This window comes from Leptidea sinapis, chromosome 15 (assembly GCF_905404315.1).
Source record: "Leptidea sinapis chromosome 15, ilLepSina1.1, whole genome shotgun sequence".
Lineage (NCBI taxonomy): Eukaryota > Metazoa > Arthropoda > Insecta > Lepidoptera > Pieridae > Leptidea > Leptidea sinapis.
Genome location: NC_066279.1, coordinates 9,022,104 through 9,310,461, shown reverse-complemented (window position 1 = coordinate 9,310,461; position 288,358 = coordinate 9,022,104). Strand labels below are relative to the sequence as shown.

The following is a 288,358-nucleotide window of genomic DNA, read 5'->3' as shown; positions in this document are numbered from 1 at the left end:
CACTGTAAAAATTGCACATTGCATATTTTTTAAAGAATAATTGCTTTGTATTTTAAAAACAATACTAAAGCAAAAAATAATACAATTTTATAATATATACTAAATTTATAATAAACTACTGAATACGTTTAGCTTTGAAATTTTGCTTATTGACAAGTTAAATATTGACAAGAGGACGGGACAAAATCTATCTATCATATTATAACTGCTGCGTATACTTGGATGACGTCACGGGCAGCAGCTAGCTAGTAAATAATAGAATGAAGTTAAAACTTAAAGGGATTATACATAATATCATAAGCTTTTGGTTTCGTTACATTATGTGAATAACGTTTTTTTTGTAATTTTATTGAGTTGACTAACCTCCTTCTCCTCAAACTACATACCTATGTAATAAAGTAATTGTTGCATAAGCTGTTTATTAGTATCCTAACTTATTTTGCATGACATCAACAAGTTATCTATTATTGTTGAACTTTGACATATATTGACGATATCTACAGTCGTAACCAAAGTGTTATCGATTAAATATTCTATTCTTACATCAGTAACTTTATGCATGTAATAGTCGAACTAATATTCTGCTAAGTATCTGTTTATTGTAAGAGCAAAGGCACTGTACGAGAAGGTGAAGTGGTGAAGGTGTCAGTACTCAGTGTCAGACGGGGGACGTCACAATTTTATGTGATTTTATTATTTTTGAAATTTTGAATCGAAATTTGAATTTTGTGACCGGGCATTTCGACCAGCTAAGAATACAATGAGCATAGTGAGATTTTTTACCAGAGAGGCGTTTAGTGCGCATAAAACTCATGAAATATTGGAAAAGTTAAAAGTTGTACAGTGTGATATAGTAAATTTATCAACCGAACTTTGCTATCATGTGGAACTTGCCGAAGGATGTGAATATCTCAATATAAATCAAATCAAAATTCTACAATGGCTTCTTAGTTCACCTTTACAGCCACATTCTTTGAGAAACGAATCGGTATTTAAGAATATTCAAGGCGATCAAGTGATTATTGAAATTGGACCAAGGCAAGATTTGAAATGTTTTTGTTTTCTTTCACTACAGTTACGGTTGCTTCACACCAGTTTCTTAGTTCTATTTGAAACCCACCATGTTGACAAATAAAATATTCATTGTATAAAGTTATTATTAACAGCATTGTTCCAACTTTCCTTGTAATGAGAGATTTCAAGCTTTGTTAATAAGTATATAATTATATTTATTGTATATTTGTATGTATTAATTACCTATAATTTTACCCGCGTAAACTTCATTTCCACATTCAAATTGGTCTAGCCATATTTAAGGTTAGCGTGAAAATAAATAGACAAAAAAAACTTCTTAAAATATTTTTAACTTTTGTTACATAAGAATAATTTATTTCAATTAATTAAACGAAAAAATTATTGAATGTACAAACAAAACACAATTTTATTATTTGTTGTTATTAAATCGAAAATCCCACACATGTAATAAAAATATGTAAAGTGCATAAAGCTTTGGTGGTTTAAAAAGTAACACATACTTAATTACATTTGAAATACGCAGATAACATATCGCAAGAAGGGAGGTTTCTAATTTGGGAACATCCATAAATTAAAGTAAAGTCATTACTTATAAAAATAATGTTCTTTTTGTATAAAAAAAACTATGAAGAATTAATGTTTTAGGTTCAATTTTTCCACTGCGGACTCTAGTAACTCTGTACAGATTTGTGAGAGTGTGGGTCTTCATGATGTTGTCAGACTTGAGGTTTCAACAAGATATCTCATCACATTCAAAACAGCCAAAACTGTTGATGATGTTCTATTGGAGAAATTGGCGGCACCTCTTCATGACAGAATGACTCAATGCATTTATACTAAGGAAAATCTTCCTCGGCATAGTTTTAATGAAGGTTTGCCAAAAGACTTGGAACCATGGTATGTTGTGCCTTTACAGAAAGAAGGCATGGGGGCGATGAAAAGAGTGAACCAGAAACTAGGTAACATAACATTTAGATATTAGTGTAACTATAAATTATTATTATTACTAGTTTTAAATAAACAGCAGTCATCATGTTCACTGCTAATGTTGCTCTCATCATCTGACAGTTGTTTATGTAAGTGTTCTAACAGTGCAAGCTCTCTCAACATCTAAGTATGCTCTCATTGAATACTTTGTTATGGGTCAAATACATTATATAGCTTTATTTAAAATAAACACATTATTATTAAGGTTTCTTAATATTGACCTTACCATCAGCATAACTGATACAATCACATAATACATAATATAATATTGACACACTTTTTACTCAAATTATCTTGCCCCAAGTTAAGCATATATAGCCTGTGTTATGGGTTACAAGACAACAATATATTTAACACGATATACTTACTTAAACATACATAAATTCATATAAACATACATGTAAAAAAATGGATGTTTAAATGTATTTAACATTTAAACATCCATGACTCGGAAACAAACATCCATATTCATCATATAAATGCTTGCACCTACCGGGATTCGAACCCGGTACCTCTAGCTTAGTAGGTAGGATCGCTAACCACTCGGCTATACAGGTCGTCTCGTCATCAACAATAGGTTTTATTTTATAAATGCTTTTCCTATGAAAGAAGATGTTGTGACAAGGATAGAGAAAGGAATGCTGAAATGGTTTGGACACATGGAGCTAATGATTGAAGAAAGAATTACAAATCAAATATATATAAGCCAAGTGTCCAAGTTGGTTGTGGGAGACCGTCTAGGATCGAGCAAATTGGGATTGTCCAAAAAAAAGGAAATGTCCAAAGCACCCGGAACTGACGAGCATGTATGAAAATAGAATGAAGGTAGTAGAAGTGTGTTAATTTTGTAAGGATAGAAGCAAGTGGGGTTCTGTGGTCTCTGCCTACCCTTACGGAAAAACAGGTGTGGGTGTATGTTTGTCAGTCTTTTCCTATGTATGAATGTAAAAAAATAATTTAATTTATAAAATAAATTAATATTCAAATGATTTTTAGGATTAGCTTTTGATTCTTGGGACATGGAATTCTACATGGATTTGTTTGTTAATAAACTGAAGAGAGATCCAACTAGTGTGGAATTATTTGATCTTGCTCAAAGTAATAGTGAACATTCAAGGCATTGGTTTTTCAAGGTTAGAAACTATTTTCTTTTCTTTAGTTCTACAACTTAAAACCTTGGATCATTTATATTTCTACATAATAGCTTTGAAAACATTGAAAAATTGAGGTTGACAGTTAGCCCTATTTTAAGCAATGCACACACACTAACACAAAGTGACATACAAAACGCGAGTGTAAGATGTAGCTTGTGATGCTCACTAAAGGTATAAACCTGGCCTGTTTTCATCAGATATCTAGCAACAAGAGGAAGTTTTCTAAGCTTAAAACCCTTCCTATGTCTAGACATGTTATATTTTATGTTTGACATTATATTTTTCTATTCATCAAATTTTAGGGTAAAATGATACTGGATGGAAAGGAAATAAGTGAATCACTTATAGATATGGTCGCTTCTACTCAGAAGTTTTCAAATGATAACAATGTCATTAAATTTGGTGATAACAGCAGGTTAGTAGGTGTTCTACAAGTTTATATTGTCATTATATTGTATGTGTTGAATAGTTCTGAAACTTTGAAAATAAAAACTATTTGCTACAACAAACATATATTAATTTGCAAAGTATAGGGGAAAATAAAAAAATATGAAACATGTTAAATTATTAAACCTTTCACCAGACTTTAAAATATTATTTATTAACATAGCTTTACTCATGGTTACTCGTGTTTCTCACTTTTTTAGTGCCATAAAAGGATTTCAACACACAAAAATAAAACCTAGTAATGTAGGAGCTCCATCTCAAGTTATATCAGAGACAGTGGAGTCCGATATAATATTTACAGCCGAAACTCACAACATGCCAACAGCTGTAGCTCCATTCAGTGGCGCTACTACCGGGACAGGGGGCAGAATACGGGACGTACAGGGGGTGGGCAGAGGAGGGCATCCTGTAGCAGGAACTGTCGGTTATAGTGTTGGGAACATTCAAATTCCAGGTAATAATCATAAGATAACAACAATTACTCTATTATATATATATCTCCTAAACTCTTCAGAGATATATAGATAGAATTTCGATAAAGACCTAAACCGAGGTGCGGGTTCGAGTCCCGGATCGTCCATTAATTATGGTTACCAATTTAATTTGTAAAAGTACTGTAAAGCAGTCAGGGAAAATAAAAACAGTATTTCATCACAAATCACTTTATATTTCGGATTTTACAATTATAATTTTTAAATATATACTCTGGGTAATTATTCAACACGCCGTGGTAAACACTGCAGAATACCTTCCCGGGTCTTCCACGGTGTAATCGGGGTAATCGTTCGGGACGATGGCCCTTTTTAGTGATAGCATCGCCGCCTGCAACCACAGGCGGAGCTCGGGGTGGGACCGATCGGTCCGTGATGTTATGTCCGGTGGGATCCTTCTACAGTGCGATGGAGCCGGCGTAATGTCGCGAGCGACCTGCGGACTGCGGTAGGGCGGTAGGTACCGGTGAGCGCAGGAAGCAGGCGGGTCCTAGGAGACTAGGTTGGACTAGGTAGGACTAGACGTGGTAGTCCTCTCATGTCCGGTGGTAAGTCGCGGGGGCGGCGACCACTGTGCGGGTAGGCTGCGATGCGGCAGGCGGTGGTAGTCCCGCGCCGCACACAGTCGTGGCAGGAGTGCCGTAACTGCATCGCCACGCCTCGATGGTGATCCCGGGCATACAGAGGATCCTGCAGAATAACTGCCGAGCGAGACATTGATGTACCCCCGACATACCCTCTGCTAGCCCTCCTACAGTCGCCTCACACTTCCCATCGCTACACCAGCGCCACCTCTCCGAAACCCCGTCACTTCGCTATACTCGTTCCAGTACATTTAAACAAAATTACAAAATTCAAAAAAATAATTTTCATAATTCAATATTACAGTTTACAGTATTTTTATGTTATTTTGAGTTATTTATTAATAGCTACATTATTACCTTGTAGGTTACGATTTGCCTTGGGAAGATAAAAGTTGGAAATATCCAAACAATTTTGCAAGTCCGCTACAAATTTTGATTGAGGCCAGTAATGGTGCATCCGACTATGGTAACAAGTTTGGAGAACCGGTTGTTTCAGGTACTTTACCAACCCAACTAAGAATATAACTACAAAATAGAATCCATCCAAATCTCATGATTTTTATTGAGTGGAAATCCCACTAAGTTTCATCTTCAATCAATTCAACACATGTTTCGTCTCTAAACATGTTGACTCGCCAAAATCTGGCACGAGCCTGAATTGAATGAGCCGGAAACCGCTCTTTTATACCCTCGTCACATAAATTATCGCGCTGTGATTGTTCGGTTGTTGTAACGTATTACCACCAAAAAGATACGTAACAATAATGAAGAGACCGAATTTATTTTTTTCATTCGACTATATAAACATTTTATTATTTCTAATTGTTCCAACACATATAAGCGGAATCTTTCTTCACATGTATGTAAAATATAAAATGAAATTGAGTGTCCATTACTAGACCAGTGTCAATTAAATGTCAAAAATTTAATGTGAATTGATTATTAAAGACAAAACGGAATTTACAGTCAATACAAATTATAACATTTGGATGATTATGGATTTCCGCAAAATAACGCGTAATTCAAAATATTTACATGTTGACATATAGTAAGTAGTTATAGTAATGATGTATTGCTGTTGCTGTTCATTTGGATAACATATTTCAAGAGGCAACACTTATTTACAGGATTTGTCCAGTCGTATGGTCTGAAGAATGGAGATAATGTGAGAGAAGAATTTGTTAAGCCAATAATGTTCAGTGCAGGCATTGGTTACATGCCACATACTATGATAAAGAAAAATAAGCCGGAAAAAGGTTAGCACCTCAGTCAATATGACGTCCTATTTTTGGTTCTCACTGGCAGCTTAATATCTGCCTTAATAGGTATTATATTATACATTTCTCCTTCTAGGTTATTAGATAATACCTGAGAAGGAGAAATGTATGCATTTTGAAGAATTTGAAGGATTTTCTGTTTTATTTTGGATAGTCTCATTATTTCAAAAATACACTTCCAAATATTTTTTTGCCTTTTGTGATAAAATCTTAAATTTTTATATTTTTTATTAATTACTTAAATTATTTAATTATAATAATTTTAATCTAGCCTTAGGCCAGTAAGCAATTTAACTTTAACTTAATTTACTAAATAGAGTAAAACTATGATAGTGTCCATTAACACTATTGTTTTTGTCTGTATTAAGGGGAAGACACTATGTTGTTGTGTTCTTTACACTTAGCACACGATAGTTCACTACTTTATATTACACTGCACTAACTCAAGAGGTTTAGTTCTTGTGAGTCACCTCACTTGGTTCGTGTTGTCGAGAAGCTGGACAACGTTGGCTTTCACATGATGGTGAAATGTTAACTCGTGAGATTTTGCATATTTTTGAATAATTTTTCATTTGTAATAAAAATTTTTTGAATTAATTTTAAATGTCGTCGTATGTACCAGGGGGCATTTACAATAGCTCGGAGCACTTCCAAAATAAAAATCGTTAATATTTAAGTGCTCAGAGGAGCTGTTCGGGTTGATGAGCGGCCGAATTCCACCACCGGACATTACGTGCAAAGTAGCACCCGCATCACGTAGACGTCTGGCATTCCACAACCGTGCGTTTTCTTCGAAATTTCTTGCCTCGCACAGCCACTTTGTGGAATCAACTACCGGCAGCGGTCTTCCCGAACAGAAACGACTTAGGGACCTTCAAGAAAAAAGCATACTCCCACCTTAAAGGCCGGCAACGCATTTCTTGACACACCTGTTGTTGCGGATATCCATGGGCGGTTGCCTCACCTCTCCCCATCCCGTGAGCCTCTTGCCCGTTTGCCCCCTCTCATATAAAAAAAAGAAAAATATTTGCAGGTATGTTGCTGGTGAAGGTGGGTGGGCCCGTGTATCGTATCGGAGTAGGTGGCGGAGCGGCATCCTCAGTGGAGGTACAGGGAGGAGGGACTCGAGACCACGCACTGGACTTCGGTGCGGTCCAGAGAGGTAACTGGACCTTATACACCGATTATAGCTTTGCAGAATTATTTGTGGCCAGAGAATTAGGTGCTATAGGTATGTCCTATACACCTATCCAATATCAAGAGACAATCATATCAGTGTTAGGAAAATACGTCCTAACGTTTGCTGAGAACTTTCCTTTTTGCGAATCGCGCTGCTGCCTCGTTTTCTAGTTATTAAATAATCCTTACATGTTTTAAAGCATTAATATCTCTGTCTTTATTGTTTTTTAACATTTGTATTGTTATTTTTTCTTTATTTAATGTTAATCTATACTAATATTATAAAGATGCAGTGTTTGTTTGTTTGTTTGAACGCGCTAATCTCTGGTACTACTGGTCCGATTTGAATGATTCTTTCAGTGTTGGGTAGTCCATTTATCGAGGAAGGCTATGTTTTTTTTTCAAAATTAGGGATCCGTAATAAAATTGCTATTTTGTAACACAAGGTGTAAAATCGGAAACCTATTTTTGCGTGCGCTGCATAAACTATTGACAATAGAACAAAATGATGTACAGGCTATAATATAGGCAATATTTTATTACTTATAAAACTATCGCGTGAATTATACTTTATATGGCAAAACAACGTTTGCCGGGTCAGCTAGTTGTTCATATCTATTGTAATTGTAAAAAATTTGGTGGTAGTGTTTCGCAAATAAAAAAATTATTATTATTATTATTAATAATTGTTCATGTTCAGTTTTTTTTTTATAAATTATAAAGGATTTGATAAATTATGTTTGAACTGTTGAATTACCTTGAAACGTGTCACTTTACTTATCTTCACGAAATATTTGATGGCTTAGACCGCACAAAGAACAACACACGCAATGTTGTAGTCACAACTTTAGTCGGAGACGGTAAGTAAGACGGTGAGTACCACAGTGGCTCCTGGTGCCGTTCATCAGTAACGTGCAATCATTTTTGCTTCGGTGTGAAGGACGCCGCAGCGAGTGAAACTATTTAATCATAAAAAATATTATTTTAAAATTATTTCGATGTAAGTAAAATATGTATCGTTTTTTCTTAGGTGATGCTGAGATGGGTAACCGGCTGAATAGAGTTATTCGTGCTTGCTTGGAAGCTGACGTTAATCCAGTGGAATGTAAGAAATATTTATTTTTAAATACAAACTTTTTTTTACAGTTAAATGCAATTTTCCTACTGTTTGCAGTTAGGTTTGTTATAATCTATTGTAAAAAAAATCACATAGTCGCACGCTTCAACTTATTCCAATCAAAGTGTTGCAAACCAAAATTGGCAACAATTTTTACCTATTTTCACATGATTACCATTTATTTTGCGATCTCTGTTATTTAATAAAAAACAGCCCATATTACTCAATCAAAATGTTCTATTTGTGAAATATTTTTTTAAATCGATGATCTCCTGTTTCTCTGTACGTGAGTCTGTCATTCTGTTATTTATGGACACCAATAATTTGCGAGCACAACATAGAGTGGGACGCGACTCTACTTTATACCATGCACTCAGAATATACCGACGTATAGACTACCTGACGGACCGTTAACCAATTTTGATATGTTAATGTGTGTGTTAGCTAGTGGTCTATTATTAGAAATACTAAGCAGCTTATGCCAATCGTGGGTGATTGTTTACAACGTTTTCAATCAAAATCGGTCACAATAGAATCGCCTACCTTCTATATGTTGCTGTATCTCTGTAGAGATGTTCTCTCTCGCACACTTTGTTCGTGTATATCTACGCTAGTATATTGTAAGTATATACTTTATACCATTTTCTATCGTTGCTCTTTTAAACCGACTTCAAAAAATCAAAAAGGAAGACTCATAACTTTGAACTGGGTGAACTGGTTTTGATGTTTTTTTTTATTTAAAAGCCGGTACTTTCCGTGTGGCCCTAATTTCAATTGGGTTTAGTTCTGACAATGGGATCCATTAGAAATCCATATAAGACTTAAATATGCATTATGTGCGCCACAAATAGACGAATTCTATTAACTTACAATTGTGTTACTGATTGTATTTATTATACCTACTGCTGCCGCTATTATGCCGCTGTCAACAGTTTGTTGGAACGGTAAAAAAATGACGAATTGCAGCAATTCACGACCAAGGAGCCGGCGGTAATGGAAACGTGCTTAAAGAGCTGGTAGAACCGGAAGGAGCGGTCGTATTCACCAAGGAATTCCAGCTGGGAGACCCCACCATCACGACCCTGGAGTTGTGGGGCGCAGAGTACCAGGAGAACGACGCTCTGTTGTGTACCAAGCGGAATAGACCTATATTAGAAGGTTGCTAAGGTTTCTATATTCAATTTTGGGGGTTCCCCATACTTAGAACTGAAACACAAAATTTTTTTTTCATCACACCCATACTTCTAAACTGAAGTTTGCGCGAGAGTTACCATGGTTATCATGTAAAATCGTACAATAAAATTTATTATTTAATAGCCCGTGGGCGGTCGCTCCGTTCCCAATCTGTGGTATCATTAAGAATATCATTTATGTTATAGTAACCTATACCACACCATCGTTTTTTAACAATTCTTTTGAATTTCGTAATTTATTTTGAACATTTTCTGGGATCTTGTAAAAATATGTTGGTACAACGCCCCACAAAAGACTTACCCGAGTAGTAGGCGGTATAAGCTTACGTTTGTTCCTGGTTATGACAGTTTCTCTCAAATTCACTTATTTACCTATGAACATATAATATATTGAGAGGCAACATTCAAGATGTTTATTTTGTTTCGGTTCGGGAATACTGTAACCGTCAGATGATTCCACAAAGTGATTATGCGATTTAGTTATTGTCTCGATCCCGTGCTTCTTGTATTACCAGAGTTCAATGGAATGCTATAATAGTAGAATTTGGTATTTTGGTGTAATGTACGGTGGTAATGTAATAACTGTGTGGTGACTGGTGTTGTAAGAGTGTGGGTGGTGATGAAGTGACGGCGAATGTTTTGTTGAAAATACAATGCAATTATGACTTCGTTTTATTTATTTGTTGGTCTTTTATTTACTTGCATCTTTGCGGGAATGAGGATGGCGGTAAGTTAAAAACAATCAATATATGATCTGTGATTTATAACGGTGCGTTCACGAGCCTGTAGAACGAGTATTTATAACATATGTCTCTTATCGAGCAACTCTTCACTCAGCAGGCCGTTGTTGAGACTCAAACGCTTGAATTGAACATCGCGTGCTCGAGATTCAACACGCCAATTCTTCACATTTATTTTTGCTTGAACCTGAATATTATTAAAATATATAAGTGGTTATTAATAGTACAATAAGTTTATTTGTTATTATAAGATAGTTTTAAATGCTAAAATAGTCTTTCGTAATAATGTTGCGGGACAGTTTATTTCGACCACTGGTATTTGTTCTCGAGCTCTCCAAACTATAAAATCGCCTTCCGTATAAGTATTAATATCCTTGTGTCTATCAGCATTGCATTCTTGCAACCATGATCACTGGGATAGTAAGAGTCATCGATATAAGTATATATGAAAGATAGAGTCTTTAAGCATAAGTGCTTTTGGTTTTGATTTGAGCCAAAAAGCACAAGCCCTACAAAAATTATAAAATTATTTTAACCGTGTTGGGTTCGGTCAATAGCTATTTAATTAAAGCTTTAATTTAGTACTGCTCAGCTCCTACACGTCAACAAACCACCATTTTCCAAATGTTAGCGTTGCTTAGAACTGACCTGTTGGACCGAATTCCGAAAGACAGTCTTTAAAACCTTACTTTATCAAATTTTCCTCCCACTCAACTATTTAAATGTGTGAAAATAACCAAGATTTTTGTCTTACAGAAATTTGCAAACGAGAGAGATGTCCTGTGTCATTCGTGGGTGAAGTGACCGGTGATGGATACGTGAGTCTTGTGGAGGACTCCTACCAGGACAAGTACATTGAGAGATCGAATAGAATTCGATCAGACGTCAAGTCTAAGCTGCCATACGATTTGCATTTAGAGGCTGTTTTGGGTGAGTTTTATCAGAATTCAAAGAGCAAAGAGCAACATTATTATTTTTTCATTTGAAAAGGATCATTTTACTTTAAAATCTGTAGTAACAGAATCAGTCATTCCTAAGAAGGAACTTTAATAACATTTTTTTCCCGTCATCTTTGAGTATATTATAATATGAATCTTTATTTCAGGTAATATGCCACGGAAGACTTTTGATCTAAAGACGGAGCAACGTACAAAAGTACCGCTGACATTGCCTAGCGACATTACTGTAGAGGAAGCTCTCAACCGAGTGCTCCGGTTGGTCAATGTCGGCAGTAAGAGATATCTCACGAATAAGGTATGATTATTAATAACCTGCAGGTGCAGTTGTGTCACGAAAACTTTGAATATTCTCCTCATTTAAATACGTCCGATTTAATTGAACATTTACACCAAGGACCGACGACAATGTTATACATCACTTTGAACTTTTATCCTAATCAGGATCACCAGAATAAAAAAATATCGAAACACATATCTACGATACAAGGCGAAAACGAGCCATTTAATTATTATAAGTTGATGCTTTGATTTATAATAATAATAAAAAATTTATGAAATAACTATTTATATAAACCATTTGTTTCCGAGGCAGTTGTAGTATTTAGTATATTAAAAATGACATCAAAAAGAATTCTAAAGGAATCACTTTTGTAAAAAAAAACATTTTAATTATTAACTTGTTACATACACTACTTTATCTATCTACATTCATAAGCCTCCATGACACATTCAGGAGCCGCGTATTACCAGCCTAGCGAAACTCTATAAGAAAAATGCGATTTACTGGATTGTATGAAACGTGCAGTCATCGATAGATTGACTGATGACGGTATAATATTGTAAAAAACACACCTTTAGTACCGTTTACCTGCCAAAGCCACGTCTGGCAAGGGGTTGGAACTACCAAAAGTGTCTTGCTAGTGGGGAAACATCATTTACTTATTACCTAAGTATTATATATAAAAATCAGCTTTTATATTATGACGTAAGTAAAATTATAATTTCGTGACCATTAAGGGTGTCCGGCAAGGGGTTGCTACGATGGTAAGTTTGGCAATGAATAATCTGATTTTTAATAATATTCTGAAGGTAATACCGAAAAAGCGCACTTTATTCTTTGATGTATCGGTAGATAGGCATTTTACACACCTTTAGTATCGTTTACCTGCCAAAGCCACTGCAACCCAAACTCAATGGATCATCGTTCTTACCTGTGTTGGGAGCATGCGCTGACAAACTTTCAGCTATTATAAAATGTCGTAGGTCTGGGGTCCACGGGATCTTAGACCAATACAGCTTACTTCAAAATTATAATTTTAGTGATAAAATGCATATTATAACAAATTATTTAACATAAAATATAAATCCAGTGCCCTAAAGTTTGTGAGCTCCTTAACTAATGAACGGATTTTAATGCAGGTACTAGTTTTTTTGTAGGTACGACTTGGTAGTTTAATATATTTTATTAACAAACAAATATTTCCCACATCTTTTCGAGTTGCTGCTTAAATGGGCGGGTATATACATAGGTACTTACTTATCAAATTGGCAAATTTTATTAACATCTTTTTTTCTTAATTAGACATTAAAATGATTAGTCTAATGATTTAAACATGGAAATACAATGTATGTAACATAGTATGTACTACGTTTTAACTTATATTTCTACGAACTTACCGCATCACCAAAAAAACTGCTTTTTTGACGACATTATAGCACGGTGAACAATGTCATAGAGTATGTAGAGCCAATAATATTGTACCAGGTGGACCGCTGCGTCACGGGCCTGGTGGCTCAGCAGCAGTGCGTGGGTCCTCTCCAGTCGCCGCTGGCCGACTGCGCCGTGCTGGGCCTGTCGTACTCCGAGCTGGTGGGGTCGGCCACGGCCATCGGCACCCAGAACATCAAGGGGCTGCTCGAGCCCGCGGCCGGCGCTCGCCTGTCGCTGGGAGAAGCTCTCACCAACTTGGTAAGCCGCCCGACCTGCACCACCCCCGGTGGAGCTGTAGCTTGAAGGTCCCGTCTTGTTTCCCTTGATGTCAGAAGCTTAAATAATCAATTAAAATGAGATACACAGTCAAATAACGGTCTGAAGAGCGCCGTAGCTAGTGAAACTATTGAGCAAATGAGACTTAACATCTTATATTTCAAGGTGACGAGCGCAATTGTAGTGCTGCTCAGTTTCAGTTCATCAATAATCCTGAGCAGTACTGTAGTGTAATGGGCAGGGCGTATCACTTACCATCAGCTGAACTTCATGCTCGTCTCGACCCTTATTTTCATAAAAATCCAACATCTTAACTTATCACGATCTTAATGTGAAAATGATACAAAATGACAAACCGTGTAGGTAGCCCTTTATAAGAGAACGGAAACGTTGTTATGATTCTGAGGCCGGATCCAGATATAACGAGCGACGGCGAAAGAAACATAAGAAATGAAAGGGAAAGTGTGTGTGAGACGAGGCGAATAAAACAGAAATGAGGTCTTTGACTGTTTGTTCACATATCAAGTTATACAGCGCTGTGTGTGTGCTACCTAATACATAATACTAGTTAATAATATATTATAGCCTACGTCATTCACTGAAAAAATGATTAAAATCGATCCAATAGCTTTGATTTGTTCACTACTGCCCGTGGCCCGCACGCGTTAAATTTAGAGTAAAACAATTCTTCTTTCCCTAAACCATGAAGATTTCCTGCTATCTTTGGAATATCTAAGTTCATACACTACATTTTTACTTATTTACATTTTTACCTATTTATTTTATTTTTATACAATTATTTATCGTAACTTACTTATAATTACGGATACATTGTCGTGCTGAAAAGCACGTTTTTACTAAGTATTGATACTTTCCTCGCTAGAGAACACCGATAATAAACGCGTCCGATCGCTGCTAAATTCAAAATGCTATAAGGAGAACTGCTTTTTTTTTTTGAGAGGAGGAAATACTGTTACGTATTTACGCCCCGGAACGGGGCGTAATATGTCGGACTCGAGTGTCCGCCCCATACCGACTAAAACCTCCTCTGTGCTGTTAGCAGCCCTGGCTTTCACAGCGAAGTAGGACGTGGGCCGTGGAGGCCGCAAAGACTACGCAACAACAGTCGCGGGGCGTCTCCTAAGGAGACTCGAACCTCAGACCGGCTGTGTGCTTATGGGAAGGAGAAAGGAGAGCCTCTGACGCGCTATTTATAGGCACGCTCCCGCCGCATTGGCCGCCGGAACCGCCGCAAACGCTACGTCCCGCAATTTTTAAATCTGTAATATCTTCGAAAATATTCATTTAAATCATATGCTGTAAAGGGATAGATCTATATTAAATCAACAATGTATTTAAGGTATTTAATTAGATAAGAATGCTGTATTGGTTAAAATCGCTTCGAAAATTAGCCATTATTTGTCATAAAAAATAAATTACAAAAAAAAATTATTGTGGGATATCCAATAATTTTTTTTACACATATACCATAGCGGAGTTTTCTGTAGAACTTTTCAATTCAAAAATCAACAATACTTAGTACATTATTGTGATAAAATCTCGTGGGGTTCAGCCTGCGTTTGCAATGTAAGCGGAAAAATAGTGATTATTTACGACATCACATTAGAAACCTCAAAAGTAACAGTATTTCTCCACTATTTAATGGATGTTATTATACACATTATAAACCTTCCTCTTCAATCACTCAATCTATTAAAAAAAAACTCATCAAAATCCGTTGCGTAGTTTTAAAGATAGCATACATAGGGATACAGGGATAAAGAGACTTTGTTTTATACTATGTAGTGAATATAATAAACATACACACAGCCGCTATTCTGTGTCTTCTGTAAACATCACAGTTACCACTACTAATTTACGCACTTCATTTTTGTACTTTTAATAATACGTTGTATGTTTGGAATAAATATATTTGATTGTAATGATTTAATAAATTGATGTAAAAACTAAATAATAATATGCGTAGAATGGAAGAACAAGTTATCTTGTTTTCAAGCGATACACAGGAAAACGAAATGAGATATTTAAAGATTGTAACGATGCTGCGGAACATTGCAATCTGAATTAAAATAAATAAAAATAAAAAATAAAATAAAATAGCCCTTATTGTTGCTTTTCCTTACAATTAGTATATACCTACATGCCTACTTACTAAACACTTAATTTAATCTATTGTATTATTTGAACTATCAGCAACTGGATGTTTGTGTAGGACAGCTTGTCTATCGACAAAGGCCTCCTCTAAAGATTTCCACGTATTCCTGTCTCTCGCTAAACGGGTCCATATTGGACCAGCCACTTTCTTGAAGTCATCTTACCATCTTTTGCTTTGTCTGCCTCTATTTCTTTTGCCAACTCTTGGGTACCATTCTACTATTAACTTAGTCCATTTTTCTTTACTGTCTCGTAACATATGTCCCGTCCAACGCCATTTAAGCTGTCTGTATGCAGTGTGTGCATTTTTGAAGTTAGTTTTCGTTTTTATTTCTTGTAATTTTACTTTATCAATTCTTTTTCTACCTAAAATACTCCTTTCCATTCCTTTTTGCAAACTTTTAATTTATTTTCTTGTAATTCTGTTAGCGCCCATGTCTGGCATCCATATATTAAGCATGGCATAATGCACATTTCATATACTTTCTTTTTTCCTTTCATTGGCATTTCTTTATTCTTCATTACTTCTCTAAGAGACCAAAACCTTTTCCAAGTATTAGTTATTCTTCTTTCTATTTCTTTATTCATGCAATTATCTGTAGATATACGTTAGCCCAAATATATATATTCGTTTACATATTCTAGTTGTTCGTTTTTTACTGTTATTTGTTCATTGGCTACTGCTTGTTGGGAATTAGTCATAATTTTGGTTTTAGTAAGATTCATTGTCAGACCGGCCTTCACGCTTTCATCGGATAGCTGCTGCAACATTAGTCCCAGAGTTCCTGCGTCCTCTGCGAATAAAATCAAATCATCGGCAAAACGTAGACGGTTGGGGTTTTCTCCATTTATATTGAGCCCATTTTTGGTCCATTTTAAATTCCTGAAGATCACTTGCCAATTGAAAACAATTTGCCAAATTCATCTGACATTCCGTGTTCGGTTCTGACAAGCGTAAAATATTGCCAGCGTAGAAATTTTCTCCTACTGCATAGGGTAATATTAAAATGGGTCTCTGCATAAAGTGCAACAAACAAATTAAGTCGGCTGATATCAAACTGTGTAGCAAATACAAATCACCTGGCGCTTGCTGGAAGTAAAAAACCAGTGTACGTGTGCGAGCATCTTTCTCCAGACAAGGAAATTATTCACGCGACTGCCCGTAGAATTGCAAAAGATAAGCACTACGAGTTTGTGTGGGTTCGAGGTGGAAAGATTTTTATCAGAAAGGACGTTTATTCCAAAAGTTTCCTAGTCAGAGACTCGGACTTCTTAAACACCCTCTAAATGTGTGTTACCCTAACCCTCTAAGTTCTTTAACTAAACCTTTTTGTAATCTTAAAATTGCATATCAAAATGTAAATGGTCTTAGAACCAAAGCGCATATTTTACGAGAAAATGTACAAAAACAAGACTTGAACGTTATTCTATTAACTGAGTCAAACTTAAACGCGTCTGTTTATGACCATGAACTTTATAGACAGCAGATACTTGGTTTTTAGGCGAGATCTACACTCGACAGTATCGCAGCAAGTGGAGGGAGGTGGGGTTCTCATAGCGGTCCACAAAAAACATGCCCTCGTTAGGAAATTGAAATGGGAGACTACAAATGAGAACCTATGGATTACGATTAAGTTTGGCCAGGGTAACTCAAAATGGAATTATGTATTTGTAATTTATACCTTTCTCCCCCCGTTAAGTATTATTCTTTCGAAAATATAATGAATAATGTAATAAATGTAATACAACACAAAATGTCAAAAAGATCTATACTTCTTTTAGTAGGTGATTTTAATAGGCCGTACTTCTAGTGGTCTCACAGTACAGACCTAAACCTATGCTCTCTGATCCCTAGCTCTCCTACAGATAACAAAGACGCCTTACTTTTCGATGCTCTTTCTTTCAACGATCTCCACCAAATGTGTGCAATACCAAACTTAAATAGCAGATTCTTAGATCTTCTAATTTCAAACTCACCGAAACTCGTATCAGTTATCCAGGGTGTCCCACAAGTGGATTGTGAGACACATCACCCGGTACTAAGTATTTCCGTAAAAATTGTGGTTGCAACATTGAGGCCCCCAAATATTAACATTAACTGGGAGGAAACTCTCGATCCTCGTTTAACAGTCGATGAGATAGTAGACGTTTTCTATGACATACTTACTATCCATCATTAATAAGAATGTTCCAATGAGTACGAAAGGTCGGAGCACCTTCCCATTTTGGTTCAGTCGATCGCTGATTATCGCCAGAGTTTCAAGGAAAAGCCAAAGTATCATCGTAGATTTAAAATGTATGGCAATTCTATGGATCAGTTTACGTATAGGTTACTCCGCGAGAGATGTGACAAAATCTTAACCAATGATATAAATAGGTTGAAATCAGAAGCCAAAAATTTAATCAAGAAGGATCCTAAATATTTTGTGCTTTCGAAAAATCTCTACGATCCAATAGCAGCGATATACTAGATGAAATGACTTACTTAGATCAAAGCGTTCAAGGTGGCCAGAAAATTGTCAACCTTTTTTCAGAATACTTTCACTCAACCTATCAGCATGACCCAAACAGAAGAACTAAACACAACGAAACCGTCGAATGTGACACGTCACAACTTTATGTCGTTTCTCTGACTCAGATGTCTTATCAGCGCTCAAAAGCCTAGATGCAAATAAAGGTCCTGGTCCAGATTTTATACCTCCTAGTTTCTTGAAGGCCTGTGGCACGAAATTGGCTGAGCCGCTACGAATTATTTTTAATAAGTCTTTACTATGTGAAACTTTTCCCCTCAAGATGGAAGGTTGCGCACATCAGTCCAATTCACAAGAAGGGAGATCCTGGAGATATTACTAACTACCGGCCGATCTCAATTTTGTCTGCTATCGGTAAGCTGTTTCAATTACTGGTTCAGAAAAATATTTTTTTCCACGTTCCCTTACCCCAACAGCATGGATTTCTACTTGGTAGATCAACTACATCAAATCTTGTGGATTTTGTTAGTGACATTACACAAGCTTTCACAGATGACCATGAATTGCATGAACCGTGCCATCAGGGGTTCCACAGGGCTTCCATTTAGGGCCCCTTTTTTTCTTGGTCTTTGTGAACGATCTAGCCACTAAATTAAAAACCAATTTTCAAATGTTTGCTGACGACTTAAAGATTTATAGAGAAATTCGATCTACAGAAGATACTATCATATTACAAAGTGATCTTGATTCGATCTGCGATTGGTGTGTTAGAAATAGGATGGTCTTAAATTCTTCAAAATGTTTTTACTTAAACTTTTCTCGAAAAAGAGGTTCTTCACTACTTACTCCATCAATGCGTGTCCACTAACAGAGGTTTCTACAATGCGAGATTTAGTCGTCATGGTTGACACAAAATTAGATTTTAGAGAGCACATTGACTACAAAAAGGTATCTCATCTTTCAGGTTTTGTGATAAGACAACTTAATTTTTCAAAGACCCTGATGTGTCAAAGATACTTTTTAACAGCTACGTGCGTAGTCTTTAAGAGTATGGCAGTCCGGTGTGGTACCCATCTTACAAAGTTCATATTAAGAGGTTAGAACAGGTAGAGTCCGAATTTTTATGTCATCTCTCATATTCAAGTAATCTGTGTCGTCAGTTAGACTGCTACGAATCTAGACTTGTGTATTTTGACATGACGCCTCTTGTACAACGTAGGAAAGTTTCAGACCTAGTCTTTTTACGTAAACTAATTCATGGCCACATAGCCAGTCCTCTATTATTAAGTAAAATTAACTTTGTTGTCCCACGGCATTGCAGCCGTATTATTAATAGGACGTTCAGTCTACCTTCAACACGCCCAAATTATGGTCAACATTCTAGTTTATATCGCATTTGTTCTCTGTATAATGAAGTCTGTCAGAAGGTAGATATATTCGATCCGTCAGTCCCTAGGTTCAGAAGACTTCTGCTAGAAAAAGCGGATTATTGGCTTGGGGACTGTGGGGTTGAATTGTGTTCCTCTATAGGTTAAGTTATTGTTCTTAGTTTAATATATAATCTAGAACACATTTAAAAGCATGCTGTGTTCACATCCAGAAGGAGGCACTCGCCCCTACATGTTAACGTATTTTTCTGTTTTTATACAATACTAAGAGTGTTTAAGCGGTTTACTAAGCGGAATGCTTAGTAAACCTAATAAAAAAAATAAAAAAAAAAAAAAAAACATAGCGGGGTAACGACCTAGACATATCAAAATACTTTATTGTGATTGTAAATATTATCATAAAATTAAATGTAGGTACATTAATTCTCATATGGATTAACTAATGTTATTTCAATAATACATGTATAAGTTGTAAGATTTCAACATGGCCGTAGGTATGGACGCATGCTATGCATATAAAAAATAAAAACTCTTATGGTGTTATTACAAAAAAAAATGAAATCATGGCTTAGACACATGTTTTGTTCACACATTCAGATAGTGGGGATGAAATCCTAACATGTGGCGTGTCGTGCGAAGGTGGAATTTCGTTGGCAGGAATCAGTTTAAACAGCTCTTCGGAACAATCCTCGTGATAAATGCGGTAGAAGGCGCACAATGAAGCGACGTCTCTACGCAACGCCGAGTGATCCAGCCGTTTACAGAGCACTGGGTCCCCGACAATTTGAGCTGCTCTGCTTTGCACGCGGTCAAATGGATCGAGCTGATACTGGGGTGCGCCAGACCAGAGATGACAGCAATACTCCATATGTGGCAGAACCTGCGCTTTGTACAGCGCTAGAATGTGGGCTGACATGAAGTATTGCCGTGCTCTATTTATGACGCCCAATTTCTTCGAAGCCAATTTGGCTTTGCTCTCCAGGTGGCCTCGAAATTTGCAATCGCTATAAGGGAAGTGTTTTGGAAGAGCGGTGATACGACAAATGGGGTTTTTTAATGGTAAACGCGCAAACGTGAGTCTTTTGCGGGTTCAATTGGACAAGGTTCAATTTACCCCATTCCGCGACCTTCTCAAGAGAGGACTCGATAGACAGACACAAGTTTCTCCCGGCACTGGTCTACGATTACCCTAGAGAGACTGACATGGCCCGTGTATACCGCATCGCCCGTGCTGTCGTCTGCATAGCAATGTATGTTGGAGGTGTCCATGATGCAGAAGAAACAGTGAGGGAGATAGCACACATCCTTGTGGCACTCCAGCGTTCATGTGCTTGGGATGCGAGCAATAACCTTCAATAATGAACTGTATGCTGCGCCCAGTGAGGAAGCTGGAGGTCCACCTGCATAAGCTCTCGGGAAGCCCAAATGATTGAAGTCGAGAAGCGCCTTGTGCCATACACGCATCCATAACTGCCAGGCCTTCCCCCTTGCTTTCGATAACCGCTGCCCATCCATGTGTTAGGTATACCAGAAGATCACCTGCCGATCGACCATGGCGAAAGCCGTACTGACGGTCGATGATCAACTGGTAACCCTCAAGGTATATCAAAAGCTGGCGGTTAATTATGCTCCCCATGATTTTGGAGAGCAGGAAGGTAATAGCTATAGGCCTGTAGTTTGCTGGATCCGAACTTTCTCCTTTTTTTTTGGATCGGATGCACAATACCAGTATACCGGCGTGAACTAGCCGCCTACGGTGAACCGCTATGTTACGCATAGGTTAGTTTCGAGGACCGGAGGGCCTCCCAATATCAGGGGGAATTCACTCCAATTTAAACGCAGTCCACCACCACTTTGATACGGCGCAGCCGGCCTTGTGTTTCCTTACGGAGACGCAGATATGTGTGTACGTTAGGGAGGATACTACTATCGCCGTCTCGGAAATTTTGAGGGTTTCTGCTGACTTGGGGGGTTGGCCTCTGGTCCCTAACCTATGCGAAACATACTGGCGCTAGGCCGCTACTTCACGCCGGTATTCTGTGCCAGTGTGGTAATTAACCTTGACGAGTCTGGCCCGATTGTGCTGACGTCAAAAGACGGCAGCGTGACTCTCCCACTACTAAAAACCCTTAGTTGCCTCTTACGACACCCTTGGGCCTGGCCCTATTCGTTTTACGCCAAGGGGAAGCACAGCAAACTAAACAGTCTTACACTTGACACGTTATGTTAGTTATTGTGTTAGTGTGCGTGAATTGTTCAAAGTAAAGGTTCTAAAGTGAATTTTTTTCGATATTTTCCCAGCTGTAATAGTCCATCTAGACGTGTAAATGATGTAAGCAGAAAAACATCAAACACCTATAATATGCCGTAATAACAAAGTAAACGGCACGCTTGGTTATTACCTAGACGTGTAAATAATATTTAGATGTAATTCAATATTTGTATTGATAGCGGACTTATCTGATCACTCACAGGTGTTCGCCGGTATAACGCAGCTGGAGGACGTGAAGTGCTCGGGCAACTGGATGTGGCCGGGCAAGACGGGCGCGGCGGGCGCCGCACTCGTGGTGGCGTGTCGAGCGCTGGCGGCGGCCATGGCGGTGGTGGGCGTGGCCGTGGACGGCGGCAAGGACTCGCTGTCCATGTGTGCGGACGTGGGCGGGGACACGGGTACGTGTACAGTGTATACAGCGGGCGGGCGTGGCCGTGGACGGCGGCAAGGACTCGCTGTCCATGTGTGCGGACGTGGGCGGGGACACGGGTACGTGTACAGTGTATACAGCGGGCGGGCGTGGCCGTGGACGGCGGCAAGGACTCGCTGTCCATGTGTGCGGACGTGGGCGGGGACACGGGTACGTGTACAGTGTATACAGCGGGCGGGCGTGGCCGTGGACGGCGGCAAGGACTCGCTGTCCATGTGTGCGGACGTGGGCGGGGACACGGGTACGTGTACAGTGTATACAGCGGGCGGGCGTGGCCGTGGACGGCGGCAAGGACTCGCTGTCCATGTGTGCGGACGTGGGCGGGGACACGGGTACGTGTACAGTGTATACAGCGGGCGGGCGTGGCCGTGGACGGCGGCAAGGACTCGCTGTCCATGTGTGCGGACGTGGGCGGGGACACGGGTACGTGTACAGTGTATACAGCGGGCGGGCGTGGCCGTGGACGGCGGCAAGGACTCGCTGTCCATGTGTGCGGACGTGGGCGGGGACACGGGTACGTGTACAGTGTATACAGCGGGCGGGCGTGGCCGTGGACGGCGGCAAGGACTCGCTGTCCATGTGTGCGGACGTGGGCGGGGACACGGGTACGTGTACAGTGTATACAGCGGGCGGGCGTGGCCGTGGACGGCGGCAAGGACTCGCTGTCCATGTGTGCGGACGTGGGCGGGGACACGGGTACGTGTACAGTGTATACAGCGGGCGGGCGTGGCCGTGGACGGCGGCAAGGACTCGCTGTCCATGTGTGCGGACGTGGGCGGGGACACGGGTACGTGTACAGTGTATACAGCGGGCGGGCGTGGCCGTGGACGGCGGCAAGGACTCGCTGTCCATGTGTGCGGACGTGGGCGGGGACACGGGTACGTGTACAGTGTATACAGCGGGCAAGGTTTAGGGTGATCCCAATGCCTGCGCCGTTGCAGTAGCCGATGTGATACTACAGGGCATAGATATTTTTATACCAAGCTCTGTAGTACCGATCGGTGACAGATCACAGCCTTGGTTCGATGCGTCAATTAAAGCAGCATCTGACTGCAAAAACAAGCGTATCAAACGTGGTTTGCGGCGCTGGGCTCAAAGGATCCGAACTGCAAAGTTCTTAACTGGAAATATAATACTGTTCGAAGTAAATCTGTCGAAATCTTCATGTGTCATCATGTGTCGCATTATCTTACAAATATTGCTAAGTAGATAAAATTAATAATTTTTAACCATGTGTTGCCTTCTTTAACGCGTACGCGTTAAACCATTGATCGGGCGGGTCCTAGTTACCATTAACCATTCGTCTATAACCATTACAGGACCGGTCCGAGTAACCATTTTAACCATTATTACCAATGCTTAGGAGATGCAGCACGCGTATAACCATTGATGCGACCAGTCCTAGTTACCACTAACGTCTATATCCGTAACGTAATCGTCTCCATTACAGGGCCGGTCCGAGTAACCATTTTAAACATTGTAACCAATTAGTAGTAGAGATCTGCGTACTCACAAGTAGAACCATTAATGAAAGTTAGTTAACGTGTGTAAATAAATATTTTTACCATAAAAATGCACCCCTTTTCATGGTCCTTCGAGCCTAAGTGCAACCCATTTCAATAACCTTGCCTCCAGATTCAGAAAGCCAATGTCCTGTGCGAAATGTGTGTCCAACTCGACTCTTGACGATAACGGAAAAACACCACTGACCATCCCGCGGTGTCAGAGATCTATGCCTGGAGTACAGTTCAGACAGAAAACTGTTCGGTGAGCTCTGTTTTCGTTGGACGTCAGGAAGTCGAAATGCCATCATTTCTCCAATCGTGCTTAGAACGTGTTGACGCCCCTGAGTTGACGCCGGTGCTAACGCGTTTATTCCGGCAATCTTTTTCAAAAGGCGTAGTCCCTGACTCATGGCAGTCAGCCCTTGTCCATCCGATCCAAAAATTAGGAGGTAGTTCGAATCTGGCAAAGAACATGCCTATCGCTATTACCTCCCTGCTCTCCAAAATCATGGAGAGCATAATTAACCGCCAGCTCTTGGTATACCTAGAAGGTCACCAGTTGATCATCGACCGACAGTACGGCTTTCGCCATGGTCGGTCGGCAGGCGATCATCTGGTATACCTAACACATAGATGGGTGACAGCTATTGAAGCAAGGGGAAGGCCTGGCAGTTAGCCTGGATATAGCGAAGGCTTTTAATCGTGTATGGCGATCAAGGCGCTCCTCTCAAAACTTTCATCATTTGGGCTTCCCGAGAGCTTATAGAAGTGGACCTCCAGTTTCACTGGGCGCAGCATACAGGTCGTTGACGACGGTTATTGCTCGAACCCGAAGCTCGTGAACGCTGGAGTGCCCCATGGCTGTGTGCTATATCCCACGCTGTTTCTTCAGCATACCAATTATATGTTGGACACCTCCAACATACATTGGTATGCAGACGATAGCACTGGTCTGGTCTCGGGAAATCGTTGACCTGTGCCGAGAGAAACTTGAGTCTTCTATCGGGTAAATTGAACCTTGTCCAATTTAACCCCCAGAAGACTTGCGCGTTTACCACTAAAAAACCCCATTTGTCGTATCACCGCTCTTCGAAAACACTTCCCTTAAAGTCTCGCTTATTATCGCAATACTGGGTCTCGAAATCTCGAGGGATTGCCAAATCCGTGGCCATCTGGAGGGCAAAGCCAAATTGGCTTTGAAGAAGCTTGGCGAATGGGGAACCATTAGTAGAGCACGGCAATACTTCAAGCCGGCCCACATTCAAGCGCTCTACAAAGCGCAGGTCCGGCCACACATGAAGTATTGTTGTCATCTCTGGTCTGACGCACCCCAGTATCAGCTCGATCCATTTGACCGAGTGCAACGCAGAGCAGCTTTGTCACTGCTGGATCACTTGGCGTTGCGTAGAGACGTCGCTTAATTGTGCGTCTTCACCGTATTTATCACGGGGATTGTTCCGAAGAGCTATTTAAACTGATTCCTGCCGCTGAATTCCACCTTCGCACGACACGCCACAAGTTAGGATTTCATCCCCACCCCCTGGATGTGTGGCGATCCTCGACAGTGCGGTTTTCAAGGAGCTTTCTTCCGCCTATTGTAAAGCTGTGGCTTCTTGATGAATGAGCTTCCTTGTGCAGTGTTTTCGGGACGATACGACGTACCTTCAAAAAAAGCGCGTACACCTCTTATAGGCTGGCATCGGTCCTGTAAGTCCTCTGGTGTTACAAGAGAATGAGGGCGGCGATCACTTTTTTTTTGTATGTCAGAGTGGGCAATCGGGCAAGAGGCTCACGGGATGGGGAGAGGTGAGGCAACCGCCCATGGACATCCGCAACAACAGGTGTGTCAAGAAATGCGTTGCCGGCCTTTAAGGTGGGAGTATGCTTTTTTCTTGAAGGTCCCTAAGTCGTATCTGTTCTGGAAGACCGCTGCCGGTTGTTGATTCCACAAAGTGGCTGTGCGGGGCAAGAAATTTCGAAGAAAACGCGCGGTTGTGGAATGCCAGCTACGTGATGCGGATGGTACTTTGCACGTAATGTCCGGTGGTGGACTTCGGCCGCTGGAATCATCCCGAACAGCTTTTCTGAGCACTTCCCGTGATAAATGTGGTAGAAGATGCAGAAAGAACTGACATCTCTACGCAATGCCAAAGAATCAAGCCGATTGCAGATTACTTGATCGTCAATGATTCGGGCCGCTCTTCGTTGTATGCGGTCAAATAGAAGAAGCTGGTACTCGGGAGCACCCGCCCAGAGGTGAGAACAGTACTCCATGTGAGGTCGAATTTGCGCCTTATAAAGTAGCAGGCGTTGGCTTTTAGTGAAGTACTGTCTCGCCTTACTGAGTAAGGAGTTCTCTTCCAAGTGACCACGGAACTGAACGTCGCTCTGTACATCGACGCCAAGTATGCCAATAGGGCTGTAGCAGTTAGAGGAGTGATCTCCAATCTAGGGGATATTATAAAGGGAATCTTTTTAGTGGTGAATGCACAAACTTGTGTCTTCTTGGGGTTGAATTGGACTAAATTTCGTCGGCCCCATTCCGAGACTTTGCAAAGCATAGTCTCGATTTCAGACACAAGTTTGTTCCCGTTGGTGCGTTGCATTGCGGTTGGTTAGCCGCCTTCCATGATTTTGGGACTAGTAGGAGAGCCGGAAAAGACTATTGGGGGAATGCCATCGGGCCCGCTCGATTTGTGAATGTCCAAGGTGACAAGCGCCTTAATAATAATAATAATAATAATAATAATAAATCATTTATTTCAGGCATTTTACCCATAAATCTACAAACAATCTTAACTTAAATTACATTTTACTTTGATTTTAATTGAATTACAGATAAAAAAGAAAAGTTAATATATTATGTCATAATTACAATTAAAAAAGAAAATAATTAAATTATAGAAATAAAAATTATAAAATTGATATAGTCTAATACAATTCAATGATGTTTAATTTAATTTCAGTTCTTACATTATTAAAAAAAATATATATTATGTCAAATATATAATATAAATAAATTGTAAGCACAGCACCATGCCGGTATATCATTATCACGCAATTTAGACTTGATAACAGTCCAAAAAAAGCGATGCTTTGACGTTCTCTTCATCACGGTTAATATACATATCGAGTTTAGTCAAGACTATTATTATATCTTTTCCATTTAGCATGCACTTTTGATTTCTTACGAGTAAGTTTAATTAGAGCAATGGAGAACCAAGGTGGACTACTGTTTACTGTGTACTTATCAATCAAGATATGTAACACAGAATAGAAATTTATATTTGTAGGCATTGTGTCCCAATTAATTACTAACAAACCTTTACTTATCATCTCAAAATTACTTGCATGATTTAGAAGTACAAGTCGCTCTTTCTCTTTTAAAAATACAGTTTGAGATAATGTAAGAGTGATTTGTAAAGATTGATGGTGGGCATCTTCGTCTGTAAGTGGAAAAGTTGAAGCTACAACTTCACATTCAGCGTTACTTAAAACCAAGTCAAGTATATGCTTATTCACATTGAAACAACTATTGCTTTGCACCATCCCCGATAAGTTCATAAAATCCAATGACAATATAGACTTACTATCATTATTTGTATTAAATTTTAAATTATTACATTTTGTTATTAATTGTTATTGTTAAAAATTTGTGTAACTAATGTCTAGAAAAAAATTGGAACGTTATTGTTGGACATCTTGAGTAAAATATTTGAGATTGATGGGAAAGTAGATAAGTCTCGATCTTTGAAGATGGCAGAAATAGTGGGTAAATTTGTTCACGAATATCGGTTTATAGACATGAGTGGAAATGACAATCGGGATTGTCACGTGCATACTACGTTTTTTAATACATTTACAAAAGAACATTCAACAACAATACAAACTAGAATTTTTTCAAACCATCATAAAAATGGAAAATGAAATGTTGCGGAAGTATATTCCTTTTTTTAGAAGTTATATCTTTTATTAAGTATTATCGTTAAGACTTTTAATTGGCCAATTAAATGACAATAATTTATTTAAATTCAAAGTATTATGTTTAATTTCGTTATAATTATTTATTAATATGTATAATATTATTAAATAAATTATTAGTATATATTTTAAATTTAATTCATGAATTAAAAGTATTTTTTGCTGTAACACAGTTATTTCATTCGAGAATTTTGCACTTGTTGAGTAAAAATCTCTTTCTACTGCTTCACAACAACAAAACTTACACATTACTATGTGTATTGTGTTTCAGTCTGAAATTACTAGGCAAATGAGACTTAACATCTTATGTCTCCAGGTGACGAGTGCAATTATAGTACCGCAAATTTTTTTGGGTCTCTCAATAATTCTGAGGGGTACTGCATTGTAATGGGCAGTGCGTATCAATTATCAGCAGAAGCTGATGATAAGAGCAGGACGTTCTCGTCCTGCTCGTCTCGTCCCTTATTGTCATTCATTATATCACTGTCCAGTTCGTTCTCCGGGGACCCTGGTGGTGTCAACGTACGCGCCCTGCCCTGACATCACGGTGAAAGTGGAGCCGGCACTTGTCAAGGAAGGCTCGGCGCTGGTTCACGTTCCTGTGTCATCCAACTATAGGTAATTATTTATTTGTTGATTCTCTCACAGTATAGAGTATATTCTCAGTATGGGGGTCCGACAAGGGTCTATTCTTGGATAGTTCCTCTTTCTTATCTACATAAATGATCTTCCTAACCTTATAATGACACTTCACTGATAGTTAAAGTGAAATGAAACCAAACTATGTATGACGAAGTGAACTACATTCTATCTGACATGTTTTGAGTTCAGTTAGAATGAATTTAGCGTTAATAACCTAATGTTAAATAGCAAGAAAACGAAATATATAAAATTTACCGTACCAAATATAAAAAATGTGAATGCGAGTGTTTTGTTAAACGAGGAGGTGATAAAACTGGTGGAATCTGCTATATTTCTTAACATTACTCTGGATTCCAAATTAATATATTGAAGGATTGGCGAACAGACTTAGTTCTGCAGCATACGCGGTTAAAAAGATTAGACAATTAACTGACATAGATACGGCGCGACTAGTATACTTTAGTTATTTTCAAAGTATTATATCGTATGGCTATTGGCGCTATTTATTTATCACCTAGGTCCTAAAGAATCATTGAGAGAAAAATTTAAAAAAATAAACATCTTGACTGTTGCTTCTCAATATATTCTTGATAATGTAATGTCTGTACATAAGCACATTTGCTAGAAACTGTCATAACCATAATGTTAACACCAGAAACAAACGTAAACTTATAATGCCACCTACTCGGCTAAGTCGAGTTAGTAAGTCTTATGTGGGGCGTTGTATATGCTTTTATCTACACCCATGCTTTAAATCCTCTATTAAAGATTCTGAAACAGTTAGCTTATTGCCAACATTAAAACACCCAATGTTCTAATAACCATTACATCATCCAAAAGTGTGTTGTGATGTTGTACTGAATTTCATAACAACACTCCTATGTTTTTTTTTATCCCTTCATGCGCAAAGAGTTTCAACAGACAGCAACATTCTTATTGCTCGATGCGTGGTATCTGTATGAATTTCAAAAAAAGAACATATTTACGCGCATTTTTTACGCGCGTTGCACACTACCAGAACGTCGCGCGCCGTAAAAAAAAATAGGTTATTCGAATCCCCGCCATTTTTCTTCGATATTTTTATTGTTTTGTTTACAAAAAATGAGCGATTCATTTTAAACGCTGCAAAAGAACATTATATTCGAGTGAATTTTAATTATTGCACTATAGTAACTAAATGTAAATTACTACTAAAATAAATAATTGTTTCCTAAATACTTAGTTTATTTGTATACAATCAGTAATGAATGATAATAATACTTCGAATTATACTAATTTTCCGAATACTGTTTTATTAAATTTCAATAAATTAAGAGAGCCACTTCTTTAGAACTTAAACATTTTAATTATGAACCGTTTTGGCCTACACTACCCACTACTAGAAAATAATATAACTTGTGTTTAGAAAATACTAACGTAAGAAACTGAGAGCGTCTAACGTATCGACATTCATTGAACATCTCAAATGAATCAAAAAAAACCTATAAGCTGAAAAAATTTCATCAGCTCCAACGCTGGGTGAATCCTATTGATCCGTCTCAATCTAATAACTTAATTCCCGCCCTATCAGACGTTTCCAAGCTATCGTTTTCGGCAAAGCAGCACCTTGTAAAGATTTATTTACTTTTATTTTTAATTGTTCCTTGAATGTTTTGGTCAACTCTTCCCCTTCATCTTCAAAGCGCTGTCTTTGTATTTCTCCCAATGGCAGGTCATCTTCAGTTTCAATTTCAATTGGAGTAGTAGTTTTATCATCGCAGAAATACATATCATTTAGTTACGGTCGGTCGCAAATCCTATAATGTGTTCGGATACTTTTACCAAGACAAAAAGAAAAGTATTCGTATTGTTTGAAAAAGCCGAATAATTATATAGATGCTATTTGAATAGTGAATGTAGCGAATATCAAAATGATATTAATATCCCGATGTCCGAATTACATGCTCTAACAGTTTAGTTTAAAAATGTACTGTATTACTGAAAGATACTGTCCGGCACTGTTGATTGTTCATGTTCTTTTCTTCACACTTACCACCTCGCCGCTCATGGCTAAATTATCAGTTAAGTTTTAGCAAACTTCGATGAGTCAATGAACTACCGCCCACAAATGCACAAACGCTCAATTAGGTACTTAAAGACTTTTTGCTACAGTTATGTTAGGCATGTGTGTGACACGTTATTATTTTACAAGTTGGAACATATTTGCACCTAGACATGCAGTATCACCGCTCTTCGAGAACACTTCCCTTAAAGCCTCGCCTAGTATCGGAATACTGGGTCTCGAAATCTCGAGCAATTGCCAATTCCGTGGCCATCTGGAGGGCAAAGCCAAACTGGCTTCAAAGAAACTGGGCGTCATAAATAGAGCACGGCAATACTTCAAGCCGGCCCACATTCTAGCGCTCTACAAAGCGCAGGTCCGGCCTCACATGGAGTATTGTTGTCATCTCTGGTCTGGCGCACCCCAGTATCAGCTCGATCCATTTGACCGCGTGCAACGCAGAGCAGCTCGAATTGTCGGGGACCCAGTACTCTGTGAACGGCTGGATCACTTGGCGTTGCGTAGAGACGTCGCTTCATTGTGTGTCTTCTACCGCATTTATCACGGGGAGTGTTCCGAAGAGCTGTTCAACCTGATTCCTGCCGCCGAATTTCACCTTCGCACGACACGCCACAAGTTACGATATCATCCCCACCATCTGGATGTGTGGCGGTCCTCCACAGTGCGGTTTTCAAGGAGCTTTCTTCCTCGTACCACGAAGCTGTGGAATGAGCTTCCTTGTGCGGTGTTTCCGGGACGATACGACATGGGTACCTTCAAGAAAAGCGCGTACACCTTCCTTAAAGGCCGGCAACGCTCTTGTGATTCCTCTGGTGTTGCAGGAGAGTGTGGGCGGCGGTGATCACTTAACACCAGGTGACCCGTACGCTCGTTTGTCCTCCTATTCCATAAAAAAAAAAAAAAAAAAATGACATCAAAGCTGTTTCTGCCGAAGGCCAGGCCTAGTGTCGAAGCAGTAGGTATTTGTATCCGGTACTGGGATTGTGAAGGGTCATTGATTGATTTGTTGATTTATAGACTGTGCTTGTGTCAGATAAATATTTTATTTGTCTTTATTAATCAAAAGTTTGTATTAATTATAAGCCAACAACACCATGTTACCTTATCCTGCAAGTAAATATGATTTGATTTGATCAATGTAAGCGCTGCTGTGGGTGAGCAGACAAATAAATAAATAAAAACCGTCGCTTTCATTCGCACGTTTACACTAATGAGTCAAACCAAACACTTTGTTTCATTAAAAAATTTAAAATACCTTTGCTTAAGGATCGGTGGTTCTGCATTGGCTCAGTGCTACAAACAACTAGGAGACAACCCACCCGACGTCGACGACCCGACTGTGCTCAAATCTTTGTTTAAAGTTACACAAAAGTTGTTGAAAGGTAAGCTGAAGAAAAAAATTTTATTAAAAAAAAATTAATTGAACATTAGTCTTGTTCGACATTGTTAATGTAATCACTACATATTGTAAGTCCCCGTGTGTGATTGTCTGCTCACGATTAACTCGAAAACTAATGTACTGTTTTAAACACAAAGTAATCATGAGAAAGTTTTATAGCATCGAATTTAGTCCACAACCTGCCCCAGACATGGACTATGCCGACAATTCCTCCGCACATGTCGGTAAACAATGCAGTGTCGCTTTAGACGTCGCGGAGGATATCGTCTGCGAGTCGGAGTGGAGACTCTTTAGTTTGTTACATTTATAATCGATTACGTAAAAAAATAATACGTTATTAGCGTCATCCTTATATAGCAAAATAATATAAACTGTCGAGTATTTGTTGCGGCTAAGGAACTTTTGCATGATGACGAACAATTTTTATCTATGTACATAAAGAAAAAACATATCGACAGATCTTGGAATAGTATTGCCCCAGCAATAACAAAACACGAGACTCAGGGATTGTGTAAGTCCCGCTCGGTAAGAGGACGTGAGCCGCGCAGGACCGATCTATTGAGACACAGGTTGTCGGTGTGCTGATGTGTTACCGACAGTCACAGAGGGGCCTAAATAAACACATGGATGTAAAAATATTAAACCAATGTTTTGTTTTATCTTACATTAGTAAAGTAACATTAAAGCTAGCAATAATGGTAGGTACCATTGTAAAGATCAGATTATATAACTTATAGGCTTATAACATAAAATTATCATAACTGTTAACGTTTTTTATCATTGCAATTTTATCGTTTAAAATAAAGTTTGCTCTTTAACTCATATTATAGAATCATACATAATGTTATCTATATTTTGTACATTATCAATGACCAATGACTATTTGTTTAGACAAGAAGCTCCTCTCCGGCCACGATATAAGTGAAGGAGGCTTCATAACAACAGCGTTGGAAATGGGCATCGCTGGTGTTAGAGGACTGTACCTCAACATAGAAGTGGACTCACGAGTGCCCACTATCAATGCACTGTTCAATGAAGAGCTGGGTATTATTGTGGAGGTTGACCAGAATAATGTGCAGTATGTTCTCAACGAGTATAACACTAATGGAGTTCAAGCTAAGGTTGTCGGTACTACTGGACAGTATGGCATGCATTCTGAGGTTAGTATAAGAGTGAGAAGTGGGGATTTAAACCACCCATGGACACGCGCAAAATGAGTCAGGAGATTTGTTGTCAGCGTTTAAGTTGGAAGTGTGTCTAACCTTTAAGGTTTTATAGATAATCACAATAACACACCCTTGAGACTGATAGAAATATAAAACCCCCCCGCTTTGTAAAAATTTTTTGAATGTAAACCTTAAAAGACAGGTTCGGCCACATGGAGTATTGCTCTCATGTCTGGTCTGGTGCACCCTAGTATTAGCTCGGACCATTTGACCTCGTGCAACGATCACTTAGCGATGCGATGTCGCCTCATTGTGTCTTGTTCCGCATTTAGAGAGTGTTCCAAAGAGATGTTTCACCTGATTCCTGCCGCCAAATTCCACCTTCGCATGACACGCCACAAATTAGGATATCATCCCCACTATCTGGATGTGTGGCTGTCATCCATAGTGCGGTTTTCAAGTAGCAGTCTTCCACATACCTCAAAGGTTTCGAATCAGCTTCCTTGTGCGGTGTTTCAGGGACGATACGATATGGGTACCTTCAAAAAAGCGTGTACACCATCCTTAAAGGCCGGTAATATTTTTCGGGTCACTTGGCCCGTGGAGCCCAGAGGCGTGGAGAATATACAATGTATTATCTATTTTTAAAAGAGAAACTCAAGCGCTGGCAGCTATTTCGATCAAAGGATCAGCCTAGCTATCCAACGCGGAAATGCTGCCAGTACTCTTGGTACGTTAATGTAATCATAGTATTGTAAATATAATTATAAGATTTGTTTTGTTTCAATAAATAGTAGTTATGTGTTAAGTTGTATATATATTTATTATAATGATAGTTTAATGAGTAATTCAATGGGAGTAATGTGTTTCGATTACACAGATACGTGTACACTTTTCACGCGCTATAATACACCGCACTGTTTGTACACTCGTGACAACAGAGGGCCTACCATCAACTTTTAATAAGCGATGCGATTCCGATGCAGTTCAGTTTAGGTACCTAAACTGAATCACTAAAATTCGTACTATGAAGTGCCTTTTACTGAATGGCGCTTATATCCCTTATGAAGTATGAACGAAATAAATTTCTTTGGTCAGCGGTGTGAGAAATAGATGACGCTCTACAGTCGTTGTATAAGTTTGTCTCTTTTACTCGAACCATATGCGTTGCGTTTCGAAACCTAAAATGATATGATTCTAGCGGTTTTTTTGCGTAGAAAATACTAAAAATACATTTTAAAATTGTGCTTTATAGCGTCAAATTATAATCCATTAAGCCCTTTTTTGTACTTATTAAATAATAGTAATATAAATAAATATAGTTCTTTGAATTACAAATTAAATGTTTGCTTAGGTGTTTTCGTAAAAATAACGAGTTGTGAACGCACCTCCATTGATGTTTGATTTGACAGGACCACAGAGTACATTTTTTTAAATTCATTCTTGTGAACAGGCTATAGTCTGTGCCCTTACTGCCTCGTCTTCAGTATTTTCATTTTTGTTATTTATTTTCAGTATTTTGTTTTACAAAAAAGTCCGATAAAGATTCTCATCTCATCTTTTATCAATAGAATTTTCCTTTTCTGTATGTTTTCACTATTTTTCAATAGTTTTTAACGACACGATTCACTTTCCTCTAAGGAAGTAGGAACTTTTTTTGAATCACTCACTTTGACACATAAGCTATCCAGTTTAGGTTGAAATATTAACTCATGGTACGAATGAATGAACGAACTAAATCAGTTAACGATTCAATTGATATCATTTTTGACATTCAATTGCCATCATTGCCATTTAATCAGTTGACTTGACGTCAACCTAAATATGATAGCTCTAATCACGTCGTGGTACGAAATAGCAAAGCAGTTCATTTTAGGTAGTCAATTGTATCGCAATAAGAGTTCATGGTAGGCCCGCAGGTGTATACTTAAGTGGCACAACTTAAAAACAAACTTGTGACTTAAGTGATTACATTACATTTATATAAAAGTACTACATTGCAATACGAATTATATCCGAAACGTTAGTTACGGTGTGATTTTCTAGCCCATAGACTGATAATATGTATTAAAGAATGCTTTTATTAAAAATACTAGAAGTTATTGTAGCCTACTGTTTTCATTGTAGATTTTGGTGAACGTAAATGGAAAGCAAGTGCTGAATACGAAGCTAATCGATGTATTTAGAATGTGGGAAGAGACCAGCTTCCGGGTGGAATGTCTGCAGGCCAACACGGAGTGTGTCAAACAAGAGTGGAATGGTGAGTCGACTGTATTTACGACTGCGAGCGGAGCCACCGACAACATTAACTACCAAATATACCACTACTCTAATTTATTGTTAAAGGCATACAAGGCATTTATCTTCTCAAAATTGGTTCCTTTAGAATTCTTTTTGATGTCAATTCTAACATTGCAACTGCTTCGAAAACACATGGTGCTCTGAGAGAGAAGAAGTGGCGCATGAAACTCCACAACCAGCATTCTTTTTTGCGCTCTTTTTAATAAAATATACAATATTGTACTGTTATTGCTATTGCTATAAAATAATGTCTGAAAAAAAAGATAATGTCTGAACAGTGGCTGTGACTTTTATATAAAAGTTACCCTTAAAGCTATTATGTATCTTATGAAGCCTACTAAAATTAGTTACAAGCAATCCCTTATTTCTAGTAGTATATTAACGAAAATCACTATTAAGAGCTAAAAGGTGACGATTTTTGTGAACGTATGTTAAATTTTCATAAATGTACTGACTTCATTGTCATAATAATATTATTTATATTATTAAACACGCGATAGATGTCAGTCTTGACATACTTGCTTGTCAGGTTTCTTCTACTAGTATTAACGCTCGTGTGATCTGTAATTCTTCGCACACACAAAGTTTGCTAAACTACTTTACCACAAAAGATTTGTGACGTTTATAAATATACCTATTCTTGCCATAAATACTGAAACAAAGATAGAATCTTTTGCTTTCGGACATGATTTCTTCGAATTCTTTCCCTTACTGCTTTGACCACCTTTTTCGTGGTCGGTCAGATCTTTTTCTGTCACAAACAGAGGAGGTCTCATTGTACCTATTAATAACCCGGTCCACAAACATTTTACTAATACCAAGCGTATGGAGAGTTTTAAAAATTGCATTTGGCTCCATACTTCGTGTAATGCAATCACAGCGATTCGGTTCTCTTTATCACAATACTCCATTTTAATATCGCAAAATATTGTTCAATGTATTGGCGCCAAAATGAGAAAACTCAATAAAAAATCATATAAAATTACAGATTTGAAATTCAAATGTAATATTTTGTTTATTTCTAATTGTTAGTATTTATGGCCAGACTAAGTACAGTGCGATATTCAAAATCACTTACAACCCAACTGTGGTATGAAATACCTTCTCCGGTGTCTATGATAATAATATGAAAAAATTTTAAATGTGTTTTTTTTATATGTATTTTATGATAAAATATATAAGCTTGAAAAAATATTAAATTTTATTGTAATTTAGTGAATATGTACGTGGGTAACACTGAAAATGTTTAGAACTGGCCAGTTACAAACATTGCTAATGAAACTTTTTTTGAATTTCAATTTTAGAACTGTTTAGTAACCTAATGTAGTATATTGCATTCATTTGTCATTAATTGTTTTTGTGAATTTGCCGCCAATTAAATTAATCTAAAACTCTTGTTACACGTGAAAATGACGCGAGAAAATTTTCGGTCAATGATTTATTATGACTTTCGTTGTGGGCTTACTCAACAACAAAGCTATGATAGGCTGTGATTAGCATTTCTTAATGAAGCCCCATCTCGTGCCACTATTTTCAATTGGCTTAACCAGTTTAAGCGTGGACGTAGCAATCTCAATGATGATCGTGGGGGACGTCCTTTAACAGCGACTACTGAAGATAACATCAGTGCTGTGCGACGCATGATAGAGGAAGATAAGAGAGTGACCTATCAGCAGATACGGACAAGCCTAGGCATTGGTATGAGTCATGTTCAAAAAATATTACACGAAAATTTAGGCGTCAGGAAGCTTTGTACCTAATGGATTCCCCATACTTTAACCGACAACCAGAAACACCTTCGCATGAACTAGTGTCGCCAAATGTTAGATAAGTTCAACGGCGGTGGCTCAAATGCTGTATTTAACATCGTCACAGATGATGAAAGCTGGATATATTGCTACGAACACGAAACCAAAGGACAAACATCTCAGTGGGTGTTTCCTTTCGAGGATCGGTCAACTAAGGTAAAGAAATGAAGAAGTCAAGGGAAAAAAGTCAAAAAGATGATTGCCTCATTCTTTGGTTGGAAAGGTCATTTCGCGACAGTTGTGCTTGTCCATATTCTGGAAGGACAGTTACTGCAGACTGGTATGTCAATCGCTGTTTACCTGTTGTCTTCGAAAAACTTCGACAGCAACGCCCTCGAAGCAGGATCCTCCTTCACCACGATAATGATTCAGCGCAGTCCGCAAAACGGACTCTTGAATATTTGACTATGACAGCTGTTGAGATAATGAGTCATCCGCCATACAGTCCTGACCTGGCGCTCTGCGACTTTTATTTATTCCCAAGAACTAAAGATAAAATTCGAGGTATTCGCTTTACGAGCCCTGAAGATGCGGTGAAAGCGTACGAAAATTCCATAGAAGTGACCCCTAAGGAAGAATGGGCCCACTGCTTTTCTCAGTGGTTCCATCGAATGCGACAGTGTGTAGAGAGGAACGCAGATTACTTCGAAAAATAATAAAAGTATTGGCAACTTTCTACATTAAGCCGTTTTTCATTTTCTAAACATTTACAGTGTTACCTAGGTATATGTTAAGTGATCAATTTAAAATGAATTTATTGTTATTCTTAAAATAAAACTCAACATACTTTATGTTACCAGGTTTGGAGAACCGTAAAGGGCCATCATACTCGGTGACGTTCGACCCGACCGCAGCTGTCGTCAAATGTAAATCTGTTCGCGTCGCAGTACTACGGGAAGAAGGTTTTAAATATCATATTATAATATTCATTCTTTTCTCTTGATACAAACCTTGACATGCAGACGGCGTCCACGGTGCTCTGCAATTCAGGACGTCATGGAGCTTTTCGTTTCATTTCACTTCAGGCCTTCCCAATTCAGTGGCCAAATTGAACCTTGTCCAATTTAACACCCAGAAGACTCAAGTTTGCGCGATTACCATAAAAAAAACCCATTTGTCGTATCACCGCTCTTCGACAACACTTCCCTTTTTCAGGCTTTAGCCTCGCCTAGTATCGGAATACTGGGTCTCGAAATCTCGAGCGATTGGTACTTCCGTGGTCATCTGGAGGGCAAAGCCAAATTGGCTTCGAAGAAGCTGGGCGTCATAAATAGAGCACGGCAATACTTCAGGTCTGGCGCACCCCCGTATCAGCTCTATCCAATTGACCTCGTTCAACGCAGAGCAGCTCGAATTGTCGTGGACTCAGTGCTCTGTGATCGATGGTCACTTGGCGTTGCATGGAGACGTCCCTTCATTGTGTGTCTTCTACCGCTTGTATCACGGGGAGTGTTCCGAAGAGCTGTTTCACCTGATTCCTGCCGCCGAATTCCACCTTCCACCACTCAATTAGGATATCATCCCCACCACCTGGATTTGTGCCGGTCCTCGACGGGTTTCAAGGAGCTTTCTTCCACTTACTACAAAGCTGAGCGGTGCTTCCGGCACGATACGATATAGGTACCTTCAAAAAAAGCGCGTACACCTTCCTTAAAGGCCGGCAACGCTCCTGTGATCCCTCTGGTGTTGCAAGAGAATGTGGGCGGCGGTGATCACTTAACACCACCGGTACGCTCGTTTGTCCTCCTTTTTACAAAAAAAAAATAGAATGTTAACACACACATAATATATAACAACAACCTAAACATATGCTATAATAACATAACAGGAACATAACAATTAAAAACCTCGACACCACTGAAGAATGATCGTTCCTCAGTTGGCAGTAGAAGAAGTGAAATCCTTGAAAGCTGCAATGTGACGAAACGCCACACAACCGGAGGGTAATGATGATATTTGACTGTGGCATGTAGTGGGATGCTGAATTTGGGCCGTAGGAATTAGTTGGGCACATTCCTTATGTTAGATATAACAATCACAATATGTTGATGACGCAGGCACAAACGGTGACAGAGAGATGATAGCGTCGCTGATGATGGCTAACTTCGAGGTGTTCGACGTGACTATGAGTGATCTACAATCCAATAAGATCACTCTCGACGCGTTCCAAGGACTTGTGTTCCCGGGCGGGTTCAGCTACGCAGGTAATGTATATGTTACTGTTGTACACACTACATATTGTATACAGTGTTTTTTTTACCCCTATCTTACTATTTTTATCTATAATTTATAAGGTTGCATCCTAGCAGGGTGAAAATCAACTCATTCCTGAATGAGAGAATGAGTGAATCAGATGGATAAATTTCCCTATTTTTTTTTTAATTTACACAGCTTTTATCACTTTAAGGCCGTGCCGATATCTTTAATTATCCAGAAGTTTCAAGTTAAACGGAATCACAATAGATCAAAGCTGTTATAAATATATATGCACGCCGTAGAGAACAAAATGTGTCAAGTTTACTACATCAAAGGTGGCGTGGAAACAAATGCATAACTCTTCCAACTTTTTGAATCGTTATATCTCAAAAACGATGGCTCTTGGGGAAAAAAGTATTCAGACATTTTTTTATAGATAATTACCTGATCTACAATTTTTGTCAGGGGCTAATTTTATGGTAAAAGTTACCGTTTTGCTGAAAATCAAATCGATCATCATCGAAAAATCGGTTTAAGTGAACACGAGTAATTTTTTTCCAGTTTTCGGATAAATGAGGACTTTTTACATTTGATTTATAGTAGTGTTTTGAACAATCCCATCAATTTGCAAATGGGTGCGGGTTTATGTAACCTCACGCCAATAAATCACGCTAATTTGACCGGATGACAATTATAATTGTAAAGAGCTAACAATAGTTTTCAAAACGATCTAGTTGCTCGAGATCGAAAGGTCAGCCAGTCATGAGTCTTTCAGGCAGTCCTCAGATTAACACAGCGAGTGATCGTGGTAGCTATTGCATTTTTTTTGGCAAAGTTGATTTTAATGGTACTAATAATAATGCAGTGAAGCAATATTTAGATAGTCCTGTTTACACTTATATACCTAATACAATTCCAGTGTTAGTTTAGACAGATCTCTAAATAAATTTCAACGTTATAAATAAATTACTAAATGGAGTAAATGGCTCAGCTGAACATTACAGAAGGGTCTAAACAATCAAACAGTCTGGATCTAAATTATGTCTGATTGATAATTAACTTATGTACAAATCATATTAATGGTATTATTTTAAAGAAGGCAAAAAAAGACTACTGGAATAGTTTTTGGCATTGTTATTGCATTACTCTTCTCTCTCAGAGCATTTTTTTCCGAAATCAAATTTTGATAATATGTCTTCTTATAAAATCGCATACCCTACCTGAGTACATGTTCTATCAGTTATGAAATTTCGTATAGTAATTTGATAGTATGGAAATTATAGTTTTTTTTTTTTTTTTCTTGAAATTTTAGTGGAAATCGGTTCGAATGATTTTTCAAAAAATTGCAGCCTGCATTATTAAACTCAATGGACTCTGTTGCTGATAAGGATCAAATTTTGCAAAGATATGTATTACTAAAAATGAAAGCGCAATGTATGTAGTCCCTCGCCACTCAATCTTAAATAAATTTTAATCCCTACAATTAGTATTTCTTTGTTGTGTAGACACACTTGGTTCAGCAAAAGGATGGGCAGCCGGGATTTTGTTTTCGGAATCTCTCTACGGCCAGTTCTCGCACTTCAAGGGCAGGAGCGACACGTTTTCCCTGGGCGTGTGCAACGGATGTCAACTGATGGCGTTACTGGGTTGGATAGACCCCGCCCAGAACACCGGCTCTGTTCGCAAGACACAAATATTCCTCGACCGTAATCAGTCCGAGAGGTAAAGTTTTAATTGTTGCTTTTTAGGGTTCCCCCGTTCACGTCGCTGATTCTTATTTTAAAACTTATTTCAATAACAGATTCGAGTGCCGCTGGAGTGCAGTGAAAATAAACGAGGATAAAACAAAAGAGGATGTTTGGTTCCGTGGAATGGATGGCAGCGTACTCGGGGTGTGGGTCGCTCATGGCGAGGGACGGTTCTCGTTCGCAGAAGGTCAGGTGCGGGAGGCACTGACGAGGAACAAACAGGTGGCGCTGCAGTACGTGGACGATGATGGCGGGCCTACCGAGGAGTACCCCATGAACCCTAATGGAAGTCCAGGTCAATTTATATTATAGTTATCGTTTCCTAAAGTTCATTGAGAATTTGGCACCAGAATGAGGATAAATTGATGTTAACATAGGAAAAATATTTCATAGGATTATCTATTTTTCTTTCAAAAATCAAGCTATACATACTGTAGGTATTGTTACTACAGTTTTATTTCAGCAAATTATGTAACTAAATATTTATTACACCTTTAAATTAAAGGGAAATTTCCATAGTTATCACATAAAAATAATTACCTTAGTCTTGCCAAAAATACTGAAACAAAGAAAAAAAAATCTATTGCAAATAACATTTAGTACTTTTACAGTGGGTTAGTTTAATATATAAAAACCTTATTCGAAGTGGTCTCTATTGGATGTAATACAGTCCTTTAAACGTTGAGGCCAGTTATCAATAGAAGCACACACTTCTCTTTACTGCCAATTCTGTGGATTGCTTTAGGGACTCCAAATTATCATGGCGGTTAGAACAAGTCGTATTCTCTAAAACTGACCATAAATCATAATCCAGCAGATTAAGATCGGGACTAGACGACGGCCAGTCTTTGACTCTGATGAAGTCCGAAACGTTCCAACCAAGACTGTGTAGACCAAGCTGTAGACCTATATGACCCGGCGCAGTCTTACTAGAATGACCATTCTTGGTTATTGAACATGGTGTTGTTATGGGGCTTCACTACCTTCTCAAGAATGGTGTGCTCACTTGTGCCAATATTTTGATACCTTCTTCACAAGAGTATGGCTCAGTCACACAGTTTATAACTAAAACCACACCAAACCATCACTGAAGTTGGATAGTGCCCACATTGGACTCTGTTGACTAATTGGGATGCTTCCTTAGAGCTTTAGCATATATACGGTTATTTTGTTTGTTAAAATATTGCTCAATTGTAAAAAAATTCTCATCCGTAAACAAAATTGTTGTGTGACCTCCCTTTGCGTACCACTTCAGTAGTTGTTTCGATTTTACCTATTCTTTTTTTAACTATCAGCTAAGAAATGACCCATTATCTCTTAAATGCTGCAAGTCCTAAGTCATCCCTTAAAATATTCAACATGGTTCTAGGTGCTATTTTCATTGCCCGAGATAAAATATTTTCCCTTTGCTGTTTGCTGCTACCACAAAAGATTTGTGATGTTTATAAATATACCTACTTAAACTACTACTCTTGCCATAAATACTGAAACAAATATAAAATCTTTTGCTTTCGGACATGATTTCTTCGAATTCTTCCATTTACTGCTTTGCCAACCTTACTTTTTTCGTAGGAACACTATGTGGATGGCCAGATCTTTTTCTGTCACAAACAGAGGAGGAGGTCTCATTGTACCTATTAATAGCCCGGTACACAAACATTTTATAATACTAAGCATATGGAGAGTTTTAAAAATTGAATTGGGCTCCATACATACTTTGTGTAATGCAATCACAGCGATTTGGTTCTCTTTATCACAATACTCCATTTTAATATCGCAAAATATTGTTCAATGTATTGGCGCCAAAATTAGAAAACTCAATGAACAATCATATAAAAAGACAGATTCTAAATCCAAACGTAATATTTTATTTATTATTAATTTGTAACAGTATTTATGGCCAGACTAAGTATATAATTAATCTTTATTTTTGTCTTGTAATTAAGAAAACTGTGTAGCAACTTTGACATGCCATGGTAGAAAATACTATTCTATACTACTGTAGCAAGTTATTGCTGAAAATAAAAACTACTGATCAAGATTCTAAATGTAAACAGTAGATACTACAAATATCTACTGAATAAGTAAACTGAAGATTTGACAGATGAGAATACCAATATAAGAATCTTCTTCTTTCATCTTTATTTGTGAATGATGAATTATGATAAATATCAACCTAGTAGTGTACTGTGTTAGTCAATGTTTAGATACAATTTATAATATCTGTAATTAACTTAAATCCATGTCTGATGTTATGTGTTTTTCCTGCTATAAGTATCAGGAAAAATTGGCTTAAAAACTATCAGTGAAATAAATAAATCTCCAGGTCCTGTTATTCAATTATTAATTGCTTTTTTTATTTGGGAATTGTACTTTATTTACAATATATTACAATTTACAGATGGACTTGCTGGAGTAAGATCAGCTGATGGTCGTCACATAGCAATGATGCCCCACCCTGAAAGATGTGTGCTTCGTTGGCAATGTCCAATCAAACCCCCTACAAGTTACAACCAAGCCAACCCCCATAGCAACTACTCCCCATGGATGAGACTATTCCAAAATGCTTACATATGGGCATCAAAACAATAATTTAAACAATGTTAATACTTGCCTTTCTTTAGTTTTTGTATTTAAATTAATAATAATGAAATAAATTTATATTTTATAGAATTAAGATTTAAAAGTAGAATTACATTTTAAGGTTTAAAAGGTAATGAATGTACTAATATAAAAAGTTAAAAAACACATTCCTGAATCTCGAGTCTTCCCTTCTTTGATTTTTTACGTCATATTATTTACAATGAAGCTGTTTAATTGATTGTTAAGAAATAAATAAATCAAATATATCAATATAAGCTTTGTTTAATTATATATTCATAAGCATGACTTCCTGTATTGATTTACTAATATCTTTCCTTCTTGATTTTTCTAAAGCATTACACAAAACATAGAAACCTCTTTGTGGATCTGCTCTTGTTTCATAGAACTCGAGTAGCTTTGATGCTTTTTCAGATATTGCTTTGTATTTGCTTTCAATTTCATCTATTATTTGTTCCTGTACTCTTAAATTCCTGGCAAGATTTCTCCAATAACTACCTATTTCCTCAATTATAATCTGATTAATTCTATTCTTTTTATGGTCGCTTATGTTACCATAGTGATGGCCTGTAGTAGTAGTTTGGTATGTTTGATCATTTTTTAAATCTGGAAAGTACATAAGTTATTATACAAAAAATATGTTTTAAAGTAAGATTAATGTTTAATAAAAAAACTACCATAGTAACAATTATTGTCCTTGCCCTTTGAAGCACTTAACTGCTCATAATCCAGTACTCTTTGAAGTAAATGATTATCACTAGCTCTGTAACAAATTTCTTTTAGAGGTGTTAAGTTAGCTTCAGACAATACATATCTGATCTCTAACAAATGGAGTAGTTCACGAATTGTCTTTATTTTCTCGTATCTTCGAGGAGAATCTATATCATCTTTATAAAATTCCTTAAGAACTGTTAATAAAGAACTGTGATCTTCATGTAATCCTAAATAATAAATGATATGGTTTTTCAGCTGATCGTATTCTGATAGAGTCATATTTTAAATACATAGAACACCAATCGCAAATGTATAAGTATTGTATGTTTTAGCTTTAATAATACGTAAGATCTTCACGTAATAAGTAAAATAAATTCACACTCACAGAAGTCAGGAAAATTGTGGAAACTTGAAAGAATATTAAAATAAATTTTAATGCTTTTATATTTTCTAGACCCCGATCCCCACAGAACACTTTTACAAAGAGAATTTAAACACTACTTCAAGATACGGGAGTGCCATAGAAATTTTTTTTTTTTGGTTCTGTTCGTCCATCTGGACAGGCAAAGGGGTCAAAAGCCCATACAGCCAAGTCTTCATTTTTATTTTTCTATTCTTCACGTTACACAGCTTGTTCAAAGTCAAGCTAAGTATTTATATAATTTTCATCTTCAAACATAAATAGTACAATTTCCCATAAAAGTAGTATTTCGCGTTCTTCATGTTTCATTTTCTTCATATACATATAGGTTCGCATGAAAGGCCGAAGCCAAGTCTTTTATTGATAATATTCTTGTTCCAATTAAGATCAAGCTTAGCCCCTTATTTTTAATAATAAACTTGTATGATATAATCTCATATACGTTATAAGAAATATATTATACATGAATTATAAATAATAATGATGAAGTCGAATATAATTATAAGATAATATGAAACTAATTTAAGGTATAACTACAAAAATAATATTTACATTTATTCATTAAAATTTACATTAAAGTTAAAGTCCAATAATAATTTATGGACGAATATGTTTTAAGTCTGTGTAAGGGATTGGTCAAAAGCCAAGACGTATTTTCAAATTTCGCCTACCGTTGAAACTATAAATTTGTAAAGCGGCACGCCGCACGAAGCAGTCATAAGTTTTCAATAACTGCTGAAGTGAGCGCGGGATGTCTTCAGCATTCTTATAAATATCCAAGAGGCAGTCTATCAATGTAAATCTTTGAAGATTATATTGGGGACAGTCAAAGAAAATGTGATCAAGAGTTTGGATGGATAAATTACAGAATAGACAAGTTGGAGAATCTAAAACACCGATCCTAATAATAATAAATGAGCACCACTACGAGAATGTCCCAGACGTAACCGACAAATTGTGGTGTAAAATTTTCTGTGTAAGTATTTTTTCTTTTTAACAAACCAGGGAGGAGAGATTTCGTTTTTAATGTCGGCTAACCATTTGCCCTTTGTTTGAACAACTTGCCAATAATTCTGAAAGTCTTGCAAGAATGTACCTTTAAAATGAGACAGTGCATCTGTGTGTGGTATTCACTATTCACAATAGATTTAGCAAGATAATCAGCTTGTTCATTTCCTTCCACGCCTATGTGTGAAGGAGTCCAGAATAAAACAATATCTTTTGTTAGGGATAAGCATTGATATTTGTCTCTAATATTGTAAATGATGAAATTACTTGTAACATTACATTTAGGATATTGTAAAGCTTTTAAAACACTCATGCTATCTGTTATAATGATCCAATTATTATATGACTGTTCTCCAATATATTCTAGAGCAGCATATATGGCAGCACATTCTGCTGTGTATATACTAGCCAAGGTATTTAACCTATGACCAAACCCACTCCGTAGTTGTATGTCATAAACTGCCATACAGACAGCAGTATTACTTTTAGATCCATCAGTATAAAGTTGGTTATAATTTTGCAACTCTGACAGCATACTATATACATCTTCCTTATATTTTAATGATTCATTAATAATTATTTTAATAGGTGTATATTTTGAATTATAAGAATTTAAATAACATAGCCAAAGAATACTAGAAATTAGATTATGATCACAAGAAAAATGTAACAAATCAGAGATGCCTTCTACTTGATAGTAGGAATTATTGTCAGTTCAGTTAATATAGTCCTGTATCTTTAATAGGAGTGGATGATTATTAATAGAAGTTAATTTGAGAAAGAATTTTGTTTGTAGATATTTGAATCTAAGAGCTAGTAGGGGAATATTACATTCTACTTGTAATGATATAATAGGAGTAGACCAAGCGCCTGTTATGATCCTTAGGCATTTATTTAGTATTTTTTCTAATTTATTCACTAATGTAATTACTCCACCATAACAAAAGAAGGCATACTCAAAATGGCTACGGACTAATGACTTATATAGTATTAGCAAGATGCATGGGTCTGCACCCCAATATGTACCAGCTAATGATTTCAGAATATTGCAGGCCTTTATGCTCGATTTTCTAATATTTCAACATATTTGTGTCACCTAAAATTACTTAAAAATGTAACTCCTAAAAACTTTATTGAATTATCTATTGAAATTTCCTGAGTACCATAATATATTTTTGCATCTCTTATTCTCATAGAATGCTTTGAAAATATTACTACTTTGCTTTTGTCAATACTGACCTCAAGACTAAGATATTGAAAATAAAGCTCCAATTTTTTGAGTGCTACATTAAGATCTAACACAACATTTGATAAATTAAGTCCTGAACTATACACTACTAGATCATCAGCAAATTGGAGGTTAGAAACTCTATTACCCAAAACAATATTTATTTGATTTATGTAGATTATAAAGAGCAATGGACTCAAAATTCCGCCCTGCGATACGCCTCTATATGAATATCGAGGACCTATTAATTGGTTATTGACTCTAACATAAAGTTTACGACCATGCAAGAAATTGAATATCCAACTATTTTTTCAGCGACATTTAAGGATAGAGGAATGGATGATAATTGTTCTAAATCAACATTATTAAACATTAATAAACAACATCCAAAAAAACACCAGCCAATATCTTATTGTCAATCTGGGCACTATGGATGTCAAGACATAAATGCCGTATACTCTCAAAAGCAGAACGACCACATCGAAATCCAAATTGATTATTAGGTAAGAGGTTGTTACTTAAATTATGTTACTAAAATATTAATCTCTGTTTTATTAATTGTTCAAAAATTTTACCAACACACGAGCTAAGTGTGATAGGACAATATGAATCAGCTGAACTAGAATCTTTCCCATGCTTTAAAATTGGAATTAGACAGTCTGTTTTCCATTCTTCTGGAATAGTGGAGTTCTTCCATAGGAGATTTAATATTTTTAGAAACTTATTTAAGTTAGAAGAGTTTAGGAGTTTAAACATTTTATAGGAGAGCCAATCCAAACCGCACGCAGAGTCCTTTCTTGATGATAGACCAGCTTTTAATTCTTCAATAGTAAAAGGGGCAATCATAAAAGAGTTGGTGCTATTTAAAGGATGATTATTGTGAATAATTGTCAAATTTGGTACTGTATATGGAGTATATTTGTGTAAAAAGTTGGATATCCAATTATTGCTAGAGAAACAATTATTAGAATATAAGTTCTTAAATTTCCTCATTTTTGTCTGTTTCATTGGTGTTAACCTATTTATGGTGGAGCAAAAATCTGTCCAGGATTTACAACATTCAAGTCTTAATATACATTTTTTCTTTGCTTGAGCTTGCTTAAAATAAATGTAGTTTTGGATATTGCAATTTGATTTGAATATAGATAAGCCTGCTTTGCAATCTTCTACCACTTTAGTACATTGCCCATTCCACCAGGGAAGTTGTCGCTTTCTTTTAGGTAGATTAGTAAGATTGTTACAGTGGTAGTTGGTTTTAGGTACTGAATTTTCTACCGCTCTAAGAATTATGGAACAGAAGTTATTGTAAGACTTCTGTAGATTATAATTATTTTATATCAAATTGTTTTAACAAGTCATTTACTAAGTTCTCATATTGGTCCCAATTTACTATTTTCAGATTACTGTGTGGAGGAATGTTGGATGGAATTGAAGAAGATTCAGTTTCCGACACTACCATGGAAAATTTTGTGATTGTAGGCAAGTGATAGCTGCCCAAAGAGTCCTGATGAACTTGCCATTCACAGCACAGTTATTCCTGTGAAGATGATACTATTGTTAGATCTAGTCCATTTGGTCTCCAAGAATTAGTACCCACTGTAGTTGGTTGATCATTATTTAAGAGCATTAAGTCATTATCGTCCATTACATCCATGATGTCTCTACCTCTAGAATTGGTTCTATTACAACCCCAAATGGTATGGTGAGCATTAAAATCACCAGCAATTATTAGTGGTTTTGGAATACTATGCAACAGTCTATTAAATTTAGATTTGTCAAAGTCAGGTACACTGTTGCCAGGACTACAAAAGCTAACAATTGCGATGTCTTTTTGTTTGTATTTAATTTTGATTGCTACATTTTGCAAGGAGTTATCAGAAAATGTTTCTAACTTTTGAAAATAAATGCCATTTCTAACAAAAATTGCTACACCATTGTGATCCAATACAATTTGGTTTAAGCCAAGTTTCTGATATAAGTGCTATGTGTATGTCCTGCTCATAAAGTAGGTTTTGAAGCTCAAGTCTGTTACTCAACAGACTCTGAGCATTCCACTGTACTATGTTAAGTTTGTGACAGTTGAATGTGACGTTTTATTTTTAATTTGTATGGTATCTTTAATAGCTGAACTAATTGCGTGTCAGCTAATGCTTTGATTCTGTGTTTTATTTAGTGTAATGACTTTTATTATTGATTCTGTGATTAGGTTCATTGCTGCTGGATTCGATAAAATTAAATGAATGATGACTTGTGTGTTCTCTGTCTTATTGAGTGATGGAAAGTTTGTTGGATGTTTAAATAAATCTGATAATGGTGTTTTACTTTTATTTTTACTATCCAATATCTTTTTTTGTTTTATAGGGCATTGACCTGATACTGCAAGATGGTTACCTTTACAGTGCACACATACTGCTTTGTCAATAGGTATAGTACATTCTTTATATGAATGATTTTCAGTGCAGATTGAGCAACGCTGAGCATTCTTACAGAATTTAGCCAAGTGGTCAAACCTAAGGCATCGGAAACACTGCTTAACTGGCGGCACATAAAGTCGCACTGGTAGACGCCACATCTTTAAGTGAACGTAATCTGGGAGTGAAGTAGATGACGCAAAAGTAATAATGACTACCTGTGCAGGTTGTAATATAAAACCACTATCGGATTTGTTTTTTTTTTCATTATACGCCGAACAGAATTTTTTTTTTGACAAAGACTTGATTTTTTTTTTGTTGGACATATCAATGGGTACGGAGGAAATCACTCCAGACAATTCAGTGGCACCAGCTGGGATGGACGCCTTAATATTTTGTTCCCTTAAAAATGTCGTGTTGTCTAGGAATGTATTAGCCAAATTGGGTCGTTCAAACACTACTCCTATCTTATATTTGTTGAGTTTCTTAAGATATTTAATGCCTTTAATGAAGCGCGATAAGTAGCTACTAATAGTTAGCATGTCACGACTACCAAGTGGCTGTTCAGTGACACTCTCTATGAAGACTATAAATTCATGACCGGCACCTGCGTCTTCCGGATATCGGCGACAATAGTCTGCCACCCTATATGGCAAATAAAAATCCTCGTGGTCTTCCAAAACTGTACGCGAATCTGAGTATTCGCTACTTTCAGAGGTGGAATCTAAAATAGACTCACCTTTATCTCGTTCCGGCTTGGTTTTTTTCCGCCTTTTCGACATCTCTTAGCACAAACCTAAATCACTAAATATATAGACTATTACTTATACTAAACAAATTAAATGATAAACATATACAAATACTTATATACTTTTCAAAAATATGAGGATTATATACAATATAATAGAAATATTTAATTTTATAGTTAAAAAGACCGCCCTAAGCAACCAAGAGTTCCCGCGCTTTCTTACCATGACCAGTGCCATAGAAAATAATGGGAATGTCGCTTGTATTGTATTGTACTAAATCTTGATACCAACATAATCAACTAATGACCTAATATCAGAGCTGCCAATATAATAAATATATAGGTTGGAATGAATCCGTAATTTTATCGATAATTTACAAATAATATACAATATAAACGTACACGGCGCGAATTCATTGACAAGTCGGCTTATACCCAATTTTAAGTAATAGCAATGGATTTGTCCTAAAGTGGGCCTTATAATATTTTTATTTTTGAAACTTCATAACTGAAAGTTTTTTAGATTTAGGCCTTCCCATCTAGCTTTATTTGATGATTAATATAATTTTGAAAACCTGCGTTTTCACAAAAATAAATTTTGAATATCACTATCACCCACATCTAAAACTCTCATTTTAATGAGTATTTTAGTATGGATTCGATGAATTTATTGTTTTATTGAAAAAATTACATTTGCTGGTATTTTTAAATATTATAATAAATGTTTTTTCCATTTTAAAATAAATATACAACCTGTTTGCAAGTATCGCATTTCTAGATGCTAGCAATACAGTCACATAATTTAATTTTTAATTTCCAAAGCTTTATCTTTGGAAATTAAAAATTCACGTGTCAGTCAAATTGACAATACGACTCTCTCACAACAAACAACAGTACTTACATAAAATAAAATAAATAGATTATTTTCGCTGTAGCATGTTGTTAACATTACAGAGTAAACTGGTGAATATATTAATGTTTAGATGTTTGTGCTGTCGGCTAACTGGACTACATATTATATGTAAATTGATAACGATACCAATTCCTGCAATATCAATTAGGTTCTATAGCTCTGAATAAAAGAAATAAACTTGTGTTACTTGAAACAATTTTATTCTTCATTTTCAATGTCATCTCTTACCAATACTGTATGTTCATTATGTATGTATTATTTTCAATGTATATCGTCTAAAAATTGTGCAGGTGGGATCATATATATATTATACTATAGTATCAGTCTGATGCCGAGCCCACGCAAGGTACCAAACAATCGTCATTACATGGGCACAGCTACCTAGTGTTCTTTTTCCAATTATACAGCTGCAGTAATAACCAGAAATACTTTCTTTCCAAGTAGTACCGTCTATTCTTGATGTCGTGATTTTATTCATGACCGGATTAACACTGTATCATATTGTGAAAACGGCATGCCTGGTACATTAGTTATTCTTATGTCATGGTTAATCTCCACAATAAAACTGCCGTTTGTGCGGAGATGTTCCCCATAGAATGAGGAGGCTTCTTTTATTTGATATATTCCTAGAGCAAACAATATCAGATCTGATATTTCCATTGTGGCGAACATAGCTAGTTGTAGGATTAATGCATCTATTGGTGTAAAAATGGCTTGGCGTCTGTTAAGCTGATGCCCGACTACATGCTCTACAAAATAATTAGGCATATCTAATCTTAAATTGGCTCGATATAATATTGCAAGGGCATTAGGACGGTCGATTAAAACTGGATGAAAATTGTTTAGAATTGCGCCTGCAATTTTGAAATCGTTCATTAGGTTATTTAGATTCTACATTAAAATATTTATTTCTAAATATTTTGAACCGCCCGTTAACAACTTCTACGACCCACCTGTACAGAGTTACTAGTCTCGATTTATTCGCATTAATATTTGATAACTGTGTGTTGCCTTCGGTTTAGGATTCAGGTTTGAAAACTTTATAATTCAAAGCATTGAGGAGTGGGTAGATTCTATAAAACAACGATTTAATATGAATACATCATTTTCCCTAAAAAATTTCTTAGAGGTGAATTTTAATCCTGAAATAGCTGTCTCATTATAATAGCATCTGAGGTGGTTGCTGCATATGGTCCAAAAATATCTACAATGTAACCGTCAGTAGCCACTATAAAAATGGCTTTACAAGATTTGCAAACTTGTGAAAACTATATGTTTTTTTTTTAATAAATAATTTAAAGATTTTTTGTAAATAATATATATAAGTGCCATCACAAATTACGATTCGAATATTTATGGCTGTTCCAAATAGACCTTGCGGTATGATCAGATTTCTGTGTGAGAAACTGTGTAAGAAAAACGATTATTGCCATAATCTCTAACTTAGACAACTTCTTTCCAATAAAAACCATCGCTTTCATGTTCGTCCTTTAAGGACGTTAACAAGTATGACGTTAACAAGTATGGCAAATAATACCTATTAATAAAAAAGTTGTAGGAAGCTCAAAATCTACAAAGAGTTAAGAAAACAAAATCATCGAAATCAACATAACGATAGATCGATGCCTTTGATAACATCATATCAACATAAATAATCAATAAATAATCCAAGTCGGGCAGGCTTTCTTAATCTTGGACTTTTTGCTATACAAACATTTTGGCGTTGTCAGTTGAAGACAGATATTAATCAGAATTACCATGTTGACATAAGGCTAATAATAAAGATTAAAGACTATACATTTTGTCTTTGTAATGTTGCTGTTTTAAAAAAAAAAACTTTGATATTTAATTTAATAAAGTCGCAGGTGTTTAAAATTATTGAAGTAGCTTTTTAGACTACTTAATTTATTGTTTTGTTTGATAGGGCATTGCAGTTTGGTTTTGTTTAGTGACCGCAAAAAAAACCCACACTCCATACAAAAACGGGACATGTATTTTCATAAATGCACTGAGAATGAACAGTCATAATATTTATTTCTTTAAATTTGTCTTTAACCAAGCTAATAAATAGCACGAACAACTCTCTTTTGTAGAGCAAACACTATATCAATGTCAATAGCATGACCCCACAGTAAAATATTTATTTATTTATTTTATTTATTTAATTAAAAATACCGTACGTCATGATGCTGTGAAAAAACTGAAGTACACTAATCAAGCGGTCGCATCATTCGTGTACTCTTTAATCTTTTTAACGGCATAATATGCCGCAGAGCTGAGTCTATCTGCTAGTTGGGCAATATGTGGACCCCACTGAAGCTTTTTATCTAACGTTATACCTAAGAAGACCGTAGTGTCCACAAGTTCCAATCTAATAATAATAATAAACTTTATTTCACAAAAACAGAGGTTCACAACACTTAAATATATAATATGTACTACGTCTTAAAAATTATCTTATCTTAAATAAAATACAGTGTTGAATTGAAACTGATACCCATGATAAGATCTAACTTGTGTTATGGGTGTCAGTGTAATCTCTGGTTAATTATAAGTACGTTGGTTTGTACCTCCGCTGTGTTTGGTGTAATGAACCGTAAACGCTTTGTTTTTTTACTGTTTAAGTGCAGATTATTCGTCGCAAACCAACTAACTATCTTTGAGAGTGCATTGTTTACGTCGTCATCAATATCTGCACGTCAATTCACTTTAAAAATAAGTGAAGTATCATCAGCAAACAATACAATCTCATGGTTATCATCTACCACAAACGGTATATCGTTAATATATATAAGAAACAAGAAAGGACCGAGAATAGAACCCGAACCCACAGGTTTACCCGAAGACCGTTTGCCATTTACACCGACTATCTGAACTCTTTCGCTTTAATATGATTTTAACACATTTAGGGCTTTAGTTTTAACAGTAAATCACGAAAAATGCTCAATGCATCCTGTGACTCTTCCCAGGCGTCTAAGATGTGCTCAATGAGTCTAGTACCCGCATTAATTGTTGATAAGCCCCTAGTGAAACCAAATTGATTTTTGTTCATTAATTTACAAAATGCATTTGTAGCTGTTGCAGCAAAAGTTTTTTATTTGAAGTTTTTTATTATATTACGGATGGAGTCAGTGTTATCCAAGATTGGTTTCTAACTACATACATAGTTATAGATGAGATGTGCTTGAGTCGTGAGGAGGCGAGAGACGAAAGCGGCTCGCGGCGGAGGGACACCGATTCCAAAAATAACAATAATCGTAACTAGAATTAGATTAATTAATTAGATTGTATAAAAATACGCAATAATTTTTATACTTTTTAGTACATATTATATCTATTGTTTTGGAATAGTGTTTTTGAAGTTGGTTGTTTTAGTGTAAATTTTTTTTAAATCCGAGATGGCCGCCGCCCACATTTATGATTCCAACAATATGGATATCGTATCCGAGGTACTCGAGGGTGCAGAGAACGAATTTGGGATCATTTTGTAAATCCAAGATGGCCGCCGCGCAAAATTATGATTTCAACAATATGGACATCGTATTCGAGGTTCTCGAGGGTGCAGAAAATGAATTTGGGATCATTTTTTAAATCCAAGCTGGCCATCGCGCAACATTATGATTCCAACATTATGGATATCGTATCCGAGGTAAGGCTGACAGAGACCGAACAGACGCCTTTGAAATGTGGTGCTGGAGTAGAATGCTACAGATTCCATGGACCAACGTGTCTATTCTAAGAGAGCTTAACGTCAAAACTAGACTTTCCACAATATTCCTTCGTAGGATGCTGGACTTCTTCGGACATATTCCTCGTAAAGAGGGTCATAATCTTGAACAGCTGATGGTGACAGGCAAGGAAGATGGTAAACGTCCCAGAGGACGCAGTCTCACGAGATGGTCGGACCAAATATTACGATCTTCTCTGAACACCAGCTTCCATAATGCACTTCATAAAGCTAAGGATATATTAATAATCAAATATTTGTATGCCGACATATTGGCGAATTGTGCTGTGCATCTACCAATTGTTAAGAACTATGTTACCACAATTCAGTGTATAATAATAAATTAATTTCATTTCTCTAAAGAACAACTAATTGAGATAGCTTGTTTCGAACAAGAGCAATATTTGTATTAAATGTATAAAATGTTTTTTGTAAATGTATACTACCCCCCACTGCATCATATGAATAGTTTTAACATAGAATGGTACTAAAATTTAGCAAAACCAGCAAGTCAATTATTGTGTGTGAAGATTTTAATATGTATAAACTTACTTGAACCTTCTGACAATTGTACTAACCTTAAAAATTTATTTCAAAGTTTTAATTTGTTCAATGTGTTTCGGGAACCTTATAGAATTACATATTATATATAAAATTCTACTACAAATTACTAATTAATAATTAATAACGAAACGGGTAGGTCAAGTTGCCGTCACACTTCTATATGTTTCAATAATAATAATTTTATTTATTTATTTTATCAAAATACACACTATCATTACAGAATATTCCAATACGATAGAGGTACATACAATATTTCACTTTACATTTTTACATTCTTAAAATTGTCATTGTGTATTATTGCAAAGGTATGAGAATTATGCGATGGTTTAGAAACGGTTCCACGAGATCTTTGAACGTTCGATATATTATTTGGTCGACTGGTGTTGGTTGTTCGTTCTAGAACCTTAACGTGGTGTCTTATGAAATCAACTAAGTCGGCACTCGATGGAATATCTTTTTTAATGGATGATTCAAAGCGTTGTACTAAATTTGTATCTAATTTCTTAAGCGCGAGATGAAGAAAAATAAAATCTGTTAAATCTGAAATTTCTAATTGTTTTAATGCGGACATAGACGCATGAAACTTTTCAACAAAACTATTGAGGTGGGAGGGGGTCTCAGATGCATACCTAATGTCGAGTATGTTATTTAAATATATAGTACCAAGTGCTCGCTTGTCTTGGTATTTATCAACTAACGACTGCCATATTGTCGAATAGTTATGTTCATTAGGCATGATACCTGCAAAAATGTTAAGCGCGGTTCCACTTAGCTTGCCTACCAAATATTGCACTCGTTGCGAATCATTGAGTTGCTTATTATTATGAACGTTTGTGCTAAAACTGTGATAAAAGAGAGGCCAGCTTTCGGGTTGTCCTGAAAAACTAACCAAGTCAAGTGGTGGTAGGCGACAATCATTATTAACCGAATTAGATTTATCCGGTTCAACTTGATGACGACGAGATTGTAATAACTCATTCAGAGTTTGCTGTACAACAGAAAATAATGTTTGAAATGCGGTCCAATTGTTAAAATTCAATTCAAATTTTGGGTTTTGTTCCAATAATAAAGCGTTATGTTGGTCACATAGATCGTTAAATTCGCTATATAATTTCTCAATATTCGCCGACGTGGCCACAAATTCTTGTGAACTTCGAGTATTTGTATCAATAGAAATCTTTTTTGCAGTACTATATAGTTCATTTATATGCGAAAATATTGCCTGTTTCTTACCAACTACAAGTTTGATTTTTGTTTCAAGCACCATATTGAAAATGTGTTGTAAACTTGTAATGCTTTTTTATGAAATGTATGTTTCGTTATGATACTGTTAGATTATGCGAAATTAATGAGTAACGTGTTTATTATTGAACAAATATTTATATAATAAACTAAAGTAAATAGCTAAATATATTAACACAATGCGAAGGTTGGAAATAGATATGAATTGCGAATCGATTCTAAGTTAGGTAAGCAAAAATAAAAGCAAATTAAATAGCAAAAGCTGCTGGTTCTATCCGGCTCGAAGGACCAAAATTTATGATGATGCGAGGGAGTCAAAATGGGGTGCGGTGTAATGCTAGATGTCCAGGTTAAGTGAGGTTGCGGGTAATCTAGTTTGGCCTGTTCACAATCAATAAACATAAAACGCCAAGTGGCTAAAGTACTCACCTGATACTGGTCAGCCCTTTCCTCAGACAAGCACTTCACTTGGCACTACGATGATGCGAAAGAAGTAGTATAAAAAACCACGTGCGACAATGATGCTCGAATGCGTAACGCGGCGCGTGCGTGGTCAGCGGTGTCCACTCGAACAAGGTCAATCGGTAAGTGTCGCGTTGTAAGCGGCCAGAGAGTCGTTCAGCGCCCGATGCGAAGACTAGGGTGATGCCAATTGCTCGGATTGTACATCAGCACCCCAGGTGGCGCTATATGCTATTGAATGCGAACAATAACGGCGCAAACAAATTCAGTTCCCACGATGGTTTGGAGTTTCAGATGACACCACTAAACGGGAGCTGCATGGCTTTAGCGATGCTTCGTGTACTGCTTATGCTGCAGTAGTGTACCTCAGAGTTTTAGGGAATGAAGGTGGAGTAAAAGTTTACCTTGTTATTGCAAAATCTAAAGTTGCCCCAGTAAAACAAATTTCTGTTCCACGTCTTGAACTCTGTGGTGCAGTGCTATTGGCAAAATTGATCCAACATGTTAAAACTATTTTAAATATACCCGACGATGATGTATTCACCTGGACGGACTCTACCATCGTTTTGGCATGACTGCGTAAGACACCAAACACATGGACTACATTTGTTGCGAATCGTACATCAGAAATTTTGACTCTCACTAATAGTAATCAATGGCACCATGTTTGTTCTGCGAACAATCCCGCTGATTTAGCATCGCGTGGAATCTTCCCAAATGATCTGCAGCAGTCAAATCTATGGTGGAGTGGTCCTCAATTTTTACATGACACGGATGGATTTGAACATTCCCCCGTTGACATTCCCTCGACAGATTTAGAAATGAAAGCTACTACAAAAATATTGTGTAATGTTAATTTTATCGAAAATGATGATGCAATTTCTTATCTAAAACGATTCTCAACACTGTCAAAGTTAATTCGGGTTACTGCGTATTGTTGCCGTTATTTTAATCTACTCAAAGTTAAGATTGCTAAGAATCCATTTACTAAAGCTATTTATTTGAGTGTTGATGAACTTGATGATGCTCTTAATCGTTGTATTAAATTGTCACAATCCATTTCGTTTCGAGATGAGATCTCTCACTTGTCATCAGGTAAACAAGTTAAGAAATCGAGCAAAATATATGTACTTCATCCATTTATTGACGACGAAGGTATTGTTCGGGTTGGTGGTCGACTTGCTAATGCAGAAATTTCAAAGGATATGAAAAATCCTATTCTTTTAAGTGGTAATTGTTCTGTATCTAAACTTATCGTTTCAAACGCACATTTGAAATATCTGCATGGAGGTCAACAATTAACTTTAAATGTGATACGACAAAAATTTTGGATTCTACGAGTAAAGAATTTGGTTAAATTGACAATCCAAAAATGTATACCTTGTTACAAGCAAAAGGCTACTCCCAATGTTCCATTTATGGCAAACTTACCAAAATTCCGTGTTAAACCTAGTCCTAACCCTTTCCTAACAAGTGGAGTAGACTTTTGTGGACCTTTTACAATGAAACTGTATCCTGGTAGATGCAAAAGAACCTGTAAATCTTATGTTTGTTTATTTGTGTGTACCGTAACAAAAGCCTAGAGTTGGTAACGGACCTTACTTCTGCTGCTTTTATTGCTGCATTTCGGCGTTTTACTGCTCGACGTGGTCACTGTAAATAGATTTGGAGTGATCATACAACGAACTTTGTAGGCGCGTCCCGTGAACTTGATCTGGCGTTCAAGGATTCACAATCTCAGACGGTTACTGAAATTTCTGAACTTCTTGCTAATGATCGCACACAATGGAAGTTTATACCACCTCGTGCCCCACATTTTGGAGGTATTTGGGAGTCCGGAGTGAAAAGTATTAAAGGGCATTTAAAACGGGTTATAGGCCAAACTTTTCTCACATACGAGGAGCTAACTACTCTCTTATCTCAAGTTGAGGCTTGTGTCAATTCTCGTCCACTCACACTTATGAATTCCACTCTAGACGAACCTCCTTTGACACCTAGTCACTTTCTCATCGGAAAACCCTTAATGAAGGGTTTTCCGATTTAGGAGAAGAGACGGCTCAGGAACACCGGTTCCTGAGCCGTCTCTTCTCGATGTTAAACTCAGTCCGTTAAATCGATGGCATATAATTCAACGAATGGTGCAATGTTTATGGAGTCGTTGGCGAAATGAATATCTAGCCAACGTGATCTCCCTATTGGAACTGTTGTTTTAGTCAAAGATGACATGCTCCCCACCAGGAAAATGGCTTTTGGGACGTATTATTCAGAAACACCCAGGAATAGATGGCATAAAAGAGTTGTTACGTTAAAATATAAGGATAGTGTTTTTAAGAGACCAATCGCAAAATTGTGCCCTCTGCCTCTGGATGAGCCTGACTCCCCGTAATTTGAGACTGATGTTTTTTCTTAGTTTGTTTTATTTTTTTAAATTTTGTTTTGAGGACTTTAGTTGTCCTTGGCCGGCGGAATGTTTAACTTTAATGCTTCATTTACTCAAAATGTAACTAGATGGCGCCACAGGCCATTTAAAATCGCGCTAACGTTGTTGTTGTAATATTCATATAGGTTAAGCTTCCTAATGTCACCTTGAGTGTTCTTACTAGTGTCAAATAAAAGTGTATAAGTTAGCGTGAGTGTTTGTTTGAACAGTTTGATTACCGTAAATTTGTAAGCTCTCGAGATGGAGGTGGAATAAGATATGCCTCAAGCGACGTATATGAGGTTTCTGAAGCTGCAGAATTTGTAATAAATGTAATAAAAGGCATTTATTTTCTCAAAATTGATTCCTTTAGAATTCTTTTTGATGTCATTTCTAATATACTAGATAGTACTACCGCTTCGGAATCAAATAGCGCTCTGACAGAGAAGAAGCGGCGCAAGAAACTCTCCTAATATAATTGTTTTCATTAAAATACTGATTCTTTTTTTTTTCTTTGAAAGCTGGTGCTTCCCGTGTGGTTCCATTGTAATTTGGTTTAGATCTGACATTGGCATCCATGGAAAGGATATACTTCAAAGATAGTTTGGTAAAAGTTTGGTTAGGTTCTGATTACGGAATCCATGGCAAAGTAACGGAACTCTCCAATTCTTAGGAGCAAATTAACGATATTCGGCCGAATATTTTTTCTGCTACCTGGATATTTAAGTCATCTACCATAACATAGTAATTATGGTCAAGTAATTGTCGTAGTCGAATATGATGATCCTTAACGACTTACAGTAAGGGTGCGATCTGTGGCAGAATTTCTAACTGTCTGTTATCAAATTGCAAAGCACTTACGTTCATTGCTGCATTGAAAAATTTAGTATATCTACACATATTTAGACAAATTGTTAGTTAGTGTACTTAAAATTTACTAAAAATCGCAATAATCGTAACTAGAATTAAATTAATTAATTAGATTGTATAAATACGCAATTATTTTTATACTTTTTAGTGCACATTATATCTATTGTTTTGGAATAGTGTTTTTAAAGTTGTTTTTTTGTAAGATTTTTTTTAAATACTTTTCAATGAGTATTTTTAACTTTGTTAGCGAGGCTCAAGGGTCGAGGCGCTGGCTAGACCACTGTATTACTACGAAGTCTGCTTTAATGACTATTGTTAATATTTATGTACTATATGATGTGTTATGGTCAGATCGCTATCCAATAACTATAGAAACTAATTTAGATATAAAACCGAAAATATCGTGCGACATTAAATTTAATAATGTACTGTGGGGGAAAAGGAACCCGCAACAGATGGGCTTATATAGTGAAGTATGTGAAGAGAATCTGAGTACATTACAACCAATTAATGAAAATCTCTGTGATAGTAGTTGTAAAATTATGCAAAATCTAAATATTATCGACCAAGTGTATAATAATATTGTAACTACTTTAACGGAGGCTGCCTCTCATTCCAGTAACGTTGTTAGGTGTAAGAGGAAGCGGCCTGTGGTAGGATGGAATAGGTATGTTCAAGCCGCTCATCGGGACCGCTCACCAGGTCTGCTTTTTTGATTTGAATATAGTGTGGTAAACCAACAGCAGGTTATGTGTGTGAAGACATGCACAGAAGCCGGAGTGTCTTTAAGTCGAGCTTAAAGTGGTGCCAAAATAATAGCGAGCAGATCAGAATGGACATGCTGGCTTCTCATCACTCACACCATGATTTTTGAGAATTCTGGAAGGCTACAAATAAGTCTAATAGTAGGCCGGGCCTTCCGGTAAGCGTTGAAGGAGTTAGTGATCACAGCCTCATAGCTGATGTGTTCAAAGATCACTTTACAGTGAAATTACCATTGGGGCCATCATAATCGAGGGGAGATGGGGAAATGTGTGGTCAGGGGGGTGATTTACAGACGACGTAAATTTACGATTTAGTGACGTTAATAAGGTAATTTGTTGTATGTCGCGGGGAAAGTCTCCTGGCCACGATTGACTAAGCATTGAAAATCTGAAATATGCAGGTCCTCATCTTCCTAGGGTGCTTGCAAATTTATTTAACTTGTGTATCAGACATTCATACCTACCTGCGGCACTCATGAAACTGTGGTGGTACCAATTGTTAAAAACAAAACCGGGGATAGTAGCGATAAATCCAACTACAGGCTGATTTCTCTTGCTACCATTATTGCTAAAGTACTTGACGGTTTGCTTTGTGTGCAACTTGACAGATACCTCAACTTACACGAGAATCAGTTTGGTTTTAGACCCGGCCTGTCCACGGTTACTGTGAGGTATTATTCAGAGCGTCAAACGCCGGAATATGCTTGCTTTCTCGATTTGTCCAAGGCATTTAATTGACCTGGTTGATTATGATATCATGTGGCAAAAACAAAGGGACACGGGCATGCCTGACGAGCTCATAAAAACTTTCACGTTTTGGTATCGGAACCAGATCAATGTCGTGCGATGGTCGGAAGGCTTCTCTAGACCGTATAGGTTTTAGTGTGGGGTGAGGCGGGGCGGTCTAACCTCGCCAAAACTCTTCATCCTTTACATCAATGGACTGATAGGCGATCTCAGCAGCAGACGTGTCGGTTGTCATATTGACGGAGTCTTTTTAAATAATATCAGTTACGCAGATGACATGGTGCATGATATGTGAAAACTATGCCCGCAGTCATGGTCTGATCTATAACGTAAAAAAGAGCGAGTGCATGGTCTTTCAGGCGAAGGAGAAACCACTTCCATCCCTTATTCCGACAATCATATTGTATGGGACACCACTGAAGAGTGTGGATCAATTTAAATAACTAGGGCATGTGGTTACCTTTGACTTAAAGGATGATGCAGATATCGAGAGGGAGCGCAGGGCGTAGTCTGTTAGGGCGAATATAATCATACGCAGATTTGCTCGCTGTAGCGTGCCAGTAAAAATTATGCTCTTCACCTTTGAAGTAACCTTTTACTGCACCTCATTTTGCACGAGCAGTCTGTAGGTCGACTATGCGCAGAAGCAGTACAATGCCCTGCGTGTTCAGTATAATAATGCATTCAGAGTGTTATTGGGGCTGCCACGATACTGCAGCGCGACGGGGATGTTTGCTGAGGCACGCGTAGATTGTATTTACGCGACTATGCGTAAGCGGTGTACATCCCTGTTGAGTAGGGTCCGGGCTAGCCCCAATGGTATTCTGAGGGCATTTTCTCACAGGTTCGATTGTCAGTACCTGAACCACTGCTGTTTGATACATGTGCTGACAAGTTGGTCCTGGTCTAGATTAGGAAGGTTTAGATTTTAAGATATCTTGTACTAACACTAGGTTTAAAGTTACTTTGTTACTAACACATTATGATCCTTTGTTGGTCAAAATAAAGAATTTATTATTATTATTGTTTATTCAGGAACTTTTGAGAAGTTTCACTTCTAGCGTGTTTGATTTGCACAAACACACACATTTTTATTATTGTTTATTTATGTTTTTGATCAAGTCTTTGTTTTTATTTTTTCATCATTATTAACCTCTATATTTTATTATATGCATTAAAAGGATAAAATATTCAACTTCATTAACATTAACCGATAACCAAATGTTAATAATATTTAAATCGGGACTTCTGCTTCTTCGGGATTCTGACCGGAATAACTATCGCCCTGTTTCAGTGTTGCCGACCCTAAGTAAAATTTTTGAAAAAATTGTTTTAAGCCAAATGCTTACTCACTTTAACACTTATAAGTTACTTCGTATAAAACAATTTAGCTTTACTAGGGTTCGCTCGACTACGGATGCAGGTGTTGAACTCATCAGGAATATTTTTGAGGCCTGGGAGGAATCACAGAATGCACTTGGTATCTTCTGTGATTTATCTGAGGCTTTTGATTATGTTCAACATTCAACGCTGGTCAGGAAGCTATATCACTATGGTGTAAGAGGATCTGCGCTCGATCTCATATTTAAATAATAGGATTCAGAGGGTCGATGCGAATGGCAGGAGATCTCATGGGACTCCTCTCGGTATGGGGGTACCACAAGGGTCTATTCTTGGACCCTTCCTCTTCCTAATTTATATAAATGATCTACCTAACCTTGTAGAAAAAAAACACAAGGTGGTATTGTTTGCGGATGACACTTCACTTATATTCAAAGTGAAACGAAGGCAAGTTTTATATGACGAAGTAAGCAATGCTCTATCTGACATCTTGTACTGGTTTAGCGCTAATAACTTATTGTTAAATAGTCATAAAACCAAATATATTACCGCGCTAAATGTCAAAAATGTAGATGCGAACATTTTATTATGGATAGGTGGTAAAAACAGTGCAATCTGCTGTATTTCTTGGCATTACTCTTGATTCCAAATTGCAATGGGGAAATATTGAAGGATTGGCGAATAGGCTTACTTCTGCAGCATATGCGGTTAAGAAAATTAGACAGTTAACTGACATAGATACGGCGCGACTAGTATACTTTAGTTATTTTCATAGTATTATGTCCTATGGTATATTGATATGGGGCAGTGCGGCCGATATTAATACCATCTTTTTATTGCAGAAGAGGGCTATTCGCGCGATTTATAACCTAGGTCCTAAAGAATCATTAAAAGAAAATTTTAAAGAAATAAACATTTTGACTGTTGCTTCTCAATACATTTATGATAATGTTCTGTATGTTCATAAGCACATTGATGAATTTTCTAGAAACTGTGACATTCATAATGTTAACACGAGGAACAAACATAAACTTATTATGCCTACTACTCTGTTTGGTCAAGTTTGTGTGTCTGTTGTTGGGCGATGTATATGCTATAATATGATCCCAGAAAATGTACAAAACAAATATGTTACGAAATTTAAAAGAATTGTTAAAAAACGTTTGTTTGGGATAGGTTAATATCGCATAAACGATTTTCTTAATGACACCACGGACTGGAAATAAAGCGAACACCTTCAGGCTCTTTAATTATAAATATTTATTGTACGATATCACATTGTAATCCATATTTTTATATTAATAAAGCCCGCTGAGTTTCTTGCGCCCATTCTTCTCAGGTCTGAGGCAGTCTCTTTTGAATGGGTGGTAGTTTTTGACGTTCAATAAGTGATTTTGAATCCTATTTTGAATAAAAATATTTGAATTTGTACCTACTCGACATATAAGTTTAACTAATATTTTCAACCAATATAATAGTGATATTTTTTAGATCAATTAACTGTTAACTGTTATTTAATTCCAACCAATATTGTCATCATGAGCATTACCTATCCGTTCTCTCAATTGAGAGGACCTGCCCCGGCCAAATGCTTGAGCACATCAAAGCGGCTACTGATTCTGCGTTAGAGCAGAATATATTGATAATTACAATATTGGTGAAACTTGAGTGCAAGTTACATAAAGCTGTAATAATATAAGGTCAACATATCGTGCAATACAAACATAATTAGATACGAACTTAAGTAATTGTTTGTGTATCATCTTATCAATAAATTATACCCCACTGCTTTGACCTTATTATCAGTATATTGTGAAGCTCTTGCAAGATCGAACATAGTATGTTTTAATTTATTTAAAAATGTTGCGATTACTCAGGCCCGTAAAAATTAGTTCTCGAGTGCAAAATTATATAAAAAAATTGGAGAAAGAAATTAGTGTACGGTGTTTGACGAGTCAAAGTTCCAAAGATGGCAGTTTGTTTCCAGAAAGAGTTGATTTTCCAAGTCGACATATTGGACCACGGGACCACGATATTGTCACTATGTTAGATCTGTTAGGATATAAGGTACGAACATTTCTATATGTACATAATATAGACGATCACTAGTTGTAACACCATGTCACAATGCGCCCGTCACACTGGGACAGAAGGAATGTTTCCTGTCCTGTAACAAGACCGACATACATTCTCGTCAAATAGGAAAACAACAGTGCACGAGCTCCGCCATCTTGCCAACAGTTTAATATTATTTTCATAGTACTAATTAGGGATAAATACCTATTATAACGACGAGCTGCATCAATAATATAATAATATTCTGTAATTATAATTATTATTCATCCTTTATGATTGTAAATATAAAATGTCTAGTCAATGTGTTCGTGCTTGCGAGGAACGATAATAATAATATTATGATTTAAAATTAAATTCGACCGCTATGAAAGAGTATTCAATTGTTGTTTCCTTTATGATGTAATAATTAAAAATAGAACTTTCATTTGTAATTTGAAAGTTGTCATTGGAGCTTAATGGATAATAATTTTTTATAGAGTTTGGATGAGTTAACTGACGATGCAGTACCCAAGAAAATACAATTACACGGTCTCATGAATATAAGTGACCCCATAAGTAAGTAAAATACGAGGCAATTTTTCATCCTAATAAAATGATAAATGTAATATTTGACCGAAGAACGAATTATACCAATATAATGAAATAAATAAAAACAATTACGTAAATTACGCCTTCTTAAAAAATTATTACATTGACTATTTCCTATTTTAATCTAGGTGAACATGATCTTATCGAAAGAGCCAGGAAAATTTCTGAAAAAAATCAAATATGGCGTTCGTATATTGGAATGGGCTACCACAATTGCTGCGTTCCACATACAATCATGCGGAATTTGTTCGAAAATCCTGGATGGTATGTCCATATGGTTCAGTTATTATAATAAAATATTTGATAGTTATTATCAAAGATAATTTTCTTAAGGTTAATACATTTTACATAACTAGGCTTAGTTCAGTATTTCTATTCGTATCAAGTTACCAAGGAAAAATTAAGAGGCATTGAAGTGAAAGGAACAAAGTACAGAGTTAAAGAACGCTCAAGAGACATTTTAATCTATTCTGAATGTATGTATCGGGATACTATTATATATATAGGGGAACCTGTTGTACCTAGGACAGTTTATTAGATATCTATTTTTTTTGTACGGACTGTACTCAAACGATTTTAGCATATTTTGAAAGGTCAATTATTTGAGTATTCACCACCAAAATACCAAAAAAAAATATGTATTATATTTTAAGTATGAAACTTACAAGTGTTTTGATAATTAAAACGAAAAAAGGGATTTATGGCCAAGGTACAACACACCCTATGTATCTAGGCTAGTACTGTGGTGTACCTAGGAATTGGGGGTAACTTATGGAAAATATAACTATTCTTAACTAAAACCGTTTTATTCCTTTAAATAACATATTTATCAAAAAGTAACACATGAATTCTGAACAAAATCAAAATTATATTCATACTTTCTTTTTTCTAATGAGACAAAGCTTTTATATTTTATTAGGAATATTATATTACGTGAATGTGAAATAATTAAAAAAAAAATATTCTCCGAGCTAAAGTACAACATTTAAATGTACCTTGGCCACTGACCAAGGTACAATTGATTAAGACCGAGGTACACTACTCTAACTTCAACAAAACGGTAGATTTAAATAATTTTGGGTTAAATAAATAGATAATAATAAAAAGCCTTTTATTTCTTGCTTCACATTATACATTTTTGCAATTAAAAAACAATAAAATAGTGTATATGCATTATCTAACAATTAACTAATTTTAAGTTAGAATTTTAGTAAGAAGAAAAATATAGTTGCAAGAACCCCTCTCAATGGAAGGTGAAGGCCTCCTCCAGAGTTGACCAGTGTTCTCTATCTTTTGCAGTTCACATCCAGTTGGTACCCGCTGTTTTTTTACAATGTCGTCTGCCTAGCGCGCGATTGGTTAACCTCTTTTTCTATAGCCTAATGGTCCTAGCCATGATGTTGTCTTTATGGTCCAGCGATTATCAGTACGTCTGGCATATGTCCAGCCCATCTCCATTTTAGTTTCTGTGAGTGCGTCGATGGCTTTGGCTTTCTGTCTTATGATAGTATATCGGATTTTGATGTGAAACATCTATAGGCGGAGGGTAAACCTGATTGTTGGCGTGGCGATAAAAGCCGTGGCAACGCTTCGCCACGCTCTATTGTTGTTACCGCCATCTATACGTATTACGTAGTACTTTCTCTTGTGGTAACTTCGAATTTCAAAAGTTCTGTTTATTGTGGTAAAACAACTTACATAATTATTTTAACAATTGAATAAGTATTACATCATTTTCTGGAGAAAATTCGTAATATACATCTTGTCATAGTGAATACAAGAAACCCAAAAACATAAACTAATAATAATATATACAAAGGTTTATGAATATATTTACGATATCTTCTATATATATAAAAGAGAATGTATGTTTGTATGTTCCCTAATAACTCCTAAACTATTCGACCGATATCAATGAAATCTTTTGTTATCGATTCGTTGAAGCTCAAGAAAGGTTTACATATATAGTTTGTCGTGTCACGATCCCACCCATGCACTCACCCACGCATTTGCCATATCTCTCGAACCGTTTATTGACAGAACAACGTCTGTCGGGACAGTTAGTGACTTCTTAAAATTAAAACTATCATTATGTGGAAGCGTACGAAGAATACTGGCAGCATTACCGCGTTGGATAGCAAGGCTGATCCGTTTTCCGCTTCGGCGATAGTAGCATTCGCCTTTTCTTTGCTACTACTCGGTAACTGATATACTGATTGATTTGGTTAGCTATAGAGGTTTTTGTAGAATATATTGAAAGGTAACCTAACAGGTCTGTGATCTGAAGGGTATATGGTATTCAAGACGTATTGTCTACGTTTCTGGGTATCTTTGTTAGAATATAGTCTATTTCGTTTCTTGTAATTCCGTTAGGTGCTTTCCAAGTCCGACTCTGTTTATTGTTCTTTTTGAAAATAGTGTTCATGATGACCAGAATGTTCTCGTACGCAAAGTCAATAGGTCTATCTCCTCTTCCAGTGATGGATTTGCTTGGTTTGGGTTGACCAATTTGGGTGTTGAAGTCGCCCATGACTATTATATTGTTTCCTTAGATTTTTATAGCTTTGTTACTCCATATAGTCCCGGTGTTTTTCCAATATAGTAAAAAATAATGTCGTCGTGTTCCTCTATTTTTCTGCCAAGTTTTCTTACTTCTGAGAGACTAATATATCGTACTTTATGTTACTTAAAGATTCTGTCAGTCCCAGAAGGCGTGGGTAAGTCGATAAGGTTTTTACATTGTAAGTAGTTATGTTTAAAGTGTTTTGGTATATATTGTTTATGGTATTTGACGAGAGATTTGTTTTCTCTGGAGGATTTTGGTCTTGATCTTCCACGGAGACCAACCAGCTTGGAAGATGTAGATTAGTAGTTTTCGTTTCCAATATAATATTTTTCCGTGAGAGAGAGCGATAATTGTTATTGTTTTTTATTTTCATAAGATTGGTCAATTGGTTGATTGTTTTTTTTTTTGGCGGTTAGGAAACTGAGTATTCCTGGTTTGATGATTCCCTCTGATTGCGTTTTATTCTTTTTCTGAGCTTGTGCTTTTTGTTCTGGTTGCGAAAGATCATTGTAGTCTGGTGATATTGGTGAGTTCTTTTCTTGTTAACTGGTGTTGTTGTATTTTTCGAGTGAGTTACCAGACTGTCGTATTTAATATAGGCGAAGTTTCCTTTCTCTTTTTCATTTATCTGTTCTTGTAGTTCTCTTCTTTTTTCCAAGACATGCTGTGAGAAGTCTTTTTTTATGTAGTAAGTAGTATATTTTAATACTCTCCGTTGTTTGAAGATTTCTATTTTTGTTCCCAATGAAGTGAATGTCACAGTGATTGGACGGATTTTTTCTCCTTTCTACCCTATTGTGCTAGTTGCTTGTATGTCTTTGCATTTTTAGTCCTGCAGAGAAATATTGATTTATGAAACTTAGTACGTTTTTTTCCAAGTTTGCATACGATGTTTCAGTGTCCACTAACCCAAAAATAACGATGTTCAGAGGAACAGAGAGGCTTAGACTGTTTTTCAAGAAAATGTAACCTTTTTTCTTGGTATTATAGCTTCTCTTTGGGTTTTCATATTTTATATTCAATGCTTTAAACTTTTCTCCCAATGTGTTGTTTATATTTTTCATAACTTGTTCCGTAACTTTGTCGGCTGACTGTACAATTGTCGCTTTTTGTTCGTTTAGCTCGTTTTGAATTTTTTTTTGAGCATATTCATAACTTTCTCCATGATTTATCAGTTATATTATTCAATTTATAGTTTCGTAAATTACTTATGATCTTGTTTTAGCACTTTTGCCACCCTCTGTTGGTTCGGCTTGCTATAAAGATGCTAGATGTACTACGAGAGATTTGTACACCTAGCAATAGTTCTAATTAATCTTCCTAGGTGGCGCTGGTACTAAATTTAATAAATTTATTGTTTGAAAATGCTAGATCATTCCGCACATTCGGTAAGACAAGGGTACCACCGCACTTTTTATAATTTTACTAGAGAGCCATTTTAACATTTTTTTTTGCAATTAATATTATATTGGTACTGACCAAAAAAAAAGAAAAAGGAACCCTCAGTTAAATGCAATATCAAAGCTTAGTGATCACTACGTCTACAATTGACTAGACTGCGATCAAATGCATCATATCAACAATTTCTACACTAATCAGGGAATGATACGGAGACTCATTTCTATTCAGTCCAATTGTCCAAGTTTTCATGCAACGAGCAATTTTAAGTGACCATGTCTCTGAGCTGCAGACAAATTTGGACGATTCGAATGTCCAAACGGATGTGGTATAACACACTTTTAGCCTTCTTCATGTACTAACTATATAGCTCATGCACTAACTGCTATGTCACACACCTAGTGGAGCATATTTATAATAGTATTAGGGAGAAGAAAGTGATTTCGCAATGAAGTTGTCACAAGAATTAGGAAACTTGTCGTCACGAAAAGTTGTTCTACCCTACGGCGTCTGAAGGTACCATTTCAACTTTTGAAAGAATCTGTCTCCACAAACCTTTTCTGAACTCGTGAAATCATGGACAGTTTTACAATTAAATATACAGCAATTGTTTTTTGGAGATAAATAATATTTTTGCGTTTCAAACAATATTTATGTTCCAAATAGGAAAGTCTGTTTTAAATAAAAAGATTTTACGAATTGAAATTGTATTATGTACAATGGAAACATAAAAAATTACATTAAATTACAAAAATTAATGTAACGGACACAAAAAATAAATATTCTTAAAAAACGACCCCTGTTACAGACCAGCGTTGGTTTTCCAACCAGCAACATGCTGAGTTGGGACCATTTTTTTGAATCGTATATAATAGAAATGTTTCAGTCTTTTTTTTGCTTGTTTATCAATCTTAAGTTTATATTTATTTTGTATGTTATGTCTTTGTACAAAACTACTTACTTATACGTTTCAAAATAAAAATTTCTTTATTCTTTCTTTCTTTATATGGGCCTATAGTTCTTCAAAAGCATTTTATCGCCCTTTTTGAAGAACAGCACCACTAAAATTCTGTGCCATGCTTGCGGCGTTTTGTCCTCGAGGATGACGTTATGAAATAGTTTCTGGAGGGTCTTAAGTTCAGTGGTACCACCAGCTCTCAGAAGCTCAGCTGTAATTCCATCATCACCGGGCGTCTTTTTGTTTTTAAGTTGTTTTAATCTCGTACAGGCTGACGTCTGGGATATCTTCGCTATAGTGTGGGGCTAATTTTCTCTTGGGTCTTCAGCCTTGTTGGTAACAGGTTCCCGTGCAGTCGTGTCTATCTATGCGTATAACTTCTCGACTACCCTCAAAAGTTCGGGCTTAGACGAAACGACCCTGCCGTCACCGTCTTCAGCTTTGTCCTTTGGCTCTGCCCAATAGACAAATCTCGTGCGAATACTTTGCAGCCTTTGTTACGCTCTATGGTCGCCTTCACACAATCTGTATTGTGGCGGCGTATACCGCGACTCAATGATTTGGAGATCTGTCTATTTAGCTGCCTATACTGGGAAGCATCGTTCGGGGACTGAAGGGTCATTTGGCGTCTTTCACCCATCAATTTGAGGGTAAAGTCTGAGATTTTTCCGGTTCTTTTTGAACGGCTGGCCCTGAAGAACTTAGACCAGCTGCCACGAACCTGTTATTATACTCGTCCACGTCTACGCAGTCACCGAGGCATTCGAAGCGGTTTTGCAATTCGAGTTGAGAGTTTTCAGGGTTTTGGATCTAGATGGGTGCGGGTCAAAGCGTAGACTCCACTCCACAGATATTCAATGTGCCTCTTACTATGCGGTGATCACTCCCAGTTTTCACTATCACGGAGACATCATTGAATATATTATGTCTTTTCGTCGACATAATGAAGTCAATCTCATTTTTGGTGGCACCATCAGGGCTGATCCAAGTCCATTTGCATTGTTCTGGCTTCATGAAGAAGGAGTTCATCATCAAGTCAGCCAACATCTGGCCTCAGGCGTTCCGATTTCCATAACCAAATTGCTCCATTTTCTACTCATCGCCGCTACGTTTGCCCAGTTTTGCGTTGAAGTATCCCATGACAACTTTTACGGGGTCTTCGGAGTGTGAATGGCTGTTGAGGTGTCCTCATACATGGCCTTCACCTCCTCGTCTGCGTGTGTCGAAATCGGAGCGTAAACCTGTATGACCTTCAACGAATACCGTTCAGTAATTCTGAGTATTAGGTATGCTACTCTAGTCGACACGCTCCCAACTACAGTTACGTTGTTGATCACAACCTGGGACTCTGGGACAGCTGGTCGCCCTTCCGCAAGTAGAGCATGTGTCCTGAATTTAGAACTATCGAGTCCCTACCATCTCTGGATGTGTGGTGTTCCTCCACTGTACAGTTTTCAAGGAGCTGTCTTCCACGTACTACAAAGCTGTGGAGTGCGCTTCCTTGTGCGGTGTTTCCGGGACGATACGACATGGGTACCTTAAAATAAAGCGTGTACAACTTCCTTAAAGGCCGGCAACGCTAATATGTTTACTCTGGTGTTGCAATAGAATATGGGCGGCGGTGATTCACCCGTACGCTCGTTTGTCCTCCTTTTCCATAAAAAAAGTATCTCGGATAATACAAACTATATTGTAGACCTGGGAGACCGAGCCCTTCTTGATGAGAAAACTTGTAAAACACGTTTTACCGTCAATGAAACCAAGCTGGATCGAAATTTTAATCGGAAGTTTCATCCAAATCACCAATACGCAAATTTTTATTCTTAATAATATATTATGCATACAGCATACTCCCAACTTAAAGGCCGGCTACATATCTCTTGACCCCTATTGTAAAGGATGTCCACGGGCACTACGTTCCATTCCATTCGTTGGATATTAATCGGAAATTTCAAATTATTTTAATGTAATCTGTTATCATTGGCCGTATAATGTTCCTTTGCATACGATCACTACGAATATAATAAAGAACTCACTTTCATTCATTATCTTTTAAACAAAAGAAATGATTCGTTAATTCATTATAAAGAAATGAGAAATAGCTTCATATTGATATTATCGTAACATGTAATTGATATTATTGTCTCAAATAGATTAAAAAGAGTCTTTGTGCAACGTATATTCAATAAAGATAATAAAACAATAACAGAGTCTCTTAAAGACTGAATCAATAGCATAAAAATATTAATTATGAAATAAGCAAAATTATAAGCTTTGTTTTGAGAAGTCGTACGTAAAAGGGATCTTTTTAGAGCCAATAGCATTATTAATCTATGTGTAAAACAACTTCTCTATATATAATAAATAAGCTCAGAGAATTCTTTAAGAGGAGACAATAACAATTGCGTCGACCCTGTCTTCGGACCTCAGATAACCCCACGACATCCCATCGTATTCTGCTCACAGCTTCCTACAGTTCCTCCAACTTCTCGTCGGTCCGCAGTGTCTTAACACTGTATGTTGCCAGGGACAATGGTCTTTGTTAGAGGTAGCACTGCTGCACCCGGGGATACTTAGCACCCCCGGCCCCGTCGCTTATGTGGCTGCTACCGTGGCCACCACGAGCGAGTCCGCTGGGGACTGGGGGCCGGGGCCTTATAGTGTCTGTCATTTTGTTAGGGGGGTTTTGCCATAATTGCCACGCTTGGCAGGCGGGTAAATGGTGTGCTCTTAACAAAAGATGCTGCTGCCCATTCTCCGTTGTTTGTATCCCTTAGTCGCCACTTACCACACCTACGGGAGGAGATGGGGTGATGCTATCCTGGTGCGACACCACACACGAAACTATCATACAATCCATAAAAATATTTTTGAAAAGGATCCATACGCGTGTCTTTTATTCCGGACCGTTTTATTTAATTATTGTAGGTAATTAACGTTTAAATTTTTTTTTTAATTTAACTGAATTTCTACATTAGGACTAGTGTAAAGTTATATTTTATTATCTGTTTTTTAAATAGTCGATTTAAATAAAACTCGAAGTTACGCAGACTAAAAAGGTCAACATCTTCTAGGGACGTTATTGTAATATTCGTTATATTAAGACTAGGAACAAAACCTGTAATACAAACTATGAGGGCTATTTATGTAGATTATTTTGTCGAGTGAAGTTTGGCGTCTACAACAGGATTCCAAAAAAAATTGACAACACATATGTGTTTCCAAATTTAAAATAAAGGATTTTTTAGAGCACATAAATTGTATAAAGGTATTAATTGTACCATAACATTATACAGGACCACACAATATACTCCTTACCAACCAGAAGTAGCTCAAGGGAGATTAGAAAGTCTCCTCAACTATCAGACTATGGTGAGCGATTTGACTGGTTTAGATGTCGCAAATGCTTCCCTTCTTGATGAAGGTACTGCAGCTGCTGAAGCTCTTTCATTATGTCACAGGTATTAGAATAACCTCAACTAAAACCTGAGCAATTATTTAGATGCTAAGGACATTCATACAAGGCATGTAAAATATTGCTTGCAGGCTTAATAAAAGAACAAAGTTTGTTGTATCGGAAAGACTACATCCTCAAACATTGGCCGTTGTACAAACACGATTAGATGCTTTGGGGTTAGAAGTAGCTGTTCTACCCGATGTAAGAGAAGCTGATTTTGCTCAAAGGGATATATCGGCTGTACTTCTACAATGTCCTGACACACGAGGCTTAGTGTATGATTATTCAGGTTTAGCTGCAACGGCCCAAGAACACGGGGTAAGTTTAATCGATCTAGTATATCTAAAGAAAGAAAAAAAGTTTATTCGTGACGATATAGTACAATAAAACAAAAAAAAATGAGGAATATTATTTTCTATACGTCACAAAGTGGTCCCAACTCAGCATATTTGCTGGTTTGAAAACCAGCGCTGGTCTTCCGTTGGGCCATTTTGTGGCGTCGCCTTATGTATCTATATCTAATTTTATAAACTGTTGCTTATCTACAGACGTTAGTAGTAGTTGCTACTGACTTATTAGCTCTCGCACTCCTGAGGCCACCGGCTGAATGCGGTGCAGCATTAGCAGTTGGAACATCCCAACGCTTCGGAGTGCCACTCGGCTACGGAGGACCTCACGCAGGATTTTTTGCTGCAGAACATGCTCTAGTCCGTCTTATGCCAGGTCGAATGGTTGGAGTAACACGAGATTCTTCTGGAAGAGATGCTTATAGGTAACGTTAAACATTTATGAAGTTATGTTCAAAATTATAATTATACAGGGAAAAAATGTATTTATTTTCGTTTCTAGGTTAGCACTTCAAACTAGAGAGCAGCATATCCGTCGTGATAAAGCAACATCCAACATTTGTACAGCGCAAGCTTTGCTCGCTAATATGTCTGCAATGTATGCTGTTTATCACGGTCCTCAAGGACTTAGAGATATTGCCACCAGAGTCCACAATGCTGCATTGGTACTCGACCATGGTAAGAAATTGTCTTAAAATAAAATGAGTGCCTGTTGATCCTTCGACACAAAGCTAATAGAAAGATTGCTGAGACTTTTATTATTTCCTTTACCATGATCATTTATTTGTAGGTGTGCAGCAAAGGGGACACAAACAAACCAACGATGTATACTTTGACACGCTTTACATTATGCCAAGTTCTGATCACGACACGGAAGCCATTAAAGCTAGAGCTCAACAAAAGAAAATAAACCTGCGGTATTTTGAAGATGGCGCTGTAGGAGTTGCTTTGGATGAAACGACCACAGAAGAAGACGTTGGTGATCTCTTGTGGATATTTGACTGTAAAAGTGTAGAAGAGGTAAAGTTATTTTTGTTATACTGCCGCCTTACTAACCTCACGATATAAAAAGACTTTGGATATCCATACAAATTGTATCCTACTAATATTATAAATGCGAAAGTTTGTAATAATATCTGGATGTTTGTTTGTTGCTCTTTAACGCAAAATCTACAAAAAAGATTTTTATGAAACTATTACAATAACATAGCTTATACATCAGAATAACACATAGGCTATAATTTATAAAGCTATAGTGTGACTTGTCCAAAATAATACGATAAGTGTCAGTAAGTAAGAAATAAATCTGCAATCTGTGAGGTATTCATGCGTGCGGCACATAAATTTTAAGAGTTACAAATAGTAATATGAAATAATGTATAATATAATTGTTTATCTTTGAGTGTGTGTGTATATTTGTTTCTTCTTAAAGCGCAAATGGCAGGACCAATTTTAATAAAATTTGGTATGCAGAAAGCTGACAACCTAGATTAAAACAAAGGTTTAATATACAGTAGTGGTCAGCTAATTAGGGACACTGTCTAGTTAAACCAAATTGTGAATTTATTTTTTATTTTCCAACGAGTCTAAATAAGTAAAGTAAGTCTATGCATTCGATGTAACATAATACACATTCTTAATTCATTTATTTAGTAGTGAGGCGTTCAATCAATCAGTCAATTATTTATATTTTCTTGAATAAGGTACGTACAGATGGATAATCTATATATATAAAAATGAATTGCTATTCGTTAGTCTCGCTAAAATTCGAGAATGGCTGGACCGATTTGGCAAATTTAGGTCTTGAATTATTTGTGGAAGTCCAGAGAAGGTTTAAAAGGTGAATAAATAGGAAAATGCTGCTAAATTAAATAAAAACAACAAAATTGTTTTTCCTTTGATGTGTCAATACATAATTTCTATGAGAAAATTTATCGACGCACGGTTTGACAGTTCTGCTGTGAAACAATTTCATTACGACAGCAGGGTGCATATTTTACGAAGTAATTTTTGATGTTATGATATATTATTGACAATTTCATATAAAAACATTATTTTATTTATTATATACAGAACAACGTCTGTCGGGTCAGCTTGTACATAATAAAAATTATATTATTAACAATATTTAATTAAAATTTTCCATGAATGTTCACAAAATTTCGAGAAACATATAGGCTAGATGAGGGCATAGTATTTTTGCTGCTTCATAGCATCCTCGCAGACGACGTCGCGGGCATCAACTAGTTACTCGTAAATTGTAAAGAAATAAATAAAATCGTATTAATATCTTTTTGTAAAGCCTTAATAAAAAAAAACATTTTTTTGAATTTCTATCTGTCTATCTGTCTTTCTGATTTTAACTCGCAATTAGATCATGTCAAGGAGTAACATAACAATGTATATCTGATTATATTTTCAAGTTATGACGTATTTTACGGATTCCATCCGAAAGTTTTTTTTTATGAACAGAACGTCTGTCGGGTAAGCTAGTAATGTAGTAAATACATATTTCTAATAGTACATTAATTTCCAGGTTATAGGTACTGGCGATGTCAAGTCACGTAGCATCGTAAAAGGTCCGTTTCGGCGTACCTCGCCATACTTGACCCATCCTGTATTTAATGCTCATCATTCGGAGACTAGAATTGTGAGATATATGAAAAGGCTTGAAAACAAGGATGTTTCGCTAGTTCACTCCATGATCCCTTTAGTATGTTGAAATTATATATTATATTTCTTGTGTGCGTGTGTATGTCACTGAACTCCTCCTAGACAGCTGGACCGATTTTGATGAAATTTTTTGTGTGAGTTCAAGGGGATTCGAGGATGGTTTAGATTCACTGTTGAACTACCTCCTACACGGCTTGACCGATTTCGATGATTTTTTTGTGTGTTCCAGTGAATTTGAGATTGGTTTATAGTCTCAATTCCGTCCATATAATATAATTCTCCTGCTCATGTGTATGTTAGTGAACTCCTCCTAACGGCTGGACCGATTTTTCAAATTTAAGGCGTGTGTACAGGACAACGTCTGTCGGTTCCACTAGTATTATTTATAAATTAGTAATTACTATTTATTTATCTAAATTGGCTTTACTCACGATTTATTGGTGTTGATACAGACTAGTTTCAGACCATACGTTGCTTCCGTGTGCACCACTGCTGCTGTACTGTGCGCTCCTACCATGTCAGGCCGCGCACTACGAGCGCAAATCCGTAGTGTGAGACGGCTACTTGCAGAAAGCACCTTTTAAAGTTAATCTTTCATTAAATATGATACCTTCACTTTCTTTTTCATTTTGACAGTTAAAGATAGCATGTGATATAATGAAACATTAAGTTTAAGGATGTTTTCTACAACTAGCCATAACCGTGATAGAGGTTGTGATGGCCTGAAACTAGTGGTACCACCACCGATCAATCGTGAGTGAAGTCGATTTAAATAAATAAAGTTAATAAGTCTCACGAAAGTTTTAAAAATAGTAATGAGTCATATTCGTGGAGTATTTAATATAATTTTTTTAAAACACAGGGCTCCTGTACAATGAAATTGAACTCAACAACGGAGATGATGCCGTGCACGTTCAAACACTTCACTGAAATCCATCCGTTCGCTCCATTGGACCAATGTCAGGGCTACCATATACTATTTGAGGAGCTTGCTAATGACCTGTGTGCAATTACTGGATACGATCGGGTTTCATTTCAACCAAACAGGTAATTTATTTTTTATTTTTTCATGGGTAATGTAGCTATTTTCTTCTCCAATTCGTGTCAGATGCCAAGTGTTAAGACTTCATAAAATTATATACACGTTATATTATAATTTTTTAATTAACAGTGGTGCTCAAGGTGAATATGCTGGATTGCGAACAATAAAGCGATACCACGAAGTTCGTGGTGATGCCGCTCGAAACATTTGTCTCATACCAGTTAGTGCTCACGGCACTAATCCAGCTTCAGCACATATGGCCGGCATGAAGGTCTGTGCCATTCGCGTAACACCGAATGGAGATATTGATATGGCGCACCTTAAAGATATGGTAAGTCGAAATTGCCAAAGATACATAAAATGAACGAATATGTTCCTTTTGAAAATATATAGTTGCTTGCTATGGTTTGTGACTAAGGGATTTAAATATTATACGATTAATCTAGCTCTCTCCGTCTCCATAAGAAGTACGAAAGTTATATACGTATTGAGTTTACTTTTATAGACGACACGAGACGCACAAGCATAAGGGTCCTCTGATGATAAGGGATCATCGCAGCCCATACTCTCTTGTAACATCAGGAATTCATCATCAGCCGGAACACGTCCACTGCTGGACCATGGCCTCCCCCAAAGATCTCGATGAGAATCGGTCCTGCGCTGTCTTCGTCCAACCTATTCCGGCGATCCTGACCAGATCATCGTTCCATCCTGTGGGGGACCTACCAACACTACGTCTTCCGGTACGTGGCCACCATTCCAGGAATATACTGCCCCAACGGCCATCTGTCTGTCGAGTTATGCGCCCAGACACTGCCGCTTCAGTTTCGTTATCAATACAATGCCGGTATCACCTACTGCCCACCGACGCTTAAAGAAATATGTTCATAAAATCCTAATTATGTTTTAAGGTAGAAGAACACAGTGAAAAGTTGTCATGTTTGATGATGACTTATCCAAGCACATTTGGAGTGTTTGAAGAGTGTGCAGCAGACGTTTGTGCTCTGGTACACAAGCATGGTGGCCAGGTGTACTTGGATGGAGCTAACATGAACGCACAGGTGATCAACAACGTTATTTTATTTTAATAGCTGTGAAGTTACTGGGCTTCTAAGATTTAACACCTTGTCCAAGGATGGGTCCAAATGCGGTGTGCTTAGAATTTAAAGAATCCTGAGCAATGCTTACTTGTCGCAGACAATGAGTATGTAGCTGTGGCCACTTCTACCAATAACAAATTTGATTGAAAGATGCAGTTTTAGCTTCAGTTAATAAAATAATTGTTACGGAGAGTTAAGTTGCGATAGTACGAGGAATCATAAGGATGGAAACGTTTCTAATAGAAACAATTTTATACTCTTAAACCTTCCTTAAGGGCCGGCAACGCTCCTGTAGTGTCTCTGCTGTTACAAGAGAATGTGGGCGGCGGTGATCACTTAACACCAGGTGACCCGTACGCTCGTTCCCCTCTTTTTCCATAAAAAAAACTTAACTTATTAACTAACTTCGGAAAACCAATGTAAAATAGGTTTTTTCTTATCCTCTATCATTATATCTGTCATTTATACAGCCACGATGGTAATATAAGTACATACTTTATTGAGCCTTTGAAAGTCTATACTGTATGGCCTTAAAAAGCATTGTTTACTGTACTATCATGGAGAGGCAAGGAGAAGCATCACTTAAGGGACAAAGTTGAAAAAGTGTTCAACTTATGCTGTCAATAAAACTAAGTTCAAAAAATTTCCACAATGGTGCTGGTGTAGGCACAGGGTATAAAGTATGGTAATTGTAAACGAATTGAACTATGCCTACTTAAGAAATTTAATATTTTATAGTCGACTAAAGTCATGAATTATTTAAAATTTCAACAACCTACGTTGTACATATAAATATTGTAGTAAATATAATCTTACAGAATTATTATAGGGAAACATACACCTAGAGTGATTAGTATTATTTTAAATTTGGTGCTTCTTTTAAGATTTACCCTGATGCTACTGTGGCGCCACCCTAATTTAATGCATATTGACGAACACTTATTCATATAGTTCTCCTTACCTCTACGTACTCCTCCATACGCACTATAATGTCACCAAAAAGGCGCAGTTCTTTTGTTGCCACCGACAACTAAATCTAGGTCAGGTATGTATGGTAGCTTCAAAGACAGAATAGGTAATTGGTAGTACATAGTATAACTACATAATATGTTCTTGTATCATTAGACTTAACATTTTAATGTCAACATAAGATCAAAACTTGTAAATATAATTTGCCAAGATGTTGCTAGGTATATTATATCTATGCCATTCCTTTGATGGAAAAATCAAACCACTCACAAGAGATAGTTAAGTAAACAATACTTAGATAATTTATACGTCTAGATAGAGTCTGTTGCTGTTAGACAATTGATAAAAACGTCTTACACTCGCGATTTATGTAACGCTTTGTGTTAGTGTGCGTGAATTTCTCAAAATAGAGGTTAGTTCTAAATTCAATTTTTTCGACGTTTTCACAGCTGTCATAGTATATCTAGACGTATAAATGATCTAAGATGCAATACATTTAAAACAATACAATTACATTTATAAAGAAAAACTCGAAAACTTGTGATTTTTGTTTGTTTAATTAAAAATTTTTTGTTAATTTTTTAACCCTTTCGTGTTTTTTGACACTCCTAAATACAACTGTTGCATAAAATACTAATAATGTAATGCATCTTATATGCAGGTTGGACTGTGTCGGCCTGGAGATTACGGCAGTGACGTATCTCATCTTAATTTACATAAAACGTTCTGCATACCCCACGGAGGCGGCGGACCCGGAATGGGCCCTATTGGAGTGTACGTATATATACATACTAATATTATAAATAAGTATTTGATAACTTTTGTATTTTTTTTTTTCGAAAATATTGATGTTATTTCAAAAAACGTTTTCATGTGTTGTACATTATCTAAATCTAATTAATAATTTGCTATTTTTATGAATCCCATTATCAACTTACAAAGCTATGATGTGATAACATTACCGTATACTACATATCATATCTTATATTTTACTTAATTCATAGCCGGGAGACTCATAGTATTTTTATTTTAAGTGTTTTGTAGTCATTGTATTATCGTATCTGTATAGATTTACAGGGTGTCCCAAAGTTATGGGACATGAAGGGGAAGTACCTTAAATATCGAAGATAGGCTATTTTACTGAAAGAAGACTTTGTGTTATTATATTATTAGAAAATCTTTGAATGCAGAATTACTAACTTTTAAAAATAACATAGTCTTCTTTCAGTAAAATAGCCTATCTTCGATATTTAAGGTACTTTCCCTTAATGTCCCATAACTTTGGGACACCCTGTATAGATAGAGATGTATGCTAATATTATTTTCAACTATTTACAAAAATGTTAAATTGTGTAGAATTATTTGCAAGATCTACGCAACACCTTTATTAACTTACGTGATGGTGTATTCGTAATAAATGGATTATATTTTCAGTAAAGCACATTTAGCTCCATTCCTACCGTCACACCCAGTTATAAACCCCTTAGCGGACTTGGGCGAGGCAGCTCATAGTTTTGGCTCAGTCAGCGCGGCACCGTTTGGATCATCAGCTATATTGCCTATATCTTGGGCCTATATAAAGGTTTAGTAATCGATAGTACAATTTATACATAATAATAATATCAATCACGATACATTGTATTTTAACACAAAATACCTCACTAAGGAAGCAGAAGATTTTTTATTTATTAAAAACTTTGGTCAATTGTTTATTTGTAGATATTTTCGTACAATACAAGCTTGTGTGTTAAAGGTTACTATAACATAATGACTTTTTTAATGATACCACTGATTGGGACTGAAGCTACCGCCCACAGGCTATTAAATAATACGTTTAATTGTACGATATTACTTTGTAACCATATTTTAACGAAAAAAAGGAGCCCGCTGAGTTTGTTGCGCCCGCTCTTCTCAGGTCTGAGGCATACCTTTTGGAATGGGTGGTAGTTTTTGACTTTCAATAAGTAACATTATGTCCTATTTGAATAAAAATGTTTGAATTTGAATTTGAGTAAATAACTAGACTCACAGTCACGCTCAATAATTGTCCAAAGCAAAACTCTGCCTCACGCGTCTATTAGGCAGAGTTTTCGTTAATAGACATTGAACATTAAGACTATGAAATAAGGTGTTAATTTGAATGAACGTTTTAATGTTATCTGTATAAGTTAATGTAAATGACGCTCGGACATTTTTGACGACCTTTTACTAGGAGATTGGGAGTCTAGTTGGTACTTCAATGTTTCTAGAAGGTAAATCTTAAAATTTAATTTGAGTTAATTATTTTATTTTTAAACAAACTTGAAATCACTGACAATTCTATCGTATGTTGTAGATGATGGGTCCAAAAGGCTTAAAACGTGCAACTCAAGTTGCTATTCTCAATGCGAATTATATGTCGAGGCGATTGGACGGCCATTATAAAACATTGTACAAAGGTGAAAGAGGTCTTGTAGCTCACGAGTTTATAATAGATGTCCGGGATCTTAAAAAATCTGCCAACATAGAACCAGGAGACATAGCAAAGAGACTAATGGACTATGGTAAATTGTAATTTTTTTTTGGATAGATTTGATATCCATAGTGATTTTTCTTTCTCAAAATACAACTACTTTCAAGGTGGGTTTGATATTTTAATGTTAATCAACAGGTTTCCATGCGCCAACAATGTCGTGGCCAGTTCCTGGTACATTAATGATAGAACCGACAGAATCCGAAGATTTGCAAGAGTTGGAAAAGTTCTGTGAAGCTCTTATAACAATCAGAAAGGAAATAAAGGATATTGAAGATGGTGTTATGGATCAACGACTCAACCCCCTCAAGGTTTGAAATTTACTGATTGTATCATTATCATATATTAGGTACCAGTGGAAGCGGTGTCTGAGCTGGATTCTCTTTGTCGGAAAAGTTGTAACGTTACACGTCTTTGTGACAAGTAAATTAGTATATTGTATTACATCTAAATAAGTTTCACTCAAAATAATACGCTCAGGCAGAGATGGGAGGGCTTAAATATGCGGGGGATATCGTGAGGGGCCGCTTGCTACGTGGTACCTACATGCGGCAATGATATGTACTCGAAAGTAGTATTAGACTATTAAATTTTTTTAACTAAAAAGCAACCGACTTCAAAAACACTACTCCAAAATAATAGATATAATATTATGCAGTAAAAAGTTTAAACATAATAATTGCGTATTTTTATATTTAGATTATTATAACAATGATAATTCTTTTTTATTTTTAGATTTTTAGTGAATGCGAACTACACTCACTAATATTTTTTCTAAATTTGTGTACATAATATACTTAATTGTCATGCAGCAATCATCGTTTACAATTTTATAACAGACAGTGAGAAATTCTGCCACAGATTGTACCTTACTGTAAGTCGTTAAGGAGTTCCATTGATCATCATATTCGACTACGACAATTACTCGACCATAACGACTTTACGGAAGGTGACGGATATTTGAATCCGGATAGCATAAAAAAGATTCGGCCTAGTATCGTTAATTTGCTTCTAAGAATTGAAGAGTTTCGTTACTTTGTCATGGATCCCATAAACAAAAAACCTAACCCAACTCTCACAAACTACAATTCAAGTATATCCTTTCAAATAAAAAAAGAATTATCAAAATCGGTTCACCCAGTCGAAAGTTCTGAGGTAACAAACATAAAAAAACATAGGGATGAATTGAGAACCTCCTCCTTTTTTGAAGTCGGTTTATAAAATAGGGTCACCCGATGTCTTTCAACCTTGATATCAGTTACAGTAACAATAGATTCGTTTACCTTCTTTATGTTGCTGTATCTCAGGGAGAGATGTTCTCCTTTCTCGCTAGTATATGTAAGTAAGCTATGGTGTGCTATTTAGATGGCGCCACATACTCAAGAAGATGTTATCACAGAAGATTGGAATCGTCCGTATAGCAGGCAGCAAGCGGCGTTCCCAGCAGTAAGTTTACCATTTTAAATTGAATAATCTTGTATAATAGCCATCTCTATGTGTTCAAATTTCGTATTTTATAAAATTTGTTAGTTATGAATTGAAAAATGGTTTTTAATGTCTCAACTGAAATGAAATATCCTTGCTCTTGAAAAAATTTTATGTATCATTTATTTTTTCTCAATCGAATTTTACTTTCGGTAAATCGGTACTATTTGCCATTTTACTTATCCCTTTCTGTTAATATTTCTGTTAATTCCGATAAAAATGCATTTGTGTGTCAAATAATTCGATTGCCACCCACCATTAGCTGTTTAGGTTTAGGTTTTTTTTTTAAATAAGGTTTAGGCTGCTAGGAACTGTTTGTTTTCGGTCACCAGCACATATATTAATGACCACTAATGCTATAGCTATCAAACATGGAATACGAAACAAATAAATGGACGTAATATTTTACAAACTAGCTTTTTATGGGAAAGAGTAACAGTTTGAAAAACTAACCCTACACAGTAAGCGTTTAGGATAAATTAAATAGAATAAATATATGCCTAGTAATAGATATATAATAATAATAGAAAAAGTAAAAGTTTAAAAGTAATCATAAGCAAATTCGTTTTTAATCATCCGTAATCTTGGTATGTCTTTACAAATGGTTTGTTTATAATTTTGAACGTAGAAAGAAATAATCGAGACTGCATACAAAATAATATATAACTAAAAAAAATCCATGATTCAAAAATGCTTTCATAAATATTTAGACATAGATCTTTAAGTTAGCCTCATGATGGATATTCTTCCTTTGGAATAAAAATTTATGCAAATAAATTTATTACAAGGTTCATTATCTCTATCTAGCTATATATATAATGAAAATGGTCTTTGTTTGAGGCTCAATCACGCCTAAACCACTGACCGTATCGACATGAAAGTACCACCATTCGATCAATGATATTATAGTATTAAATATCATTGCATTTGATGCGAAATTTATCGTAGATGGCTACTTACTTTTGGAATTCCAATGTTCCTTCCTTTTAAAATTCGCCCAGCGAAGCGGGTGGGAACGGCTAGTTTATTTAGATGAGGAAAAGCAGGATCTGCTATTTTGATCATTAAGGTAAATTTAAATTTGTTTTATATGTTTACAGCCTTTTGTCAAAGGAGAAACAAAAGTATGGCCTACTGTTGGACGCATAGACGATATGTATGGAGATAAACACCTCGTCTGTACCTGCCCTCCTGTAATAGACGACTTCTAAATATATAATATATAGAATAAGTGTAATATTTCTTAACTTGTAAAAATAAATGTCGACATTTAATAACAAAACATTTATTCTCAATCCAATTATTTTAAGTCTAAATTAATCTTGTTTTTTATTATGTTAGCACATTTATTAGCTTTGCCTCAATTTGTAATAATTATTTTACAACATTTTTCAACTAACAGCATTCAAGGCAACTTGTTACATTGTTGCATCCACATTAAACTATGTTGGAGAAATATTTATTTTTAGTTAGACAAATCAAAGAATTTTTTAACATAATTCCAAAATGCCGTTTGTTACATCAAAGCTTTGTATGACATTATTCTTATAAATTTTGTAGTACTTTTGTATCTTTTAATATATTTATTGCTTGCACATTGATCTCCAATACCATAATACGGTTTATTGTGACGTGCAAGTGGTAAGTATATTAAAATATTACGAATAAAAATAAATTATGTTCGAATGAAGTAGAAAGATAGAAAATGAGGTTCTATTGCTTACAGATCATAACATAACTACAGATGTTTTATGACTTTTTTCATTTCGTTGGAGAGTTTATTGATTCTTTTGGATAAAGCCCTAATCTTACACCAATATCTTTAGGTGTACGCAGCACAGGTCGTGTTGGAAATGGATGGTAGGAACTCGACGACGGACTACGAGGATATGATAAGGAGGATAATGTATCCCTCTCTAATAATGACGTTATTGGACTGCAAGTATCATCTGAATCTAGCCGCAATTTATCACTTTTTTCTGGATACTCTTTTGGAAATGATGACAATTCTCTATTTGGAAAGGTTTTTGGTGATATGGGTGTTGAAACTTGATCTAATGAAGCTATCTGACATAAGGTATCGCTAGAGTTACTTTTAGCTCCTGAGGGAGAATCATCTTCCATAGATGGTTCATAGGTAAAGCTAATTGAAGATGTTACTTTTTGAGAAAAATCACTTACTTGACTGTCAGTCACAAATTGTTCACATATCTCAGTTCCCTTATCTAGCGATTTGCTACAAATATCACTTGCTCTTGATAAAATATAATCATTATATTTGCTGTGACTACTCAAGGTAGTATTGAAATCATCTGACAAATACTTATGTTCATTTGTTGAAGTGTCAATAATTTCTGAAGAGAGATGCGTCATTGATGTTTTTGATTCACCTGAGAATGTATAAGTCGGGCATTCGGAGATAGGTTTTAAATCATTGCTGGATGACATATTTCGCATGGAGCCATCACTATTTCTACTCAAGCTTAATATATCTTGCCTTTCATTACCTTCTTTGAGCGAATTTTCAGGACTACATTTGGCTAAAAATCCTTTATTTTCCCAACCGTATAAATCCGTTTTATTAGCTAAACATTCACTACTTGGGCTCTTTATCTTATTATTTAATCCTTCTGTAGATAATAATTTTGCACGACTTTCGAAAGAAAAGGGATCATCGATAGAAATTGGGCGTGCCCTTGTGAAGTAATTTTTTTCGGACAAATCATTCTTAGGTTTTCTTCGTATATATCCAATCAAAGAATCTGAAGTCGATTCTTTGAGTATTGGTGAATATATTGGATTTTCAAGCTTGTAAACTGACTTATCCGTTTTATCTTTTTTAGTTATGACATCATCCGGTACATTACTCGGACTTTTAGAGTTAATATTACTTTTTGTCAAATTTTGCTTCGTTAGAATTCTGTTTAATATTTGTGAATTTTCTTGAATGATTTGTAAAGCTCTTTCACTATTTTTTCGCCCACACTGTACATGTTCTTGTGGACTATCATTATTAGCTTGCGTGGGCGTTAATGCGATTTCATCTTTTTTTGCTGATTGCATCATTTGAATGTTGATGGTGTCCGCTTGATTATTGCCTGTATTTTTAGTTATCTCTATTTGTAAAGTACTCTCATCATTTACTGAGTCTATTTTCCTTTCATATTTTTCGGAACTAACCGACTTTTTACAGACAACTGAATGCGTTTGAGGTAAGGAGGATGCCCTTTCTTCTACTGATTTTGATGAATCCTCACTATTAATGCAGTTTACCGTTAATGAATCAGTTTTCTTCGGTTCCCTTGAGTTTCTTTTAGTAGACCTTCTGCTGGGAATATTGTCATTATTAGGATCTGTTAATCTTGCTCCGAAAAATTCTGGACTATTTTCAAAATATTTATCAATTTTTAATGGTATTGGTTTCTCGTCCTCGCTGACAATTATACTATCAGACTCTGGACTTCTTGATGGGCTGTCTAAATCTGATGTATATTTTTCCGAAATATCTATATCTGGAACAAAATTAGGGTACATAGTAAAACTGTCAATTAGGTCTGGTGGTCTACAACTTATTTGTTTAGATAGTGATGGCCTTCGAAGATTTGCTTCAAAGTCATAGCAAAAAGAAGATTTTTGCAGGTTAAGGTGATGGTATGGTGATAAATCTACGGGACTTAAAGCTGCAAAGTTTGTAGTTGAATACTTAGGCCGTGATTCTTTTGAGGTTTCAACTGTTGGTACAAATGAGTCCATTGGACCTATTTGACATTCTTTATTGGTTAAATTCATAGAGTCAGATAGTTTTAATTCAAGCCTTTCAATATTAGTCCGGAGTGGTGAATTCATTGAAGTTTCATTAAAAACAGATATATTTTCTTTATGTTGTAATTTTCCAATTTTAGGTGATGAAGGAACAACAATATCTTTGGGTTTTGGTGAAGATTTTTTATCTTTGCGAACTGGAACAGCATCTAGAGGTGTACGTCCACTAGCTTTCTTATCATTTTTTCTGTCATCATCTATATTATCTACATCTGATTCACTTCCAGCGTTGTTTTCATCACAAAGACTTGTATCTGTGCTAGAACCAGTATGGGAAGAATACGATGAAGATTCACTGGAACTACGTGAGCGTAATGACGCAATCATCTCGTTAGCTTCCATTTCTGACACTATAATTCCATCACCAGTTTCATCTAAATCAATGGATGCTTTTCTATTTTTGTTAAGAGCTTTATCCATTTTTGCATCTTTCCACTTGACGGAGTTTCGCCTCTCTAGTGATCTACGACTCTTGGCTTCCTTCCAACTTATGGTCTCACTCGAAGTACTGCTCATGTAAGACGATGTTTTTTCGTGATTAATTGAACTATGTCTAGATGGTGGCACTGCTCCTGGAGGTGGCCCAAGTCTGCGGCCTCTTGAACTAACAATGGCACTTTTACCCAAGAGTAAATTGTTAACAGTTAGCGACGTGGGCGACGTTGGTACACCAACTAAAAGAAAGAGAAAGCTCTTGAATATTGGTAACCAACCAAAGTGTATCCGGTCCCGGTAAATCTCTTACCTGCTGCATGTCGAGCACACGCCGCAGCTAAAATGACGTGAGCTTGTCTTTGTCGCTCTCGGAGCCGAGCGTATTGTCGTTTTAAAGCCCCAATATCTAGCGATAGTCTGTCGCCTGTACCTGATTGTTCCTGACGCCTAGGCATTACCTAAAACAACAATAACGATGGTTATTACTTTAATCTTTAATTCGTATTATTAACTTGCAAAAACGGGTAAGTATGAGGATTATGACGGAATTTGGCATACCTACATAATATTGTTTATAACTTGGTTTGACATATTTTAAAATATTATTCACAGGATTTAAACTTTGTTAATTGTATGGCTTAACGATTGTTTTTAAGTTATATTTAACTCTGGAGAGCACGCGGGTAGAAAGCTAGTAAATTAAAACTCGTCAAGCGTTACGTGCAGTATAGTTAATAAAATCTAGAATAATTCTTACCGTAGCGAGAGCCATTTTATTACTATCGTCACTAGATTCACCTTCGTCTTCTGAATAAAATAATCGCAACCCTCTCTTTGTCATCGATTGCATCTGTAAGAATTATTAAAAGAAAAATCTTAAAATATCACACTTGATATTATTATAAATAAGATCTGTAAAATATTTTGTAGCACGTTATTATTATTTATATATGCAGGTATGTATGAAGTTTCTGATAATCGTTAATATTTTAAATAATCACAAGCCACGTGTTTTGTTTATAAATGCTACAGTTGATTAAGAATTACAGCAGAGCATTTTCTAATGAAACCCTTCCATTTATTTATAGATAATGTCTAAACCTAACCGAAAGCGAACACCTCAATACGAGTAAACTGTTTAATTATTATATCTCTTACCGCCGATTGCATAGGTGGATGATAAGTAGGTCGGGTGTGGGATGTAACAGGAGGCGTAACCCTATAGCGGTGAAGACTTCTTAGTCTGGGCAGTTCGGGAGCTGAGTTGAAGGCAACCACTCGAGCTACGAGAGCATCCCCAGCTTCATACACAGCACTCGCACCTCCGCCCATGCAACTGTAGAACTCATCTGCAGACCGAGCGGACAGTATACGACTGAAATTGAAAGGATATTATATTTTATTGTATTATATTTGAGATTAATTATGATTTTGCTTGGAAATGGGAATACGGTGATAGAACGAGATGAAAGAGGATAATTGTGAGGAAGAACATAAAAAAAAGGCTCGTAGTGTTGTAAGAAATAATACATGCAAGTACCTATGTATTTTTTAATCGCACACACAATTGGTGCACACACATTGAATATCAAATAGACGGTTGACAAATGTAGTACGACGAGCGTAGTACAATCTGCCAAAGATACAACCAATATATGTAAGTGGTGGTTGGAGGAAAACCGTTACCTTTCTGCTACAAACTCCTGTAATATTTGAATACTTTAAGCTTTTTTTTGGGACTTTTCACGTATAATAGTGTAAGGCTTCAAAAGGTAAATATAGAGACAAAAACATCCAAATAATGGATGCCATCCAAAGCAATTTTACATGCGTAGCAATTCCTCAATCATCGTTTGATTTAATACGAAAACCTCTAAGTTCTTCAAGATATCAGCTGATGAGTAAACTTATAATACTTCCCTAATAAATAAATTTAATTGAATCAAATTAAGTAACTCTGATTGACTTACTCTTGGAGCATATCCCAAATGGCTAAGGCTGTTAAAAGCAATATTTCATTTCCGTCTAAAAGTATTAGGTCCCATATTCTTAGTAAACAATCTCGGGGTAACCACGTTGCATATAGCGTTAGGAACCATTGCATTGTGAACACATCCGGCAGTGGTGGTTCCACACCTCCACCTGTAATATACAATAAATTATTCACTTGAATAAAGCTAACTATTATTTGTTATTTGGCTTACTCATGCAGACCAGTTTTGGATAAGAAGTACAATATACATAAACTTATAATGCCTACTACTCGGCTAAGACGAGTTAGTAAGTCTTTTGTGGGGCATTGTACCAACATATTTTTACAAGATCCCAGAAAATGTTCTAAACAAATGTACCTACTGCGAGCTTCATAAGAATTGTTAAAAGCGTTTTTGTGGTAAAGGTTATTATAATATAAATTACTTTCTATAATTTTATTGTACGATATTACATTGTTACAATGTTTTTTTTATAAAAAAAAAGCCCTCTGAGTCTTGCGCCCGTTTTTCTGAAGTCTGAGGCATACTTTTTCGAATGGGTGGTAGTTTTTGACTTTCAATAAGTGATATAATATCGTATTTTGAATAAATTTATTTGAATTTGAAGTCTTTTCATAAGGAATGGAAACATCAAAGTCAAATTCAAATAAACTTTATTCAAATTAGCTTAAACTAAGCTATTTTGAATCGTCACCACAAGTATTAATTCTAAATTACTAAATTTACCATATTATGTTCGTAAAAAGTTGAGATCGTGAGAAGAACATAATATTAGAAACTCAACGGCCACTCTTTTTAATCAAATAGAGTATTTTGCATTGCAATGTAGATAATAAATTAGTTTTTAAGGTGCTGCATCCTATATATGATTTTGTCTTGTTTATATTATAAATTATTTAACGGAAAGTAATAAATAATTAAATGAATAAATATAAATTATGGTATATTGGATGCATCAACCTTTAGAGCCTGAACTCATTGTTTGTGCAAGGATGCTTCGTGATAATGATGGTCTTGATTACTGTCACAATTAGAAATTGCATCCAACAAATACAATGATTCATTAACTATGACAGGTCGACTTGGTACCACAAGCAGCACCCGTTCACGACGCCGCCGCAAGAAATGCCATTAAGTGAGCATGAGGAACCATGTTATAGCATATCTACGCATGATATCTAAAAATTACAAAATGAATACTCACAAAGCAAGCCCACAAATGATTATATATCATGCAATTACAGTGGATTCTATATAAACGAAACGAATTTAATATTCATATTACATTCTTAAGATTGTACAATCTTAATATTACGAAGTATTATTACTAGGTGGACCAGGAGCATCTATTTTCCATACTTCTTTATCCTCTATATCTACACACATCAAAAAAGTCTAAGCAACATGTACTAATTTAAATTTTAGGGTGGCTTTTCACATTGTATTTTATTTTTAAAATAATATTTTTAGGGTCCTATGATGTAAAAATAACAACTGTTGCCTTAATAAGTTCTTTTAATAACAGAAATTAACAATATTAGAATATACTGCAGAAGCTAAGGTACATATTTTTAACAAAATGAAATTTCTAAAGAAAATGAATTCATGAGAAAGAACAGGATAATTTAATACAAAATATGGCTTCCTCTGCTATTCAGAACTTGTCGGCAACGATTATCCATTGAATTAATGAGACAGTTTATGTCATATTGCGATATTCGCTCCGAGTGGAATTGTAGCAAACCCTTCAGCTTTTGGGTTGTTGTCACTCCGTCCAAGTCCTTCAAAACACGTCTCTGGAGCATGTCACCTCAACCCCATGCGTGCTCGATGGGGTTGAGGTCTGGCGATTGTGCAGGCCAGGGCAATACCCGGACGTTCTCCGTTGCCCAATATTAACTGGTTCGCCGAGCTGTATGTGAACGCGCATTGTCATGCATTAACGTAAAATCGGAGCCAAAGGTTTGTGCAAATGGATGGACATAAGGTCTGAGAATATCCTCAACGTAATTTTCAGTATTCATGTTTCCATTTACAAAAACGAGCTCAGTTCGCCTGTTCTTCATAATACCCGCCCATACCATACCTGTTGAGCCGCCGTATGGATGAACTTCCTGAATGCACCTGAGCCTTTCAGTATTTCCGGGCCGACGGGACACTCGCACCCCTCTTGTATCAGGCCTAAACCCGAAGCGCGACTCAAAGGAAAATATAATTTTATCCCATTGTTCCTGGGTCCATGTTCTGCGTTCTCAACACTTCTCTAAATTCATTTCGACGAGCGCGATTCCCGTGACGTATCGGTAGGCACCTAATTGGGCGTCGAGCTCGTAGGCCGTACTCATGCAGTCGATTTCGCATGTACCGGTCTTGCTCGGTGGTTGTACTCCTTTTACGGCCTGAATGCTGTTCAACGGTTTCCCTTGCGTTATTGTAGCGCTGCCGAAGACGACAAATACCTGAGATTGATTACTTCCCGCTTGCTGTAGGGATGTTCCCTACAGCTCGTTGCATTTCATTTGCCGTCAAATGACGTCGCTCCATGTCGTAAAGAATATCTAACAATTCAATTTTGTCGCTAACTTTATTTTAATGGTTGGTAAAATTATAAAATCAAGACTAAACGTAGCAATAAAAACGCACTTAAATTCCCTTTCATTTAATTTTATGAAAAAAACAAAACATAATCGAAATTTTTTCTTTACAACCAGCGAGTATGTCATCAATAACAAAAAAGTTTACATACCTATGCACTTTTGAGTGAAGACTTAGAAATTAATTAATATGAATAGTAAATTTGTAATATCATGCATGTTGCTTAGACTTTTTTGATGTATGTATATCTATACTTATATTAAATCTGTAGAGATCAAATTTCTGTACAAAGAAAAAAAAGATCAAAAACGAGTCAGGGGGATGTAAGAAGTCCCGATTTTTTTGGAATTTTTTGTTGCTCTGTCTGTTTGTACGGGCTAATCTCTGAAACTCCTGGACCGATTTAATTGATATTTTGTATGATGATACCTTATATCCCCGGGCAACATCTTAGATACTTTTCATCTCGGAAAATTAAAGAGTCCCCATGGGATAGTTAACAACCTCTACTTATTTAAATAGCGCAGTACACAACAACTTATGGACATAATTTAATAAAATTTGGCATGTTGATACCTTATATTGCTGGGCATCATCACAAATTCTTTTCATTCCCGAAAATTAAAGACTTCCCGTGGGACAGTTAAAAACCTCTACTGACTTATATAGCGTAGTACACAACAACTTATGACAATATTTAATCAAATTTGGTATGTTGATACCTTATATTGCCGGTCAACGTCTTAGATACTTTAAATTAAACAGTTCCGTGGGTAAGGTAAAAAGTATAGTAACTTATACAGCGTAGTACACAACAACTAATGCACCTAATTTAGTAAAATTTTCAAGTTGATACATACAACAAGTTGATATATATAAAATTTAAAAATCCCGTAAAAGTGACGGGCTTCCGCAGGAAAGTAAAACACTACAAAAATATAGCCCAGCATAGCGTCATTAATATTAAATAAATTGTGTGTGACGGACGTCATTTCCACCTGAGGCAAAGAGTGAGAACGACAAGTCATTTTAGGTCAGACTTACGGCTGTTCCCAATATACTATCTACAGATAGAGATAAATTACTACCTTCTACTGTCAGCAATTAGCTGTTTATAATCTGAAGGTGTCCCAATATAAACGATAAGTCATTCTTATCGCCTTATATTGGGACGCGTGAATTGCAATTTCCATACAAACTTCAATCGCTGGTAAGCTATACGTCGTCCCATTGACAGACAGCGTGTACGGATAAGGTGAGTTACCGTCGATAAGTTTATTGGGACAGAAAAGTCAACGATAGTTACGGTTTTTATCTCAAGTATGAGATAGACAATATTGGGAACGGCCGATAATAAATAGGTACAACGATACATACAAAAACTTAATCTTACAACCCTGTGAAAACCTCAGCCTTCTGGTTTTCCAAAGAAGTATCTACTCTTATTATAAATACGAAAGTTTCTATGAATGTATGGATGTCTGGATGTATGGACTTGTGAAAATCTCAGCCATACCTTTTGACTTTCCAAAGAAGTATCTGCTAATATTATAAATACGAAAGTTTGTAAGAATGTATGGATGTCTGGACTTTTGGACCTGTAAAAATGTCAGCCCTACCTTCTGGCTTTCCAAAGAAGTATATACTAAAATTATAACTACGAAAGTTTGTAAGAATGTATGTACGTCTGGATGTATGTTTTTTGCTTTTTCACGAGAAATCTACTAAATGAATTTTATTGAAACTTTAAAATAATAAAGCGTATATATCAGAATCATACTTACATAACAGATATTTAAAGAAGTTAATCTCTGTCTCTACTACATTATTTACTACAAATATTTCAATAGTTATGACGATGACGATAAACAACCGAGTGCGCGATATTGTTGTGTGGTCCGGTGGCAGCCAGTGGAACGGGCTTGCGGTGACCGGACGGCTGCAGATGGAGGGGTTATTAATTTTAAACATCTGCAGTTCCAATTAATTTGCATTTTCAATGACAAGACAGACAATGAAAGCAGGCATACATTTGAACATGCCAGGTTTTTCCCACAGCCTACGTGACTTGCTCACGCATTTCTAATCGCAAAATCTGCATGTTTATGCTGACTCTAATAAATCGTTTAACATAATTTACCAGGACATATGAATATATTGCAGTAACTACTTTTAACTTTTGCATTACTATCAAGCATCATAGACATACATCCGTACCTATCTATCCTTACAAACTATATCGTTTATAATACCTATTGGTGAAATCATCATAAAAATTCTTAGTATAAATTAACATATAGTACACAATATAATTGTTCGAACACTTATGGAGAACGGGTGAACTGATTTCATGATTTTTAATTTAATCATTGAAAAATTTACGAAAAACGAAAGACTTTCTTTGATTTAAAATCATTATCACAATTTTCTAGAGGCTAATCTTTTTTTATGGAAAAGGAGAACTAAAGAGCGTACGGGTCACCTGGTGTTAAGTGTTCAACGCCGCCCACATTCTCTTGCAACACCAGTGGAATCACAAGAGCATTGCCGGCCCCTTATCTCTGGATCTACTAAACAGATTTTGAAAATTCTGTTACCAATAGAAATCCAAATTTTGTGAGTTTCATACTATATATTAACCCAAAAAATGAAAATACTTTTTCATAGTAGTAGTTGTATTTGTAATATACTATAATTATAATTTGTAAAACCGTCTAACACTAAAATTAAATCATATGGCAATACAACGTTTGCCGGGTCAGCTAGTTTTGTATATTCGTATAATAGGCGATTCTTTATAACTTATTAGCTGACCCGACAGACGTTTTTCTGTATATAATAAATAAAATAATGATTTTTTTATGAATTTGTCAATAATATATCATAAAATCAAGAATTGCTTCGTAAAAATGCACCCTGTTGTTGTAATAAAATTGTTTCACAGCATAACTGTCAAACCGTTGCGTCAATAAATTCGACGGGGTACGCATCAAAGGAAAAACATACATGTTGTTTTTATTTAATTCCGAGCATTTTCCTATTTATTCACCTTTTTAAACCTTCCCTGTACTTCCACAAATAATTCAAGACCAAAATTTGGCAAATTTTTTCGGTCCAGCCGTTCTCGAGTTTTAGCGAGACTAACGAACAGCAATTCATTTTTATATATACAGATTTGAAAATAGAACGTGTTAGACATGTCCGTTAAACACATCCATATTGCATATGTGTATGCAAATGTGTTTCAAAAACAAATTCACCAGAGGATTAAAAATTAAACAAGACAGTACAACTTACATGGATAGTAATATTATTAATATAAATTTTAAAATGGAAACACTTCTAAATCGTCAATCACATTTTAATCAACGATTGGGAAAGTTCACTAAAAACAAGAAATCCGCTTTTGTAATAATTATTGATAAGTTATGTTAATACCGTCAGATATCCTTTGCAAGTAATCCATATGTCGAGCTAGCTTAGGTAAGCGTAGCCGTAATAGATCACGAAACGCTGCCATGTCGGCAGACAACCCCCGGAGATCATCAGCGAAGTAACCTTCAGGTAAAACTGCTTCAACTAAATATACCATTACCTGTGAACAATGGACATTACATTTATAAACATAGTGTTCATTTAAGTTATCCTCAATATTTGTGTAATTAGAAGAAAATTTGAAAAACAAAATTTTATGAACGATTGTTTATCAAATTTTATTTGTGTATCGATCTTAGAAGTGAGGGTTATCACTTTAAAAACATAACATATTGTTTAGATTTACAAGAGCGACATCTCAAGTCAATTTCCTAGTATGCAAATACTGGGATTGAGCAGGTTATCAACTGTAAAGTGGATCCTGTAGATGAAGCCACAACCTGAGAGTTGAACAAAGCAAACAGAATTTTATAGCGAGGCGGTACTCGAACGGTTAGCTCAGTTGGTTAGAGCACCGGCACGGAACGCCGGAGGTCGTGGGTTCGAATCCCGCATCGTTCATAAAAAAATGTTTTTCAAATTTTATTTGTGTATTAATCCTAGAAGAGAGGGTTTTCACTTTAAAAACATAACATATTGTTTAGAAGAAAATAATTAATCGTTCGTTAGGTGGAGATACAAAAGTCCTGCTTAAGTCGACTTCTTAAGAAGTCGACTTCCGTAAGTCAAAACACATAGTAAACCAAATAAAGTTTGTTGCTTAAGCAAAGGTTAAGATTTTTGTATCCCATGACTATATTTCAATGCAGTTTGTAAAATTTAATATCATCCTGTGTGTTCCACTATAAAGTCGACTTACTTTTAAGGAATCTGATTCAGACTTTTCCATTACTTCTAAAATAATTGCAGCTAGCATGTTGAAGCCTTGACAGTAGCCAACATCTTTGTTCCATCTGAAAAGAAAATAACATAGAATGATTTCATAAATTGATATCGAATGGGACGCGTAAGATAAAAGTTATAAAAAATTTTAATCACCGCGCGTAAGCCAATAGAACTCTTCGCAGCATTGCCTGGTTCTCTCGACCCTCCGTTCCACAAAATAGGGAACATCCTGTACGATGTAAGTCCTAGAAAAAATAATGTTGTTAACAGATGTCAACATCAGAGTAAAACATACATGATGAGAGTTCAAAGAAATGGTATTCAAAATTATTTACATTAGGAATATTTTGAATTGTATTTTAATATTATATATCCGGCTTGACAAAACACATGTATAACCTTGAGAATTTGAGCGCTTAGTTCTGCGTCGTCGGGCTGTGCTGTGCCTCTGAAACAGGCACGCTCGGCAACCGGCCAGTCGATCTTTCTGGAACTGAGGTGACGTTCCGACAGCGTGAGCCATAGCTGCAAGCAGAACAATAATTATAGAAAATTATTGTGTTTACTTCAATATTGGTCGTTTGTAGTTTGTTAATAATTTGTATGAAAGCAAACGAAGCTCGGAATATTTAATAGTAACTGATAACAATACGAGAATGCACAACCATTGTACGTTCAATGGATAACAGCAGAAAAAAGAAATAGTAGCTATTGGCTATTTTAGTAAATGTCTCAGATTAGAAAATGTCATGGAACTCATCACTATTATTGTTGAATCGTCACACTAAATTATCAAAACATAACAATATTTTAATTGCATTCCTGAGTCAATGACAATGAAGCTTGTTTATATTTAGATGCCAAAGTAAAGTAACCTTTCTGCGGAAGTGTTGAGGGACGCCAGCTGGGAGCCGAGCGACCAATCGCATTGCATGCAGCCATTCTGCGAAGCCTCCCTCGCCAGGGCCCTCGTGACCCGGCACCACACCAAACCGGGCATTTGTATCTCCAGCTGGTAAACAAACATTATTTACAAATTGAAATTTAACTTCAACTTAGTCTTTACGTACGTCTTTGACATTATCATACTTTTCTGATGTTATTGTATCACTTATACTACTATCCTTTTCCAAAGCCACACAATATTTTAATTATTGGCGGAAATTACTATATTCCTATTTTTTTAATAGTTGTCTAGTGTAATGCATAGAATAAAACTAGCTAAACGGTATCAAAAGTTCAAAGTCCGCTAATTGGATTTGCTATAATTATTGTTGTGATGATCAATACTTATAGGACTAAGATTTTCGTTAAAGACATCGTGTTATGTGTTTGTACCTGTCCCGGATTTTGAAGAACTTGCCAAATTCCTGAGTGAATTTAAAATGGCACTCATCTGTCCTGCACAAAGCACACATTGAATAACAAACACATATCTCACACATGTACACTATCTGGCTAATTCAGCCATCGTAAATACGATTTATTTTCTCTAATTACTCGTTAACACTTTGGAGATACTTTTAAAACACAAATTATAAAACGAGGAAGTACGTAAATTCCTTTTATAACACGTCATTTTTGTTAATATATAAGCAGCCAGCTGACGGGATGTTTACTGGGCAGCCTGTTTCGCGCACCTTGTACACCCACACCTCTGGACAGTAGTGAATGTCAAATCGATGTGCCTACAGAAACAGTGCAGGGACTGAACAGTTTAGCCTGATAAAGTCACATGGTATGTACTTCGGGCATGCGCAGAGCCTCAAAACTGTGAGTGTGTGCGTCTTGTATCGATCACACACCAGCGTACGTATTATAATATTTTTCAATGGTACTGAATACTCACGTAACCTGTTATGTCTGAATGGAATGGCTATTAATACTTTCTTGGACACAATATAGTTTAAAAATATACTTTTTCATTTACTATTAATTTTCATTGCATCATTTTATTTTAAATTGTTTATATCTCTTTAAAGATTATGTGAAATAGTAGTGTAGGTAAGTTACAAAATAATAGTTTAACTAATAAACTTTGAATGAGTAGTTTATTGACTTATTGGAATGTTTTAAAGTTTTATTCGAGACAATATAAATATAAGACTTATATATTTTTCTCATTTTTAATATGTTTATATTATGAAATTCTTAATAATTTTTGTTTTATTGCAAATTATTAATTTTTGAATTGTCGATGATGCCTATAGACGATCAATGCCATTTCGACACTGAAGTGTCTATCTTAATAAACAAACAGTAAATCATTATCATACTTATACGCCGTAGTATTATAGTGAACGCGCCACAAAGCTTCTTTTGTTCTCTCCGAAGTCGATCTCGAATCCGTAAATATTTAGCCAACCGCCCGCCCGTTCTTTGCAAGTTGTTGTTCCATTCATCGAGCTGTGAACGAAGGCCTTCTATATCTAAAATTCATAACGATAGTACTATAGTGATAGGTATAAAGAGACTCTGCCAAATAAATATAATACTAGAAGGGTTAGGGAACAAAAGTTAATTAATAATAAAAAATCAAATTATAACGGTAAACGTACAGATAGATATATGGTACCCTATGTATTTAATAATATAGACATATTAAGACAGACCCCCAAGATAAAGATTGGATTACTTAAGAAAAAGCTTAATAATGTAATATTAGATAATATCAGGTAATAAGTATAGAAATATAATATATCATAATAATATAGTTATTCGCAGCTTGCATTGTTATACTTTAATTTTAGAACCATTTTATGTTATGTTTGTATATAATTAGGTTATAAGTAGGTTATGTATAAAATTAATGAGCGCATCTCGCCGATAAACATAACGTTTGGCGACTAAATAAATGTAATTTAAATGTAAGTTAATATATGTAAATAAATAAATAAATAAAAAAATCACTTATCGTACATTTTAATAAATTATTTAGACAATATGCATACGGTAGTCAATATCTTTCCGCTTTTAGTAACCTGTGCTGGTTGCTAAAAGCGGACAGTGCCGTTCAATGCCCACATTTTTCTATTAGTAAAAATATAAAAGCCGTAAATTCTCTACAGATAGAATTTCGTTCAGACAAAGCCCTCTGTAAGAATATTGATTTCAATTTCAAGTTCCCAAAAATTTAATAGTTGAATTATATGACAAAAATTCAAAAACAATGCAAGACAGATGCTTTGTAGAGTTTTAAAGCCCAAAAGGAAATATTACAGTGGTTAATGTCTGCTCATTACGTATGGATTTGTTGTATGTAGGTATGTGAAGCTTATGAAACTATAAATTAAAATAAATAGTCAATTATCGTTATAGTAAGGTCTTATTAGATATTTGCTCCAACAAATAAGAAATAACATTAGAATAGTAATTAATATCAATATTTTACCAAGAGCTTCCAGAGAGCTGCGTTCTATTTTATCAGTTTTATCTTCACAATTTGATTGTGATGACGACACAGAAGCTGCGGTTGATCTGAAAGTATTATTGTTGAGGGTTGAGTGAAACACGCGGCTTACATCGCATGAACCTTATAGCAATATTATTATTTCCACGAGAACCTAAAGCTTTCCTAATACTCAAGCCAGGCTAATTACGAATTTATTTACCTTAGATAACTTATTCGTCTAGATAGAGCTTCTTGCTGTTAGATAACCGATGAAAACAGGTTAGGTTTAATACTTTAGGGTGCGTGACAACCTACGTCTTACACTCGCGTTTTGCATCTCACTTTTTTTTATGGAAAAGGAGGACCAGCGAGCATACGGGTCACCTGGTGTTAAGTAATCACCGCCGCTCACTTTCTCTTATAACACCAGAGGAATCACAAGAGCTTTGCCGGCCTGTAAGGAAGGTGTACGTGCTATTTTGAAGGTACCCATGTCATATCGTCCCGAAAACACCGCACAAGGAAGTTCACTCCACAGCTTCGTAGTACGTGGAAGAAAGCTCCTTGAAACCCGCAATGTGGAGTACCGCCACACATCTGGATATGTGGTGGGGATGATATCCTAGCTTGTGGCGTGTCGTGCGAAGGTGGAATTTGGCGGCAGGAACAGGTGAAACAGCTCTTTGGAACATTCCCCGTGATAAAATCGGTAGAAGACACATAATAAAGTGATGTCTCTACGCAACGCCAATTGATCCGGCCATTCACAGAACACTGGGTCCCCGACAATACGGCATTGGCAATGGCAACGGAATTGGCAATCGCTCGAGATTTAGAGACCCAGAATTCCGATACTAGGCGAGGCTGTAAGGGAAGTCGGAGTCGAAGTGCGCTGATACGACAAATGGGGTTTTTTTAGCGGTAAACGCGTAAATTTGAGCCTTTTGGGGGTTAAATTGGACAAGGTTCAATTTACCCCATTCGACCTTCGCAAGAGTGGACTCGATAGAAGGCAAGTTTATCCCGGCACTGGTCGACAATTTCCCTCGAGAGACCTGCATGGCCCGTGTATACGGGATCTCCCGTGCTGTCGTCTACATAGCAATGTATGTTGGAGGTGTCGAACATACCATAAGTCATTGATATGCAGAATAAACAGTGTGGGAAATAGCACACAGCCTTGGGGTTCTCCAGCGTTCACGGGCTCCGGGTTCGAGCAATATCCGTCGACAACGACCTGTATGTGTCCAGTGAGGAAGCTGGAGGTCCACTTGCATTAGCTCTCAGGAAGCCCAATAGATGGAAGTTTTGCGAGAAGCGCCTTGTGCGATACACTATCAAAGGCCTTCGCTTTATCCAGGCTAACTGCCAGCCTTCCCCCTTGCTTTCGATAGCCACCGCTCATCTATGTGTTAGTATACCAGAAGTTCACCTGACGACCGACCATGGCGAAAGCCGTACTGTCAGTCGTTGACCAACTGGTGACCCTCTAGGTATACTAAGAGCTGGCGGCTAATAATACTCTTCATGATTTTGGAGAGCAGGGAGGTAATAGCTATAGGCCTGTAGTTTGCCGGATCCGAACTTTCTCCATTTTTTGGATCGGATGGACAAGGGCTGACTTCCATGAGTCAAGGACTACACCTTTTGTATATGAGTGCCGCAATAAACACGTTAGCACCGGCATCAACTCAGGGGCCCACGTTCTAAGCCCCCGGTCCGCTCGACTTCCTAACGTCTAACGAAAACAGAGCTCGTCTAACAGTTTTCTGTCTGAACTGTACTTCAGGCATAGAGCTCTGACACCGCAGGATGGTCGGCGGTGTTTTTCCGTCGTCAAGGGTCGAGTTGGAGCCAAACAGAGCGCACAGGAGGTCGGCTTTCTCTTTTGCCGTATGGGTCAGGGTGTCATTCCTCATATGAAACGGCGGCAACGACGGCTGGTTGAAGTTACCAAGAGCAGCTTTCGACAGCGACCAGAACTTGCGTGTTCCTGTCGGGTAACTGGAAAGTTGCTCGCAGATTTTGACGATGTGCTTCGATTTCGCACGGACGATTTGCCGCTTAAAAAATCTGGAGGCACGGTTATATTTCCTCTTAAGACCTTTGCAGTTCGGATTCTTTGAGCCCAGCGCCGCAACCCAAGTTCGATACGCCAGTTTTTTGCAGTCAGATGCTACTTTAACTGACTTCGCGATCCAGAGCTGTAATCTGCTACCGATCGGTACTACAGAGCTTGGTATAAAAATATCAATGCCCTGTAGTATCACATCGGCTACTGCAACGGCGCAGGCACTAGGATCATCCGAAGGGAAACAAACCTTGCCCCAAGGGTTAGGATGCAAAAAAGGAACGCATCCTATCCCAACCTGCTGACTTTGGCACTACCAAACGCGGCGGTTCGCTGGTGGTCTGCGACGTGGGCGTCGGATAGGCACTACACTCCTGACCAGGCAATGGTCGGACGTTCCGAGAGGGGCGTCGACAGAGACCTGGTAACTATCGGGATGTGTCGTCAGCAGAAGATATAATAAGGACTGCATGTGGCTATCCACATCCGGGAGCCACGTTGGCAACTCAACCAATTGGGACAGACCATACGCCAATGTAAAATTATGCGCAGACTGCCCTGCGTAGTGTGTGGTACGTGATCCAAGCTATTCGGCATTGTGTCCATTGAAATCACCCAAGACTTTGATTTCGGCGGAGGGGATATCCTCCCTAACGTACACACAAACCCCGGCATGAGCTAAAAGATTATACTCAATTTTGTACCCGGGGTACGTTAAATATGGCGTATCGCTAGTCGGCACGCCGTCTCAAGATGGTCTTTAAATTGGAGGGAATTCCCCTGATATTGCAATAGTCCACGTTGAGCGTGGAGCGGGGTGCCGTGGTGTTACTGCCGCGTTTGTGCTCGGACATGCGCGGCTCTGTGCCCTCCCCAAAATACGACGGGCAGCCTCAGCGAGAATGCCCTGTAGTATCACATCGGAGGGATTCTTACCAGAGCCGGTACCCTCCTGGGGTAAAATCTTTTTAAGGTCCGCTGCGAAACAGAGCGGTACTAGGCTGCTTTTTCAAGTTTAGAACTAACCACTATTTTGAGCAATGCACGCACACTTACACAAAGTGTCATACAAATCGCGAGTGTAAGACGTAGCTGAACTGAACTAATATTCCTGGCCTGTTTTATCGGATGTCTAGCAGCAAGCGACTATCTCAACGTTTAAATTATCTAAGAAATGATGTTAGTAAGCTAGTTGATCGTATCACTTCTTACCCGCGGCTGTATTCCGTGGTGCTGTACCTCCAGTACCTGTGCTCTGAGTACAGTTCATCTAATAGATCTTCAACTAAGGTGATCACGTCCTGTGACTGTAAATATAATGAACATAAACTATCAATCCACATTCTAGGCCTGGCGTCTATGACGGGCGCCATACAACTTTATATCTAATATAATATTCAGACACGAACAAACACTCATATATGTATTCTATGATACAGATGTTTGTACCAACCGTGATTCGAACAAGAGATTCAATAGACTATGAGAACACCTGATGTTCAGGGTTCGTGCGGGACACTCCTACCAATATACTAACGTACGGACGAGCTGACAGAACACCTGATGTTCAGGGTTCGTTCGGGGCAGTACTGCCATGCCTATTGCAGCTGCGAAATAAATTAACCGTTGAACTTCTCATAGAGATCTAAATGAGAATTTAAAAGAAATATTATAAGTGGTCACTCTTTGTGGTACGACTTTCATTATTATTGCTGCGAACATTTGACACTCTCAGAACAATTTGTGAGTGGCAGGAGGAGTTATAGATACGCAAGTCATACCAGCTGAAGCTGTGAGGATAACGGACGCAGTGCGGGGTATTTGGTTATATTTAAGATCTCCCAAATAGAATTCGTTTACTTGTTTTCAGAAAGACATCTGATAGTTGGCTGTTGGAATCCATTTTGTTGACAGTCTAATGATAGGCTTTAACTTGACTTCTGAACGCTAGTACATTTACAATTTATGTTTTAGTTTCAACTCCTCGCAACATAACTGTTCTGTCAGTTAAATCAAAGAAACAAAGCGAGCTTTTACAAACTACAGTAAACAAACAAATCAAATCATTCAACCAAAGTGTGTTTATAAAATAGCGTGTTTTATTTTAATAAATCTATCTATACCTACTTTCCTGTACCTGTGACAGTCGAAGGTGAAAATGACAGAAGTAAGGTTGCCAACTTATTTTCACATCACTTCAGGGTCAACCCGATATCGGCTCGGAGTGCTTGTATGACCAATTAGCGACTTACTGGTGATACTGACAATGTATGTTTTACTGCTAATGACGTGGCTACGGTGGTTCGAAAGATGAAGAGGGGAAAATCTCCGGGTCTCGACGGACTTTGTCTGGAACATATTCTGAATGCTGGTGAGTCAATATATGAGGTTTAAGCCAACATATATAATAGTTGTATAATTTTTTTTTATTTATCGAAACAGCTTATGAATACTGTGGTAGTTCCAATCCCAAAGAACAAAACGGGTGACCTTTCTAGTGTCAAAAACTACAGACCGATTTCGCTAGACACTGTGATATAGAAAATACTGGAAAGTATGATTCATCCAAGTCTGAAGGAAGGCATCGAGGTAAATGATGCTCAGTTTGGTTTCCAACCCGGTCTCCCGACGGATTCAGCAATTTTCTGTCTTAAAGCAACCATCAACCATTACGTCAGCAGAGCAACATCTGTTTACGCATGCTTTCTCGATTTGAGTCGTGCTTTCGACCTCGTATATTACAATTTACTGTGGGAGAAATTACGCGCCTCGAATGTACCAACGAAAACGGTGAATCTGTTGGGATATTGGTACGGAAACCAAACAAACAGTGTAAGATGGGGTGACGCGACCTCTAGCGAATATCGGCTAGAATGCGGCGTGCGCCAAAGAGGTTTGACCTCTCCCAACCTTTTTAGCCTGTACGTGAATGACCTGACTGCGGAACTGAGAGGCACCAGGGTCGGTTGTCACATAGGCTCCACGTGTATGAATAACTTTAGCTACGCTGATGACATGGTGCTTCTGAGTCCCTCAATCAAGGGTCTCCGTAAACTGTTAGCGATCTGCGAACGCTATGCCGCAGAACACACTCTTAAAATATAATGTTAAAAAGACAGTTGCGATGGTGTTCCGTTCAGGCAGAGGTCCGGAGTTGATCCCCGAGGTTTTCTTGGATGGAGAGAAACTCGAGAGGGTTGAGCGGTTCAGATATCTCGGTCTCATTGTGACTGAGTACCTCAAGGATGACGAAGATATTGAACGGGAGAGACGTGCTTTGTCTGTTAGGTGTAATATGCTGTCGCGTGGCTTTACTAAGTGTACTGACCCAGTGAAGGTGACGCTGTTTAGAGCTTACTGTCTAAGCTTCTATCCATGCCAACTTTGGGCGAAGTACACCAGGCGTGCCATCAACAACATCAGGGTGCAATACAATGATGCATATCGTATCGTGATGAAGTTGCCTCGGTACTGGCGCGTCGGCCATGTTTGCCGAGGCCAGAGTACCGGATTTCTTTGCGATCATGAGATTGCGTATCGCAACATTCTGGAGCCGATTGCGAAAATCCAAGAATGAGATCCTGAGCACGCTCGCCGGGTGTCTAGATTGCTCAATTAACAAGCATTGGCGTTCAGTGCACCAGGAGGCTAATCGGAAATAAATAGACCTGAATACAGAATTGTATTATAATTTTTTTAATTTTAAATTTAATTGTATTGTATTATTTCACTTTATACATATATTATTATAATTTTAACTGGGTGCATACCTTTTAATAAAGATATATTATTATTATTTCCTACTCTTTTTGGTGAAATTAAGGTAAACAGAAAAAATACATATGTGAAAACTTCATTCAAGTCAGGTTTTAACTTTTACTAAGATGAGTGTGCACTAACGCACTAGGTCAAAATATCTGAAGGATATTTTTTGATATTATATTAATTTTTTAGTACTTCTATATTATGTACTCGCAACAGAACGTTAAGTCGTTGTTATATGTACCTACAGATAAAAGTACCTTAGATATTTATATTTATTTATACTTTAGACAATTACAATATTAAAGTAAGTAATTAATTACAAATTAAATGCTAAACATATTACACAAATAATAGTTAATAAATACAAAGTTGACTGTATTTAACTAACAATTAATAAACATCCAAATACCGTTGATCCATTCCTCTCGCAAAAAAGCTAAAACTCTGTTAAAATCGTCTGCCATCCATCTGCAAATACATCAAAAGCAGGGTTGGCCTAGAGAAGAGCGTTGAGAGCAGAGAGACCTCGGTATAGGTGAGTTGGTGCGAGCCACAGTACGATGTGTCGGACTCGCGAACAATCTATGCCTGCGCCTCGAACAGTAATTGTCCGGTACAAAGATTCTACATAGCTCAACATGCAAACTCGGCGCATCTATATCACCTCTGAGAACTCTGCAATAACTGTGAGCTGCTGTCGTTTTCGCCTAACCTCGAGGGAGTTGTAGCTTAATGTACCCAGAAGAAATTTTGTGAGATACATAATTATAGTATGTAATCTTTATGTAAAAGGTGATTGATAGATACCTTTTGAGAGTTGTTTAATACGGGCGGTGAAGGTACTTCAAAGCGCTTCTTCGGCGAATAAACTTTCGGAATTTTTATAATTTTCTTCCTTTTCTCATGGCTCGGCTTTTGCTCATACAGAGCTGACAAATCAACTTCGTATCTCACAACTTTTAAATTATAAGGACCATTAATTTCTATTGTTTTCATGTCGAAAAAGAAAATATTCTATATAATATACTCCACTACAGTTACGATTTAATAACAATACATAAAATTGATAGACATTTAAATGACATTGATTATTATTAACACGTACGCCAATCACGATAAATAAAAATACAGCAAAAGATTACGTTTTCGAACTGTTTCGGAACACTCATGAAGTAAAAATGGAAACAAATTATCGTTAAAGGATGGTAGAGTCGATTGGCACCCACTCGTTGAGCGTCTGTTTAGAATAATGCTGATAACGACTAATATATTCAATGTGTCGTTTGAAATCATTAAGGGCAATAGAACACGACTTCCATAAATAATTATTTTTTACTATTGGATGGATTTGAAATAAAAGTTCATTCTTGTATTGTTCACAATACAAGAGTGGCTTATGGTGGCGACATGCGCAACATGCCCAGAAACTCTGCTTCATGGTAAAATTAAAAGTTATTATATTTTTTTTATAATCGCTAATAAAATTCTCGCAAAGTACCTTTGTTTATTTACGGTGTGTGTGGATAGATGCATCTACTGTACTTTTGTTTTGTATTAATTTACATTTTTTTTTACTTATTCGTGAATGACGTTGACTATTTGACGTTTGAGTATTTTAGTTGCATCACTTTACATGTATTGTAATTGAAATGAATTGTAAAAAGATGAAAATCTAAATGTTTCTTTAAAAAAGTAACAATGAGTTTCTTGATGTGTAAATAAGAGAATAAGAAATTAAAAAATATTGACATTCATAAATGCATTCATAAGTGTTATTACCGTGACCTACATAAAGTGATTTTGATGTGATTTGTTTTGATTTATCAACACTTATATACTTAGTTTACATTTTCTTTTTTCGTTTTGCTTCATCAGGTAAGTGTATCCTTTCATAAAACCACAGTAATAATAAGTACCTGCTTTTACAAGAGAAATTTTAGTAAGAACTTATAAAAATCCAAATATTTTAATTAGGGAATAAAATATGAATAAATGTTCTCTTTTTTCACCCGAGAGTAAGTTGTCACCACACGTTATAGCACCTCTTGCAAGCCCGGAGAATTGACAGGAGTTTTGCCGGTCTTTTAGTGGGGGGATGGTTTGCGTCCTTTTTTTATGGAATAGGAGGACAAACGAGCGTTCGGGTCACCTGGTGTTAAGTGATCACCGCCGCCCACAATCTCTTGCAACACCAGCGGAATAACAGGAGGGTTGCCGGCCTTTAAGGAAGGTGTACGCCCTTTTTTTGAGGGTACCCATGTCATATCGTCCCAGAAACACCGCACAAGGAAGCTCATTCCACAGCTTTGTAGTACGTGGAAGAAAGCGTCTTGAAAACTGCACTGTGGAGGACCGCCACACACTCAGATGGTGTGGATGATATCCTAACTTGTGGTGTGTCGTGCGAAGGTGGAATTCGGAGGTAGGAATCAGGTTAAACAGCTCTTCGGAATACTTCCCGTGATAAATGCGGTAGAAAACACACAATGAAGCGACATCTCTACGCAACGCCAAGTGATCCAGCCGTTCACAGAGCACTGGGTCCCCGAGAATTCGAGCTGCTCTACGTTGCAAGCGGTCAAATGGATCGAGCTGATATTGGGGTGCGCCAGACCAGAGATGACAGCAATACTCCATGTGTGGCTGGACCTTTAGTACGAATGCTTAAAATTACCAAAAATATAGACAACTTCAGTTTTTTGCCAGATTCTACAGGTGCGTTGTAATTGGTTACCATTTACCACCGTGGTCAAACAAACCTAGATTATTACAATATTACGTTACTCTTATGAATGCTGTTTGCTTTCACTTTAATTCAGAATAATTAAATTTATGAACAATAATTATTAAAATATCTGTATTTAAATTAACATATTCCAAGGAGGTAGAAATACACTTACCTAGTAAACTCCAAGAAGGATCGAACGAAAATGTAAATGTTGTAGTTTTTCAGATATCTATGCACTCTAATGATTACGTTACCTTGGCAACCAGTCAACAATTCTGTAAGACTGCGGCTGAACAGGATTTGTTAAGTTCATTAAGATTAATTACTCATCCTCAACAAACTGCTATCAATAATCTATTCATAATGAGTCAAAACGAAAATCTTCATCAAACAGAAGAGAAGCAGGCAGGGTTTTGTTCTGCGACATGCATTGACAGACCAAGTCTGCAGCACGCTATCAAACAACCTCCTTTGAAGACCTCCGATATGTTTGCGACTTGCAACTTACCAAAGCGATTTGAGCATCCACGTAAGTTTATACATATTTTCCTGAATTTATAGTGTCCTGGCGGGAAAACCTTAAATCTACTGATCAGGGCAAGAATATGTAACAAAGAAATGCTGCGATGAAGTTTTGGAAATGGTGTGGTTGTTAAGTGATACTGAGAAGATATATGAAAGTAGATTGACTCCATTAAAGTAATATATCAAGCGTAAGTAAAAAAAATGGTGAGGTCAGAGTATTTTTTTTTTCTTATGGAATAGGAGGACAAACGAGCGTACGGGTCACCTGGTGTTAAGTGATCACCGCCGCCCACACTCTTCTGCAGCACCAGAGGAATCACAAGAGCGTTGCCGGCCTTTAAGGAAGGTGTACGCGCTTTTCTTGAAGGTACCCATGTCGTATCGTCCCGGAAACACCGCACACGGAAGCTCATTCCACAGCTTCGTGGCACGAGGGAGAAAGCTCCTTGAAAACCGCAAAATATACCAAGAAAAGAACGGGAATTACTGGAAAGAGACAAAGCCGTGAGTATCAAGAAGTATGTAGGATTGTATAACAGTGTCAATGATACTGAAAAGGAGTTAGGGAAGTATGTCAAACTGTGGCAAAATTATGTCCTTAAAATATACCGATTGCTGAGTAAGTTTTATTTTTATATATCTTTTTTCTCTTTTTTTCATCCAGCGTCGGCTTTCATCCAGTGTGGGACTTTAGCTATTTCGTCCTGCTATCTCATTTGGGTCTCTCTCTGGATCGTTTTCCTTTGGATCCTTTTCATAATGTTACCCTCGCGTCCAATCTTTGCCCTTGTAGGTGTGCTATGTGTCCTGCCCACTTTCATTTTAGTTTTTAAATCTAATGCAGAGTGTCAGTAGCCTTTGTCAAGTTTCTTATTTTTGTAAGCCAACCTTATCATATCTAGGCTTGAGTATTTACTGTGACCCATTTCATGTTTCATTAACATCACTAACTTTTATGTTATATTTCTGTAATAACTGTGGCTACACCTTATTATTTTAATTTTATAGCTTCAGTTACTTGTTAGGTTTGAAAGCAATTTCGTCAATGTAAAAATGTAGTGTAATTGATCAATTTTATGGTTAATCTTGATCCATGAAGTTCGTGAACCCAGAAGTATGCGGGCTTTATGTAAATATACTAGACAATTTATTGGAGTAATTCTTTTATGGCGATACCTATTATTTCGCGCTGGATCTGGTACATCACCTTATATGATTACCATCACCATTATTCTTGAACCCAACCTATCAGTAAGGTAAAGAATAATGAATTATGAAAACTGAGTTCACTGTGGCGGTTTTTCTTACTGTAATGTCATAATACGTTTTTCATACTTACACATATTCAAGATTATTTTATAGTTTATACATACAATACATTTGATTTTAAAACTTTTAAAAATTTGTTCAATAAATTGTTGTTTGAAACGGCATAGCCCTGCCATTAATGTAGAACGAATATAGGGAATATACACATATATCTTTATATATAAAATTCTTGTGTGCCTGTGTATGTCACTGAACTCCTCCTAGACGGCTGGACCGATTTTATTGAAACTTTCTGTGTGTCTTCAGGTGGATTCGAGAATGGTTTAGATTCACAATTGAACTACCTCCTGAACGGCTGGACCGATTTTGATGAGATTTTTGTATGTTCCAGTGAATTTGAGATTGATGTGTGTCTTCGGGTGGATTCAAGAATGGTTTAGATTCCCAATTACACTACCTCCTAAACGGCTGGACCGATTTTGATGACTTTTTGTTTGTTTCAGTGAATTTGAGATTGGTTTAGATTCTCAATTACGTCCATATAATATAATTCTCCTGCTCATGTGTATGTTAGTGAACTCCTTCTAACGGCTGGACAGATTTTTCAAATTTAAGACGTGTGTACAGGACAACGTCTGTTGGGTCCACTAGTATATATATATATATGTGGTCAGATCCATTACTAGTAACATTTCCTAACAAAGTTCTATTTTTGGTGACTGGTGAAAGACGTGTGTGCTCTGGCATTATTTTAACCAATTCTGGTCGTTTATCTTAAATATGTTACTCGAGTCTCATCACTGATGGCACTAGCATTGCTCATCAGTTACTTTCAGTGAGATCGTGTTCCACCGAAATATTGACTTTTTATATTCCTAAACTTTTTTAAATGGATCGAAATGTTTAAATACCTAACTCATCAGTTATGTAACAACTTATAATATGCTGATCTTGTTCCGAATTCTAAAATGCAATCGAATTTTTGCAACACGAGGACAAGAGTGACCTGCATATTTTAGATGGAAATTCGTGGCCTGAGACTGCTTGTAGTAACAATCAAGCAAATGTGCTTCTTTTGCTAATAAGTTAAGCCCATAAAGGTCAGAGTCCTAAGGGCTGTTCCCGGGAGTAACTCACTAGTGAAATTAATCGATATCGTATAAATGAAGTTCTTATCAGAAATTGGTCAACGTTTTATTGAATTTAATAGTGAATGTGAAAAATAAAGTGTTCTCACCGATCTTTAAAAGGATGTATTTGTCTATCTTAGCTGTATGGTAATTTTGTGTTATGTTTTGCGTTACTGCTGACACACCGTTTTAAAAGAAGATAATATGTTTTCGAAGAGGTTTAACTATTTTTAACCGACTTCAAAAACGAGGAGTATGTGGGGTATGTACACCGATAACACTGAGATTTATTATCCGATTTACGTAATTCTTCTTTAGTTCGATGCGGATTAGATACCATTTGGTCCCATAAAAATTTTACATAGTTTAGCCCAGTATTTTTCATTTGATGAACATTTTTTATGAAAATATTTGTCTATGTGGATGACATAATTGTTTTTTGTGTACGGCTTTTTTAGGACTTTTAATTCAGGTTGATTATATATTATTATTATTAACTGACACTAAAAATAAAAAAATTAAAAAAAAAATACATTTAAAAAAAACCGTATTCATAAACTGAAAAGTATCAAATAACTAAAAATTTAATTTAATAAACCTCTTATGCAAACCTTTACCTTTAATATTAATAAAATACTATTATTTATATGATGCACATATTGATAGCTTTAAAGTCGGTGCCAAGCCAAATGTAAAAGTAGGTCGCTACACTTGCCACGCGTGCCTTTGAGCGGGATAGCTTCGTCTAGAACAAAACTACCCAAGCGGACAGACACGCGTGGCTAGACAACCTTATTGATTAAAGTAAGTAAGCTGTTTATAATATTAAGTTTTATTTTGTTTAGGCCTTGGCATCGACTTAAAACCTATCAATAGGTACCACATATAAATAATAGTATTTTATTAATATTAAAGATAAAGGTTTGCATAATAGGTGTTTGTGTGTGTGTGTGTGTGTATTAAGTTAAATTTTTAGTTAGATTTTGATAAGTATCAAAATCTAACTAACTAGCTGAAAAGTTTCAGTTTTTGAAGTCGATTTTTTAAACGTAGTTTTTATATGTAAGAGTAATATTTTGTCATATTATCTGACCTATTATTTTAATTCATGTTTTACAATAATATAGCTTAATGTTACCAAGTTAATAAATAATTTAACGACATGAGATGACAGTACAAACTTGAATATCACTTTACTGAATCTTTTATTTACTTTGAAGTCATAAATCTTCTATGATTGTTGTTCAGTTTAATGTAGCGCATATAGAACGTACTAGACTATACTTTACTTACGTGGAACACTGCTCAATTTAGTCGGGTTGATATATTTTTTCACTAACTCCTTCTTTTGTAAGTGCAAGTATACTTTTCGATGCTTTATCTATCGAAAGGGTAGATTATTAAGGCGACATTAAATGCCAGCGACCTTGAGCGATATGAGTTCACGGCTGCCGGCCCGCCATCTATTCAATAAAGCCAATATTTTCAAAATTCTTGGGTGGAAAACAGTTTATATGCTCACAATCCTCGTTATTCACTACTAATCTGAATAAATGGACCTACACAAAAAAGTACAAGCTATAAGAATAACTTTTCTCAGAGTAGTACCAAAAAAATGCGTCACGCCATGCCAAAAAACTTGTTTAACTTCAAAGAAAAGTGGTAGTTCAAAAAGGCTCGGCAGTGTTAACTATAACCAACAGCAAGCATTAGCAACCTACAAATAAGACTTAAGGATATGTGATTAAGAATTGAACAGGATTAACTAGTGTTCATAGCTTGAAATGCTATACTTTCACCACAAAACTTGTCTAAAACACCATTTTGCGTGTTTTCTGCTTACACTTCGCCTTAACAGCTGTTTTCAATAATGTGTCTCTAGTTACGGATACATTGCTATCACCGTTTAATGACTATATCGGACATAGTTATGTCCAATATAGTTACAGTCCAATGCTTTATGTCGATAGGTTATTGAAATGTAAGTAAGCGTTAAAGGATAGATTTGTATACCTCTAGTAAGTAAAACTAAGATTAGATAGGTTATTGAAAACGGCCATAAGTCACATGTAACGCCTGAAACCACTTTTGCCTTCAATATATTGGAGGCGTTACAAGTGTGTTTGTTTTAAAAATCAAGTTACTTATAATAATTAAAAAAATTCATTTTGTCGTTTTATTGTCTCCTTCTTCGGAATAGGAAGATAAACGAACGTACGGAGTACTTGATCGTAAGTGATCACCGGCGCTTATATTCACTGAAAACTGAGGTATCACAGGAGCGTAGTCGGTCTTTTGTGTGAAAAAAAACGCAACGCAAGTTTCCACCATAAGTTATGTTCATTCACTTAGAATATAATAACGTTTATATTGATAGACAAGCTGACAGCACGATCTAACAGTTCAGAACTGGAATGCTACTGGAACAATGTGAACCTGAACATGTGCCATCCAGTGAACGATCCAGTCCATGTGACTGGATTGTCGGTCTATTTTTCATTCCAGCTCGCAAATTCCAGTGCCACTGGAATAATGTGTACGGCAAATAATGCGTGACCTATTTTTTTACACTAAACGTAAGAAAAGTCATTTTTGTCAATGTATTAATATTGCTATTAGTATATGGCAAGCGTGGCTGACTGTTAACGAGTTGTCGAACAAAATCGGTTACAGTCACAATAGAGTCGCTTTATTTTATATCTGGCTCTATCTCCGTCACACATATTCTTCTCTCTTGGATGTCTATACGACAAACAAAACGTGCTATATGATAATGTAAGTCTATTGTTTAGTCATTTAGATAAAGTATGTATGTATGTATGTATGTATGTGGTATGAACGTCACATATCCAGCGCAGCATATCTTTTGAATCAAATTCACAGCTTCATATTATTTAGTACATCATAACAATTCAAAAAAGGCTTCCAAACGAAAAAAACGAGTTGTTACTGTGAGAAACGAAAATTCATACTACACAATATATGAATTGAAATCATCCCAGATGATAATATATGTTGAAATAATAAGAAGACGAACGGCAATAATAATACATGAGCTCTGCTGGTCTGTAGGTGAATGTAAATATCTAGTAACAGCTGCTGCCTGCGAGCTGCGACATGGTCGCTATACGCACCAAAGAATTATAGTAATTGTCTATAGAATACAGGGCAAGTAAACTTTAAAAAATATTCAAAGTTTTATTTGAATGTAAAATAGATATTTAGTATTACTATTAAATATTTATGCGCGTTTCATAATTAAATATTTTAAACTATTACTTACCAGTGCACGCGTTTTACGCGGAATTAAAATTTTGATAGAAATCAGCGGAACACGTGGCCTAGAATAAATAATATAATATTTATTACTAAATGACCCAGCAAACATTGTATTTCCGTATAAAGTAATAAGATAAAAATCAATAATTAAAATTTTTGGGGTATAAAAAAAATGACGAACGATTCTCAGACCTACCAAATATAAAATCGTACATAAGTATGTATGTATCGTACTACAATAATTATTATATTCGATTGCCAGTAACAGAAATAGGGTTGCAACCCTATTTTTGTGGATGGAACAGAATAATATAAAAATCGCGATACAAAAATAGGTGTTGATTGTAGACAGATTAAAATTTGAAGTTGTTTGTAATTTTTAATGCTGAATCATTTTTCAATTTGCGCCCAACTGGTGCAGCCACACGCCATATCACAAAAATTTAATTGAATGGTTTTGTTTAGAAATTTAATTTGTAACAAAACTTAAGATTTATCAATCTACATAAAAATAATCTGATGGATAGTAAACAACTGTAGTTAATCTACCAACTATAGTTAGCTAAAATTAAGTTTGTTTTTTAGCTCCTGAGAAAGTTAGAAAGATATAAAGATTCTAATTAGTTATTCATTTTAAACTATCCTTTCATTTCTTAAATTTGATTTCTGAACGACGAGGGACATATCAAAGGAAAAACAAAATTGTTATTTTTATTTAATTCCGAGCATTTTCATATTCTTTCACATTTTAAACTCTCCCTGGTCTTCCACAAATAATTCAAGACCAAATCTAGCCTAATCGGCCCAGTCGTTCTCGAGTATTAGCGAGACTAACGAACAGCAATTTATTTTTATATATATCGATATATATTAATTCTCAGAACTTGTTACCCGTGATTTTATTATATCGGTTTGTGTGCTTCTAATACATACAGTGAAGGCTACACTCTGACGTTATTTAACTATAGATGAGAGGACAAACGAGCGCACGGGTCACTTGATGTTAAGTGATCACCGCCGCCCATACTCTCCTGCAACACCAGAAGAATCATAGCGTTGCCCTTAAAAAAAGTGCACGCCCTTTTTAAGAAGTTACCCATATCGTATCGTCACGGAAACACCGCACAAGGAAGCTCATTCCACAGCTTTGTAGTACGTCGAAGAAAGCTCCTTGAAAACCGCACTGTGGAGGACCGCCACACATCCAGATGGTGGGGATGATATCCTAACTTGTGACGGCAGGAATCATGTCAAACAGATCTTTGGAAAACTAAATTCGGTGGAAGACTTACAATGAAGCGACTTTTTTTTGCAACGCCATGTGATATAGCCGTCACAGAGCCCAGTGCTCTGTGACGGCTATATCCCCGACATTTCGAGGAACACTGTGTTGCACGTGGTTAAGTAGTTGGGGCTGATACTGAGGTGCGCCAGACCAGAGATAACATGCTATGCTCCATATTATGTGGCCGGACCTGCGTTTTGAGTAGCGCGTATGTTATATGAATTATTGTCTTTAAGGCCAAATTAATTGTAAGGCCTACGTCAAAAGTTGTATTTTGATATTTGCAGATTGGTTCAACGGGTACGGTTGTCAGATGAGTAAGCAGAACCCGGTGTACAGAACATCGTCTAGTGACTATGGATGGTACCCACCAGGTAATTATTACTGTTTTGTTAACAATGAATCCGAAGAGATCAATGAAACTTGAACAAGACAATTCTCAATATAATACTTTACTAGTTCTTCTCTAGTTATCGTGGACAAAATAGAATTATTTTTGATGCCACTTCAAACACTATCACCGCTTTGGAAACGAATGGTGCTCTGAGAGAGAAGAAGCGGCGTAAGAAACTCTCCCAGTTTTTTTTTTTACGCTCTTTTCAATAAAATATACAATATTGTACTATTATATTATTATATTATGTTATTGCTAAAAATAACCATCATCTAGTCCCAGACTGGCGGATCACTTTGTTACTCAGCTGTGGAGTAGTAGGATTTATGACAGAGACAACTATTGAAGCTTGAGTTTTCGAGTGTCTGGAAGGCAACCCTAAATTAAATACGAGACTGGGCCAGGGATTGGAAAATAACAGACGGCTTAAAGGAACGAGTCTTTATTTGGGTTCACTTCCATGAACTTGCACTTCACCGGTCTGCTCATCGACGTACACGTCAAAGCGGTGCCACCAATACTGCCTCGTCGGTGGAGGCCGCGTTGCCACTCCCAGTGAAGAGGCCAGGCCAGTAAAGACGGTGGCCATTAATATCCCGAATAATGTTGGGCTCTGCCACGAGTTCTTCTATCTGGGCATTCTTGCTCTAAGGTCATTTTCAGACAAGGTGAGGCCAGGATCTCATGTAGGATCTTTCGCTCTGCTAGAACTTTATTCTCCTCCTTTTGCATAAGTGTCCAGGCTTCACACGCATTAGTGTTGGTCTCAGTTAAGTATGAGTACTTAACTAAACAGATGAAATTCTAATCTTCTGTATTATTTAATTACACTGAACCATTATTTTCTTAAAAATTATGTATACAGTTAAGTATAGTATTAAGTTAAGTATAGTATTAGTACACAAAGCGAATAATTAAAAATAAAATATTATATTATTGTTAATTTATTACTATACTTAGTTATATTAGGATTGAAAGTATTGGTCTTCTTTTTGCGTTTCGTTTAAAACAAATTTGCCTTTAATCAAACTAAAAACGGAAATAAATTACTATCAACCGTTTATCAAATCAATCTAATTTCAAATTTAACCAATAGATTAAATCGCTTAACAAAGTTAATTGGGTTTTAGGAACGCATTCGGTTCCCTCAGGATATTATCCTAGAAATCAACAATTCAGCAACTTTCTGGCGCAATCTGGAATGTACAGGAACTACTCTCTCAATATATAATCAGGGATTCGTCGCTCATTATACATTAAGTATTATCTATAGAATAATTTGTGTTCTTTGTTTTGAGCGTAGACTATTTACTTGCCTAGAAAGAACGTTCTGCCCAAAATGATAGACGTAAATAAATAATATAAGTTTTCAGTCATATGTTATACATTCTTTATAAATATCCAATTTTCATTATGAAGGATATAAATTTAAAACCGTCAACACTGTAGGTGTAAAGAATAGATGTTAGTACATTAAATATATATGTGTTCAGAAGATTTAGTTAAGTTTATATTAAGTTTATTGCATGTTCATTATTATTTATTTAACAATTTAATGTACAAAAGATGTTTTTGTAATCATTTTGTAATTCCTGCCATAGTGATATTAATCATGAGATTTAAACACTGTAACACAGACAAACACCACGTGTTAACTAGACGCTCTCTAGACAAGTAAATAATATAGGGTATTGAATTAATGATTGTTTCTTAAGTATTAATAATGTTCAATTTCTTATGTAATTCTAATAAAATTATTCTTCTTCATTTTGTGTCTTATTTGGATCATGTCTGTTATATTAAATATAATTTGCCTGATCGAGACTTGTCTTTCTACAGACGGTTCTATTTAGTATTAATGAAACGATGTGCACAGTTTTGTGAAAGTGACATTTTTAGAAGGAACTAGAAAACATATCTAATTGTTAGTTCATTTTAAAAGCTATCAATGAATAGGCCGCGCTATTTTGATGCTACGTCATCTTTATCCAGGTCGTCCACGACATGCGATGCGATGCAGATCGGAATTGTTTTCATTTTTAGTTTGTTCATTGTTAGTTTCGTCGGGACTCTAAAACAGAATTGGATACGGAAAGAAAACTTTAAAAACACACTTAACTTTTCTCATTGTTGACTTTTTCTTTAATAGTATTCAGATCTCCTTCAATGATCAGTGTGCCGGTGAGCTTGTTAGCTTGTGACACGAGTGAGCAGTTCTGAAACCAAGATGATAGTTGGCTATCATGTTCTGCAACGCGATATAATTTTTGAGGCGCGCAATAATTAAATGTTGGTGGAGTTTACCTAGAGTGTTAATTAAACTTATGGATGGATCTGTAACTACTGCGCTCAAAAATTACCAATCACTCCAAAAGGTATGCCCTGAGAAGCAACAAACTTAGTGGGCTTCTTTCTTGTGTTTTAAAGTTATGGTTAGAATCTAAAATCGTACAACACAATTTATTACTTCATACCCTGTGGGCAGTCGCACTATTCCCAATGAGTAGTAACATAATGATACCACTGATTGGGAATAGTGAAGTCATTTATGTAATAGTAACCTTTAGCACGCAAAGGTTTTTTTTTTCAATTGTCTTGTTGTAAAAGCATATACAACGCTCCACAAAAGACTTACTAACTCAGTCGAGTAGTAGGTATTATAAGTTTATGTTTGTTCCTGGTGTTAACCTTATGGTTATGACAGTTTCTGGCAAATTCACTTATGTGCTTATGTAACATTATTAATTAATAATAAAGCCTTTTATTCAAATATATTTTTGTTGCTAAACTTATCTTAATATATTCTATTCTAATACTTAATTATTTTTTGTAGGTCTGTTTGCCAATCGGCAAAGGCCTCCTCCAACCTTTTCCATTCCTGTCTATCTTGGGCAACTCTATTCCATGTTACTCCTGCTACTTGTCTGATGTCATCATAACCATCCCACCTTCTCTGATGTCTGCTACTCGTCACATTTCCTCCTCTAAGGTACCATCGTGTCACGATTTTGTTCCATTTCTCATGCCCTCTTATCATGTGCCCTTCCATTGCCATTTGAGTCTTCTAATTTTGGAGGTTATGTCCATAACCTTCGCCCTTTTATCTGATAACATGATTTTTATTCTGTCCGATTTTTTCACATTGAGGTAACAGTTGATAACTTTTTTTGTTTAAATTTTGCTCTTAATGATTCTTTAGGACCTAGTTTATAAATAGCGCGAATAGCCCTCTTCTCCAGCACAAAGATGGTATTGATATCGGCAGCATTGCCCCATAGCAATATACCATGTCGCACCGTATCTACGTCGGCTATTTGTTTAATCTTTTTAACTGTGTATAATGCAGAACTGAGTCTATTAGCCAACAACTTAATATTTTATTATTATTATGATTGTTAAATCATAGTGACAGCGTGGCCCACATTACCCTCCAGACCTTTTTACCTGTTCCGTGCTGTGAACGACGGCGTCTATCGAGCCTTAGCTACTGTTAACGTGCCGGATAGTCAACGGTATTTCATAACAATTCCAAGGGTATGATGGAATGAAATTGATTTCCTAGAGTCGCGGGTCACACACACACACTCGAGTCGTGTCATGTTGTGAGCTTGTCGAAGACGGCATCCGAGGCAAACTCAGAGGAAATATTGATCCCCGCGTGGACTGGGCTCGACGACCACGATGGGTTCTTTGGGTCCGCTGAAAACCCATAAGTTATGGCCCTTTGTAGATGGGCAATTGTCCCAAGATCTGGTACGTAGGTACCTCTGTTACAGATCATGCTTGGTAGTTCAAAGAGATTTTACCTGCAGACAGAGACCTAAATTTAGTTTACTATTTTTAAATATGTTATGTTATTGTTATAAACGATTTGTTATTTTTAAAGTGATAACCCTCACTTCTTGGATTAATTATACAAATTTAATTTGTAACCAAAATTTATGAACGATGCGGGACTCGAACCCGCGTCCTCTCGAGTGCCGTCCGAGAGCTCTTTCAAACTGAGACAACCGTTCGAAGTACGCATGGGTCGCAAACTTTGGTATATGTTGTTCAATTCTCAGGCTGTGGCTCCATCCACAAGATCTACTTTACCTGCTCAACCCCAATAATTGCATATTAGGAAATTGACTTGAGATGTCTATCTTTCAAATCAAAACAATCTTGTATTATTCTGTTATTAACAAATATTCAAATTCCAGGTTATCATTCAATACCATCTGTTTTCTTCCCCGCGGGACAAAAGTTCACAAACTTGCTATCAGCCGCTGGTATGTACCGCAACTACAGCCTCAACACCGGAATGGATCCTGCGGGATACCGATAGTTCTGTAGGATATCCTACATGATGTTTATTTAATATTAATTTTATACAAGACTGTGGATTTCTGTAAAACAGGGTGGATTTAATACTCCATGCTGGATTATTATATACAATAAGCATGATTGGCGGATTTATCATAACAGTGATCACATGAAATAATAAATTATCAACTAATTATGTGATTCAGTGATATGATAGTGGATGGTAAATAGCTGGCTTAAATAGAACGACATGAGACCCTCAGGTCACTCTGTCTTAACAATATGTCACAAATAATTTTTATCTTTTTAATTTGCCATCTATTAGTCATGAAATATTCTAATATAATGTCATCATAAATTAAAAAACTGCCTTGTAGTTATTATTTTTTGATTATTATTATTATATTTTATATTATACACTGTTAAATCGAATATTGAAACCAAAATACGTAAATATTCTAAAATTATATCATTATTGTATTAATATTGTTTGTTTCAATGATGTGAAGAGGTAACCAATTCAGTAACAGGATTGATGTGTTTCTGTCGTCTCAGTTAATATGTCAAAGCAATGTTAAAATCTATTGAGTTTATATTTTCTTAATTACAGCGGGAATCAAATTGAAAGGAATGAATTTAAATAAAACAACTGCGATATTATTAGCTTACCAAAAGAGGTATTTGGTATTGTATATTATATATTATAAATAACATACTTTCAAATTCCATAAACGAAGACATGGATGTCATAATTAAGCTAAGTTAGGTTACATTTTACAACACATAATTAGATGAACTACTTAAAATATTATTGCTATCAGTTTATAAAGTAATGGGAAATTCAACAAAGTATACTTATAGAAAAAAAGTAGAGTTCAAAAGGCTTTAAGCACAAGTTTATAAATACTCAATTCGATCATTAGTTATTGCGAAAGTTAACATTTATTTAACAAGTCGCGCGTGGACACGCGGTCTGTAAAGCACGCGAAATATCGAAATGAATAAATAACGTTGGGTATTGTAATAACAAATATTTAATTCAAGTAATAATTATGCGTATTTAAATCCTTTTGAAAATGTTTGGTACTCGCGGTCATTTCTATTGATACACTCAGTTTTACTTATCTCAAAGACTCGCTGCCTGCGCGCTGTAACTTATAACTTATTAACTTATTTTGGAAGAAACGCGCGTGCTGTTGTTTATCTAAAGACGTTTAGTTTATATATATATATATATATATATATATGTATATATATTGATAGGTGAAATATATGTATATATATTTCACCACTAGCAGCAAGTGTAGTGAGTGGCGCTTCATTGGGTGGTGTTGGCGCGGGAATTCTCACTATTCATATTACATATCCATTATAGTTTCTTGTATAAAACTATATTTAACAAAGGCTAGTGTTGTTCTTTTCGGTAAATGAGGCACTGCAAGCGTCTCTTCAATATCTTGTTCACATGTAGCGATTCTACTTGATCAACTCCTACATCGCTTTCCATTTCAACAGACTTTCAAGAAAATCGTATTGACAAAAATAGAAGCAACAAAAATCGTTTTGAAAATATTTAAACCGTTAAATTTTTATCGTTTTAATTCCCTTTTTGAATGCCAACTTCATTCAATACGTCTGAGCTTGTTAATTTCAATATTTTTGTGAACTAAACATATAAGATGTTCAATTATATATATATATTTTTTTAGGTATAATTGATATATATATTATTTATTTATATATATTAGTTATTATTTATTTCGCCGATTAGCCACTTCCTTCAGAAGCAAATTAGATGCTGTCAGAAACCCATAACCGGATTCTAGATTTTTTCTGTTGTTAATATGATTCATCTTACCTCTATTCAAATATTTGCAACGGTTGAATAAATAAAATCGCTATGTGTGATCCTGGTGTTTCCGTAACAAACGAATGAATTATAACAACGCAGGTAGCTAGTTTATATTATATTAATATAGTGAATCGCTCATATTTTATACATTTCAAATGATTCTATAATATTATCTATAACATTTACGAAATTGGGTTCAAGTTTACAAAGTTATGTCAACAGCAAGAGAATGTTTTGAAATAAAGGCAAGCATAATTGAATATATCTATAATTACGACAGACCATGTCCTTCTAATATTATGGAAAGATAATTCGCGATAAAATCATTGAGGTGCGTCGAATACGTCGCGCCAATAGAGAACCGATTAAGAAATTAAGTGTATACCCTCAGTACATTTATCAGATACAATATTTGTAAGTTAATATTGCACTGGAGCAGATTATTAGACTTATTATCTAATTAGCTTCACATCATCAGTTGTTTCTTTCAGTAAGTTGTTTCATGCGTCTGTCTTGGGCTGACGTCATAAAATGGCGGCCGCGCACTTTAGATTCTTTCGCGTACGTAAAAGCTGCACTCTCACCACCATTTACTGCATCATGGAATTACTAATTTCTAAAGTTTTTTACAGTAAATCTCTAAGTAAAAAGTCTGTGTGCTTAAAGACAATGAAAGCACACATTTCTCCTTAGTAATGTATCAAAATGTCACGTGTCCGAACCAAATCAGAACTGAATAAATATTTTACATTGCTGCTTATTACCAAGAATATTTTAAACAACTGGAGTAAATACGGCAATGTATAGATATAGCAGTCGACGCTTATTTTGGTATAATTCCATATTATGTGGCATGTTCTTTATTTCGTCGTCCTTTGTTTTTATGCGACTCGATTGGTCTTTATGTATTTGGTTTTCACGTCATTGGTTTTTTTTTCTTGTTCACTAAGAGTGACTTTATTAGTATTTTAAAATAGTTTTTATTGGCACGAGTAATAGAAGGATTTTGTTGATAACTTTGTCGCGAGACCTTTCCATAATTTACATTACATACATACGTAACTGGTTTAGTAACAACAACAACTTTATATTATACGGTTAAATATTTCTTAAAACTCTTAACATTTAACTAACTTTATATCAAGTAATTATACACACATATACTTCGCATTTAATTCTAATTGGTTCACACTGTTACGGTTTATTCGATACGTTAATTGTTTGTGAAAATATTTCTTAAGAGAAGAAGTGACAGGTTGAGCAAGACGCTATCCTGGTTGCAGTACGTGAGCTCCGCCAATTATAATGCTGTTCCACTCAGCTATCGCGATTGAACCTAAAACTCTGAATGACATCGTAACTGCGTACATCACTTTGAGACTATTTAATCACGTAAAGACAAGTTAAGATAAGTATTTTGTTAAAAAAATATTTCATCGATCTTAAAAAGTCACTGTTCTCTATATTAAGTTATTATTTTTTTGCATACTTGTGGAAGTTGTTAGTTAGGTCACCAAAATCTTTGGATGTGTCTGAACGACGACTTTTGGGTCAAGAGGTCAACTTGCTCGCTACATCTCCGACTTCTCTTCGGCTCAAACACGATGTGGCAGACACGATGTATAATAAATTTCACTCAAAGAATTAGGCTCAGGCGGTGTTTGGGGCCATAACGCGTATTAATTGTTACTCTTTCTACGTCGTCAATCGGTCGCTACAATCAGCACATTGTATTTTAATATGCAGATGAAACAGACACATATACCCACTGCTATATAATATACTAACAGTTACATAAATAACGCCTCAGCAAACCGTAACATGTGAATGTAGTAATTTGACTAGATAAACGCATTTGTATAGAAGAGCTAATGGTTTGTGTCAAATACTATCTACGAGTGCATTAACATTATTTCTTTAACTCATTATAAGACCGCCAAGGCTCCAATAGTGAATAACCAATTTTTATTGACCTACTATATAATCAACATAGTCCAATGGTGCGAAATAGTGATTTGTTCAACAATTTTAGTTACGATCAGTTAAAAATATTCGTTGTAGATTGATAACAAGTGGTATTAACAAGTTCACGAAAATAAGTCTTTAGGATTATGAATAAATAATATAATTCAGCTAAATAGAATTATATCTGCTAACGAGTACAAGTTAAAATTTAAAAAGAGTTAAACGTTTAAGACTAAGCGACATACAAACATACAAACATAACAACTTTGTAGTTAAATTCTATAAATTTTAAACTGACTGGTCGAATAAAATAATAAATCTTGAAATTATACAAACATCTACACACATCACACTAAAATTATATTTGTTTACCACTGCTTTAAATGGAAAAATTAATCCTTCATATATCACTCGAATTATTTCCAATGTTTATTCACTGTTTATTGTAATACCTAGTAAGGAATATTTATTACCTCATAATTGATGTCTAAAAAACAGATATTACAAAAATAATTCGAATCAAGAAGTATCCAATGAAGTACCTAATGGAGGCCAAGCACGGACATGAATGTAGTGGACACGAAAGCTATAACTTTTTTCTTAAAAGTATTTTAGATACAACCGGTTAAGATACACCATATATAAAATGTGGAATAAAATTTGCATTCAACAATATTGTCTTAAATAGCATTGCTTAAATACATAATACTAATCCTCGTTCGAGGGAGGTAACTGATATTTTTCACGGAAATATAATATAGATAGTAGAAATTAAAATTTTAATATTTCATGTGATTTCTTTTAAAATTTCAATAATAAATGTTATTATTAATTGATTGATGCTATTTTGAAAGAATTATCCTTAACGTTCTGTAAAAAATCTACTTTTAGCATAATAATGAATAATTGTTTTATTATTATAGATATTTTTATTACTTTTTATTTCGAGTAACACGTAAAAAATGATAGAAATGTATACTAGATAGTGCTAAAGAATCTGACTTAATGATTATTTTATAAATCAAACTCATTCTATATCAATAGTCGTTCTTTCAGAATTGATTGTAATGCAATTATTAAACAATGAATTGTACTTGTAGATAAAGTTAACAGTACCTCGCTTTGTTAACTAGTTTATTGCTAGATAATATTAGTTTGGAAACTGACCAGCGTTCACAATGATGGTCTTATCTTTAACAATAAAATGTTTAAGTCTGGGACAGGTAAGACTCGGGATGTCGTATAGACTACACTAGACTTGCCTTTTGTTGCGGAACCATGCATTAACAGATTTAAAAAAATCCAATTGAAAATCTACATATCTCCGAAAATGCCAGCGAAAGTTTTCCGAAGATTCTTCATGGTGTCTTCGGCGTCCTCAGTGAGGGCCGCGCTGAGTGATCCTTGCCGGGAGAAGCGACTGCCGGAGTTGGTGGTGGAAGAAGCGGTGCTTGTAGCGGCGGTAGTGACGGCGGCGGAGCTCACTGCAGATGTGGACGAGACCATCGACGACTGAGATGCTGTAAAATGAACATTCAATAGTAGTTTTAAAATAAAATACTTTTGAACACACTTGCTCGTGCAGTGAGCATTATAACATTCTTAGGACCATAAACTGAACTATAAAACACATGTGGATAAAAATAATATTACACAGTAGTACATAACAGAATTATCCCTACGAAATTTAATTAGTACATATTAACTTATTATTATTAACTGCAAATTATGTTAAGAGTATATAGAGCATTTTAAGTTTTTCTAACAACAAAATCCATTTACATTTTCGGAATAAATAAATGTGTCCCTAATTAAGACAAAAGCATTTATTACACGACTCAACAAAAAAATTTTCGTTCTTTGTCCTAAAGTTTATAGTATTATTTTCCGGTTAGTTATGCACAAAAACGAAAAGAAAATACCTTTTTTCGGTATAAAGTTTGCTTTTGTGATAGTTATAATAATAATACTCATTTTTCAATTTTTTCATAAATTTTAATTGATTTAAATATTTTTAAAAAGACCGCGCGGTGAGAGTGGGGTATTAACGTTTACACTGTGCCGCTAGATGGCACCCGAGTGATAAACAACCATCAGGTGTTATTTACAAGCCCAGAATAACTTAAAATGTCGTCACGAAAGTGCAAATACGATGCTGATGCATTTTGTTTTATATTTGGTCAATTTATTAAAGTTCGAGACGTGAAATATGAACTAAAGACATCTCACGTTCTCTGTGAAGCCTATGAAGCATATTTTGACTGTCCTGTACGGAATCAAGATAAGCCATGGGCTCCACATGTTGCTTGTAGTTATTGTAAAAGGTGTTTGGAAGGTAAGCAATTTTTATTTAATTAAGCGATGAATCCAAAATAATAGACATATTAATTTTTATTTTTATATTTTTAGGTTGGTATCGAGGTGAGAAAAGGTCTATGAAATTTGTAATACCAAGGATTTGGCGAGAACCAAAAGACCATATTACTGACTGCTACTTTTGTATGGTGAATCCGAGTAAAAGACGTAGAGGTAAAAATGCAAAACCTATTGAATATCCTGACCTCGAATCTTCTTCTGCTCCAATTGCTCACCTGACACGACCAGTACCTGAGCCACCAAAAAAATTATCGCAGAAAAGTGGCTCATCTTTTAGTTCTTATAAAAGTAATTCCGATAAGGAATTTTTGCCTACACCTGAACAACCAAAACACTATATCATTACTTCAGAAGATTTTAACGATCTAATTAGAGATTTAAATTTGCCAAAAAATAAAGCAGAGCTTCTAGGCTCTCGGTTAAAACAGTGGAATTTGCTTGATGATGTTAAGATCACGGATCAGCGGACTAGGCATGAAATGTTTGCAACGTTTTTCACGAAGGAAGATGGACTTTGTTTTTGTAATGACATTAAAGGTATGTTTGAAGCAATTGGCATACCCTGTGTCCCTAGCGAATGGCGTTTATTCATTGACAGCTCTACAAAAAGTTTAAAAGCAGTTCTATTGCACAACGGAAATAAATTTCGGTCTCTTCCAATTGCTCACTCAGTACATCTTAAAGAAAATTATGAAAGTGTCAAAATTTTGCTTGAATCTGTAAAGTATCGTGAGTATAACTGGGAGCTGATTGGAGATTTTAAAATGGTGGGATTTTTAATGGGGCTACAGGGTGGATATACAAAGTATCCGTGTTATTTGTGCTTGTGGGATAGCAGAGCGGATTCTAAACACTATATTCAACGGTCATGGCCTGTAAGAACAAAATTGTGTGTCGGAAAACAGAACGTCAAATTTGAGCCGATTGTTGAAGCGGAAAAAGTGTTAATGCCGCCTTTGCACATTAAGTTAGGGTTGATGAAACAATTTGTTAAAAAACTGGATGAAACTTCAGAAGCTTTTGGATACTTAAAAAAAAAAATTCCGAAGTTATCGGAAGCAAAGGTTAAAGCTGGGGTTTTTGTTGGTCCGCAAATAAGACAGATTTTCGCCGATGGAAAATTTCCAACGTTGCTGAATCGTACTCAAAAAGCAAGTTGGAACAGTTTTAAAGCAGTAGTTTCTGGATTTTTAGGAAATAATAAAGCTGAAAACTACGAAAAGTTGGTTGAGGATATGCTTACAAATTTTAAGGCCATGGGCTGCAGGATGTCATTAAAAGTACGATAAATTTAAAAACAATATGGGAGCCTATTCCGAAGAGCAAGGAGAACGTTTCCATCAGGACATCATGAATTTTGAACAACGCTATCAAGGCCAATACAATGAAAACATGATGGGCGACTATATTTGGGGATTGAGAGAAAGTAGCTATGAACATAAAAGAAAAAGTAAAAGTGTGCACTTTTAAGTTATTTTCCACTTTTCTGTAAGCTAATTTGATAGTAAAACTTAATAAAAATAATAAACATTTTTATTTCAATAGTTTTATTTTCAATCAAAAATTAAAATCCGAGATTTTTTAAAAATTTCGTTCAATCAGTCTTCTAAGCACAAAAGCAAAGTTTTTCATGCCATATATTTTTTTTCCGTCTAATTACGACCTAAACTACCGAAATTTAATGCTTTGCAATCAAAGTCAAATTTCATGTTGACCCGTGTTATTTGAACGATTAATGCAGTACATGTTTATTGTTTCCTCGCAAGTGTGTATGATACTCATGACCAACATGCTCACTAGACACTCGACTGATTTAAGATTACTGAAATAAAACAGAAAAAACCAGTAGAAGTGGCATCATGTGGCACATTTATCTATTAAATATGTAATACACACACTTAATTCCGGCTTTATGATAGGCCTAAATTCACAATCACGAAAAGACATAACTACAAATTTATTTACATCAATTTCGAACTTAATACAATTACGCTAATCTCATATTCTTAAGGTGATTATGACAACCTCAGAACTTTTTCTTAAATTGCGAAAAATAACATATAAAAACTTGGAGTAATAGGAACTCTGTTACAATAGATTTGACTTCTGTCAAATTACCTAGTGTTGTACGAAAATGAATAAACATATCGATAAGTTAGTAAAAACTAGAAATGATGTAATCAGGGTTGATAAAGTAGTTCATCGTAAGCTAAAATAATAATAGACCAATATTTTTTCTTAGAGGTAGTTTTATTTAAAAGGTTAGACAATATTTAGCTCAATTCAAATAAAATCAAGACAGCACGAATAGTCTTGGAAAGTTACAATACCATTATTGTATTTACCTGTGAATACACGCTTAAAACACAGGTGGGCTGCGTTCAAGCGGCAATTGACGACGTCCTTGCACAGATCCCCTCCGCTGAAATCGTAGTCTTGGGTGATTTCAACGGGCACAACGCCGAATGGCTTGGATCACGTAGGGCGATCTGTGCATAATTTTGCATTGGCGTATGGTCTGTCCCAAATGGTTGAGTCGCCAACGCGGCTCCCGGATGTGGATAGCCACATGCCGTCCTTATTAGATCTTCTGCTGACTACACATCCCGATGGTTACCAGGTCTTTGTCGACGCCCCTCTCGGAACGTCCGACCATTGCCTGGTCAGGAGTGTAGTGCCTATCCGACGCCAACGTCGCAGACCACCAGCGACCCGCCGCGTTTGGCACTACAAGTCAGCAGATTGGGATAGGATGCGTTCCTTTTTTGCATCCTACCCTTGGGGCAAGATTTGTTTCCCTTCGGATGATCCTAGTGCCTGCACCGTTGCAGTAACCGATGTGATACTGCAGGGCATGGATATTTTTATACCAAGCTCTGTACCAGTACCGATCGGTGGCAGATCACAGACCTGGTTCGATGCGTCAGTTAAAGCAGCATCTGACTGCAAAAAACAGGCGTATAGAACTTGGGTTGCGGCGCTAGGCACAAAGGAACCGAACTGCAAAGTTCTTAAGAGGAAATATAACCGTGCCTCCAGATTTTTTAAGCGGCAAATCGCCCGTGCGAAGTCTAAGCACGTCGTCAAAATCGGCGAGCAGCTTTCCAGTTACCCGACCGGAACACGAAAGTTCTGGTCGTTGTCGAAAGCTGCTCTTGGTAACTTCAACCAGCCGTCCATGCTGCCGTTGCACATGAGGAATGACACCCTGGCCCATACGGTAAAAGAGAAAGCCGAGCTCCTGTACGCTCTTTCCGCCTCCAACTCGACTCTTGACGACAACGGAAAAACACCGCCGACCATCCCGCGGTGTCAGAGCTCTATGCCTGAAGTACAGTTCAGACAGAAAACTGTTAGGCGAGCTCTGTTTTCGTTGAACGTCAGGAAGTCGAGCGGGCCGGATGGCATTTCTCCAATCGTGCTTAGAACGTGTGCCCCAAGTTGAAGCCGGTGCTAACGCGTTTATTCCGGCACTCTTATTCCAAAGGCGTAGTCCCTGACTGATGGAAGTCAGCCCTTGTCCATCCGATCCAAAAAAAAAGGAGGCAGTTCTGCTCTCTAAAATCATGGAGAGCATAATTAGCCGCCAGCTTTTAATATACCTTTAGTATACCTAGAGGGTCACCAGTTGATCAACGACCGACAGTACGGCTGTCGCCATGGACGGTTGGCAGGTGATCTTCTGGTATACCTAACACATAGATGGGCGGTGGCTATTGAAAGCAAGGGGGAAGGCCTGGCAGTTAGCCTGGATATAGCGAAGGCTTTTGATCGTGTATGGCACAAGGCGCTCCTCTCAAAACTTCCATCATTTGGGCTTCCCGAGAGCTTGTGCAAGTGGACCTCCAGCTTCCTCACTGGGCGTAGCATACAGGTCGTTGTCGACGGATATTGCTCGAACCCGAAGCCCGTGAATGCTGGAGTGCCCCAAGGCTGTGTGCTATCTCCTACGCTGTTTCTTCTGCATATCAATGATATGTTGGACACCTCCAACATACATTGCTATGCGGATGACAGTACTGGTGATGCCGTATACACGGGCGATGCAGGTCTCTCTCGGGAAATCGTCGACCAGTGCCGGGAGAAACTAGTGTCTTCTATCGAGTCGCGGAATGGGGTAAATTGAACCTTTTCCAATTTAACCCCCAGAAGACTCAAGTTTGCGCGTTTACCACTAAAAAAACCCCATTTGTCGTATCACCGCTCTTCGAGAACACTTCTCTTAAAGCCGCGCCTAGTATCGGAATACTGTGTCTCGAAATCTCGAGCGATTGCCAATTCGTGGCCATCTGGAGGGCAAAGCCAAATTGGCTTCGAAGAAGCTGGGCGTCATCAATAGAGCACGGGAATACTTCAAGCCGGCCCACATTCTAGCGCTCTACAAAGCGCAGGTCCGGCCACACATGGAGTATTACTGTCATCTCTGGTCTGGCGCACCCCAGTATCTGCTTGATCCATTTGACCGCGTGCAACGTAGAGCAGCTCGAACTCAGTGCTCTGTGAACGGCTGGATCTCTTGGCGTTGCGTAGAGACGTCGCGTCATTGTGTGTCGTCTACCGCATTTATCACGGGGAGTATTCCGAAGAGCTGTTTAACCTGATTCCTGCCGCCGAATTCCACCTTCGCATGACACGCCACAAGTTAGGATTTCATCCCCACCATCTGGATGTGTGGCGGTCTTCGCACAGTGCGGTTTTCAAGGAGCTTTCTCCTTCGTACTACAAAGCTGTGGAATGAGCTTCCTTGTGCGTCGTTTCCGGGACGATACGACATGGGTACCTTCAAAAAAAGCGCGTACACCTTCCTTAAAGGCCGGCAACGCTCTTGTGATTCCTCTGGTGTTGCAAGAGAATGTAGGCGGCGGTGATCACTTAACACCAGGTGTACAATACCAATACCAATTAAGTAATTAATAAGAAGAGAAGCTATAATTACTGACGAAGTATTAATAATGTTGTTAGTCTTATGATATATGATATTTTATATTATGATGTACATATGCCACAATGGTGCCAAACATTCCCAGAATTCATGGTGTTTGATCTATTTTTTATAAATGTATGACGTATTGTACTACTCGATGATGGGAAGAGGTTTTTCTTCTACTTCACCTCTACTGAACCTTATCAATATTTGCCAAATAACAAATTTAATTAAAAGTAATTGTTGTTATAGAACAATTTTTAAACATAGATTTAAAAATTTACGCTTATTTAGTTTAACTGGAATCTTACACATATTTGTTAAATAATAATTAGTAGTACACAAGAGACAAACAAAACTATTAATTTGAATTCATCAGAGAGACTACCGCGATAGTCTCTCTTGTACACAATTACCACAACCAGATTACCGCATTTTGCTTACTTACACCTTATCGCATGATGGATGGAAAAAAGCAATACTTGAATATAATCTATAAAGATAAAATTGCAAAGAAAAAATGCACTTGTTGAGTAGCAAGATATTTTTATTGCTTACATACATTATCCTAACATAAGTAATATCGATTTAACGTATAGGTAAATGAGCCATACGTCGTAATATTATGGTTCATTTTTAATTGAATATTTTGCACAACACATAAAAAATATTAATTGTATTTCAATCGGAAAATAATGATTACCGATGGACATATTTTTATTGCGGCTATGATTTCTACAGTCAAAAATGGCACAATAAGGCATATTTGTATTTTTTCAAAAGATAATTATGCTTCACTTGACATCAAATGACTGTTCTCACTTGAGCCTCGAGTAGGTACATTTGTACACAATAGTAGCGACAGGGTAAGGCCCAGATGCCACTTCCACTAGTTTTTTCTGTTCCGTGACTGCAACCCACAGCCTCGTGTATGATGAGCACCTTAGTTCACCTCTATCATAATATACTTTGATGTTACAAACGTATGTTGTAAATGACTATTTGTCGCTGTGTTATAGCAAGTTCTGTTGACAGTCCTTGCATATTGTTAGTGACTAGTGCGTCAAGAAATAATTACAAACATTTAGCAGCCGAACTACTGTTAGTAATTGATCAGTATTTATTAACATATGAGACGAGCCTTATTTTGTGAGTCTTTGTGCTTGAGACATACAATGTACTAGCGTTTATACAAACAAGGCTTGCGAGAGACAAGAACATCCCTAAAGAAGAAATCCTTTGATTGACATTTAGTAAACAGTCGCTTGGCATTAAGTATTTTGAATTTTAAGCCCACTCATTAGATCATTTATACGTAGATAGACTGTGACAGCTGTGAAAACAACGAGATTGACAGTTAACCTCTACTTTGAGCAATGCACGTACACTTACATAAATTGACATACAAATCGCAAGTGTAAGACATAGCTTGTCACGGACACTAAATAATAAGCCTGGCCTGTTTTCAAAGCAAGCAAGAGGCGTGTAAACGTATAGCGTCTAGATTAAGTCACTCGCAAACATTGACAAGTGAAAGTTGATCAGACATTATCGGGCTGTCAGTTCGTATATAGTGTATGGTTCGAGATGTGTGTTACCTTGGGAGTCCCTGCGTGTGAGCGGCGGCGGCGGAGGGAGAGCGGGCTCGGCCGGGATGGGCGGCAGGGGGCGGTCGATACTAGCAGCCGCGGCTAGGGGAGCTGGTGGGGGCGCGGCCGGGGGACCAGCCACCGTCGGGGGACCAGCCATCGCCGCGGGGCCCGGGCCAGCGCGCTCCTCGGGGGACGCCGCGCCACTCCCCGCCACGGAGCTCCGAGATGTGGTTTTTGTGAGACCGGGCCGGCATACGTTCTGTGAGAAAATATCTCTTAGTGTATGTACTGTGTATTGACTACATGACATGAGTTACTGGGGTTTATCCCACTCAGTCATATCATATAATAGTAGTCACGCCCTTTGGGGCCAATAGCCAAGTTCCTTGCGACGGTTCTTCTCTCTCAGAGCATCACTTCTTTCCGAAGTACCATCGTTTCGTGATTTAATTGACATCAAAAAGTATTCTCAAGGAATAAATTAAAGAATTTTATAACAATAATATATTTTAATACATTAAGAAAATTCTTTCTCATTATATATGTTAATGAATTACATTACATATTTAGTGAAAATTACATTTTTATTTATTTCATGTACGACGACGCATCGATGTCTTTCAAGATCAACGTCTTCAAGGACAATATTTAATACGTAGACTTGATCATCAGCTGGAAGACGTTCACTTCTGAACGAAGGCCTCCCCCAAAGATATCCGCGATGATCGGTCCTGCGCTGCCCTCATCCAACGTATTTCGGCAATGTTGACCAGATCGTCGGTCCATCTTGAGGGTGGCCTACCAACACTACATCTTCCGGTACGTGATCGCCATTCGAAGACTTTACTGCCCCATCGACCATATGTCCGTCGAACTATGTGCCCTGCCCACTGCCACTACGGTTTCGCAATTATTTGGACTATGTCGGTAACTATGGTTCTCCTACGGATCTCCTCATTTCTGGAATCCCGATCCCGCAGGGAAACTTCGAGCATAGCCCTCTCCATTACCCTCTGAGCGACCGTTAACTTTCTCATTAGGCCCATCGTTAGCAACGACGTCTGCGTACCAGTATGTATAAGTCATCACTGGCAATACACACTGGTTGAAAACCTTCGTCTTCAGATACTGTAGTATTTTTAAGCGCACGAAAAAGGTATGCCAAATGGCGACAAACTTGAATAAATTCTGGCATTTGTATTTTTTATCAAACAAGGATAATAACGTCACTATGTGAGCATTAATTGTGTACTTCCCCAGCTCTATTGTTCTAGCTTCAACCAACATTAACATCAAATATTGACATACCTGCATCCGTTGGAAGACCAGTTCGGCGAGATGACGTCGATCCTCTTCTTGTGAGTCCCCCATAAAGGAAGTAGCTGAATCATTCAGCTCGATGATGTGTTCTCGGCCGTCCTTGCCAACTACCAACTCCAAGGCACACACTTCTAGCCCGCCGAATATTTCGCTGACCTTTATATAATACAAAAAATTACAATTTTCTTGATTAACGTTTCATTTAGCGAGTTTTATATATTTAAATAAATAACTTTTTAAAGGATTAAAACGCTACACGCATTGGTTGGTTGTAAATTCTTTAAAAAAACGATGAGGACACTGTCAGTTTCTTCCAGCGAGAGACACCTGCATGGGCAGTGTATACGGCATCACCAGTACTGTCGTCTGCATAGCAATGTACGTTGGAGGTGTCCAATATATCATTAATTTATAAATTATGCAGGAGAAACAGTGTAGGTCGTAGCAAAAGCCTTGGGATCTCCAGCGTTCACGGGCTTCGGGTTCGAGCAATAATCGTCGACAACGACCTGTATGTTGCGCCCAGTGAGGAAGCTGGTGGTCCACTTGCATAAACTCTCGGGAAGCTCTAATGATAGAAGTTTTGAGTGAAGCACCTTGTGCTATACACGATCAAAGGCCTTAGCTATAACCAGGATAATTGCCATCTCCCTTGCTTTCGATAGCCGCCGACCATCTATGTCCTAGGTATACCAGAAGATCATTAATATTTTTGCGAATAAAGTGCTGTATCAATTTGACAAATTCATCGTGAAACAGATAGCTATTTGAAGTCTGTATGACCGAGGTTTCAAGAAAAGATTTATGATGTCACTCAATGACGTTCTATGCATATCATTCAGGCCGACATTACAGTTTGTATGTAAGTTATAGGTAATCAGTGTAGAACTCGGTCAATACCCAAACAATAAAACGAATGGAGAAACATTGAAGAACGTGTTATAAATGGATATATATAAATTTTCCATAACATTTATAAGTATGTTGTACCTAAATGACGCACTTACGACCCATTAAAAATAAACACACTACATTTCACTTTGAATAATCTACATTCCTGCATAATTGAACCGAGTTTCCACAGGCACTTGAAGATAAACTCATGAACATTAAGAATCCTTTGGATATCATATATACAGTGGTGGACATATAATTATCTTAAACATTATACAACATACTTGGCAGTAACACTATTTATTTGGAAATGAAAATGAAAAAACAAATTGCATAAAATCTTAAATTTAAATTAATCTTAAACTTATCATTTATTAGAAAAACAACAAAAATACTACTTAACAACTGCCGTTTAAACATAATTTATCATTCAAACAACTAAATGTCTTTTAAGGTATCAACAGTAACGGACAACTAATTAGAAACAACAGAATAATACAGTAAATACTTAAAAAAATTATAATAATAAATAATCAGAAATATATTGTTTACGTAATACTGTTCAAAGGCTAATAAATTATGTTATAATTAATATTTAATTGCGCAGCCTTTATTTTCAATTTATTCGAGCAATGTCACATTTTTCGATTGCGATTGAGTTCCATGCTTCGACAGGAATTGGGTTTTATTTGAAAATTTATTTTTAACTAATTACCACAGATTTTCAAAAAGGTTAAAGCCCACATTATTTGGAGGCAAGTCTATGACAGAAATACGCTATTCCCTAATAAGTCATTACCATGAAAGATCCAGGTTACAGACAAATGTTTGTCAGTGTCAGTGTGTCAGGAATAATTATGTCCTTCCATCTTTTGAACAGGTGCAACTCCACATCCGACAAAACAACCCCATACTTTGATATTTCAGCCACCATGCTTAACTATGCTCCGTGTGTATTAATAATTGAAAGTATTTTTTATTAGACGTCTAACATAGCGCCTTCCGTCTGAATATATCATGCATATTTTTGTATCCTCTGACTATAACACTTTTTTCCATCCTCGTTCCGTCCAATTAACATATTTTTTCCCTGATAATGAACTAATTACTCGTGGTCACACCAGTGTGACTACGAGTAATTTTTTTTCCTCGTCGTCACACCAAGGGTTTTACTACACCCTGTCGGTAATTGATATTATAAGTGATGTGTCAATTTAATTTCTCATGATCTCGACATTCTCGATGGTATAACGAATGACTATGGATGGAAAATGTTAAAAAATTTAAAATCTTTTTGTAAATAAATGTAACATATAAATTAAAAGAGTATTTTTATTGAGTGGCTATATCCTTGCATGATTATTTATTATTTGATTTACATGTTTTTCACGAATATTCCACGTAGATTTTACACTTCCAGAATTCATATGAAGTTTTTCTAATTATATGTCCACCACTGCATTAGGTATATGTATTATATTATTATGAAAGAAGAAAGAGGAACTTGGTCCTATAGTTTCAGTAATTAGCCCATATAAACATACAAAAAGACAGAGAAACAAACAAAAAATTTGAAAAAAATTGGGACTCGTTCTATTTATCTTCTTACATTGGTTTTGAGCATTCTTTTTTGTACAGAAATTCGATCTCTACAGTTTTAATATAAACAATATATATATCGGCGCAAATACTACAACACACCTATTATAAAAACGAGAATTCAGTTTAACTAATTTTAGTTAAAATTAGTTCATTATTTATTCTGTAATTACATTGTGATGTGAAATTATTGTAAAAACAACATGAATAGAAATCACGTGCACGTACACCGAGCCCCATAATTACGGCCGCATTTCAAAACACGTGGAGTAGCACGTGCGCCAGGTCCTATAACTACAGCCGCACGGTCGACACTTGAGTCAGTCGTGTTCGGGCTGTCGTACGGGACGGACCTCTCTGGCACGTCGTAACGCTGCCCGTTGAATAAACGAAAGTAATAAAATACCTACTCGTGTAGTTTTCTTTAGAAGAACCAATGAGTGATCTTCAGCAAGATAGCAATTGTGATGTCAACAGTAATGAAGTCACACCTTTTAAAAACAATACAGAGGTTCTTTCCTCGTCATATATAAATATAATTTAATATTATTGCCGGCCTTTAACGAGTATGCTCTATTCTCAAAAGTCCCTGAGTCATATTGGCTTTGTTTTCATATTTCAATGTAATTCCATCAACTTTCATCTTGGATGAGATTCCAATTATATTTGGAGAGTCATGTAAGGAACGTGATACTTATAGTTTACTTGCTTTTTTTGTCCCTTTAGAAAGTTGCATGGACTAGTTTGATGATAAAATATAAAAACTTTATTAAAAATATAAAAATTCATGCAATAGACTTATAAAAAAAATTGCGGATCATTCTTCAAGTGTCACAGTATTGAAAAGGCATTTTCACTACGACACATTGTTGTAACCGTAACTTTAAAATTCCAATTTGATAAACCTTCGATAACTACCTGAGAGGAACACAATATAATGAAAATATTAATACAGAAAGTATATAAGTACTGTATATTCAATCTGTTTCAGAAATATGGTTAAATAGTTTAATTCACCTCGTCAATCCACATCTTGTATCGATCATTCATGCCGATAGCCTCCAGCATTGCCGAGCCCTGGTTGGTTTTCCAATTGCCAGATATAGATTTGCGCCTAAAAATGTAAAAAAACACAAAGCCATTAGTCCTATTAATAATTATTCACAATAGCTTCATATCTTTGCATTTATGGATACATTATTATTTTTTTTCACTGCAGCTAGACATTGATTTTTTATGCAAATACCGATTTTATCAAAAATTTTAAAGATGTTTCATGAATGCTAATGGCATATTAAATACAATTTATTTTATTATGCATACTTTGTTGTTACACTTTTTCTAAAATCCTTTCAATTCACATACAGTACTACTTTTTTTCGGCCTGAGGAGGAACATTTGCAAGATGACTTTGTCTGATAGTCAGTCAAAGATTGTACCGACTACAAACCTCCCCTTTCTTGTACCTAGTACGACAGGACCACGTTATCATACCATTACTTCTCGGTACGAGGACCTCTCCTCGCCCTTGCCCACGACTACGCCTTCATATTTTTTCTTCATTTTTATTGCATCCAGTTATCGACCGTTGCATGTATCCATGGGACGATCTCTTCCCGCCCTTTTGGTATTCCTGTTTTATTTTTGTTTCAACGCAGCTTAACATTACCACACCTGACCTGAGAATCAATATTCCTGCCTACTAATATTGATTATTGTTTACAAAAAACCATGGATGAGTTAGGGACCACTCGTTTAATGTAATTATTATAGTTTTTATATCGATCTAATGTGGTCCTTGTAGCTTAGTCATAATTAAACATTTAGATTTTTTGGATATAGGATGTTTTAATCATTAAGGTATTTAAGTTATTATCTCAAAACAAACATAATAAAAACGATATGACGAAATCGTTTTTTTAGAAAGCTTTTTCTTAAAAATGGCAGTTGTTAATTGTTACCTCACGTTTGGGGTTGGAATTAACAGGTGTGGGGAGCGTATGAACAGAGGAGGTAAACATCTATACATATAAAATAGAATGTATATTTGTATGTTCCCTAATAACTCCTAAACTATTCGACCGATCTCAATGAAATCTTCTGTAATAGATTCATTGAAGCTCAACGAAGGTCTACATATATAGTTTGTCATGTCACGATCCCACCCACGCACTCACCCACGCATTTACCATATCTCTCGAACTGTTTATTGACAGATCAACGTCTGTCGGGTCAGCTAGTACTATATGTAATGCTGACCGGCATAAAGAAAAATAAAATATAATATGTACGACTTTATTTATGAATGACAGCGAAATTGACACAGCCTTTCATGGAATACATTTTCTTATAAACTGATGATAACAAAATATCTTAACAAACGAAAACTCAAAATATGTTGAATTTATAATAATAATAAGTTAAGTTATTTAAGTGATCTATTCATAAATTATAAAAAATACGTATAAAACAATCATTTACAATCATTCAACTACCGTGTTAATACTAGCTCCCATATCTGGGGTAGGTATTAACTCATTCATACGAGCCCCCGATGTGTTAATTATAGGCATATAGGTACATTTAAAGTATTAAATTACGTAATAAAATATTGGTCAATAGTTATGTTATATACGAAATGTAGAATTGATAAGTATGAAATATGGTACTAGGAAAACAAAAAACATAATCATAACTCACTCAAATGACGCGGCGACGGAGCGCATCTCACCAATACTGTGCAATGCGGCGCTATCTAATTGTTAAAGTAAGACACTCTGGAGATGTAGTAGCTATAGTTTGAGAGAAATTTGCTTCTTTCTCTCTTGCTCGGGAGCATGGTATGAAATTGCAATACTTACATGAAGGCTTTGTAGTTGGTGCCTATTTTCTGTATGTGGATGTCATATTTGGCGTCAATGTAGGGCTCCACAGTGCAGTAAGTCCCCAGCATGGCCACGACGCCGGCTATGTCCTGTAAAACATTACGGGTTATAGTAACGTGTGTTTTTTTAGTTGAAATTATTTTATGTTTGTGAAAAGAAGGCGAGAATGCTGCACTGTGGCAGATGAACACTGATTGATATTTAATGGAGTATCGAAACATTTTTGCGGAATTAAGTTCACGATTAACGAAGTTAGGAAGCAGCAGAACCACATGACCAGAGCATCTAAATTGTTCTTTACAACCTCTCGCAATGTCCACGCTTCGGGGGCATACAAACATAAAGCTAAGTTAAGCGTTACTTGGGAATGTAATAATAATAATAATAGAATTTATTGCCTTGAACTTAATTTAAGTACACAAAATCAGCTTATTACAAACATACATTAAGACAAAAGGGAGGCTCAGCTTATGCTGCTTGAAATAATATTTTCATGCAGCGCTGGTTTTCAGCCATTCCCATCTCCGTAAGGTGGGGTACATAGTAAAGACGGCAAACTAATAACGATTACAATGCAGATCTAAATTTTTCTAAATGTATCAACCTCTGTATAAATTATGAGTGTATTTGTGAGTGTGTGTGTTGTATAAATATATGAGTGTGTGTCAATGTGTCAGTTTAAATGTAATATGAAACGAGTTGCAAATGTTATGGTTAAATCATGAAATATATTTATTTAAGGGAAGTTCTTTCCATACACAATAATTGAAATTTTCAGCTTCCTGTTGTTTTTTTAACAATGCCATTTTATATTTACCCTTGTCCTATGACTGTTGTTACACCAGCACTTGGCCTTCAAAACCAGACGACCAGCGACAGAGAAATGAATGGTGGAAATATTGACCCAGTAAGAACACTGCACAATACGTATCTTAGGTCCGTATTCTAGAAAGTGTCTGAATACATAATCAGAAAAAGTGATTAAGAGTGTTTTCTCACTATCTTCATAACAATAGGTACCTAATACAGATAAAACACAAGTTAACATATTATCATGTATTGAGACGGCGCGGGCGCCTGGCACCTGGCACCTGGCACCTGGCACCTGGCACCTGGCACCTGGCCCCTGGCACACCACACACACTTCGGAACAACACAGTTTCAAACCACTCTGGAAGATCATTACTTATTTACGGTACACATTGTTTAGAATACATATTATGTATGTAGCTATAGAAGGCTATAATTATCTATAATTAGATATATACGTACTCGTAACACAAAATATTTGCGTGCTCAGAGTTATAATTAGTGTATGGGTAAGTCGTGATCAGTAAATAATGATAGCGATGTTAACGTATTATTAAAATCATAATTATTTATAATAAAATAACATACAGACCTCATTACTTTCAAACTTAAACTATTATTATAAAATTATGTTCTTATTGATATGACTCTTGCAGTTAGTGTTAAGTAAATAGTTTTATCTACACCCATGCTTTAAATCCTCTATTAAAGTTTCTGAAACAGTTAGCTTATTGCCAACATTAAAACACCCAATGTTCTAATAACCATTACATCATCCAAAAGAGTGTTGTAATGTTGTACTGAATTTCATAACAACACTCCTATGTTTTTTTTTATCCCTTCATACGCAAAGAGTTTCAACAGACAGCAACATTCTTATTGCTCGATGCGTGGTATCTGTATGAATTTCAAAAAAAGAACATTTTCGTTAACGCGCGTTGCACACTACCAGAACGTCGCGCGCCGTAAAAAACAGTAGGTTATTCGAATCCCCGCCATTTTTCTTCGATATTTTTATTGTTTTGTTTACAAAAAATGAGCGATTCATTTTAAACGCTGCAAAAGAACATTATATTCGAGTGAATTTTAATTATTGCACTATACAAAATGTAAATTACTACTAAAATAAATAATTGTTTCATTAATACTTACTTTATTTGTATATAATCAGTAATAAATGATATTAGGTTACTACTAGGACGGGTGTTTTATTGTTAGCAGTAAGTAAAGCCAGAATCTTTTAAAGGATTCATATTCTGGGTGTAGATAAAGTCTTGTTTGCAACTGTTGATAATTAGGTATTAAAACACTCATGTGATACTATTATCACAAATCCACATTCGTGTTTTAATACCCCTTATACACAACAGTTGCATAAATAACTATTGAAGTACTATAAATGTTTATATTTCTGTTTAAAGAAAACTTGTTAAAAATTTTAATAAATATTATCTTTGTATCATTTATTATAAGAGCTTAATTAATGATGTACAACGTTAAACGTCAAATCTCACTGCAAAATGATAACGTACTCCAGTGTTTTTAATTATCTATTTAAATAAAAAGGCTTCATTAAAATCGCGAGTAGCTCTTTCTTTATATATTTTTAAAGATGACCAGTCCCTTTACATTTTGCAATAATAGACGAAGTTATTCGGCCATGATTTAATAATCTCACGTAAAAAGCTGCTTTTATTATCTGTTCCAGCAACATATACTTATTGTTTTTGCGACCTTATTGAAGAGTGGAGACGCAAACGACCACGTCATCAGGAAAGTACGGAGTACGTTCCTGATGACGGTACCCTGAACTGAACAGAATCTCTAACAGCTAAGTGAATAATGAAATTTATATTGTACTGTGTAAGATTATTGATTTGCTACGTAATCGAAATTTATTCCCACACTCTTTGTTGCGATGAAAAAAAAGTAGGGGGAGTGAAAGCGAATGGACCCAGGAGAGTCAGAGAGACCACGTGCGGCCAGATAAGTCCTTAAACCCTTTACTTGTATTTGGTGGTAACTGAATCTGATTAGGTTATGGATTACTATGAGTAGACTACTCGTTGAATGTCGTGAGTAAAATTATTTTAAACTTGTGACTTTATAACAATAAGATTTAAGTCAAATTTAACGTTAACAGTAATGTTAACAGTAACGCTGACTTTAACATTGACTGCGTAATGTGTTACACCATCGTATTCCATCGCATAGTTAAAGTTAAAGAGAGAAATATCAAGTCAATATCGAATATTTATTTGAAACTTTTGACATGGCGCTATTTAGCTATTTAACATTAACAATAGCTTTAACCGGCGAAGATTGGACGGTTACTGTTAACAGTTAAAGTTAAAACGTGATGTAAAACTTGCCAAATGGTGCAACCAATGACGTTCTATACAACGTGAACCAGAAAGGGTATAACATCCCTTCAATGGTACGTTAGTTGGGTCATATGCAATAGTATGGTGATGTTTAAGTTTTAACAAATAATTAAAAAAAAGAAAAAAGCTTCCCTATGAAATTAAAATATTATTTTTCAATTTATTTTCTTAGACAACTCTTACTTTGTTTATAAACAGAATGAGGTCACCTACCTATGGAGTTAAACATAAACAATGATCTATGATTAAGGAGTATGCACATTACATGAAATGTGGCTTGGGGTCTATGTATTTATTCATTCATTTTATTCTTCCTGTTATTGCGAAACAAATAAACAATATAAGAAATTACATAACATTACACAGTTTCACATCTGTATTCCTGAAGGGTTAGAGGTGTATTTTTTCCATCCACGTTTCACTATGTTTAATTCCCACGTAATAGGGGGCGAGCATCTACATATCTGAACTATGGGCTGCAAGTGAGAAATTTCCTACGAAAAACTCAATAACTGCCCAGGCCGGGTAGAAAACCCGGTCCGGGAATGGAGTACCTATTATTAATACGAGGATGGTCAAAGATATCCATATTTGACAAAAAAATCCGTGAAGAACAATTTCTTAGTAGGAGTCTATTAGAATTATCTTTATTGGATAAAACATTTTTGAATTAAAATGTCAAGTCTCATTTGCCCAGTAATAACAACAGCTACAGTGCCATTCAGACCAAACCATAATAATGCTTACACATTTTTGCTTCACGGCAGAAAAAGGTGCCGTTGTGGTACCCATAATCTATAATTACAAATTTAGAAGTATTTTCAATGTCAGCTAAAGCAAATGCAAATACAAAATAACATTTGTCTTCATGGCAAAATGAGAACACAAATTGCTTCACAGCTGCAATAAATAGTAGGCATTTTACTATTATCTGATATTATGTCACATCTACGTTTTTCATCTGTTTTAGGTCAAAGAGAGTTCAAAAAAACAGCTGATTAGGGTTGAGGGAATCATAGTTTTTGCGAAAAATTAGAACGTTAAATATTGTATTAAAATATAATGCTACTACATTTCTGACTTCACATAGTCATTACAGATGACCTAAGGAATGTCTGGTTCAAAGCATCCTATACCCATTTACTTTCACGTTGTATATACCTACACAGATATATATACATATATAACGTCATTGGGTGCAACTAATTTATTGCTCCGGTTCTTTAACATGTTTGTGATGATAAAAATCTTTATATATAATATATAAAAGAAAATGAATATTTATATGTTCCCTAATAACTCCTAAACTATTCGACCGATCTCAATGAAATCTTTTGTAATAGATTCATTGAAGGTCAAGGAAGGTTACATATATAGTTTATCGTGTTACGATCCCACCCACGCACTCACCCACGCATTTACCATATCTCTCGAACTGTTTATTGACAGAACAACGTCTGTCGGGTCAGCTAGTATATTATAGTGATACCGGGGCCACTAGTAAAAAAAATAATAACAAAATAAAATCATTTAATTGCAGGTCAGGGACCCATATGAAACATGTTTACATATTAGTAGTCAGAATATTTTAAAATTATAAAAAAATTAAAATATGTCTAACAATAATTAATATAAAATTAAGATTATTAAAAAAATGAATCGTCGTTTTACGTTAGGGATCTGGTGTACCCGATGACTTTAATAATCTCATTATTAGAATTACGGACTGGGTTCCCAGAAATCCGCTATTCTATTCCATATAACGGCGTAGTAGTCTGGGAAACCAGCCTCGGCGAAAATGCCCGACGCGCTACAATACCTCGGCATTTTTGATAAAATTCGAAAGGAATCATTATATTGTACCCAGAGGATGTAAAAGAGTATTTTGGTGTAGTTTAACCATAATAGTGAAGTATAAAAACTCATACAGTATGCTTTAAACAACGTAACTTTAACATCCTTACGGAGACCATTTATTGAGGGCCTAGGAAGCACTATGTCATGAACGTAACTTAAATTGTTAAAACAAACTCACACAATCATTAACGTAAAGATTGAACAGGTTACGGAGAGGTGAGCACTCTAATCTAAACTCACTAGAGGCTGTGTCGCCCCAACGCACAATGTTCGTTTGATTCTCGTACCAATATCTCATCAGCTCGACAATACCGCTATGGACGTTTGAGTCACGCATTTTTCACCCATAATATATTCTAATTAACAAGATCAAATGCGCGACTCAGATGACAGACTTACAAAAACTTCTTTTAAATTACTGAATTTACCATAATATTTACGTAAAAAGTTGAGCTCGTGAGATGAACATACAAGAAACTCAACGGCCTCTCTTTTCAAACAAATAGAGTATTTGACAATGGCTGTAACATACAATACTAGCCGATACCCCGCGACTTCGTCAGCGTACACAATGGAGGACCGAGTACGTAGAAGCGATATTTCACTTAAATCTTTAAAATAGATCATGTAACAAAAAACACTCTGAATTATTATGCTGTTGCGACACTTTTTGTTGATAATAATGTGTTCTGCAGAGTCGTAATACATTATTTTACTCTCTCATCAACAGTTTTCGCAACACACGCGATGTTTTAGTAAGGATCCCTATTTTTTTGAAAATAAAATAAAGCCTATGTCACCCTGATGACTGTATAAATATAAAATTATATATTAAGTAAGTGCACCGGTCAAGGAGCCTACAATTTCTCTATCATTGACCTAAGTGCTTCCTGTCCGTGATGACTGTGGCACGACGATTTCATCGTGTAAGTGAGAGAGAAAGCCAACGCGAAGGACAAGTAGACGTAGTAGCTGATAGTTCAAATTGTACATATTTTGTTAGTATCGTGCACCATAAATGTGTCTTTGTATGTGTTTACCTGGAAGTCGGTTGCAGAGTCCACTTTCACCTTAGCGACGCCGCTGTGAGCATGTCCCATCTTGATAACGACTGGGAACTTGGAAGCCGTAACCTGTAACAAATACAAAACGTTAGTGATATGGCCCTTACACAATCTACAAGTTGCTACCTGGCACACGCCATATAAATTAAATACCTCTTTGTATGAATTGTCATATTATTACGTACTGAAATATCATTGAGTGAATTATTTTATATTTTAAATATATATATTTCACGGCCACACTATATCTGGACCCTGCTGGAATGTGAACCCCCTCCCCTCCCGTTCACCTTTCCCTCATATCACTGCTTTATTTTTTTAAGTGTTCATTGTTACATTTTTACTTTGGTTGTTAATAGTTCTATAGTTTAGTTGTTCCGTGTCGCTATAATAGTACGGCCAGGAAAAAAAATCACCAACATAATATCATAACATCATATCACATAACCTTCTTCGAAACACGCTGTTTCTTATGGACTAAGTATTATTCTGATCAGTTCAATAGTTTTTGGAGTAAAACCGAAGGAAAAAACCAGCTCTCCATTTAACTGAATAAGTAGATAAAATTGATTATCAGGTAGTGTGCTTCTCGTATTTACTTCTGTCCCCTTTAAGAAGCCTACTTCTAAATATGCTTTTAGATATTGAAATGATATCACTTTGTTAAAATCGCACCCCTCTAAATATTCATCCAGCCATAATTTTTTAACGCTTATAATGTAAATAAAAACCTATAGAGTACTTCCCATTAACCTAGAATCATGAAAGATGGCGAGCAGCGGGGGTCCATAGCAAAAGTAAAGTGAAAAATCCGGAAATCGTATTATTAAAATTTAATGTTAATTGTATTAATTTTAACTTTAACTGTAGGAAAAGTTAAATTTTATAATTTAATGCAATGTAATTATTAAAACTGTAACTACTATTTCTTATGTTGGTGATCCATTAAATAAATAAATTAAAATTTACTGAACGCTCAGTGCGGAAGCCAGACTTCATTCCCCTGCTTAAAAAGAAAATCATTACGGTAGGAGATTTCCGACAGAAATTGTCACATAAGGAAAAAGCGTTATGCTATCCAATCGAGATTTTCGGTTACATCCGGAGACCGACATTGTTATTACATTATCTTATGTGGCGGTCATACTTGAAGTTAAAATATTTCAACGAAAGTGGTAGTAAGTGTGTAGCCTAGTTGGTCTTACAATGGACAGATAGTGAAGGCTTGATGGAATCTAGTTTTGATATCATTTATAATTCGTCAGAAGCGCACTTGTTTGCTTTTTAGAAGAAAGGTCTCTAGCTTCTTCTGATCGTCTGATCTCATATTTAAATATAAGAATTCATAGAGTCGATGTGAATGCCAGGAGATCTCTTGGAACTCCTCTCGGTATGGGGATACCACAAGGGTCTACTCTTGGATCGTTCCTCTTCCTAATTTATATAAACGATCTACCTAACCTTGTAGAAAATAAACACAAGGTGGTACTTTTTACGGATGACACTTCACTCATATTCAAAGTGAAATGAAGCCAAGTTTTATATGACGAAGTAAACAACTGACATCATATACTGGTTTAGCGCAATAACTTATTGTTAAATAGTCATAAAACTAAATATATTAAATTTACTGCACCAAATGTCAAAAATGTGGATGCAAATATTTTACTTTACGGAAAGATGGTTAAACCAGTGGAATCTGCTTTATTTATTGGCATTACTTTTGATTCCAAATTGCAATGGGCCCCTATATTGAAGGATTGGCGAATAGGCTTAGTTCTGCAGCATATGCAGTTAAAAAAATTAGACAGTTAACTGACAGATACGGCCCGACTAGTTTACTTTAGTTATTGTCATAGCATTATGTCCTATGGTATATTGTTAGGGGGCAGTACAGCCGATATTAATTCCATCCTATATTAATAATTTTAAAATAAAGCCCGCTGAGTTTCTTGCGCACGTTCGTCTCATGTAAGTGATTTTTATTAAAAGTCTATTTTTAGTCAAAATAATTCAATTCAAATGTGGATCTATCCCGGCACTACCGCAAGGTAGGAGTCCGCTGATAGAAATCGTCATTTAAAGAAAATACGTGAGGAACTTTCTTTCTTCTATGGAAAAACGACTTTATTGCCGCAGGTATCATCGTAGAGCACCCAAAAGTCACCTAAAGATATAATTTCTTTATTTTCCATAAAACACCACGTATTTAGTAAAATATGGCTAAATGTATGTAAACAATGTTACAAGCAGGCTGTTTGGCCTATTGTTTTGGAATCACTTAAATCAAAAATAATTAAAATGTAAGTAGTTAACACAATAGAGAATTTGATGACGTTTGCACTTTATTTTCGTTTTTTCAATACTACATCAACAGTGCGCGCTTTTGAATGCCTTATTTAAATAAGGAAGAAACAGCCGCATCTAATAACGATTATTATTTAATTTCACAACCGAAGAAACATACAATAAGATTTAATTTTTTGATTTAACAGTAATCTGTGTGTGGGCGTCGCACGGTCGCAGATAACTGAACCAGTTTCATTTGTATTTCCATGGGTGCCTATGACTGAATTAGCTTTTTTAATTTCAAACTGAACGGAATCCGTTAAATATTAGTACTTACGTTTTTATTTTTTACTTTTAAGTTAATCCGTATGCTAATCTTTGTATATCATTTATGGTTATAGAATATTTAATAAGTTTAAACCTTTCCATCTGCAATGGTGTGAAAAGAAAAATAGATAATTTAGTTATATTTTCCAATAGTTTTCAGAAGAATAATTGTAGCTGTTTTATCGAACCCTTTTAGTCAATAGTCGCAGTTATTTTAAAGCAAAGCACAGTTGTTTTAAACAAGTTACAGCTTATAATGTTGTTTACATCTGTGATTGATACTTCCGTACTTAATATAATTTTGAAGAACATTTCATGTCAATGTTGATGATTTGAATAAAAAAAAATGGCAGTTGTAGAGTCTGCCGATAGAAGTGAGAACTAACAACTTTTAGTATTAAAATTTGAAATTTCGTCATGTTTGAAATACAATTAAATTATTAATTTCAATTTATTTTTAAAACTTATTTTCAATATTAAATAATCAAACAATAACACTATTAGAACAATGCACCAACACACAATAAGATAGCACATTGAACTTTTCACTATGGATTTAGTGAAAAATTCAATTTTATTTATAGGATATTATACACAGCACTAATGTTTTTTTGTATCGAATAGGAGGACAAACGAGCGTACGGGTCACCAGGTGTTAAGTAATCACCGCCGCCCCGAATCTCTTGCAACACCAGAGGAATCACAGGAGCGTTGCAGCCCTTAAGGAAGGTGTACGCGCTTTTTTTGAAGGTACCCATGTCGTATCGTGCCGGAAACACCGCACAAGGAAGCTTATTCCACAGCTTTGTAGTAGGTACGTGGACGAAAGCTCCTTGAAAACCGCACTGTGGAGGACCACCACAGATCCAGATGGCGGGGATAATATCCTAAACTGTTGCGGGTCGTGCGAAGGTGGAATTCGGCGGCAGGAATCAGGTTAAACAGCTCTTCGCAACACTCCTCGTGATAAATTCGGTAGAAGACCCACAATGAAGCGACATCTCTACGCGACGCCAAGTAATCCAGCCGTTCACAGAGCACTGGGTCCCCGACAATTCGAGCAGCTCTACGTTGCACAGGGTCAAATGGATCGAGCTGATACTGGGGTGCGCCAGACCAAGGATGACAGCAATAATCCTGTGCTTTGTAGAGCGCAAGAATGTGGGCCGGCTTGATGACGCCCAGCTTCTTTGAAGCCAATTTGGCTCCGCCCTCCAGATGGCAACGGAATTGGCAATCGCTCGAGATTTCGAGACCCAGTATTCCGATACTAGGCTAGGCTTTAAGGGAAGTGTTGCCGAAGAGCGGTGATACGACAAATGGTTTTTTTTGTGGTAAACGAGCAAACTTGAGTCTTCTTTAATTTGGACAATTAACCCCATTCCGCGACCTTCTCAAGAGAGGACTCGATAGAAGACACAAGTCCTGCATGGCCCGTGTATACTGCATCACCAGTGCTGTCGTCTATATAGCAATGTATGTTGGAGGTGTCCAATATAACATTCATGCTCGTATGCAGAAGAAATAGCGTGGGAGATAGCACACAACCTTGGGGCACTCCAGCGTTCACGGGCTTCGGATTCGAGCAACATCCGTCGACAACGACCACTATGCTGCACCCAGTGAGGAAGCTGGTGGTCCACTTGCATAAGCTCTCGGGAAGCCCAAATGATGGAAGTTTTGAGAGGAGCGCCTTGTGCCGTACACGAACAAAGGTCTTCGCTATATCCACGCTAACTGCCAGGCCTTCCCCCTAGCTTTCAATAGCCGCCACCCATCTATGTGTTAGGTATACCAGAAGATCACCTGCCGACCGACCATGGTGAAAGCCGTACTGTCGGTCGTTGATCAACTGGTGACCCTCTAGGTATGCCAAGAGCTGGCGGTTTATTATGCTCACCATGATTTTGGAGAGCAGGGAGGTAATAGCGTGTAGTTTGCCGAATCGGAACTGTTTCCTTTTTTTGGATCGGATGGACAAGGGCTGACTTCCATGAGTCAGGGACTACGCCTTTTGAACAAGAGTGCCGGAATAAACGCGTTAGCACCGGCGTCAACTCAGGGGTACACCTTCTAAGCATGATTGGAGAAATGCCATCTGGCCCGCTCGACTTCCTGACGTCCAACGAAAACAGAGCTCGCCGAACAGTTTTCTGTCTGAACTGTACTTCAGGCATTGAGCTCTGACACCGCGGGATGGTCGGCGGTGTTTTTCCGTTGTCGTCAAGAGTCGAGTTGGTGGCGAAAAGAGCGCATTGTAGATCGGCTTTCTCTTTTGCCTTATGGACCAGGGTGTCATTCCTCATGTGCAACGGCGGCTGGGATGGCTGGTTGAAGTTACCTCTTGGCAACTTTCGACAACGACCAGAACTTGCGTGTTCCAGTCGGGTAACTGGAAAGCTGCTCGTCGATTTTGACAACGTGCTTCTATTTCGCCCGGGCGATTTGCCGCTTAAAGAATCTGGAGGCACGATTATACTTCCTCTTTAGAACTTTGTAGTTCGGATCCTTTGAGCCCACCGCCGTAACCCAAGTTTTATACGCCTGTTTTTTGCAGTCAGATGCTGCTTTGTCTGACGCATCGAACTAGGGCTGTGATCTGCCACAAATCGGTACTACAGAGCTTGGTATAAAAATATCCATGCCCTGTAGTATCACATCGGCTACTGCATTGGGATCATCCCAAGGGAAACAAACCTTGCCCTTGGGGGTAGGATGCAAAAAAGGAACGTATCTTATCCCAATCTGCTGACTTGTAGTGCCAAACGCAGCAGGACGCTGGTGGTCTGCGACGTGGGCGTTGGATAGGCCCTACACTAGGCCCTAGCACTAGGCCGCTACTTCACGCCGGTATTCTGTGGGAGTGTGTTAATTAAGCCGGACGAGTCTGGCCGGATTGTGTTGACGTCGTACGACGGCAGCGTGACTCTTCCACTTCTAAAACCTCTTAGTTTCCTATTACGTCACCCTTGGGCCTGGGACTCCCCTATTCTTTTTACGCCCCGGGGAAGCACAATACGTCAGCTGTATAGCTACAGATATACTGCTATAAGCATTTCAGTGACTCGAACTGACGTAATTTCACCCATCCAAAAAGTAGGATGTATGTAATACAGTAATGGTAGGAGTATGAGTTTTAACATGGAAAATGTTCAACTGCAGCCCCAAACGGAAGTTCGACATTAGTACAATAGTCAGTATTGATTATAAAATAAATCAATACTCATCACTATGACAACCGTTCTCCGAATATATATTATCATTATAATATATTGGTACATTCATGGGCTATATTGTAATGAAATTGGCATTCACTCAAACCCAATATACCTATTGTATCATTGTCTAAATCCATATTTTATGCTCTATAAACTAACAATAAAATATAATCGCACTATAACTATCCTATAATATTTGGTAAGTAAATTTTTAGTAGATATTGTAAATTCGAAATCATTAAATTTTACGATTATCCATTTTTATTGTTATTTTGTTTATTCGTTATATTGATCGACTATTTTTATTGCTAAATATTTGTTTTAAGTTTTTTTGGAAAACCAATAGAGCTACAGTGATAAACATAGTGATAAGTAAAATAAAACTGGTTAAAAGATCATAATTAAATCAATAATCTTATTAACTACCTGTTTATTATAAGTAATAGACATGACACATTAGCATTATAAAAAACTGGGTGACAAACACGAATAGGTCGCATGCAATGTGGTGTCACAATAAACGAATGTAACAAATAGGGTTCGTTTCAAAATTTTCCCCTTTTATTTTCTAAAAGAAACAGTAGCCCCGCTTATATTATATCAAAACGGCTCTTTCTAAGAGTTATATCTGTTGATAACACGGCAATCAAGAACATAATATCCTATATATGACAAGACATCTCCAATCATGTACTGCTCGGTCGATGTCCGCTGGTAAGTTCGAGGCACACAGAATTAATAACAACTACGGTGATAGAACTTTGAAAAAACAACTGACGTTTTTATAAAACAGCTTGCCATCTGGCGCACCCCAGTATCAGCTCGATCAAATGTGACCGCGTGCAACGCAGAGGTCGCTTCATTGTGTGTCTTCTAACGCATTTATCACGGGGAGTGTTCCGAAGAGCTGTTTAACCTGATTCCTGCCGCCGAATTCCACCTTCGCACGACATGCCACAAGTTAAGATATCATCCCCACCATCTGGTTATGTGGCAGTCCTCCACAGTGCGGTTTTCAAGGAGCTTTCTTCCTCGTACTATAACGCTGTGGAATGAGATTCCTTGTGCGGTGTTTCCGGGACGATACGACATGGGTACCTTCAAAAAAAGCGCGTACACCTTCCTTAAAGGCCGGCAACGCTCTTGATTCCTCTGGTGTTGCAAGAGAATGTGGGCGGCGGTGATATCTTAACACCAGGTGACCCGTACGCTCGTTTGTCCTCCTATTTCATAAAAAAAAAATCCATCCGACCAGAAAAGAGAATCATCCAATCAGAAAAGAGAATCATCCGACTAGAAAAACGACCATATTTTTTTGTATTAATAAAACTTCAAAAATATTTTATATGAATACTGCCTTAAAATTTGATTTTTACTATAATATTGTTAACAATATATTTTGTTGATTACACCCCTGTATAATCAATGTTCGTATAAGCAATAATGAATTAGAAGAGACTTAATCCTGCAGACAAACTGTTCAAACAGTTTTGTGAGGACATATTTGCTTAAGATTATTTCTGTAAATGATGAAAAGTATAAATAAATATTAATAAGAAATACCCCGAAGATAACCAGTTAAGGGTGAAAAGTATTTGTGTTTTCAAGCAATATTTAAAAACAGATTGCCTTCAGAATAGTTTATGGTTAGTATCATAGAATAATAACGCTATTCTGCGGTTAGTAGTATGTTACGTGTAAGATAAATAACTGACATTAACTCATTGATATTATAGTATTAAATAAAGAAGGATATCATTGACATAAGCCAACCAAATTGTAAGGGCATTAAAATAGTACGATTGACCCGATCTCACTGACCTCTATGAATATACCACCCCGATCTGGTTTGTTATGAGACTTACTCTTTCTATATACAAATATCGTTTCTTTTATTTGTATTGGTAGTGTCCCTTAAGGCGAGGTTTTCCCAACACTTTAGGCAAAAATCACTCGAACGTATTTATCTATAGCGTTAGATATACGTTTGACGCGGGCATGGCATAATTACTACTATATCGCTACTTGTAGTATAGTAATAATTATAATATAATCCTACTCGTTAATGCAATTATTTATATGTGGGCATATTTTTTTTCTTGTCAATTGCTGATGTTAACTTAAAAGTGTAAAAATATTAACAAAATAACAACCGACTCAAAAAAAATTCAAAACAGTAGATATAATAACCACTTAAAAGTTAAAAAATAATTGCGTATTTTATACAATCTAATCAATTAATCTAATTCTATTAGAATTATTGTTATTTTTGTAATCGGCGTCCTCCCGTCGCGGCCCCGCTCTCGCCTCTCACCTTGTCATGTTGCGCGTGCGACACACGCGCATCTCACCTATAATATTTCTAAAACTATGTATGTAGTTATTACAATAATTGTAATTAGAATTAGATTGTATAAAAATACGCATTTTTTTTCTTTTAAGTGCATAATATCATATTTAATTAGTGTATATCTAGTAGTATAAAATATTTTTGTAAATATATCGCAGAGGTCAGTTTATATGACGGGACCATCTCTCTACAACAGGCTGCCGAGCTCCATGAAGATTCACAATGGTTTTAAGGCACGACTTCGTAAATAGCTTCTTGAACATACATTTTACGATCGAGGAGTTTTATATGATGTCATTTTACAATAAAAAAAATTATATAATAAATAAAAATATAACATAACTAGCTGACCCAGCAAACGTTGTATTGCCGATATTAAAATCGCGATACAAAAGTAACTGTTGATCGTAGAAGGTTGAAGTTGTGTGTATTTTTTAATGCTGACTCATAATCAAACAAATTAAAAAAGAATGTCAAAAAATAAAAAATAAAATCGTGTGGACCACCCTTAACATTGAGGGGGGTGAAAAATAGATGTTATCCGATTGTCAGACCTACCCTAAAATAATAATAAAAATTATAAATTTATTTATTTTTTCACTTGGTGTTATTAATAAATTGATTCGATTCGTATTCACCATAAGATAAGAAAATCAAAAGGCAGCGGACGCATTAAAAGATTGGCGATTTGCGTAAGACAGGAGGGATCAAATTTTGAGCATTTAGTTAATTAATTTACAAAAAAATACCCACTTAATTGACTACTTTCTCATATCTACATATCATAAAAGTCGGCGTGTTTTTTTACATTTAAGTCGGTTCGAGTCCCAGACGAGGCAAGTATTTTTTAGAAAAACTTTGAATGCAGAATTACTAAATTTTAAAAATAACATAAAGTCTTCTTTCAGTAAAATACCCGATCTACGATATTTAAGGTACTTTCCCTTCATGTCCCATAACTTTGGGACATCCTGTATACTGCAACGTTGTTAATGAATGTATGCGTGAAGTCCCGGTCATCCATGAATATAACAATAATAATTACTCAGATTGACATGAAATAAATCGATTTAGTTGTGTACACAATAATTTGTCATCACAAATCACCAGGTGCTTAGTGGAGGCGGCTGCAGTGGGCGGGAATCAAGAGCTCAGAGCCGGCCGTGGTGATGACGCATCATCATTTGTCAACTCCGAACTAAGTCATTCGTATGTATTACTGTATATGGTCCTCTTCAAGTTTGTGATTAAACATGGGTGCTCTGTTGATCTTAATATACTTTGTATCCGTGTTTATTATTAGTCCGCCATGTCTTGGAGTAACTTAATGTGACGCGGCATCGGTCACTGAACATTACACACTACTCGCAGCTCATAACACTCTCACATAGTCATACACACTATACACATATCTATTTAATAATCATGAATCACAAGCACACATTATTCAGGACTTCTTCTTTATTTTATATAATTACCATTTATTTGCCATCGTTATTATTTCATTATAATTTAATCTGCCAAACTTTGTTAAAGGCAATAAATGTATATAGTTTATAGTATTAATCTGTAGAATAGAAATGCTGTATTTTTTTCTTAAAATAAATAAATAAATGTTGCTCTTACTGACCGCACTCCCAGACCTAGTTGAAAGAAAAAAGAGAGCTAAATGTTTATTTCTAACGTACGAACATAGCACACGCACATACATAACAAGTTAGAAGTCTCGCAGCACAAATAAAGTTAAAAACTCTGATAAAAGTTTATGAACATGTTTATTGGAGTGTGAACGCAATTTTTAGCGCCTCAAATAATTTCGATAGCAAAGTATTTGATGTACTCTTTCATTAGGTCTTTTTTTATTAATTTATCGGTCAATTCTTTACATTTTCATAATAGGAATCTTTTATTTTCATACATTTTTTATAATATTATGTTCTTAATTTCGTTTGTATACGTAGGGTTTCACACTAAAAGTTTTACGTAACTTAAAAAAACAACATGTTATAACTAAAATATTATGTTTATTGCTTTTCAAAATACTCTCCTTTATATTTTAAACATTTTTTCATGCGATCGAACCATTTTTTAAAACAGGAGGACCACAGATCTGCAGGCATGTTTTCTACGTGCTGATTGAACGCTATCACTGCCTCTTCTGAATTGGTAAAGTGAAATCTCTCATCAAATGTTTGATTTTGGGTAAAATACAGAAATCACAGGGTGCTAGGTCGGGGCTATGTGCAGGATGGGTGACGAGTTGTACTTTTTCGGAAGTTAAAAATGACTTAGTTTTGTTAGCCGTGTGTGAAGAAGCGTTGTCATCATGTAGGAGAACGCAGCTTTTTATAATATAATAATAATAATAATAAATTCTTTATTTCGACCAACAAAGGATCATAATGTGTTAGTAACAAAGTAACTTAAAACCTAGTGTTAGTACAAGATATCTTAAAATCTAAACCTTCCTAATCTAGGACAGGACCGACTTGTCAGCACATGTATCAAACAGCAGTGGTTCAGGTACTGACAATCAAACCTGTGAGAAAATGCCCTCAGAATACCATTGAGGCTAGCACGGACCCTACTCAACAGGAACGTACACCGCTTACGCATAGTCGCGTAAAAACAATCTACGCGTGCCTCAGCAAACATCCCCGACGCGCTGCAGTATCGTGGCAGCCCCAATAACATTCTGAATGCATTATTATACTGAACACGCAGGGCGTTATACTGCTTCTACGCATAGTCGACCCACAGACTGCTCGTGTAAAATGAGGTGCAGTAATCTTTGAAGAGTGTAATTTTTACAGCGAGCAAATCTGCGGATGATCATATTCGCCCTAACAGACAACGCCCTGCACTCCCTCTCGATACCTGCATCATTCTTTAAGTCAAAGGTAACATGCCCTAGGTATTTAAATTGATCCACTCTCTTCAGTGGTGTGCTATACAACTTGATTGTCGGAATAAGGGATGGGAGTGGTTATAGATCAGACCATGACTATGGCATAGTTTTCACATATCCCCATCAGTTTCCTCAAGCCACAGACAGACGCACTCAACAGCACCATGTCATCTACGTAACTGATATTATTTAAACAGATTCCGTCAATATGACACACGACTGCTGCTGAGCTCGTCTATCAGTCCATTGATGTAAAGGTTGAAGAGCTTAGGTGAGGTTAGACCGCCCCGCCTCACCCCACAATCTAACCTATACGGTCTAGAAAAGCCTTCCGACCATTGCACGACATTGATCTGGTTCCGATACCAAAACGCGATGGTTTTTATGATCTCGTCAGGCATACCCGTGTCCCTTAGTTTTTGCCACATGATATCATAATTAACCAGATCAAATGCCTTGGACAAATCGAGAAAGCAAGCATAAACCGGCGTTTATTCGCACTGAATAATACCTGACAGTTTTCTTCAAACACAAAATGGCAGATTCCGTAGACAGGCCGGGTCTAAAACCAAACTGATTATCGTCGAAGTTGAGGTATCTGTCAAGTTGCGCTCAAAGCAAACCGTCAAGTACTTTCGCAATAATAGTAGCAAGAGAAAGTTTTTGGTCGTCTTTCACGAACTTTTTTTAACACCCTGGGTTAACTAATGGTAGAATCGGCATTAACATTTTTGATCTTTAAGTGGAATTGTACAGATGGGACTCGTAGCTGAGAAAAAAATGTGATCATTTTTTTACCAACGTTTCTCACCTACCTCAAATTTGTTGGCCTGTTCTCATTTTCAAACACCCATTCACAAGATTGCTGTTTTTTTTCGGGTTCAATACAATAAATTCACGTTTCGTCTCCTGTGACACTGTCATAAACAGCATTAGAATGTCCGTGGTTGTACTTCATTAGCATCTGTGAGCACCATTCCACGCGAACACGCTTCTGCTCGGCTGTTAGTTCATGAGGGATTCAACGACAACTACTTTTCCGAACTTTCAATTCTTCGTGTAAAATTTTCTGAATTAGGCTCATACCAATCCCCAATAGTCCTCGAATTGTCTTAAAGGTAATCCGCGGGTTTTTTTCATTCAGCCGCTTAAAAGTCGCCACATTATTTTCGTTGACGGCAGTTGAAGGCTGCACGAAATTCGTCATGTAAAGGAACCAGAACTCTCTCAAATTCAGCAAACCATCGCCTCATGGTTCAAAAGCATTTTGAAGACGAGCAGAACAGTCTTACGGAGAGAGATAACTTTTAAAATCATAACTTTACTTCAATAGGTACGTATACTCATAAATATCACGTTGTCTGTCTGCGTTGAACTCAAAAACTACTCCACCGATAAATTTTGCACAGCAGTTTGATCCAAGTTGAGAGATACTCGTATGATAGTTATTATTTCGATTCGCGACCCTTAATATTTGTTTATTTAAAATTTTATATCTGTATTCTGCATGAATATGAATATACGATAAATGTTTGACGCCCAGCTTCTGGTTTTATTTGTCAGTTCTGATTGAAATTATTTCATTACAAGAACAGGGAAATCTATATATATAAAAATGAATTGCTGTTCGTTAATCTCGCTAAAACTCGAGAACGGCTGGACCGATTTGGCCAATTTAGGTCTTGAATTATTTGTGGAAGTCCAGGGAAGGAATGAATAAATAGGAAAATGCTGCTAAATTAAATAAAAACAACAAATTTGTTTTTCCTTTGATGCGTATTATAGTATGCGTATATTATAATTTCTATGAGAGAATTTATTGACGCACGGTTTGACAGTTCTGCTGTGAAACAATTTCATTACGACAGCAGGCTGCATATTTTAAGAAGTAATTTTTGATGTTATGATATATTATTGACAAATTCATATAAAAACATTATTTTATTTATTATATACAGAACAACGTCTGTCGGGTCAACTAGTACATAATTATTGTAAAGATTGAATGTACAAATATCGTAATTAACAACAAATGTTTTAAATTGTAATACTTAATTTTGTAAATAAACCAATATTTGCATATTGTATATACATAAGTGAAGCGCACCCGTCACTAGATATCGTTATATAGTTTGTACTAGCATATAGGTAGTCGCTACCCAGATTTATATGTAAATGAATTGAATAAGAGAAACGAGGTGTGAGGTCCGAAGTGTTAATAATTCACATTATAACTAGACCGCTTATCTCAGATCGATCTCTCGATAACTGTGCGGCGCCTATGTATTGAATTCATACATCAATATGAATGCTGACAATGGCTCTTAATGACTGCAAGCGTGAAATAATATTGCACGATTCTTGATGGAGCATATATTGTCCTTAAAGGACAAGACAATTGTCATTTATCAATATAATGGCCGCCTTTGATATTATCTTCCCGCCACGAGTGCTAAGTATTATGAATGCACGTAATAAATCGGCGTAGTTCTATAATTATTAGTATAGCGTCATCGACGTAGGTCACAAGAAACACACAAACTACAAATACTGTGACATACATACGGTAACAAATATTATATTTTCACAAGAGATTTTCTGGCTACTAGAGTGAGGGTTCACTGAATAGTTGCAAATATAGAATCCGCTTGCAAAGATCCGAATTAATGTTTTGAATTTCCTGTTTTTTTTTGTTAATCTCAAATGGAAATGGCCAGGGCAAATGGTGAAAGGATAAAACAAATGGAACAAAATTCTTACAAATGTTGAAATATGGGACCCAAAAGAAGGTAAACGGAACATAGTTAGAGCTCAAAATATGGGATGATGATATGAGACAAGTGGCAGGAGTAACGTGGGATAGAGTCGCAGACTAAAGACTTGGATGGAAGAGGCTGGAGGAGGCCTTTAACGATTGTTGATCTGATCTGAATAAAATTAATATTATAATCTCTGTTATAAAGGAAGACAATATTATCCACTCCGACGAACCTAGTTACATTGGTGTCAGACAGGTGGCGCTGATGGCAGGGATTTTTATCTTTTGAACTACATTATGAAATGTTGTAAATGTATGTGGCAGTATTCGAACATCAATTATATCTATGGTGATGCGGTAGACGCGGACGAACTCGCAGGTAACAACTAGTTATATATAAAATTATTGAGGAGGGCTATCTGCGAAAATTAACAAAAAAAATATAAACTCTAAATATACAAAAAATCGTAAATAAAACATGGATAAGTAAAGGTGATCTAATGTCAGTGTGTCAAGATTGATGCATTTGTCATATACTGAACTGAACTTCTTGATTAAGGAGTTTTTGTAATATATTTGTTTTCCTTGTCTTAGTCGAGTTTGTCGAAAAATTTGAGCATTATTGTTGATGACTTTGCATTGATTATATTAATATACTTGTAAATGCTTAAGCTATTACAGTATAATAATCATTTAAAAGAGTGGAACCTAATAAGTTTCTTGCCACTTCTTTTCATTAAAGCCTGACTTTTCCATTCAAGAATGTCACATCTTGACCTCATCGAATAAATGATTTTTGATTGATTGATCAACGTTCAATACAAGTCTTTGATTGTTTGGAATGCTAACCCAAAATATAATAAAAATATAAGATAATCGGCAAATATATTAAATATTATACTATTCTCTTGAAACTATTTATTACAATAAATGAAATTATCATGTTGTGACTTTGACACTTGCATTGACCTTCTCAACACCCATATTTTTAGACTAGTTTTTCCCCGCGGCTGCATCTTGGATGATCTTGTATGACATTTTGTGTATGTGTGCGTGCATTGATTTTAAGCAAGGATAGAAAAGACCAATAGAATAGAGTTTTTAATAGAGAACTTTTTCACAGCTGTCATAGTCTATCTAGAGTCTAGCCCCTTTATTCATAATAGTCTGCTAACTTAAAGCATTGCTTATTCACACTATGTCTTCTTCTATTGACCTAAGTAAGAATGAGAAAAAACACTCCTTAGCTGCTGTTTTAAGTTAGCGGACCATTATGAATAAGGGGGTATATGATTTAAGATAATTTCTGTAAAAATTCCAACCAGCAGTGTGGCAGTACTTATAAATAAATAAATACTTTTTTTCGGTATAAAATTGCATGGTGATTGATTGAGTAGTTAATATTGACGTACTATTAAGGCGAAGAGTAAGCAGAAAACACGCAAACATGGTGTTTTTAGACAAGTTTTGTGGTGAAAGTATAGCATTTCGAGTTATGAACACTATTTAATCCTGTTACACATATACTTAAGTCTTATTTGTAGGTTGCTAATGCTTGCTGTTGGTTATAGTTAACACTGCCGAGCCTTTTTGAACTACCACATTTCTTTAAAGTTAATCAAGTTTTTTGACATGGCGTGACGCATTGTTTTGGTACTTCTCTCAGAAAAGTTATTCTTATAGCTTGTACTTTTTGTGTAGGTTCATTTATTCAGATTAGTAGTGAATAACGAGGATTGTAAGCATATAAACTGTTTTCCACGCAAGAATTTTGAAAATATTGGCTTTCTTACATAGATTGCGGGCCGGCAGCCGTGAACTCATATCGCTCAAGGTCGCTGGCATTTAGTGTCGCCTTAACAACTAGACTTACTCACATAGTAAGAGGTCGTCAGAAAATGTCCATGAAAATTAAAAACATTCTTTCAAATTAACATCTTATTGCGTGACAGTAATGTTCTGTCTATGAACGAAACGACCTAATAGACGTATAGGCAGAGTATTTCTTCGGACAATTATTGAGTGTGGATGTGAGACTAGTTGTTTATTGTAAGTCAATGGTTAGGTACGAGGGAAAAGATTAAAAAAATAATAAATAATATTAGTTAGGGTCGTTAAGACGAATGAAGACGTCGTGTCAAATGAAATTGAAATTAAAAATCGTCAAGTGCAATGGAAGAGCAATTTGTGCGCGTCGTTGATAATAATTGGTGGATTAATGTGTATTGTACACTTAGGATTGTTTTATTAACAAACGATGCCGTTTAATATACTGGATATATTATATCTTAATCAGACTTGACTTACATATAGCTTAGCCTAAATATAATATCACGTTTTGATCATCTAAATGTCATTAGTATCTTAGTAGTAGTTATTATTGACCTTACACTTAGGCTAAGATCTATAGAGCGTACTTACACTTTGCTCAGACTTGATTTAAGTAAAGACTAGCTGAGTGTAAGTTTAGCATAATCTTTGATTTTTTTGACGAAATTATGCCGAGCTTAAGCTAAGACAGCTCAATGCTCTTTGTTATGAATAATACTAATGTTTGTTTTAGAGTTATAATACACATATGTTTAAGATGTTCTTTATTATAAATATATCATTATCTACACTACGGGCTATGCCTAATTCGGGGCCAGATTTGTGTCAAATATGTCAATAGTTGCTTGTACGACGTGTTGAGGAATTTGCAAAAACTTAAACTAAACCAAGGATAATGTTCAATGCCCCTATATAATAAAGTGTCTTTGTCTAGTGACCCAAACGCCATTGTTGAAATGTTTTCGCAGTACTTTCAATCAGTTTTCGGCCTTCAGCAAACGAGGTTCTCTCTGATTCCAGTGCTGTTGGTGAGAGTATCGTCAATGACTCGCATGTTCTAATTAGTCACGTATGCATCTCCCAGGCGGAAATAAGCAGAGAACTGCGTACACTCGACCGCAATAAAGGCCCTGGACCAGATAATATCAGTCCAATATTTCTTAAACACACACACGAGTCAATTTGTGTGCCACTAGAAATTATTTTTAACAAGTGCCTGTCATTAGGCTGTTTCCCCAGACTCTGGAAATCGGCCTACATTACACCCATTTTTAAATCTGGAGCAAGAAATGACATAGAAAACTATCGTCCCATTTCTATCCTCTCTACAATTCCCAAAGTACTAGAAAGGCTATTGCACCGTCATGTCCTCTCCAGCTTTAAAAATGTTATTATTGATCAACAACACGGTTTTGTTGCCGGCAGATCAACTCTCACCAATCTCCTCGTATTTACCAACTTCATTTTCACCGGCTTAGATTGTAAAACACAAATAGACACTATATACATAGACTTCCAGAAGGCTTTCGACAAGGTTGACCATGGCATTAAAGGTAACCTCTTGAGGTGGTTTGCGGCCTATCTGCAGGACCGCATTCAGTCGGTAATTGTTAATGGATATCGTTCCTCTCCAGTTCGCGTGACATTCGGTGTACCGCAGGGCTCTATTCTTGGACCCTTGCTCTTCACTATTTTTATCAATGACATATCTCAGTGCTTTTCACATTGTCATTATTTACTTTACGCTGACGATTTAAAGCTGTACAAAACAGTTACTTGTCCATCTGACGCTGGACTAAATAATAAACATATAAATAAACTATACTTGGCATACAAAAAGTGTAAACATATCGTGTTCACCAGAAATAAAAATATTATCACGACTCATTTTCAGCTCGGCAATCAACAGCTGACGTCAGTTTCTACCATCAAAGATCTGGGTATTCATTCAGACCGCACACTAACCCTCGGCACCCATATAGACCATATTCTAAATAGCTCTCTTCGCATGCTAGGCTTTATTACACGTGTGTCCAAGCAATTTAAGGACAAGTGTACTTACACATATCTTTATAAGTCCCTCGTGCGAACCCAACTAGAATATGCAAGCCCAATATGGAATCCTTTTTACTCGATCCACGAAAAAAGAGTCGAGACTGTTCAAAAAAAGTTCTTACTCACATTAAATTATCGTGTAAAAGGAAATCGAGCCCACTATAATGATTTGTTGCTTGAATACAACTTTCTTCAGCTATGTCAGCGCCGCACTATAACAGACTGTGTAACTTTAAAGAAAATATGGACTGGTGAGCTGACATCTTCTGAGCTCCTCAGTCTCGTAGGCTTTCACGTCCCAGCCAGGTCTCTCCGCACATGCATTACTTTTGAGCTATCGTCCCCAAGAACAAACATTGGGTTTCGCGCGCCATTACACAGAATGTGTAAATCTTACAACAATAGTTTTCTCGACATCGACATATTTTCGTGCTCCCCTGCTGTGTTCAGACACAGTTTAGATTATTATTTACAATATTAAAATTAAAATCGTTCTTATCGTTGCCCCAAGTTTAGTTTTAATTAATTTCATTTGTCTACATCTTTTAAATTAGTTACTTCTGTGACTGTTTGCGTTTTGTGACTTTGATTTTTCTTTTTGTTATTATTGTATTTGTGAAACATGTGTTAGGACGCATCTATATTTATATTTTGTATCTCTTTCCTATATTGTTCAGTTCTTGTGATGTGTTTGTTATGTTTCCTTGTAATAATAAATAAATAAATAAAGTGTGTACAAATATTTTTCAAATGTGCTCATCATGATTAGGCAAATGTGAAGTCATAACGTTGTTATTGACCTTGCCCGAGGTGATGTTCATCTCCGAATTAGCACCATCCTTGCTGTTAACACTCTACCTACATTTTACGTAAATATCTTAGATCATTGATACGTCTAGATAGACTATGACAGCTGTGAAAAGGTTGAGTTTAGAACTAGCCTCTATTTTGACCAATTCACGCACACTAACACAAAGTGTCATACAAATCGCGAGTGTAAGACGTAGCGTGTCAAACACACTAATCTAATATTCCCGACCACTTTTTATCGGTTGTCTAACAGCAAGAGACTCTACCTAGACGTATTATATATGTAAGTTAAAACACATGCAATTGATTGAGGCTGTAATTTGTGAAGATAACATTATTGTATGTTACAAACTAAATAACACATTTCATATTTGCAGTTTGCGACATTGTTTTGCTATACTCAACGGTTTATACATTCTGACTTAGTCTCGTCAAATTTACTTGACGTATCAAGAACAAATGACAATACAATCTATCACTACATATTACAAAACAAAATCCACCGCCACGTATGTCTGTCTGTCTGCGATAAACTCAAAAACTATTGCACCGATTTTGATGATGTTTTTATCGGTTAGCGTGGTTCTCGAGAAAGGTTTTAGTGTATGATATATTGCTCATTACTTATCCAGAACAAATCGGCAATTCAAATAATCAGTCAAGATCAAATCAGGCAAAAGAATTTAGCCGGGTCAGCTGGTTTATATATGAAAAAGGCTTTCACATTTCACTTTTTATATTTCCTATTTCATATACTTAAATATTAACTCATAGGTGTGGTCAGTATTGCACGTATTTGTAAGTCAGCTTAAATAAATATAAATTATAAGAGTTCAAAAATATATTACTTAAGTATACCAAATGTATTTCAATTCTTACTATTTAATTTAATGTTAAATTATTATGAAACAAGTTCTTTAAGCATGTTTGATAATGTTTTGGGAAAAAAAATATTGTTTAAATAACTCACTTAAAAGAAAACGCTCTTGCGATTTATCTGGTGTTGTAACAGCAGATTATGAGTGGCGGTGATCACTTCACACCACCTGCTGTGAAATGATCACCACACACGTTCGTTTGTACAATTTATAAAACACGCTACAAGCCGGACTTGATAGTAAAATTTAAAACGGTTTGTTCAATAGCGTTTTTATAATAATTAACTATATAATATTAAGAAGTTGAGAAACTCAGAGTTCGGTGTCAGTAACATTGTCTTGTTATTGTGAGAGGTACTCGACAACATCTCCCTCCACGGCTGACATTATTAGTTCGCTTATCCGGCTTGCAGTCCCATTTGTCGGCGCCATAATTACCCTTTCACACATCCATTATCGAATATATTAATTATACATGTTAGTCAATATTGATATTATTTTTGAAAACATTTGTTGTCGATGACAGACTTTACGTGTCAGTGACATCATTTCGTTACTATCTACTCTGGTTTTTAGAGGAGTAGCCGCATATTATCATTGTGTATTTTTTATCCAGGGTTTATATTAAGTCACCAGCTAAAAGGGTATATGTAAACTACCATTTTATCTATCTTTCATTGTGGGCTTCGATTGCCTTTTTGTGGGACACCGTGCATTTATCCCAAGCCTGTTGGCCTTCCACTGCTGCAAAATTCTTCCTAGCTCACTGCTTTTGCTAATGTTACAAACTGGTGTTTCTTTTTGCGAATCCTTCATCTTTCCGGATTTGAGCTAGTAACTAAACAAACAAACTACCTTCAGCACTGACAACTTTTTGAATAACTTTGTCAAGGACTAATCTTTGGTAAGGATTCAAATGTGGAAGGGCCTCCATTATATTTTGTTGCTTTAAAGAAACAGTATCGGTATCAAGTTGCATTACACTACTAACTATTACATTAGTATTATATACTACTAACTATTGAATCACACTACTACTAACTTCCGCAAGTCTTAGTGATCCTCTCTTCCCAAAATCAGATAAATATTTTCTAGTAAAATAGTCGGTAGTATCTTGGTCTTCAATCTTTGTTAGTGCGTCATTGTAAATTTAATAATTTTATGATATATTCTTCTGTTATTTGTAAAATATAATTCGCCATATCATTTCTATATTTCTACCACAATTTGTTTGGACTTCCCTGCGAACATTCTTTTCCTATTTCATCTCCATCAAGCTCAAAGTTTCTAAAACGCTCAATAAAATCAATGTTTGTAAACTTCCTATCAAGTGCCGAAATTCAAAGTTTCATGGTTTTATCTCCGATATTGACAAATTCCCATGCAAGCTTTGATCCCTCCCCTATTTCAACCCGTTCATGGCCTTTTTTACAACAATAGGTAGCTCATGTCCTTTCTCAAGCTGGTTAAATTCAAAGTTAGGCTTGAAAGCGTGACTTTGTTTGGACTCCATACGGACTTTCGTCCCCCCTTTTTCATACCCACAGGGGTTTTTTAATTCAAATTTCTATAACGCTAGCACAAATCTATATTTATTTCTTATCAAGTGCCTAAATACAAAGTTTCATGGTATCAGCTTTGATGGCGAACTTCCATAGAAACTTCCACCCCCTATTTAAACCATTTCAAACCTCTTAGTCTATCTCTGTACTAAATTTTATCAAAATCGTTTCAGTGGTTCAGGCGTGAAAGCGTAACAAATAAACTTACATTCACATTTTTATATAAGTAGGAACGTATTGAGTACTCTAATTATTATTTTCGACCTTTATAATGTTGCAGAGAATATTTTATGTAATACGACAAATATAAACAAAACTTTTTTTTGAAAAAACTATTAGTAAATTTTTAAATTGTAAGATTTTATATCGACCTTGTATAAAATTTGTTCAAACTAAAAGTATAATATTATATTTATGCATATTATATAACTAAAATCTAAAGATATAGTTGGTGACCTTAACGTGGCCTCTAGAACTCGGAAATAAGTTTATAATGTTATTTATTACGGTAAAATATATTTGTTACTTCTTAGTCAACATATTATGAGCTGATGTTAAAAGAGTTCCACTACGCTGTATGTACATTGATGTTTTTTGGTTGAGAATTTTAGTCTAGTTAGATCATTAAAATATGACGTCATTTTGCATACAACTTAAGTGACTTTTGTAGTTTGTGGGTTTTTATAAATAAAATGTTGGATGGACTCTTGTCTTAAGTAAATATTAAATAAGTACGTAATGACTAATTGGGTCTCAAAGTATATCACTGGCTAAATTCAGCTAAATGATAAAACCTTCATTGATCATTTTTGCATATCCGAAGATTGTTATTTATAACATTATGAATAACGTTCTGTGCACCAGCTGAACTTACTTATACCTTCCTTCTACTCTTCTTAGGCTGTTCTTGAAGATATCAAATGAATTGTACCTACTATAGGAACATTGTTGGATGATTTATGTGAGATGTGCTGATTGATCGGTTTGAGCTGGGCCTTCACCTACTCTGTGCAAATAATGTTCTAGTGGAAGAAAGAGGATGAATGATGAATGATGGTGAGTGATCACCGCGCCCCATGCTGTCTTGTAACACCAGAGGAATCACAAGAGTGTTGCCGAGCTTATACATAATATTATATGAATTCAGAGACAGACAGTAAATTGGTACGTGGCGGGCGAGGATCAAACCGGAGCCTGCGTGGTAGAGTCAAGGATTCACTCTATTGGGCTACTGACGCTTAGTAAGTCATGCTATATTATTAGACGGATGATAAAAAGTACAACATTCGTTGTTTTAATATAATCTTGAAAAAAGAAACTACATTTCAGCGTTTACTTTTTCCCTCGCAATTTTCCCTAAAATTTTGGTATTTTATAACCTGATTTTATATTTTGGAGCTAACAAATCTTTGCTGGTTTATTTTTAAACTCGGATACTAATTACTTCAATAGTGTTTGTTCAGATAGAAAAATGAAATAATAAAATAATGATACATAACTAACATAACCTAAAACGATGCATTTTGTAAAAGCACATCGTCAATTACGATAAAACATTCGACTTAATTACGTCATCGCAATTAAGTCGAATGTTTAAACAATATTTATTTACCCAAGTTAAGATACAGGCGGAAGAAATATAGGTGATGTAAGTAATAATAGGTGAAAGAATAACATTGCATCAACAATTGGCCCACAACACACAACCCACATTGATAACAGCCAGTCGAGGCATCTCACAACAAGACGTGCGGCGGCCATTTTAATTGAAACCTATTTGTGTGAACACACTCAATATAATTCCAACGGTATTTTCCTGTAATTAATTGAAGTGTTCACAATATCTTCATACCTCTGACATTTCTTAATGAATTTAAAGTCAAGTTAACGTTTCCTACATTTATTAATTAAGTATTTCCTAAGTAATAATTTTATGAAGGTAGGTACATATTTTATCTGCAGCAAACTACTCACCGAGTATTATGATATATCCCGTGATAGTGATAATAGAAGAATTCACTCGAATCAGCCCTCATGGAAACTCGTATAGTTAAGAGATACTCTCGAATAAATCTAAATAAATAGTAATATTGTTAGAGCTGAAAACTTTTTAAATTGGTTGAACACACTAACCCTTCGACTTGTCGGATATGAATAATATTTTGTAAATGGCAGTGTTGTTGATCAACTGGAACTGTATACAATAGGAAGTAGATATTCATTATTAGTTTTCAGCAAGTCATACATATTTAGCCTTATTAGTTAGCGTACCTACCTACATATATCTACTGTATATAAACATGTATCTCATAATGATTATTGGATTCATATTGAATTTTCAACAGATTTTGCTGCTGTGTTTACAATTATAATTTGTCGCTATGCCAACTAAATGGCTGACAAGCTTGCCCTGCATGTTTCAGTATGACAACTATAATTAAAATAAAATATAATTAATAACTAACAACGTTATTGATTATTCTCATATTAAACATTTTATTGAGATAAAAATCTTTGCTTGCGAATGCAACGGGCAACTACTAGTAGGTATATAATAATATCGGCTGGAAGGTGATCTTGTCGTATCTCGAAAAATGTGAAAATGCGTTTTATACATCATTCCAATCAGAATTTTTTTTTGCATCGAATGACCTTAGTATCATTATTGTGCGAGTATTTCATGTTTATATATACGACGTTGAACTTTTTGTAAATATTTCGAAATTAACACGAAAAAATGTTGCTTACAACCAAAATCCGTTATTTTGGTATGTAAAATAGATAAAGCAAAATTGCTGCATATACTTTAAGATGGTTAAAGAAAACAAAAAGAAAAGATCCTCAGGAATGGCTTTATAGTCATGAAAAAGGATGTGATTGGCTGTCTAAAGCTATCCTTGTTTAATTTAAAAATATAAATATAACTGCAAAGATATATCAGAAGGAAGACGTAACAAGATTTATTCATAACTATTCCACTTATTATTACAGTTTAAGAAAGACTTCAGCGAAGGATTGGTTGGCTAAAAGCACTATAAAAAAGGAAGCAGAAAGCCATACCACAGATAAAGGTGAATCATCAGGACAGATTTACGGATATAATGGACGCATGAATATTATATAAACGAAGGAAAAGGAATAAGAAGGAAAACTCAGGGATCAGGGGAATGTCAAAAACGGATTGCTGTATCTGAAAATAAACCCAATTACAATAATCTTAAAATATATCTGTTAGTTGTAGGTATATAAAAGATTTCAGTTTAAAAGGAAATCAATAAAAAATTGTATTTATTTGTAAGTCCTTAATAGTTTACAAGTTATGAATTTTTCAAAATATAGTTTTTTGGCTCTGGTCTAAAGTTGCATTGTTCGAGTTACGACAAGATTGCTTTCCGAGGTCGATATGGTTCCTGGAATCCTGGACTTCTACAACAAAAGTGTATATCAATGATATTATCTATGTAAGTAAGTACCTACATTGTCAAATAACTCTTTCATCTAGGAATATTCTATATATAGCTATAAAATATACCGATACATACGAAAAACTCGCAAACACTAATGCCAACACTGTTAAAGCTGCGAATAGAAAATTTCCGGGTGACTATAAATCACCAATTTATATTTAAGATTATGTACCTATTGCGCTCAACGTTCTAACTCAATCATTTCTTGGTCTACGATTGTTCGGTAACATTTACATTGTTTACACATTGGCGTTACATTCCCAGTCTGTTATGACGTGTTCTCGAATTCCTGCAAACGTAATCACATTCTTTAGCTTGGATCAATTTAGCATATGTTTGCACGAGAGGCATACCCAGTTGGCTGATGTCATGCGAAACCAAATTCTGAATCACGAGCTTTTACCAGCGATGCACCGATAACCGTGGTATCCTGCATCATGCATGTATGTTATCACATCGTCTGGATATACCCACGTGTAGCTAAAGTTATTGATGGCTATAGTGGGCGCATAATAAGTATAGTAATAACTGGTCCACACAAGTCCGCGAGTGCGAGCCGCGTTCAGTCTCTGATAGCTCGCAAGGGGGAGCGCGTGTCGTTACAGTTGGCAAGCCGGTGCGCGGGATCATACGCGATATATTGTTTCTATTTAATTAAATACACGATATTAAACCAATTGATCTGTGGGAATAGTGACTGTTGGTGTGTCGTGTGTAACGGATGACTTTTGGAGAGGCTGAAAGTGAATCTGAAATATCTACTTATGCAGGTGCAATATTTACTTACTTACTAATCAGTTATAATTGTATTATTACGTACTTTTGCTTTCGAATTTACAGTTATGTTACTGGAAATATATAAATGTTTATTTTGTAGTAAGTACCTGCTTCAATAATACCAAAAAGTACCTGAGAAAATACAATATTTACTTAGCTACATATTATGAGAGCTATATATATATAAGACAATCTTTTATTGGAATTTACCTATTTATTATTACAAAAAATTATTGAATATTTATATTTCAAAAATTTATTACGTAGAACATTATGGGAACTTATATGTAATATATAATTAATATATTTTGAAATTACCAATGAAACCAAGCCCAAGTCCCAAGAGCGTTGCAGAACGAATATTTAAAAGTAATAAATGAATTAGGTATGTTATTCACACCTATACATTATCTTTGATGAGTTTGTCTAATCGGCAAATATGCAAAGTAGATTACTACAAAGTAGGTACCTATTGAGCAAACGTGACACATTATGTAAACATAGCAAAATATAGTGTTACCTACTGTTACTTAAACAAGTAACTACATACGTTACTCGTTACTCCATAAGGTTATTTTGTCAAGTATAAAAAAGGGTTTTTTTGATGGAAAAGGAGTCGCAACTAGCAAGTAGGTAAGCAACAAGGTTGTTTCAACACAACAGTTATCAACGTAGCTAAAGGGAAATGCGTTGTTACTTTATTAGTGCAAATGATAGCAGCCGGCAGCCGGCACTCCACAGGACCGACTCTATTGATTAATGAAGAGCCTTTATTGCATAATGGCCAAGATTGAAGAGCTATTGACCAAAAGATTGATCTAGACTACAATTTAAACTTCACGCTAAATTTGCAGCGCACGCGCGAATTACAAATATAGACTTGGTTCTATTACTAAGTAGGTACATAAGTAACATTTATAAGATTTGGTAACACTCACCAATTTGACATTGCATTTTCTGTTGCTACAGTCAGACTTTTTCGGCGTAGATTTTGACGTATTCATTCAACGAACTTCACTTTTTTGTAATGACTTATTGTTTTATAATATTATGCGATTTGAATAAAACAAACCACATAATGTTACGATTTTCCAACAACTTATCAGCGATAATCGTATTTAAATCAATTCAGCCGTTTCGCAGTTTTACGTCCAAATAAACAAACTAAAATTCTATTAATTTTTTTAACAAATATTTGAAGTACATTCCGGTACGTTTAATAGAGAGGGAGAAGATATTGTCAAAAATTGTATTTTTGATATAATAAGTAGGGTGGCCAATTTTTCTGGAAGGAGTATTTCTGATTTCATAGAAGTTAAATATTGAGTACATAATAAAAAATACCAAGTAGTATGTATTTAAATTTTTTATTATATTTTCCAACAATTTTTCACATTGACATAATGTTTATGTCGGGACTGATTGTAGGACAGGTAGGTAGGTGGGGGCGTTCAGAACCGTCTGAGTGTTATGTCAATGGATACATTCCAATCATTATATTTACCTAGTATAGAACTTAGGTTGCTTTTGGTGTTATGTTGATGAGATTTAGCAAAGGTAAAAAAGTCAGTTAATGTAAAAAAAACTCTATTTTAGTATTCAGTTGGCAACCCTAGGTTAGATTCACCCGTGACATTTCAATGTCACTAAAACCAAGCCGTTTAATTGTAAGAAATGAAGTCGATTGACAATCTACTGTTTAATTATAATATTACTAGTGAAATTGTAATATCACGGCTTCGACAATATACCTGCGATATAATATTATTTATATTAAGTCGATGTTAACGTATCTACCCATTTTTACTTGGAACTATAATCCTTAATATAAGGTGTGTATGATAATGACAAGACGTGACAGTGGTTTCTTAATGTTCGTGGACATGTTTATTTAAATTCCAGTTAATAACGAAGTAATACCAAGTCATTAGCCAACTGAAATTAAAATGAGCCCAGATGTAACTAACACTCATTTATTTATAACTTGATTTTACAAAAATTAAATCAATTGCGCCATTCAAAAATTTTTACGTGTATTCTCAATTATATTTTATTATATTGTATAAGTATGTATTTATCTTTTTATTTTAGTAACTAACTACTTATAATAAAAAGGAGGGATTAAGATTTGGTTAAATTTTCTATGTATGTACTTATATACATTTCTACATTAACATGACATACAATTTTATATTTTAACTATGTATAAGTATGTGTCTATATAATCGTAATATTACCTACATTATTAAATTTGTAAGTACCCCATATATAATCTACTCCAACGTCCGCCCGTTTGTCTGTCAGATGAATTTAATTTTGACCTACCATTAATGTACTATGACAGCTATAAGAAACCGGGATGGCGCATTTTAAAATGGCTGCTATGAAAATAATAAAATATTTTAAACGACTCTCACGCCCTGCTCACCCACGCCATACAGAAGAAAATTGAACAAATAGCAAGAACTCCTATACAGGATGTTATTTTAGCTAAGTTTATATCTGAAATAGTTACGAAATAAATAAATGTTTATGAATTAAAATAAATAATATAATATGTATTATAGGAAAATTTATTCAAACAAAACAAATCTTATCATTATATTTACAATACTATGATTACATTAAATTAAAACTATCATTACGGGGAAGCGTGCCAAGAATACTGGCAGCATTGGATAGCTAGGCTGATCCGTTAACTGAAACATCTGCCAGCGCTTGGATTTCCAGTAACCCTATTGAGTAGATAGTATTTTGTACATTCTCTCTTGATACCGCCTTCCGACTTTAGGCAGAATAACCCGGGACCTAAGAGCATCTACCTGAACGCCACATCTACATTGATGTGGTTCATTCAGTTTTAAATAAGATATAAATAAGTCTGATAGATTTTACTCATTCGTTTCATTATTTCTAGCAGTTGTCTCATTCAATATTCACGAAGTAAAGTGCTTAACGACACTTTAATTTCCACTTCAAAAAATTATACAAAAAATATTTTAACGAATATGTATTACGGGCCAGAGATAGTTCAGAGGAACGTATGGCCCTCTGTTACTGACCCCATACACGGAAGATGTTAATCAAATCCCGAGCTCTATAACTGTATCTATTTCGTTGAGAAATATCCCTCATCCAAATAGTTGTGATAACTATTTTGTTTAACAACATAATTAACATGTTCCGGCTTCATAATAGTTTACAAAACGAGTAATCGTCTTAATCCTTTTCGCAAGTATTTCATTAAAATACTTTCGCATGTTTACTTTTTATTTAATACTTACCGTGTTGTCATTACTCTGTCAACGTCGTTTTTAGGTAACATTGAATTGCGGTTTATTTTTGAATAAAGTTGTTTAATCATTTATTTATTTATGGAATCTTTTTTCCTGTTTTATATCGTAACTATAATACTAAATATATTATATATGCCTAGATATTTCGTTTATACACTGTGGGGATAGTGACTTACGTACCTACCTATAATATGTATATTATATACTTATCTATCGTATCGTAAATCGTAATAAAGTAAAAGCTGTACGTTGAATATTTATTTAAATATTTGCTGTCTGTTTGTCTGTATGTATGACCAGGAAAAAGTCAAAAAGTACTGAATAGATTTCATTGAAATTTAGCATGAATTTTATTGAAAGCAATTAATGAAATGTATTTATTGCGTCGAATACAGTATACATTATAGATCTTAAATTTATTGTAGTGTCTTCTATTCGGAAAATTTAAATTAGCATGCAAAAAGTTTACTTAAAATTTAAAAAATCCTTAACATTATTAAAAATGAATAGGTCCGACCAACTCCACATATACAACGAATACATTTGTTTTGAGCAACAAATGCTTGATGTACTCCTGTGCCCAGATGAGAAGTGACATATCCATAACAACACAACATATTATAGGCTACATGTTGTCACGCTAGATGATGCTATATAGCTTCCACGCAGACGACGCCGGGGGCAGGAGCTAGTTAGTTAATAATACTTTACATATTTTAGTAAAAGTCAGTATACTATTTATTGATGGATTGGCGTTACTTTGCGGAAATCCATAATTATACAAATGATTTGAGTTTTGTTTAGTGTTAATTCCGCCAATATTTGTCACAAGAGTCTCGTGCCAGATTTTGGCGAGACAACACGTCCTGAAGATGCCTCGTGCAGAGGCGAAACACGTGTCGAATTGTTTAAAGACAAATATTGGCGGAATTAACACTAAAGAAAACTCAAATCATTTGTAAATGTATACTATTTGTTTGAATAGAGTTATTACTGTATATTTTATAATCTTTAATCTATATATATAAAAATGAATTGCTGTTCGCTAGTCTCGTTAAAACTCGAGAACGGCTGGACCGATTTGGCAAATTTAGGTCTTGAATTATTTGTGGAAGTCCAGAGAAGGTTTAAAAGGTGAATAAATAGGAAAATGCTGCTAAATTAAATAAAAACAACAAATTTGTTTTTCCTTTGATGTGTCCATACATAATTTCTATGAGAGAATTTATTGACGCACGGTTTGACAGTTCTGCTGTGAAACAATTTCATAACGACAGCAGGGTGCATATTTTACGAAGTAATTTTTGATGTTATGATAATATATTATTGACAAATTCAAATAAAAACATTATTTTATTTATTATATACAGTACAACGTCTGTCGGGTCAGCTAGTTATTAATAAATATAAGTTATATAATAACTTTAATGAACTGAATGAAACTCCACTATGAAATTAATTGTTTCAATGAATATAGTAGGTACCCGCACACAACCGCTTACAATCATTGATTGTATTTATTTGACCTAATGTTAGTCATAGTTAGTACTAAGAGCAAGTTCATAAGCGGGTCCGAGACCCAGAAATACAAAGATAAATGATTATATAAACAATCTACCTTTTATAATAATGTCAAGTAAAGAAATATATTATCAAGTACCGCTTATCGATTCTATTAACTGATAACATTATCTTGCAAGATTACGTCATCACTTTCTTTATACGTACGTCTACCTGATAAAACTGAGCTTATAAGAGATGTTATTACGTTTGACTTACAGCAAATAATAAATTTAAATTAAAAGGCTTATTTTTATGCATATTTAAATGTTATAATAGTTATAAACTGAAATAATAAATGTAAAATTAAAAAGTCAAATTGTAGTTAGTTACGATTTAGTTTGACACTTGTATATTTCAAATGTTTCTTTATGAGTGAAAAGTAAAATATAATGTCTATATTTTTATATTCTTGTAATGTTACGGTCTGCAATTGTTCACTACAACAATTAATGTGGAGGTAATACAGTTACATTAACATTCAGATATTATTATAAAACAATACGAAATGTTTTATTTGATATAGATGTACTTACTAAATTTAATAAAAAACCTACTTTTCTTTCCCACAATATAAATTTGAGAAGCAAGAATAGATTACGTTTACATGGCAGCAACACAGCTTCGATGTACAATAGTGTTCTTGAAATGGCGCCGAGAATATTTAACAAGATACCTACACATATCACAGAACTTAAGTTGAAGTGTTTTAAAAAGAAACTATTTAATGTGCTAGTGACAAAATCGTACTATTCCATAAAAGACTTCTTTTCAGATACAACACTCAATTAACATTTTTTTAAACATCATTTTACTTAATTTAATTTCTTTTTACCAATTTCACTTGTTATATGTTATTTCAAAATATTTAATTATTGTATATGTATATCAATTAACTGTCATTGTGTATATATACATATATATATATATTTGTTTTACTTGTTAGTAATTACTATTTGTACGCCACAAGCATGCGGGCAAGGAATGGAGAACTTTTATTGTGATTTCAAACATCTATGTATACCCATGACTACAAATAAATGATCTTATCTTATCTTATCTTTTTGTAGATGATGATTGATGGTGATCTTAAGATTCATATTGTGAGTTCAGAAGTGGGCGTGGCCTGCGCCAGCCAGAGTATCCGATTTCGGTCGAATATTTACCTCCCTGGGAAAATTATAAGAACTTATAGGTCCTACAGTTACAGGAATTAGGAAAACTTGATCTTTCATAGATCCTTTAAAGATTAAGACTGTGATTAAGTTTTTGAGATATTCTTAAATAACTCGAACGGTTGGCTCAGTGGAAGAGCGCGCGCACGGAACGCGAGAGGTCGCGGGTTCGAGTCCCGCATCGTTCATAAATTTTGTTTTCAAATTTAATTTGTGCAATTTTTGTAGGTACTTAGTACTTTTATTTATATTATTATTAATAACAGCAATTATTATTTCGTTTAGTCAATAATTAATCGAGACCTTTTTTGGCATTCAGCTTGGTTTGTGCGGTCAATTACGGTTTACTATAGTAATCTTCTATATCTATACTTCTATACTAATAATATATAAAGCTGCAGTGTTTGTTTGTTTGTTTGTTTGTTTGTTTGTTTGTTTGAACGCGCTAATCTCTGGTACTACTGGTCCGATTTGAATGATTCTTTCAGTGTTGGGTAGCCCATTTATCGAGGAAGGCTATAGGCTTCATGTTTTTTTTTTCAAAATTAGGGATCCGTAATAAAATTGCTATTTTTTAACACAAGGTGTAAAATCGAAAACCTATTTTTGCGTGCGCTGCAAAAACTATTGACAATAGAACAAAATGATGTACAGGCTATAATATAGGCAATATTTTATTACTTATAAAACTATCGCGTGAATTATACTTTATATGGCAAAACAACGTTTGCCGGGTCAGCTAGTTATATATAAAAATGAATTGCTGTTCGTTAGTCTCGCTAAAACTCGAGAACGGCTGGACCGATTTGGCTAATTTTGGACTTGAAAGTCCAGAGAAGGTTTAAAAGGTGAATAAATATGAAAATGTTCGGAATTAAAAAAAAAACAACAATTTTGTTTTTCCTTTGATGTGGTCCCGTCGTTCAGAAATCAAATTGAAAGAATAGTTTAAAATGAATAACTAATTAGAATTTTTGTATCTGTCTAACTTTCTCAGGAGTTAATAAAACAAACTTAATTTTAGCTACCTATAATTCATAGTCATATCGTAATATCAATTAACTACAGTTGATGATGATACTATGATGGCAATACAACGTTTGCTGGGTCAGCTAGTGTTAAATTTATTTTTTAACCAAAGTACAAGAGTGTTATATAAACTGTTATGTTATAAATAACTGTTTAGATAACAGTTACAATACATAGTGTTTATACTCTTTCAAAGCCAGTGGGCAGTGGGCAGTAGACAGGTACATTCGAGTGTGATATCAATAATGATCATTCACTTTACCTTTGTCTGAGGGACACGTTTCCTCTGCATTATGACCTCTACAGTTCCGCGTTCACACCTTCACATCACTTAAATATTCAATTATTTAAGTCTTTACTTAAGTATATCAAGTTTTATAGACTTTAATAATGCTGTGGAATATGCTGTCGAGAGTAACATTGTTTAGAGGACTACTCAGAGATAGTAGTATTTTAAAAAAGAGTAAGTTTGATACCGCCAAAACTGAAAGACTTAAAGCATGTAAGATTTATATATTGAAACTTTCAAGTAAACTTTGTGTGAAGAATTTAAATTTTATGATATTTTATATTAAGATATACATATAGAATGTATAGTGAGATTAGTCGAGTTTTTATATTTACTCTAAATAATTTTACGATTTGTTTATTATTTCAAACATATCTACTAAACCACAGCTTTTCAATACCCATCCCGAGAAAAGTGCTCAACGCAGCAAAAAAAGTTTCACTTCAAAAATGATTTTCTTAATGATTGGGAATGGAGCGATGATTGATGTATCCCGGTAATTTTCTTGCGCTCGTTCTTCTCATGTCTAGGCATAAAAGTAGTTTTTGACATTCAATAATTGATTAAAAATCCTATCTATATATTAATAAATAAATTTCTGTGCGCTAGTCTTGCTAAAACTCAAAAACGGCGTGACTGATTTCGATACTATTTTGTTTTTTTTGGTTCGCTAAGGTTCAAGGATGGTTTTCAATCCAGAAAATACTACTGCAAATAACTGAAGATTACAATGAGTCATGAATTATGATAGAAGACATTCGTTTAATGATCTCAAATAAAGTGCTATCGTGTTTAGGAATAAAATCGTCCAATAGTCGTATACATGATACACATAACTATCAGTTACAAGAGAACGCCAATACGATGCTCAAGTAGTTCGCACAAATGTTCTGAAATTGAATTGAAATCGAAAATATTGCCTATGACTGAACTGGTGGAACTGGAAAAGCTTTTTTGATATCACTGCTCTTGGCGACAATCCGATCGCAGAAAGACATTGCCCTGGCGTTGGCTTCATTTGGAATAGCAGCGACTTTATTGGAAGGAGGAAGAACCGCACATTCTGCATTGAAATTATCGTTAAACATTGCAAATCAACGAGACACCAACTTGTTGCAAAAAATAGCGCAATGGCAAAAATTTTACAGCTGTGTAAAAGCAGATTATTTGGGACAAATGTACGATGGCCCAGAAGAAATCACTGGAGGCGCTAGATAGAACTTTAAAAGATCTTCGTAATAACCAAAATATTTTTAGTGGAGCTATGTTTTTTTTATGGAATAGGAGGACAAACGAGCGTACGGGTCACCTGGTGTTAAGTGATCACCGCCGCCCACACTCTCTTGCAACACCAGAGGAATCACAAGAGCGTTGCCGGCCTTTAAGGAAGGTGTACGCGCTTTTCTTGAAGGTACCCATGTCGTATCGTCCAGGAAACACCGCACAAGGAAGCTCATTCCACAGCTTCGTAGTACGAGGTAGAAAGCTACTTGAAAACCGCACTGTGGAGGACCGCCACACATCCAGATGGTGGGGATGATATCGTAACTTGTGGCGTGTCGTGCGAAGGTGAAATGATATGATTCTGTTGTCCGGTGATTTCCGTCAGACTCTATTTATGTATCCAGTTATTCCACGATCAACTGCAGCTGATGAACAAAATGCGTGTTTGAAATCATCTTATTTGTGGCAATGTGTAAAGACACTTAGATTGACAGATAATATGCGTGTACTTTAAATCAAAGTTCAAACAAAGTTGCAGCTAACATCTCTACTGGAGTTATTAAACTTACAGAATCTAAGGAGGAGCTTATTCAGCATATTTTTCCTAACGTAACGCAGTAATTCAAAAACCATAATTTGACGAGGGAAACGGCAATGTTGGCATAAAAAACCTGAGATGTCGATGACCTTAACCAACTCAAAATTTAATCCCATCCAATTATAATCATGAACAATATTCAGTAAATAACTAAACATTTTAAACGTACACAGTGCAACCAGTCATCACCAATCAAAAGTTGTAAACAACGACATAGCTGAAACTAAGAACGGGTCAGCTAGTTAGGAATAAAAGTATTTGAATTAGAATTAACATTAGTTTTTGCCGACAGCTTTGCGACTTAATATCGTATTACATTACGGGAATGAAAACAATCTGTGTAACTGGACACAGGTGACCAAAGACGTACGTGACCGTTACGGAACCATTATGTATTATGACGATCGTATTACAACACTGGCTGGCTATCATCGGATTGTGTCTCAACAGTATCAAGATGATGTAGATTGTTGATGACGAGCTTCCATTATTGGCGGTCGCAGTAGCAGTAGATATGGACATACGGAGATGTCGGAGGTGCGCGCTATATTAGCGAGCAGCATCCAGGAATGAAGTATTCATTTATAGGGAAATTTGTTCAAAAATGAAGTACTTGCCTAATGTTTTGCACAATTGGAATGAGAATGATTGTATACTAAGAATATTATAGAATATGTATATATAAAAATACTCAAATTCGACTTAATCGGGTATCACGAGGAGGATTGCGAAAAAATATTTGAGTTAACTCCTGACAACATCTACCACAAGGCAAAAACTTATATAACATCATTACAATGTGCCGTTATGAGTAGGTACGGCTTATACTTAAGGAACTATCTCGTACTACTAGATCTACGGCTTAGGCACTCAGAGTTGTGTACAGACATCGCCTCATTGTGTGTCTTCTACCGCTCATACGGGGAGTGTTCCAAAGAGCTATTGACCTGATTCCTGCCGCCGAATGCCACCGTCACACAACACGCCACAAATTGCTATATCATCCCCACCATCTGGATGTGTGTTATTCCTCCACAGTGCGGTTTTTAAGGAACTTTCTTCCACCTACAATTAAGCTGTGTAATGAGCTTCCAGAACGGTACGACATGAGTTCCTTCAAAAACCGTTCACTTTCTTAAAAGGCTGGCGACGCTCCTATGATTCCTCTGATGTTGCAAGAGAATGTGGGCGGCGGTGATCACTTAACACCAGGTGACCCGTACGCTCATTTGTCCTACCCATTTGTGGAATTATAGATTCATATAGATATTTTTAAAACGCTCCCGCTCCAGTCTTTAGACTAGAGCGGGCGGTTGCTGGTCCTCCAAGACCAGCAACTCTGCCGAGATTACTCTGGTGATATAAGAGAGTAAGGTGACTCGTACATCAGTTTTTGCTTCTGCCCTACCAAACAAATTGTTTCTTTCTTAACATGTGCCAGTGTAGATAGCTCACCAAAACGTTGACATATTTTTTAAAATAAAATTTGATAACATCTGCGTTTAAGGAAAATTCAGAAAAAACAATTCTTCAAGGCGATATCTTATCTAACCAACGATAACGTAAGTTATTTCATATTAATATTTATGTAATTATTATCATTTTAGAATCAGGCAATAATTCACAGATAAATAATTATAAAAGATGCATAATGCATGCGTAATATTTATGCAATGATAAAATTAGGTCGCCCTGAACATAAATATATGTCGGTGGTATTATCGTTAAATTTAACTTGGGTGACGTCTTATGCAAACAGTCTGCATACTTCAAAAGCGCAAAAATAGCATTCAATTTCACAGTTTTGTTGGTACAGAATGTATGTTAAAAGGTGACCAAGTTGAAATCATAATGTGGATAAGACAATCTAATTTTAGACGCAGCCACTGACTGTTCGTAAAGATTATGTTGACGAGAGCAGGCAAGTGAGTCGACAATAATTTTATAAATCATGAATATAATGCAATTTATAACATAATAATATTAATATTAATACACTTTTACACAAGTTATCTAGCCCCAAACTAGGAGTAGCGTGTAACTAACTCTGGGTGTAAAAGAACAATATTTTTAATTAATTATTTAATTCATGTATGACTCGAAGCCCTAAGCTATAGGTGTAGTCAAAATTATTACAATATTATCAATAACACTAAAAAGCCTCGGTGTCCCAATACGTTGAACTGTTGACTGAACTCACCACGGAGCCCCCGGTTCGATCCTCACCCGCCGCGTACCAACATGTTTTTAACCGACTTAAGCAAGGAGGAGGTTCTCAATTCGATTGGTATTTTTTTTATGTTTGTTACCTCAACACTTTCGACTAGGAGAACCGATTCTGATAATTCTTTTTTTATTTGAAAGCTGGTGCTTCCCGTGTGGCCCCATTGTAATTTGGTCCAGATCTGACAACGGCATCCATGAGAAAACCATAAGTCTTAAATTTGCTATACATACGTATAGCAAAGAGGATAAATTTACGAATAACTCAATATCGCGCCAACCGATTTCGATGATTCTTTTTTATTAGAAAGGATATACTTCAAAGATAGTTTGGTTAGGTTCTGATTACGGAATCCATTCTGCCGGAGGTACTAACGTTACATCCGTCAGAAAAATATTCTGAGTTACCCCCAAGTTACGCCTAAAGAAGTTTTACTTTAATATGTATATAGAATAAGAATATAAAAATAGGGTCAACGTTATTGATTTGTAACGAATTTCTGTTAAAATGCGCTAGACAATTTCTACTTATTACCTACACTCGCAAATTAAATTTGAGCGACATTCAAGCCAGCGACCATTTAACTAATATATTTGACATAAGTTTGGATCTAGCCAGCTAACTCCAACATGCAAAGCTTGTATAAACCAAACTAAATTTGAAGTATGTTGAGGTTCCAGTGATGTCTTAACAAACAACCGCATGTCAAATTGTTTGATTGTTGTTTTAAAGTTTATCTTTATCTTTGAAGGTTTTATAGAAAGATTGGACCGTGCTGTAACAACGGGCCATTGAATTTAAAATAAAAGATACTAGCAATTTAAGAAATATTAATTTAAGAATAAAAAATAACCTTAAATCCTAATTACACAGAACAATGAGACTGCTTGGGTTATTTTCGATAAAATCAAGTATCAAAGCAGAGCTGAGAAGTTACCTTAGAATATTTGTTGACATTATATTATGACTAGTGAGACTGCACGAAAACCACAAATTCAAATTCAAATATTTTTATTCAAAATAGGATGTGAAATCACTTATTGAAAGTCAAAAACCTACCACCCATTCCAAAATGAATGCCTCAGACCTGAGAAGAATGGGCGCAACAAACTCAGCGGGCTTTTTTTTTTCATCAAAAATATGTTTTACAATTAAAGTAACATTTACAAAGTAACAAAGTAACATTGTACAATTAAACTTATTATTTAAAAGCCTGAGGGCGGTCGCTCCATTCCCAATCTGTGGTATCATTAAGAAAGTCATTTATATTATAGTAACCATACACTTATACAACCTCAAAATATTTCAAATCACTTTTGCTATAGACGCTTGCGATCCTAGTTGAGAAACAGTTGCAATTGAGATTATAGTTTTGTAAAGATAATCAAACATTAAATTAAAATTTTAACAACCAAAAATTAAATAAAGTTTTAAATTTTACTAATACTTTTTCGGCTTCTATTCCACACTACTTTGTTTAAGGAAGCGTTCTATATAGTATTTGTGTTAACAATAATTAATTGTAAATCCATTATGACAATAAATGTATATTTCTCAAGTCTTTTATTAAAACTTTGGAAAAATAATATAAAAAAGACAGGAGCGAAGAAGGAAGAAAGATTTTATGAGGTAAGCTTCAAGCAAATACAAAAAATTAAGATGTCCAGAGAAGTTGGTTCCTTTGTCAATAAAATAAATGCATACCTATTATGAAGTACATAGCCGGCGCCACTTGGTCGCTAACGGTAATTCGAGATGGCAGACTTTGGTACACAAACGAATAGCTCAGGTGCTAAAGTCATTTGCAAATTTTGCGAAAATCCAAAGTTGATCGCACATACTTGCTAACGCGGCTTATGTTCCTTACACTTACAACAACGTTATGATCACACATTATTATTACTATTATAACTAGCACTCTATACTTTATAAGTATTGAATACATTTGTTTTATTAAGATATTTGACGAGTCCACTTGAGAAAATATTTGCAAGTTCGATACTGCCGGGAAAAAGTATCTAGGAAGTATGATGTCTAACGCATCTACATTTTACTGTATTAAATAAGTAATTATTATTTTTATTAATTTATAAAATATATGTATATTTAACATGTTTACCTCTACTAATATTAAAAAGAGGAAAGATTTGATTGTTTGTTTTTGCATGTGTTGCATTGAAGGCTCCGCAACTACTGAACCGATTTGAATAATTCTTTCACTGTTGGGTAGCTACATTATCCCCGAGTGTTATATTATATGTTATAGGCTATATTACATTTTCAAAAAATTAGGGATCCCTACTAAAATTCCAGTAATGTAACCCAAGGTGTAAAAATACGTACGCGAACGCCGTCGCGGGGTATCAGCTATAATATACAAAATTCTCGTGTACATATCGGGTAGGTCTGTAACTTCAAATTTTCGCCCTTCTACAACTATTTTTGTATTGCGATTTTTATATTATTCTGTTCCATCCACAAAAACGCTATAGGGTTGCAAGATGGCAATCGAATACAATAATTGTAGTACGATATATTGGTAGATCTGAGAATAATTGGTTGCATCTATTTTCTATACCCCAAAAACTTTAATTATTGATTTTTTTCTTAATTACTTTATATGGCAATACATCGTTTGCTGGTTCAGCTAGTATGTTATAAGTTGACATATGTTTAATAGCTCATTTTGCATGGATTATGTATAGAATAATTTGTTTATCTCTTCATTTAAACGTCGTCAAATATAGTTATAAATCCTTATGGTGATAAAATAGAACTGGGAGAGGCGTCAAGCATCAGGCATCAGGCAGTCAACTTCTAACTTGTCTGTTGTTCAGTCGTGGTTCATTTAATAGTTCAATAATTATTTTATTTTATTATATTCAAGTTCAAGTTTTGTTTTGTGGTGCGGTTAGGTTCAAAATATTATTTTTTGACAAAACTTAAGATTTATCAATTTACACGTTGTCAAATGTCAAATAATTTGTGACAAAACTTAAGAAATGTCAATAACTTACTACATTACTTAGTAACTAACTACATGAAAATAATGTGATGGATAGTTAACAACTGTAGTTAATCGACCTACTATAGTTACCTAAAATTAAGTTCCCTAAAAAGAAAATCAAAATCGTTGTTTGTATTTTAATTCCGAGCATTTTCATATTTATTCAACTTTTAAACCTTCTCTGGACTTCCACAATTAATTTAAGACCAAAATTAACCAAATTGTTGCAGCTGTTCTCGAGTTTTAGCGAGACTAACGAACAGCAATTCATTTTATATATATTGTTCTGAGTTTTATTTTATTATATTCAAGTTCATTCAATTGTTCTAAGTTTTGTTAAGTTAGGGGTTTTGGAAATTAAAAGTCTCATTTTGTAATACAGCTAAATTCAGTGACCCTGAAAATTTTGGATTCAAGCAAGAATCCTGACTGGCAGTACATTGTGATGGGAAGGGCGAACACTTACTTTATAGATACAAAAGTAAGGTTAATTGAAATAACACACCCAAGCCTAAAGACGGACATCATTCAAGTTATCCGAAATGATTGATTACTGAACTTTGTACAAGTGTGATTGGAGGTTCATTTTAATTCTTACAGATCGCTTCGGTATTCGGAGAAATTTATGGATATGTTGTTAGATTACGTGCGTTACAATTTTATTATAACTTGTTAGCGAAATCTACGACACCAAGTGGGGGGTGTCCGATCCTAAAGAAATATAAATGATACAACTCAAACAGTTGATATCCATATTGGAAAGTACGCAAGAACAAGGAGATGTAATATTAAGAGGTTACTCAAGTGTATTGTTGAAAGTTTTGTAGCCAAATACTGTCGAGACTGAATCACGGATAATGTCGGCGAATATTTGGCGCCAGTCGATTTCACCGAAAACGTATATTTTCTGTTGTTACTCTGCTCAGGTACAGTTTGCAACAGAATATTTTGCATACAATTTTCAGACAATCTAGTTTTATTGTCAGAACATTGTAAACGTGAAATATTTCACATTACAATACCCATGAAGACGGATGTTGAAAAACAGTTCGATAATCTTCGAAAGCATCGACTATTTCCAAAGCAAATCCATTTTCAGCAGAATTAAAGGTTTATTTTAAGAAAAACTCAATAAATATTTTTTTTTTACTAATATCAGACAGACAATATATTTTACTATTAAGCGTCTACCAAAATAAACGTTCGCTGCACTACCAATTGCCTTATAATTCTGGTTATAAATACGTGGGTACGTAATTCTAGATGTTACGTGTTTACTGCGGTGTGTTTGCCAAAATAATAATTTCCTTCGAGCTGCGACGCAAATTGCGAAACAGGATTCTGTCGTTAAAACGCTTTTTAAAATAGTAGCTTCGACTCCCAGTCCATTATTCCAAACGATTTTCATAAAAAACTTCACCTTATAAAATACTTTTATACGTACCAGTATCAATTACTTACGAATAAGGGATACAAGTGAAACAAGAACATTTCTTTCGGGACAGTTAATGGAAGTTTTAAAACCAGCCTTATTGGCTTCATCCAATATACTTTATAATACATCATGAATACACTCAAAAGTATATCTCATGTTATCATACAATACTGGTGAAATTATGAATGTACAAAATGTATTAAGATATTCCACTATAATTATTCTCGCTTCTCCCGAAATAATGATGACGGTAGCAGTAGATGTACATCGAATAAACATGTAATCTTGATATTGTTTACGAGACGTATTAAATAATGATACAGCTTTGTTCAAATTAGCACATGTACAACAGTTCGTTTGAGATTTTGGTCGTTTTTACCATTAAGTTTCGACCTGTCGACATCTGCGAGGATGTTTATCTCTCTGCAGTTTTTTGTTACTTTTTCGTTTTTTGTCTGTCCACCTTACGCAAACAAGTTAAACCTGACTTAGTTTTCTTTTTTAATATTCCGAAACAGAAGCCTATTCAATGTATGCTTCCAGTCATGTTTTTAAAGATTAAGGTTTGTAAATGAGATGTTAAATTGAGTGTAAATACTTTCATTTGTGCAATGCGAATGTGAATCATATCATTATCTTCATATTATGAAATTTGTGATTCATTATTGTATTCTCATTTCCAATGTTATTAACGTACTCGGAAACAGTATAAAGAGGGATTTCTGTGTTCAACTGTAAATCTTGTTAAACTATCAGTCATACACTAACAACTTATCCTATTTAAATATTTTTTATTGTCAATTATTTTTTAGTGTCCTACATGATTACCGAAGCTCAGCTTTCAAATCAGACAGAAGTAATGAGTGCTCATAGGTTAGTAATTAGTAGTTTTAATTACTACTAATTACTTCTATAAGTCATTTAATTAATGCAGATCAATTAGTAGAATAAATAATGTTGATGATATAATAGAATTTTAGTTACTTATTTATTTAAAATTGATTTCACAGTCGCGAGGTGCTATAGCTTCACAAAGACTAGTACAAATGTGAATTGAAATATTGGACAACCTGAGAATAAATATCAGGATTAGATCGGGTTGGTGACCAGCTCAAGAGTACCAAGAAAATTAGTGCATGAGTGAATGGTTTAAAGCGAATTGTATGTACCTTTGTTAGAGCTGAACTAATCGGAGCTCTACAATCTAAGATAGGCAACCTTTGAAGACACGAAGAGAAAGAAAATACAATACTGAAATCCTTAATCTACATGTAAATGTACTTATTTGCTCGCTCGCTATCGGTGTAATATTGGTATATTCATAGTTTATTTTTATGCAAGCACGCAAGTAATGATCGTTAGATGACGTCACACAGGTAAACAACACTCTTACACTGTTTCTTTAACACCAGAGTCAAGGTCTAAGCGTTATTTATTAACCTAACACTTCACGTAATTGGTATAAAATTTATTTGACTTACCAATCAATATATTTTATAAACGTTCGCGTTGTTTTTGCAAAATCAAAGCTTCTTTACGAGGCACTTTAAACGTTACTCTTCATTGAAATTGTGTTTTTATGTAAACATCCGACGGAAAATATAATCCAGTTCTAGGTTGGCCAAGGTTGCGAGATTCAGTTTAGCACAGGCTGACTGCTGTTTACTTTTTACCTGCATTTTGTACAAGAATGTTCCTTAACATTATTCTTATAATTTAACAGATAGAAAACGTGGAATACTACTTACTACACCTATATAAAATAAAATAACTTAAGAACAATTTAAATGTGGGTAATAATAACTATGTTTTACTATCTTTTCATTTGGCATGGTTAGTGATGTCTGTGAACGAGCCTAAAGTGAAGAAATTATTAATTTTCGTTGTTTTTCATCCTTAAGAGGGCTCTAAAGACCTTTTTGGTAACATACACTTATTTAAGAGTTCATTAACTAAATATGAAATGCTTATTATAATTTTTCTATTTGTAATGGATAGGGTTATATCTTTATTCATAAAGTCAAAATCACTTTGAATTTATTTAATAATTTCACAAAAATAACAAACAGTTCTTAGGTTTAGATGTTTGCCCATCCAGCAGGGTTAGTTTTGACATTTTCCGCCAGAAATATTTCATATTTTTCATATATAATAAATCATTAATTCATATTGAGGCAAATACATATTACCTATTTACCTATTACCTAATAAAGTGCGGATTGCCTGTTATAAAAATAAAATCTCTATTGTTTATGAGACCTACCATTAAGTGAATCCTAAGCCTGAATGTTGATGACAGGAACACAAAAGGAAAAAAAGAACGCTTCTTTTTAAAGTGAGGATCTACTATCTAGTAGATATATATCAAACACACGTATTAACTTCTTTAAAGAGGAGAATACGTCGCATTCATTTGATAATATGAGAGATGTGCATTCGTTGTATTTGAGATATATTTGGCAGCATTTGAGTCATTAATCTGAAAGTCGTCTTAAGGTCATACCCATTATTGTGTTAGCAAGTAATCATGTTAATATTGGTCATCAATTAACATCAACTGAATTGCATCAACCGCTTATACACACTATATAAATTGCAATGACTTTTTCATTGTAGAGACATTTTGATATAATTGTTTTTTAAAGGATAAGTTGCGTGTTACTTACAAAAGAAATTTTACATTGATAATTTGGTAAAAATTAACATTCATTATAAAAGCCGACGTTTCATTGGCTTTTCAGAACCACATTTTCATGGGGACTGAGGTTGACAAGAGTCGTGAGTCAGGGGTGCTATTTACTGTAGATATAATATTAAATATTGGTTTGTTAAAATCGAATGGCAGTCGTCATTGTTTCCAGTATGAAACATTTTCGTTATAAAACGGAGATCAGTCGAACCCAACCATTTAATATTTTTGATTCTCTTCTTTATCAAAGTCTGATTGTTTTGTGGTTTCAATGGCGTCACCTACCATTATCGGGAAAAGCTTTTTGTCTTATGGCAAATTGGGAATTATTCATTGTTTCGGTCTGGTGTGTATTGATATACCGATGACTTAAACTGTCCTCTACGTTCGATGTCCACACTGTTATCTTTAAGACAACTCAAAATGATTTGGATTTTTTTTATTAGTTATGCACAATATATGATAGGCCAAAGTCTATATCTTGCTGAAGAATATTGCTTTTTATTGGTTAAAAAATTTTATTGCAAGAATTTACAAATTTAAATTAAAAAGTGGCGTGAGAAAATGTAGTAGCTATTATTGAGAAGGGATTATTAAGATGAATGACGGAATGAGGATAAATAGCCCCCCTATCTGTGATGATAAACTGAATAAATTTATAGAGCGATTGTGGTCAATGAATCAGATTAGATCAGGAGGGTGTCAGGCAGATACAGTACAGTTGTTACATTAAAAGAGATGTTTATAAATATTAATGCAAGTTGAAGGAGCCGGGGAAGTATATCTTTATCTACCGTGGCAAATAGTCGATGCCTATGTTAAAAAAATAAAAAAAACAGCAATAAAAATGTAAGTAAATGATTGATATTGATTAATAGTATTATTTAGTGATGCTTGTTTTGTGCACCGTAACAAAGCGACAATGTGACGTCATCGACGTCAGATCCAGAAAAACTTATTTGCAGATAGTCAATTGATAAGTATGAGTTATTGTTCCAAAAGCTGCTGTCGAATCTTGATGAATGTTCCGTTCGCTAGAATCTATCAATCATCTAATAATAAGGAATGTTTGGATATGAGCCAGATCTAGCACTGTCAGATTTATTAACTGGCACATCTACGGGAAATGCGTCCACGCTTCCTAATAGTATTCTGTCATTTACGACCGTTTAAACTATTACATTTTTCCTCTCATTCCCTACTACAGTTAGTTTACTTAAATCTAGAATGTTATAACAAAGTAACGAAGACAGACAAATCTTATTTAATATTTCTTAAGAAAGTCCAAAAGTAATCTTGGTGTTGTTAAAAGTTGAAAGCAGAACACCTTATGGCAAAGATTATAAAATACCGCGTGAGTCGTGATAAAATAATTTCAGTCTCCGAAACAAATTACATTTAGATCTTTCTGAAATGACAAGTGCATCTTTATTAAATCTAACACAAATGTTTTTACATTTACTAAACTAATTTAAATTAACTACTATTATTAATAAACAACAATATCAGCTCTTACTTGGCTAACTTCAACTTATCGACTTTTCAAAAATTGCCAGCAAATATATCGGAAATTTTAGCCACAAGGTAGTGAAATCTCTTCAGCCCCAATGATGTCAAATGCAATAAGTCATAAGACCGGTATACTGAGATTTATAATGTTGTTTTCCATTAAATGAAAGATATCAAGCAATTAGTAAAAATCAGACTAACAAATAAATGCATTAACAATTCATAAATGAAAAAGCTCTTCATCATTATCTTACGGCTCTCCTAAAGCCGTAACTTCAAAGTTTCAATAAAACGATTAATACAATACTGATAATATGAGTGATGTATCACAAATATCCTCACAGGTCAGAGCTGTATCGGCCACTTGAGTAGCCTTGACCTTATCGATGAACCAAAAATCCGTGCAAGTGTATGTATGCTACAGAACAAGTGCTGGCGTGCGTCCAAAACTTTCTAAAAACGGTTTAACTGCAATGTTTCAATTAAACCCAACTGTCTGGTGCTTCGACAAACGAGTTGCATTAAATTGTTTTAAAAAGCTTTAGGCGATCATTCTTGTAAACCTCTGCAAATTGGGATCTTGATTTATGTTGTCTGCCGTCATTTTTATTTGTTACAAACTCTTTTGCACTTTTTATTTTGATACATTGATTGCTTCGCTTTATTATTTTGTGTATTTTAATTTATGTACGGTACCAATAATTATTAGTTCGTTAACACGTAAAATATTAATTGAAAATAAAAATGAATATTTTTTTTTACATTATTATCAAATGTAATTTATCATTATTTGTTAGTTAAGTAAATTAAAACTCGTATAGAACTTAAAATATCGTATTACCAACCAGAGCTTGATGAAGTGTTCACTCTGTGTGTTTTAGTTTGTATTTTTCGAGAACAATTTCTGTCAGGTCAGTTGTCAGGTTGAAACTCCTGTATGGTGTAGTAGTACTGTCACGTGTAGAGTTAAACTGAACATAGCTGTATGTAGATCACAGCTCATATTACGTACACGCATCAACACCGCACATAATATTTGCCCCATTTATTACGATCAATGTGTTTATTGTTATGTAAATGTAGGTGTTAAATACGATTCACTGAATTGAACTCTGCGCTGCGGTCGTTGATTGGTGTCGTCACCGCTCCGTAACATTATCACCACTAAAAACAAATATATTAGGGGTTAAAGTATGGAATTCCCGATTTCTACTGAATTTTAAGTCGTTCTTTTTAATTTTACATATTAATTTTATCAAAATAATAACAATTATTATCTATACTCGGCTGCCATCTTTATTTATGCCTTTGCGATAGAACTGTGGTGATCTAGATTCTGAGAGACAAACTGTGTGAAAGCATTTTGTACTCTGTTGAAAATTTTAGTCCATTGGAGTAAGGTCTGGTGAATACGGAGGGTGACGAATGATTTCTTATTGCAGTTCCTGTAAAGTTAACGGTTTCTCATGCTGTATGAGGTCTCGTGTTATCATGGAGCAATAATGGTGAAGATCGATTCATGAGTCGGGACTGTTTCACTGCTAGTTTTGATATCATTGTTCGGAGTTCAGTACAGTAGACATTCTGCCGTTATTGCTTGACGATATCGGAGAAAGCTATAGTGTCTCAGTCAAATCATGAGACACCCGTTTTTAATATTTTTTATTTTATTGATCTGACACAAATGAGTCAATATTGTTGGTATGGTAACGTTTAACCATGCCGCTATTCCCTGAGTAGTTTGGCTCAGATCGGCTTCCACCATCTCATTCAATTCATTGTTATTCATCTGTGTGAGTGGTCTTCCACGTGGTACGTTCTTCAAATCAAAGTTTCCATCACGAAAGCGAAAATCGCACGGTGCGTTCATTAGCAGTCCCCTCGCCAAACACAACATTGATATTGCGAGCTGTGCTACCGCGTTAGTTCCGCGTCGGAACTCGTATTCAAAAATCACTCGAATTTTCGAAGTATCCATCTTTCTTGTCTAAGCTGAATAAAATAAACAACTGAAAGTCGATAGTCGAATGTTGCACCTTTTTTTAGAAGAACTACATAGTACCGCGTGTAAAAAGGTTCACTCAAAAATCTCAAACCATGAAGGTTCTATGTCAATTCTAAGTACCTTGTAAATAAAACGTTTTCAATTTCATATTGTAACCCCTATTAGTTTTCAAGCCGCTACGTTTTTTAGGGTTCCGTACCTCAAAATTATATAGTTAAGTCTACTACAACTACTTAGACAACTTACATTATTTTATTTATTAGATTTTTTTTTTGCCGCAAAAAACGTTTATTTCGACACTCTCAAAGAAATCAACATTTATAGGGTACTTTTCGTTTACCTACAACTATGATATTTGTCAAGTAATAGGTACTGTATTATACTACAAGTATAGGAAAAAGTCTGAAAACTATACATTTGTAATTCAGTCGTAAAAAACAGGGTCTTTATGTAAGGAAGGGGGCTCCAAATTTTAAATTGAGATAACCGTGTCATGTGGAGTATCGTATGAAAGGGCTTCAATGGCACAATCTTAAACAGCGACACGTGTTTCACCTGTACACGAGGCATCCTCAGGAGATGTTGACTTGCATAATTCTGGCACGACACTGTCGCGGAATTCATTCGAAAAATCACATTATTCACACATACAGTTTTAAATTTATGAAGAAGAATGAAACAAAAACCCTTATCCCTATTTAGTATCGGTAGGTACTTAATAATATGTACGGAACCCTCGGTGGACGTGTACGACTCGCACTTGTCCGGTTTCGTATAAATTTAGAGGACCAATAATCTGGGCATCTACCTGATGGTACCAATGCTTTATATAAATAAAATAACACTTTGTTAAATTTGTTTATAAAGTATTGCATTGCATTCCAATGGTTTTGTAAATGTATCAAATAAAGTATGCGTTTCTCGAACATTCAGGCTTTATTGACAAATTCAAGTTCAAATATTTTTATTCAAAATAGGATGTTAAATCACTTATTGAAAGTCAAAAAACTACCACCCATTCCAAAATGAATGCCTCAGGCCTGACAAGAATGGGCGCAACAAACTCAGCGGGCTTTTTTTTCATCAAAAATATGTTTTACAATTAAAGTAACATTGTACAATTAAACTTATTATTTATTCATTCCCAATTCCCAATCTGTAGTATCATTAAGAAAGTCATTTATGTTATAGTAACCTTTACCACACAAACGTTTCTTAACAATTCTTTTGAATAACGTAATACTTTGGTTTGAACATTTTCTGGGATCCTGTTGTAAAAGCATATACATCGCCCCACAAAAGACTTGCTAACTCGACTTAGTAGAGTAGACAACATTGATACTTAGCTTCACTTATAAAGTCAAGATCGTTCACAACCCACCACAACCACCCACATGGAATGTCAACTCGAGGTATTTAGAGGGTAGACAACTACTTAATAAGTACCTAATGTTATTGGAAGCAGTAAAGTGAGCCACCCAAGAGCTTGAATTGAGAATTTACATTTGTATGAACCTGTTGCCTGTATATAATATATATCTCATAACACTATATTATAGTCAATCAATATTTCAATTATTGGTTAAAGACTATGTTTTAAAATAATTGTTTTTAAACTTTTACTTTGCTGCCCACTATTATTATAACAATTCAGTGACAGAATCTGACATGTATGTGTTTAACACTTATTTTTATAATAAATTGATTCGGACTTATTGACGTTTATCTGTCTTTTAAGACGTTAGTACACATAAACGAGTTCTCTTATAATCTAAATTGTAATCGACAACTATCACTAATAGTACATTGTTCATGAAGGACTGACAGCTAGCGATTCCTAGTGAGCTTATTGTATTACATAATCTGCAGGAAATCATATTGGAAACACTCTTATTTAGAAATTCAAAGCTAGTGATCACACAATACTAAATTGAACAGTCGTAGACGATTCACATTCTTGTAGTAAGTAGTCTTTGAAAGTAATATGCTAAAATTATAATAATTTTTATTTTTACACGTAGGTTGCACTAAATGTCCACTTCTGATTCTGTCCACTTCTGATTCTACTACAAATTGTACATCCTTTATGCATCGCTTACATTTTACCCTTAGAGAACAAGCTCCTTAAGAGCTTTAATGTAAAGCGATTGAACTGGTTAGTGATCACAGGCCACAGGTAATAGTTATTTATGCAACTGTTGTGTATAAGGGGTATTAAAACACGAATGTGGATTTATATAATAGTATGACATGAGTGTTTTAATACCTAATTATCAACAGTTGCATACAAGACTTTATCTACACCCAGAATTTGAATCCTCTAAAACATTCTGAAACAGCTTACAGCTAACATTAAAACAGCCAGTCCTAGTAGGAACCTAATATCATCCATCACTGATTATAAACAAATTAACTAAGTATTAGGAAATAATTATTTATTTTTGTAGTAATTTACATTTTGTATAGTGCAATAATTAAAATTCACTTGAATATTATGTTCTTTTGCAGCGTTTAAAATGAATCGCTCATTTTTTGTAAACAAAACAATAAAAATATCGAAGAAAAATGGCGGGGATTCGAATAACCTACTTTTTTTACCTACCTGCGAACGCGCGTAAACGAAAATGTTCTTTTTTTGAAATTCATACAGATACCTCGCATCGAGCAATAAGAATGTGGCTCTCTGCTAAAACTCTTTGAGCATGAAGGGATATAAAAAAAAATAGGAGTGTTGTTATGAAATTCAGTACAACATTACAACACTCGTTTGGATGATGTAATGGTTATTAGAACATTGGGTGTTTTAATGTTGGCAATAAGCTAACTGTTTCAGAATCTTTAATAGAGGATTTAAGGCATGGGTGTTGATAAACAACATTAAAGTAGTTGACAGGTGCCAGTACAAGTATTGTTTCAACACTGTTATTACAATCATGTATGTTATTATCTGATTCCCGGAAATTGTGTGTATCAATTACATGTTTCCCGGGATTGTTATTAAACATCGAACTCAGCCAAGATTGGTGTCCAGTATGAGACGAAGCGAGGCGAATGTTGAAAATTGTAAAGATAAAGAGAAGCTCTTAAATTATATGAGAAAGAAATATTTTTGATTATTAATATTAACCGTGGTGTTAATTTTATAAATACAGCACTAAATATTGGATAATAATCATCTGTATTATAATACCTTTACTTATGCACACAATTCCATACAAAAGTTACGCATCATACTGTCCTATATTATTTATGTGTATATTAACAATAATTACTATATAAGATAAACTAATATTAATTAAAATGAAATCGTACCACCTCAAAAATCTGTAAATAGAAATGTTAATTATATGAGATTACTAGCTGACCCAGCAAACGTTGTATTGCCGATATAAAAATCACGATACAAAAGTAACTGTTCATCGTAGATGGGTGAAAATTTAAAAAAAAAAATAAAAAATAAAATTTGGCGTGGACCACCCTTAACATTTAGGGGGATGAAAAATAGATGTTGCCCGATTCACAGACCTACCCAATATGCACTCAAACTTTCATGAGAATCGGTCAAGCCGTTTCGAAGGAGTTTAACTACAAACACCGCGACATGAGAATTTTATATATTAGATATATTATGTTCTATTATTGTTAGCTATTATAAAAAAATATTGCGGCACTCTCTTGAAACTACCAAAATATTGACATTTTTAATCTGTCAGGTGTACTTTATAGCGCTGATTAGTTAAAATATGTAGAACAGAGTTACCAACACGAAGCGCCCACGTTTATTCAAATATTATTCACGAATTTTATCACCCAATTTTATGATAAACAAGATGACAAGCCCTGTGTTTACAAATAAAGTGAAACGTATTTTTTGGGTTAAATTATATCAACAAAATTAACAATTCAAATGATCATTTGGATGTTTTCAAAATTAGAAATTTATATGAAAATTAAGATAATTGTAATTTCTGAGTCGTCGTGCAACTGGACAGTAATAATATATACTAATGGAAAAGTATTCGATCGTATACGTCAGTGTTGTTCAATTTTATTTATTTAGTGACCCCATCCATGACCGTACCACTACCACGTACCATACGCCACTTCATGCCTGTGTGAACTGACATTCTGTCCAATAGTGGAAATTAAAACTAAAAAGAGAAATAGAGTTCATGTAGGAATAGGCAAAAATAGCACTACGATTTGGCAAATTTTTGAATTATTCATTCTTGCCTTTTTCCTTCTGCCGGCGACCCCCCAAGTAATGCTTCACGATTCCACTAGGTGTCGCAACCTACAGATTAAAAAACATAGCATACAAACAACTTATGAACGTTTCCATCTATATAGTCGATATCTCTACAAAAAGTAAAACTGGATGGGAAGCCTGTTTAAATAAAAGTGAAAACAACCAAACCGAAGTCCATGTATTGTAGTTGCTAAGACATATATAATCATAATAGTCAGTAATGTAATATTCTATACGAGTAGCAAATGGTGTTCTCAACATTCCATGAAGGTCAAAGAAATCTAAATAAGATGATGAAAATGTTATCATTGCTAATTCCTTGCGGGACAACTGTTCATTTTGTTTGCAACGCACCGGATATTGAGGGACTTACAAAGTCCTAAAGTAATAGCAATGATATACAAAAAGACGGTAATACAAATTGAAGAATAGAACTATGAAAGTGGAAATGATCACCATAGATTAAAAACAAACAGCTCGTTGAAATGTATTTTTTTGATTGGTATAGTTGCAGGTTATGGTAGAGTTTGTTTACGCGATGGTTCTCCTCCGCCGTTACAATAAATACTAAATCACTACTAACTTGCTGGTGGTCACCTGTGAGGCTTCACGGGGCTATGTCACTTCTAGTACCTGCTTTCTTATTTAGATTTCAGTAGTAGTGATAAAGGTTTTCCAAAGGAATTTTATAAACTTGAATATGTTACACAAATAAAATTTGAAAAACAAAATTTTATGAACGATGCGTGATTCAAATCCACGACCTCCGGCTCTTATAGCGAGGCGGTACTCGAACGGTTAGCTCAGTTGGTTAGAGCACCGGCACGGAACGCCGGAGGTCGTGGGTTCGAATCCCGCATCGTTCATAAAATTTTGTTTTTCAAATTTTATTTGTGTATAAATCCTAGAAGTGAGGGTTATCACTTTAAAAACATAAGATATTGTTTGAATATGACATATTATATACATATTTATATATGACATATTTAATATAACATATTGTTTGAAGATGTTATATTTTTTTAGGCCCTAACGGCAATTTTTTTGTGAAGGCCGTGTTAGGAAATTAAACATTTGATTAATTTCTTCAGATCATCATTTTACAGTGACTATATATGGTGTTAATTTATATCTACTGATAAATAAGAGCTGTTAGAATATTTATACGAAGGAAAGTGATATTTGAGTATGAACCGCCCATGGTGGTTATACCTAATTAAAAACTTACATATTCTTCACAGTACTAGCTTTAGTATATAAATTACTCGTGCGCAGACAATTCTAGTGTGTTTTAAAAATAGTAAAACGGCTTGACTGTATTGAAACGTGTAATCTCATTTTACATGAATATGCATTGTTTGCACTTCGGAAACGCATTAAACCTACGACCTTGTCTGTGGATGAGATGCGATAAGCGCATGCGCAGAGCCATTGCCCAGACCAACTCAACGACGCATAATATTAGCTAGCCAATGGTCGCACTAATCTCTGTGAACATGAATACATTAGATATGGATGCACGATATGTCATTACGCAATTATAAATAAAAAGAAACTGCGCGATAATTGATTTATTGGCTAAAATTAGATCTTTAGACACACAAAACACTGTGTGGAGGTTGAGAAATATGTTACCTATGTACATTTGCACTTTTTCCTGTGAAATGAGCTGAATTATGAAGTAAGCAACATGTATTTCAATGTAAATAGGTATATGAAGTGTTTTCTATTTGGCTTATTGGAAAGATGATGTTTCAAATAAAAAATAATTGCATATTGACTTGCGTAGTACCTACTTGTAGTTTGGAAATCTACCTAGTTTGACCTAGATTTTGATAAACGAATTAGTTAAATCTTTCTCCACTTCTTTTAATTAAGTCCTGGCACACTTCAAAAGAAACTTGTTTATAGTATAACTAGCAATTACTCGTGACTTTGTCCGCGTTGACATTACATAACAAATCGTATGTGTTAACCCAGTTAATAATGTGTGGGTCAAATTTCATTAAGGTCCACTTCATCATCAGCTACTTTAGCATGACTTAGTAATAAACATCCAAATATACACATTACACATTATTATTTTAATACAGATCGTAACTACATCAATTTCTAAACTCAAATGACAGTTGCTAATTCGGTCCATTAGTTCTATCTCTATCGTAGATTATTCCTAACCGTATTTGCGGGAGACATTTACAATTTACGAATGGAACATATGCCGAGCTTGTCCTAACCATATACGACAGAATTAGATTTGTATCATAGGAATTTAATATCAATAAATCAGTCGCAAATTGATACTCGCGACTCAGCGAGATGTACACGACAAACAGCTTAACGAGTCGCGGTCACAGAAACTAGGGTAATGATCGGTCGCTGTAAGAACTCAATGGTGCCATAAATTGGTAGCACTATCAAGTAATCAATCGGTAGATAATGAAGTGTGTTATTGTATACAGACTGGGTGCGGTGCTGCTATGACTTCATACTCGTAATAAGAGCTCGCTTCACCTAACGTTTGGGTATTCCAACATTTTTGGAGTGAAAACTTCTGTAGCCGCTTTTCGGTGAGGGAAAATCTTATTCGGGCATGTCTCACGACTGGCGCACGCGATAAATAAATAATTATAGTTAGACACTTGTTGGTTGGGTGAATCTCGTCAGTTCACGTTACCGAAATGCCTATAGCAGTATATCTGTAGCTATACAGCTGACGTATTGTGCAACATTAATATAATATCCTATATGTAAAATTGAATTAATTGAGTGAAAAGCTCAATGTACTGTGCATTGTTGAAATAGTGTTTTTGCTTGAGTAATATATTATTGAAAGCAAGTTTTTAAAACTAATTTGAAATTAATAATAATTGTTTTTAAACATGATCAAACTTCAAATTTTAATACTTAACCTTCTTAGTTTTCACTTCTATCGGCAGTTTCTACAACGGCCAATATTTTTAAGCGAGTAACGTTCTCATGTAATCACTCTCATTGATTTTTACATAACAGGTAAGAGGCTCGCGTGATGGGAAGTGGAAATCTGAAACACAAGGGATCAAGAAATTCCTTGCCGGTATTTAATTTGGGAGTATGATGACCTGAGCTAGAAGCTCCCTAAGTCGTATCGGTTCGGAAAAATAAATCAAATCCCAAATTTCTATATTTGATATTAAAATATATATACAAAATTACTTAAATCTACTTATTAAAGGAAATTACAATTAAACCTTATATATGTAGGTATCAGAAAACTTATTTCTACAACCCTATCTACGTGTTGGGGGATAAAACTTTATTATGCTTTAAAACTAATACATGAGGTTTGAGGAAACTGGGTAAACCTGGCTATTTGCTATGATTGTATCGGTTCGGGAGGACTGCCGCTGGTTATTGGGTCCATTAGGTGGGCCTGCGAGGCAAGAAGATCCTCGCAAACCTCGCGATTGTGAATGACGGACGTCAGCATGATGCGGGTGGAATTTCGCATTTTGACGTAACGTCCGGTGGTGGAGTGGGACTGCTAATGACACCATGATTCGAGCTTTTATTTATTATTATTATTATACAGATGATGTACTTTACGTACCAAACTGACCATTGAATTAGACTTACCATTTTACCATCCTAAAACATTTTCTAAAATAATAGAGTTAGTTGGCCTAGTCGTCATCGAGTTCGTAGACAAAGTTATGTAAAATACACTAAAGCTGATCAACATGGACTCCACCATCACGTGAATGTCGAGGCAATCCAGCTCCTTGATAACACTGATATAAAAAGAAGATCAAACCGAACAAACATTTGAGGTAGTGTAGTGTTAGTGAAGTAGTGTATAATATAGACATAGCATTTATTCATAATGGTACACTAACTTGAAACAGCCGCTTAGGAGTGTTTTTTTTCATTCTGACTTAGGTCAATACAAGAAGACAGAGTGAGAATTAGCAATGCTTTAAGTAAGCAGACTATTATGAATAAGTGGGTAAATGTTTATGAGTTACAAGTGCTAACCCGGCAGACATTGTTTTGCAATATAAATAAAGTGCCCCGCGCTCGTTTATTAATTAATTGTCATAAGATGAAATTATTTGTACAAAATAGATGAGGCATTTCTAAGTAAAAAAATAAAGGTTTCAGATAAGTAATCACCAACATATCATATACGTAAATATTTTCTGAAACACTCTACATTTTACGGTATTTAAATGTATAATTCCTGTCGCTTCAGTAGTGCTTACAGTATAATAACCGAAGGAAAAAAACGTTTTTTTTTTAATGAAAATAATCTGTTGGACTGTTGTTGAATGGACAATGCAGTGCCGCTCAGGATTATTGAAGAATCCAAAAGTTTTGAGTAGCACTATAACTGCGCTCGTCACCTTAAGAAATAAGTTGTCAAGTCTCATTTGCCCAGTAAGTTCTCTAGCTTATATATATATATATATTAAGTACTTATGGTTAAAGAAATAAACTTCTATAATAACAATTGGTCCGGCGTCGTACCACATGAGTAAATTAGGTACCTACTGTTTAATTTACTTCGCGTCCGATTGTCCGAGCGGACCAAATCCGATGATGTGCTCTACTCGCAAAATCGACAACGATACATTCGGAACGATACGATAATACTCCGAATATATCGCAACTATCCTACTCTAACAAATGTTCGAATTCCTTATCGTTTATCATAGACTAATATTTTGATTTTTTTCGATGTTAGTGAATGAAATATGTTCAAATCTAAACATTATTTGTGCTATGTCGCTGTTAAGTGTCAAAACATAGTTTAGGCGCTACGGACCATGCCACACTCTGCACCACCAATTTGGGATCATTTACACTTAATGTAAATGTCAAAAAAATATGTCATGAATATAATATGACCATTTAAAATTGAATAAATAATACAAAAATTGCGGATAATAAAATGTAAAAGAAAAGTAACTCAACCCTTCTCGTCGACTTCCAATTTCTCAGGCGGCCATTTGCATTATTTCTACGCATAAATGATCAACAAAATGACAAGTAAATGGCTTGATAGTAAAAAATCCTGTTGAATAGTAAATCCCATATAATTATTTCAATAATATTTATTAAGTATGTATATTGTATGGCAAATACATCTATACAACTTGAAACAATAATAGCATCGACAGCCTAGAAGGTGTCGTTGAGATTATCGTAAAAGTGACGTTTGATTATTTGTGAAATTCGAATATTCGTCTCTGACATTTTCAACTAAGAGTAGGGTTAGGACCGATAATATCGAACAATGTTTCGTTCGTTCAATCATCGTTTCGATATTGTATACGATCTAAGTAAGAGTAGGATTCGACAAGACTAATGCGAAGATTTATCGAATATTGATTTTAGGAGTAGGCCCCCTGGCTATAAGAATGCAGGCGACTATGTTGGAGCACATCGGCACGACCAGCTGATCAAGTTGATGTTGATGTTGATGAGGCATCACACGAACCAGTCCAGGTCCTGTCACAGACCACTCGCGGTTGCTATTTAAAACGTACAACAATATGCAAATAATGTTTTACAATTGCTAAGATATAGAGTCGCCCTTCGTGAAACTGCTTTTAAAACCGCATGTCATTACCTTTTAAATATCAACGATTCATTTAATACCTTTATATTTAATGAGATATCTTTATGCATCGCGCTTATTGTTGCTTTTTATTATTTAAATGCCGTGTAAATGCATGTTATGTTGGCATACGCGTTGTAAACAATTTATTACAAATGATTTCATTGGATTTTATTGGACAATATTAGTTTACCGCATATTTTAATCTAGACAATTCAGTATGAGTTAAAACTTAGATAATTTATATGTCTAGATAGAGTATCTTGCTGTTAGACAACTGATAAAAACAGGCCAGGAATATTAGTTAGTGTGCTTGACAAGCTACGTCTTACACTCGCTCGATATTTTGTATGACACTTTGTGTTAGTGTGCGTGCATTGCTCATGATAGAGGCCGATCGAAAGAGTGCGTGCTTCTATTGATAATTGGCCTCAACGTTTAAAGGACTGTGTTGCAGCCAATGGAGACGAATTCGAATAAACTATTTATATTTTAAATTGTTTTATATTAATGTATTAAACTAACACACTGTAAAAGTAAGAAATGTTATTTGCAATAGCAATTTTTCTTTTCATTGTTTTAGTATTTATGGCAGGACTAGGTACTTAATAACAGACTCAGATAGATATAACAAAGTCCTTATTCTTTTATAATATCGAGAGTTACTGATATAAAGATGAAATTAGTAGTAGAATTTTTTGTAGTTTAAAATTCAGAGTAAGTTTTGTGTTATTATTAATATATATCTATGTATATAAAAATAGAGGTGTGTGTCTCTATATTTCACTTTGCAGCTAAAACTGCACGTCGCAGACGCATAGTGGTTGTATGTCGCGATAGGTACAAGGTCCCCATCGTGCACTATAGTGGTCGCAAGTTGATACCTATAAGGATGTAGAAGATACAGAGCTTGAAACATGTGATTTCAAAAAAATATCATTAAACTTAAATAATTTGAATTGTTCTAGAATGATCTAGAGATTTCTTGAATTATTTGGATAATTTGCAAATGTAAACGTTTATTGTAATCAAATGTAAATGTTTTGGAGAATTTTAGAATTATTTTGATTTTTTTTTATACACGGGTATAACGACTTAACCGTAATCATAAAAAAATATTCAAAAATAAAATACATAATTCATCTAAATAAATCAATTTTCCATAATATCATTTCGGAACAACCTGTAGGAAATCTAGTAGCCGCGCGCTATCGTTGATGAAGCACGCTGTATAAACCGTAACCAGGCTCTCATGGCTCACTTGGGGTCTCCCTAGGGACACCTATTATTTATGTAAAATTTTAGAAATACCTTTGTTCTATTTAGATATTATTTTAATGAGTAATATAACAGATAAAGGATATTTAAAATCGAAATAATTTTTGAATTACGGTTTGATTCAAAAAGTTTGAATAAAAACATCAATCGAATAAAGTTTATAGTAAAATCATTAAGCCCATTAATATTATAATATTAATGTGGCGAGAACGAGAAAGCCTACATTTTCCTGTTATATTTTGTAATAGTAAAATGATTCACACAAAACAAACATATTGTATTTCCGCGAACACAATATCTCGAAGTCTTGATTAAATTTTCCGGAACCAATCAACCGTGAAGCTATTTGCGTGAATCACTTAGTGTAAGATTTCATCATAGCAACAACATAATATTGGTGAAATGAAGCGAAAATTAATTAAATACAACAGCGTATCAATATACCGTTTATAGGCATTTTAGAAATGAGTAAATAAATGCATACTTCATATTTATAAAAAAAAGAAACCACATACAAAAATAAAGAATTACAAAAGGATTAACACTTACAATAAACCACCGTGGCAATCAAGAGCGTAGTCCAACCCTGGTATGTCATGCTCACCAGACAAGGTCTACATCTGATGGTAAATATGAAGTACCTAGAGTTAATAATTATTACGGAGATAGAACATTTAAAAAGAGAATCCCATATATATTAAATAGTTTATCAGCAGATATTAGACACGAACCTAATAAAATCAAGTTTAAAAATGTTATATTGATAATCTGGACACATTATATATCAACATTTAAATTATAAGAGTCCTTAGTAATGTTAAATAATATTGTATAAAAATTTTCTCCTTCACGTTTATAAATAAAACTCCATAACTTTATACTTTTGGTTTTGTGGGAGCATTATTTTATTTAGTCATTGTAATGTCAAAGCTGTAATAAAAAAAAAAAAAACCCTTGCGGACCTTCGGTAGCAGTGAACATTACGTAAGTAAGTATCATTGTATGTAAGCTATTCTATTAGACTGCTAGATAAAGAAGGTACGCGAATCTGTTGTTACTATAACCAGTTTTGATTGACAAGTCGTATAAAGTCAGCCACGGATGGCATTATCTCCTTATTATCATACGCACACTGATAAACCAAAATTGGTCGCCTATACCTTGTATATTGTAATTGTATGGTATGCATTATCTACTAATAGGTTAAGCCTTGAGCTGATTAAAAACTGCAAAAAATATTTAATAGTTTTATCGTTGCAAGTAACAGATGTAGGTCTTATCTGTGATATAGAGCAGACGTAGACATATTAATGTACATTAGCCAGGTGTCAAATGCTCGTGTCATACAGCCAGCATACATTTAACGTCCACATTTACATAAAATCAAGGGAAGAGAAATTGTTAGTGAAAACCTGAGTCAGCTTATATCGTAGGTATTGCGTATCGGTTGTACATCATAAATTTTATCGGCCTTACAAATAAACTTGATTTATATTTATTATTATACTTGGTCATATATATATATCATATGTTAGGCTTGATGGCGTATCCTTTAGCCGATATAAAGTTATACCTGAGAATAAAAAAAGTATATGCAATATGTTAACTAAATCGCGGACAACACTGTCAATACAATGATATATAATTGTAGTTTTCCGAATGTTAAACAGCGTTGTTAAATAACACGTGAAACGTTAGACGTCCGAATAAACCAATCAAAAGTAAAATGTCTGACTGTAAACATTTTGAATACTCACAGCTATAACTTTAAACCAAGTTTATTAATAAGGCCGAAATCGATTTATTATGTCGGACGCACAAGCATCGATCTCACATAATGAGTAATAATAACTAACCGCAAAAATATAACGCATTTTGACATCAACAAGAATTCTTAAAGAGTTCATTAAAAAAAAACAATGTCTTTATTTTGTCAAACGTATTATGACCTAAAATAGTAACTCTTACCCATCATGATAAACTCATGAAAGAATCAACTAAACTCATCAAAGAATATTTTCAATTTACATTCGACCTTGGGGTAAGCAATTTCTCAAATCATTGGGTCAGAAAATTGGTATTTACATGAAACACCATCTTTTGAACTAGTATTAACCAAACACCGCCTCTGTAATATAGTGTTAACAAAAGCATTTCATTCATATCAATCACCACTCAAAATATCCTCAATACATTAAATGAGGTGTCTGTTATTAAAATTAGGTCGAGGTTGTGTTCGTAACGACCGGCGTGCGGCGACCTAGAGGAACGGACTGCTAGAATACGATTCGCATATCACTCAATAAGGTTATTAATAAACCACAATTAATTTTGTTGTTTAATATGTGTCCTTATTGATCGTACATTGAACGCGGGTGAGACAATCATCAGACATGTACGGACAACTATAACTTTATATATTTAATTATGAATATTTATTTATAACTTTGCTTTATCTATTATTATTTAATTTTATACAGTTCTTATTATAAGATAGGTATGCTTTAAAGTTAGATAAAAATTTGTTTAAGTGTCAGTATTAGTTCTATTTCCATAATTATTAACATTAAATAAAATAACATAGCAGACTGTAATCACTGGTTGGCTCTGCACAGGGTTTCCTAGTGAGCCATCCAGAGGAATTTAATTGAAAGGTGCCTCTGTGTTTCTGTGTTTTAGACTGTGACTGTAAATTTATATTAGGCATGAAGAACAATGTATTTAATTATAATTAAAAATAAATAATAAATAAAAATAATAATAAAAAACTGCTACTCGTACCTGCGACTGTAAATCGTGAGTTAAAGACTCAAATAGTTCTCTTTATAGTAACGAAATGTTGGGAACTGAATGTGAAAGTTATATTCTGTGTTGCTGTGGATTTTTCCGCCAATTTCTCTCGGATTTGTAAAGTAAAGCGCTTCTTGAAATACTCTAGCACTTATAAAAACAAAGATATCAGAAAAGCAAAACAGTGACACACATAATGATGAGATAGATGTTTTTTTAAAATAATTTTGATTTCGGGTTAAAAAACAAGAAGAAAAGACCCGAGAACATTTGCATGGAAAAATCTACACGAATGGTTTATCTACAATGCTTTGCATATGCATATTTGATATTTGAAAGTTGTTTAAGTTGCCACAAGCACAAATTTGGTTCTAGCAAAATTGCAATTTCACTGTGCAGCTACGGACATAACTGCATCCTGGTTTATAGAGAAAGTTATAAATTAGTTCCGGCGAGCGAGGTGAGAGTAGACTGTAAAATATTAAACATCGCAATCACATTTGAAATACAAGTTGTTATTACTGAAGATTCGGATTTCAGAAATTTGGAGTTCTTGGAGAGGTGGTAGAGGTAACACCCTTGCTCGTAAAGTTAGCCTTATTACATCGTTATTAGGGAATATAAACTATAATATAATTAATGTTACACACTAGTGCATAACAGAATTATCCCTACAAAGTTAAGTTAGTATCTAACTGCATATTAAATCAGAATAAACAGCATTTTCAATTTAACCGGGTAATGCAGCTTTTTTTTTGTCACAACAGGTTTTATGCTCCAGAAAATATCTTTGGAATTATTTAATCATAATTAACGTGTGTCCCAATAAAGATCAAAAAACATTTATTTGTATCAAATTATAATACACATTAATTTGTTATAAAATAAATGCATTTTATCACTCAAATTATAATTTTGAAGTAAGGCTTTTTTTATCAATCACCTTACATTTGGCGCGTGCAAAAAAACTGACGTGCCATTTCCCATGATTTTCTTTTATATTTGTTTTGTTTATACATGTTTATTGTTTCCGCGCAAGTGCATATAAAACTTCGTGACCAACTTGCTCACTAGACACTCCACTGATTTACGATTACTGCGACCCACAGCCTCGTGTATTATGAGCACCTTAGCTCACCTCTATCATAATATACTGATAAAGTTTATATACGGAGAGAATAGCATAGATATAAAATTCGTATAAACTAAAAGAATTAAAAAGGATTCCAATTTAGCCCGTGTAGTTAACATTAATTCTGAAATCATGGCGTTGGCATGTTGTAATATCGGGAAACTCATAAATCTGCTTGCTCGGCTTTCTTGTGTTAAACAAATTGTTTTTTTTTTAATATTTTGTAATTTGCGCTAGGACTATGACCTTAATCGGGGTATTCATTTTTCCTTTTCACTTCAATCAATTAAAAAAAAACACCAAATAAGAGACTATAGTCCGGGTCGCGGTAGGGCTACCATCACGAGTTCCCCGCGACAACCAACAATTCAATCCAACCCTTCAATGATTCTATATGGCCTCAAGAACGACTACGCTTCGCTTTCCAGTAGAGAGTATTTCACAGTTTTCACTCATAAGAATTTCCAACGTAACAATACCTTCGTGAGTCCTCGAGGTCAGTTTCTAGAAAGTTCCGTGACAATAATTGTTTAAATGACAATGGTATGATACTTTACACTCTCCCGCAAGTGTGCCAACTCGTTAGATACAACACATCACCATATGAAGGGCTTACACCTGCGTGGTAACAATTTTCTTTAACAGGTTACTAAATAATGCGTATACATGTTATTTATTAACACAACGACAATCATTGGTGGAACAAAGTTGTCAGTGAGTTTCCACTAGGTCTAGAAGAACCTTTACACTAAGCACCATTAAATACAATGTGACGTACACTTCTTGTGAATTTAAACTGAAATAATGAGAACGTTGTCAATGAAAATCGGTTGAAGTATGAATAGATTCGCAATATTACGTAATTTTATTGCAAAAAAAAAGATTACAAAGGCTATTCATTGAACCGCAATGGACTTTACGCATGCATGCTTTAATGTATTTTTTTGTTGAGTTTTATAATTTAATTAGCATTAGAACAGTTATTAAAGACAAGACATATAAAAAGTGACCTAATACCGCCCACACCTCTAAATAATATCTTGACAGTTGTCGATAGAATCATTAATGTAATAATCAATCTTGGCAAATCCGCCTTCGAACGCAGCGATGACAATAATATTTTTAAACCTGAGGTATTTCATAATTACAAACGTGTTAAACTATTACGAATATATCCTAGCTGTTTAATAAATAATAATAATAAAATTATTTGGAACAATTTAACAAAGCTAATACAAACATGTAAAAACGATGATAGCTGCAAAAGTATAAACTGCAGCGCAGCTTACAACGCCCTTCTCCGAATACAATAAGGAATGATGTTCCATGCACTAAGATCTAAATAGTAAATGTGATCACAAATCTGTGATCTCATTCGTAATGAAAGGACAAAGACTTACCCAAAAATACACATTATGCAAGCGTTAGTTAAATAATAGACGTGCAGTCACATGACCAGAGGAATGTTAATTAAACATTCTAAATTCCATACATGTAAGGCTGAAACCGGGTGTAAGTAATACTGCAACAACGAATTATGGTCTTACACCTGACTTTCATTTACTGATTTGAATTGACTTCAAAAAAGGAGGAGGTTCTCAATTCGTCGGTATGTTCTTTTTTTCTTATGTTTGTTACCTCAAAAGTTTCGACTGGGTGAACCGATTTTGATAATTCTTTCTTAATAATTGCTGGTGCTTCCCGTGGGACCACCATTATAATTTGATCCAGATCTGACAATGGCATCCATGAGAAAACCATAAAAGTCCTAAATTTGCTATACATACGAATAGTAAAGTAGATGATAAATTTACGAATAACTCAATATCGCGCCGAACGATTTCGATGATTCTTTTTTTATTGGAAATGATATACTTCAAAGATAGTTTGACGAGAGTTTGGTTAGGTTCTGATTACGGAATCCATGACAAAGTAACAGAACTCTTCAATTCTTAGGAGCATTATAACGATACTCGGCCGAATCTTTTTTATGACATAGTTATGGTCAAGTAATTGTCGCAGTCGAATATGATGATCAATGGGACTCCTTACCGACTTACAGTAAGGATGTGATCTGTGGCAGAATTTCTAAAAATCTGTAATCAAATTGCAAAGCGCTTACGTTCATTGCTGCATTGAAAAATTTTGTATATCTATATATATATATTTAGACAAATTGTTAGTTCGTGTACTTCAAATTCACAATAAATCCAAAAATAAAAAAAAATTATCAAAAAAGCAACCAACTTCAAAAACACTATTCCAAAACAATAGATATAGTATGCACTAAAAGTATAAAAACAATTGCGAGTTTTTATACAATCTAATTAATTAATCTAATTCTAGTTACGATTATTGTAATTTTTGGAGTCTGTGTCATCCAAGATAGGTTCGTAACTACATACATAGTTATAGGTGAGATGTGCTTGAGTCGTGAGGAGGCGAGAGGCGAGAGCGGGTCGAGGTGGAAGGACACCGATTCCAAAAATAAGAATAATCGCAACTAGAATTAGATTAATTAATTAGATTGTATAAAAATACGCAATTATTTGTATACTTTTTAGTGCATATTATATCTATTGTTTTGGAATAGTGTTTTTTGAAGTCGTTTGTTTTTTGTTATAATTTTTTTTTTATGTATTATCATTAATTTTTGCAGGACACGTTCACAATGACTCGTATTGACAAACTTTTGTGGTAGTAGTTTATGAATTAGTACATAACGAACAAATAGTCAATAGATAATCTTTTTCTCTAATTATAAACTGCGTTGGAGTAATGAACCACCACTAGGAAATATACCGAGTTTGAAACAGAAGATGTTAAAGAATATCTGAATTACTAAATGTGAGTCATGCTACATACATGAACTGCATTCAGAATATATAATCAAAAGCCTCGAGCATTTTATATCGTTTTTTTATTGCTAGATGGTAGCAAAATGCAAATATATTTTTATTATAACTTCAGAACTTGTGGGAGGGCTTCGAAAACAAAGAGCAATCTATCATCAAACGGAACGGAGAACAGTTGAGGTCGCCTCTATAACACTAGTAGCCTACACTTTTCTTAAACATAAATATATTCCGAAGGTCGTGTTTTATTTCCACCTGGTTTATGGCTGAACGTATTTCCAATTGTTTTGAGAATTTCTTTCATAAGCTTAGCTTCATTTAAAGACTCGACCGCTCGTAAAAGCAAGTTTATGTCGACACATTTGAAATGCATAAATCTTAAATTAAGATGTTACGTAATCATTTCTATGTTTGAGAATGAAGTTTTTTTATTGTATCTAACGTTCTGTGCAATGGTTCTATAAATTAATTGTATCAAGATCATGAAACTAAATGGGTTTCTCAGTGAGGTCTTAAAAAATTGTTTGATCACTCATGCACTATGTATTAATATTCTATGAAAACGCGGCTTGCAAGCCCCAATAGAATTTGAATTGAAATTTAAATTCATTCAGATTTTAACCGATTTCAAGGAGAGGAGTTGGTTTTCGAGTTGCGTGTATTTTCAATGTCTGTGACCTCAGAACTCGGCCGGTGAAATAAACGAATTTGCATTTCATTTACATCAAAGGTTTCAGATTGGATATTTTATTTAATAACCGATAATGGAATCTGCGCGTGGTTGAGAGAACTCTTATTCTGTACGTAGACAGAAATAAAGCGTTTTGGTTTTTCCTGAAAGAAATAAAGTAATTGTAGAAAGAAACTAATTATGAAGTTGATCCGATGAAGAAAACTACAAGTAACCTTCGGCGCTTTTCAATGATGAGAATTTCAAGGGTGGTGATATCATAGTAAAATATACCAAACTGAAAGTTTGCTAATGAAAATACCATCAAAGTGATCTAGTAAAACACCTGAATATAATGAAATATTAATCTTATTGCAAGAAAATACGTATGTATTGATTTTAGTTATTAGAGCATTCTTATTATAACTATTAAAGATAACTATTTCATTTACAAACTCATCAGCGAGAAGAAACAGCGAGAATGATGCGATAATTCTCTTGATTGTAAAATAAACTTAAAAACGACAGAAAATTGTGTATTTAATTTTTCTGCATGAAACAGAGTAAAAACAAAGATGTCTAATGCAACAATATCCGTCTTAACAAGTTATTAATTGCATTGTCATATTGTTTTTGTTATTCACTATGAAATAACGCCTTGTTAAATCGAAGTCAAAATCAATTTGTCGTCGAACGATAATAATTTGTTCACCTCGGCTCTCGAACACTTTTTGTGTTCTCCGTGCTCGCGGTGTAAGTATCAATCAATGTTTTTTCCGTAAATTCCTTTTTGATAATGATGAAACAAGACATGCAATGACAATACTTCTTGTTTGGGGTGATTACCTCATCTTTTTGCAATGACGCAATAATTCATCATTTTAAGTGTACGTTCTAACACTACAAATATCACCAATAAGACCCATATGCTCGTTTGTTCCCTATTTTACAAAGGAATACCAACCTCATCCGCGTAAAATTTGTGTCGCAATCCCTCAGAAACTATTGAAATTTTCTGAAAATAATGTGATTAATCCTTTTTCTGTAGCACTGACAGTGTGAAATTTTATGGTGATTTTTGAAGTGAGGGTTTATTATATTATATTATATCACTGGCAGGGCTTCTTTGAATATTTCATAAAAATAACTATCAGAGTCCATCCTGCACTCGTTTTGGAATCCTTAATAGACATAGATTTTTACTAAATGAGATATTGTGAATGAATTTAGATCACACCTAAAAAATTGTCATTGTGCATTCTGCCTCATATTGCCCGCAAACAATTCACCTTTTTGAATTTATTAGAAAATATATTGCTTTGTCATTTCACCCATAGTTTCTTAATTCAGTTTTTTTAATTCCAGTAGGTACTAGGAGATCTTTAAACTAAACCTGTGCAATCTGTACAGCCCTAGCATTCGTGGAAATAATTTATTGCTCGTCGGAATTAATTAAATTAAATACTATCAAAAACATGTTTGAAAAAAAAGACATTCAAACAATCATGAAAAAATTTTAGTCTCCCAGCTGCGATGAAAACTGCAAGCCACAGCTATAAACACCAAAGGCCTCGTCAGATCTTGAAAAGAAACAATTACTTTAAAGACTAAAAAATGCATTTCCCCGTGATTATAAAACCTACCATCCTTGCAAAGTAAAATACTCTACTAAGGGGCTAAAAGATGTCCCAATAGGTACGTAATTCGTGGTTAAGAATAGGTATTTTATCACTGCCCTTAAAATGATACATAAAAGAGACAAAATACACTTAGTTTAACACGTAAACGAACAGAAGTTCGTTCGGAGAACCGGGAATACGGACAAAAATCTTTAAATACCTACAACGTTGTTTTCGTTAACATAATATCGCCTTAATCCAAAGTCCAAAGCAACAAACATCTCAAGCATTTTAAATTAATGATATTCACTATTCAGCGTTACATGCGCAGTGACCTCGTTTAGAATTGTAATAAATAGTAAAATGTGCAGTAAAATTCAGAAGGTAATCCTCGGAACGGTGCTAAGAATATCCGCTACAGTTATTTATTGGGGCGTTGAAAATCCGGTCCTTTAAATAGATTACACAATTTGACGAGCTCATTTGTTGCTCATCATGTCATAACTCATCTGGTTGGTACACATCTGCATTGCGGGAGGCTCAGTACCTGCTGGCGTTAATGAAATAAATATATCAGAAACTTAATTGTATTTTTATAAGAATAAGTGATAAGATAAGCTCATTAAGTCTCAATAGGATCTGAGAACGCAATACAAAAAATTAAAAGCGTTAGGAACTGCGACGAACCCAATCATATAAAACTGCGACAGTCTTACTGTTACTGAAGGCGGCAAATCTCAAGTGCCTGGTATTACACCGGCGACCACACCCTTCAAATCAAAACACAAAAACACTGCTGCAGTAGAAATAGATGATGTGGCAATAATTCCACTAACATTTCGCGCAAATGCAGTTAATTCTATAGTGTTTGATTTCCGCCGTGATTTAATATATCTGTGATGAATAACCCGTCAAATTCTCGGATGCAAGTGAAACATCTATGTATATTATGATATTCAAACATAAGCTTTATTTGCTTTACGGACAGCTAAACTAACGGCATGTCAACACGTATTGAAGAGAAGAATCTTCATTCTTGGAATTGAGCGACAAGATCAGAAACACGAACTTAGAAAGGAATAAGCATACCGACATTAGATGCAATCCGAAAAAGTAAAGTGGAACAGAGTGATTTCAAAAATAAAACTAAACAAGAAGCTAAAGGTAGACAACACTGGAGGGGGAAGACGATGTGGGACCTAACAAGACTTAGAGTAACAGTGGCGGGACTAATATAACATTCACAGGAGGAGTTTGAGAAGGGCTTCGACATTAAGTATGCTGAGATTACAAATATAATTATTACCATAAGTGTTCTACATACATTTTTGAAATTTTAATGAAAATTAAGGTGTTGCCGACACTCTCATCTAGGCCTGGCGTTACATAGAAAGTTGTTTCATTGGTTATCTTCTACCGAATTTGTCGCCAGCAGTGTTCTGAAGAGCTGTTTGAACTACTTTCTGCCGCCGAATTACTACTACATGTTTCAAACTGAATTATCATCGTCACCATTTACCACCTTAATTACCTCCTCAAAGTAAAGATTTAACGTGGCTCGCGACGATTTTTTGTTACACCTACTAAAAAAAATATGTTAGATATATTGTAGGCATAAAAGAAGTTAGTAAAAAGTATTGACCTTATTTATAGTGACTCAAATATTCGCGCTTTTCTCGGAGATTAGACAGTATATCATTCAATCTTAAAAAATAACATGAAAAAGTTCTTAAAAATATCTAAGACCCCTTTATTCATCTGTGGGACAATTAGTGATTCTGCCCTCAAAAAGGTTAAATTACTTCAAAGTAAATTGTGCAGCTAAATTGCCAAGGTAATCCTTGACACGTCGCTAAGAATAACTACCACTAATATGAGGACGCTGTAAATCCCTTTAAACATATGAAGTGTAACTAATTGCGTATGGTTTAACATGATTGCGTTGACATAGATGCAAATTTGCGGTCTCGACTATGTAGTAATGCGGATATCTTGTATATGATGGCACATGACTTTATAAAACCGCATGTTGCATAGTCCATAGTGAGAACTTGCAGACCATTTCAATGTGGTTTCAATCAGAAACGTTTCAAAAGATTACTAACTTGACTCCTGCGTTTACGTCGCAAAATGACAGTTGAAATTGAATTTCAATAATTATTTATTCAAATAGGCCAAACACTATTACTTACGAATGTCAATAGTCGCAAGATATCCACAGTTGGATAAAGGCCTCCCCAAAGATCTCCACGACAATCAGCCTTGCGGTGCCCTCCAACGTATACCGGCGATCTTGAGTCTTGACCAGATCGTCGGATCATCTTCTACTAACACCGCGTTTGATTCGATCTCGCAGGGAATCTCCAAGCATAGCCCTCTCCATTGCCCTCTGAGTGACCATGATTTCTCATCAGGCCCATAGTTAGCGACCACGTCTGATATACAATAGTTATACATTTTACCAATTACCACCACTTCGGAATAGGTTGAGATTTAATGAGAAGAGTAACTAGTCACCGTTGTCACAATTCAATTGTAATAAAGTGATATTTGAACGGACTGAGTTTACAAAACATACCAGTGCTAGAATCATAATAATTGGATATCCTTACATTAAGTTACTCTCCTTACCCAGCAAATAAAACTTTACTTCTAGATGTTTAAGAGTCTTGGAGTCAAAATTCAATCGTTAATTTAAGATTGTTTACAATCCAGATTTTATAATTACTGAAATAGATTGAAATTTTGTTCTCCTTTTCCCATAATTCGATAATTTACTAGTACGTTTGAAGAGTGTGAAGAATGAAATGTTTAACGGTGTCATTGCTAGGATTGTTATATTTTATTCAATGTGAGAGATCTGGGTGAGATACTTTAGATCATTTTCAGATCTACTGTCACTTATGGAAAGATTACACTGTCCAATATAAGATACTTGTCTGTTTCGTCAGTTATCTCATAAAAAAATCTTGTTCTCGAGACGAGATATTCTCTTCATGTAACAGGTGACGTTTACGAGGATGGTGTTCATTTATTGAGATGGCAGCGCGCTCGCTTTGTTAAATGTTTCATTTATATCTATTGACATAACAACAATAACTTTATAGACACGTCTTATAACCATCGTATTGACTCTTTTGAACGCTGCTAGTTTAGTATATAAGTATCTACTTTGTACTAGGTATCCAATATACATATTTAAATGAAAGATATGATTGAAGAAATTATTGACATTCTATACATATAGACAAATCACATCGTGTAAAAACAAAGCCGAAAATTTAACATGCCACAAACTACACCGTAATAAGCATCGACTTTAGCCGTAGCAGTAGTAGAATCTATACATTGCCGCATTTACTCCAGTTGCTTAAAATATTCTTGGTAATAATCAGTAATGTTAAATATTTTATCAGTTCAGATTTGTTTCGGACAGTGACAATTGACACACGACTAAGGAGAAAAGTGTGCTACTCTTTAAGCATACTTTTTTCGTTCCGCTATCAGACTGTGAATGATATGTCCTTATATATGTATAGAACGTTATTGTAATAAAATTCTGATTTCGGTGATAATGTAAAGTGTCTATTGCGTCTAGCTATATATCTTTAATATCAGCACAACCAAGTTGACCGCACACGTTTGAAACAATAATTTAATTCGTTATTTCAATATTATGCTTCTTACGAGGAAAAACAAAAGGACACCGCCATAAAAATATATATCCATGTTAAATATAAATGAGTTGAATAAGTTAGTAATTTAATTAAAGTTTAATAAATAAATAATATCATTATAGTGGTTCAAAGACCGTAATTAAAAAGATATGAAATTACGGCGATCAATAAATAGTGACAATCTTTGGAAAAAATGATTGATTAGAATAAAAAATAAATATTTTGAATATCTTTTGTTTCTAGTAATGGAAGTTAAGTCTTTGTTCTTCAAAATTTCAGTACGGAACAAGTAAATCAAGATTAACAATATTAATTACTTTAGATGACAATACTTCGCCGTATGCCAAATATAATTTAATCTAATAAATTTATTTTAAAAGTGGAATCACCCACCAAAGATGACATTGATGAGATCGTTTTAGCAGAACATCACATCATAGTTCATTTTATAGCCGAAGAAACAAAGATTTTTAATGGTAGTAAACATAGCATCTTACACGAACGCCTGGAGATGAAAAAGAAACCGCGCGCTGGATTCCCAGAATACTTCCAGAAATAAGACCGAACATATCTCGAGCTTCTAGAACTGTTACAACAATATCCTGAACATTTCATTGTTCGATTTCTAACGTGGCTTCACTATTATGATCCAGGAAACATAATTAAAGTCTATGACCAGGAGGAGTCCATCATCTCCTGCTTCTATCAAATATAAGGCGAGTGATTCATATCATATATTCATCATGAGCTTTCTTTGAAAAAGGATGTGGATGGTTGAATATCTTGACCTTGAAGTTATTGTTAATGCCTCTTTATATGACGAACATCCGATTTTATTTTTTATTGGGGTCAACAAACAGCGGTACATTAGATCTTACTAACTAACATACATTATAAATATAATAATAATAATATAAATATATAAATTTTAGTTACAAAAATTGAGAAAGTTAAATATACTAATCATTACATTACAAGGTTAAAATTTAATACAAACAAAAAAGTGAATGAAAAAGGTGCAACCAATTACTTATAAATTTAAAAACCATCACCATGATTATAGTGTAGATATAGCTTCCTGTTCCAGTTTTTCAAAATTTAAAAAAAAATTAAAATAATTTTATTTAAATTCTCATAGGATATGTTTGTATAATTATAATATTCGACTGTTCGTTATTAAACCTGTTAATTAAGGAAACTCTAGGTCTAGTATCTGTTATTTAATTTAGTAAATCATTTGTAAGACTGTCTGTTTCTGAATAAATAAATAAAAAAAATTAACCAATAATATAAACGGTATTAGTTATGATGTTAATGTTTGTACTATTTGATATATTAAACATTCCAAGTGACACGTGCACATTATGTTAATATGATTAATATTAACTGAATAATAATAACGTTATACGTTTGACTAATTCGATATAACGGCAAGCGATTTCCTGCGTTTGTACGACATAATGATTTCGTTATTATTTTCAAAATTAAAAATCTATTTATAAAAACTAACGTTAACAAGCTATTTAGGGATACATATTTATACGTACATATTTAATTTTAACACGCAACGTTTATAAAGTAAGCTCAAAAGTTTAATGAATGCGGTATCGTCGGCTAGTGGCTACACGGAGATACATCAATCACCACTGATAGTAAACCGATAAATCAGAATCACTGAACAAGTTGCCAGCCTTGATTATTCCAGCCGGTCGCGGTGACTCAAACTATTATTAAAAGCCTGAAGGTCCGAAACATAAATTTCGTAATTGAAAGCAAAAACCAGTAAGACATGACCCCCTCATACCGCATGAATAAAACATAAAAAGATAACTTCAACAGATAGTCCACAATACGTTTGGGGCTCAATTTAGTTTCTCTTTCCCATGACTATTCGATACAGAGATAAAAACAAATAAACATGTTGTTGTAAATATCTGTAGCATAACATTTTCTACATTGCTAAGTTAATTTAACGTGAACAAAAGATATTTTTTTTTTTTTGTTTTTTGACGGGAGCTTCGTAGACAAATATGCCGACAGACATGAGAAAGGCACAAGTGTATTTTTTTATTCTTATTTTCAGCACAGTGTTGGAATAGTTATTAACGTATAAACAAATATATTGCTCCTGTATTAAGAATAAAACTACCGTAAATAGCAAGAGAGAAGTGACAGTGTTAAGCGATAAAATTTTATAAAAAATATTTTTATTGTGTTCGTTTGATTCATACAAAGCGAGTGATTCATACTTAAATACTTTATAAATCACGCGTTATATTTAAACCAAATTTTTTCATTACCCTTTTTTACTTGCCTAAAGTCTTAATTTTTTTTTATTTAACGCAAGATTTCTTCCCCACCGTCCCTACGAAAACGTTAACCTACAAAAGCGAAATTTTTTACAAGGAAGATACCGATTAAATATACTTAATTCCTTAAAAAAAAGTCCTTAAATTTTCTCTTTTGGGTAGTTAGCCAACGATGTGCTATCAAAGGGTTCATTTATTGGAAGGTGTCGGAAATCTATCGTACCAATAAAGCGGCGACGATCTAACTTATTTATTAGAACCAGTGTTAGTAGAGCTACCTGCCATAAATCCTTCTTTATCTCGTACAAATATAACCCCAAGGGTAACGTAAACACAGCACATAACTGTATGATATAATTTCGTAGATATTGCCTTTATCATCCCAGCAGGATCGTAAAGCTGCGTCACTCAGCTACTGAATGGTCCATGATTCATTACACATTATATTTAGAATGATGCGGTATTCCAGCTATTTACTACGAAATACGATTCATTCTCACGCCTACATCTAAAAATAATCATTGAGACAATTCCTGTACATTCTTATTTTTAATTCTGTAATAATTATATCAGCAACTAATTAATATACTCACAATAACTTCATTAAACATTAATTGCATGTTTTTTCACAAATCAATGTTAATTCTTAGAATAGATCATTACGCCAAATATTGCATACACAAACCTACACATAGTTAAATTGGTTTTTTATTTATTATTATATAATCTTGTTCTCTGGAGTATAAGTTTTTAAAGTTTCAAGTTTCTTTACGAATCGAAAATTCAAAAAAATAGTACCTACTTCAATAAAATATTTGACTTTATATCTAATTCAAACTCAAATATTTTTATTGAAAGTTAAACACTACTACTTACTCATTTTAATTTTATTTCATATTTATATTAAATTTTATAGGGACTATTAATAATTAATTTAATTTTTTTAAACAATTAAGTATATAATCGGTATCTTCATTGTAAAAATATTTGGGCTATGTAGGTTAACGTTTTTAGAGGTTGGCGGGGAAGAAATCTTGCGTTAAATTAAAAATAAATTAAACTTTTAGGCAAGAAAAAAGGGTATAAGGTCAAGCTAAGACAACCGAATGTAAAAGTCATTTTCGCGTTTTATCAAACTCAGATAAGATTGGCGTAAGTCATGTCTAAGCAAAGTCTAATTACACTCTAGATCTTAGTCTTAGTCTTAGTTGGTTGTTTGGTTCAACAATTTAATTGTGAAATTCCCATAGAGATATTTAGACCACCCAAAGGTGGAATACACAGACTGTGAATATTAAAAATCGTGATCATATTGTTGGCTAATGGAAACGCCTTACCATTACATTGTCGTTAAGATAAAATGCTAATTTTAATGTTGTATTAAGTTAATTACATAACTTCGCCCTTCTATACGGTTTATCTTAATTTGTGTCAACATTAATTAACTTTATATCGGTTCCTGACTCTTTCTTTTCCATTAATGTTGCATATAATGTTAATTTATAGCAAGTTAACACACATATTTATTTAGTTGTCTTACAATTCACGTGAAACGGGTAAATATTTTTATACTTTTAGTTAATAAATACAGGACTAAATAAAATAAAGCTGACTATTTTGAAATACATTTCGCTTTGATTAAATTTGGTGACTATATAGTCATCGGTATGAAAATTTTAGCTGTGCTCAAAATATTCATATTTATATTCGGGTGGAATTTTTTTTTAATGACAATAAGGCACGAGATGCGCAGGACGATCACATGATGGTAATAGAAACGCCCTGTCCATTACGATGCAGTACCGCTCAGGATTCTTTATAAACCCTAAACTATAATTGAACTCGTCACCTTGAGACATAAGATGTTAAGTCTCATTTGCGCACCAATTTCACTAGCTACGACGCCCTTCAGACCGTAACATATTAATCCTTATACATTTTCTACTTCTTGTCGGAAGAAATAGGCGACGTTGTGGCACCCATGATCTAGCCGGTATCCTGTGCAAAGGAGCCTCCCACTGTTAATTGTTAAAGAAATAATATCCAGCAGAGCAAAGTATCGAAGAAACTAACTGGAGTGCAGAGATTCGTTCGGAGCAGTGTTGCCAACACACCAGTGCTAAGAGCGTAGCTGTAGTTTTTAGTTTCTTTTACAAAAGTGCTTAAAAATTACAATAGTGCTATGAATATCTTGTAAGATAATAGCACGCTGGACTGGGGTTGAACAAATAAAATGCAAGGATATCATCCCCATCATCTGGATGTATGGCGGTCCTCCACAGTGCGGTTTTCAAGGAGCTTTCTTCCACGTACTACAAAGCTGTGGAATGAGCTTCCTTGTGCGGTGTTTCCGGGACGATACGACATGGGTACCTTCAAAAAAAGCAGCGTACACCTTCCTTAAATGCCGGCAACGCTCTTGTGATTCCTCTGGTGTTGCAAGAGAATGTGGGCGCCTCGTTTGTCCGTATCCATAAAAAAAAAGCCTATTAAAATATAGAACAAGTAGGCAGTGGCAGGCGGCAGGCGCCAACACTTTCGTTAAGTCTATAATGTGATTTATTTAAATGACAGCTCTTGACTTATTTAACACATGCATCAATTGAATGCACAAAAAGTGTCGACTATTTTTTATATCGCTTTTATAATTAGGGAAGTCCGTGTTTGTTCGATCAAGCTCGATCAATGTGTTGTTTTGACATTGATTTATGTCCTGCTTTTTAGTGAATAAAATTAATAATTATCTTTTCGAGTTGTATGGTCAAGGTAGTAGGTAAGTTATCTCTAATATGAGTATGTATGAGTGGTTTTAGCGAGGAACAATAATTCTGTATTATTATAATAATAATGTTTAATTCACAGAATAACATACTCGTATCAATAACAAGGTAAACGTGATGTCACTCTACTTTGTATTTTGTAAGTATTTGTGAGTACCTTGAGTATATTATGAGGATACATTAATGATGTTTCTCATATCTAAAGGGTTCTGCACCTATTTCAAAGTACTATGAGCGCCCAGCCCTGAATAAGTAGAAACTCTTTCTTACTAGCGTTTATTTAGGCAAACTTACCGCAAGAATCGCATAGGAATCTCGATATCGGAGTTTTGATGACTTTTTAATACCTTTTTATCAAAACTTCACTAAGTAATCAAATATTTTATGAACACCTTCCTTCACAATAAAAAACATTCTTTGAGTAACGGTAATTGTACTTTTCTTTGATTTACGAAAAAAAGACTATTATAATACGAGACCGTTGGTTAAATGTATATGGATATATATCTCTCTCTCTCTCTCTCTCTCTCTCTCTCTCTCTCTCTCTCTCTCTAGCTAATGGCAACTTTTTTGATCAATGGTAGGATAATTTCATCGATCAACGGGGCTACGAACTAACAAATGTAACAGTCGAGACCCAGTTTGCAAAGTATGTAAAAGAGCGGCTATGTTTGCGTGAAGTCCGCAGTTGTCAGTAACTGTCTTTCTAAACCCGATGCGGTCGTCACTCAGGTGCCAGCTTGTCCCAACACGCGGGGATCACGGTAAAGCCGGCTCCACATTGAGCGCGCAGGCAGCAGCCTACGAGTATGGGTATTTTTACGGGTTCATGCAGCAAGCGCTGCTCGCGCGTTGAAGCGTCACAGTGTTATGAATGTAGAGGCAATATTTTAGCACAAAGTTCTCGAGTAAATCGCACCCGCAAATCAAGGTCACAATTCACGGGCAAATGTAGAGCCGGCATTATAAATACGACAGGTGCATCAGGCGCTACGGTGTGTTCAACAACAACAATAGAGATTCAGTGACTCATCACAGGTCATACATATTTATAGAACGTTACTCGTTAATGTTAATACATGTATTTGTCTCGGAATTTCCTTCTACATGTGAATTACATTAGTATAACAACAGGTGCTCATTTGTCATCAATTCGTGTACTTTTCATTGATGGTGTAATACACTTAAGGCGACACTAAATGCCAGCGACCTTGAGCGATATGAGTTCACGGCTGCTGGCCCGCCATCTATGTAACAAAGCCAATATTTTCAAAATTCTTGCATGGAAAACAGTTTATATGCTTACAATCCTCGTTATTCACTACTAATCTGAATACCTACACAAAAAAGTACAAGCTATAAGAATAACTTTTCTGAGAGAAGTACCAAAAAATGCGTCACTCCATGCTAAAAAACTTGTTTAACTTCAAAGAAAAGTGGTAGTTCAAAAAAGCTAGGCAGTGTTAAATATAACCAACAGCAAGCATTAGCAACCTACAAATAAGACTTAAGGATATGTGTAACAGGATTAAATAGTGTTCATAGCTCGAAACGCTATACTTTCACCACAAAACTTGTCTAAAAACATCATGTTTGCGTGTTTTCTGCTTACTCTTCGCCTTATCCGCTTCATTTATCAATTTGCGCAGTCTTCGGCCTAACGGCAGGTTAACCGAACCTTGGAGGCGTAGGGCAGGAGGTAGTGAATTGTGATTATTGCTTTCTAATTGCTTTTGGTTAAATTTTAATTTAAAAAAATTAAATATTAAGTCATGATATAAATTATCAGAGTGAATTATTACAATACACTCGTACACCGACATTAAAACCAAAAACCCTGACGTTAGCTGGTCAACTAGACCATTTGTTATGATACTTTAGCTACCATTCCTAGCTCCTGTAATTTATATGACTATTGAACCAGTACCAATGGTCGAGATATAACTAAATTTTAATATGTATTTAGGTATGTTAAATAATATAAAAAAACATTTCTCTCCAATTGTATAAAAAATTATTTAATTATATTTAATTACACGTTATTTAACTAACTAATGCGGTAGAGTAATATTTTCATAAGTTGTTTTTAATACCTTATTAATTACAATATTGTTTTTCCTAACAAACGTAAACTATCACGAAGAATTAAATCCTTTAAGGATTTTTGTTGTATTACGCCAAAGAATGTATATCTCGTTGCGTGCGTACTTACATAAGTAACACACACTTTTTTTTATAAATCTAGCACAAAGTAGTAATGTAACCCTGTAATCTAGATAATGATTATTATATCCTACTACCCTAATAATAACGTGCTTACGTTATCTTTAACGTTTTTATGATTCACGTATTGAAAGGACCTCATTCTTGTAAATGAACGCCATGATTTCCCCAGGCTCGCCTGTCCCGTCTACTTTCCACCGGGACTGCTTCATATTGCCAACAACACAACTAACAATACAACTCTCATTGTTACTTATTATTTTCACTTAACTCAACTTAATCCGTGGGGATTCCTGACTGAGATGTTTCACTTTACTCTGACATAGACTTCAAAATCAAAGTTAAAACATGTGTATTATAATAACATTATACATTTATGTTTCTTTCTTCTCCCCATTATTATCTTTATATTTTTTTTGTTTTTATTATTACTTTTCTTTATTTCAATGAAAGTAAGACTAGAGGCACCAGTAGTTATCAATGTTGGCAATGCTTCTGTTACGTTGTAACTTTAATCAATTATTCCACACCATTATCATTATTAACATGTTATTATTCGTTTCAATAATTTATTGTGAACTCCTTTCAATCGAGAAGTTTAAAAAGAATGTTTCCAACTATTAATACATTCAATTTATTTATTAATTTGCATTACGTGTAACTTACGTTAATCCTATTATCTTACTGCACTTCTTCTCCGTGCTAACTTTCACTATCCCAAATCTATCTAATCTCTCCCGTGTCACCATAACAACACATAATAAAAGCCTATCTCTTGTATATTAATTCTCCCTTCGTCCACACTTTATTTGACCGAACGTGACGACTTCGTTCGTAATTCGATACTCATCACTAAATAAAGTGCACAGCAAGCTTTAATATTTCTTTTACCATAATATATAAACAGTGAATAATGTTATATCTTTTACGATGGTACGGTATTGTGTGTACTCTCTCTACCTTTCTATTAAATACAATAGATATGTTTGAGCATTGAAGCTTCAGCTCTGCCTGGTGCTTCATCTAAACAAATACATACATACAAAATATCAGCTCAGAATTTTAAATAATTTTTGTTGATTATGAAGTACAAGTTTAATAATTACAATAATTTCTTATGTTTTCTATTATGTCAGTGACCGTTTTAACTCATACAATTATTCATACAGTAATAAAATGAACTTAAAAAGTATTTAGGATCACGAATCGAAATAAAAACTATCCTATCTCTCAAGTTGGATCAAACTGCACACAACGCTCAAATTTGATGAAAATTGGTTCAGTTGTTTAGGAGTTCATTGCGGACAAACAACATGACACTACCACACAGACTCCCATTATTACAGATAGTCAAGAATACCATTAAGCCAATAGTCCTTTGATGATATTCAAAAACTTTTTTATTTATTCTGATTAAAAATGCAACCCTTAACTTATAATAATAAATTTTAAAATGAACTGCAGTCACTTATATTAAATTATTAACGCTTCGATATTGTGCGAGAGATAATCCGTTCCCAATCGGTTTCTAATAACAACTACACCATAATACGGTAATGGTTATGAACTGTACGTGGGCACCGGGCGGTCAAGTTCACTTGTAATCTGTGCTAGAGCAGCTCGGGTCAATAGTTCACTGAACAACTATTCATCGTGTTTTGTTTTTAACCTGTTACAACATAACGATACAGGGCGTCGCGTTGTACCTTTGTGTTATCGAAGGGCCACATAAACCATATTTAAGCGTTACTTCACGTCCGCTGTTCCGATTATTACTATATCAGTTCTTACTCTGTGGTTAGTCACCTATGAAGTGACAGGCTTAACGTTAGTGCCAGCGGTCACTTACCGTCGGGTGGTCCGGACACTCATTTGACCTCCTTAATAAAAACATAATCTTAAAAATTTGTTGCTATTTTTAGAACTATTCAAGTTAACAGTAAATCTTACATTATTTCAGAACTAAAACTATGCCTAAATGTCCGAAATATGTATCAACAATATAAGAGACTAGTTATCTTCTATGCATATTATTATTAACATTTGTTTTTTTACACAAATAAAATTATGATTTTATTTGTTATTAAAAATAAAACGATGCGGGACTCGAACCCGCGACCTCCGACTTTCCGCGCCGGTGCTCTAACCAACTGAGCTAACCGTTCGAGTGGCGTATCGTGACAAAATTTTGTTTTTCTAATTTTATTTGTGTATCAATCCTAGAAGTGAGGGTTATCACTTTAAAAACATAACATAGTATTTGTTTATTTTATAATCTTCTTTTAGTAATTCATATATATACTGTATATCATTCATTAATGGTAGATATTTCTCGTATCTAATAAGATAAAAAGACATTATTGATCCTCTAATTATAAATCTGCTGTATTTATAACTTTCAATAAAGATTGATTGATATCTTGTTTTTTGCACTATCATCGACATACTCATTAGCTCAGTACAACAGATATCGAGCAGTTGGTTCAAATGTTTCGTAAATTAGTGAGAAGTCTCTAATCCAGATCAACCCGCGTCGTAACGTCACTACGTGAGTTGGCGGCCCACCAACTACACTCATAACATTACTCACTGCAAACTGTTTTTCAATAAGCAAATGCGGAGTGAATTATATTTATTTGGAAAACATTCGAGGCTTTACGAATCAAATCCGTACGTGATAATAATACTTACAAGTAGGTACGCGGTTGCGATAACATCAATGACTTTTGTTATTTTTTCGGCAATATTTCGCAATCTACAATGATATATACGAAACTTTCTTCATATAAGGTATATTAAGTGCAATATAATGTCATGGTTAGACTATTTTTTTTTTTCGATAGGAGTAAAATACATTTACGTATTGAAGACCCCGAAACGGGGCCCATATGTCGGGCTCGGGTGTAAACACCCCCTACCGACTAAAAATCTCCTCTGTCCTGATAGCCCTGAAGGCTTTTACAGCGAAGTCGGGCGGGGGCCTTGGAGGCCGAAAATGTAGCTCACAGGCGCGGGGCGTCTCGGAAGGAGACTCGAACCTCGGACAAATCGCGAGTGTAAGACGTAGCATGTCACGCACACTAATGTATTAAACCTAACCTGTTTTGATCGGTTGTCTAACAGCAAGAGGCTCAATGTAGACATAATATAAAAGATCTAAGTATATCGCCATATCTGAAGTTGATTCAATAGTTTGTCACACAAACAACATCACACTTACGCAGCAATAGTAATCATTTTCTCCATTAGATTCTAACTCTAGGCTGAACTGTGGGATTTATTATACCTACTCGAGATAATTACGACTTTATTGATAAAATACACTCGCAATGCAATAAGAGATCGATATAATTACAATTAATTATTCCCAATTATAGTGTAGGTAGTTGATGAGAGTTATGTTTCGGAAATCAAAATGTTTTTCGCACACTATTGAAAATGTTAAGGACCTATTTATAATAATAATAATATATATTTATTAAAAGGTATGCACCCAGTTAAAATTACAATAATATATGTATAAAGTAAAATAATAATTATTCTATTCCAAGCGTGGCTGACTTTTACGCCTTATAAATCAAAATCGGTTGCAGTAACAATAGATTCTCTTTCCTTCACCGTCTTGCTGTTTCTCCGTTAAAGTTTTTCTTCTCTCTCGTTATTTGTCTATACGATAGTATGTTGTATAAGGCTATGGGTATTAAGTGCATTAAGATTGCTTGATTACGAATCAGGCTATTTTAAATTATGTATTTTATAAGGCAAATAAAAATCATTATTATTACAATTGCAGTTCCCAATCTAGTCTTGCCTTCTACGCGAAATATCACAAAATAAAAAATGCCTTCTTTTTTCAGACTTCCTTTCTGTTAGCAGTCCTCACTGACTTAGGATGAAGTATCAACTAGATTTGCCATACGCGTACACCGCGATAAACAAAATGATAATACCGTAGAGCAGGGGAGCTCAAGCTTGAACTGCTGGCGATCTACCTCAAAATTTGTAGACTACGATCGATCGGCTCTGAGAGGCTTCTAGGTAGAGTGTCACGATGACATAGATATTAGTTTTGCGCAAAATATGTATTTTTTTAGTCAAGGTAAGTGTAGGTCTGCTCTTAAATGTCAATGAAAAAGCTCATAATTATTATTCAAAATTGCGAGTTTATTGGTTCTTACAAAACAAACGCGTTGTAAAGTTCTAAGCTTAACTAAATAGTGACTTTGGATGTTGAAGCGTGACACTGCATGTCCTGAGCATACTTTTCATAAGATGGTACGTAATTACCGATTTTAGTTTATTGTACTGTATTTTTTTCTCGAGATCGACTCAAAAAGCACTCGCGATCGACCTGTCGATCCCGATCGACCGTTTGAGCACCCCTGCCGTAGAGCGTGGTGGACATACCTTTTCAACTTAATTTGGCGGACTAATATAAATATGTTAATAAGAATAAATATTTTTACACATTATTTCTAGTATAATGGAACACGTAGTAATTAACATGCTCTTATTCTTTCCATTTTTTTTCAAATATGAAATATATTTACTAAAAACCGATTTACGTATCTTTAACTATAACTTTATTCCGGCACTCATGTTCAAAAGGGACTACCCTGAGTCACGGAAGTCAGCCCTTGTCCATTTTGATCCGGCAAACTACAGGTCTATAGCTATTGCCTCCCTGCTCTCCAAAATCATGGGGAGCATAACTAACCGCCAGCTCTTGGTATACCTAGAAGGTCACCAGTTGATCAACGACCGACAGTAGATGCTTCCGCCATGGTCGGTCGGCAAGTGATTTTTTGGTATACCTAACAAATAGGCGGCGGCTATCGAAAGCAAGGGGAAAGGCCCTGGCAATTAGCCTGAATATAGCGATGCGTAGAGACGTTGCTCCATTGTGTGTCTTCTACTGCATCTATCACCAATTCCACCTTCGCACGATACGCCACAAATTAGGATAACATCCCCACCATCTGGAAGTGTGGCGGTCCTCAAAAGTGCGATTTTCATGGAGCTTTCTTCCACGTACTTCAAAGCTGTGGAATGAGCTTCCTTGTGCGGTGTTTCTGGGAGGATACGATACCTTCAAAAAAAGCGCGTACACTTTTATAAAAGGATGGCAACGCTCCTGTGTTTCCTCTGGTGTTGCAAGAGAATGGGGGCGGCGGTGATCACTCAACACCAGGTACACCCGTACGCTCGTTTGTCCTCCTTTTCCGTAAAAAAACGGAATTGTTATTAGCTTGTCATATCCAGGTATAAACTTTGACCAACTCAGTGACTGCCCATTCTTAATTTTTGTACCATCGTTACATGCTAAATTGTACTTAAATTCAAATCCAATATTTTTATGAAATGAAATGATTTATTTGTATGAATCGTGGTAACATAGTTGTAAACAATTGATAGGTGTACAGCACAATTAGCAAATATTATATCGACATACAAATATTTGAAAGTCAATATTGGAATTTTTATTTTTATATAAAATAATATAAAATAAACATTAGTTTGTAGGTTATTCAAAATAGGATTCAAAATCACTAATTGAACGTCAAAAACTACCACAAACTATATTACTTATGTAGGCTGTCAAATAAACAAAAAAATAATGTTTTGTCAGTTTTAATTTTGTGTTTTTCCTGTTAAAGGCACAAATCGTTCTATGATTAATTTTTAAATTCAAGTTAACTCAAGAGGTGTATCATTATTAATGAATAGTGTGTTATTTGATAAGATGTACTCCCCGAGACTATTATGGATTCAATCTTCTGGTTGATTTGCAACAAAACAGTTTAAAATCTTGTCGTTGACAGGAACACCTTTGTAGCCGTCTTCAGTTTCGACTATTAATGACTGAATTTCGAAGCAGAACTATATTTTACACTTTTACGCAGTTGTTTATCGACTTAGATAACATACTATATTATATTTGGAACTTTTCTATTAATTTTATTTTATATAATTAATTTTAACAATTAAAATATGACAATGGTGTTGCCAGACCTCTCCAGAGTCACCTGTGTAAAGCTGTTTTATATATTTTACTTTTTATTTTAAAACAGAACCAACATTATACGGATGTTACAAGAAACATGAGTATCTTTTAAAGTATAATGAAACACAATAACTATCATTGGTATAAAATTAACATTTATTATATTAAATTCAGTTTATATTATACCAACAACTATAAGATTGCTATTAATTGTAGAATAAAAAAGATTTATTGCGATCCAAGATGTGTGATAAGATTAATTCTGTTTTTATATGTTTTTGTTGTAACATCTCATCTTGGCACATTATCTCTTTAACGACATTTGATTGCTGTTTTAAAAAATATTGTCGAAACGAACAGAACTTTAACCAGCTGGTAACTAAATCACCCAACCAAACAGGGTTGGTTGATTGAGCAAAAAATTCTAAACGGATTCGTAATTGCGATCGTGACAATAAGACTTGCTTGTTGGTTGCGTCAACTAACGTTAGTAACAACAAACATGTTAAAGTACCGGTTAATGATTTGTACCATTTGACAATTTTTAGATGACGTCATAACTTTAACTGTTAGTCCCAACCGTCCAATCTTCGCCGGTTAAAGCTATTGTTAATGTTAAATTGATTTGAAACGATATTGATTTGATATTTCACTTTTTAACTTTAACTATGGCAAGGATACAATCTAAATAAAAATTGTACGAATAATTATTAACTGTTTTCCAATACTATTTAACATGACATAGTTTTATTATTTTTGTAAAGAAAATTGTATTAAGCTTATTAAAACTATGGTGATCTTGTACGGGAGAGGTAACCTAGCTCCGTTCGATTCCTCAAGGCCGTTGGCTTGGTCCCCAGCCGTAGGCCCCGTTTCTACCAAAGAGGAGACGAGAGGAGATTAGCCGCGAAGCGGTAAGATTATTTCCACCAAAGCGGAGAGGAAATGTGTAGCGGGGAGTAGGTGTGAGCTGTGTAGTGGGGAGTAGATGTGTAGCGGGGAGTAGGTGTAAGCTGTGTAGCGGGGAGTAGATGTGTAGCGGTGAGTAGGTGTGAGCAGTGTAGCGGGGAGTAGATGTGTAGCGGTGAGTAGGTGTGAGCTGTGTAGTGGGGAGTAGATGTGTAGCGGGGAGTAGATGTGTAGGTGTGAGCAATGTAGCGGGGAGTAGATGTGAGCAGTGTAGCGGGGAGTAGATGTGAGCTGTGAGAGTTCGAAATCAGTCAACTGATAGGTATCTACGAAAGGAAGACGTCATGTCTTTGCAAAGGTTTTATTTTAATTAATAGAGGAAACAAACAAACAAACTTAGCTGAACTTTTTGGAGCCCCCTCCTTTGTTTGAGTTAATACTTAAGATAAACTACTAAAGTCCGTTAAAAAATACGGTAGGAACGAAAAGTGTGCGAGACGCGGGGAGAAGGTGCGGGGAACGTGGCGCCGCTCGGCTACAGACATCTGACATCTCTCTTCTTCGCTTGATCCATTTCCACCGAAATCTTTTTGTTTATCAAAACGCATCTTCTCTGCTCTCCGCATTGATGGAAGCCTTAATTTGAGTAGCAACGGGCGGCGGCGCGCTTCTACCCGAGACACAAGGCTTGCATGTTTATATCTACGGCTTGTCGGCAAAAAAAGCGCTGCTTTGCTTAGCGGCATTCTGTCCAAACAAGCCTGTCACTAGTTATAACTAGAGACTGTATGTGTAATTAATAACGCATTATGGAAGGGGAAATGAGGTTACTTAATGGTAAGTGATCATCGCTGCCTACTTTTCCATAATAGAGGAAATACATTGCCGGTCTTTATATTGATAAGTTAAATAAGTCAATATCAAATAAACTTTATTCAATTAGGCTTAAACTAAGCGCTTCTGAATCGTGATTAAAACTGTAATCTGAATTACTGAATGATGAATCTACTATAATATGTTCGGAAAAAGTAGAGCTCGGGAGAAGAAGATACAAGAAACTTAATGCTCTTTTAAATCAAGTAGAGTATTTTACAATGGCTGTAATCTATACAACAAATTATTTTGTAATGCACTGCATCCAATATACGAATCATGTTCAAAGTAAAAGAGGTTAAAATATCCAATATTTCATAAAAAGTACTAAAGAATCGCTGAATAAGCCTCCTAGTACAGTGTTTCCAGTGTGATACGATATGCGATTAAACAACTACTGTGGTTACTTGAGCAGGAAATATCACTTAATCTCAGGTGGCCCGTACGCTCGCATGTCCTACCATTCCATAAAAAAAATATATTATACATTAAACATTTCAACTTCAGGGTCCTGGTAGCCTTAAATTCATCAAGCTGAAGCGCCACTATATTCAGGGACTAGCAGTAAGATTTGTGGACAAGAATTGAGAGACACCGGAAAAGCCTATCCTAAACACAATGCCAAAATACAATCATTTTCAGACAGCTTAATGGATCATTGTTGAAAGACAGATTGCCAAGACGCAGAATACAAAAAGAAAAAAAAATTATACATTAAACTTGATAGACATAATTATTATGTTTAAACTTTGTTTAATCAACTCACGATGATTGAGTAACAACACAGATTATGAGGTTTATAATTGATATGTCACGAATTAACACATTTCGTAATATATCTGTAACAGATCTGTCGCCGCACTCGACTCTTCTGACACGTGCGTGTACTTGTAGGTGCTCGATATTAATAATAATGTACTACATAGTACTAGCTAGAAACCGTTGTATTGTAATATAAAATATTAAAAAGATGTAACTGCAAATTAAAGGTGTATAAAAAAGATTTCAACCGATTTTCAGACCTGCCAAATATACATAAAAATAACGGGTTGCACTCCAGGAATGGTTAGGGAATAATTTCGCACGAATTGCTTTATTTATCAGCATAAAAGTATTAGCATTTATGTGGTTAAATACAATACTCGTAGCACTATCGTACACAAAAATGACAATTTATATATTTATAAATGTGTATAGATATTAATACAATATTTGTGCTGCAGAAGAGGGCTATTCGCGCTATTTATAACCTAGGCCCTAAAGAATCATTGAGAGCGAAATTCAAAGAAATTAACATCTTGACTGTTGCTTCTCAATCTAAGTCGAGTTAGCAAGTCTTTTGTGGAGTGATGTATATGCTTTTACAACAGGATCCCAGAAAATGTTCAAAACAAAAGTATTACATTGTTCAAAAGAATTGTTAAAAAACGTTTGTGTGGTAAAGGTTAGTATAACATAAATGACTTTCTTAATGATACCACAGATTGGGAATGGAGCGACCGCTATCGGGCTACTAAATAATAAGTTTAATTTTACAATCTTACTTTGTTACTTTGTAAATGTTACTTTAGGCCTGAGGCATTCATTTTGGAATGGGTGGTAGTTTTTTTGACTTTCAATAAAGTGATGTCACATCCTATTTTGAATAAAAATATTTGAATTTTGCCCAAATTGATGGTATGTACGAAAAATGTAAGGTCTGAGAGACAAACTTTGTTGGTTCATTATAATATATGTATATATATATATATATATAAATGAAATGATAGAGGTTATCATAAGTGCGCTCATCACGATACTAAATACTGAACAGATTACAATTAATTCTTCTCAGTTTTATTCCTTACACATTTACCATTAAAAAAAATATTGCGATACCTTCATTTAATATAAATTTATAAAAGCTTGAAGCACATTTATTAAAGTATTATATTTAAAGGCAGTATGTGATCAGTCAGTACGCGGACGAAGTCGCAGGTATCAGCTAGTATGGAAAAAACAGGTCGAAATTGATTCCAAAAACGCTACGCTAATTATCTTTTCTTGGAATATATAGTTACTTTATACTAGCTGACCCGACAGACTGTTCTGTACCCTACATTATAAATAAAATACTGTTTTTATGAATTTGTCAGTAATATTTCATAACATTCAGAATTATTTTGTGAAATATGCTCCCTGTTGTTATAATGAAATTGTTTCAAAGCAGAATTGTCAAACCGTGCGTCAATAAATTTTCTCATAGAAAATATGTCCATACAGAACAAATATTGGAAATTAAAATAATTATGGGTCGCAAATCGAAATAAAAACTACACTCCATGTAATCCCCATTAAAATCCCTTCATTAGTTTAGGAGTTCACTTTAAACAAACATCAGGATTTATATATATTAAGATGTATTTCGTTACATACAGGTACATTGATAGAAAGACCCTGTTTTTAATTCTCTTGATTTAAGCCGTTGATTTTGGGTCGGCTTAACTCGCTCTCTGGTTTTACAAACTATGTCTAATACAAAAAACGTCAAATTATGCTTAAAACGTGTCGAAGGCAAGAGATTGTGGTTAACTACTAGTTCACCATGTCTAAGACACGTGGACCGTGGTTGAACAATGAGAATTTCTTTTGTTTTTTTATGAAAGGTCTAGGCCGACACAAGACGACGACAATCACTTAATAGTGTTTTTGTAGAAACGCCATAAGTTCCTGGATAATTCTTCTTCGTGACAACCTACGTCTTACACTCGCGGTTTGTATAACACTTTGCGTTCGTGCATTGCGAAAAATAGACAAATATTTTAAAATATAATATGAATAACTAACAACTGTTGACAGTAAAATGAACTAATAAGTTCTACTGTTAATTAATGCATTGACGCATAGGTCACTTTTCACAATTTAATAGATACTTATTACGAAACCGCAACACGTACTTATATTTTTTCCTTGGATAATTTATACGTCTACGGCCAGGTTTATTACTTTAGTGTGCGCGACAAGCTACGTCTTACACTCGCGATTTGTATGACACTTTGCGTTAGTGTTCGTACATTTCTCAAAATGGTGGTTAACTGTCAACCTCAAATTCAGCTGTTACAGTCTATCTAGTCGTATAAATGATCTGGGTCATTTTCATTTATCGAGTCGGTAAACTAACAATAACTAACTAACTATAATATTAAACTAACAATAATAACAAACTGATCGCACGTTCTGCTATTGTTAGTCTTATTAATATTAAAATAGCGTTAAACAAGATCTTAAGTACATAGAAACAAGCCCTAATACTATAACCTTCCCAGTGAACCCTGACAAACGAGGTATTGTTGGTACGATGCGACCAAACGTAAACATTATGCCACAGAATGCATTATAAAATTTCCGCATTAGAACTATCGTCATCCTTCAGTTACCATTGACGAAGTCACAGCAGAAAAAATATATTTTGATATCTTTTGTATAATTGTCGCTTTCATAATAGTTAAGAGATTTAAGATCCTGGACATGTGAGTAAAATACTTTTATTTAATAAAACACGTAATGACAATGTAATGAGATATTAATTACTGAACATTTGATACCAATATTAGTATATTTTTACATTCTCTATGGACACTGTGTCTATATATCATATATCACATATCAGAAGCCTCCCTTCTGCAATGCCGGTTATTTGGGTAGGTACAACATCGAAGGCTTTTCTGCTGTGACAAACAGAAATTAAAGAGAAATATATTTATTAACAACAGGGAGTGATAATAACATAACATATTACAACAACATGCGGTAAACGTTATGAAGCTATATCACTTCGTAAAGTTATTGTTAAGATTATTGTTTCGGTTAGAAGGGTTAGTGCTAGGTAAATTTCTGGGCTCAGGGGATTTAACATCTTATATCTTAAATAATTATTATACCGCACATAATTAGTAGTTCAATCAAGAATGGGAAGCAATCAAGAAGGCACATAAGTGAATTTGCCAGAAACTGTCATAACCATAATGTTAACACCAGGAACAGACATAAGCTTATGATGCACACTACTCGACTAAGTCGAGTTAGTAAGTCTTTTGTGGGGCGATGTATATGCTTTTACAACAGGATCCCAGAAAACGTTTAAATAAAAGTATTACGTTATTCAAAAGAATTATTAAAAAACGTTTGTGTGGTAAAGGTTACTATAGCATAAATTACTTTCTTACTGATACCATAGATTGGGAATGGAGCGACCGCCCTCAGGCTATTAAATAATAAGTTTAATTGTACAATGTAACTTTGTAAATATTACTTTAATTGTAAAACATATTTTTGATGAAAAAAAAAAACCCCGCTGAGTTTGTTGCGCCCATTCTTCTCAGGCCTGAGGCATTCATTTTGGAATGGGTGGTAGTTTTTTGACTGTCAATAAGTGATTTCGCATCCTGTTTTGAATAAAAATATTTGAATTTGAATTCCTTTTTGTATATCTATGTAACTAACTCCACACATGTATAGATATTAGAAAATCTCCACGTAACCAAACTACTCCAAATTTCCCATTACGTATGTTTGTCTCCACATCTTACAAACTTATTTCTCTTAATTTTAAATAAAATCTTGATTGAAACTTATCGTTTGTTTCTTTGTTAATTAAAACTAAAAATTACTAGATTTTCACAATAACATATATTTGGAATACACGTATTTTTCTTAACTCTCATTCTAAAACTAATTAATTGCATTCGTTTAAAACTACCTTATAAATAATGTACGCAGTGGTACTTTTAATTACATCAACTCAAACGATGCACTCCACATCAGAAACAGAAGTAAAACAAACTGAGTCATTACCGCCTTGCGTTACATTAACTCGTAATGCATTTCGCTGGTGTTTGTCTACTTGTCTCCACCTACACTCTCCATTCCTAACGCTTCCTTTATTGTTCTACAACAGTGTAATGTTTGTAAATGACGTCCATTACCAGCTTGTATGGGAGAAAGTTTACTTCATTCAACACTTACGACATACCAACATCAAATTCCACACGTGATAAAATTCCCTGTTACCACAGTAATGCCTATTTTTACAGTGAAATAATGTGAAAGTATTCTATATAAAGTAAAATGTATAAAGTATAGTATTAGTGTTTTGATGTGGAGCGAGCCGTTGCTAGTGTAATAACTGGGACAATGAGACTTTATAATATTTGAAGTGATAACTTTTTATGGGAGGGTAAACCGCTTCGTAACGTAACGCGTTACGGCGCCATTCTGCCTGGCTTCCCGTTCTCGCACGCATACGGCAACGGAAGGCAGGCTCCTTCTTTCTCACTCTAACTAATTGTTATTTTTATAATAATTAAATAATAAATTGATACTAATATTGTACATACACAAATCCTTATATACATATTCACGAAATGTAACTAAGAATAGAATATATTTTATAATCAATAAAATATTTTAACAATAAATAACCTTTCCTTACATTATCATATTAATATAAATAAAATTAAAAGTGGTAATCTAATCTTTTCTCAAGTTAAACAATTTCGATTAGTTTAAGTTATCACTTCTGTACGACGTCCCCAGACAAACACGTTTTTTTTATTAATATTATTTATCATTTTCTTAAGAAAAAAATTTAAGCAGCTAAAACAGTTTCAACAAACTGTTTTAACAGTTTGTTTGCAGGGGGCCTACTTCTAAAATCGATATTCGATATATCGTGGCATTAGTCGTGTCGAATCCTACTCTTAGTTACATCGTATTAAATTTCGAAACGATGATTGAACGAACGAAACATTTTTCGATATTATCGGTCTAGCCCTACTCTTAGTTGAAAATGTCAGAGACGAATATTCGAATTCGACAAACAATCAAACGTCACTTTTACGATAATCTCAACGACACCTTCTAAGCTGTCGTTGCTATTATAGTTCCAAAATGTATAGATATATTTGCCATGCAATATACATACTTAATCAATAAAATTAAAATAATTATATGTGATTTACTATTCAACAGGATTTACTTACTACCAAGTAATTTAATTCATTTTGTTGATCGTTTATGCGTAGAAAGTAATGCAAAAGGCCGCCTGAGAAATAGGAAGTCGACGAGAAGGGTTGAGTTACTTTTTTTTTCATTTTATTATCGGCAAGTTTTGTAAAAATTTTTCAATTTTAAATGGTCATATTCTATTGATTAGATAATTTTGGAAGATTTACATTTTGTGTAAATAATGCAAATTGGTGGTGCAGAGTCTGGCATGGTCCTAATCGCCTAAGCTATGTTTTGACTTTTGACAATTGAAATTGAAAATCAAACTATTAGTCTATGGTTACGATGTTGTTACGATAAACGATATGGAATACGAACATTTGTTAGAGTAAGGTAGGTACGATATATTCGTGTTATTATCGTATCGTTCCGAATATATCGTTGTTGATTTTGCGAGAAGACCTACAGGATCAAGTCTCTTGTAATACTAAGAAATAGATATTAATGATAATTTTATAGTGTTAATATAAAATGTAAATATTTTTAATGTTTTTTTTTTAAATTTGTTACAGTGGGATCTAGTCGCATGTACTACGGAAAGCTGTTTAGGTTGGCGTTCTTTGAAACACAATAAAGATATCACTGAGAATTTTGGAATTTTCTATAATCATCAGGGTCACTACATACCTAGTACATTGTAATGGGCAAGCCATATCAAGTCTCGTCACTTATTCTAACAATAAATAAATATTTTTATCATCCCTCACAATACATTAAACTCATATATTATATGAAAAAACTTTACTAAATTCAAGAAAAATGTGATTTCAATTAATTCATCTTTGGTATTTTGTTCAACTGTCAGGTTGTGGCTTCATCTACAGGATCTACTTTACAGTCGATAACCTGCTCAACCCCAATATTTGACTATTAGGAAATTGATTCGAGATGTCACTCTTGTAAATCTAAACAGTTTTTTAATTTAAAGAGACATTCCACACTTCTGGGATTAAATATACAAATTTAATCTGGACCGAAATTTATTTAAGTCCCGCATCGTCCACAAATTTTGATACAATTTTTTTTATATTTTGGGGAAAACGGACAAGAGGTTCAAGGGATGGGGAGTGGTGAACCAACCGCCCATGGTTATCCGCAATAATAAGTGTCAACAGATGCGTTATCGATTCCCGAAAACCACCAGCCGGTACTTGATTCCACAAAGTGGCTATGCGAGACAAGAAATTTCTTGTTCAACGCTTCAAATTTGTATATTAGATCCCAGAAGGAATTTTATCACTTAAAAATAACAAACTGCTTAGAATTAATAAATTATTTTAATTCAAGGCACCTTGAAATAGTACAGAACTATAAGCCCTCACGCGTGAAGCACAAAAAGTCCATTCCGTGATTATCTCTCGTTATATTATACTTGATACATACAGTCGTGATGTGCGTGAGATAACGCGGCCGAGTCAGATCAACGTCAACACACAAAGGGACACCATCTATTTGCGCTTTACAAAATTCTTTTCCATCACTTTTGTTAAGCCTCAAAGCAGTTTAATAACTGTCGGGACGTGGCAGTGGAGGCTTTGTGTGGATAGAGGGCGAGACAATAAACCCGCGGACGCATAAGTTTCACTTAAAACAACCGCGTTTTCAAAACAAGGCCAGCGTGTGCTTGTAAGTGAGCTCTAATTTTAGGTCGTGAGTATCTTATTGTGGTTACTAAAATACGCAAATTATTGTCTTTTTTGTAGAAAGATATAGAAATATATCTCAAAGTCAAATAAACTGTATTAAAATAGGCTTAAAGCAAGCGCTTTTGAATCGACATTACAAATATTTTATTTAAATTACTGAATCTACCATATGACCATGAATTAATAATAACATTATAAAGAATATATTGAGATGCAACAGTCAAAATGTTTAATTCCTTAAAATTTTCTCTTAATGATTCTTTAGGAATAAATAAATAGTGCAAATAGCCCTCTTCGATATAATGCTATGAAAATAACCAAAATAGTAGGGCATTTGGCTCTTTTATTTGCTGGCACGATGAATTCAGTGCCAGTCGGCTTTTCTGAGTCTTGTAATCATGAGTCATGATAGTTTAGTTGTTATAAAAGAACAACAGAAAAGTGTGCGTCCACTTTTAATGATTAACAACGATCTTACCATGATGGCGAAGAGATAAAAAGTTAACGATTATAAAAACTAAAGATTAGTGGTGTTTTAAATAAGTACAGTAATTATCGTGTAGAATAGACATTAGAATAAAGATAAAACTAGTGTCTTAAATTCAACTAAAGTATATCAAAGGTTCTTGTTAGTGAATGTTACGAAAGATGAAAATAGTTTTAAAATACGCGAATTTCTATGTAAGTTATATTAAGAAAAGTATACATACGTAACATTATTTGAAAAAATTCGCCCTTTACGTTTTTTTTGTAAATTATCAATGCAACCTAATTAGTATCTGTTCTTCATTAACAAAATTACACAAAAACCACTATGAATCTGAATTAGTATCATTAAGACTTCCGAATTGTTCTTTTATTTTGTTCTCCGCAACATTAACTATCAACATAATAATGAAGCCGTCATTGAACACAATCTGATATCATTGAGTTAAGGCTATTTTCGGCATAATACGTTTGTGCATCATCATTGTGCATCTCATTATGTTTGATTCATTATTCGATAACGACAGAATGAACAATTGTCAATTACTCAGAGGAATGCTCCATTAGATACAATTTTATGTTGACATTGTTGAAGCCACAATTCTAAAGGTTTATATAATCAAATTTAACTAATGAACATATTACAATGATTATAATTTTGTACGCAATATTTACTAATAATTTCTAATTAATCCTAATACGGTTCAAGATAAAATGTATTATTTGACGTTTCATAAGTGATAACATATCGTATTTTGAATAAAAATATTTGAATTTGAATGAACAACCAAATATTCTATATATATCTCTACTTACGCGATGTTCACAGGACGATAGGGTATGGGTACATTTCAAAGTGTAATACAAAAATCAAGATCAATTTGTTTCTTGATTGCTCTCAAATGTATTTGTACGAGAGCGATGATGAGAAAGAATCATATTCCAGAGGAGTGTATAATATCGTTGCAGTCATAATAGATATCATATTACAGAAATCACGTCACGTCAGAAGATAACAATGTGTTTCAAAGTTAGCGATGGCACTTTATGTTTGCATTAAACGACGGGGTCACATTTTATTGGTGTTCTTGGTTATTTGATTTTATATAATGGAAATAAACTAAGCCTATAAAGTACGAAGGCTGCATTAAAATTGCATTGTAAAAAAAACATTGCGTCGACTCATAAACTGGATAAAATGTTATATTTAATAGTTTAAAAAAGATTATAATAATTAAAGATTAAAAAATTAACCACTAAAGCTAAGATTATTAAAAAAAAATAAACAAATAGGTATATCATTCCTGGTGAAAGTTAGTTGTAATCAATGAAAAAAATCCTTAAATATTGCACTTTTTGAAGATACCAGTAAAAAATGAGACCAAAAAATCTTTAGGCCGTTTTGGAAGTGAAACTCTTTTAGGCGCGCTGGCGTCTAGTCTTAAGCCGCGTGCTGCGACGTGTTTTCGTGTATGTTAACAAAAACAATATGTTTTATACAGGTGGCCGACCCAAACCGGTCAGTATGGGGATTTCAGAATATATAAGAGATAGAAGAATATCTTCTAAGGAACCACGATATCGATTTTAGAGAAAACAAAAATTGCATTCATAGATTTTCAAAAATAAATCATACACGACTCGGGAATCGAACCCGGTCATTTTGGAAAAAAAATACAATTTTGTTTTATTGCCTTATTGATAGTGTAGGTTGTAAGGAGTGAATGATGCTATAAAACCTTGTGTCAAAAATAAAAAGAAATTGCTTTATTTGATATTGTTTCATGTAAGTTGTCGGTTTTACTCGTTAAAAAAATGTAGGCAATAACCAATCGTAATGTTGTCTGGCGTATACCAGTAAAAAGATTTTAGCCGTAAAAAGATTTTATTTTTCTGCTATTTGAAAATGGAATCTGAACTTCTAAGATTGCCGAATTTCAATTTTAAAAAATGAATGCTTCATGTCTGCGTACCAGAAAAAATATTTTGTTGCTGTTATTATTAAAGGAACGTGAACTTCTGGATTACCAAATTTCAATCAAAGAGAAAACGAATGACGAGAAATTCAACTCTCATTTGTTATTTTACAGATTTTTTTTTCTTTGTGCTGTGTTATTTATTTGTGTGTAATTTCTAAATATGCCATTGACAAACGGTGAGAATTTAAATTTATTAGAAGCTTACTTTAAAAATGACAGAAATTGCACCCGTGCACTAGATTGGTATCGTATTAAATATCCCTCACGGATTTTACCAACTCGCAAGATATTTCCGAAAAAAGTTAAAAATTTAAATAATTATGGAAGCTTCAAGAAACGAAAACAGAGAAGTCCACTAAGTTATGACACTGACATGGAAATAAATGTTTTAACGTATTTCGAAGCTTCACCAGATGCCTCCACTCGTGATGCAGAACGTGATATCCGTGGCATTTCACGTACCACTATTAAACGAATTCTAAAAAAACACAAATTCAAGTGCTATCGAAATAGACGTTTGGTTCAGGCCTTACATGCTGGTGATGATGGCAGACGACTTGAATTTTGTCACTGGTTAAAAGAGCAAATATTAGAAGATGTTTTAGAAGTCACGAGGGAAATGTCGGAGAGAACGAGTGTATTTCCAACAGGATGGAGCATCGGCACACAATATTCGGATCGCTATAGATTTTTTAAATAATCATTTCCAACATAAATGGATAGGAGCAACCGGACCTATCAAATGGCCCGCGAGGTCACCCGATTTAACCCCACTAGATTATTTCTTGTGGGGTTACGTTTAAGATGAAGTCTACAAAACTAGCTACGAACCATCGGTCTTTCTACAAACAGTCGGTGTCATCCAAAATAGGTTTGTTACTACATACATAGTTATAGGTGAGATGTGCTTGAGTCGTGAGGAGGCGAGAGGCGAGAGCGGGTTGCAGCGGAAGGACACAGATTCCAAAAATAACAATAATCGTAACTAGTATTAGATTAATTAATTAAATTGTTTAAAAATACGCAATTATTTTTATACTTTTTAGTGCACATTATATATATTGTTTTGGAATAGTGTTTTTGAAAGCGGTTGTTTTTTTGTGATTTTTTTTTAAATAATTTATTTTACGCGACCAAAGCTTTAAAAGTTTTCAGTATACACTTTTTTTTAATACCCGTGTCGTATCGCCAATGGGTAAAGTTCAATATGTTTTGCGGGCCCGGTGACTTATATCCCAGGTATTCATTAGCTATTCCAAGCACTGGTTCTCACAATTAAAACCAGACATTATCGATATCAATAAACTGTGAACACGTGATTGTGAGAGAAAATATATTTAACACCTGGTTTGTTGTCACAGGCACAGGTCACCAGAGGGAGTATGCTGACCAGAGTACTGACACTAGCGGTGCTGGTTGTGAGTTGTACCCTCACGGACGCCTGCACTTGCTCCCTGGAACACCCACAGGCTCACTTCTGCAATAGCGACTTTGGTAAGTCTACTCTTCAGTTATTCACGAAACACTTGAAGAATTCTTATCAACATTAATGTCAGAATCATCATCATCATTTCAGCCGGAAGACGTCCACAGCGGGACAAAGATCTCCCCCAAAGATCACCATAACGATCGGTCCTACGCTGCCCTCATCCAACCTATTCCGGCGATCTTTACCAGATCGTTGGTCCATCTTGTGGGGGGCCTACCAACACTAATTCTTCCGGTACGTGGTCGCCGTTTGCGGACTTAACAGCCCCAACAGCCACATGTCTGTCAAGCTATGTCCCCTGACCATTGCCATTTTAGTTTCGCAACCATCTAGGCTATGTCGGATATTTAGTCACTATTCAAACGTTATAATGAATCACATTATTTTTAGCCGCCACGAAAAAACTTACGTAGTCCTATATTTTTAAAGTCACAGAATTCCTGTCCCACTAGGGCCATTGGGGAACTGTTAATAAGTCTGTTACCATACCATATCGACTACGATAGACTATCTTTGGTTTCAGAAGAAGCGACGGTAAGCTGAGTTTTGGTTACATAGATGTTCCACAGTTTTATGTTCTGAGGCTTTTTAATTCATCAGACTAAAGAAATTACTATTATTAATTAATAAGTAATTACTTGTCAACTTGTGCTCATTGATTTCGCTACCGAACTGGTATTCTATGAAATAAATAGTATAATTATGGAAAAAAATTGTTATATTTCGTATTTTTAACCGCGCCTTGATGAACAATGGTGGTGGTGTGGTTGGATATGGTACGGCCGGACCATCCGACAGTCCATAATTTACTTCATACAAAAAATAATTCAAAGTTTTTTTCCTCTTAAATTAATGCATATCTCAGAAAAACTACATGAGTAAAAGGTGTTTGTAATAGTTTCAGCAGTCTACCAAAAAAAAATCTGTTCGATTCCTTGACCTTCAAATTGACCTCACCCTAATTCCACGATTTCGTGATATGGAACCAGTGTGCGGCGTCGTACTTCTCAAGGTCCGGACGGTAATAATGGAAATTTTCTGCGATGAACAATGCGAAATTCCGTCTGATAATGAAGTCCGCTACCGGACCGCGTCCGATAGTTCGGTCGTACCAAATCCGAACATATGTTTAAGCTATAAGAATACTTCATATTTTTCTATTTATACTTTCCTATCACGTTGCCGAATTACAAAGCTAATATCAATTTTTATTTTAAATTATATTAATTTTCTATAATTATATATTTTTACAGTAATCGTTGGGCGAGTACAGAAACTCTTCAGAGGGAATGATTTCTACGATGCGTACAAAGTGAAAATACGCAATGTTTTCAAAGTAAGAGAGTTTTGAATATTATTGTTATATTAGCCGACCCGGCAAAGATTGTGTTGCCATATAAATTATTTTAGTGTTAATGTGTTTTTTCTCCGACGTACTTACCTATTTTATAATTTCAACTACCACGAAAAAGTCTTTTCATTTTTCGGGTTAATCTTATATATAAAATTCTCGTGTCACAATGTTCGTTCCCGTACTCCTCCGAAACGGCTTGACCGATTCTCATGAAATTTTGTGAGCATATTGAGTAGGTCTGAGAATCGGCCAACATCTATTTTTCATACCCCTAAGAAATAAGGGTTGTTCACCCTTAAAAATTTTTTTTTTGATTTTTGGACGATTTTTTTTTTCTTTTTTTTTATAATGTGGCATTAAAAAATACATACAACTTCAAATTTTCACCCATTTACGACCAACGGTTACTTTTGTATCGCGATTTTAATATCGTCAATACAACGTTTGCTGGGTCAGCTAGTATACATATAGTAATATATACAAACTTTCGCATTTATAAAATTAGTAGGATATATATTTGTAACTTCTACAGTATTTTGCACGCATGAATAGCTTGGAGATTGCAGATATTTTTTTCCTACTATTTGACACTTATCTTGATATTTTACATAATTCTCGCTATATCTTTGTAAATAATAGCCTATCTGATGTGTAAGGTATATTATTGTTAACTTTCATTAAAATCCATTTAGTAGTTTTTGCGTGAAGAAGTAACAAACATACACACACTCGCAAATATTCGCATTTATAATATTAGTAGGATAGTAGTAACTCACAATGAAAATAGACAAAATGTTTTTAAAGTTACACTTCTTTTGGCGCGTTAGTAAAATAAAATCACAGTGTTAAGATACACGCGCACACCGACATTAGAACCAGACACCGTTAACTGGTCAACTAGACCATTTGTTATAATACTTCAGACTCCATTAACTAAATACTTACCGCATAATTATAATAATATTTTCAATAGTTTTATTATATAAGTACCTTCTTTATCACAATATTGTTGTAACGTGAAATAGTTTGAGAAGTATTTTTTTTAGGATTTTTGTTTTACTACACCAAAGGAGAATAACTTGTTGCGTGCGTACATAAGAACACATACAGTTTTTTTACTTATCTTTTGTTGACAAACAAACAAGATCTTCTCATTATTTTTCCATTTACAAGAGGCATTGATATTGTGTATTAATGATAAATCAAATACCAATACTACAACTCTTAGTGCTGTTAAAGCCATTCATATTCTCGTATAAATGCGTCGTAAAGGAGCTTTCCGACATAATACCGGGTGGTGTAAAGGCACGTTCATACATTTAACAGCAGCGATTCGAGAACATGAGTGCTCGTAAAGATACGTTGTGTTGATTTAATGTGTAGGTGTGGTGTAGACTTACATCTCTATCTCAAATATATGAAGTTAAAAATATTCAGGAAATATGGCATAAAATATATTCGTAAAGTCAATTATATTTTTTTTTCTTTTATAACATATAGTTAGTGGTTAATTAATACTAACGATCCCTATTTGGACATTCAAAATCCGAAACATGTTACAGTCATAACTCATATTATTACATAATATGTTACATGTTACAAGCATGTTACCGTCAAAGTTTCTCGAAGTTTTATTATAACATATACATAAAAAAATGAATTGCTGTTCGTTAGTCTCGCTAAAACTCGAGAACGGCTGGAACGATTTGGCTAATTTTGGTCTTGAATTATTTGTGGAAGTCCAGAGAAGGTTTAAAAGGTGAATAAATAGGAAAATGCTGCTAAATTAAATAAACACAACAAATTTGTTTTTCCTTTGATGTGTCCATACATAATTTCTATGAGAGAATTTATTGACGCACGGTTTGACAGTTCTGCTGTGAAACAATTTCATTACGACAGCTGGGTGCATATTTAACGAAGTAATTTTTGATTTTATGATAATATATTATTGACAAATTATTTTATTTATTATAATATACAGAACAACGTCTGTCGGGTCAGCTAGTTCAAATATAAAAAAATACAATTTTTTACTTTTATAACAATATAATTGGTTTCACTTTGTTGTTATTGTTTATTTAACTGTTAGTTGACGTGAACATTATTTTGTGGGTACCTATTAGACTAGAGTGAGCTGTCACGTTTGAATATGTATTGCGTATTCGGGTAAAGACGACCCGAGTCGAGTGCGGTCTATCATAAATCAGTTACACGGTGCGTGACTACGTCTTCAATTATAAGTGGTGTCTAGTGCTAAGCGATACTATTTGATATAATATGATTTCATAAGATAATTTATTATTATTATAATGTATTGCAGGCTACACCAAAGGCAACATTAGCATTAAAATCAGGACGAATCCTAACGCCATCGCAGGAGTCCTTGTGTGGGATTACCCTTCAACCTAGAGAGACCTACGTAATAACAGGTAATTTAGATTTATTTAATAGATTGCTAGAGTTGGTAGGCCCCCACATCACCGGAATACGTTGGATGAGGTCAGCGCAAGATCGATGGTCGTGGTCCTCTCTGAGGGAGGCCTTTGTCCAGAAATCGTCTTCCGGCTGAAATGTTGATCACACTCGTCGGGCTGAATCTTCTTCTTTGCCTGCCTCTTTCCCATCTTTTTGGGGTCGGCCCTGCGTATCATGTGTCTCCAGGCAGCTCAATCCTGGGTCGACTCTTTGTTGACTTGGGCTTCTTTGAGGTTCTTATTTACTGCAGACTTAGTTACATTGTAATATCGTACAATAAAACTTATTTTTTAATAGCCCGACCAATATACCAAATCCATTGTATCATAAAGAATTTAATTTATGTTGTAGTAACTTTTAAAACAAATATTTTGTTTTGTTTACCAATTCTTTTGAATTACTAATAATACGTAATACATATTTTGTTTTTAACATTTTCTGGCATGTTGTTGTAAATGCATATACATTGCCCCACAAAAGACTTACTAACTCGCATTAGTCGACTAGTAGGCATTATAAGATAGGGCTGAATGATTAGAGAAGAAGCAAGAGGTTGTTAAATATTTATAAAGCAGTTGCAAGGGTTTATCCTAATTATCCTAGATACTGCGTAAAAACAACTTGTATATACAATCTGCCCACACAAACACGTCATATATATTTTATGTTTTTAGTGTTGTGCGACATAGATCGCATGATTTAAATATTTCAAATGAGTTGCTAACAGTGGTCGTTGTTCAGGTCGAGTGATGCATCTTCAAGCTCATGTCCACTTGTGCGGGTACATCAACAAATGGCGTGAGGTCACTCCGAGACAGAGGAAAGGATTCCGTCTGCTGTATAAGCAGGGCTGCACGTGCAAGGTGAGCTACCATCATTTTTCATTCTTTTTCATAAGATATTCGCTTAACGTCCAAATTAACATTATTTCCGTTGCTACGATCGTAGAGTCCTTAGATAATTTATGCGTCTAGATAGAGTTATCTGTTAGACAACCGATACAAACAGGCCTATTATATTTCCTGAACGATTCAACGAGTTTGAAAGTTCCTTCTACGATTGTATTTAGTAGTGCTTATTGTAAATAGAGCTCGCTCTTGGTACTGTTAATAGCAGAAATAGTTGTTGCCATTGTTGGTCGTATAGAGTTTGTAGAATGATTTATTGTCCGGCCCCACTTTGATTAAGTAAAGCCGCAAATCAGTTTAATTAATTTTCATATGTAAGTTTATTAGAGGCTGCCGTATGTATGTTAGTTTGTCCTCATCTTTCATAAATATCTAACTGTAGCGCCACATTTGATACCGGCCACAGTTGACGGTCACGTGTTCATCAGAGACACATAACATGTAGATGGTAGCACTTCGCCATTGTTTGGTAGATAGTAGCGCGAATAGCAGACGTGGACGCAAACATTAGTTTAAATTTCATTATTTCTAAGTTCTATAATATTTTGTATGTGTTTTTATACAACCAATCCGAACCTTTATTCGTCGATCCTTAACTTATTGGAAACCTTAAAATGTCCATTATTTGTCTGTCGTTCGTTAGAATGTGGTAAAGTCTGTGTTTTTTCTTCTTAACCTCTCCTCCATTGGTAATTAATATCGCCTGACGATCAAGTCAATATGTTGAAACAAGCAAAACAATAATAATTGTGCTTTCGACATACATGTGATCTATACATTTAGAAACGTACTGCAAACTAAACATAGTGGTGAAGTAAAGATATTGTGGCGCTGGTGTGTGATACCATCGTAGGGTTACCTTCCCTCCGGATTAGTCCGGACATGTCGGGATAAAACATTCTAGTCCGGATTTTATTTTTAAAAACTAAATATTAACTAATTTCAAATTAGTCTATAATAGTTACGAGAAACGAAATCAACTTCAACAAGGGTCCGAACTTATATTGACGTGTCTGGACTTTTCAAATTACTAAATGGTAACTCTATGGTCTGAGTGTCGATCTTACTCGAAATCGTTATAGAAGCTATCATGAGTGCTGAGGAAATTGTATGTTTTGACAGCAATTATAGAGAAAATCTCATAAAGGTAATAGCAATAAAACTATAAATAAAACTACATAGAATGACACTACTCTATTATTCACCAAATAATGGATTAAATTAGATCCAGTGTAACAGAAACCCATCAGAATCATATAAAAGTATTATTTATTCTAAGTATGAGGTTTCTTTATATTGAGTATCTTTAAGTTAATAATATGTTATTCGTTCTTCGATAACTGCATTTTGATGGACATATAACAAATGTATATAACCTAATATTAAGTACAATAACACGAACCATAATCTGTAATCCATGTAATCACCATTAAGTATTCGCTATAAAGATTAAGTATTTCATTGCGACCAGGGAAATACGATTATTTTATGGCACAAACAAATGACCACGATATTAAGTAAAAGTATAATGTTTTAATAACCTGGCATTTAAAAAAAGTTAGCAACAGTTAAGCTTGCAATGTGCTGAGGATTTTGGAGTGACAAAAAAATGAATTCCAGAAGTTTTTAGTTTTATTTGTTATAAATTCCGGAATAGAACAAAGATTTTTTAATCCTCTTTGTCATTTAAGTGTTAGTCTGAGATCTATAGAGCGTACTTACACTTAGCTCAGACTTACGTAGAGTGTGATAAAAAGCGAACTTATCTTGCTCAGCATAATTTCAAATGTCAAATGACTAGGTATATATAAATGAAATCTACAATATTATACATTCTTAGATTAAGGTTTGGTGTCTGCTTCGCTCCAACTAGATATCATAGCTTTTTTTATTAACTATTAGATGCTTGTGTGCGTGGCATCTTGCGACTCAATGGCAAATTTTGTAACATACGCTTCGTGTTATTTTACATTGAAATTAATAAAAACAAAATACTTACTGATGATATGTGATGAGTGATCCCAGTGTCTTTCTTATTTCTTGTAGTTCTATTTTTACTAAATTTTACTGCACAACCAGGAATTTTAGTTTCAATTATTAGCAAAGTTTAACAGTACATGTGGCACGTCAACGTTACACAATGTGCGAGATTAGCTCGAGTACGCCCACCTGGGCGTAGTATTAGTAGCCGCACTTCGTGACTACGCTTGCGGTAGTTGGAGAATCTAATCTAAATCTAAGTATACACTATAAATATTAAAGCTATTATTTCAATTCTTGCGCCGTTCTTTCTCAGGGCGCTATTCATTACCGGAGCAGTAGTAGATCAAATCAAATCAAAATCACTTTATTCATTCAGAGAACTTTTTTTTTAAATAATTTTAGTTTTGGTTAGGTGTTTGTTTTTAAGTAAGAATTCAGGCTATTTTTATCTTTATATACAAGTAATAAGGCTTCGGTTTTGGCGTCTGTACTCTGTTGTATAGCATTCTGATTTGCGTGAGCGATGATTCGTTCTGATGATGGTCACAGAGAGCGGTGTCAGTGACATGTTCTTTATATGTTATGTTATGTTTGTTCCAGGTCCACATGAACAGGCGCAGCACCAAGTCTCCAAACACCTGCGTGGCCGGCTACGACGAGTGCTACGAGAGACACGGAGTATGTCTACACGACCGCTCACGACGCTGCCGATGGACAAGGTAATGCAATAACTAATGCTTCGGAACAGAAACAAGCAGATACCTGATCATAAACGGCGTCCCCTGCCCTTAGTCTGTCGTCAACTTTAGACTTAAACTAGTATGTCTCATTTGCTTGTAATTGCCCGGCACCCTTCATACCAAAATAATTCAGTACCAGTGTTCTGCTGTATGTATGTCGGGTGGGGCAGTCGCCACATCAACCTTACACGTACAGTTTTTTTTAAACATCACAAAATTCATAAAACTTAAGTTAGTTACTTCTAATAACGGATTTACAATATCAATATATTTTATAATAAGACTTGGTATTTTTGCGTGCCTCTCTGTGTGTTTGTGTGCATTACTTTTTATTTATACTTTCCTTTAGTATTTTACTAACTCGTCTTTAGAAAGCAACGTTTAATGTAATCAAAAGTTTCAGCAGTATTTAAGTGCTAATTATAGTTGTATAGGGAGCGACAGATTACGGAGTTTTCATAATATATAATGACTAGAGGGCAACAACGCAGCGTCTCTCACAGTAGCAAAACTATTTGTGTACCAGTTTGAAGTTATCTTGTAGAATTCGAACATTATTCAGATATCTTATATCTAAAGGCAACAAGCGCAATTTAAAGCTTTAATTAAACCCAATTGCATCATATAGCTACATATATATAAAATTGTAATACATATCAATTATTCAAGTTGCTTTATTATACATAATATTTGTACCGAACCTAAGTCATTCAAAAAAATTCTCAAGTCTACTGCCTGTAAAAAAATCAAACTTCTAAGTTAACGTAAAAAAATGGGTACGGCCGTTTATGATGTAAAAAACTTATATTTCGACATTCTCAAGGGAATTTTTCCGTTCTCCTAGGACTATTAAATTTGGGACAAGTATAGGAAAAAGTCTAAAAATTACTTTATTATTTGAAATATTTGTAACGAACTGTACTCATTCCATTTACAATAGCAATAGTAGGTACATAACGGCATTTATAACTGTTGTATAGTATACGATATGAATAGATCAAAGTATTTATATAACATCAACTAGACCACAATACTTTATTGAAATTATTAATTAACTTCGAAGCCGTGGCTTGTTTCTCAACTATTATTACTAATTGTAACTAATATCCATCGCTTGTGGTGAACTAAACAAACAGTGACTCAACTAGTTTTTCTGATTTCACGAGACTTCCTTCAAAACACTAAACATGTTTGAGTCCATACTGAACGTATTTTATTAATAACTAGCTGTCCCCCGGGACTTCGTCCGTAACCCCAATTATTTATATCGTATAAATGGTCTGTATATAAAATGTATAACATTTCTTTCACCTCATCATCATCATCATCAGCCGGAAGACGTCCACTGCTGGACAAAGATCGCCATGATGATTGGTCCTGCGCTGCCCTCATCCAACCTATTCCGTCGATCTTGACCAGATCGTCGGTCCGTCTTGTGGGGGGCCTACCAACACTAATTCTTCCGGTACGTGGTCGTCATTCGAGGATTTTCCTGTCCCACCGGCTATATATCCGTCGAACTGCACATAGCCCTGCCCATTGCCACTTTAGTTTCGTAATCATTTGGGCTATGTCGGCGACCTTAGTTATCTTATGAATCTCCTCTTTCTGATTCGATCTCGTAGGGGAACTCCTAGCCCTTTTCATTGCCCTCTGAGTGATCATGAGCTTTCTCATCACGCATTTTCTTTGAACGAAATGAATTACTAGATGTTGATTTAATTTAAGATAAAATGATATTTTGTTTCAGAGCTCCAGCACTAACCAGATGTCTACAGAAACAACATCTGAATGGAACCATGACTTGATCACTACGAATCGATTTAACATTAATATAACGCACCATTTTTGTATATCTCGACATGACTTAATGAAAAATCCGATGTTAACTTCGATATTGTTTCTTTGTGATTTATTAATAATATTTTATTAAAGTTACGACGCTATTCTAAGCCAAATCATGTTATATTGCGTATGCTTGTTAAGGACTGTCTTGTGTGAGGACATAGCCTAGCTTTTGTAATTTATTCTCGACCGCTCTGATTAGAAATAAGAAAGCCTTGAGGCCAAAAGTGAAGATCCCATATACCAATCAGATTCCTTGTATATATATTCCGCTGAAGCGACCACCAACCACCAACTCCTCTTCATAACTCCTCTTACCGCTGTCGTCATTGAATTTACGTTCTTATTTGCAGACTTTGCAGTATGACAACAATAATGTCATACGACAAAATTATCAAAAATTTTTGACGCGTTATTGGTATTGGGCGATTTTTAGAAACTGGGACTTGTAGAATTAGAAAGACATCTCGCGATAAATAGATCATTAGATGTATTTCAGTATTTTCGTTAGCATTTTTTATAATTTAGGATATCTTTACATATTATGATAATACACTCAGAAACTATGAAATTATTGTTTTGTGGAAGAGGAGGACACCCGGTCGACACCTGATTGTGATGCCCGCTGCCCACGCCAGAGGTGTCACAGGAGCGATGCCGGCCTTTTAGAAAGGTGTGCGCGCTTTTGACATTTGAATTTATTAAATTAAATTAAATTTGACAAGGTTCCGTCCCATTTAGATTTGGCGCGAATTATAATACAAACACTGATATCAAAATCGATCAATAGACGCAATATCCTTTTATTAATTAATTTTAAGTCTTATTTAAATAGAAACTTAACCACATTTGTTTATTATGAATATTTGTAAAACTACTTTTGTTGGGATATTTTATATCAAGTGTAAGTCCAATATAATATTATGAAAGCGTGTTTCGACTTTAACGTAGTAAAACATAATTTGTGAACATTTTTGACTTTTTAAATAGTCGTGTCCGCTTTAGTGTGGGCCATCGCCAAAATATTAATTCTATTAATATTTTGGCGATGGCAACACTTCACAAATGTCGATTTTCATTTGAAATATAATTAGCTACACTTTAGCTGTAATAAGTTATGTCAACTAAAACAGTATATAAAGTTATATTGTTAGCCCAAGAGACGGAATATTTCTCTATTACAATCCTGTAATGAAGTTATTTACATTAACAATCTATTTATTATTTTTCGTTAAAACAGAAGGCGGACTGTTTCACCTTTAGTAGTGTTGCTTACTATTAATATAACTTAACATTAATAATGAAGTTTTCCAAAATCGGGAATATTATGTTGAGCATTCAGACGTAAAGGTCAGTTAACTAGAGCCAGCACATTCAAACTACTCACACAAGCAATGCTATTGTAAATCATTCATTATTCGAATGTTATTCGTCTTTTTTTTAATTAGACGACACATTGCCTCTTATTAACATTTAATCTTATTTAGTTGAAAGATCCACTTCCTTATAAAATCTTATATCTTTAAATGAGCAATTCTTGTATATATATAAATATATATATATATAATCTGAATCTCGGAAACGGCTCCAACGATTTTCATAAAATTAAGTATGCAGGGGATTTCGGGGGTGATAAATCGATCTAGCTAGGTTTCAATTTAAAAAAAATGGTTTTATCCATGTTTGAATGAGAAACAGCTACAATAACATTAGAATACAAAGGTAAATTTCGCCACTATATACAAGACTATTATAGCTCAGATGGGACATTGGGTGATCCGGAAAGCAGAAGACCCCGGTTCGAATCCAGATGTCCTATTAGTTTTTTTTTTTGTTCAAGTTTTGTACATTCTTAAAAGACCGAGCAAGGCTTGGTCGTCCGGATATTGTAAATAATAACAGCAATAAGTTAATTAGGTAACCCGCGTGCGAGCGAGATGGATCGGTTTTTCTTGATACGTATTCAATATGGCGTCGGTTTACGTCAGTGCCAACTTTAGTTAACTGATCTATGCGTATATTAGGGCAGCTTGCTGAACGCTTATCTATTTAGTTATGTGAAATATTAGAACGTGATAACTTGTAATCGATTGTTAATTACACGAATTTATAAAACCTTAAACCGTTGTTAATTCTCTTTAGGTTCCAAAATTGTTTGTCCACGGAGACAACACAATTTATTGTATTATTTATTCTAAGTTATAACTATTTTTAAGTCAAAGTATTGTAAATTAACAAAATAGTGATATGTTAGTTAAGAAATAAAAGTTTTAAAAATTGATTGGTGTTTTTTATAAAAATCTATAACGCCTGTTAAGGAACTATAGTAAAGACTCACCATGTCGGTGTGGTTGTGATAATATGTCTGCTCGATCAGGGGGAAGTTCTCGCGGCCAAGTCTGCGTTGGAGCTGGAGGAGGTGGCCGAACACCCAGGGTCGATCCTGAACAATTCAATTGTGACAGATGATTACAGGCACAATATTATGACACTTTATATAAGCTTAGATAATTTATACATCTCTATAGAGCCTCTTGCTATTAGGCATCGCAAGACAACAGGCCAGGTTTATTACTTTAGTGTGCACGGCAGGTACGTGCTACACTCGCGATTCGCCAATCACTTTTTAGTGTGCGTGAGTTGCTGACAATAGAGGCTTACTTTTCGCCGCTATGTTTTTCGACAGGTTCTCAGCTCGAGTCTATGTCGATATATAAATTATCTACAGGTGAAGTGCGATCTGAACGTACACCGTTCAGATCGTCGTGCATGTATTTCACGTTGTCACTAACTGCCACTTTCTAAACTCCACAACAATTCAAATCGAGAATCGAGTTTCAAATCCATTGACTGCTTTTAGCGCTGCAATAATTAATCGATCTACAGATCGTAGTAGAGATCTGTTCGTTCAATGTATCTATGGAAATATGGAGGACGCCCAATGTGACAGATAAACGACTTCTATATGGATTTGATGGACGTATCAAAATGTAGATTTAGATGCCGTTGCATGTGATAATTATTTAGTACAACAATTTTGTTTAGTAACTAAGTCGCATGTAACGCAATTTAAATAAATAAATAAACGTCATTAATCAGTAATATTATATTTATATTAATATAATAACAATACTAACATATAAAAGTAAAGATTCAAAGTAATTTAAAATAAATAATGGATTATTCAAAGCTCCCTTATTAAACATAATCCATAAATCAGTCATAAAAATATTTTTTATAGACTACGAAGAGATAAGTTTAAATAACGTCGTAGCAACAAGAAATTAAGTGCAAGAATCAGACAAGAAGTTTGAAGGAACTTAATATCATTTACATTTTTATATATAATTTTGTGGTGGCTGGATGATCTTGTTACCGGGTTGTCTGCTTGATGTGTTTATTATTATTATTATATCCTTTAAAGTTAAAGATATATTTTATTTTATGAAATGATCACATAATGCCTCTATTTATTTACGGTATGTGTGGATTGATGCATCAACTATACTCAATAACTTCAGATTTTGACATTTGAGTATTTTTGTTGCGTCACTTTGCATATATTGTAATTGAAATTATTTGTAAAACAATTAAAATGTAAATCTTGACTTAAAAGAGTGGCAATGAGTTTCTTGCTACTTCTTCTCATCAACCCTTTACGAAGTAGCGATAAATTCAATAAGAAACAATATTTTAATTTTTTTTTTTGACATTCATAAGTGTCATTTCCGTGACCTACATGAATAATTGAATTTGAAATTTGAATAAGTTAAACTAAAAGACATTTACATAACGATGAACAGTTTGAAGAAACTAAATGCCGACATTGTAAAGCGCCGAGCCCGAGGGAAATTGTGATTTATCGCGCTTGTAATTTATATTCTTTAGACAATCTTGTATATGTTATATTTTACAGCATTTTTGTTATAAATATCTGCGTACAAGTAATACGTCAAGTAACATTCAAAATTCAAGTAAGCCGGCGTAATTCGCAATTAATTATTTTCGCTTTTTAATTTAATATTCAGTGGCGTCGTTTAATATATTTTTATAAAAATCTCTGTTTAGTTTATTAGCGGCAACCCATTATCTATAATATCATCACTATGACGGCGTCCAGCTCGTTAGAGAAAGGAAAGCCCTGGTCAATTAGAGAGGTTGTAATCTGCGCTTCAATATATTTATTTATTTCCTAACAAGGATCTCCAACAGTTGTACATAATATCACAGCACATGGCTGAAATCTATTTAAATGACTATGTTCTAGCAATTATAAGAGGACACATCATTCCCAGACCATAACAGTGACTATAATTTATTATCTATATAATAATACGTAAAGCGAATTCTTTGTAAATCTTTCTAAAAAATGCGCGAACGGACGAACGTGAAATTAAACACAATTAATATTTATACGGAGAAGAAGTGCATGAATATATTTTTATTTTACAATAAATAATAGTGAATTTATTTTTTTTACACTATTTTCAATTTAAATTTATTTTCTATTTTTTAGTTGAATTTTATATAAAGCGTGCTTTTTAGTTTTTTTTAACTATTATTTATTTTTCATTTTTTAGTCAAATTAGTGTAATGTCATCGGTCCTCGATAAATCTACAAAGTTTGAACGAAACTTAGCCGTTTAAAGTGGGTCAAAATCGGGCCCAAAGAAGTCGGTTACAAACATACAGGTGAAGCTAAAATAAAGCGTATAAAAAGTGTAAGCCTGTCACTACAACTGTAAATGCATAGATAATTTATGTGGCTAGAATCTAGATAGAGCGGTGGACTGTTAGCCTCTATTTTCAACAAAAGCAACCACCTTAAATCAAAGTAACATACGTATCGCGATGACGAAACTTGTAATGGACGCTAAAGTAATATACCTGGTCTGTTGTCATGCGTTACACATATAAATGATATAAAGCATGTAATTATCCGTTTCACCTGGAAGTGGTAGATGGAGTTGAGGCTGTTGACGGACGGTACTCCTCCAAACTTGAGCCCCAGGAGGAGAGCGCGATGATCGGCACCAGCGTCACGCACGTTTTGCCTCACGAGCACAAAGTCCGGCCTGGTACAGGTACAGAGTATCAGGAATTGAATTATCATTACATAGCCGCCATCTAATAGGATGGTCATTTACGCCTTTGAGATACAACTGTGGTGATCTAGATTCGACAATCTATGTAAAAGCATTTTCTACTGTCTCCTGAAAAAAAAACTTTTTATCACGTAGAAAATCACAAAAAAATGCTAGTCCGTTGGAGCAAGGTCTGGTGAATACGGAGGGTGACGAATGGTTTCTAATATGCAGTTCCTGTAGAGTTAAAATGGTTTCTCGTGCTATATGAGGTCTAGCGTTAACATGGAGAAATAATGGTGAAGATCGATTCATGAGTCGGGACTGTTTCATTGCTAGTTTTGTTATCATTGTTCGGAGTTCGGCATAGTAGATATCTGTCGTTATTGCTTGACCAGGTCGGAGAAAGCTATAGTATATATAAAAGTTTACGTTTGTTTCTGGTGTTAACGTTATGACATGTTCTAGCAAATTCACTTATGTGCTTATGTACAGACATTACATTATCAAGAATATATTGAGAGGCAACAGTCAAGATGTTTATTTATTTCTTTAAATTTCGCTCTCAATGATTTTTAGGACCAATGTTATAAATAGCGCATGAATGATCGCCGCCGGGCAGGAGACACTTGAAGGAAGACCGGGACTAGTATCACATTAATCACTTACTTGAAACATCTCGTTACTTTAGTTCCACTCCGGTACACCGCCATGGACACATTGGCACCATCGGAGTTAGCGGTCACTGTTAATTCCTGGTAAAGAAATGTTTTTGCAATGAACATTGTGAATCATTTTAGGAGCCACTTGTATACTATAGACGAAATGAGTAGATGATCCACCTTATGTTGAGTGGCATTATCTGACCGTAACGAGGACAATAAGCCTAATGTGTGATAGTCCTAGCGTGATGGGATGCCCCCAATGACTTACATCACTATGCGCCCGTACCATAATATACTTAAGCGAAGTATTTATAGAAAATAAATAGCATTTCATGTTTACAACCAACACGATCTTACATCCTAACGATAGCAATTCCAATGTTCGTATACTTTTGACTGTTTTAACAGATCCCCGAGTATTTAAGATAATTCGTTACAAATTGTGAAATCGTAAGATATATGGATCTAAATCAGCTTTTAAAAAGTTTTCTCAGGATTGTATTTATGTAGCAATGCACTAGATTCGCGGGAGAAGTTTTTAATCTTCAACAAGTTTAACTAAATTTATCCATAAATTTCTAGACGCAAGGATTGCAATGTTATAGGAATAGCACGACAAAATAGAGTTAAAACGTGAGTATATTACACATTGTAACGAAATATGCTTATTACCAGGTATATTTATAATACTTTACATCATTACATGTAATAAAAACTATGGATACGTGGAAGTGAACCAAGAATAATGGCAGCATTAGATAGGCTGCCCTAGGCCTAATATCTGTCATTACGGCACTTAAGTTTCCGGTACTACAGAGCTAATGGAAACCCTGCCCTACAGCTATATATATGCTAGAAATTTAACCTGGGCTTCCCCGGAGCGTAAAAAGAATAAGGCAGTCCCACGCCCAAGGGTGTCGTAAGAGGCAACTAAGGGCTTTTAGAAATGGGGAAGTCACGCTGCCGTCTTATGACGTCACCACAATCAGGTCAGATTCGTCCGGGTTAATTACCACACTCGCACATGTTAGCGGCGTAAGTACAAATACAAATATTTATTTATTACAACAAAATACAATCAGTGTTGGGGTCTCCTTTTAAGCAAAGAGTTGCCTGTAATAGGAGGCCCCGCTCTTCCATAGCAAAAAGATAATAATAAGGTGTAATAATAAACAAGTTAATTAACTAAGGGAAACAAATCTACTAACAATAATAACATACTAAAAATTGATTTATTTGTAATCTAAACTTAATGTGCTCTGTGTGTGTGGGTGTGTGTGTTAGTTTGAAAGAAAACTTAAAAGATTTAGTACTTAACTATAAGAAGTAAGTAAAACTGATATATTTATGACAGCACCAACTACAGTAGATGGTGTCAAAAGTGTAGGGTAAAATATTTTTTTCGGTAGTCCAGTGATATTATAAAAATATTTTCATAAGGATAATTGGACGTAATTCCAGAAAAACGTTCCAAACCACAATTATGTCGAAATTGAGTTACGATTAAAGAACACAAAATTGGTCACGTGATTCATATTAACAGACTGACAAAAAATGGCAGCACTACTGTCACTCTTTAAATGACATCGTGACTTAATAGCCCAACCCACATGTATGGAATATATTAATATTTATTAAAGTTTAAACACGAATTCCTTAGAGAAGATGTCTGTAGCTTGGAACGTTTTTCAGGAACTACGTCCAATTGGCTTGGGGATATATGTGATGATGATAATTTTTTAAAATTATTATTTTTTTTCACTTGAGAGAGTGGTTTTGGCATTGATGACCAATTAACCTCCATAAAAATCCTTTGAGAAAATTTCGTTCACACCACATTTTTACGGCCTTACAATAAAATTGGCATACAGATAAGCCTGAGAATAAGCCAAGAATAAGCAAAATGTTTAGTAATAGACATTTTGCTTATGATTGGTTTATGCGGACATAATCTAACGTTTCCTAGCGTTTATTTGCAAGGCTGCCTGATATTCTGATAACTTTATAATTATCATTGTTTTGACAGTGTTGATATTGTCAACATTTTTCATATTCTTGGTTTATTCTCAGCTAAAGGTATGTCTAAGGAGCGCATATAACTATTCGGGTTAGTGGCAGATAAATCTCATAAACATATTCTGAAAACGTTCCACAAGATCTCCCTTGAGAGATATTGTAATACTCAAAGGCGGTCGTCCGCGTAGTTCCGACACATAATGTATACTTTGCATAATAACAAATAAAACACAAACATTATTTATCACAAGCACATCCTACTAACATTAGGTAAGTAAAACTTTTATATTGTGTACAAAATCAAAATAGATATTTTAAAGACAAGTATGCTACAAATTAAAATAAACAGTTTTAATTTTCACCGACCATTTGTGGTATAACTTATTATTCAATACAAATAAATGCTTACCCTGAATTCGGCTTGCTCAACACGAATATCCCATTCTCCCGGTAGACGCCTGCTTCGGAAGTACTTCGACCAGTCTGTGTTCTGATCATCCACCACTAGGAGTGTGACGCAGCGGTCGCGATTGTATCCTCGTCCAACAGATGCCACAGATGTCACGCTTCCTGGACAGTCAAAATTGAATTTTGATAGACTTAATATGGGCAATATGGGGCCCTTATGAGGACAAGTACAGGTTGATGTTAGAGCGTGTCCAAAACAAATTCGTTAGGCACCTATACTTCAAGTTATATGGAGTATACCCATTTTACCCACTTATGTATCCGACACTGTTTGTGCTGGGTATGGTTGGGTATACTGAGTTGAGCGTCCGTAGGGATTTTTTTCTAGCAGCGTATGTGGTGAAGTTGTTGCGCGGGAAGGAGCACAACCCGGGAGTTCTGTGCTGCTTGAGTTTCCGTGTGCCGGACCGGTACGTGTGGAGGCGCCTCCATCCGCCACTACTATCGGCGAGAACAAAAGTGTTGGCAAAGTCGCCTTTAACTAGAGCCCTTCGCCATATAAATGAACTCCACAACAAAGTGGACATTTTTGAGTGTACGTGGAGTGAACTCACAAGGGTATTGTTATATGTAGTATGTTATGGTAAATAGTAGTATGTTTAAGTTTTTTCTATTTCTGGTGTGATATATAATTTGTAATGTAATGTAGTTTGATTGTATGATTAGTTTTAGTTTGATTTGATTGTTGTTTGCTGTGTTTTTGTTATTCTTGTTTGTTTGTAACTGTCGCATTAGGTAATACCTGTAATGATAGTTGGTATGTGTGTGAAATAAATAAATATATATATAAATATAGCCACTTAAAAGAACAATTAAGAAGAATAAAGTGGCACTTGAAGAAGAAGTGTTGTACCTACTCATGTAACTTGATTATTGATGATGAAATTATATTTTTATAAAGTGGAAGGAATATTAGAATTAGTTTTGTAATTTGAAGATACAAATTTTGTTTCGTAATCTACTACGAGTTTGAAGGTATGCATCATTTCAATAGTCTAAAATATTTTTATGATAACAAAGTTAATTTTAAGAGTATGGTCCTATGATTAAAAATAACACAGTGAATGAAATATGCTGAAGATAAAACGATGCCACCAGAAGGATAAAGTTTTGTAATAAAGGAAAGTTGAAAGCTTTTTATCCTTATTTTGTCTATTTTGAATCTCGTATTTCTGATCTGTATAATGGGGCAGCGAAATGACGAGGGATATAAACCGCTTTTACATCTATCTGAACTCGGTACCAGATTCCAAAATTACCTTCATTAGTGTTGTTCGAAAATGTCTTTTTGTTTTAAGGGACATTTGTTGGCGATGACTGCCTTTAAAAATATTTCGTTTATAAGCTTTATGGCTATATTAAATATCAAATCAGATGTAGTATTAACCAATTTCTATCTAAATGCTTGAAAATATCATAAGTTTTCCACTACTTTTATTTTGTTACATAGTTTTTTGTTATATAGTCTTTAGTAGATATATTTTTAGTTACCGAGTAGGTTGGCGCCTTGGTCTCTCGCAGCGCCAGTTAGCGATTGCACTCGTTGTAGCAGAGACTCCCTCGACTTGGCTGGTGAAGACGGAGCTGATGTTCCACGCGAGCCTCCACGAAGGTTCAACGACAGATCTCCGCTTGCACCAGGGCCGCTACTCGTGCTCGTAGGCCTGGGAGCGGGTGGTGCCGCCCCACTTCCGAGACTGCCACCAGTCGCTAAAGAATATTTAATTATTACCAATCGAGAACCTTTCTTTAGCACTCTCCAAAAGCATATTACAGTTCTCCACATATCAGTAACTTTGCCAATAGATTGAGTTCTGCATCAGTTGCCGTTACAAAGATCTGATAGTTCACTTATGTGAATACAGCTCGTCTGGTCTATTTTATGTACTTCCATATTATTATCATTATGTCATACGATTTTTTAATGTGGGGAAATTCTGCAGATGTTGTTATTGTGCTCCAAAAGAAGGCTATTTGAGCAATTTATGATTTGCGACCAAGAGACTCGTTTCGAGAAACGTTGCTAAACATCCTAACTCTTCCCTCATAATACATATTATATAAAAATTGTGATTTGAACTCATATAATTCAAGAAAAAAGAATAAGTGTACGTGCCGTTTTATAAGTTAGCTAGAGTTAAGGGTTTCTTCATAGGTATATATAGTAAACAGCAACAATCTACTAGGGCTTTCTGAGCTCAAATTCAAGAAATATATTATAGCTTCTTTGACAAGGAAGGCTTACTATAGTTAATAGATTATATACAGGATAATGATGTAAGGTAGAACCATCTGTCTGGTTCTATGCAGGCCACCTAAAAATATATATTATTATATTTAGTAGGCTAAGTTCAGCTGAGAGTTTCTCATCAGTTCTTGACTGATGTAGCTTCATGACGTGTACCAACTGTAGATAATGATAATAACAAGATAGAATAGATCACCATCTATTCTATCTTGTTATTATGAGCCACCGCTCACTGTATATTTCTCTGCTTTTTCGATAGTAGAGAGAAATGAGTTAGATAGTGAGAGACATCAACAAATACGTGACAAGTTACGGGGCTGCTCAAATCATAGTTACGTCACATGATACAATGTTAAATGGTATAACTGGAAAGCTGTATGAATGTAAAGAATTGAATATGACTATCACGACTTAGTAGGCGTCGTCGAGTGAAGTTCCTCGTAAAATAAAAAATGAAAAAATGTGACGTAACACTCGGGGGCTTGTTACAAGTGTAAACTTCTGAGACAAGGATAATAGAAAACTTTAATATTTGTATGATAACTTATAAGTGGCTCTGTGTGGGTGAGGTTCATCTGATGCTAAGTGATCACCTCCGTCCATGCTCCCTTACAATATTACGCACCGTGACGATGCCGTGGTATATTGTTTTAGTATGCCTTTATATCATATTGATCTCAACAAACTGAATTAAGCTGTATTTATAGTTTAACTAGCTGACCCGGCAAACGTTGTTTTGCCATATAAATTGTATTGATCTTTTCCTTGCTAGTTGATAAGAGATGGCGCTAGTTGTATTAATTAGTAACAATCACACTTCTTTTATATTTTGTATAATTCACACTATAGTTTTATAAATTATAGCCTATTTGTTATTCTGGTATGTAAGCTATATTATTGTAAAGCTTCATCAAAATCTATTCAGTAGATTTTGCGTTAAAGAAGTTCAAACATACATCCAGACTACAAACTTTCACATTTATAATATTAGTAGGATTGTGCATTGTGTAGAGACCCTTGTGCAATGTGGACTAAAGTCAAAGATATTGTCTACTCCATACCTATAGCATTCCCATATAACATAAATGACTTTCTTAGTTATCACTATTAGAGTACTTATCCTACAAATGGGGAATGGAGCGACCGCCGTCAGTATTTATAAATTACAAATATGATTTTTAGGAAATTAAAATAAAAAAGAAGCCCGCAGAGATTTTACTGCACCCGTTCTTCTCAGATCTGAGACATAAATCGAATGGAATGTGTTTAACGTTCACTAAGTGATTCCTTATCGTATTTTGATTACAAACTTTCGTGACACATTATAAACTTTATATGTCTAAGACAGCTTTCCTCGCGGATACTACTACACTCACCCTGATGTAGGACCTCCGAATGGTCCTCAACGAGCCGGTATCCACTCCGATAAACCGTGGGTAAAGCCGTTTTAGACAAATAAAAGTATTTCAATTTGAATATCAGTGGAATACAAGCGAATACAGACCCTGTGAGGTTGGCTTCGGCTGCGGCTTGGGCTGACTGGTGGTGGCTGTCTGTCCCGTGTAGGGGTCCACTTCTCCCTCATCGCAGTCGGACTGCAGGTCTCCGGAGCTAAATCTGCGCAACGCCTCCGCTGAACTTTACCGCGTCGCGGCACGGCCAGGTCGCGACACCATCAGGTGGGAAAAGCATAGGAGGAAACCGACACACACAATGTAGGCACTCGTATCCAAACCTAACCATCCCTATAATATCTAAATAAACCTTTCTTACAAATTCCTTCCTAAAATACTTCGTTTAAGATTAGTGCAAGTTGTATTTAAAGTACTCGAAAGACAAAAGCAAACCTATTTTATATTTTATCTTGGTATTTTAGGTATATTGCACAAAAGATAAAGAAACTCTTGAAAGTAAAAGATTCATCGGTAACTGAATAGATTCAGTACGTCCAATAACTCTTAAGTTATTTTCCCGCGAACGAACATATTATTTAAATCTTTAATATTCTTTTAAATTCCTAATCACACTGTCTCTGAACACTAAGCTAACGATTATGACACGAAAGCAAATCACATCGGATACATCGAGTTAGGACATGAAGCGTCATGCAGTGACCATGATATTGTTTGTTTGGGCGACAAGTGACGACCGCAGCGTGGTTCATTTGTTGGATGAGTGCTACCTGTATGTGACAGCAGAAGGAGTTCGTGAAGCAGTGACTACGGAATGCAAGATATCAACAATCATTTTGATTTTAAAATTCTGAAAGTTATACTCATTTGGGCACGTTAGGGAAAAATTATCAGAGAGAATTATTACTATGTGGTACCCTGACGTTAGCTGGTCACCTAGACCATTTGTATCATTCTTCAGCTACCAAGCCATTTGTAACATAAATGTCTACTGAACAAAACCAATCCAAATTCGATTTCAATATATAATTTCAATTTATATACAAGTTTATAAAAGAAATCTCTCCAATTTTAAAATATAATTAAATGATATTTAATTACACGTTATTTAACTAAATTATGTAATATAATAATATTTTCATTGGTTGTATTTAATACCTTCTTTATTGCGAATATTTATAAAATAGCACGAGGAATAATTTATTTAAGGATTTTTGTTTTATTACGCCAAAGAAGAATAACTTTTTACGTACATGCATACAGTACACACATTCTTTTTAAAATAACTACAGTTATCGAGATTTAAAGATAACAGTCACTGCATCACTAATAATGAGGATAAGGATAGATGTATATATTAATAATAATAATATTTTTGTTGAGGGAGGGAGGGAGAGAGGGACGGAGGGAGAAGCAGTGAAGCGACACTGATCTTAATCTTTATTGAATAACTTAGACTAGTGCTTCTAGATGTTAATTAAATTGAAATAAAGTAATTTTAACGGAGTAAATAGTTTTTTCTCAATTTGGCCACTCTGATACGAAAACGAAGTATCATATTATAAAAGATTATATAAGACTTCGTTTTTCGATTGGAAATATTTTTTACCCTGTGGTTGAATACACAGGAATTAAATCCGTAAAAAAATATCCCTTCATAAGGATTTGTAACAAAATTTATAAGTAATAAATATTTCATGATAATCTAATTTAACTATGTTAAACCAAAATTAAAATAAAAAACGGCCTTACTAAACTACGAAAAATTGGCATAAAGTTATAACTGAGAATAAACCAAGAATAAGCAAAATGTTTTGCTTACGACTGGTTTATTCGGACGTATAACGTTTCCCACAATTATTTGCAAGACTGATTTTTTGAATTGTCATTGTATTAACAGTGTTGCAAGCGATTTATAGACAACATTTTACATATCCTTGGTTTATTCTCAGGTATAACTTTATGGCAAGTTTATTTGCTAGGCAGTTAATGTTTTAAGCGGATATAACCAAATTGTTGGGAAAAATGTGAATGGCAAAAAAAAAACTCAGGAAGTCTCTCTCACCTTCGTTTCAGGTAATTGACATTTGAGGTGAATGAGTTTCGGAAGCTTGAGAACGACAGGGTTGCAGTGGTTGCGGCCTGTGGGCCACAGATACCTGGACACCCCGACCGATCTATCTTGACCGCCCTGTAGCAGACCGAGTGTATCAGTAATAGATTATATTGATTGTACAAAGATAATTAATAGAGAGGATCGCGATCTAATCATAGATTATGAATACTGCCCAGTGGTATACGGCGGTGTTCAGAACTCTTGAAAACCAATAACTGAGCTCCACGTGAGGTAGTCGCGTCCTTAACACATGCTGGTGAATATATGTGAATATAAAGACAAATCACGTCATATAAAAACAAACCGAAATATGGAACATGACACAATTGCATTATTATAAACATCGACTGCTATATCTATACATTGCGGCATTTATTCCAGCTGTTTACAATATTCTTGGTAATAAGCGGCAATGTAAAACATTTGTTCAGTTTAGGTTTGATTCAGACAATGACAGTTGACACAAGACACAAGTCTAAGGAGAAAGCTGTGCTTACATTGTCTTTAAGCACACTTTTTCCGTTCCGCTATCAGACTTAGAATGATATTATGTCCATATATGTATATAAAACGTTATTGGTCTCAGTTGTTCATTAGCATCTTTTTCTTTTCAAACTCCGACATGGAGGAAAAAGAATTTGTTTCCAATTTAATATGTTTAAACATACATATTTAATTTGAACCACAATGTATGAACGATGCCGGATTCGAATCCGCGCCTCTCGGGCTACGTCTCAACGCTCTTACCAACGAAGCCAATCGTCCGCATGCCTCATGATCTAATGTTAAATGTTGGTGTGGTTGTTCAACTCTTTGTTAGTTGTGGCTCAAATGGAACCACGAGAGGCGCAGGTTCGAATCCCGCGTCGTCAATCGTAGTTATTATTTGATGTCAAAATTACTGCGACTCATTAATAGATTTATAGTCAAACGGTTGCGTTATCTACACCACCTTGCATCCATAAACTTTAATATAATATAATAAGTATATATATAAATATAATATATGACAATAGCATAGCAATAGCAATGAGGCGTCCCTTGGCTTAGAATTAAAATATACTTTAACATTTAAATGATACAATTTTCAATCAAATAATATACAAATAATTCAAACTATTTTTTCAGTATTTTCTTGTTAGAGTTTTAATTTCTATCGGATTCCGATTTACTGCTTGTTTTTCTTTTGATCTTCAGTCACGCTGGGCTATGTGACGCTCATTCGGGTAAAGCCGGCAAAATATATCAGAGTGATTTATAACATCGACTTGATGAAGTATTCACTTCTATCGAGTGTTAGTTAGTGTTATGATCGCTCACCTGTTTTTTCTTTAGTCTCTGGCTCCAATAATTAGTAAGAACATAGGTTCTATATAGGTTGGTAATAGTACCAATTAATCAAATATAACCTGGCTAACCAAACTCTGTGTGTGACGTAATATATCGACCTATCGGATGAATTAGATACCAGCGAATAGATGACCCGACAGCCTGATAATGTGTAACCAGTTGTTTTAATATTCAAAATGACGAACGAGCCGTTGACAATCATGGCTCACTGTTTACCAATTCAATATAAAAATCGGTCACAGCAACGATAGATTCTCTTTCTCTATACTATATTATATGTATGATTGTAGGTGTTAATTAGTATTGTATTTTTAATTTATCTGTCAGCAGGGAAACAATATCAATAACGTTTTGACAATGATAACGCGAGACAGACGGACGCGTCTATAATACCTTCCTGAAATAATTATAGAATATTAAATAAATATTCCTGAAGATGGCAGCACATGTCATTGTAAGATACTTTTGATAATTTATCAACAACATTTTATTCACTTTTGTTAATACTTTACGGTAAAATTTATTGCACTCGTAAATTATTATAACGTTGTATTGTCAATTATTTATATTGTCTGTAATTTTTGTTATCTTTTGCGAGTTTAAGTAGGTACTAAGATTTAATACAAGCTCAAATAATACAATTAATAATAATCACTCTTGTTCGTATATTGCAATTGTTGCAACAAATGCTGTGGTAACCTTAACTTTAATGATTTGTAATTTAGTAAAGCTCATAATGTGAGTACAAAATGATATTATATTTTCGCACTTTAATAAAAGTCCTCAGAGTTCTTACCTCCTTTGTTCTCTTGTTTGAAACACGCTTTTAATTTTCTTTCATTTCAGAGATGACGTTCTACACTTTTCACCTTTTCATAATTGTTTTGGTAAAATATTGCTATCCTTTCATGAGTTTTCGTGATAGTATTTAACAATTTTCAATACGTTCCATAATATACAGCTTGTTAATTAATAATAATAAAAATAGTGTCCTTTTGTACTGCAAATAACTATTGAACTATCAACTATTACTTATCTCACTTATAAAATAATGACTGACAGTAGGCTTGAGGTGTGATAGATTTAAAATTATTTTTAATAAAAAATTGTTTTTCATAACAAATATAATAAGAATCATGACTAAAGCTGTAAAAAACATAGATTACAATATATTTTCAATAGATATTTTGTTATTAAATATATTTTAAAATATATTGTAAAAATGAGCTGCTGACAATTACTTCATATCAATAGCTCTACCATTAGAATGGAGCTCTTAACGAAACTGCGAGTTAATGTTTGACAATAACTAGGACTGAGTTGCATTATATTAGCTGTTATAAGTTAAGGTTTAAGTCAAAATGAACGTTGACAGTAACGCTAACTTTAACATAGACCGCGGAATGTGTTGGACCATCGTATTCCCTGGCCTAGTTAAAGTTCCCTGGCATAAAAAGTCAAGCCTGGCACAATTCAATGTCGAATATTCAACATATTAGAATTTGGAATTCCTAACCAAAATCCAGATATTTGAGATCGAACTGTATTAAAATGTCAATTAATTAAATCGTTGAATTGAAAATTTCTCATCATGTAATAAATAGATTCTATGCAAATAAAATGACAGAAGTTTTCATTTGTGCGTGCATCACGGAAATACTACTTGATATATTTCATTTAAGTCTTCTAAGTTTTATTCCTTATACACTTGGCCCTTATCGAAAAAAAATATGGCGATATCTTCATTTAATTAAAGTTTAAAAAATATATAAGCACTGCGTGCTAATATGTGGACGAAGTCGCGGGTATCAGCTAGTTTGAAAAATAAATAGAACGTTTTAGAAAATAAAAATGAAACACCCTATTTATTTATATGTTTGAAGAGAAACACATACCTCGGATATTTCCCGCAAGTTTCGCTTCGACGCTGTAGTGTGACCGGTGGATGTCGTCACAGGATGCCAATATCAGATCGTGTGGTGGAAGGGAAGTTTTGAGGTTCCTGTTAACAATAGGTCTATTGTTCAAAGCTGCGATATGAAAATAGTTCCTCACATTTCATTCACATATAACCTACGCAGCTAAGTTTTGTGTTTGTTGTTTGAGCTCTTAGAGACGTGTGTTAGGAAATGGGAAATGTATTTTTTTATGTTGAAATAAGTGGGAGACAAAAAATTGTAAATACACTTCATCTTTTCTTTTGATTATAAAGTTTAGATTTATATATTTAAAGTGAAACTTATTACATCGTCTCAAATTTTTTCGTCTGTGAGTTGCATGTCGCTTGACGGTCGGGCGGCGCCTTTGGTTCGCAGCAGCTGACCGTGTAGTGTTTAGACTATTACTCATTTGTGCCAGTGCTCCACCCTATTTTGTTTGTTTTTGTCAGTGTTTAATGTAAATGTTGTAATTTATTAAAGTGAAACTTTTATTCAATATTTTTAACACAGAGTTCAATAAAAACATTAGTTGGAGACTTAGTCTACTTTTATTATTTTCCATTATAATTCCAATTTTCCAAGTATAAAATAAATATTTATAAAGCGATTTGTATACCCTTCATGTAATATTATTCCAATAATTTTTAGTTAAATGTCTATAATGTGAAAAAAAAAATCACTTTTACCGTGGTTTCATAAAACCACACAATGCTTTTATTAATATATGACATATGATTATAGATTGAAACTAAATGACAACTCGACTCATTTTTAAATTGTTTCACCAGTGGAAGGGTTTCTTACTAATTATTATTTATTTATTTGTATCATCAACACTATATACTATAACCACATAACTTACCTAGCATAAGTTTATAAAAGGCATGTATTTTCTTAGAGTTGATTCCTTTAGAATTCTTTTTAATGTAATTTCTAATATACTAGACACTACTACCGGTATTACCACATATAAATATAACACATTTATATAAAATGACGCTAGGTACAATTCTTATATACGTAACAATTAAAGATGAACACATTATTGGATATAAATTTTTATTGATAAATAATTTGTATTTAACCCTTAAGTACTACAGGGTATAAATAAAAAACAAAAAGCAAAAAGCTGTCTTTATGTTTTAAGTGTGGTTAATAACGAAGAGAATAATATAGAGTACAAGAGTATATACAACATAATATATGGAGTACAAGTCTGAAGAGCAAGATTTTAATGAATTATCGTTAAAAATATCGATTGATTTTATTTATGCGTCAAGTCCAATGTGTGTTCTCGTGTAAGGAATATGAAAGATCTTGGATATAGATACTCTATGTATATGATACAATTTGTATGACAATACAAATATAAGATACGGTATATCTTTATGGTAGTGGTAAAAAAAGATATACAATGGGAGAGATTGTGTTGAATATCCAGGAGGATCTGTTTTCAGAAGAACTTATAATTTTATTTAAATATATCATCGAATTTTGTTATAAACTTAAACAACTTATAAAAAAAGCGCAAAACAAAACTTGAAAACCAACAGAACAGAAGAAGTAAAAACACAACTAAAAGATACTAACAAAATGATCAAAAAACTTATTAGGAAGGAAAAGGGACAAACAAAAACTAATATTAGATACATTAAAATTATCAGGATCAACTAAAATAATAAAACTAAGATCATCAACTTGAGAGATATGGATATCTAGGCTTCAAACAACATCAAAAACAAGAACAGAAAAAAAAATAGAATAGAAATACTCAAAATTGGAAGAAGCAAAACAAAAGTCTATACACTAGTACAATTATGAAAAACCAAGATGGCATTATGAAGGACTACAATGACAATGAAAGTGGCGACGAAATACCAGGTATCATGAGAAAAGAAGTAGAAAATGCATTGAATTCACTAGACATAAACATAGTACCAGGATCGGATAATCTTAGCTCAAGAAGCTTAAAAGTGTCGTAACAGAACTCTACAATAAAATTCTAGAAGCAGAGATGATTCCAACCCAGTGGACAACAACAGAAATCTCACTAATACATAAAAAGGGTAGTTTCAATAACATGAATAGTTATACAGGCCCATTGGTATATGGTAAAAAAACACCTATCTAGATATACAACAACCATCAGAACAAGCTGGATTCCGAAACTCATACTCGACAAGTGATCAACTGCAATGTATCCAAAAATAATAGAAAAAGGTAAGAAGTACCAACAAACTATCTACATAGCATTCATAGACTTAACTCTGTACAGCACGGTTCAGTATGGCATGCGTTGAAGGCGGATAGAGTGCTAAATAAATACATAAGGATTATACAAAATATTTATTGGAACAGCACGGCACTGATTACGCTGGAAGCTATAAATGGGAAAACTTAGGAGTTATTATAAGTGGACAAAATCTTACCAATCAAAGATTTGCTGATTACATAGTTATTTTCTCAAAAAAACTTGAAGACAGACACATATACATAACAAATACGGAAAAAACCAAAGTAATGAAAAACGTGGAAAAACACATGAATTTAAAGATAGATAATTATAAATTAGAAGAAGTAAATACAAGGGGCACTGGAACATATACTGAAAAACAAAGACGTTCTTTCAGCTTAAAATGAAAAACTTTTTACTGCTGTATCGCTCCCACGCTAACATATGGCTGTCAAACTCGGGCGCTCAATAAACACCAATCAAAGAGACTAAAAGTGACGCAAAGAAATATGAAAAGAAACTTATTAAGTATTAGACTAATAGACAAAATAACAAGGAATGAAATACGGAAAAAAAATAACTAAAAGACGTAATAAGAATTCCAAAACTGCAAAATGGAATTGGGCAGGTCACATAGCAAGGGCCAGTAACGAAAGATCGAGCAGTATAGTAACAAACTGGCACCCATTAGATGCTAAAAGAAGAAGTAGACCTGGTACTAGATGGAGAGACGATCTAGTAATTTACGAAGGAGTGATATGGTGTCGTACAGCAAACAATAAGGACGCCTTTGCCCAGCAGTGGGATGATATATAAAATATTGTAAATTAATACTAATAGTTTTAATATTTTGTATAGTATTGTCTGATTAGATATTATAATTATTAGCATTATTAATTATATTTACTTATAGTTATATTATATAATTATAGTCAATTTAATTTTACGCGCTTATTATTATGATCTCAATATCGTCCCTGGAACAATATTAGGCGTTTAAAAAAATATTTTTCAAGTTAAGAAGTTTTCGTCGGTTCAAAATAATAAAAAAATACTTCAACTTAATTGTGTTGCATTATTTACAAACTTTTTTTTTTACAAAAGGGGGATCTTAATTGCGAACTGTACCTTAGTTATTAAACGTCTTTAAAGTTAAAAATGAGTCAGTTATGTGACGTGAAACATAAAAGTTACTAATAACTCTAATACGTAAATCAATAGATTAATATCTATGAAATGACTGTAGTTTTGTCCTTTATTTAACGGTCGTATATTCTGGCACGTCGCCAATCATGAGTTAGAACTATATGTTAACTGGGACACGCCAGCCCACCCCTACGTAATGTTCGGGAGCTATAATCCATTATAAGCCATTGACTTTCATTTTCACCTTTATACAGTATAATAACAGTGTAGAGACATTTTCCTACCTACAACTAGAAGTGACTGTTATTGGAGATTATTATTTTCTAACTGTTTTTTAAATTAAAAAAATAATAATTTAATGTTCCTACCCTCATTCCGGATAAGGCTATCAACTTGAAAACACAACGAACGAAAGAAAGAATGAAAACAGAAAAAAAATCACGTTACGAAAGCAAACTTAAAAAAAATTCCTAAAGATTTAACAGGAACAAATAAAAACTGAATGATAATGAGAAAGTCGGAATTATTGGGTTTTGTAGATGTTTGTAGTAGCTAGAAGTGGCAACCCACTACTATCCGAGCCGCGCCTCGTTCGACTCTTGTCCACTCGTTCTCGACGAGTCAACGGAATGATGCTACGTTATCGACATTAAAATCGTCTGATCAACGAATAGCCATCACGCGGTTCACGAGCTACCGATAACTCTGTCAGTGACAGGCGGGCTAGGTCTACATAACTGATGTCACGCTAGCTGAAGAATAAAATGAAATTCAACTGTCACTTTATAAAAACAGACTGGTAATAAAAAAAGTTTCTATTTCAATCATTTTTTCTGCGATGGACAGTACGACATACCATCGAATACGCTACCGGACCGCGTCCGATGTTTCGCCCGCACCAAATCCGATCATCTGTTTAGGCTATTATATGAACAAGCGTGAGAGTTAGTGTCATTAAATACTCATATAAAATAAGTAGCTGACCCAGCAAACATTGTATTGCCGATATTAAAATCGCGATACAAAAGTAACTGTTGGTCGTAGATGGGTGAAAATTTGAAAAATTTGAAGTTGTATGTATTTTTTAATGCTGACTCATAATCAAAAAAATTAAAAAAAAATGTCAAAAAAATTAAAAAAAAAATTCGTGTCGACCACCCTTAACATTTAGGGGGATGAAAAATACATGTTGTCCAATTCTCATACCCACTATGCACTCAAAATTTCATGAGAATCAGTCAAGCCGTTTCGGAGGAGTTCAATGTTTAATACCATGACACAAGAATTTTATATATTGGAAGATGTAGCCAGCCTGCGTAACTATAAGCTACTTACACACGCGCACAAAAAATTGCGTGCGGCGAAGTCAAAAGCGAATCTATTCGATAATATCAGTCATCCTTTCATGAAAATAAGTCACGTCAAAAATAAATTCAGACGGGTCCACGTATTTTTTGTTTAAAATTCGAAACCGTGGGCCTTGTACACTTAAGATTTTTATAAGTTATTTTGGAACATTTATAAGTAAGGGTCAATACCAACAATTCTAACCTAATTAATTCTAAAGGTTTAAGTATCGCCTCGTCTTTTGTTCAAAGATCCCAGATAATAAAATCGAAGGTTCTAACTCCTAAGTGATGTTCGCGAGTCACACACAGCGCCAAAAGGCTTTGGCGACATGCCAGTCTGTACCGATCGATCTCACGAACGGAGCGGCAAAACGACTCACACAAACTGCCAGTGAATTTGAGCCATTACGTGTTTCCTTAATTCAATTTGAGTCTTTTATCGTTCAATTTTATTGAGTAGACTTTCTGAAAAAGTAAATATTTACACATTCCTTGTCTGATATAAATGTAGACTTCAATGGTTGAGGATAACATTAATGATTAATGTTTTATTTCGTTAATATTATTGAAATAACTATTAGTATATTTTTGTATTTTTATTTACTATGAGTATTCTAATATTTTTGTTTATAACTCTAAGGGACTGTTTTACAATGTACAAGTTAAGTAGAAGATTGTCATAGGCTAGATAAATTAATAGCTACATAAAAGTTCCGAGTAAAAAAGATTGCGTTTCACAAACTTGCAATTATTTTACCGCTATGTTTATTTACTAGATGACTTATTGGAAGAACGGTTTGGCAACCTCGCACTCTATAGTTGCGTATGTCGAAATGAAAATATTAAAAAAAAAAAAATATTTTATATACGACATAACGTAACACAATCTTAATGGCTTTTAATACAAATTTACATTTCATATTTTATAGTATTCTATTTGTATATTTCTAAATGACACTTCTACCACTATTTTCACTATAAAGTCAATTGTTATTGTTTTGCACTTTCGTATAGATACATTTGAGAATGTCAACTATTAGATTGTCATGAGCCTGTCATAATTGTCCATAATTCAAAATAGAAACGTACCATGAAACAGAATGTACCAAAGGCTAGTAGTACTTTGCAGATAATTATGCTTTACTATAGTTTAAATGAAGCTTCATCTGCTAGTTATATATTTATACGTAGTGAGACGCAAATGATGTCTTAATTCTATAGATGAGTAGCAAGTAGTCTGTTCGTACCTTTACTTGTACGTTGTGAAACAAGGCGTAAGAATAATAAAATGTAACTATCGGACAGCTTACACTACAATTCGTGAGTCCGGTAACCGGTAACAGCAGCGTGAATCCATTACCTTGGGCTTGGTGTATCACAGTTTTATAACTAGGACGGGAGTTTGACGGGAGGTACAGATTTTGTCACAAATAAATATTATGACTGTTCATTGTCAGTACATTTATGAAAATTTAATATACGTTCACAAAAATCGTCACCTTTTTGCTCTTAATAGTGATTTTCATTATTATAATACTAGAAATAAGGGATTGCTTGTAACTAATTCTAGTAGGCTTCATAAGATACATAATAGCTTTAAGGGTAAATGTATACACTTCTATAATAAAGCCACTGTTCAGGCATAATCTATAAATAAATTTGAATGTTTTACAAAAAAAAGGCTCTGTCGTAAATCCTATTACTCCACTGCTGAATATCTAAATGATCTGGGACTAGATTGTGATTATTTTATAGCGATAGAAATGACTGTACAATATTGTATATTTTTATTGAAAAGAGCGGAAAAAAAGAATGCTGGGAGAGTTTCTTGCGCCGCTTCTTCTATCTCAGAGCGCCATTTGTTTCCGAAGCGGTAGTAGTATCTAGTAGTTATTAGAAATGACATCATAAATGCCTTTTTATTTCTTTTATCTATTTTCTCAAAGATAATGGAAAAAGCAATGTATGTAAAAGACTATTCCATATTAGGATTAAGAGATTCAACTCGTCTTTTTATGCCATACTGTAGAACAGCGCTTCATCAAAAGAACGCAAAAGTTATGTGCATTAGGGTCTTTAAAAATACCTCACCTACCAAAAATATTAGAGAGATGCCTAAAACAATAATGCATATTATAAATGTTTCTATAGTTTAATATAATTCTTTAGCAAAATTTAACTGTAAGAATTTATAAGTTATTATTTGAGAGATACCTACAAATTAATGTTTATTTTATATTATATAATTAAATTATAGCTATTTAATGTGTATTAATGACGCATAAATATAAAAATTCCAATATTGACAATCAAATACTTGTATGCCGACATATTGGCGAATTGTGCTGTGCATCTACCAATTGTTAAGAACTGTGTTACCACGATTCATACAAATAAATTAATTTCATTTCATTTCATTAGACTTAATTAGATAAATATTTAATTAACAACCTTAATTATAAACACTGTCTTTTTATCGCGTTATAACTTTTAATATCGAATAATATTAATAGTTGTTATTTTCTGTATGTAATCAGAATTTTTAACCACTAGGGTTAACATTGGCAATAGTTATTAAAGGCGCAGTTAAATAATTTAAGGTAAGTGATTGATGAATATTATTATTTAATTGCACAACAACTGTCTTTTATAGTTACTACGGTGTATATTAATTTGCAACTAATACTTAATTACTGTTATGTATAGGTACTAGCTAGTGTAGCTAAAGACATTATATTATAAATTAAAATGAATAAGCCTATGAAATAATAACTGTTGTATGGTTGATGTTAATTTAAGTTTGCTTTATCTTTTTTTAGTATAGTAGAGTATATTATATTTTTTACAGAAATTAAAACGTGAACTGACTATGTTGTCCACTATAAGTTTGCATGCCTTATGGGTTAGGATAAGAGCACCTGTTAATTATAAGCCAACATCATCTTATTATTACCTTATCTTGCAAATAAAGATGATTTGATTTGATTTGACTACTTTGTATAATATTAATACACAAATAATATTATTTAAAAAAATATCGTTTTTTAGTTTGTAATTGATAGCTATCCAACAATATAAAACAAAATGTTCACTGGTATCATATCAAAATTACATTCTTCTTAATGAAGATAAATGAATGAATGTTATGAATGTCAAAAGTTATCATTTACCATTTAGGTACCATCAATTCGGATAAAGATGAGATTTAAAAAATAGATTAGCTTGCGAATATTGTTATTATGAACAGGTAAACATAACAATGTTCACCTGCTTATTACGTATTATTAGCCATAGCCAATTTTAGTTTAAAATACTTTGCTAATAAAAAAAGAACAAGGCGTTACATTGTATAACTTCGTAAAGAACCAAAATCAGCTTGTGTCGAAGTCAAAACAAACATTTATATTATTTTAAGTATATTTTTTGTGAAATACGAGATTGAATACTATATAATATAATACTGTTATAAGAACCACAGTTACCTTTATAAGCACCATAATAATAAGGATTTGAGTGTGAAATTGCCATTTTCGTGACCAGTGCGGTCACCTGTTGTTAAGTAATCACCGCCGCCCATACTTTACTGCCACACCACAGGAATCACAGGAGCGTAACCAAGCTTCTCAGAACCATGAGAACCAAGAGTTTTCGCTCTTTTTGAAGGTACCCGTTTGTATCGTCCCGAAAACACCGCACAAGGAAGTTCATTCCACAGCTTTGTAGTACGTGAAAGAAAGTGGACCGCCACACATCCAAATGATCGGGATGATATCCTAATTTATGGCGTGTCAGCTGAAGCAGCTCTTTGGAACACTACTCAACGTTTCTACGTAACGCCAAGTGATCCAGCCGTTCACAGAGCACTGGGTACTCGATAATTCGAGCTGCTGTCGATTGGTTCGAGCTGATACTGGGGTGCGCCAGACCAGAGATGACAGCAATACTCCATGTGTGGCCGGACCTGCGCTTTGTAGAGCGCTAGAATGTGGGCCGGCTTGAAGTATTGCCGTGCTCTATTAATGACGCCCAGCTTCTTGCTCTCCAAATGACCCCGGAATTGTCAATCGCTCGAGACCTAGAGACCCAGTATTCCGATGGCCGGTGAGGCTTTTAGGGAGGTGGCGTAATCGAAGAGCGGTGATATGACTTTCTGGATGTGAAATTGGACAATGTTAATTGTATCCCATTCCGCGAAGTTCTTGAGAGAGGAATCGATAGAAAAGACAAGTTTCATCCGGCACTGGTTGACGATTCAGCGTTCATGGGGTCAGGGGCTCAGGGACTCGAGCAATAACCGTCGACCTGTATGCTGCGCCCAGTGAGGAAGCTGGTGGTCCACTTGCATAAACTCTCGGGAAGCCAAAATGATGTAAGATTTGAGAGAAGCGCCTTGTGCCATACACGATCAAAGGACTTCGCTATATCCAGACTAACTGCCGGGCCTTCTCCCTTGCTTTCGATAGCCGCTGCCCATTTTGTTTTTGGAATAGATCTTATACTTTCAAAAATCTTAAAATAATTGAATGCAGCCATAAGGAAATTCAACTCGAAGGAAGCAAACTCGAAATGATTAATATCTATGACAAGATTGTTCCTATAGACTCATCTATAAACTCATTCTAAATTAAAATAATGAAAACATATTGTGAGTGCCGCTTTATGTTCTAAATTCAAATCCATAGTTTGCGCCTGTGGCGATAATAATGCAAGTATCGCGTGTAACATTTAATCATTCATCATTTCCAGTTCAGCCATGAATAAGCACAATAAAGCCTTAAACTTAAGATTGTGAGCCGTTTTTCACGCTACGAAAATTGCTGCTTTTCGTCAATTTCCAAATTAGAAACAAACAAAAGCATAGAACAACAAAGAACTCCAAACTGGAGGTGAAAATATTATGAAAGTAAAAATTATATTTAAAGTCCTCGTAATATTATTATATTTCTGATATTAAAAATTATATAATAGGCAACAGTAATATCTCCCGCTTACCATTCTTATTAAATAAAAGTTACGAATAATTTTAATTTTAAATTATTTACGTCGAAAACATCACACCAGAATAGCAAGAAAATATTCAATCATTAATAATAATCGAATGAATATTATTTTAATAGAAAACAAATTGATTATTTAATCTAAGCGAAATGAGGTCAATCGTAGTTTAATAATTATTTAATACATCAATTTAATTTATCGCTTCAACAATTAAAACATTTCTCAACTAATTAAAATGAATGAAAACTACAATTTATAAGAGTATCATTCACCGCCCTACATACCCGTTACATTGAACGATACCCTCTTCCTGACACCATTTTTCATTCAGAATTTGTAACTCGCAGAATCATTTCCCTTTCAAAGGATAACACTGTTTGTGTTATAAAGTATAATTAAATGAGTACTTACTGTTATTTAATCCGATGAAATTACGAAGCGTACGCGAGCACTGGTTTTCCTGATACGGGTAGGGAAATGAGTAAACGTAATGGGAATGGCTTCGTTGCTAGTGATGTGATAGGCGGGAGCCGCACGGCGCAAGCTGGTGTTATTGATTGAGGGCGGGCGACTGTCGCGACATCTGGCTCTACCGGCTGCTATACGAACTAAGTCGCTGTTGCGTCTTATTGTGCTCAGATGGCGTATTTGTTTTGAAGTTTTAATTAAATTGTATTTGTCTGATAGCTAACACTACGGAACCTAACTTGTTCCAAACTTCTAGCACCAACTTTTATTGCTTCAACTAATTATCGTATATATAAAACTTCTTTGGTGAGTGATCAGAGTCTCATAAACTTATTATAAATTGACACTTACCAATTAATTTCAAGATACCAACCAGTGGCAGCTTTACGCTTTACAACAGCTATGTATCTCGTACCATACAACTTCACGCGGCGACTTACGATTACACTTTTGGTGCGAAATACAAGTAATTTTCACCGTTTTCAAAGTAAAAAAGGTAGATCATAGCAATATGTAAGCAATATCTCAGCTTCTTCTTCTACTTCTTGCCAAATATTCAAAGTAAATCTCTACCTTTCCTTATTGGTGATAACATTAGTGCAAACTTTCGTGATGAGTGTCAATCTATGTCCGAAGCACACGGTTAAATAATTGATTGATTTTATTGGCTGGCTCATAGTGCTTGAAACATTTTCGACAGGCATCCCAACTCGAAATCAGCAGAGAAGACTCCTGGATTTTTCAATGGCTTCAAGGAAGCGATGGATCTTGTTAAAGTGTACCTACAGTCAGCTGCAGTCCTACCCATCACGGAAGTCTAAAAATCTAAAGTTCTTAGCCTCTTTTTTCTTTAAATTGTTTTCGGTCAGGAAACAATTAGTAACGTTTTTATTTCTTCTCCAAAACAGTTTGAAAGTAATGTTACATTTATTTATAGAAGTTCTTCTGTTCTGTAATAAATGGCTGCTCTGAGGAGGTAAGTCGGAGTGAGCTAGTAGATTTAAGTTAAAATCAACTACAATTAAATGATGCACAATTGAATAGGATATTGATAATGAACAAAGGTTGATATAATATTATGAATATGACACCGCACTATAAAGCTATACTTATTACCTCACGTAGTCATTATATATTATCGAACATACCTAAACTCATTATCATCGCTTTAAACAAAACGTCGCAGAAAAGGCTTTATTATAAGCATTTATTTCTTGATATTCATATAACACCGCATTTCTTGATATTCTTATCCTTTGGATTGGAACAATAATCATAACTAGAATTACATTAATTAATTAGATTGTATAAAAATACGCAATTATTTAAATACTTTTTAGTGCATATTATACCTACTTATATATTGTTTTGAAAGTGTTTTTGAAGTCGGATTTTTTATGCAAATATTGTTTTAACATTTAGTGTTATTATTTATTATTTGAATTCGCTTGTTTTTTTGTTATTTTTTAGGTTTTTTAGTGAATCTGAAGTACACCAATTGATAATTTGTCTAAATATATTGTGTAGATCTAAACTTGCAATGCAGCAATGAACGTAAGCGCATTGCAATTCGATTACAGACAGAAATTCTGCCACAGATCGCACTCTTACTGTAAGTCGTTAATGAGTTCCATGGATCATCATATTCAACTACGACATTAACTTGACGATTGCGACGTTATGGTAGCTGACTCAAATATCCGGATAGCATAAAAAGATTCCGCCGAGCATCGTTATTTTGCTCCTAAGAATTGAAGAGTTCTGTTACTTTGCCATGGATCCCATAATCAGAAACTAACCATAATCTCACCAAACTACCTTTGGAGTATATCCTTTTCAATAACAAAAATCATCGAAATCGGTAGGCGCGATATTGAGGTATTCGTAAATTTGACGCACACATACTTAAAGCAAATTTAAGACTTTTATGGTTTCCGTATGGATGCCATTGTCAGATCTGAACCAAATTGCAATAAGATCACACGGGAAGCACTAACTTTCAAACAAAAAAAGAATTATCAATATCGGTTCATCCAGACGAAAGTTTACCTCGGAACAAACATATAGCTGGCACGCACACTTTACATACCTGCCATTTTAAGGGCTTTGTAAGCGTGGACAATGACGTCACATTTTATTTATTCTTAGAAATATATCAACATTACACGCAAATAATATTTAATTACATAAAAATATCTTAGGAATCAAATTACTGATGTGAGTAACAATAAGCCAGAAGTACACAAAAACAATAAAAGATAAGGTTGTTATTAATTGAGATTTTCCCGAAAATACGTTATATTCCGGTAGACTATTGTATTATATAACATCTAGGTTCTCTATTATTACTTAAACCAGCCTTAGTTTGTTTGATATCGTTGTAAGAGATGTAAATTTTATGGAATAGGAGGACAAACGAGTAAATTAAAGTTTAAATATTTTAGCAGTTTTTAGAAATTTATTTCATCCTCAAAATGAAATTAATATTATATTATTTTTTAGACAGCGTTTGCTACATTTGATTTTTTTTATAAATATAAATAAAAGTAAGTAGGTAATATAACAAGTTACGTTAACAAGTGCCTCTACAAAAATGCGCTTTAAATATCAACTGTTCAATATTCTGAAGGCATTACAAAAACTCAACAACAGCATAGTTTCTGCAAGCCAATGTCGATCTAATGTTAATTGATTTAAAATTGTTACTTCTTTAATGCTGCCTAGTAATGACTTTAATAAAAGAAGTTTGAATTTCTATAAATTAAAAAATGGCGAATTAAAATTAAATGTTCATGGCGAGCAAGTTGAAATTTATATCTTCCATCTAGAGCACTCCGCGTGAAGGTCACTGGATGTGATCAATGAAACTCTTTAGTTTCATCCCAAGCACTTATGTGTATTTTAACCAGTAACGGCTCATTGCAATAATCAATCAAGTTTGAGATTACTTAGAATCAGAATTTTATATCATCTATGAAACTGCATTTAAATAATAAATTTTAAATTTGAACATAGATCGTAAGTACATTAGTATATCTTTGTCGCAGCAGTCGGGACAATATGTTCCGGGGCAGTTATGATATAAGGCTAATAAGTCGATCTTAGTACCAAATTAATACAGGATACAAAAGGTTTTAACTTCAAATTCAATCAAATATCAAGCGATAAATACCAATACGTTACCATTCTATAAGTTATTTGAAAAAATATATTTATAAAAGTTCCATGCAATTGTCACCTACTTCATCAATGTAGGCTTCGAAGAAACTGCTCATCATGGACACAGCATATCAATACTTCAAGCTGGGGCGGCAGCTATCTCTTATATAATGTTACTTTACAAAATGTTTTATCACCAAAAATAGTTTAAGTATGGGACTTTATAATTCTTCTTGGATTGTAGAAAATGAATATTAATTGTTAGGCCGCGCTATGATTTTTTCCCGAGAGCGGTCAACTACTCTAACCGCACACCACTCGAGACGTTCTCATCACGATTATAAACCGCGAAACCCCTGCGACTTTAACAGTTTGAAGGTGGATTTCAAAAGAGCAGTAGATACCTATGTATTGTTCAAAGCAACAACAACAATACTATGAATCAGAAAAAAAGGACGTTAACGAAAATTTTACTGCGAATTCAAAATTCCTCTTACAGTCTTTTCGATGCACTTAATACGAAGAAAACGCAACCTTATCAGGCAATGACATATTGTCGGATTATATATTTAGAAAAGATTGATAATAAGTTTAAATATAAAAATTTACGATTTATTTATCTACTATCGATTCCTTTTGGAGGCTTCTTCGCACAAATTATCTTGCTCCAAATTAGGCATATATAGCTTGTGTTATGAGTTGCAAGACAACGATATATTTAATACAATATACTTACTTAAATATACATAAATACATATAAACATCCATGACTCGGAAACAAACATCCATATTCATCATATAAATACTTGCACCTACAGGGATTCGAACCCGGGACCTCTAGCTTAGTATGAAGGATCGCTAACCACTCAGCTGTACAGGTCGTCTAATAATACTAATAAGCTACTGATACTAATACTTGAGATCTATACAGCGTACTGAGACTTTGTTCAGAGTTTACTTACGCACAAAGCCGAGTGTAAGCTTGACCTTATGCTAAGTCAAAGCATGCAAAAGTCAAGTGCAAGTTTTATCACATTCGGCTTATTATTACGATTCGATTTTTGATAGTAATATCTTCTGCTTTCACGGACGCATTCATTATCACCATCATCGTTTCATCCGAAAAACTCAGTATTAAACTTATGATTATCGCTATTTTTCTTAAACACGTTAATATTCCTGTGCACATACATCAGGTTTTCATAAATATATTGACAAGTGACGGTTATTGTACCTATTTCTTAAAATTTTTCACGGAGTGATTCTTTGGGACCCATATTGTAAATTGCACGAACAGCCCTCTTCTGCAACACAAAGATGCTGTTAATATCAGCAGCACTTCCCACACCAGTATATCAAAAGACATAAAGCTGTGAAAGTAGCTGAAACAGACTAGACTTCCTCTGTATAGAGACGGATCTTTTTGAGTGCATATGCTGCAGAACTGAGTTCTCCGATAATGTATCAATGTGAGGGCCCCATTGAAGCTTATTATCGAGGGTTATACCTAGGAATACAGTAGTGTCCACGAGAGATAACTCATTGTTTTTAATTTTAATATTAGCTTTTACTTGTTTAACATTTGTTAGTATAAATCTAATACACTTTATACAAATGATTTGAGTTTTCTTTAGTGTTAATTCTGCCAATATTTGTCTTTAAACAATTCGACACGTGTTTCGCCTCTACACGAGGCATCCTCAGGACGTGTTGTCTCGCCAAAAACTGGAACGAGACTCGTGCCAGAATTGTTGCTCGTCGAATTGTTTAAAGACAAATATTGGCGGAAATAACACTAAAGAAAACTCAAATAATTTGTATAATTATGTATTTCCGCAAAATAACGCCTATTTCAATAAATTTTCTAATACACTTCGTTTTGTTCTCATTAAGAAGAAGATTTTTAACATTAATCAACTTTACTACCTTCGACATTGCATTGTTAACATCGTCCAAAACGTTTTATTGTCACTTAATTTAAATAAAAGTTACTGGGTGGATCATTTATGTACACTGTTTAACCGCGGGTGCGTGCGTAGGAAAACATATGATATTAAAATTGAAAATAAGTTGTGGCTAAACAATAGACAGGCATACCTGAGATTTCAGCAGCTAATTCCCGATAAAAAAAAACAAAGGAAGAACACATTACAAATTGATCTTCGAATTACTTTCCTGTCCACTAAACCACGTCATTAACTTTTCATACAACTTTTATACATTATAAATGATTCGCACACGAAGGCACTTTCCGAGAAGGTTGTATATATTTTTTTCCCAGACTAGTTCTGACAGACCGCCCTTATCCTTAAATACTCAATATTCTAGAGTCTGTTCACGCAATATATTATTCACTAACAATAATCAAAAACCTTTACTATTCTGTTTTAATTATGATAGTTTTAATATAATGTAATTATAGTATTGTAAACATATTTATAAGGTTTGTTTTGTTTGAATAAATATATACTATTATTTTAATTGTAATTCTTAATATTAATTATCTGTAGTCAAAACCTTATTTATAAAAATGTACAAGTTCTTCTTAGGTATTTGTTTAGAGTTAAAAAAATACGTTGAAAAAACCAACTTCAAAAACTAAAAAGATTAAAATAGCTTAATAAATATTTAATTCAATACACCTCTTTTGCAAACTTAATATTAATAAAATACTATTATTTGTATGTGCTTTTTATTGATAGGTAGTCGGCCAAGCCAAATGTAAATCGTATCAAAAATCTAAATAAGTCTAAATACATGAAAAACCAATCGAATTGAGAACCTCCTTCTTTCTGAAGTCGGTTAAAAATGTATATAAATTATAGTCCTTTGTTGTGTATTATTAAAATACAAACCACGACGAACCGGTGCGTTGTTCTGCTGTCGGAGGCTCTATAACTCTACCTGTAGTTATGTCTGTGTGTGCATACACTTATCGTATCTGTACGAAACAGTCAGTGTGGGCGTGTGTCGTAATTCCATGAGCGCCGACGCAACTGTGTTCACAAGTCGCGTTCACCATAACTATTTACATTATTTATCAAGTAAATTCAGACATAGTAGGTGATAAGCTCCATGGTGTATTATGGGATAGAAAAAAAAGCAAGCAGAGCCAGGCAAAGGATAAGTTATATACCACAGTACAATTGTGATGGTGATAATTTGGAGTCCCTAAAACAACCCGTACGATTGGCAGTGAAGAATTTTCCCAAGCCAAATAACAACCGACAACGTTTAAAAGACTGTATTGCAGTCAATAGCATAAGGTTTTTATATTTTAAATTGTTGTATATTTATGTATTAAACTAACACACTGTAAAAGTAATAAATATTGTTTGCAATAGAAAATTTGTTTTATTCTCTGTTTCAGTATTTATGACGAGACTAGGTATATAGCTCAAATCAAGAAGATGATAAATTTATTGGATAGACAAGGAGTTAGATAAATACATTATGTTATGTGTATGCTTCGTCGATAAAAGTCTGATCTTACATAAGATGAAGCGTACTAAAAGTGCTCAATAAACCCAAACAATGAAATTGTCATTTTCTCCCGAGTGATATATACAAGGAGAATAAAAAATAATGAAAATGTAGCAAATTAAATTATTACTTACTATTATATTATAATATGATGTCGTC

The 288,358-nt window shown here is 35.1% G+C and overlaps 6 protein-coding genes and 2 long non-coding RNA genes across 18 annotated transcripts; 5 read left to right on the top strand and 3 right to left on the bottom strand.

Moving 5' to 3' along the window:
* The first annotated feature begins 569 nt into the window (after positions 1–569).
* Positions 570–43,552, top strand: LOC126968449 (phosphoribosylformylglycinamidine synthase). 11 transcript variants are annotated; one of them, XM_050813473.1, is made up of 23 exons: positions 570–1,038; positions 1,681–1,994; positions 3,019–3,155; positions 3,479–3,591; positions 3,824–4,077; positions 5,063–5,194; positions 5,826–5,954; positions 7,009–7,137; positions 8,185–8,259; positions 9,238–9,429; positions 10,961–11,134; positions 11,310–11,458; positions 12,929–13,132; positions 21,659–21,854; positions 27,864–27,990; positions 31,343–31,458; positions 32,367–32,635; positions 34,769–34,901; positions 37,551–37,652; positions 38,808–38,954; positions 40,452–40,668; positions 40,748–40,989; positions 43,096–43,552. In XM_050813473.1, the coding sequence occupies exons 1-23, from the start codon at positions 761–763 to the stop codon at positions 43,284–43,286; spliced, it is 4,020 nt and encodes a 1,339-aa protein (XP_050669430.1). In that variant the 5' UTR covers positions 570–760; the 3' UTR covers positions 43,287–43,552. The 11 variants fall into 11 exon arrangements, with proteins under 11 accessions (XP_050669430.1, XP_050669441.1, XP_050669439.1 ...); XM_050813484.1 differs by lacking the exons at positions 570–1,038; positions 1,681–1,994; positions 3,019–3,155; ... (9 more) ...; positions 12,929–13,132; positions 21,659–21,854 and adding an exon at positions 21,887–21,945; XM_050813482.1 differs by lacking the exons at positions 570–1,038; positions 1,681–1,994; positions 3,019–3,155; ... (9 more) ...; positions 12,929–13,132; positions 21,659–21,854 and adding an exon at positions 21,978–22,036.
* Positions 43,542–44,505, bottom strand: LOC126968495 (fas-associated death domain protein). The gene is made up of 2 exons (XM_050813572.1): positions 43,973–44,505; positions 43,542–43,901 (listed from the first exon to the last, which is right to left on the bottom strand). The coding sequence occupies exons 1-2, from the start codon at positions 44,286–44,288 to the stop codon at positions 43,564–43,566; spliced, it is 654 nt and encodes a 217-aa protein (XP_050669529.1). The 5' UTR covers positions 44,289–44,505; the 3' UTR covers positions 43,542–43,563.
* Positions 44,506–45,067: 562 nt separating this feature from the next.
* Positions 45,068–48,987, top strand: LOC126968511 (uncharacterized). Its single transcript, XR_007730217.1, has 3 exons — positions 45,068–45,406; positions 46,982–47,169; positions 48,066–48,987. It is a non-coding gene; the product is annotated as an uncharacterized LOC126968511 (long non-coding RNA).
* A 15,705-nt stretch (positions 48,988–64,692) lies between these two features.
* Positions 64,693–85,327, top strand: LOC126968452 (glycine dehydrogenase (decarboxylating), mitochondrial). Its single transcript, XM_050813488.1, has 18 exons — positions 64,693–64,941; positions 65,427–65,505; positions 65,667–65,802; positions 73,757–73,921; positions 74,007–74,235; positions 74,466–74,689; positions 74,767–74,942; positions 75,055–75,284; positions 76,801–76,977; positions 77,800–77,984; positions 78,109–78,310; positions 78,891–79,040; positions 80,710–80,822; positions 81,483–81,630; positions 82,384–82,591; positions 82,699–82,871; positions 83,926–84,006; positions 85,146–85,327. The coding sequence occupies exons 1-18, from the start codon at positions 64,735–64,737 to the stop codon at positions 85,254–85,256; spliced, it is 2,994 nt and encodes a 997-aa protein (XP_050669445.1). The 5' UTR covers positions 64,693–64,734; the 3' UTR covers positions 85,257–85,327.
* Positions 85,328–85,823: 496 nt separating this feature from the next.
* On the bottom strand, positions 85,824–99,067 carry LOC126968193 (TBC1 domain family member 30). Its single transcript, XM_050813052.1, has 13 exons — positions 98,550–99,067; positions 98,087–98,223; positions 97,611–97,736; positions 97,365–97,456; positions 97,186–97,279; positions 96,330–96,486; positions 90,273–90,444; positions 89,461–89,677; positions 89,060–89,152; positions 88,613–88,760; positions 88,187–88,541; positions 86,227–86,299; positions 85,824–85,832 (listed from the first exon to the last, which is right to left on the bottom strand). The coding sequence occupies exons 1-13, from the start codon at positions 98,605–98,607 to the stop codon at positions 85,824–85,826; spliced, it is 1,731 nt and encodes a 576-aa protein (XP_050669009.1). The 5' UTR covers positions 98,608–99,067.
* Positions 99,068–109,410: 10,343 nt separating this feature from the next.
* Positions 109,411–118,815, top strand: LOC126968513 (uncharacterized). The gene is made up of 3 exons (XR_007730219.1): positions 109,411–109,695; positions 116,942–117,028; positions 118,179–118,815. It is a non-coding gene; the product is annotated as an uncharacterized LOC126968513 (long non-coding RNA).
* Positions 118,816–125,531: 6,716 nt separating this feature from the next.
* Positions 125,532–279,588, bottom strand: LOC126968192 (synapsin). Its single transcript, XM_050813051.1, has 15 exons — positions 279,574–279,588; positions 271,319–271,350; positions 268,023–268,148; positions 266,050–266,162; positions 263,789–264,007; positions 262,239–262,399; positions 259,818–259,903; positions 259,013–259,139; positions 256,403–256,507; positions 146,852–146,944; positions 140,737–140,849; positions 138,893–138,989; positions 135,371–135,538; positions 134,069–134,321; positions 125,532–126,690 (listed from the first exon to the last, which is right to left on the bottom strand). The coding sequence occupies exons 1-15, from the start codon at positions 279,586–279,588 to the stop codon at positions 126,485–126,487; spliced, it is 1,914 nt and encodes a 637-aa protein (XP_050669008.1). The 3' UTR covers positions 125,532–126,484.
* Positions 171,883–256,345, top strand: LOC126968496 (tissue inhibitor of metalloproteinase). Its single transcript, XM_050813573.1, has 7 exons — positions 171,883–172,097; positions 244,629–244,761; positions 246,010–246,092; positions 248,434–248,542; positions 249,330–249,451; positions 252,080–252,198; positions 253,970–256,345. Exons 1-7 carry the CDS (start codon positions 172,092–172,094, stop codon positions 254,025–254,027), a joined length of 630 nt encoding a protein of 209 aa, XP_050669530.1. The 5' UTR covers positions 171,883–172,091; the 3' UTR covers positions 254,028–256,345.
* Positions 279,589–288,358: the final 8,770 nt, after the last annotated feature.

What these genes read in the sequence shown, in the direction of transcription:
- LOC126968449 (XM_050813473.1), top strand. Translation starts at nt 761, where the DNA reads ATGAGCATAGTGAGATTTTTTACCAGAGAGGCGTTTAGTGCGCATAAA. An exon ending in AAGAGTGAACCAGAAACTAG is followed by an intron (nt 1,995 to 3,018) that starts GTAACATAACAT and finishes AATGATTTTTAG; the next exon opens with GATTAGCTTTTGATTCTTGG. An exon ending in CTTCGGTGCGGTCCAGAGAG is followed by an intron (nt 7,138 to 8,184) that starts GTAACTGGACCT and finishes GTTTTTTCTTAG; the next exon opens with GTGATGCTGAGATGGGTAAC.
- LOC126968496 (XM_050813573.1), top strand. An exon ending in AAATACGCAATGTTTTCAAA is followed by an intron (nt 246,093 to 248,433) that starts GTAAGAGAGTTT and finishes AATGTATTGCAG; the next exon opens with GCTACACCAAAGGCAACATT. An exon ending in AGCAGGGCTGCACGTGCAAG is followed by an intron (nt 249,452 to 252,079) that starts GTGAGCTACCAT and finishes TGTTTGTTCCAG; the next exon opens with GTCCACATGAACAGGCGCAG.
- LOC126968193 (XM_050813052.1), bottom strand. Translation starts at nt 98,607, where the DNA reads ATGAGTGCCATTTTAAATTCACTCAGGAATTTGGCAAGTTCTTCAAAA. An exon ending in CTTGCAAAGGATATCTGACG is followed by an intron (nt 90,445 to 96,329) that starts GTATTAACATAA and finishes TGTATATTACAG; the next exon opens with GTGGAGGTGTGGAACCACCA. An exon ending in ATTTGGGATATGCTCCAAGA is followed by an intron (nt 89,678 to 90,272) that starts GTAAGTCAATCA and finishes TTTCAATTTCAG; the next exon opens with TCGTATACTGTCCGCTCGGT.
- LOC126968452 (XM_050813488.1), top strand. Translation starts at nt 64,735, where the DNA reads ATGTTGCGATTACTCAGGCCCGTAAAAATTAGTTCTCGAGTGCAAAAT. An exon ending in TTGTTCGAAAATCCTGGATG is followed by an intron (nt 65,803 to 73,756) that starts GTATGTCCATAT and finishes AACATTATACAG; the next exon opens with GACCACACAATATACTCCTT. An exon ending in AAAGAGACTAATGGACTATG is followed by an intron (nt 82,592 to 82,698) that starts GTAAATTGTAAT and finishes GTTAATCAACAG; the next exon opens with GTTTCCATGCGCCAACAATG.
- LOC126968192 (XM_050813051.1), bottom strand. An exon ending in ACCAACTACAAAGCCTTCAT is followed by an intron (nt 138,990 to 140,736) that starts GTAAGTATTGCA and finishes TTACATTTTTAG; the next exon opens with GCGCAAATCTATATCTGGCA. An exon ending in TGGTCTTCCAACGGATGCAG is followed by an intron (nt 134,322 to 135,370) that starts GTATGTCAATAT and finishes ATTTTCTCACAG; the next exon opens with AACGTATGCCGGCCCGGTCT.
- LOC126968495 (XM_050813572.1), bottom strand. Translation starts at nt 44,288, where the DNA reads ATGACTCTATCAGAATACGATCAGCTGAAAAACCATATCATTTATTAT. An exon ending in GGACAATAATTGTTACTATG is followed by an intron (nt 43,902 to 43,972) that starts GTAGTTTTTTTA and finishes TGTACTTTCCAG; the next exon opens with ATTTAAAAAATGATCAAACA.